General features: G+C 35.1%; 1 protein-coding gene across 1 annotated transcript; it reads left to right on the plus strand.

The window, feature by feature from the left end:
• Positions 1 to 20,138: 20,138 nt before the first annotated feature.
• On the plus strand, positions 20,139 to 142,323 carry ANXA10 (annexin A10). The gene is made up of 12 exons (XM_059174787.1): positions 20,139 to 20,347; positions 58,809 to 58,890; positions 67,380 to 67,474; positions 102,345 to 102,458; positions 110,017 to 110,107; positions 111,131 to 111,210; positions 132,597 to 132,650; positions 132,748 to 132,841; positions 133,534 to 133,629; positions 135,913 to 135,971; positions 139,724 to 139,846; positions 141,832 to 142,323. The coding sequence occupies exons 1-12, from the start codon at positions 20,330 to 20,332 to the stop codon at positions 141,898 to 141,900; spliced, it is 975 nt and encodes a 324-aa protein (XP_059030770.1). The 5' UTR covers positions 20,139 to 20,329; the 3' UTR covers positions 141,901 to 142,323.
• The last annotated feature ends 61,700 nt before the right edge of the window (positions 142,324 to 204,023 follow it).

The following is a 204,023-nucleotide window of genomic DNA, read 5'->3' on the forward strand; positions in this document are numbered from 1 at the left end:
CCAAGCAGCGATTGCACAGAGATTTTCCCACTGGCCCAGGCTGGGGACCCTGGTCTTTCTGGGTCTAAGAGCGCCAGGCTTGCACGCACCTCTCTCAGGGGAGGGTGTGGGGCATGCATGCGTCTCAGGTTCTGATAGTATGGCGTGGGTCTAAGAGCACCAGGATGGGCCTTCGCACACCTTTCTCAGGGGAGTGTGAGGGGCGGGAGTGACTCAGGCTCTGTTAGCATGGCTAGGCGTTCTGCCATCTGGCGAGGCTCCCAGCCCCTCACAGGAGCCAGACCCCACTCATTCTCAGACATGCTGGCAGCTCAGGGACCAAGACCTGGTTTTTCCGCCACATTCTCTCTGGCTTAGTGCCAGGGGAGGCTGTCCTGGGTCTGGGGACTTAAGCCCCATCCCTAGCCACCCTGATTCCCACAATTTCCCCCCGTGGGAATTGCTTAGATCCTTTGCTCTTTTTGAGTGCTTTCAACCAGTCTCCATGTTAATGCTGGTCCCTAGATGCAGGGCACTCTCATATTGGGGTATTTCTTTCCAATCAGTCGCCTCTGGTGGCTCCCTTGCCCTTTTGCTTATCTTCCAATATAGATCCGTCTTTCCCACTGCTTTACCTGCCCACTGGCATCTTCTGCCCCTGTAGATATCCAGACATGTATAATTCTGATCTCAGCCTGATTTCATGGGTGATCGGAGTTCTTTGGTAGGTAATCAGCTCACTTTAGGGTACAGGTTGAAACGGCGCCTCCTCCTACTTTCCCGTCATCTGTCTCCTCAAGAACCTGTATGTTTATCTCTGGGGAGAGCTAGAAGTCTGGAACTGACCCATGATCCAAATAAGGGAAAAAGTCTTATAACTAATAACTTACTATGTATTATTTAAAGCTTAAAAATTCCTCCCTGGTGACACCAAACTGGTGAAGTTATTTATGGCATATACTGGTATTTTCACTTAGACACCTTTGATTAAGTAAGTGATTAGGAGCGTTAAAAATCCCACTGGAAACTTTTAGGGATGTCTCTCAACACTAAGGTTGATCATACATATCATGATGGTTCAGTCTGGACATGCAGTGTGTTCTGTGCAAAGGAGAAAGACTTTGAGAAGTTGAACCTGGAAATCTCTCTTGGATCTTGGCACTTCCACACACTCTATATACTGCTCTACTGCCTTTTAAAACCTTCTAGGTGTATGTTCTATGGAAGCTTTGTAGTCCTTTAAATTATGTGACTCGTTGCAATCTGTGCAGATGGAAAAATAAAGAAAAGAGGAAAGGTAAGCAACCATTATTACCAGATGACTTCTGAAGATGACTTGTGAAGTTGCACAAATGTTGTAATAATTTTTATGAGGAATGCCTACCAATGGATGTTGGAGAGATGGATCCCTGGCTAAAGCAAAGAGCTAAATAAACTTAGGGAAGAAATTTAAAAAGAGGGCAAGTCAACCAAGCATATTGTACTTTGGTTGCTTTTGTCTTTTTTAGAGAAAAGTATAGCAACAGAAACAGCTGGTGGCTTCAGGGCCATAGACTTGCTGCATGCGATTCAGCCAGTAATGCCCAATAACAGTTTGGAAAGTGACTATTTTTGCCAAAATATAATCCCTATATAAGTAAAATTACTAACAGCTTACAAATGTGGGAAAAAATCAAGAGACTACAGAAACGCGAACATATTCAGTTCAATCATTAAGCTACTTTATAGATTATTCCAAACTCATTTCTGAACTTCTACTTAAATCAGCCACTGTGCTTGGGAAATCAGAGCTATTTCCCTTGTATCAGATACTGTTAAATGGACAAGCATGTTAGTTTTTACTCAGGACTCTCACTTACTGAAGCTTTTGTAGAAATATAGATGGAAGGGCAAACACCTAATTTGTTAAGCTTTATGAAGGTGAAAGTAAATAACACACCTAAAAAGAATTGTCCTTAAATATTAAAGCATATTTCTCCTAAGGCCACTGAGATGTAGTGAGTATAAGTAACTTTGATAAACTATAATAATTCTAAAACTTCTCCTAACTCTGCACTTTTGTTCAAGATATGGTTGATGCTTAGATACTCCCCTGATACGACTAAATTGTTGTAGAGATAAGATGAAATTAGAGGAACTATGGGGAAGTCCTTGCCTGGTTACGACAAATGGAAACTCATGATGGAAAAATAGTTATAATTATTCAAAAGAAAGAAAATAAGAATAAAAGGAGTTTAAAAAAAAAACTCAAAAAAGATTACACTGAATGTTAAGTATTCAGAATACTGATTTTAAAATAGCACTAAAAAGGAGGCAATAGATGCTATAACTCTAAAATTTTAATGAATCACCGTATAAAGGTTAGGTGTTCTGACTGCCTCAGCCACTCTTCGAACTATGAAAACACTGTGACAGATTTGCTCAATTTTCCCTAGCCTTAATAATTCTTGAAAACTCTGATTACTATAAAACAAGGTATTTATAGTCCTTGAGTCAATGACAATTAAAACTGAGTGGAAGAAAAGTGAAGACTGTGATGAGTCTGGGTGACAGGATGGCCGAAGTCACTTAGATCAACCCCCTAGCAAGGGAGGCAAAGCTGTTAAAATTAATATGAGTAAAATGTCCTGAGGGTGGTGAAGCAGCTTTAGATTGCTGGATACTGGTACCCAATATAACTTCATACTAAAACTTGGTAACGAAAAGTTAACAGGCAGTATAATACATCTGGGAAGATGTAATGAACAACTGTAGAGGATACAGGTAAAATTATGGCTTAAGATATAGGAATTTACTAACAAATTTTTGTATGGTTGTCTTACCCGGCCAGAATATATCACAGGAACAGAGGTAATGTTCAAATGGGAAACTCTTAACTTACCCAAATTATTGGGGGAAAAAGTTGTCTTGAACATCTGTGTTTCATCTCTTCTAATGGTACATGGTAGATTGAAACATTTAAAATTATCTAAGCCCAGTAAAGTGGCTAATTTAAAACAATGAAGATAGACTAGGGTTGGACATCTGAGGTGCATAAAGAAATTCTAATTTTAATTAAAGTTCTTTTAGATGCAGGTATATCAATATTCACAAATTCCTTACATAATGACCTGTGAGAAAAGCTGATAAATCCTGGAGAGATTCACTGTATATTATAGAAACCTTAATAAATTATAACCCCATGCAACAAGCAGTACACAATATGACATTACATATTTAAACTGTGCAATTAAATAAGGGAATCTCTAATTTTGTGATCAACTTAACTAACACTTTCTTTTCTATTTCTACTCATAAAGAAATTCAAGGCCAATTTGCATTCATGTGACATGGATGAAAAAATATGCTTTTACTGTGTTTTCAGAAAGACATTTAAATTCTTCTGCTATCCCTATACCTAATGAGATAAAGACTTTTTTTGTTTGTTTGTTTTGTTTTGTTTTTTGCTATACACTAAAACCCAAAAAACTTACTCATCATACTGGAAATGTAAACCCCTGACCAACATCTATTTTTCCATTTCCCCTACCTTACACCAGCCCTAGTAATCACCATTCTACTCTCTGTTTCTGTGGCTCCAGCACGAAAGTCATATGAGAGCATACAAGACAGTGTATTTGTTTTCCTCTGACTTATATTACTTAGCATAATACCAATAAAGGCCATCCATATTGCCACAAATGGCAGAATTTCCTTTTTTCTCATGGCTGAAAAATATCCCATTATATAAATAAAACACATCTATACCCATTCATACACTGGTAGACACTTAGATTGTTTCCATACTTTAGCTATTGTGAATAATCCTACAATGATCATGGGAGTGCAGACAACTCTTCAATATCTTGTTTTCATTTCCTTTGGATATATACCCAGAAGCAGAATTACTAGATAATATAATAGGTAGTTCCATTTTTACTTTTTTGAGGAAACTCCATATTATTTTCTATACTGACTTCACCAATTCACATTCCTACCAACAGTGAAGAAGAATTCCCTTTCTCTACACCCTTGCCAAAACTTGCTATCTCCTGTCTTTTTTATAATATCCATTCCAATAGGTTAGGTGATATCTCATGATTTTGGTTTGCATTTCCCTGATGAGAAGTAATATCAAATACATTTTCATGTACCTTTTGGCCATTTGTATAATTATTCTTCTTTGGAAAAATGTCTACTCAGTTCCAACCCCATTTTTAACTGGATTTTTTTATTTGCTATTGAGTTGTATATGTTCTTTATCTATTGTGATTATTAGAGATAAACTTGGACTTGATTCAGTCGGAAAGTACAGTTACTTATTATACTAGTGATATATTATTTATATATCAATCTGAACCCTAAGCTAAAACTTAATTATAAAAGTTTGTTAGTCATGGGGTGCCTGGGTGGCTCAGTGGGTTAAAGCCTCTGCCTTTAGCTCAGGTCATGATCCTGGAGTCCTGGAATCGAGCCCCACATCGGGCTCTCTGCTCAGCGGGGAGCCTGCTTCCTCCTCTCTCTCTGTCTGCCTCTCTGCCTGCTTGTGATCTCTGTCTGTCAAAAAAAAAAAAAAAAATTTGTTAGTCATATGACCCCAGAGGATGGCTGATTAATCCAACAGGGTTCAACAAATATTTTTCTGAAAACACAGTAAAAGCATATTTCTGAATTTCTGAACAGAGTTCAACAAAAATGGTAAAATACGTAAACATCTCTTGGATGGGGTGACCAGGCATTCCTCAGACAACCAAAAATAAGTTGCTATTCCTACGAATTCAAAAATCAAAGTAAAATACACTAAAATTGATTAAGTTGTTCAGTTTCCATAGAAATCGCATATTCTGTCTGAGAAATTTATTAGCTTCTATTCATAAAATTAAGAAAGAAAAAGGAAGAAAGAAGAAAGAAAAAAAAAAGAAAGAGTGAGCCAAATTAGAGTGGGGCTTTGAGAAATAGTAGGGTGTTCTTTTTTTCTTTTTTGGAGGGGTCTAAAAATCATAACATAATCAATCCCTTTATAACCTGATTTCCCCACACTCATCATGAAACAAAACTCTCTCCCCCCATGTTCACCCAAATGATTTGGGAAATGTTCCTTACAGGTCCATTATTGCCACCCAGAAGTAATTTTATTGTATTTTGGACTACAAAGTAACCTGGTGCAATTTCATCACGTGAAAACAACTCAGCTTTTATTGTTATTGGGGCTTTAATTATAACTGTTTCTATTATGGAAGATACAAACTTATTTTAAGATTTCAAAAAGCCATTTTTGTGGATTATGTCATATCATGGAGGAAAATGGAAAGAAATTTTTCCTTTTTGAGTGAAAATAGCATACTCAAGAACACACAAGAGTAAGGACCACTAGGGGCACTCATCACATATACAAATAGGAAGCTCTTGTCCCTTTGGGTCCTACATCTTCCTGTGGAGTTACATTAGGATGTAACAGAACAGCTCCCTCCCTATGACACATTATCAAAGTGTGACCAAAAAAAAAAAAAAAAAAAAAAAAAAACTGCATGGTTTGTAGATGGACATCAAGGCAAAAGACAAGACCAAACTGCACTGTGCCTAGAAAGCAGCTACCCTGATAGTGTTAATGGCATTACAGTAATTAAATAGGTAAAAGATAAATCTGTTCAATGGGCAGAATTGAGTGTTCCTTGAGACATTAGAGGAACTAGGTAACAGCAAAGTTTCCTTTTGCTCATTCCTGGGCAATAACCAATGATGTTGCAATATGGTCCAGAAAATGAGCCCAAGATAACTGGAAAAAGCAAGTGTTTACAACAAAGCTATAACAATAGGTGCTTTAAAATATTCTTTTATCACTGGAACAATAGCATCATTAGTATAGTCAGATATATAATCTCCCAAAGTGAATAATCATACCTACTTGGATGTATGAATTCTAGTGTTTATTTTTAAATTACCTCATAGTCAAGCATCATAACAGAACCTGTTATTTAACCAAAAACATATTTATTTCAATGGAAAAGATTAGCATACGTATATGTTGGAAACAATATTTTCATACTATGCTATGAGCTTTATTTTCTATTTCAAGAGAAGTTAAATCAAGTTTAAGTAAGGTTCTACTTTGGCCATATTTGCTGTATAAGAATCCATGTTTTTTCCTATTACAAGGTTAAACATGCCCAAGATGAATAGGATGCATCTTGTGTTTTATTTCAAAACAGAAAAAGCATTTATAAACCAAAAGCTAAATATGATCCAGAAATATTTGACACTGCTTTTTAATATACTTTGCTTTTAATAATAATTTCAGATAAGACCAATTTAGCAGCACAAATATTTCTTCTTCATTAATGATAATGATTCTCTGAATTCTAATCTCTGTGAAATATATAGAATTATTATTCCAGGAATATGAACTTTGTCTCAAATTAATATACATGACTAATGTGCTAGAATCTAATTTTCAAAGTGATGAAAATAATTTTATAGTTATGTTACTTTTTTTCCTCGACTTTTAATTAAATTTCTTCTATAAGGATTTGGAGATCTGATTTGAAAAATAATTAAAAATGGGTTACTTTTATTCATGAATTCTGTTGCTAAAAAATGGAAAGGGTCACCAATTAGAGTGAAATTTAAATGGACTTTAGAATATCAGAATAAGTCCAAAGTGTAGAGATAAAGATAATTTTTAAAATCACATTTTGTTCACTTATCCATGACATAGATATATGTTATACTTTATGTGAATTCACTTAAAGAACTGCTTTAAATTTCAACATCAGATACCTTCATCAACTTATAAAAATTGACATGGCATTTTGAATAGGAAACCTGTGATACACTAAGTAAAAAATCTATTATTATAAATGAGAAGCAATATAATTCAAGAAAGATAAATTTTTGCTATTCTGTATCAGAAAGAACTCTGAAGTAAACAAAAAGTGAGATTATAGAGATTGCTAGCTAGGATGACCAATAATCATATTCTTAAAGTTCTAGGACAAGAAATTTGTTTTTAAACCGTACATGGATATGGGTGACATATAATTTTGGTATTTAAGCTAACACATCATTTGTATGTACATTAGAAATTAAGAGAACTGTCATAGAGGATGGCCACCAGGGAAAGTCCAATGGCCTCACCAACATGATTACTGATCTTGCCCTCAGCAACTTTTTTTTTTTTTTAAGATTTTTACTTATTTGAGAAGGAGAGAATGAGAGAAAGAGAGAGAGCATGAGAGAGGGAAGGTCAAAGAAAGAAGCAGAATCCCCGCCAAGCCGGGAGCCCAATTTGAGGCTCAATCCCAAGACTCCAGGATCATCACCCATGCCAAAGACAGTCACTTAACCAACTGAGCCACCCAGGTGTCCTTGCCCTCAGCTCTTAATTTTGAGAAAATTGAATTCATTCATTCAAAAAATATTTTTGTGGTATTTTATATTTTATATACTTTCTTATGTACTTTGAGTATGCTAGTAAAACCAAGGAATTGTCCTCCCCCTAGGTCTTAATTAATGGTAGGGACATATATTTTTTTAAGAAAGGAAAAAATGTCATTTTCATTACAGATGAAATGAAGAAAGTAAACAAAGGTAGAAACAGTGCTGTAAGTGGAAGGATCTATTAAAAATAGGGCAAGTAAGATATTTCTAAGGAGGCAATATTTAAGCAAAGGTCTAGACAAGAGAAAGAGCCACCCTTGCCAAAACATGGAGATAGGGATCTACATAAATGAAAAGCAAGTTAAATGCTTAAATGCCAATTGCTAAGGTTTTGCGTATGAGGCAAGCTTGGTGTCTGCAAGACACCAAGAAGATGGAATTCAGTCTGTAGTAGAATGAGCCATTGGAGAAGAGGTTGGAGAAGAGGGCAGAAAAATAGGGTTAGATCATGGATGATCTTGTAGGACTTGGGGAGGTGTTTGATGAGTTTTCAGAAGCCACTGAAGGATTTTGAAAAAATGAATAATATACCCCATTTTCTCTGTTTCCTGTGTAGAGAGAGGATGGACTCTATATAGTAGGGCAAGTTGTCATAGAATCTCTGTGAGGAGGATTTTGCAGCAGTCTCAGCTTGGATTAAGACAGTTGTGGTGGAAGGGATGAAAATGAATGACCATATTCAGGATATGTAATAAAGATAGCATCAATAGAACTTGCTGATGCTTCCGGGTTCACAAAGGTAGTAAAAGATGAGACCTAGATTTTTGGTTTAAGCAACTCAGTGGATGGTAATGACATTGACATGGAAGAGCAAATTTGTGGTGTAAGGCAAAAATGTATAGTTTTTTTTTAATACAGTTTCAGACATTTAAATGAAGGTGTTGAAAGAGTATTTTGGAGCTCAGAGATAAGATATGAAATTCAGATCCATAAATACATAAATGGTTTTAAATTTCAGGGATTAAATTTGATAATAAAGGGCAAGTGTTTACATTTAAGAAAAAAAACAAAAAGATTAAAGACCAATCCCTGGGAATGTTCTAAATATGGAAATTGGTAAGAGGAATTTATAATAAAGGATGTTGAGAAGTTGCACAATGAAGTCAAAGTAAAACCAGAAGAAAGAGAGGTGTTCCAAAAGCCAAGTGAACAACACCCATATAAGATGAAAACAGAGATTTAACCACAGATTTACAAAGATTTCCATCATTCATGACAAAAGAAATTTTGGGGTAGTAGGGGAAAACCTGATTGAAATGATGTGAAACATGAATAGTTAAAGTAGAAAGAGGGAGGACAGCTAACTCTGTGAAGGACATTTTCCTATGTAAAGGAAAAGAAAAATGGAGTTGTAGCTGGTTGAGAATGTAGAGTCAAGGGAATTTCTTTTCTGTTTTGTTGGTTGCTTGCTTTTTAAAATGACACATTTTGGGACTAATGGAAATATTAAAATGGAAATGGAAATATTAAAAGAATAAAGTGATAATGATGAAAAAAATGGGATAATTTCAAGAGTAAAGACCTTGTACAAGTTAAGCAAGAATGCTTAAGTCAAGTGCTTGGATACAGATAGGAAAAGAGCCTAAGTTAGGATCAATTACCATTATTACAGGGGGTGAGAAAGAATATAATCATTTAGATATACATGATGGATGAAAACTTCATGATTTTTATTAATGCATATTTTCTCAATGAAACAATAAAAGAGGCACCTGCCACAAATTAGAAGTGTGGAAGAGTGTGGGAGGTTGAGGTTTGTGAAAATTCATATGTGAAATAGACCTTCAAGAGACTGGAAAAGATGAGCAGGACTTTCAGACCCGCTTATCACACACTTGATATTTTCTGTCATATATTTAAGTTGTACTCAACCAATTTAGTGTTTTTAGTATTTATATGTTCTCCTTATTGATTGTGATGTGACCATATATAGTTCTTTCTTTCTATAAATATTTTGACCACATACTTATTAGATTTAGATCAACCAACATAACACAAACATGTGAATTTTATAGTAAACTGACTTAGCAAGAATTATTAGTGTAATTTGTAAGCCCTGCACTTTTTAATGGTCCAATAGTTACTCACTTCATTAGTGTTAATGTCTGCAAAGTACACAAATCTGCATTCTAAAAAGAACATCCACTTAACTATGTTTATAGAAAAAAATACCCTATACTCCAGTCTGAGACATAGGACTTTGGAAAACCAGCATCATTTAAAATTAGAGTAATTACTTTTTCTCAGATGTTTATTGCTGCTCTAACTCTGTTGAAGTCAAAATTATAAACCTAATTATCTTCAGACACAATATGAAATTATTAATATATCTTCTTTTCATTTGTCATTTTTAAGGGACTTAGAGATAATTAAACAATAAGAAAAATTTAAACATCAGAATAAATATATAGGTCTCTGTTACCAGGTAACAAAGTTTGACCAAAATTTTTCCTGTTTGTAGAGTTGCTTTTTCCCAGTTATGTTTATTTTTAACTATAACAAGATGTATATGAGAAAAGAATAAGAGCAAAATCAAGAGTTATTTAAAGGTCTTGCTTTTTGGTGTATTTACTAGAAATTGAAATGAAGGATTATTATGACTGAGTAGCAAATCCTTCTGAAACAAATATATTTGTCAACTAATAAACTGATAAATATTTTGATAATAAATTACAATGTTCAAATCACTCATCTTTATAGAATTGAGTTACATTCTTTTTTTAGAAAAGATTTGCTTATTTTAGAGAGAAAGAGTGTGAACAGAGGGAGAGAAGCAGAGGGAGGAGAGAGAATATCTCAGGAAGACTCCCCACTAAGCACAGAGCTCAAAGTGGGGTTAGAACCTATGTCTCTGAGATCATGACCTGAACAACAACAACAAAAAAAATCAAGAGTTGGATGCCTAACCAAATGAGCCATCCAGGTGCCAGGAGTTACATTACTCTTTTTATTTTTTTTTGCTTTCGATGTGATATTCAATGATTCAGTAGTTGCATATATAATGTCCAGTGCTCATCACATCACATGCCCTCCTTAATACCCATCACCAAGTTACCCCATCCCCCAAACAACCTTCCCTTCCACAACCTTCAGTTTATTTCCAAGAGTCAAGAGTCTGTCATGGTTTGTCTCCCTCTCTGATTTCTTCCCATTCAGTTTTTACTCCCTGCCTCTATGGTCCTCTGCAATACTTCCTAGGTTCCACATATGAGTGAAACCATATGATAATTGTCTTTCTCTAATTGGCTTATTTCACTTAGCATAATCCCTCCAGGTCCATCCATGTTGATATAAATGGTAGATATCCCAAGTTACATCTTGTTGTTTTTTTGTTTGTTTAAACATTTTATTTATTCATTTGACAGAGAGAGAGAGAGAGAGAGAAAGAGCACAAGCAGGGGGAGCGGCAGAGGGAGCTGTAGAATCAGGCTCTCTGCTGAGCAGGGAGCCCAATGCAAGCCTCCATCCCAGGACCCTGGGATCATTACCTGAGCCAAAAGTAGATGCTTAACCAACTGAGCCACCCAGGCACCCCCAAGTTACATTCTTATAATAAAATAACCATTCCCACCAAAATACATATTCAAATACACTCTTGGAGTTTATAGTTACTAAAAAAGTAAAACTAGAATGTGTATTATACTCTCTCTCATTCTGGCTGCAGCAACATTCATCCTTGGATACATGGACTCATGTATCCAATTACTTTCATGAGAAAGTAATTTATCTATTTCATTACATTACAATATATTTTAAAGACATTTATGTTTTTGGTAAAACATTACTCCAAGGAAATCTATCAAGAAGAAACAATTTTAACACTTAGAGGCTTATGTTCACAGGATATTTTTAAGATTTATTTATTTACTTTTAAGAGAGAGAAAGAGAGAGAGCACATAAGCAGGAGGAGGTGAAGAAGGAGTGGGAGAGAATCGCAAGCAGGCTCAGACTCTTTGTTGAGTGCAGAACCCAGTTCAGGGCTCAATCTTTCCACCTGAGATCATCACCTGAGCTGAAATCAAGAGTATGCCACTTAACCAACTAAGCCACCTAGGTGCCCCAAATGTTCAGAGAATTTTTTTAAATAAAATTTCAATGTATAAAGTAAGAATTTCTACTAACGGTGTCCAAGTGAAGTAGTTGTGTAGACTCAACCACTTTAGATAGATAATAATTATATTAATGATACAACTACATAAAATAAAAAATCGACTATGTAAATATTCTAGAAGGTGCTCCAAAACCAGCCAGAAGCCATAGGAAATTGTACTCTCAAAATTCAGCTCAAAAACAATAAGAAATTTATGTTTGAGACTTTGGAGCTTGAGTTTGTAGTTTTGGGATTACTAGTCCTCTTAAATCCCACAGCTACAATGAGGCAAACAGGTATGAAAAAAAAAAAAAAATAGTCTTACATGGTCAGAGTACCAGAAGTGAGTTTAGGATTGAAAGAGGAACTAATAATTTATCAAAAATATTGGACATTCCAAAAAAAAAAAAATAATAATAACCAAGTGTGACACGTCTAGCAGATTGTCAGTAGAAGCTAATTCTAAATAAGCCCACATGTGGATTTAGGAGAAGACCTCAAAGCCCCAACCATAAACATTTGGACATAAGAAGAAATGGAAATTTGAGTAGCTATTAACATTAAATCCATAATAGGAACAAACTTTACCAAGAACTCCAGACAAGTTCGGCTTCACTGTTGAAATCAATCAACTACTACAGAAAGAAATAATATTAATATTGCACAAATTCTTCTAAAACTAGATGAAAAAGAAATATCTCACTAATTTTATGAAGTCATGATTCCTCTGATAACAAAACTAGACAAATCTTTTATGAAAAAGAAAATACCAACATCATAACCTTTATGAATATTAGATATAATTTTTAAAGAAAATATTAGCAAACCAAATTCAACAATAAATTAAAAATATAAAACATAAAATCCAAAAACAGTTTTCTCCAGGAATACAGGGTAACATTCAAAATAAATTAATATAACTCAATATTTTGATAGAATAAAGGAAATAGTTCATTTAAGAATCTTAATAGTTTCAGAAAAATAAACTTTAAAAATCACTAATTGTTCATGATGAAAAAAAGAAACTCTTAGTAAACTATGAATAGATGATGCCCTCAAACTGAAAATATGTCTTTTAAGGACCTGTAGTTAATAGTGTAATAATTTTTTTTAAAGATTTTATTTATTTATTTGACAGAGAAAAATCACAAGTAGACAGAGAGGCAGGCAGAGAGAGAGAGAGGGAAGCAGGCTCCCTGCTGAGCAGAGAGCCCGATGTGGAACTCGATCCAAAGACCCTGAGATCATGACCTGAGCCGAAGGCAGCGGCTTAACCCACTGAGCCACCCAGGCGCCGCAATAGTGTAATAATTTAATGGTGAAAAATTGAATACTCCCCTCTAGGATTCATAAAAGGCTAGGATGCCTACTTTCCCATTTATTCAAAGTTACACTGAATTCCTAGCCAAGAAAATAAAGAAAAATAAATTTAAAAAAATATAGATTGGGAAGTAAGGGGTAAAACTATCTTTTTTCCTTAAACTGGCCTATTAATGTGGAACATCTTAAAGATTTACAAAAAACCTGCAAAAACTGACAAGTTTTTAGCAAAAACACAGAATACAATGTAAATCTGTACAAATCAATGGCATACCCATTTATTAGTACTAATTAACTATAAAATAAAATAACAAATACAATATGATTTTCAGTGGTTAAGAAAATGTGAGGTATTTCAGATAAAATTAAAATTAATTCACTGAAAACAACAAAATATTCATGTAAAAAATAGACTTCAGTAAATTGAGAAATACATTACGTTCATGAGTCATGAGATTAAATGTTGTATAAAGATCATTTTTCCTCAAAATGAACCTATGAATTCAGTACAATCTCAATTAAAAGAAACTAGCAAACTGTTTTAAAACCCAAAAAATAATGGAAATAATTCTCAGGAGCTAGAGAAATAAAAAAAGGAGGAGGCAGAGAAAGGAGAAGGAGCCCAAGGAAGAGAATGTTAAGTTTGGAAAATTCACATTACTTGGTTTTCACACTTACTATAAAGCTACTGTTATTAATTAAGACAGTGTAATCCTGGTAAAAGGAAAGATATTCAGGTCAAGGAAGCATCATGTAGAGTCCAATAGACCCATACATACACGATATAATAATTTTTGACTCAAGTATCAGTACAAATTAATGGATAAAAGAAAACCTTTTAAACAAATAGGGCTGTAAGACTGAGTTTTCCTATGGGAAAAAATAAAGCATAACTCTTACTTTATGCCATACAAAATATGAGTATTGGCAATATATCTTGTAAAAGGTGTAACTATAAATTTCTAAAAGAAACATTGTGACACTGGAGTAGACAAAAATCTTTTAAAACACAAAGAGCAGAAACCTAAAAATTATTAAGTGGACTTTGTCCGACTATTAATTAAAAATAAATGAAGAAAATTTTCCCATACATAGGACTCCATTTCAAAAACAAAAAGACAAGGCACACACTGAAAGCATAAATTTCTGAATCAAAAAAAAGATAAAGAATCTGTGTAGAATGTACAAATATCTCATACAACTCAGTACTAAAACCATCAACTCAGTTGCAAAATGGATAAGCAATTTGAACGATTTACATAAGAAGACATAAAAATAGCCATTTAGTATATGAAATGATACTCTGTATTCTCAGTAATAAGGGAATTGCAAATTAGAAGCATAATGTGATATAACTACAGTTAAAAAACTAAAACTAAAATTTTAAAAGGTGATAATGTCAAATATTGGCTTAAAACCGTCCTTATTTATGCAACAACCAGGTGATCAACAGGTAAATGAGTAAATAATTAGTATATCCGTATAATGGAATACTACTTAGCAATAGAAGGAATGAACTCTTGATATACACATGACTCAATCTCAAAAGTATTCTACTGAAAACGTCCCAACAGAAGAGAATACATATCATACAATTCCATTTATATGAAATTCTAGATAAAGCAAACTAATTTACAGTTGCAAAAAACAGATCAGTGATTGCCTAGGGCAAGAGATGGATGGAAGAAGAAACTACAGAGGAATATGGGAACATCTTTGTGGGTGATGGAAGTACTTTGAATCTTGATTGTGGTTTCTGTTTCACCGATACATATACCTTCAAAAATTAGCAAATAATACACCTTAAATGGATGCAGTTAATTGTAGAAAATTTAAAGTTGTTTATAAAAACAACAAAGATTAGTGGAAAAGAACTAGCGCCTTAGAGATTTAAATGAAAACCTTTACAGGTAAGCTTAGAAAAAATATATATACCCATAATTTAATACTATGAACTCTCCAAAAAATATACAAACATAAATTACCTCATGATAAACATCTAAAAGGGAAGTAGAATAGAAATAGGAGCTCAGAGAGGCAGAGGAAGGACACAGAATATTCAACTGTTATATAAGAACTTATTATATGTTTTTTAAATGATAGTGGAAAGGGAGTTGCTATGATATTTGGATATCAGTGAATGCTTTTAGAAGAACAGAAAGATAAAATACAACTAATCTTGAATAAAAATATTTATATGACATCTTTAAAAAGGATAAAGTGGTACATAGTTCTTCAAAATTCACTAGAGAAGGGACACCTGGGTGACTTAGTTAAGTGTCTGCCTTCAGCTCAGGTCATGACCTCAGTGTCCTGGGATCCATCCCTGCCTCCAGCTCACCTTGCGCACCCCCCTTCTTAGGCTCCCTGCTCAGTGGCAGTCTGTTCCCTCCTCTCCCTCTTTCCCTCCCTCTGCTCATGTGCTTTCTCCCTCTGTCTCTCTCTCTCTCTCTCTCAAATAAATAAATAAGAATTTTAAAATATTCATTAGTGGGACATCTGTGTGGCTCAGTCATTTAAGCATCTGCCTTCAGCTCAGGTCATGATCCCAGGGTCCTGAGATTGAGTCCTGCATTGGACTCCTTGCTGAGTGGAGCACCTGCTTCTCCTTCTGCCAGCAACTCCCCTGCTTTTTGCTCTCTCTCTGTCTTGACAAATAAATAAATAAAATCTTAAATTTTCTTTTTTAATCTTCATTAGGGAATACTGAGACAAAATCACTCTCTAACTAGAAGGAAATTTGTTCTATTTATAGACACTTTCTTACAATTGTCGTTTTTAAGTATCTTGTGGTGCCCAAGGAGGTAGTGTTATTATACAAGTATATAAAATTTATATTAAACAAGTTTTGTTAATAACTCATTTTTTGAATAATGTATAAAATTAAAATTCCAAATTATTAATAAATATAAACACCACAAGACAAGAATCTTTGTCTTGTTCAATGAAATACCCCAAGCACCTAGTACATTTCCAGGCACATATTAGTTGCCTAATAAATATTTGCAAATAAATAAAATAAATGATATAAAATTTGACTCCTAGGAGGATTAAATGATTGTTTGGTATAACCTACTATACAGGAATTTAAATTTTATCTAGAAGGTTGCCTGATGAATAGTTTTCAAAAATAAAAAATCAGAAGATTACTGTTGAATGGCTTCCAGTCAGAATAGCTTGAATTGGGATTGCTTTAGTTAGCTACTGCAAGTCTGAGGTTGCAGATTTCCTATGACCTCAATCTACTGGCTTCTCATTTAAGCTTCTACAATTCTGGCAGAGAATGGTGCCAGAGAGCAGAAGCAACAGAAAAGACCAACAGATATCTAAAAGCTTATGCTCAGATATACCATACCACCACTTGGTCATATTCCATTGGTTGAAGCAAGTCGCATGACTAAATCCAAAATCAAAGGCACATAAAAGTATATACATATAACAGAAATGAAGAAAGTGAATGATCATGAATGATAGCATAACCTACAATGTACCTCATATTCAGGTCAATGTACCTCTAACTTAAGCAACTATTAGTGTGTATTACCAATATTTGCCACACTCTTCTATGCTTTGAGAACTAATCCACCTGCCTTTGGATACATTCACATCTTTTTTTTTTTTTTTAAGTTTATTTATTTATTTATTTAACAGACAGAGATCACAAGTAGGCAGAGAGGCAGGCAGAGAGAGGGGGGAAAGCAGGCTCCCTGCTTAAGCAGCAGAGAGCCCGATGCGGGGCTCGATCTCAGGACTTTGAGATTGTGACCTTAGCTGAAGGCAGAGGCTTAACCCACTGAGCCACCCAGGTGCCCCACATCTTTTTTAATTATTAACTTACACAGCTAGTGGGAATGCAATGTATGGTCATTCTGGAAAACAGCATGGAGTTTCCTCAAGATGTTAAAAATAGAACTACCCTACAACCCAGCAATTGCCCTACTAGGTATTTACCCTGTAGATATCAGATGTAATGAAAAAAAGGGGCACCTACACCCCATTGTTCATAGCAGCAATGTCCACAATAGCCAAACCGTGGATGGAGCCAAGATGTTCTTCAACAGATGAATGGATAAAGAAGATGAATGGTCCATATATACAATGGAATATTACTCAGCCATCAGGATGAATACCTACCATTTACATCAACATGGATGGAACTGGAGGGTAGTATGCTAAGTGAAGTCAAGAAGAGAAAGACAATTATCATATGATATCACTCAGATGTGGAATATAAGCAATAACACAGAGGACCATAGGGGAAGGGAGGGAAATCTGAAGGGGGAGAAATATGAGAGCGAGACAAACCATGAGAGACTATGGAACCTGGGAAACAAACCGAGGGTTTCAGAGGGGAGGGGGTTGGGGGATGGGGTAACAAGGTGATGAGTACTAAGGAGGGCACATGTGATGAACACTGGATATTATAAGTAACTAATGAATCATTGAGACTACATCAAATCTAATGATGTGCTATGCAGTGGCTAACTGAACATAATAAAAAATTGAAAAAAAAATAAATAAATTATTAACTTTGACAGGTACAAACACATCTTTTTGGCCTAGAAGTCTTTCTGTCTTTTCAGACTATTTTAGCATATCTCCTCTCCTATCCAGTATGTGCTGATTTATGACAAGGTGACAATATTAATTCCAAGACACTGAAAGCTGGTAATATATTTCCTTCATACCTATAAGGCTGAATTTTTACTCAAATACATGCAGAAGAAAAAATTTTATATAGGCCATATAGAATTATTCAAAGTCCAATTTAGAATTAATACAATTAAAGTACATACTTCAGACCTCCCAGCTTCATACTCTAACCTTGAGTGTTTGTTTCTTGGTTTCTCTACTGGAGGACTCTTTCTGTACTTCTAAGCCACATTTCAAAAGCTATTTCTTGCTTTACTCACAGCCTATAGTAATTTGCTTCTTATGAAATTATCCATAATATATTCTGTAACTTGCTTATGGTACTTACCATTTCTCATTTTGTAGTCTATGAATTTTACCTATCTACCAAAATATAAATACCTTTGAATCAAGAAATGTGCCTTTAATTTTATACTATGTATTTGTTGTCTTGTTTCTTAACAGAATACCTGCATAGCATAGAGATTGAGGTTATAGGTTCTGACGTTGGACTACCTAGACTGAAATTTCCACTGAAGCACTGCTTAGGGTATAATTTTAGGCATGTTTTCTGACTACAGCATTGAGTACCTCAATGTTCTCCTCATGAAAATATGGGTAATATTACCTAGTCCATAGATTTTTGTAAGAATTAAATTCACTTACATGGGTAAATTTGCTTGAAACAGTGCCTAATATAGAATAAAAGCTCAATGGTTATTGTCTTTTCTTACTTTCCATATATTACATATTCAAATCATATAAATGAGTTAAACTCAAACTTCAAAATATTATTATGAAAATCTTCAAATATAAACAAAAATAGAATTATTTAATGGACTACCATCTCCTCAACAACTTTCAAAGTTTTGTCCTACTGAATTAATATGTCTCATAACTTTTTTGCCTGAAGTGTTATAAAGCAAATCCCAGACATCATAGTATTAATTGAGTCCATTTTTAAAAAGCTAACTCATAAAGTAATGATGAGTAAAAATAAAGTAACCATGTCTGGAAGGAAATTAGGAAATATTACCAAATCTCTTTTTTCTCAATTATGTGGTAAAATTAGAAAAATATGTTTGCCTCAAATATTTTGAAAATTTCACTTCACATTAACATACTTAGTCTATAATTAGATCCAAAAATCAATCAACTTTTGAAAATAATCATAAGAAAGAAAATGGGAGAACCTGGGTGGATCAGTCAGTTAAGTGGCCGATTCTGGATTTCTGCTCAGGTCATAATCCCAGGGGTTCCTGGGATTGAGTCCCATGTCAGGCTCCATTCTCAGCACAGAGTCTGCTTGAGAATTATCTCCCTGTGACCCTCCCCCTGCCTCTCTCTCTCTCTCTCTCTCTCAAATAAATAAAAACTTTTTTAGAAAGAAAATGATGCTTTTAGTTGGAAAACAAATTTTCCTTTGTTTTTAATTTTGAATCTTATACATATAAGTATAAAGTTATTTAGTAATTACTATATGCTCTTTAAATATATGCAGAGAAATAAAAGACAAATTCAGACACAAATACAGACACAGGCACAGATATACATACATACATGTATATTCGCATATATGTAGAATAATTTATTAGATTATAACTTCTTCAAAAGCAGGCAAAATTCTTCTTTACATGTTATATGGTACCAAGTATATTATTAAGTTAATCAGAATCTTATGAATTAAATGTTGCAGACATCAGATATTTTTCTGCTCAGTGTACATATTATATTAAGATATCCTGTTTAATGATTTTTTTAGAAATTTATTTATTTGACAGATCACAAGTAGGTGGAGAGGCAGGCAGAGAGAGGGGGAAGCAGGCTCCCCACTGAGCAGAGAGCCCAATGCAGGGCTTGATCCCAGGACTCTGGGATCATGACCTGAGCCTAAGGCAGAGGCTTTAACCCACTGAGCCACCCAGGCACCCCCTGTTTAATGATTTTTATCCATATTTTAACATCAGATTGATTTGGGCAAAGTAGTTATGGATGCTGATCCATTGGTACCTACTGTAATTTTATGTTCTTTCAACCAGAAGTTGTTTATCTGTAATTTATTTTCAAAATCTTTTAAAATTTTATAGACCAAATGAACACTGCATTGTTCACTCAATGGCAGTAAAATGATATAACACACATTTATTTTGTGATAACTGGAACAGTGCATGAAACTTATGGGGACAGATATATCCAAACAATTTATTAGAATTTGAAGTTATTTTTTAAATTGTTTCCTTAAAATGTAATGAAATTAAACATTAAAATAAAAATATATATGAAGTGTGAAAATGATAGTGAATATACACGGTTTCTCCAATGATAGTGAATATATATATGGTTTATTGCTGGGTATTCAATTCTGACCTAGACACATTATTTTTTTTATTTATAATCAGATAGTAGTTAAAAATACTACTGAATAGTATAGACACACCAAGAACTTAGCAAGCAATTTGAAACATGAAGCTAGGGGTCAGAGTACCTGAAAGAGTATCTAAAAATGATAAAGCAGAAAATAAATCATTAATTTTGTGTTTAATCAACTTACCTTTCCATAAGGCCTTTTCTGAAGATTACACTTCTTTCATTGATTGGCTAATGTATGTTTCTTAAATCAACACAGGATCAGGGGTTCTATTTATTTTATGCAACAATTCTACCTGCACACCTATGACTCATAGCTCAGTGTAAATACTGTATCTTGAGACATGCTGTATCCAGAGTTGACCCTACTTTTTCTTTCCTGAGAAACTGAGGTGAACAGTAGACATAAAAATCTGACTGAACAGGGAACTTCAATTCTTTCTCGCTACATAGGAAAAAAGCCTATGCAATTGGTCACTTACTAAAACTCGTTGTTCTACTCTGAAGTTAACCACCATCATCAAAATGTTCTGTGGAGACTATGTAAGTAAAATGGCTATTTCTATAAAGCTTTTCCAGTCTCTTGAGATTTGAACCTTATTTATAAAATTTCATGTGTGGTGCTTGAATTTTCATCAGGAAATATTAATGTTTTAATTTATTTTCATTAAATTTTTAATTAATAGATGTTCAATACAACTATTAAACAGTTATATTGTTAAATATAAACCTATGCTAATTTTGAAACCTATGCTAATTTTATTATTCCATAAAGGCAATTTAGACTGCCTTTACTTTCATGAGTAATCTGACTTAATTTTCACTAAAGTTATAAGATTTTTCCCCATATATCTTTCTATCAAAACTAAAAATAGGGGCACCGGGGTGGCTTAGTCAGCTGGGCATCTGCCTTCAGCTCAGATTGTGACCCCAGAGTCCTGGGATTGAACCCCATGTTGGGCTCCCTGCTCAGCCAGAGCCTGCTTCTCCGTGTCCCTCTGCCTGCCGCTATGCCTCTTTGTGGGTCTCTCTCTGTCAGATAAATAAAATCTTAAAAAAAAAAAAAAAAGAGAGAGACTAAAAATAAATATGATTGTTAATTTTTATTTTAAATCTATGATCTTTCAGAAAAGAGTTTATTTTTGAATGATTATCTGTTGAATTTAAACAATGTATAACTCAGTTTAGTATTTTGTTTTCTTATTTGAATCATTTCAATGCAATCACTCTTAGTCCTCTAAGATTTGAAGAGCTAACATAGACACTGAGCTATCTAAATATACATTTTAAAAAAGATATCCATTACATATGGTCTTGGAAATTATATGTATTGTGCTCTGTGTTGATGACAATTTTTTGAATCTATATAATAAAAAATGCTTTCAGGAAGCTTTTTATTTTTACTGCAATTTTTTAAGTAAAAAGGTCACAACATAATTATTTGGTTAAACTTTGGCACACAAATAATATCTAATTTTTAAAAGTATTAATTTCCAAGAAAATTTTATTTATTTTGTTTTTCAAATCAAATATCGAATAAGGATCAAAAAAGGGGCCAATTTCAAAATTAGCAAGACAGGAAACAACATGTGTTGGAGAGAATGTGGAGAAAGGGGAACCCTCTTACACTGTTGGTGGGAATGGAAATTGGTGTAGCCACTTTGGAAAACAGTGTGGAGATTCCTCAAGAAATTAAAAATAGAGCTTCCCTATGACCCTGCCATTGCACTACTGGGTATTTACACCAAAGATATAGATGTAGTGAAAAGAAGGGCCATCTGTACCACAATGTTTATAGCAGCAATGGCCACAGTCGCCAAACTGTGGAAAGAACCAAGATGCCCTTCAGCGGACAAATGGATAAGGAAGAAGTGGTCCATATACACGATGGAGTATTATGCCTCCATCAGAAAGGACGAATACCCAACTTTTGTAGCAACATGGACAGGACTGGAAGAGATTATGCTGAGTGAAATAAGTCAAGCAGAAAGAGTCAATTATCCTATGGTTTCACTGATTTGCGGAGCATAACAAATAACATGGAGGACAAGGGGAGATGGAGAGGAGAAGGGAGTTGAGGGAAATTGGAAGGGGAGGTGAACCATGAGAGACTATGGACTCTGAAAAACAACCTGAGGGTTTTGAAGGGACGAGGGATGGGAAGTTGGAGGATCCAGGTGGTAGGTATTAAGGATGGCACGTATTGCATGGAGCACTGGGTGTGGTGCAAAAGCAATGAATACTGTTACGCTGAAAAGAAAAAAAAAGGGAGGGCCAATTTCCATCATTGTTGCCTTAAGAAGCTTAATTTTGTCTTGAGATTCTAGGATTCATAAGCAGTTGAAATTTATCGTTACTATTCTGTTAATCATGCAGCAGTTACATTTCACTACAGAGAAATGAATCATGAAGTAACTCAGACCAGCATGGTAAAATGATTTAATTCATAAAAAGCTACTGTTTTCTCCCTTTTTGTTCATTCAAGTATAATCATTTGGAAATATTATTCAAGTGTAATCATTTGGAAATACACTATATACTGTGTATGCCAATTTATCAAAGGAACATTTAGAAAATATTCAAGTTATATTTCAGGGAATATTAAAAGTTATGATGATGATAAGATATTAAAAAGATGAAATGATTGGCTATCATTTTGGAGCTGATAAAGAATATCAGAGACTAAAGAGGTGGATTTGAGCATGCTTAAATATGCATTTTAAGTATTTTTTTTATATTTAAGAGATAAATGTTAGGTTTTATGTATTATCTCAGCACATTTTGATGATAAAATAGTTTTACATCATCAAAGTCATATTTTAAGGTAATTATTTATTATTTTGAAATATATGGTTTAAGTGATTAGAATTTGGTATTAAAGGGGCACCTGGGTGGCTCAGTGAGTTAAAGCCTCTGCCTTCGGCTAGGGTCATGATCCCAGGGTCCTGGGATCAAGCCCTGCATTGGGCTCTCTGCTCAGCGGGGAGCCTGCTTCCCATCTCTCTCTCTCTGCCCACCTTTCTGCCTACTTATGATATCTATCTGTCAAATAAATAAATAAAATCTTAAAAAAAAAAGAATTTGGTATTAAAGAGACCGACAGTCAAGGTTAAATTAATCTGTTTAATCTCCATTTTGAGTCTGGTGTTCTCAAGCAAAAGATAAGCTCTTCCATAGGTAATAGAACAGAAATTTCCATATTATGGTGTGGATGATTATTGACTGGATTGCTGCTCAAAAATACACTTGTAGGTCCTCCACTGAGCAGTTTCTATTAAATATATGACATCTGAACTTAAATGCTTGATAAAAATAGGTGAGCATTTTTGCGAGCCATTGAGGTAATTCATTAGTAGCAATTAAAAATATAGAAAAAATTTTTAAAGATTTTATTTATTTATTTGACAGAGAGAAAGATCACAAGTAGGCAGAGAGGCAGAGAGATGGGGGAAGCAGGCTCCCTGCTGAGCAGATAGCTCGATGCGGGGCTCAATCCCAGGATACTGGGATCATGACGTGAGCCAAAGGCAGAGGCTTAACCCACTGAGTCACCCAGGTGCCCCCAAAATATAGAAAATTTAAGTATAAGTCAAGCAAGAGGCAAGAGTCATAGAAAAGTAGCTGCATTTCTGCAAGAAATAATCATATGTAATCCTTTAAAATTATTTTCTATAATTATGGAGGTAGATAACAATTATTGAAGTAGTTTCAGTGGGTTAGTTAGATTAAGAAGGTAAATTTACCTTCAATGCAATAAGTGTATTTTACTTATGTGCTTGACCATAAGACTGTCTATTGAAAGCAAGATTTAATTAAATCATTATGACAAAACAAATACGTTTTATTAATTCATCAGATATAAATCATCTTTGAGGAAGATGTTATTATAATATCCCTCCTACATTGAGGGAAATTGCACTGTAGAATATTAGATAAATATAAATATGTATTTTATATAATAATCTACAAATTATTAAATTTGTGAATATATTAATTATATTTATAATTATTTATTTGTGCTTATATAACTCTTAAATATTAATAGTAAATAGATTTACTTAATTATTAAATATATAAATTATATTATATATACATTTGCCAAAGCCAGGATCCAAACCCAGTTATAACTGTGTCCTTATAATTTGAACATTTATCCACTATAATATACCGCCTCATTCAAATATATTGGCCTGAATCTTCTAATGAAAATTGTTGGCTGTCTTTGTCCTGTTTTGTCATTAACTGATCCCATTTTTATATAGTAGCATTTTATTTACTACAGATTGATTTATTTGGTTATACTCTTCCTTTTTGATTCAAGGTAAACTTTAATCCTCTTCTTTTTCCAAACCTTTTGATAATTTTCCTATTTCTACTATATTTATTGATTGATAGAAAAATATTAATTGTTGGAGGTTTACAAGCAATATAACATACTGATATCATAGTCCATATCTGAATTAACAGTATGTATTATACCTACAGTAGAGAAACAATTATTAAAATTATTTGAATATCTACTATACATCAGGAGTTTTGCACACTTTGTCTAATTTAACCGTCACACCAAATCTCTTCACAAAAGTATCATTTAACATGCTAAAGTTTTAACATTCCTTTTGGAAACACCAAATATTCTATTCAATGGTTCTATAATATATTATTTTTAGACTTCACACCTTCAAGGAAAGTATTTCTGTTGTCCACATGAATATACTGAGGATTAGAGAAGGTCAATACTTTCTTCCAAGTGAAAAACCAGGAAGTGGTCATGCAGGAGGATTCTGTCTAACTCCAAAACCATTTCTAATACACAAAAAAAGTAAAAATACCTAAGTGCAATTATCCTACATAATTACTGACTTCATGTTACAAAGCAAAAAGTGGGTCCTTTGGGAATTCAATTAAGAGGCAGAAAATTAGCAGCAGTAACTTTACAAAGATGCTTTTACTCATAAATGCACCCCTAGAACGACTCCCCAAAGAGCGCCAAAGCCAAACAGCAGCAATTTAGGTAATATCTACTGTGTACAACATGATTGTCTGCATTTTAGCCCAACTAATATGGAGTAAATGCATTGGTACTTAGCAGTGAATTATATGTAATGAAGGAAGAGTGCTCAGTAAATCAGAAACAAATTCAGGGCATTCTATCCAAGGGTGATTGCAAGCTGAGAAGACCTCCCATGGGAGCAGAAGCTGTTGATTATGCAAGATTATTTTTAAAGCAGGCTTTTCCTATTGAAGGATATTCCTGAGAGAAGTATTTCCATCCAAGAAATCTGACTTTGATTATTTATCTGTAGTATGACTTACTGAACAAATATTAATAAAAGGTTATTCATACTTTAGATTGCTTTCTACTATCACAAGACTACATTGTCTGAACTTTACACACTTTGATTCAACAAAAGTTATGAATCATGCTGGTTATGCTTCAACTTTTACAGAAGCCTCTGTTGACTTGGACTGGAAAAATTAAATGTAGTATTTTTTTCCTTAAAGAGATATATGAGCATGCTGTTAATTTTTTAAGCCCTCTTCTAATAGCTATAATGGCTTTTAAAGGTAAAGGCTGAGCAAATAGAACTGTAGAATAGAAATGAAACACAAGGTCAGAACCAGCTTTACTCCACAGGATCCATACGGCAGAAAAATTTACTTCATCTTTCTGCATCTCAGTTTTCCTATCTGTGAAATGGATGTAATAATGCACCTATGTTATAAGAACCTCTTAAGAATTAAGTGGCAAATAAAGCACTAAGAAGACTTGACACATAAACACTACTCCAAAAATGTATGCTAGATTAGTGTTTATTTAGTAGCAGTTCCCATGTTTTAACACTACTCTAACTCAAAAGCCCTGGCCTTCAGCAACCCAATGCACTATTTCTAGAGATGAAGTTAAGTTTGTTGCCAAGTTTGTTTTCATATACACACACACATATATGTGTTCAATCATTCACATATGTATATACACACAAACACACATACATACACACATATAAGTATGTAACTATTCATAAAATTTATTAATGTTTGAATAACATCAGAAGTTTCAGGAACAGAAATAGAGTGTCTTGAACTCAGCATAATCTTTATTTGTAAATAGCTTCCCCCATGCTAAAATTTTCATAATCCCACTTCCTCCCTCACCAGTCACTACCACAATCTCCTTTTTATGGCAAAGTTCCTCAGAAGTGCATTACATTCATTATATTCCATTCCTCTCTTCCAATTCTCTGAATCTACTTTAACTCGGTTTTCACCCAAATCCTCCTCACCTAAAATGTCCTATGAACATCAGCAGTGACCTCCATGTGCCTGAATCCCTTGCCCTGGTCTCATTCTTCATCTTATATGTGAGTGTTTCCTGACACAGTCTCCTTTGCCAAGAATGTTCCAGGTTTCAATTCTTGAAACTTTCCTGTTTCCTATTCTTAGCCACTCCTTTTGTCATTTTATCCAGTATAATGGTTTAACTGCACTGTATACACACACAGTGTTCCTTGAAATTGTATCTCAACCCAGCATCCGTGCTTCAATCTCAGAGTCATATAACCAGGTGTCTACTCAGTGAGTGGAAACTGTATTATCTTAACAGCTCAGGCCAAAATAAATAAATACATTAAAATTTTGTTTAAAAATGAAGTTATCTCTGACTCCTCTCTCTCATACCTTAAAAACAGTTCATTTATTAAAATCTTTTGGCTCTACATTCACAGTATATTCATTATCTGACCACCTCTCACCAGTTCCACTACAACTACCTGGTCCAAGCTACTATTATCTCACTTACCAACTTTATGAAAGAGCTTCCTAACTGGTCTCCCTACTTCTACCTTTGCACTCAATTCTAGGTACTAAGAATACAACAGTGAATATGATTGTTAAAACCTCTGCATTATTGAAATCTGTATTGCACTGCTGTATAGTAACTATCATTATTTCAGAATTAAACAGTCATGAACTAGGAAGTAAAAACATTAAAGAAGAGATTGTAAGAAAGATTTTGGTCCAGGTTTACAAATTCTTAGAGCATTCACCATAATAGCAAGAACAATAATAATACTTAAATTTGTAAAATCATTTCCATTTTCCAAAGTGCTTATAGTATACAGAACATAGGGCCTGTGGAAGATATACCACCTTTTCCTCTCTAGATCTGTTGACTTCACTTAAATTCTAGAGTGTCCAGATGATTTAAAGTTATTCAGAAAGTTATTTTGACATTATTTTTCTACTATTAACACTAATACCATACATTCACTTAAATAAACATTAGGTTAAACCCAAACCCTCTTCAATTTATTAGAAGCTGTAAAAGCCACAACAGAAAAAAATGACTGACTATATTTTTATTTTTTCTAATTCATCAACCTATTTAACAAACAGCACAGGAAAACAGTCATCAGATTATCACAAATCATTTTTTAAAACTATTCTTTTGCTAAATCACAAGATTAAAGTCTTAAGAAATTATGTTTGAGCAATAAGACTCATAGTTATTTTAATGAGTCAGCTATTTCCGGGACTAGGTGAAATGGAGAAAGCAAATAGAAAGACACTATTTAGAAGGCATTACTTACTGATTTTTCCTTTTGTATTAGCACCTCCCAGACCAACACCCCAGACCTCTATCTACCATAGATTTCTTCTATCAGCAGAAACTCCCTGTAATCAGGAAAAGCCTAGCTTGGGTCATCAAAAAAGAATGGACTGCAGGATTTTTTAGAAAGTATTTCAGAGTTCATGCTATCAATCTCCCTAACTCAGTCTCTTTTAAATCATTTCCAAAGATTCTTAAAATTCTGCTTATAGAAGTGCCTGTGTGGCTCAGTTGGTTAAACATTTGCCTTCGGCTTGGGTCATGATCTTGGGGTCCTAGGATCCAGTCCTGCATTGGGTTTCCTGCTCACTGGGGAGCCTGCTTCCCCCTCTCCCTCTGCTGCTCCATCTGCTTATGCCTTCTCTCTCTGTCAAATAAATAATTAAAATCTTGGGGAAAAAAACTCTGCTTATAATTTGTGGACATGCTTTTCTCTTTCGGGCACTTAAAAAAATTGTCTCTTAAGACCCATTTTCTTCACCAACATCCCATCTTATCACAATACATAATTATGAATGTATTCCTTCTAAATTACCCTTCTATTTAGGTCCTTAAGACATTCTGGTAATTATGCTAGAAGGAACCAGAAAAAAAAATGTTAAGAGTATGATAAGTATTAAGTGTAAAACATAAAAATAATTACAGGTTATTTGTACATAAGATGTGTTTCATGTACTATTATGGAATAATGGGAATCAATCTCACTCAGAGACTGCTTGGGATGGACTTTTCCTCTTTATTTTGAGGCAATTTATAATAAAGTGACAGGATGTCTTTTTTTAATTTAATTTTATTTTTTTCAGTGTTCCAAAATTCATTGTTTATGCACCACACCCAGTGCTCCATGAAATACATGCCCTCCTTAATACACACGACCAGACTCACCCAACCCCGTAACCCCCACCCCTCCAAAACCCCCAGTTTGTTTCTCAGAGTCCACAGTCTCTCATGATTTGTCTCCCCCCTCTGATTTCTCCCCAACTCACTTCTCCTCCCCATCTCCCAACGTCCTCCATGTCATTCCTTATGCTCCACAAGTAAGTGAAACCGTATGATACGTAACTCTCTCTGCTTGACTTATTTCACTCAGCATAATCTCCAGTCCCGTCCTTGTTGATACAAATGTTGGGTATTCATCCTTTCTGATGGAGGCATAATACTCCATTGTATATATGGACCATCTCTTCTTAATCCATTCATCCGTTGAAGGGCATCTTGATTCTTTCCACAGTTTGGTGACTGTGGCCATTGCTGCTATGAACCTTGGGGTACATCTGGTCCTTCTTTTCACTATATTTGTATCTTTGGGGTAAATACCCAATAGTGCAATTGCAGAGTCATAGGTTAGCTCTATTTTTAAATTCTCAAGGAATCTCCATGCTATTTACCAAAGTGGCTGCACTAACTTGCATTCCCACCAACAGTGTAAGAGTGTTCCCCTTTCTCTACATCCTCTCCAACACCTGTTGTTTACTGTCTTGCTGATTTTGGCCATTCTAACTGGTGTAAGGTGGTATCTCAATGTGGTTCTAATTTGAATCTCCGTGATGGCTAATGATCATGATGAACATTTTTTCATGTGTCTGTTAACCATTTGTATGTCTTCATTGGAGAAGTGTCTGTTCATATCTTCTGCCCATTTTTTGACATGATTATGTGTTTTGTGTGTGTTGAGTTTGAGGAGTTCTTTTTATAGATCTTGGATATCAGCCCTTTGTCTGTAGTGTTATTTGTGAATATCTTCTCCCATTCCATGGGTTGCCTCTTTGTTTTTTTGACTGCTTCCTTTGCTATACAGAAACTTTTTATTTTGATGAAGTCCCAAAAGTTCATTTTTGCTTTTGTTTCCCTTGCCTTTGGAGACATGTCTTGAAAGAAGGTGCTATGGCCAATGTCGAAGAGGTTATGTTCTCCTATGTTCTCCTCTAGAAGTTTGATAGATTCCTGCCTCACATTGAGGTCTTTTATCCATTTCGAGTTTATCTTTCTGTATGGTGTAAGAGAATGGTCGAGTTTCATTCTTTTACACATAGCTGTCCAATTTTCCCAGCACCATTTATTGAAGAGACTCTTTTTGTCCACTGGATATTTTTTCCTGCTTTGTCAAAGATTATTTTATCATATATTTGTGGGCCCATATCTGGACTTTCTACTCTGTTCCATTGGTCTATGTGTCTGTTTTTTGTGCCAGTACCATGCTGTCTTGGTGATCACAGCTTTGTAGTAAAGCTTGAAATCAGGCAATGTGATGTCGTCAGCTTCGTTTTTCTTTTTCAACATTTCCTTTGGAATTCAGGGTCTCTTCTGGTTCCATAGAAATTTTAGGATTGTTTGTTCCAGCTCTTTGAAAAATGCTGGTGGAATTTTGATTGGGGTGGCACTGAAAGTATAGATGGCTCTAGGTAGTATAGACACTTTAACAATGTTTATTCTTTTGATCCATGAGCATGGAATGTTCCTCCATCTTTTTGTGTCTTCAATTTCTTTCATGAGTGTTCTGTAGTTCCTCAAGTACAGATCCTTTACTTCTTTGGTTAAGTTTATTCCCAGGTATCTTATGCTTCTTGGTGCTATAGTAAATGGAGTCGATTCTCTAATTTTCCTTTCTGTATTTTCACTGCTAGTGTATTAGAAAGCAACTGATTTCTGTGCATTGCTTTTGTATCCTGTCACATTACTGAATTGCTGTATGAGTTCTAGTAGTTTGGGGGTGGAGTCTTTTGGGTTTTCCATATAAAGAATCATGTCATCTGTGAGGAGAGAGAGTTTGACATCTTCTTTGCCAATTTGAATACCTTTTATTTCTTTTTGTTGTCTGATTGCCATTGCCAGGACTTATAGTACTATGTTGAACAAAAGTAGTGAGAGTAGGCATCCTTGTCATGTTCCTGATCTCAGTGGAAAGACTGTCAGTTTTTCCCCATTAAGAATGATATTCACTGTGGGGTTCTCATAGATAGATTTTATGAGTTTGAGGAATGCTCCCTCTACTCCTATACTTTGAAGAGTTTTAATCAGGAATGGATGCTGTATCTTGTCAAATGTTTTCTCTGCATTAATTGAGAGGACCATGTGGTTCTTCTCTCTTCTTTTATTTATTTGTTCTATCACATTGATTGATTTGTGAAAATTCAATCACCCTTGCATCCCAGGGATAAATCCCACCTAGTAATGGGTGGATAATCTTTTTAATGTACTGTTGGATCCTATTAGCTAGGATCTTGGTGAGAATCTTGGCATCCATATTCATCAAGGATATTGGTTTGAAATCCTCCCTTTTTTGGGGGGAGGGTCTTTGCCTGGATTGGGGATCAGGGTAATGCTGGCTTCATGAAAAGAATATGGAAGTTTTCCTTCTGTTTCTATTTTTTGAAACAGCTTCAGGAAAATATGTATTACTTTTTTCTTTGAATGTTTGGTAAAATTCTACACGACTCCATCAGGTTCTGGGCTCTTGTTTTCTTGAGAGGTTTTTGATCACTGCTTCAATCTTGTTACTAGATATTGGTCTACTCAGATTGTCAATTTCTTCCTATTTCAGTCTTGGAAGTTTATAGGTTTCTAGGAATGCATCCATTTTGTCTAGGTTGCTTAACTTATTGGCATATAACTATTGATAATTTCTGAATACTGTTTCTATTTCCTTGGTGTTAGTCATGATCTCTCTCTCTTTTCATTCATAATTTTATTAATTTGGGTTCTCTCTCTTTTCTTTTGGATTAGTTTGGCCAGTGGTTCATCGATCTTATTGATTCTTTCAAAATACCAGCTTCTAGTTTTATTGATGTGTTTTACTGTATCTCTAGTTTATATCTCATTGATCTCTGCTCTAATCTTGATTATTTCCCTTCTTGTGTGGGGGGTTGGCTTAATTTGTTATTGACTCTCCAGTTCTTTAAGGTGTAAGAGAACTAGTGTTCTGGATTTTTCAATTTTTTTGAGTGAGGCTTGGATGGCTATGTATTTTGCCCTTAGGACCACCTTTGCCATATCCCATAGGTTTTGGACAAAAGTATCTTCATTCTCATTGGTTTTTATGAATTGTTTAAGTTCTACCTTGATTTCCTGATTGATCTAGAAATTCTTAATCAGGGTGGTCTTTAGATTCCAAGTGTTTGAATTCCTTCCAAATTTTTCCTGCAACAGGATGTCTTAATGTATTTTATCATCCTATTTCTTTTTTAAAAAAAGATTTTATTTATTTATTTGACACAGAAAGAGATCACAAGTAGGCAGAGAGGCAGGCGGCAGTGGGGGAGGAGAGGAGGCTTCTTGCACAGACAGGCCAATGCAGGGCTCAATCCCAGGACCGTGAGATCATGACCTGAGCTGAAGGCAGAGGCTTAACCCACAGCGCCACCCACGCGCCCTTATCATCCTATTAATTGATTGCAACATTTGTGTTATATTATTTTTAAATAAGCCAGAAGTGGAAGCATTGTAGAAATATTGTTTCAAGTTAAAATAAAAGACACTCTAACCCAATTAGACACATTGTTCTAAGAAATGTGTATTAGTAATGGTTTAAAAAATATATAAACCATTATATTTTCTAGTTGGATGATTCTTGTGTTGATGTCATCACTACAATAGTAATCTTCTTGAATTATTATTCAATTCTTCAGAGATGTTGAATATATATATACATTCTTCTAGGCTGTCATTTAGCTGTGAGTTTTAAAATGTCAGTATTTTAAAGAATAAATAAGAAAACAGACAAATGTGCTGTAAGATCGAGAATTGGTACCTGGAGGTACACACACCCTCTGTGTACTTCGCATCACCTGTTTTACTGACTGCTGTATGTTTAATCCCTGTAGTCGTATAATAAAAAGTAAATATTCATAGTGAATACAGTATCCCTTCAAAGCAAAAAAAGGTCATATTTATATATGCTCAAGATAGGCAAATTATTGGCTTTGAACTGAGGATTTTTTTGTGTGCAACCAAGTTCACAACTGAACCTATCACAACATAATGTCCACCAGAAACTCTTCAAGATCTCACACCCCTCCAGTTATTATTTTGATTCATCCCAGATATTGTGAATAGTAGGTTGGTGGTAATTTTATAATTTAGGGGATGAAACATAATATTTGAGAGGGAGACTGCTTCATCTGCTTCTTGGCTGTTGTTGGCAGACAAGTTATATATAACCATGTGATTATGAGAAGAGGTATTTTTTTAATATTTACTTCCCTTTGCTAAATAAGTTAAATAACATTTTCTAAAATCATTCCCATCTCTGAAGCAATAAAAATTAGTCCAAATCAGTATTATACATAAGAAAAAGACCATTTCACTAAATGGTAATGTAGGAACTAATTGTTACAGTAGGTATAATGTAGGATAATGTGTTAAATGTTCTACTGTACTTTTTCCTGTCCCAGCTTTGGAATTAACCACTTCTCCAAGGAGCCCTGACTCTCTTAGTTGAATAATAATGTTTAAAAACTGAGATATAAATGCTGGGTGTGCTCATTTCTACAGTGGAATCATTGTTTATAAGCTCTTTGAGATGACAGAGAAATGAAGTGTATAAAAATACCCATATTTCTGCACACATCTATATTTATTTCTGTACATATGTATATGTTTAGGTCTACCTACCTACCCACCTATCTATTCATCTATCTACTATTTACTTTCTTTTTTTCTGTCTCTCTCTCTCTGGCTATTATCTATCTCCATATTGATAACTTCAATCTAACCCTGCACCAAAATTTTATCCTCTTCTATTATTTATAACTTCTCACACAGTAAAAATCCTGACTATCATTACCTAAAACATGCTTATTTGCTCAACACTATCATACACACAGTTTAAAATGTGCTAAGCCACAGCCCTATGAGAAACAATTTTGCCGAAAACAGGACATTGTTTGGGTTCTTTTCATCTTTAGCTCTACAATATCCAGTTAAAAGCTATTTACCAAAGTTAGGACATGTCCCTTCTCCTAAGCCACTTTACTATGATTATAAGATTCATTTGTAATGTAGTTGTTTGCTACAATCTTTATTCTTTGTTGGATTCCCTGTACATTATAGTTGATCTTGTTAAATTTACATTTATGTGTAACAGAAGATGTTCTTTGTGGTATACAGTTGTATGAGTATTGAGCCATGTATCCAGTACTACCTTTCCTTATAGAAGACCTTAATCATCCAAAAATCCTTCCTCAGTTCCCATTTATAGTCACCTACATCCCCAAACCCTCAAATTTGGGCAAATAGTCCTCTATTTTCCATTCCTCTAGTTCTACATTTTCTAAATAGTCATATAAAAAGAATCAAAGACTATGGAATCTTACAAATATGGCTTCTCATTTTATTGCTGAATAGCAGTCTGTTGTATGAATGTACCACAATTTGTTTATTCGTTCAGTTTGAAGGACATCTGGGTTGTTTCCAATCTTTACCAATTTCAAAGTAGGCTTCTATGAAAACTTGGGTTTTTTGTGTGAAGATAAGTTTCTATTTCTTTTAGATAATTATCTAGGAGTGGGATTGCCAGGTTATATAGTAATAATGTGTTTAACTTTGTAAGAATCTGCCAAACTATTTCTCCAAAATGGCTGTACAATTTTTCATTTCAGTGACAACGTATTGTAGTAGGATCTCATTGCAGCTTTACTTTGTATTTCTTTATGTATAATGATATTAGTAGTTTTTCATATGCTTATTTACCAAAACTTCACTGAGAATATGTCTGCTTATAATGTTTACCTATTTTTTAATTCAGTTTTTCTTTTTATTTCTTATTGTCCTTTATATATTTTGAATAAAAGGTCTTCATGAGAAATGTGATTTACGAATATTTTCTCTAATTCTGTGACTTGTCTTCTCATTCTTTTAACAGTGCTTTTCACAGATTAGAAGTTTTCAATTTTGACAAAGCCCAATTTATTTCTACTTTACAAATTATACTTTTACTGTTATATCTAAAAATTCTTTTACTAACCCAAAGTCATGCAGAATTTCTCCTATATTTTCTTCCAGATATTTTATACAATTACATTTCTATTTAGGGCTATGATCAATTTTGGGTTAATTTTTGTGTAAGGTGTGAGCTATAGTTCAAGCATAACTTTTTTTTTCATGTGAACATCCAGCTTTTATAATGCCATTTCTTGGAAAAACTATTGTTTCTCCATGGAATTGCTCCACAACTTTGTCAAAAGCTATTTGTCTATATATATGCAGCTCTATTGCCAGACTCCCTTTTCTACTCCATTGACTGATTTTTCTAGAGCACTGATCAGTAGCACATTATTATATTGTGGCTTCACAACAATTCTTAAAATAAGTTAGCATTATTCTTCTATTTTTTTTTTCAAATCTGTTTCAGTTGTTCTAGGTTCTTTGCATTTCCATGGGTATTTTAGAATTGAAGTGTTCAAATCTACATAAAATGCTGCTGGGATTGTGATTGGGATTCTGTTAAATCCACAGATCAACTTGGGGAGAATTGACATCTTAACAATATTTTTTCAGCCATGAAAATGGTATGTATATAGATAGATAGATAGATTTAGATATATATAGTTTCCTTTAATTTTTATCAAGACTGTTTTGTTTCTTCTCTTCCATTATACATGCCTTTTTAAAAAATATTTTGATTTTATGGAGTGCCTGGGTGGCTCAGTCAATTAAGCATCTCACTTAATTTGGGTTCAAGTCACGATCTCAGGGTCCTGAGATTTAGGCCACAATGGTCTCCCCACTCAGTGCAGTGTCTGCTTCCCCTCTTTCTCTACCTCTACCCCTCCTCCCACTCATGCATTCTCTCTCTCTCTTTCTCAAATAAATAAATCTTCAAAAAAAAATTTTGATTCTGGTATAGTTAACATACAGTGTTATATTAGTTTCAGGTGTACAATATGGTGATTTAACAATTCCATATATTACTCAGTGTTCATCAAGATAAATGTACACTTAATCCCTTTACCTGTTTCACCAGTCTCTTCATCCACCATGTCACTGGTAACCCTCATTTTGTTCTCTATAGTTAAGAGTCTGTTTTTTCGTTTCTCTTTCTCTCTCTCTCTCTCTCTCTCTCTCTGTTTTTTTTTCCTGTGTTCATTTATTTTGTTTCTAAAATTCCAAATACAAATGAAACCACATTGTATTTGTCTTTCTCTGACTGGCTTATTTTGCTTAGCATTATATTCTCTAGATCCAACCATTTGTTGTAAATAATGAAATTTCATTCTTTTTTATGGCTAAATAATATTCATATACCACATCTTCTTTAACCATTCGTCTATTGATGGACACTTGGTCTCTTTCCATAATTTGGCTATTGTAAACAATGCTGCAATAAATATAGGGGGTGCATATGTCCCTTTGAATTAGTGTTTTGTATTCTTTGGGGTAAATAACCAATATTCTGATTTCTGGATCATAGGGTAATTCTAGTTTTAATTTTTTAAGGAACCTTCATACTCTCTTCCACAATGACTGCACCAGTTTGCATCACCACCAACATTGCATGAGGGTTCCTTTTTCTCCACATCCTGACCAGTACTTGTTATTTCTTGTGTTGCTGATTTTAGCAATTCTGACAGGTGTGAGGTGATATTTCATATGGTTTTGATTTGTATTTTCCTTATGATGAGTGATGCTAAGTATCTTTTCATATGTCTCTTGGTCATCTGGACATATTCTTTGGAGAAATGTCTGTTCATGTCTTCTGCCCACATTTTTAACTGGGTTATTTGTTCCTCTGGTGTTGACTTGTATATGGTCCTTATATATTTTAAATACTAACCTTTATTGGATACATCATTTGCAAATATCTCCTTCCATTCAGTACATTGTCTTTTAGTTTTGTTTGATCTTTCCTTTGCTATGCAGAAACTTTCATTTTGATGTAGTCCCAATACTTTATTTTTGCTTTTGTTTCCCTTATCTTAGGAGACATATCTAAAAAGATACTATTACAGCTGATGTCAGAGAAATTACTGCCTCTGCTCTCTTCTGGAATTTTTATGGTTTTAGGTCTCACGTTTAGGTGTTCAAACCATTCTGAGTTTACTTTTGTGTATGGTTTCAGGAAGTGGTCCAGTTTCATTCTTTTGCACTAGACTAGCTGTCTAGTTTTCCCAACACCATTCGTTAAAGAGACTTTTTCTTATTGCATAGTCTACCTTCCTTTGTGAAAGAGTAATTGATTATAAAATCATGGTTTATGCCTGGGCTTTCAATTCTGTTCTGTTGATCTATTCTGTCTATTTTTGTGCCAGTACCATACCACTTTGATTACTATAGCTTTGCAATATAACTTGAAATTTGGAATTGTGATACCTCCAACTTTATTTTTCTTTCTTAAGATCACTTTGGCTATTTGGGGTTTTTTTTGGTTCCATACAAATTTTAGGATTGTTTGTTCTATTTCTGTGAAATATCCTGTTGGTATTTTGATAGAGATTGCATTACACATATATATATTGCTTTGGGTAATATAGAGCTTTTAATATTTGTTCCTCTAATCAATGAACATGGAATATCTTCCCATTTGTTCATGTTGTCTTCAATTTCTTTCATCTGTGTTTTATAGCTTTCACAGGTAACATCATAATCGATGTTGAAAAACTGAGAACTTTTCCCCTGTGGTCAGGAATAAGACAAAGATGTCTACTCTCACCACTTCTATTCAACATAGTACTGGAAATCCTAGCCATAGCAATCAGAAAAGAAAAAGGAAAGAATGCATCCAGATTGGTAAAGAAGAAGTAAAATTTTTACTACTTGCAAATGACATGATAATATATGTATAGAAAATTATAAATACTCTACTAAAAAACTACTAGGACTAATAAATGAATTCAGCAAGGCTGCAGAATGCAAAAATCAAGGTACAGAAATCCAATGCATTTCTCCATGCTAACAATGAAGCAGCAGAAAGAGAAATTAAAATAATAATTTTAAATATATAATAATAATAAATAATAGCTAGGAATAAATTCAAAAAAATAGTTAAAAGACCTGTATAATATATATGGCTTTTTTTTAAATTTTCTTACTGCACTAGGATTTTCTGTAGGATGTTGAAGAAGTAATGAGAAAAGACATCTTTCCTTTGTTTCCAAAGCAATGGGGCAGTGATGGGGGCAAGTGGATAGAGTGCCCTCATATTTCACCATTATGAATAAGCTAGCTTGCAAAGTTTTTGTAGATGTCCTTAATCAAATTAAATAAGTTGTCTTCTAAAAAATAACAAAATAAATTAAAAAAAATTTTAAAAAATAAATTGCCAGGGTACTTGGGTGGCTCAGTGGGTTAAGCCTCTCCTTTTGGCTCAGGTCATGATTCCAGGGTCCTGAGATCGAGCCCCAAATCGGGCTCCCACCTCAGCAAGGAGCCTGCTTCCCTTCTCTCTCTGCCTGCCTCTCTGCCTACTTGTGATCTCTCTCTCTGTCAAATGAATAAATATAATCTTTTAAAAAAATTAAAATAAAATAAAATAAATTGCCTTCTTTTAAGTCTGCTGAAATTTTTTTAAACATGAATGAATGCTATCCCTGAGTTTTTTAGAATATTTTGATGATAATATGAGTTTTCTTCTTAATTAATACAATAAAATAAATTGATTAGTTTTTTAATGTAAAATCAGCTTTGCATACTTGAAATAAACCTCACTTAGTCATGCTACATTATTCTTTTTATATATTTTTGTGTTGGATTTTCTTATATGAGGTTGTGTGTTTTTGCATCTTTGTCCATAAAGATTACTGTCTTTTAAGTTTTCTTTTTTGTAATGTTGGTTTTGTTTTGGTATAAGTGTAATTAGGGCTCCATAAAATGAGTAAGAAAGTATTACCTTCTATCTTCTGTAAGAGATTTGGCAACTCTGGTTATTATTTCTTCTTTGAATGGTTGGTAGACATCTCCAGTGAAACTGTCCCTGAAGTTCTCTTTGTTGTTTAACTATGAATTCAGTGCCCTCAACAGATATTAGGCATATCATGTTATTTGTTTTTCTTGAGTGAGTTTTGATAGTTTTTTTCTTCTAAGGAATTAAAATTGTCTTATTTATGGACATAGAATTTTTCATAGCATTCTTTTTGGTAATGATTTCCTCAGTGATTTTCATATTTATGTTCTGTATCTTCTAATTTTCTTTGTTGGTCTAGCTAGAGTTTCATCAATTTTATTGTTGTTCAAAGAATAAGCTTATGATTTCATGTATTTTCTTTGTTTTTCTTGTTTTATTTATTTTTATTCTTGTCTTTGTTACCTCCAACTTCCTGATTGCTTTGAGTATAATTTTCTATTATTTTTCTAATTTTTTATGGTAAAAGATTAAATTTTTTATTTGAAAACTTTCTGTTTTAACATATGCATTTATGCTATAAATTCTTCTTTAAACACTGTAGACACCAAACTCACATGAAGAATGTAGATGGTTGACTTTGTTTCTCTCATCTGTTTTTGATCACAAAAAGTCCACATAGTTTTGAAAGCTGCTAGAATCTGTGATCAACTTCTTAATGTTGCATGGTATTAACAATTTTAGATCAATAATACTTTAAAGCATTTATTATGAATTTACAAATTTCTAAGATACATAAGAAATGGGAAAATATTATAAATATATGTGGTTATCTAAAAGACTGCAAGTTCTTATTTTATAACTCAAGTTATTATTTCTAATTTTGTATCAAAATGATTTTTGAAAATGATATTGTCCCATGGAACTCTCATAAGAACAATTAAAACCTAAGTAGAATTATAAATTGAAGCTAATGATAATGAGGAAGAGGAAGAGGAGAATAGGATTAATAAAAACTACTACTTACTGGAATACATATCCTATTAATCTCTATAACAACTCAACTGTACAATGTGTCCATGACTCTAAGTCCACAAAATGTGAATCAGGAGAGTTTAGGTAACTTGTTACATTGTCCAACAAAGGATAATGATTATTTCAAACCAAGCCAATCTTATTCTAGTGAGATACATGTGTTCATCAACAAGGGAAATGGAGAGAAGACCTTAACTTTTACTGGCTACTCTTTATTATTATTATTTTTTTTTTTTTTACAATATCCAGAAAAGGTAATTATCAGATGTTTCGTAGCTATATGCTACATCATATTTGCTGTATTTTTCGTTTACTTCTAGAGGTTTCTCTTCTTACCCACCTCCTCTACTCAGGAATATGATAAGCCATAGAACATTAACCTGCATTAGATATAGAAGTGGAGGTATTTATATTAGTGGCAGAAAGCACTAACAACTTCATGAAGTTCCTAGTATAGTTAACACTCCACTTTAGATTGGGGACCTCATAACTTTTCATAACTTTTTCTGGGGAGTCATCAAAAGACCAAAATATACCATGAAATCATTGCCATATCAGTATTCTTTTCACTGACAATGGTATAAGCAGACCGATCAAAAAGAGAATGTATGGAGGCACCTGGGTGGCTCAGTGGGTTAAAGCCTCTGCCTTCAGCTCAGGTCATGATCCCAGGGTCCTGGGATCGAGCCCTGCATCGGGCTCTCTGCTCTGCAGGGAGCCTGCTTCCTCCTCTATCTCTGCCTGCCTCTCTGCCTACTTGTGATCTCTGTCTGTCAAATAAATAAATTAAATATTTTTAAAAAAAAGAAAGTATGGATTTACTTGATAACAAATCAAAGACTGAATAATTCAATATAAAAAAAACAGGAAGAACAAAACTTGGTGATTTGTAGTCAAATGGCTATTAATTGGTTTCACTTCTCACTGTTAAATATTTCTTTAGGAATGAAATATAGACTGAGAAAGCCAATTAAGGGAGGTAATGGGGTGAAGCAGAACAAAGAATTTCAGTGAAAGTTACAAAGCAATTTAGCTTTAGAGTTTTTTAAAATGAGCATCTCTGACACATTGCTAATTTAACCTTCTGATTATACAAATTAAATCACTATTATATTATTTATCTTTCATTTAACAGGCATTTTTGGAAAACAAAAAGAATTTTTCATGTAGTTAAGTTTGGGCTATTAATTAGAAAGAAAAATGTATGTATGTTTGTTTGTTTAATCTTACACTGTCCATTTAAATTCCAAGGCTAGTTTCCCAGAGGTCCTGTCTTAGCTCCGGTTGCTGTAAGAAAATGTATTAAATTTGGTGCTTAACCAAGAGATATTTATTTCTCACAGTTCTAAAGACTAGGAAGTTCAAGATGAAGGTGACAGTAGATTCAGTTTCTGGTGAGAGCCCTTTTTCCTGTTTGCAGAAAGCTTTCTTCTCCCTGGGTCTTCACATGGCAGAGAGAGACTCTGTTCTCATCTCTTCTTAGAAGGATATTAATCCTGTCATGAGGGACCCACACTTATTACCTTATCTAAATCTGATTACCTTTCAAAGCCTTTACCTCTAAATCCATTACCTTGGGAATTAGGGCTTCCTCCTATGAATTTGAGAGACACAACTATTCAGTTCATTAGAGATATCATGACTTGATTATTTTACCTAATTAAATATTAATAAGTCACTTCTGCTCACAAAAATTTATAGAAATTTTAAAAATTTCTGTTTGTGGAGGTAAAAATTTTGAATATTTTTAAAGCTTCTCTCCCTCACCTGCTCCTGCCAGCTTCAGGCCAAACTCTTACATTATAAAGAGCAAGATTGACTTTTTTTATCCTTACTTGGGTGAGTCCTTCACACCTGAAAGCAGTCTGATAGGTTTTCAATACCTTCAGGTTTAGGGAAGGTTAAGTATGTGGGAAAATGTTCAGGAATGTCTTTGGTCTTATTTAACAGGTATTTTAGTCACATAACACTGATGCTTTCTGGCCAAAGAAGATGTTTCTTTGGAACCACAGTCAGTTTTGGGGATACCTCTCATTGCCGGGACTCTTATCAGTCTGTTCCTTTCCTATTAGTCTTTCTGAAAGAAGATTTGGGCCAGATCCTTCAAAGTGACTTATGACTAACTCTTCCTATTTTGTGGTTCTCAATTGGCCTATGATAAACACTCAAGACATCTTATGTCCCAAGAAGTTCTGGGAGTGTGACAAACTCTGGAGGTACATAAATTCTTGGGAGTTCAGGCATTCATTGTGAAGTCATGCCTCTTCACTTAAAGCAGCTAGTTATCCATTCAGTCACACCTTGAGCCTTTCCCAGCATGAGTCTACTATGTTCCTCAACAGGCATCGGGTTCTCTATGTGGTCTCCTTGAGGTGATATTATCATCCTTCAGCTTTTACCTCCCTTACCATGATACAGTAGAAAGGTCTCACAGAACACTAAGATTTCTACCAAAATAAATTCCATCTATAAGCATCTATAAGAAGACCCTCTTGAATCCTCTAGGTTTGGTGAACGGCTAAGAGTTAGAAAACTGGTATCTAGAGATTTCTTTGCAAGACCCACCCAGATGGTTTATACTTCACTTTGGAATGTGGATGCACTTGTCAGTTACTGTTCTGCCAGCAGGTTAGAGCTTCGATGAAAACTGATTCTAAAGGGAGCAAAGTTAAATCCTGTTATAGTATTATATAAACATATTGATTTTTTGCCCCTTTTGGCTGTTATCTGTATTTCAAATAGAATATTTCTATCAACCTTCACTTTCCAAAAAGCAGATTAATATAGATCTTATGTGGAGCAACCCATAACTAATTCTTATTCAACACACCATATTTATTTGGCAGAGATTTTCCCTTAAAATATGGTACCATATGAACATTGATGGATTTTAGCATATGTTCTCAATTTTTGTAAATTATCTAAATACTAGTACTGCTTTAACTCTTACATTTAACTGTTACATTTTTAAATGAAGAAAAGGAATGTAGAAACATTGCAAATGCAATTTAGAACATAAAATGGAATTGGACTTGAGTACATAATACAAAAATTTTAGGTGCTTAGAAGTATAAAAATAAGCAATTGAGTATTACTTTTAAAAGTAAAATAACAAGACTGGGTTCCCTCTTTATGTGGACAACTATCATTTCCTGAATTGATCCTGGTATCATTTGTGTGATTTGGCAAATGGTTAACAGATTACTTCAAAATTTAAAAAAAAAAAAAAATTTTTTTTGAGGGACACCTTACCATATAATTGTGATCATCAATATTTTCTGAATAATCTTTCACTTCCTAAACATTTGATGACTTCTGAGATTTATACTTCACAGTGAAATCAGAATATTAATGAAATTTTACAAGGAAAGGGATAACACAATTTAGGAGCAATGTCCTTATAAAACCAGATGCTCTTAGGAAATTCAAAATTGCATTCAAATACTTTTAAATTATTTTAGCTATTAATAAAATTAAGATATCTCTTATCCTAGATTATTTACTATAATTCCATCAATGCATTTTATTAAAGAAGTAGAAAGCAATGAACCAATTGACACTAAACCAATCAATACATAATGTGCTTTTTTTTGTTTCCTTCATCCCCAGAACAAATTATGACTAGATGTACAACTAATGTCTATAAAGAAAACTTCTTTCTCCCTTTATTATAATACCCCCTTTTAAAAATTTTTTTTTTATATTTGTACATCTTTGCTCACCAAACATAATAAAATACCATGTATTTTATTTATTTAAAACATTTATTTAAATGTCTATTTAAATAATTTATTTATTTATATCATTTATTTAAAACAGTTCAAAACAGGGGTGCCTGAGTGGCTCAATGAGTTAGGCCTCTGCCTTCAGCTCAGGTCATGATCTCAGGGTCCTGGGATCGAGTCCCACACTGGGCTCTCTGTTCTGTGGGGAGCCTGCTTCCTCCCCTCTCTCTCGGCCTGCCTCTCTGCCTACTTGTGGTCTCTCTCTCTGTCAAATAGATTTTTTTTAAATCTTTAAAAAAATATTAAAACAGTTCAAAGAAAATATTACTCTAAACGAACTGACCATTACTTTAATTCTCCAATATATATTAGTCACATGTGTATCAAGATTAATTCCAAAGTTCTAAAACTTGTTTGGGTTAAATTTCCTTTAATTCAGAAATTTAAAACTTCCTTATTATGTAGGTAACCACCTTATTTATGGATTACCCAGGCAAGATTTTATTTAGCTGCAAACCAGCTTTTCTTTAAAATCATATTCTCTTACTCTAGTTAATACTAACTCAGAAAAACAAAAAAACATAAAGCCAGCTAAAACCAAGAATTATTATAAAAGTAAAATTGGGTGGAAATAGAATACTGTATTTTCCATAGTTGTCTTCCACTGTCCTAAAAGGAACTAAATGGTAGGCAAAAGAGGTCATTTTTTTTTCTCATTATCATTTCAAAATACACAGTTCAGTAGAAAATCTTATCTTTGATTTCTGTATTAAGAGCTAAAGAAATTTTCATTACTAGGAGGCTGATTCTATTTATGAAATAGATTACTGTGTTTTGAGAGTACAGGTTACTAACCTCTCTAAAAATATCAAATTAGAGGAAAGTTGCTCAAATTTTAGAATCACTATTCATCTCAGAGCTGCAACATCACTTTATAGAAATTATTTTAATAAATCCATGAAATTCAATTCTTCATATATTAAATATCAGCATAATCTCTGTCTTAAGTAGGAAATCCAAGACAGCATGTGTTTATGAGTATGAGCAATCACTTAGAACCTACACTGAATGTGCTTCTCATTTAACCTTCCAAAAATGTTATTATATGCTTTATGCCCTCTAGATTACATTACATGCATTAGAAAATTTCAACCACTTTATGAGACATAAGCAAAAATGAAAGCAGCATTAATGTTTTGAAATATGAGAATAATAATCAACAAAGAATAAAAAAACAAATAGAAAGAATTGGTTTTAAAGTCAGAACTCTAGGGGCGCCTGGGTGGCTCAGTGGGTTAAGCCGCTGCCTTCGGCTCAGGTCATGATCTCAGGGTCCTGGGATCGAGGCCCGCATCGGGCTCTCTGCTCAGCAGGGAGCCTGCTTCCCTCGCTCTCTCTGCCTGCCTCTCCATCTACTTGTGATTTCTCTCTGTCAAGTAAATAAATAAAATCTTTAAAAAAATAAATAAATAAATAAAATAAAGTCAGAACTCTATTATTCAGAGTTGCCAGTTATGAAGCCAATGGGTTTGTATAAATACTGAGTCACTTTTATATGTAATATAGAAATAAGACACTTACCTTGCCAGATACAGCCTTGTAGATAACTGCAAATTAAATAAAGAAAGTAAAAGTACTGTTTAAACTATGAAGTAGCTATACAAATAGTAAGAAGAAAAATGTCTCCTTCACCTCTAGAATGCTATGGTTTGCAAAATACATTTACACATTATTTTATTTTAGTGCATGGATATGTTCATTAGACATAAATGTTCTTTTATTTCTTTTTAAATAATATATTATTAATGATATTAAAAGAGTGCTATAAGAACTTATTAATTAGACCATTCATAAGAAAGGTCAAGTAGTATTTTTAGATCTGTCCCATGATATTTTTATCTTCAAAGATAAGAAAATAGCGGAATAGACTTTAATAACTATGGAGCGGTACAAAATGAGAAGAAAAGACAGATTACCACATGATATGTAATATATGACTCCATTTAGAAAAATTTAGCTATATGTAAACATATGAAAGAGTACTAGGAAGAAGTTTCTACTTATTACAACCATTAAGATATTTAACAATAATTTATAGGCAAGAAGATCACAAATTATTTTTTAACGTTTTTTTGTCAGAGATTTCCTTATTTGCCAAATCAATTATGTTGAGTACATGTTAATTTTTTAATGATAAAATTTTTTCATTTGTATTTCTTCTATTTATGGAGTCTAGTCTAGCAATTAAGGACACAGCCTTTAAAATCAGACAGAATCTGGGTCTGAATCTGAGAACCATTATTTACTAATCATGTAACCTAGAAACAGAAATTAACCTCTCAAAATCCCAGTTTATATATCTGTGGCAATAGTATCAACCTCACTTCTTCACATATTTGTTTGTTTAATTTCTAGGAGTTAAAATAGGTAATATAAATTATTTTACCACAATCTTGGTATACATTGAAAATTCTATGAAATTTTTGAATTGTTGTATTAATAGTATTAAACTACTTCTTTTGTTCACTTCCTGTATTAACACTGATTCAGATTTCACCAGCTTGGAATCATTCTTGAGTATTATAAGGACATTTAGGACATTTATGACCTAACCAGGTAATCCAGGATAATCTCTCCATCTCAATTCCTTAACTCAAAGTCCCTTTTGCCAAATAAGGTAACATTCACAAACCTCAGGATTAGGAATTAGCTATCCTGAGCCTTAAAGAGTAAGTAGTCATTCAATGCTCTCAATTTCACTCTAATTAGGTTAATATTAGTAGTCTATTACATATTATTAGGATAAAGTTAATACTACCTATTACGAAGATAAGTTATTTTCAATCGTATCTTCCTAGGAAATTGTTTTATAAAAAAGGAAAGTCATGTTAATGAAAAAACTCTCAGGTCTTAGATATGAGGCTGTGTGGGTGAATTCAATTCTCTTTCTTAAACTACTTGACATCTATTCATTAAGTTGTTAAGACTTTTCAATGACTAATTTAGTAATTAATTCATATTTATAAATACTTCTGCATCAATTTGAAAAAGTAATGTAACTAAGACTATCTTAATATCATTATCTGTATTAGTCATCTGATCATTAGGTTTTATTTTAATTATATAATATATACAAGTTTTCTTTGCAAGCATAACCTAGAAGTAAATTGAAGTCATACCGTCTTTAAAGATTTAAACTAAGTTCACAAAAAATATTATCTCTGTGACTCTGTCTCCCTAAAGATACTTGTCTGAGTCTAAAGGAACACAGGGAATAAAGATTAACAAGTCTCTCACTTCAAGCTATGTTTCTATTTCTTTTTAGTCTAGCCCATGCATGCTATCCCCTCTCTACGGTTGATAACCCTACCATGGACACAATCCTAAATTCATTCACTCTCTCAAAATACCATCAACTAAAAGCCATCACAACCAACATTTATTGGGGATTTATGATAACAGGTGGGTTATTTTGGGGTTTCCACAAATACTTTGAACTTAAATATTACACATTCTGTTCTTAAATGCATTTTGGTGATCCAGCCAATGGAAATCTATTTTTGGCTATTTTTTCATATTCTTTCAATCCCTCCTTCTAACACACACACGTACACACACACCTTTCTTTTTCTCTTAGAACCGACTTAAGGGCAAGAACTTATGCTTTTAGAGTTTTATTTTTACCTGCAAGATTCTTTGCAAACAGAAATTTTTTCTTACAAAGATGAATAAAAAAAAAAGGCCTCAATAGTACATGTTATTTTATTTTACATCAATTACAGCTATAATGGAAAGGGCACTAGCCATGAAGTTAAATTTGGATTTGAGTGTTGGCTTCATGACACACTGCCTGTATGGCTTTAGACAACTTACTCAGTCTCATAGTCTCATCATCTGTGAAATAAGATTAGTATTATCAGTCTCACAAGACTGCTGAGGTGATTACCAAGAAAGTGAAAGTGAAAATACGTAGAGCATAGCCTGCTTATATGAATAATGAATTTTAAAAATCACTGGATAAACTAAAGATGTCACTATGGTACATGTATTTTTATATTTTGTAAACATTCCAAGAGCCTGTATCTAAAGCACTAGCCCCATGCTTTACAAAACAGGGAAAAAAAAAAAAAAGTACCTGCCATCCAGAAGTTTAAAATTTAAAGGAAAAGACAAATGCAAAAACTGCAAGGCCATGTATAATAGAGATGTAAAGTAAATGATAAATAATACTTGATACAATCTGAGAAGACCACATAATCGGCAGAGTTTGAGATGACTGTGGCGTTCGGGTAAGATATAATCCATGTAGATGGAGCAAGTGGAGAGTTCTGTTTTTTAAATCCAAATCTGAGAAGTATGTGGTCAATGAATATTAAACAGTCTAGTGACAAGTATGAATGAAACCCAAAGACTGAGATTAGAGGTTGACTAGTTTGGAGATTTTGCACAAAATCATTTATTCCAGCTTGCTTTCTCTGCAACTATCCCTCTAAGGACAAACTATTTTCAGTTTCCCTCCAAGCCAATTATATTGCACATGGTGTAAGGTCAGTGATCATTTACTTTTATAAAAGTGTGATGTTTACCACTGCCTTCTCTATCACCAGAATAATAGAGCAAAAGAAGAATTACTATACCCCCAAATTAAAGAAATAAAATAAAAGAAATAACTTTCTCTGACTAAACTACTAGATCTGATATGTCTCAGAGTAACTATAAATTAAAAAAAGGAACTATTTTTACATTTTATATCTTTACTATATAGAGAAAATTTTATTGATTTGCAAATCTAAAATATTCTAATAACTAAGAAAAGATTCTTTATAATAAAATGGAACTTCTAGAAATTTGTGTCATTCCTCCTAGAGGATGACTACCAGAGCTCAGTAAGGCAAATATTTTTCTAGAAGTTGGGATAGGTTTAAGCTAATTCCATTCACATTTTTTAATCCATTCATTTTGTGACCCCACTAGCTAAATGAAGTTTTGTTTATTGAAGCATAGGATAATGAAACACTATGCAACTTATTATCAAAATTTTATTTTCTATTTAACTTTAATAATTGCCTCCAGGTTCACTAATTTCACAGTGTATTTTTCACTAAAGGAAAAAAAGGGGGAAATTATCCAGCTACATTACTTTTTATATTAGTCCTGCTTTCAGCTAATTAGAAATACCAAATCCATCATTAACTGATGAATATTCAAATAGCTCTAAACGCAATATGGAAATAAATGCCCCCATAAGGATACTTGAACTAGAATAATAGTGTGTACTCCAAAATAACTTCTTTTAAAAATGTACCACACTATTAAATAATAAATATATGTTGTAGTCTTCCAGTTTTTAGCAGGAATAAATCATATCATTCCAGGTTTCTTATAATCTTTGTCTTCCCAACTAAGTACCAAGCTTCTGGTGAACACATGTAGCTGTGCCTTTGTATTAAGGGTTGGGGAGTGTTGTAAAGCTATAAAAGAAAAGGCAAAAATGCACATTTAGACTTATTGGCAGGGGACGTTAAACAATAGAGCTTTCAAAAAGATCATATAATCATATAAAAACCCAAGTTCCTCTCTTTCAGCTGAAATAGTTACGAAGAGTACCATCTAATGATTATTCTCACAGTGGTCCCAGCCTGTGTTTCTATTTTGGGGAGGAAGCTATTGTAACACTGCAGGTTCTTTTTACTCACTTTGATTTATGCTGTGCTTTCAGGTCCTGAAAAATCCTTTAGACCAAACAGAAGGCATAGTGATTGTAATGTGATTGCTCTCTCAGAGCAGGAGGGATTGCATGATGGCACCAGTATTCTGTCTTTTCTAATAAGTCAAACTAATGAATGGGGAGTTTTTGCCTAAATTATTCAGAATCCTTCCGGTGTTTCACTCAGAGAAAGATATTAAGACTTATAGATCATATTCTGTACTATGGAGAATTTATCCCTCAAAACCATTTCATGATGTGGAAGGAGGTTTTCAGAGATTTACTTAAAAGAAAGAAAGAAATATATATTAAGTGAGAAAAAAACAATTCTGAAGATATTGTTGAAATGCATAATGATACCTTTATGATATATTCTTTGTTTGGAGGAAAAGATAATATAAGAAATAAAAATGATTATCCATGTTTTTTTAATTCCCTAAATTTTATACTATTAATTCTAAACTCTCTGGATAATATAAAATATTTGTGCAAACAATAAAAGATAATTAAAACTCCACTAGTTGAATACATTTAATCCTTATAATGCTTGTTTTTATATTTAATTATCAGTGGCTTTATTTTTATCTAATATTTTCCTTAGAAACATTATATATAATATAAATGTATGGTAAGGTGTATATTTTTTCCATGATGTGTAAGAATATCTTATACATCTTTTGTTCTCTTAGTTTCAAGCATTTAATATTATTTATAATTATGAGGAGAAAATTGGGCTAGAAATCATATGAAATAGCAAAAAATGAATAATATCAGTCTGTAAAACTATCTAAGGAAATGAGGTAGAACCTCATGAAAAAACATGAGACTTCCAAACAGCACATTTCCACTTCTCAAAATCTAATCAAATGTGAGATTTTTGACTCAAAACTTCTTCAAGAAAAACTTCCTTTTACCCTTTCGTATCTTCACAATTTATCTCTTTCCTCCAAACTCTGTGGTATTTTATTAGATTTTTATGATATGCTATCATCTGCCTTGAATCAGTTGTGTATATGCATTATATTTACAGTAGTAAAACTAATTATAATATATAGCACAATCTATTACATATATTGTTGCTTATTTTAACTTTCTTTAAAGAAAAACTGGATAAATTGATAGGAGATATGATAAGTTATTATATGTAAAGCTAAAATAAGTAAGTATTTAAGTACCTTTAATTATGTAGTAAAGATCTGCATAAAAATAAATTATTCTACCTATGAACACAAAATAATTTATCTAATTCCTCAATATAAGACATAGAATATTTAAATTCTATAATACTACAATAAGTATGAGCTGCAATATTGTATATCAATATACACACTTCTTCAAGCTAATTGTCTTGTTCTATTTACGATAATGTCAAGCTTAACTCCAAAAGTTGATTTAAAACACACTAAATACTTAGAGTTAAAAGTTGAAAATATTTGCTGTGCTACTCAACTGAATTCCAAGTTTAAGCCTTTTAGGATATTAAAGATCACATTCTTATATTCTAGAGCATATACTAAAAATATTTTTATTTCCCATATAATCTCAATTTTTCCCCTGGAGTATGTCTTTTTAATTCACATTCATTCTCTTTTAGTTGCTCAACTTTTTATCCTCCATTTTCACCCTGTACTAATAAGACTCATTCTCTAAAGTCCATGTGAATTGTAAGTCTCTTTGGATCAGTGACCTTGTTTGGATCTTTGGATCTTAACCTTGTTTCCAAGCCTCTTAATCTCATTAGAGATGTAAGGGTAATAAGAGGAGGGAGAGGGTGCTTCTGACTGAGATTAAGGTGATTCGGAAAGAATTGCTTTTCTATTAGATTGCCTAGTAAATAATTTTTTTTCAAGATTTATTTATTTTAGAGAGAGAGTAGGAATGGGAGGGGTAGGAGAGGGAAGAAGAGAATCTCAAGCAGACGCCCCCTGAGCAGAGTCCCATGTGGGGCTCAATCTTATGACCCTGAGATCATAACCTGAGTCAAAATCAAGAGTCCGATGCTTAACCACCTGAGTCACTCAGGACCCCTGCCTTGTAAGCAATTTAACTGGGAATTTGCACATAAACTTGAAGTCCAAATTTTAAGTCAATTTGGTGATATCAAAATTCTTACAGTCTATTGAAAACTTAGAAGAAGCTAACATCAGCAATGATGTCAAATCATATATAGCATCCCTAATAAAATACACCATACTATCTATGTTTTGGGGGACTTAAAAGTCTTGAAGGAGCAGAGAGACAACATATGCCAGCATCTGTGTGGAGGGTGTACACATGATACTGCCTTAAATACCCTGATTATGTGAGGTAAATTCTAAAGCCTTCCTAAGGCTTCAAATTCTTAGCATCCTATACTGTCAAGATATGAACCTGTACAGCAACATATTATTTTTTTTCACCCAGACTGAACCCAAAGCCTCATCCTTTTCCCTAGTCTAAAAAGAAAAAATCCATATACAATACCTTTTAACAACTATTAATGAAAAATTGTGAATATCAGGGAGAAATCACAGAAAGTAATTCTTCCTCACTACCCATGCTTGCTGCTTATCACATCTCTTCCCAAATTGTTTCCTAGAAATCCAAATATTCTTCCTTTATTCATAAGAACAGCTCAATCTCCAAATTTGCGTAACCACTCACATTAAGGTTCATTCTCAACAAAACAAAGGAAGCCGAATTAATTCAACTCATTATTCTTAGAAACCTGGTAAAAATAGAAATGAGCATTTTCTGCCGATATACTACTGATGCTCTAACAGGATATACTACTGCTCTGGCACAGGATAAATTGTAGGCACCAGGGAAGGAGTAGACAATTCTACTAGAAACATCAGGAAGGGCTCCCTATGGATGACACTGGAACTAAAGCTCTAAAGTTAAGTCTTGAAATAGATGTTTACCAGCATCATAAGATGGAATCAAGAGATGAGTGTATGTATTGTGGGATGAAGGGGGATATTCCACAAACACTGAACAGAACAATGATGTAGATGTCCCTTTTAGCTGCAGTGCGTAGCTGTGTGTGTATGGCATAGGAGTTGAGAGGTTCAGGAGAAAGAAAATAAAACATAAACCCATACAGACAGTGGAGGACCAGGTCATAAAGAACCTTGTTTATTCTATTAAAATACTTGAATCAAATCCCACAAGTCATCTATGTTCAGACATAGGAATGAGTTGCAGTAAGCACTGAAAATAAATATTGCCATTAATACTAATAAGCTAAAGTATGAGTGTATTTTTCTATTCTTTACAATTCATGTTTTGAGAGTCTCATTCAGCATTACAGTATACTTTCTGTTGAGTAGACAAAAGTAAAATGTCATTAAGGCTAGCATACTGGTATGTGTTCATAACCCCAGATGTTCCCAGGGATGTTTCTTTCATGTGAAAATCATCCATTCTGTGCACCACAGTAAAAAACAAATATTGAGAAGTAATATTTTGTATATAAAGAATTTGGGGCATGGAAAGACAAATGATGTGTTTGATCTCTTAGAAGGATCATTGTAGCCATGAAGGAAAATTGGACCTACGTAGCAGCATATTGAAATAAGTTTAAAAGAAAAGTGGTAAAAGCTAAGGTAGTAGTAACAGAAGTTTTATAAAGGTGAAACACATGAAAGCTATTGTGAGGAAAAGGCTGATGGAACTGGACTGAAGGGCAAATTAGTTGTGGAAAGGTAAGAGAGAGGAACAGTATGTTTTTTGGGTTTTTTTGGGTTTGGGGGGGGGGTTGTTTGTTTTTTATTTCTTTTCAGCGTAACAGTATTCATTGCTTTTGCACCACACCCAGTGCTCCATGCAATCCATGCCCTCTCTAATACACAACACCTGGTTCCCCAACCTCCCACCCCCCGCCCCTTCAAAACCCTCAGATTGTTTTTCAGAGTCCATAGTCTCTCATGGTTCACCTCCCCTTCCAATTTCCTTCAACTCCCTTCTCCTCTCCATCTCCCCTTGTCCTCCATGCTATTTGTTATGCTCCACAAATAAGTGAAACCATATGATAATTGCCTCTCTCTGCTTAACTTATTTCACTCAGCATAATGTCTTCCAGTCCTGTCTGTATTGCTACAAAAGTTGGGTATTCATCCTTTCTGATGGAGGCATAATACTCCATAGTGTATATGGACCACATCTTCCTTATCCATTCGTCCACTGAAGGGCATCTTGGTTCTTTCCACAGTTTGGCGACCATGGCCATTGCTGCGATAAACATTGGGGTACAGATGGCCCTTCATTTCAATGACATTGGGTAGCTTATCAGTGTTGACTTTGGAGGGATATGGTTTTATGGATCCTAGCCCCTGGATTAGTTGTGAATAAATGAAGTATGAGGTACTCATTGATATACCTATTGATATGAAATGATGCAAATAATTTTTTCAGTTTCATGAGAAAAATATGTGTGAATTTTTTGTCCTTTTGTATTCTGTTTCAGATAATAATTTAAAATTTTTTCTGTCAGTTAAAGAAATCTATTCATTATTTATTCAGGGTAGATTCTAGAACCAACTTTAAATCTATAAATTACTCATGCTCTTCTGCTTAGTGACTTTATGAGGCAGCTTATTCTGTCTTTTAAAAAGGGAGTATTTTGTATTCCTCTGTCAAAACCTAAATTCACAAATGACTAGAAGCAAAGATTATATTTTGATTGCCTTGTGGTAAGAATTTAAATTGAAATGACTGACATTAGAATTTATTTTGCCTTAGACAAGTGATACTATTTCTAAATCTGTCAATTTTCAGAGCAAGAAAAAGAAAATTATTTTACCATATGCACATTATTTTTCATGTCACACCAGAAAGTGTCAAATTTTTCAAAATTTCCAATTTGCTTTAAAATGTGAAAAATTAAGAACACATATATAAAAAGTAACACTGCTTTAAAAGGTTTATATGCTCAAAAACACCTGAAACTAAAGTCTCTGCCTCTTTCAAAAAATTTAACTGCTATTACTATGTTAAGTTAAAATAAATCTTAAAAATTAGTAAGTTAAATTACATTCAGTTAACTAAGCAATCTATATTTATTAAGAACATGCTATTTGTCTCAGTTCAGGGATGCACTGAATTTCAACTGGGTTTCCAAATTAGCTACCTATGCCACCCATATCACTTCTTTTTATTTCATCCTTCATGCTGCTTTAGGATATAACTACTGGAACTCAAATCAGATTAGTTTACTCTCACAAGAGAGTCTTGAGACACTGTGCTTCCATATTCCAGATCACTTACTTGCTCATATGTAAGGCTGGGAAAAAATTTTGCCCTATCAAACGAGAAACACCTCCCTCCCCTGCATCCTCTTCTCCAGCTTAATTTTTGTTTGTCCATCTCATTTATTTGTCTCTGTTCAGTTTTCCTAACATAAAGCAACAAATATAAGTATAACAAATTTTTAAAAATCTGCTTAATTCATGTATATACTGTATTTGTAAAAAACAAGTTTTATCATGTTTATTGTGTATAAAACCAGGTCGTTCGGCCAAAAATCTCATTTTTTAAAGAAATCATTTAACTTAAGTGACATCACCAGTAGATGTAAACATTTTGAAAAGAAGTCTCACATTGATGGCTGCATAGTATTCCATTGTGTATATATACCACATCTTCTTGATCCATTCATCTGTTGATGGACATCTAGGTTCTTTCCATAGTTTGGCTATTGTGGACATTGCTGCTATAAACATTCGGGTGCACGTGCCCCTTTGGATCACTACGTTTGTATCTTTAAAGTCAAAAAAAAAAAAAAAAAAAGAAGTCTCACATTGAAAGTCACAGTACAGATTTGATATACCATAGTCAAGGGACATAAAATCAAATTAGAGGGACACTATGTTATAAAACATGTACCATGTATTACATAGTGAAATTATCAGTTTTAAGAATAGATAGCAAATGGGAAAATATAAGGTACTGATTATAAATCAAAATGCAGTAAGTTCTAAGGGGTTAGTAAAAGAAGAGGTCAGAATAGATTCATTTCATCAGAGAGACTGGTGTTGGATATTAAGGAATGCATAGACTATGGTTGAGCACAAATTTTGAGAAAAATATCCAAAGGAAATATCAAATTACCTTAAAAATAGATGAATATATACCTATGGTATATCATAGTTATTAGAAAAAGTTTTATGGCCCAAAATAATTAATCAATTTTTTTTCAAATAACTTTAATTCAGGAGACAACACTAAAAACTAATAATTAACCATTTCAATAAATTTAACTGGTCAGTTTAGTCAAAATAATCATTAAAAGAATGGTGATTGCCAGGGCTTTGGAGGAGTGTATGTGATTGATGGGTGCAGTGGGATTAGGAAATGTTGGTAACAGAGTACCAACTTCCAGTTATAAGGAAAGTAAGTTTGGGGATCTAATGTATAGCATGGTGATTATAGTTAACAATACTATATTATATACTTGAAAGTTTCTAAGAGTAGCTCTTAAATGTTTTCATAAAGAAAAAAAAGGCAACTGTGAGGTGGTAGATGTGTTAATCAACCTTACTGTGGTAATCATTTCATAATATATCCATATATTATATCATGTTATTCAACTTAAACTTATACAATGTTATATATCAATGACCTCTTGATAAAGCTGGAAAAATATTATCATCAATAGACAAAATCAATATTCCAATGACAAAATAAGTAAAAAGAACATTAATATGAACCATATATAGAATAGTGTTGCTCACCTGAGCTTAAATGAAACATAATAATTTGCATAAAAATAAATATAATGGTTTACTACTATATTTAAATAGTAAATACATTCAAATGGGTTATTATTATATTAAAAACAAATATAATAGTTTGCAATATAAATGGGCATAAATGACAAATGCTTCCTAGAAAAACTGTTTTGTGAATTACTAAGCATTTATAATTTTCTTTACTTGTCTTAAATTTTTTTCTGAAACATCTTTAGTGTATTATTTTAATGCCAGTTGACAAGGAAATAAGGATTTGAAATGGCAAAAAAAGTTGAGAACTGTAATGAAAACAGAATATAGTAATTTTTACATTATATTGTAAAAATATGTTGTACTAGTAATCTGTATAAAAATTAACGACAAAAACTCCAAAGGAAAAAAACGTGAACTTTTTCCTTTCACTTACAGATTGTGTCTAATAAATCACTGTAAATATTTGCAATCTCCTTTATCTATAAATTTTAGAGCTTTTTTTCCTTCTTCCCTATAAAAGTATATGCTTTTATTTTATAGCACTTACTCCAATGAAAATTCTGGAAAATCCTAGTCTAGCCAGTAATGAAATGCTTTATGGTAAACATCTAAAACTGCCCAGATAACTTACACATATTTAACAATATATCTTATTATTTAAAAAATATTCTCTCTTTTATAGATTTTTTTTAATATTTTATTTATTTATCTGAGAGAGAGAGAGAGAGTACAGACGGAGAGTCAGAGGGAGAAGCAGGCTCCCTGCTGAGCAGGGAGCCCAATGTGGGACTCAGTCAGGACCCAGAGATCATGACCTAAGCCAAAGGCAAATGTTTAACTGACTGAACCACCCAGGCACCCCTTTTCTATAGTTTAAAACAGATTTTTGGCTGATAGTAGTCAGCAAAATTAAGGTCACCAGGCAAAAAATGGTATTATCCATATAAGATCTGTCAAAACAAATCTTCCAAGTCCTAAAATAGGGGAAATAAAGTATCTCTTTTTCCATGACTAAAAAAGAAAAAAAAAAATTATTTTTCCAGTGGGGAAAATTTTTGAGAAAGAGCTATGTAGACAAAAAGGCAGTGACAAATAGCAGAAAACAATTTTCACATTCAATATATAGCTGTTCTTTCAAGTTTACAGCATTCATTTTTCTAGGATAACAAGATTCAAGGGAAAATGCTTCAGGTAAGGAGACCTCAACTTAAGAATTTACATTAGACCTTACTATTTAAAATTAATTTAATAAATAAAAGAAGAACCAAAGTCTATCTTCTTAACAGAGTCCCAGTGAAACAGGTTAGTGGATAAAGGAGATAACACTCATATTGGTTCCTAATATATAGCACACAGAATTGAGGATTGGCTCAAGAGAACTTAGCCTCTAGATCATCTCCAATAAATTTGAATATCAGAAGCAAACTGCATGCACCTTAGCAATGTAAGATGCAGACCATATTCTTAATTAATATATGTAATCTTAATTACATATATCTGTCCATATAGACATTTAAAAAGGCATTAAAAATATTATTAACATGGTTGTACTTAAGAATAGATACCACCTCACACCAGTCAGAATGGTTAAAATTAACCAGTCAGGCAACAACAGGTGTTGGCAAGGATGTGGAGAAAGGGGAACCCTCCTACACTGTTGGTGGGAATGCTAGTTGGTGTGGCCACTCTGGGAAGACAGTATGGAGGTTCCTCAAAAAGTTGAAAATAGAATCACCCTATGACACAGTAATAGCACTACTAGGTATTTACACTAAAGATACAAATGCAGTGATTTGAAGGGGCATGTGCACCCCAATGTTTATAGCAACAATGTCCACAAAAGCCAAACCAATGAAAGAACCTAGATGTCCATCAACAGATGAATGGTTAAAGAAGATACATTATATATGTACAATGGAATACTATGTAGCCATCAAAAGAAAGGAAATCTTGCCATTTGCAACAACATGGATGGAACTAGAGAATAATATGCTGAGTGAAATAAGTCAAAGGAAGACAATTATCATATGATCTCTTTGATATGAGGAATTTGAGAGGCAGGGTAGAGGTTTGTGGCAGGGGAGGGAAAAATGAACCAAGATGAAACCAGAGAGGGATACAAACCATAAGAGACTCTTAATCTCACAAAACAAACTGAGAGTTGTTGGGGGTTGACGGATTTAGGGATAGGGTAGTTGGGTTATGGACATTGGGGATAGTATGTGTTATGGTGAGTGCAGTGAACTGTGTAAGAGTGATAATTCCCAGACCTGTATCCCTGGGGCAAGTAATACATTATATGTTAATAAAAAAGAAAATATAGCCATATCACAATTATTATGTAGTTTCCAGTCTACTTCAAATAAACAACTTCATCATCATTAATATTAATCAAATGAAATCCAAACTGAGTTTTTTTTTTTAGTTTTAACTCAAGTGAACAATATTCTTAGTCACTCAAAATCTTTTCATAAATATTTTGGTATAGTATATAAGTATATGTATATTTCTTGGGCTAAATATTATGGTGCAATCTTAATTAATTCTCTACTGTTAGAATGGGCACTAGAAAACTTTACCTTCTGTTAAGATATCATTCTTATAGAAGAGCTTCATTAATGCCAGATTTCTCGAGGGCTAGTAGACCCATTTGCTATGCGAAGGCATTTTTTCCCAATGTTCCTAGACACACTGACAACAAACAGAGGCCGGCCCCATTCTTAATAAATTTTGACTGATGGTTCTCCTGTGCTGAGTGTGATGTTATTGTGCCTAGTCCTGACTGGCTCTGTCTGAAATAATAGACCATGTGGATTCAAAGCCTAACATAAATGTGCTGCCATTTTTATTATTAGCAAGAAAGAAAATTTAAATGGAATGTCTGTCAGGTTTTTATGTTTTTCTTTGCAGCTGCAAATTCCAACTAAAAAATCTCTGCCCTATCTATATCACCCAGATTTTCATGAATCTCATAATCTAAATTCAAACATTTCAATTTTCTCTAGTATGATTTTAGGGCCCCTGATGTGGAAAAAAAGCTGTGGTGGCAAGTGCTACTTCTGATCCATAAAAATGTCATGAATTCCCCCAATAGAGCTCTCCCATTCAGTTTTGTTAACTAGCCCCCAATTCCTAAGAAAATGTTCACTGCTTATTACAAAGATTTATATTTATTTGATTCTCACATTTTCTAGATGGCTCTAGTATTTCAAATTTCTAGATGGAATAGAACCAATATAATAGAGGTCATTGGATTTTAAAAATTCTATCAATTTGCTCCATATTATTAACATACAATTAACACATTTGTTTGATAGGCTTGTATGTGTGTTTTAGAGTAATTTAAACATATAGATTGTTTTTGTTTTCAGTTATCTGCAAAAAAAAAAAAATGTTCAAATATTTCTTATAAAATACTGTTATCTCTTTCTCATTGACTCTTCCCATTAGGTTCAAGGAACCATCTTCCCAGCTCCAAATTTCAATCCCATAATGGATGCCCAAATGCTAGGGGGAGCACTCCAAGGATTTGGTAAGCCTGATCATTTCCATCATCTTTTATTGTAATTTTTTTCACTCTACCTTGTTTTAAGATTGTAATACAGATGTAAAAAGTTGATGTGTAACAGAAGGCAAAAGCAGATTAAAACAAAAAGCTGGGCAAAGAACTAGAAGAAGAAGAAGAAAAATAATAGAAAAGGACAATCATGGTGACCTATTTGCTCTCTCAATTGCAAGTATGATCTTGACGTGTTTTTCCCTTAAATCCTTAGATGTCTCATCACTAACTACATTAAATGAAATCCCAAACAAAAATCATCCTAGGAAAAAAACATCTTTCTTTGCCCTTGTTTACTAGCCATTTATTTGTTTGTTTGTTTGTTTGTTTGGAGGGGGTACTTCCATTTCCAGCCAAATCAAACTTTCTGCTCTTCCCAAATTGGATCTGTGTTTCCTCATCTCTATAAAATTAGTCCAATAATCCCCAGTCTGGAATGCCATTTTCTTCTCCTGTACTTTGCTTCCAAATTATTTTCAAGATTCCGTTCAAATAATTCTTCCTTTTTGAATTGTACTTTGGGCACTCCAAACTCAACCAGCCGTGCCAACGCCCAAGGCCCCCTCCCCTACACTCCTGTGTCACTGATCTCATTTTCATTGTGCTTGTCCTTTTGTGTCACCCCAGACTTCAGAGTGCTCCCAGAGCATGGAGTCTGGCATGCAGGTGCTTAATAAATGGATGTTCAATGAATAAAACTAGAGTTCAGAAAAGGAATGTAGAGATAAGGGAGGAAAACTGTTGAGTTCTTAAAAAAAAAAATTAATCTAAGAAATGAAATGGAGCTGGTAAGCATCCATATATTTCCCTTAACTAAAACTTGTTTGAAGACTTCTGGTGAGCATGAAGATAAACACTGAAATTTTGCATAAAACATGCAAACCCTTTTATAAGAAAGCGAGCTCTTAACTTTGAAGACAAGATCGCCTTTATGAGAACTGTACTGGGTGTGCCTGTGTATGTGTGTATGTGAGCACGAACACATGTATGCACGCTCATTTTCATGTTTTATTCACTAACAGAATCTCACAGGAAAACAGTAAAGGACTTTAAACATGCTCTATAAAGCTGACTTTAGGATTTTGTGATGCTTTCATGCCTTTTAAAATCTAGTCACCATTAGAAAAATAGAGGCAAGTTAACAAAAAGTTATGGATTAACTTTGTCTTCAGGAGAGTAATTTTTGCTTTAAAACTATACATCAATCTATTCACTGAAAAAAATTTTCTTTGCTCCAGTTTCAATTCTCCCGTCATAGCAACGTTAGGGTCCGAATGTGGATTCATTTTGACCGTTGTAAGTTTTTGCTTGTCAGTGTTTTAGACTGAAGAATTTCAGGGGGTTTAGGGCTTGATTGCATACTGTCCACTCCAGCATTGCAAAGCCAGAACACATCTCAAAATGCTGTGAAGTCTATCCATCCTGATGCCCCTGGTGAAATGTAACTTAAAAAACTTAAAAAACTTAATGTTTTCCTTGGCTACTATGAGGGTTTTTTTTTTTTTTTATAGTTTTAGTGAGATATAATGGCTATCTAACATTGTATAAGTTTAAAATGTACAATGCAATAATAGGACAGGGGTGTGTGTGTGTGTGTGTTTGTGTGTGTGTGCGTGTGTGTATACAGTGAAGTTATTATCACAATAAAGCTAGTAACATCTCTTTACCTGACAAAATGCTAATTGTTGTTGTTATTGTGGTAAGAATATTTAAGATTTACTCTTTTAGCAACTTTCAAGAATACAACACAGTATTGTTAACTATAGTCACCCTGCTGTGTATTATTAGATCCCCAGAACTTATGCCTCTTACAATTGAAAGCTTGTACCCTTTGACCACCGTGTCCCCATTTCCCCACCCCTCAGCCCCTGGTTGTTTCTATGAGTTCAGCTCTTTTAAATTCTACATATAAGTAATATCATATGATATTTGCCTTTCTCTGACTCATTTCACTTAACATAATACCCTTAGGATTTATCCATGTTTTCTCAAATAGCAGGGTTTTCTTCTTTTATATGACTGAATAATATTCCACACATATGTATAGGTGTGTGAGAGAGACAGAGTCACATTTTCTTTGTCCATTCATCTGTTGATGGAACTTCAGTGGTTTTCACTACAGTGAATATGGAGGTACAGATACCTCTCTGAGATAATTAATTCATTTCTTTTAGATAAACACCCAGAAGTAGAATTGCTATATCATTCTGTTTTTAATTTTTTGAAACACTTCCAAACTGTTTCCCATTGTGGCTATACCAAATTACATTCCTACCAATGGGAATTCCCCTTTCTTCATATTTCTTCTTTTTTTTTTAATAGTCATTCTAACAGGTATAAAGTGATATTTCATTATAGTTTTTATTTGCTTTCCCCTGACAATTAGTGATGTTGAGCACATTTTCATGTACTTATGGGCAATTTGTATGTCTTCTTTAGAAAAATGTCTATTCAGGTTCTTCACCCATTTTTAATTAGATTATTTTTTTTCTGCTATTGAGTTTAGATATTAATCCCTTATCAAGTATATGATTTGCAAGCATTTTCTCCCTCTCTGTAGCTTGCTTTTTCTGTTGTTTCTTTGTTTTTTGTTTTTTTTTTTTCAGATCTTATTTATTTAACAGACAGAGCACAAGTAGGCAGAGACAGGCAAAGATAGGAAGAAGCAGGCTCCCTGTTGAGCAGAGAGCCTGTGTGGGGCTCAGTCCCAGGACCCTGAAATCGTGACCTGAGCCGAAGGCAGAGGCTTAACCAGCTGAGCCACCCAGGCGCCCCTCTTTCTGTTGTTTCTTTTGCTCTTCAGAAGCTTTCTAGTTTGATGCTGTAGTTCCACTTGTTGATTTTTTTGACTTAGCTGCTGTATTTTTCTTACAGAAATCAGAAAGCAAAAAAATACTCTAAAGCAAATGAAAATGAGTAGTTTTAACAATAGTTGCCTTAAGTTGTGTAAAAATTCACCAGTCACTCTAAAAGGGAATAACCTTCAGTTATAGTCCTTAATACTTCAGTCCAATATCTAATTCCTTACCATTAAAAACTACTTTCTCAATCTGTGCAGCCTTAGAATAACTCTGTTTATTTTGTCTCAATTAACATATGTAATTTCCAAGTCATCCATGTGAGATGCTGGACAACTGGAACTACTTTTAACCTACATTCTTAATTCTTGACAAAGCTACATACAAGTCAAAATTAATATTTTTTGGAACATTCAGTGCTATTTAGAATGGACATTTTTGCTTTGTTCCTGATCTTTGTCCCCTTTAAGTTCCCTATAGGTTTTGCTAAGAGTCTTCATCTTGAACACGTGTTAGATTTTGTAAAACGCTTTTTCTCCATCTCTTGATACAGTCAACTGTTTCTCTTTTTTATTCCATTGATGTGATGAATTATGTTAACTGATTTTTCAAATGTTGAGATAAGACTTGCACACCTGAAATAAACACCACTTGGTCATAATGCACGATTCTTTCTATACAGTGTTGAATTCAATTTGCAATTTTTTTGAAAAATTTTTATATCTGTGTTCATGACAGATATTGGTCTATAGCTTTCCTTTCTTCTAATGCTTTCTCTGATTTTGGTATTAGAATAATAATAACTTCATAGAATGATTTAGGAAGTATTCCCTCTGCTTCTATCTTCTGGAAGAGACCATAAAGAAACAAACAAAGAATCATATAATTTTATTCTTTAAAAGTTTGGTAGAGTTCACCAGTGAACCCAACAGGGCCAGGTGTTTTCTGTTTTGACAAGTTTTGACAAGTTTAACTTGTGTTTAACTTCTTTAATAGATATGTCTATTCATATGTTTATTTCTCTTTGTGTAAGTTTGGGTAGATTGTGTTTTTGAAGAAATTAATCCGTTTCATCTATAGTATCGAATTTACGAGTACAGAGTTGTTCTTAGTATTCCTTTCTTATCCTTTCATACCCATAGTATCTGCAGTAACATACCCTCTTTCATTTCTGATATTAGTAATTGTATCTTCTCTCTCTCTCTCTTTGAGTTAACTGGGCTAAGGACATCAATTTTATTGATTTTTTCAAAGAATAAGTTTTCAGATAAATTGATTTTTCTCTATTAATTTATTGCTTTCAGTTGAATTAATTTCTACTCTGATTTTCATTGTTTCCTTCCTTCTGCTTACTTCAGACTTACTTTGTTCTTTTATTCTAATTTCCTAAGGTGGAAGTTTATATTAGTTAATTTAGGTCTCTATTTCCCACATATTTATTCAAGTCCATAAATTTTCCTCTAAGTATTCCACTGCCTCATTTCATAAATTTTAATAGCTTATATTTTCATTTTCATTTAATTTTTTTTTAATACTCTTGAGCCTTCTTTGACCCATGTATTATTTACAAGTGTGTTTTTCAATCCCCAAGAATTTTAGGGTTCTTCAGCTATCTTTTTGTTATTGATTTCTGGTTTAATGACACTCTAGTCTAACAACATAATTTGCATGGCTTCTATTATTTTAAACTGGTTAAGTGCTGCCTCCTGACGGTGCACGGGAGAAGAATGAGGCACAAACAAGTCAGCTGAAAGAGAATGGGAGCAGGGGATGACAATCTTTTCTACTCCCATTCTCTTGCAGCTGACTTGTTTGTGCCTCATTCTTCTCCCATGCGCCATCAGGAGGCGGCAGTTAAAGTGTATTTTATAAGAAGTCTATCTTAGCATTACATGTAAGCTTGAGAACAATAGATAATATGTTGGTTTGGGATGAAATATTCTATAGATATCAATGATAGTAAGTTGACTGATGATGGATGATGTTGTTGATCAACCATATTCTTATAAGTTTTCTGCCTTCTGGATCTGTCCATTTATGATAAAGAGGTATTAAACTCCAGATAAAATATTAGATTCATCCATTTCTCCTAGCAGTTCTATCAGTTTTTGCCTCATGTAGTTTGATGCTTTTTTATTGGGCTCACACATATGAAGATTTATAATATCATCTTGGAGAACTGATCCATTTACCATTATGTGATGCTTCTTTTTATCCCTCGTAATTTTCCTTCTGAAGTCTTTTGTGTTAAAATTAATAAAGCAGCTCTGTTTTTTTTTTCCAATATATTAGCATAGTATATCTTCCTCTATCCCATTATCATCTATCTCAGTGCTATTCAGATATAATTTGAAATTTTAGAAATAATTATTTTCTTGTTTAGTAAACTCCTTTTACCTATTTGACTATATAGTCAATGTTTATTATTCACAGATTCCACACTTGCCAATTTGCCTACTTGTTAAAATTCATTCATAACACCAAAATCAACATTTGCATTGCTTTCATGGTCATTAACAGATGTTTGGAGAGATGTGTAAACTTTGAGTTACCAGAGTGCATATTCCAGCTGAGATTAGACAAGATGATATTCTGTCTTCTTGTTTCAGTTCTCATACTATAAATGTGTCCTTTTTGTGATCAATTTAATGCTACATATTTTTTTGTAGGTCTATATTTTTTGCTGATGATTATGTTCTTTAAAATGCCTCCCAAATGTTGTGCTGAAGTACTGTCAACAGTTCCCAAGCACAAGAAGAAATATTATTGAGAAGATATGTACATCAGCTAAGCTTCATTCAGAAATAAGTTCTAGTGCTATTGGCTATGTTAATATAGTACATAGTACATCCAGAAAAAAAGATTAAATTCACTGATTTATGGATGAAGCTGTCCAGAAAAATGCTAAAGTAACATCTGTTCTATGTTATAAAGCTATGGAAAAGCAGCTAAATTTGTGAGTTCATGAGATAATAATTGATAATATAAAAAGTAGTGATCAGCTCTCTTTTGAAAGTAGTGATAGATGGCTCGCATGTTTCAAAAGGTAATACAGCATAAAAACTGTTACACTTTTAGCTGAACGAGTTCTGTAGATCAGTAAGATATAGAATACCTCCTTAAGATTATTCTTTAAAAACATCTCCTAAATTTTATACAGGAAAAAAGCATGTGAGAAAAAGAATTCAATGCTGAGGAGACAGGCTTCTTTTTATAAGGACATTGACAAACAAACATACATGTTATAAATGGCATTTCTATTGACAAAAATATTGTGACCAGAGGTTACAGAAATCTAACTGTATATTCCCCCGCAGAGCAATAGTTTAATCTCTATTAATTCAACGTTCATAACAACTTTGTAGAAAACTACCACAAATAACAAGAATCAACTGTGTATCATAGAAACCTATAATATTGCTACGGTTTGTTATACCAGACTTTTCTGTTAAACCAAGTAACAAAAATTATCTAGAAATTCTTGTCAGAATACAACAGGATAGGAAAGAAAAATTTAAAATGATTGTAAAGAAGAAATCAAAATTCCTATTATGTGCAGAGTATATCATTTGTATCTAGAAATCTAAGCTAATCAAATAAAATGTTATTAAAAATTGTGAGTACAATAATTTTTCTGAATACAAGGTAATTCTATGTTTATAAATTGTTTTACAAATTCAATATCATTTATTTAATTTAGCAATTATGTGTTAAGAAACAAAATAAAAACAAAGTAAATGTCAACATAAATGAAAATATGAGTATTTTTTAACAAAATTAAGTCTCTTGCCATTTACAAAAAATCCACAAACCTTTACTAACTCTTTCAGAAAAGGAAAACACTGAAATAATTTAGCAGATAGTGACAAAAAGACAACTTTTTAAAATTGATTCCTAAATTTAGTTATTTTAATTAAAAATCCTTAGCAAAGATGGTGACAAAAAGACAACTTTTTAAAATTGATTCCTAAAACTGACAATGGATATAACTGAAAAATCTTCTGTTTATTATTAAAAATGTCTTCCCTTTGGAATTCCCACCATGCAGTTAACAGACTCCATAGAACTATTTAGTGTCCTTTGTGTCCAGGCCATTAACCAGCTAGGTCCAGGGCCATACGTTGCTCTATGCCTCTCACAAACTATAAATCTCAGTGTTTGGAGCCAACTCTATGCCTCCTTCCTTCCATTTTATACCTTCAGATCATTCCTCTCACCTATGTAAAACATCCTGCTCTCCCTTTTGTTTCACAGGGCATAGTTATATATGTAAATCCTGGTGACTAGCCTTCATTCACTGGATATTTCAGTACCTGACTCAGCTTTCCTAAGAACCTAAGGGCAACCAGGATAGCTTTAATTTCCAAAAAGATGATCTGCTTAATATCCTAGCAATATTCAATTCCTTTGAATATCCTAGGAATATTCAATTCCTTTTTCTCCTCTTCATTAAATATCTACTTTTGTCCAAGAAAAATTGTACTATACAGAATTAGATAGGCAAGGAAGACTTTATTCAAGACAATTGCAATAGAAATCAAGACTTTACAATAGAGGAAAGAACTCAGTTCCTCTGAAACAAATGGCAAGAGAGTATTTAAGGACAGAGGGAGGTGGGGGACTAGTTGAAAAGTACTGGAGAATACTGGGAGTTGGGGGTGTATGTCAATGTGATTAGGACATCTGTGTTTGCTAATTAGTTCTTGAGAAAGTTGGGTTCCTATCCTCCCACGGAGACTACGAGGTAGGGATTCTATCTTTCCTGATGATTATATTTCAAAGAGATGGCTCCCAATCTTTGGGGAAAGACATTTCTGGATTGTAAAACTGGCAAGTGATTGGCAGATTTATATCCCAAAAGAGTAAAGAAAAATTTACAGTTACAAGTTTTCCAAAGTAAATGCTCTCAGAAAAGGGGGATCAGAGGCATTCAGTCAGAAAGAAATTTGTCTAAATTTTAGTCAAGTTGAGGGAAATGTTAAGGCCTTCTTGGTCACTCTACTATGACTATGATTAGAGCTAAATTTGTTTAAACTTGTTGCATATTTCAGTGTTCTACCGGTACAGTATGTTGGCATATAAGGAAATAAAGGCCTCCTACTTCCCAGAATCAGCCCTGGTTATAGGAAAAAGAGTCCACATTCCACGCCAACAATAAGAGGTTCACACAGTATCTCAGAAGGTTACACAGCCCTTGTACTTTTATACTTTCCTTCTCCGTGACTCTTCCTTCTTCTGGAGGTTTTGAACTGTACCTGTTGTTTTTGTCTTAATGTATGTTCATTATAATTTACATGTCCTTAATTGTAAAATAAGAAAGATGTTGTGCCCATTTAAATACTAATCAGCTTGAAGGTCAAGGAAGCCTTTTTTGGTGGGTTGGAGAGGTGGTTGAAGAAAGACCATATTTTTTGTTCTTCCGTAGTTTTTAGTTGGATCTTTTTAAAGGAAAATCTGTAGGCATAGCACCAAAATGAGAGATAGGAGGAAACTAGCCTTCATCAAGTGTTGCTCTGTGATTTCCAATTTTAGTTAAAATTGCTCACTGCTTTAAAGTACCATCAGGGATAATGCTTGCAACATAGTTTTTGATCCTTAGATAATGGCTTCTTACAAACTACACAGTAGCAACTTTACTAATCTTCAAATATTATTCCTTTCCAGGCTGTGACAAAGACATGCTGATCGACATTCTAACTCAACGCTGTAATGCACAAAGGCTGATGATTGCGGACGCATACCAGAACATGTATGGCCGGGTAAGGTCTCTTCATCGTGACCTGTTCTAGGGCAAACTCCTGGGAAATCACAACCCTTTCAGAAAACAGATACTGTTATTCTTTTCAGTCTCACAGATTACAAAGATCTCAGACTCTAATGTATGTCAGAAACAGATCCTATGCCTCTGACATGTTCTAAGGAATATAAGAAAGACGTATCTATGTGTGAGGCATGTTCACACTTACAGTTACTCCATCAGTCCTTTCTCAAAAATCATTCAGCTTCATAAAATGAAAGTTCTGATAGTCTTACACTGCTAGTTGGTCCAATTAGGCTAAAAATGTTGTACTGGAAACACCCCTGTGTCAAGCTTTAGGGAAGGCATAGAAAGAGCTAATGATCACTAGGTCAAAAAAATAAGATCTTTCCTGCACTTCTCCACAGGTCTTCACCTAACTCTCAACCAAAGTGAATTCTGTACTAGCTTTTCTTCTCACAGCATGCTGTTATAGAGACCATTAAAAAAGAATGGCAGTTAAAAATAGTTTAAGGCAATAAAACTATCCATAGTGCTTTAAAGTAATCACATTCTAATTTCAAAGCAAGTACCATTAAAGATTCCTTTCTTTTGTTATGCATTTAAACCACAGATTCAGAACAAAAACTCTTCAGGCCAAAAGGGCCTGAAATAGCAATTACAACTGCAATTGTCAACTGAGCATTATTGATGAAACACTATCATAAAACTTTCTCTGTAGAGTTAGCTCTTATAAATTCACTCCATCTCTAAACCTCAGTCTTTGAACAGCTATAATACATGAAATAAAGGGTAGTCCCCTGTTGTAGAATAAATTAATAATTGAAGATACTACTACTAGTTATATTAGTTGAATTTAGCCATAGGAGGAAACCATTTTTTTTTTTTTTCAGGTAAACTGCTACCGTAGCTTATGTTCCCATGATAACAGTGCTAGTTTTCTTTTTGAAAGAGAACATAAAAACTATAAAAGTTCTAGCATCAGTAATCTAATATTGTCTAATATGCATATTATTACAAGAGTGGTCATTTTTCAGTATTTTTTAACTCAAAGGTTTACATACATCTTTGCATTTTATACATCAGGTTAATTTAGGTTGAAGACATTACTTTACTTTAGTCTAGAAAATTACACTAAAGCAGATTAAAGCATTAAGAAATGAAGTACTTAAACTCAAGGAATAAAAAATCCATTGAACAATTTATACCCTCAAAGGTCTCAACATTTGTTAAACTCTACCTCTGCTGAATAATCCATATTGTGTGGAAAAGTTTGACTAATAACACAATCACACCAATGGAAGAAAGTGAGTCATGCTGGCCCCTTTCCTCTAAAATACCTTTGTCATACAGTCTTCAAGCCTTGAAAGTTATCTCTCCTCTCACATTTCTCTCTTTTTCCCTCATTTATACCATCTTGATTCATTTGGTACCCAGACTAACGTGAAACTTGTAACTGGTACCTCCTACCTTCGTGCTTTTCCGTTCTCATCTATCCCCATGCTGAAGCCAGAATGATTTCAAATCTAGATTTCTGCTTTCCTCATTCGGTCCCTGAAAGTTTATCGTATTTTCACCTCACAAATACCCACAAGTCCATGGAATAAACCAATACCTTCCCAGTGCATACAAAGCTTACCTTGTTTCTGTTCTCCATTTTATTCCCTTTCCCCCTTCTTCCCATAGTTCTGAATTACCTGTACTTCTACGAATTAATTGTACCTGCTCCCTTACCTTTAATCAGGGTGTTCCATCTACTACCATGTCCTGACTCTCCCCTCCGCAAGTTGCATACCTGCTCATCTTCCCAGACACTGTACAATTCCTCACACCACTAACCCTAAACAGAATGGAATGGACTCTGGCTGCTACCACATTCTTTACATAACTTCCCCCTCAATACCTAATGACACATTAGTGAGCTTATTTATATGGGCTTCCCTTACCAGAATTTAAATCCTCAAAAGGTGGACTGCATTTCATCCAGAAAGTTCAGCACAAGTATCTATCTAACATGCCAAGATTGTTTAATTATGTTTGTTGAATGACACTGTGAAGGTATAGCTTTGGCTGCTCTTATAAACATTTTCTGCTGTCATACTCACCCTCTGCCCTGGGCTAGGTACTTTCTGCTGGGGTCCCAGAATCCCCTGTGCATACTGCTACCATGGCCTTGACACACTAGGTTGTATTGGTTTATTTTTTTCTCTTGATGACTAGACTGTAATCCCCTAGAAGATCAGGGACCAGATTATTTGCTACTATCCCTGCAGAGCTCAGTCCAGGGTCTAACATAGAAGATGAATTTCATTACAGAATAAGGGAATCTAAGAAATTATATCTGGTCTATTTACATTTTTGTTTTAAAAAGTGGAGGGTACATCCACTATATATACTAAAGTATTATCTACTTTATACTTTTGTTATCTTCTGCTATCTTTCCCTTTCTGTGGTGAGAGTTTATAGATTTCCTATAAGTTAGTCTTTGATATTTTTTATTTTTTATTAATATGGATAATTAAGATTTGAGAGAATTTATTTATGTGTTTATCTTTTTGGTTGCTGAGCAAAGTGCAAGTCTAGGCATGCTTCTTAAATACTTATTTCTCGGTATGTTACATTAATGGAAAGCTGCTAAATTTCATCAACTTTTCCTCACCCGAAGTACACTAATCCCTACATTCAAATGAAAAACCTTTTGGAATGCCTCTGACTGACATATTTATCAACATAATTAACGAGGTCATTCCTGATCTTCCTCACCAAAGTAAAGTACTTCACTGTAGCCTTGCAGTGAAACCAAGGGAGCAATGAAACACCTCTGGGGCTAGGTGGGGAAACTACATATCTGATAAATTTAGCAATTAGACAATGATTCCTGAATGGGGTTCAAATTCAACCTTGCAGTAATTTATTCTCTCAGTGTTCATCCAAAACAGGGATAATCAGCTCTGAAATATCCTGGCATCTGGAATTCATTAAAATTGTAGTGTTGGTTATATAATTTAGTGCAGCGGCTAAGTGGCCCTGAGTCACACGAAGTTAGAACTTGAACCAAGGTTATCTGACTCTAAATTATGTCTTTCAAGGTTTCTCAATATCTTAACTGAATAAACACCAGATATAACAAAAGCAGATACCTATCTATACTGTTAACTCTCTCATATTCTTCAAGGCTTTGCTCAATGTCAGCTACTCAGGAGGACCTCGTCTGATTGCCCTGTTTAAAACTGTCACCCACCCCAAAGCCCATGCCAGCATCCCAGATCCTTTCCCCCTGTTCTTTACTTTTTCCTATAACATTCACTGCCTTCTAACATACTACATAATTTATTTATATATAATTATTATTTATTTTTTGCCACCTCTCCCTAACATAAGCCCCACGAGGAGAATAATCTTTGTTTTGTTCACTAGCATGCCCAAAGCACTCATGACAGTGGCAGGCCCATGGTTGGTGTATCCCCTCAAAATTTAAATGTTGATGCCCTAATCTCCCAAAGTAACTGTGTTTAAAGATAAGGCATTAAAGGAGTGATTAAGGTTAAATGAGGTCAGAAAGGTGGGGCCCTAATTCTATAGGACTGGTGTTCTTAAATGAAAAGAGATATCAGCAGTGTATGAACAAAGGAAAGACCATGTGACCATACAACAAGAAGACAGCCATCTGTAAGCCAAAAAAGGATGCCTCACTGGATACCAGCCTCTCCAGTACCTTGATCTGGGACTCCCAGACCTCAGACTGTAAGAAAACAAATTTCTTTGTTTAAACCACCCAGTATGGTCAGCTGTTAGGGCAACCTGAGCAGACTAATGCAGCTGATACTCAATACAGAGATGTGGGGAGAAGTTCAGATGGCAGAAGAGTAGGGGTACGTACCCTCAGCTTGCCTCATCCCTCAAACGCAGCTAGTTAAATATCAAATCATTTTGAATACCTAAGAAATTGATCCGAGGACTGAGAGAGCAAAACTACACAACTAGAGATAGAAAATCAGCCACATCATGGAAGGCAGAACAGAGGAGAGTTGATTTGAGAATCATAGGTGTTGTGAAGGGGAGAGAGCCCTGATCACAGAGACATGAGAGAGAGAGAGCGTGCACACACAGGGGTTGCACAAGAAAAATTCTTCCCCGAAACCATTGACTGGAAAAAGGAGACTGACTATCTACCACAAGTTTTTATAAACAGTGGAACACAAAGTCTGAAGTCTTGGTGGTCCACCCCATCTCTAGAGTCATGCCCTAGATGGGCTTGGCTATGCCCTGGTGGGAAAGGAATGTGGAGACCTGGGAGTGGGCAGCATGGTCAAAGGATACCCTAGGTCACACAGGGAGAAACAGTTTCCCTGCTTGGAGTGCATTTGAGAGTAGTGACACAGCCTCTCCAGGGACAAAAACACTGATGGTGCCAACATGTTGCCCAGTTCCCTAGCATAGGAACAAAAACACCAACTGGGACAACAAACCCTGGTGCCAGCTTTTTGGCTAGACTTTACCATAAACTTAGAATGGTTGAGGGCTGCCTGGGTGGCTCAGTTGGTTAAGCACCTGTCTTTGGCTTAGGTCGTGATCCCAGGGTCTTGGGATTGAGCCCCACCTCAGGCTCCCTGATTATTGAGTATTCTGTTTCTCTCTCTCCCTCTGCCCCCGCCCCCACTCATGCACTCATGCTTTCTCTTTCTCAAGTAAGTAAATAAAATATTAAAACACACATACACACACACAAAAAAAACTTTGACAGTTGCATGGTTGCACAACTGAGTTCTGGGACAAACTGGCACCAGCTACAGTGGAACAAGATCTTCCCCCCAGGGGATCAGCATGGGTCCCTACCCAACAGATCTCTAAAATTTGGAGTTGTGAAACTCAACTGTTCGCTGGAGATAAAACACAGAAGTACTGTGCGACTTGGCAGGTAGGTAGACAGCTCCGATGCAGGCAGGGTGAAGGCACGGGTCTGACAGAAGCCAGAAACACAAGAGAGGTACTTGTTTGGTCTTCTGTGAGGGCATTCTGAAGAATAGCAGATGCAAACTCCCTGCTCAGTGGACAAGAGAGCGAGAGACTGGCACCATCATTTCCCAACATTTCCCCCTAACTGACAGACTTCAGTGAGCAAAACAGTGCCACCCAGTGGAGGCTGGAGTCATTTACATCAGCCCCATTCCCCACCCCAGCGTGCTTCAGGTGTATCTCCACAGGGTAAGGCCACCTGAGAATCTGCACAACATGACCCACCCCCAGAAGAGTAGCACAAACTTCTTGCAAGCACTAAGTCTCCTGATAATAGAGAGCTGCAAAAGTTCAACCCTAGGGAAAATAGAATCTTTTTTTGGTGGGGAGCAGGGGGGAATGGGATCTAGGTTTTTTTAACAAGCAGACCAAAACACACCTAGCTTTTATTTTCTTTTTCTTTCTTTCTTTTTACCTCTTAATACAGCTATTACTCATAGGAGCCAGTATAAAACAGACTTTCCTAATAAACACACACACACACACACACACACACACACACACAAAATAGTGACCCAAACAAAATGACAAGATGGAGGAATTCACCTCAAAAGAAAGAACAGGAAGTCATGGCCAGGGATTTAACCAATGCAGATACAAGTAAGATGTCTGAACCAGAATTTAAAGCAATAATTATAAGAATACTAGCTGGGCTTGAAAAAAGCAAAAAAGACCCTAGAGAATCCCTTATTAAAAAGATAAGAGAACTAAAAACTAGTCAGGCCAAAATAAATGTTATAACTGAGATGCAAAACTGAATGGATACAATGATGAGAATGGACAAAGCAGAGGAATGAATCAGTTATTATAAAATTATGAAAAATAATGAAGCTGAAAAAAAGAGGAAAGGAAGGTATTGGATCACAAATCTAGACTTAGGGAACTCAGTGACTCTTTAAAGCACAATAACATTCATATCATAGGAGTTCCAGAAAAAGAAGAGAAAGAAAAGGGAACATCAGGTTAGCTTATAGCTGATACAGCTTATAGTTCAGCATGTATCTGAAAATGTCCCTAATCTTGGGAAGGAAACAGACATTGAAATCCAAGCAGCATGGAGAACTCCCATTAAATTCAAAAAAAGCCAGTCATCATTAAGACATATTATAATCAAATTCACAAAATTCACAGATAAGGAAAGAATCCTGGAAGCAGCAAGGGGGAAAACCCATAACCTACAATGGAAGACAGATTACGTTTACAGTAGATCTGTTCACAGAAATTTGGCAGGCCAGAAGAGAGTGACATGATATATTCAATGTGCTGAATGGGAAAAATATGCAACCAAGAATACTTTATACAGCAAGGCTGTCATTCAGAATAGAGGGAGAGATAAAGAGTTTTCTACATAAACAAAAACTAAAGGAGTTCATGACCACTAAACCAGCCCTGCAAGAAATATTAAAGAAGGCTCTTTGAGTTGTGGGGGGAGGGGAGAGACCAAAAGCAACAAAGACTACAAAGGAAGAGAGAACAGCAGCAGAAACACCAAATATACAGTTAACACAATGGCACCACATTCATATCTTTCAATAATCACTCTGAATGTAAATAGACTAAATGTTCCAATAAAAAGACACAGAGTATCAGAATGGATTTAAAAAAAAAAAAAAAACCATCTATATGCTGCCTAGAAGAGACACTGTATCATAATTAAGGGGGGTTATCTACCAAGGAGATCTAACAATTATAAATACTTATGCCCCTAATTTGGAAGTACCCAAATATATAAATCAATTAATAACAAACAAAGAAGCTCATTAAAAAAAATATGATAATATTAGGGTACTTTAACACCCCATTTACAACAATGGACGGATCATCTAAGCAGAAAATCAACAAAGAAATATGGCTTTGGATGACACACTGAACCATATGAGATCTATTGAGAACATTCTATCCTAAAGCAACAGAATACACATTTTTTTTTTTGAGTGCACATGGAACATTCCCAAGAATAGATCACATACTGGGTCACAAATCAGTCCTCAACAATCCCTCAAGAAGACTGAGATCATACCATGCACATTTTCAGACCATAATGCTATGAAACTTGAAGTAAATCACAAGAAAAATTTTGGAAGGACCAAAAACACATGGAGGTTAAAGAATATTCTACTGAGGAATAAATGGGTTAACCAGGAAATGAAAAAAGAAATTTAAAAATACATTGACGCAAATGAAAATGAACGCACCACAGTCCAAAACCTCCGGAATACCGCAAAGGCAGTTGTAAGAGGGAAATGTATTGTGTAATACAGGCCTACTTCAAGAAGGAAGAAAAGTCTCAAATACACAACCTGACCTTATTCCTTTAGGAGCTAGTAAAGGAACAGCAAATAAAGCCTAAAGCCAGCAGAAGACAGGAAATAATAAAGATTAGAAAGAAATAAACATATAGAAACAAACAAAAATATTTGAACAGATCAATGACACTAAGAGCTGGTTCTTTGAAAGAATTAATGAAATTGATGAATCCCTAGCCAGATTTATCAAAAGGAAGAGAGAAAGGAGCCAAATAAATAAAATCATGAATGAAAGAGGGGAGGTCACAACCAACACCACAGAAATACAAACAATTCCAAGAGAATATTACGAAAAATTATATGCCAACAAACTAGGCAATCTGGAAAAAATGGACAATTTCCTAGAAACATACAAACTACCAAAACTTAAATAGGAAGACATGGAAAACCTGAACAGACCTATAGTCAGCAAAGAAATTGAATCAGTAATAAAAATCTACCAACAAACAAAAGTCCAAGGCCAGATGTTTTCCCAGGGAGATTCCAACACTTAAAAAAGAGTTAATACCTATTCCTCTCAAATGTTCAAAAAAACTGAAATGGAAGGAAAACTTCCAAACTCAATCCATGAAATCAGCATTACCTTGATTCCAAAACCTGATAAAGAGCCCATTAAAAAAAGGAATTAAAGACCAATATTCCAGATGAACATGGATGCAAAAATTCTCAATAAGACACTAGCAAATAAAATCCAACAGTACACTAAAAGGATTATTCACCACGACCAAGTGGGATTGATTCCTGGGCTATAAGGGTAGTTCAGTATTCACAAGTCAATCAATGTGATATACAACATTAATAAAAGAAAAGTTAAGAACCATATGATCCTTCAATAGATTAAAGAAAAAGCATTTGACAAAATACAGCATCCTTTCTTGATAAAAATCCTCAATAAAGTCAGTATAGATGGAATATATTTCAACATCATAAATGCCATATCAAAAAAACCCAGAGCTGAGGGAGGAGTCAAGATGGCGGAGAAGTAGCAAGCTGAGACTGCTTCAGCTAGCCGGAGATCAGCTAGATAGCTTATCTAAAGATTGCAAACACCTGCAAATCCATCGGCAGATCGAAGAGAAGAAGAACAGCAATTCTGGGAACAGAAAAACAACCACTTTCTGAAAGGTAGGACCGGCGGAGAAGTGAATCCAAAGCGACGGGAAGATAGACCCCGGGGGGAGGGGCCGGCTCCCGGCAAGCGGCGGAGCAACCGCGCACAAAATCAGGACTTTTAAAAGTCTGTTCCGCTGAGGGACATCGCTCCAGAGGCTAAACCGGGGCGAAGCCCACGCGGGGTCAGCCTGGCCTCAGGTCCCGCAGGGTCACAGAAGGATTGGGGGTGTCTGAGTGTCGCAGAGCTTGCGGGTATTGGAACGGGAAAGCCGGCTACAGAGACAGAACCGACAGTAAGCTCGCAGCTTGGGGTGACCTTGAACCGGTCGCAGGCTGGGTGAGCTCGGAGCGCGGCCGGAGGTCAGGCAGACGGAAGTAACTGGGCGCTGTTCTCTGAGGGCGCACTGAGGAGTGCGGCCCTGGGCTCTCGGCTCCTCCGGGCCGGAGACCAGGAGGCCGCCATTTGTATTCCCGTCCTCTGGAACTCTACGGAAAGCGCTCAGGGAACAAAAGCTCCTGAAAGCAAACCCGAGCGGATTACTCACCCCGGCCCCGGGTAAGGGCGGTGTAATTCCGCCTGGGGCAAAGACACTTGAGAATCACTACAACAGGCCCCTCCCCCAGAAGATCAACAAGAAATCCAGCCGAGACCAAGTTCACCTACCAAGGAGTGCGGTTTCAATACCAAGGAGAGCAGCAAAATTCCAGAGGAGGAGAAAGCCAAGCACGGAACTCATGGCTTTTTACCTGTGATTTTTTTTAGTCTTGCAGTTAATTTAATTTTTTCTTTTTCATTTTTTTTTTTTCTCGCCTTCGGGTAAAATTTTTTTTTTAACTGTTACCTTTTTCTTTTTTAACGATTTTTTACTAGTTTATCTAATATATATATATATTTTTTTTTTTTACATTTTTCTTAGGTGTTTTCTTTTTTTAAAAATATTCTTTTCTTTTTTTTTTTTTTTCTTTTTTCTTTCTTCCTTTTTGAACCTCTTTTTATCCCCTTTCTCCCCACTCACGATTTTGGATCTCTTCTAATTTGGTTAAAGCATATTTTCCTGGGGTTGTTGCCACCCTTTTAGTATTTTACTTGCCCCTTCATTTACTCTTATCTGGACAAAATGACAAGACATAAAAATTCAACACAAAAAAAAGAACAAGAGGCAGTACCGAAGGCTAGGGACCTGATCAATACAGACATCGGTAATATATCAGATCTAGAGTTCAGAATGACAATTCTCAAGGTTCTAGACGGGCTCGAAAAAGGCATGGAAGATATTAGAGAAACTCTCTCGAGAGATATAAAAGCCCTTTCTGGAGAAATAAAAGAACTAAAATCTAACCAAGGTGAAATCAAAAAAGCTATTAATGAGGTGCAATCAAAAATGGAGGCTCTAACTGCTAGGATAAATGAGGCAGAAGAAAGAATTAGTGATATAGAAGACCAAATGACAGAGAATAAAGAAGCTGAGCAAAAGAGGGACAAACAGCTACTGGACCACGAGGGGAGAATTCGAGAGATAAGTGACACCATAAGACGAAACAACATTAGAATAATTGGGATTCCAGAAGAAGAAGAAAGTGAGAGGGGAGCAGAAGGTATACTGGAGAGAATTATTGGGGAGAATTTCCCCAATATGGCAAAGGGAACGAGCATCAAAATTCAGGAGGTTCAGAGAATGCCCCTCAAAATCAATAAGAATAGGCCCACACCCCGTCACCTAATAGTAAAATTTACAAGTCTCAATGACAAAGAGAAAATCCTGAAAGCAGCCCGGGAAAAGAAGTCTGTAACATACAATGGTAAAAATATTAGATTGGCAGCTGACTTATCCACAGAGACCTGGCAGGCCAGAAAGAGCTGGCATGATATTTTCAGAGCACTAAACGAGAAAAACATGCAGCCAAGAATACTATATCCAGCTAGGCTATCATTGAAAATAGAAGGAGAGATTAAAAGCTTCCAGGACAAACAACAACTGAAAGAATTTGCAAATACCAAACCAGCTCTACAGGAAATATTGAAAGGGGTCCTCTAAGCAAAGAGAGAGCCTACAAGTGGTAGATCAGAAAGGAACAGAGACCATATACAGTAACAGTCACCTTACAGGCAATACAATGGCACTAAATTCATATCTCTCAATAGTTACCCTGAATGTGAATGGGCTAAATGCCCCTGTCAAAAGACACAGGGTATCAGAATGGATAAAAAAACAAAACCCATCTATATGTTGCCTCCAAGAAACACATTTTAAGCCCGAAGACACCTCCAGATTTAAAGTGAGGGGGTGGAAAAGAATTTACCATGCTAATGGACATCAGAAGAAAGCAGGAGTGGCAATCCTTATATCAGATCAATTAGATTTTAAGCCAAAGACTATAATAAGAGATGAGGAAGGACACTATATCATACTCAAAGGGTCTGTCCAACAAGAAGATTTAACAATTTTAAATATCTATGCCCCCAATGTGGGAGCAGCCAACTATATAAACCAATTAATAACAAAATCAAAGAAACACATCAACAATAATACAATAATAGTAGGGGACTTTAACACTCCCCTGACTGAAATGGACAGGTCATCCAAGCAAAAGATCAGCAAGGAAATAAAGGCCTTAAATGACACACTGGACCAGATGGACATCACAGATATATTCAGAATATTTCATCCCAAAGCAACAGAATACACATTCTTCTCTAGTGCACATGGAACATTCTCCAGAATAGATCACATCCTTGGTCCTAAATCAGGACTCAACCGGTATCAAAAGATTGGGATCATTCCCTGCATATTTTCAGACCACAATGCTCTAAAGCTAGAACTCAACCACAAAAGGAAGTTTGGAAAGAACCCAAATACATGGAGACTAAACAGTATCCTTCTAAAGAATGAATGGGTCAACCGGGAAATTAAAGAAGAATTGAAAAAAATCATGGAAACAAATGATAATGAAAATACAACGGTTCAAAATCTGTGGGACACAACAAAGGCAGTCCTGAGAGGAAAATATATAGCGGTACAAGCCTTTCTCAAGAAACAAGAAAGGTCTCTGTGTTCATCAAGGATATCGGTCTATAGCTCTCTTTTTTGGTGGGATCCTTGTCTGGTTTTGGTACACAACCTAACCCTACACCTAAAGGAGCTGGAGAAAGAACAAGAAAGAAACCCTAAGCCCAGCAGGAGAAGAGAAATCATAAAGATCAGAGCAGAAATCAATGAAATAGAAACCAAAAAAACAATAGAACAAATCAACGAAAGTAGGAGCTGGTTCTTTGAAAGAATTAATAAAATTGATAAACCCCTGGCCCGACTTATCAAAAAGAAAAGAGAAAGGACCCAAATAAATAAAATCATGAATGAAAGAGGAGAGATCACAACTAACACCAAAGAAATACAAACTATTATAAGAACATACTATGAGCAACTCTACGGCAATAAATTTGACAATCTGGAAGAAATGGATGCATTCCTAGAAACATATAAACTACCACAACTGAACCAGGAAGAAATAGAAAGCCTGAACAGACCCATAACCAGTAAGGAGATTGAAACAGTCATTAAAAATCTCCAAGCAAACAAAAGCCCAGGGCCAGACGGCTTCCCGGAGGAATTCTACCAAACATTTAAAGAAGAACTAATTCCTATTCTCCTGAAACTGTTCCAAAAAATAGAAATGGAAGGAAAACTTCCAAACTCATTTTATGAAGCCAGCATCACCTTGATCCCAAAACCAGACAAGGATCCCACCAAAAAAGAGAGCTATAGACCGATATCCTTGATGAACACAGATGCGAAAATACTCAACAAAATACTAGCCAATAGGATTCAACAGTACATTAAAAAGATTATTCACCACGACCAAGTGGGATTTATTCCAGGGCTGCAAGGTTGGTTCAACATCCGCAAATCAGTCAATGTGATACAACACATCAATAAAAGAAAGAACAAGAACCATATGATACTCTCAATAGATGCTGAAAAAGCATTTGACAAAGTACAACATCCCTTCCTGATCAAAACTCTTCAAAGTGTAGGGATAGAGGGCACATACCTCAATATCATCAAAGCCATCTATGAAAAACCCACCGCAAATATCATTCTCAATGGAGAAAAACTGAAAGCTTTTCCGCTAAGGTCAGGAACACGGCAGGGATGTCCATTATCACCACTGCTATTCAACATCGTACTAGAGGTCCTAGCCTCAGCAATCAGACAACAAAAGGAAATTAAAGGCATCCAAATCGGCAAAGAAGAAGTCAAATTATCACTCTTCTCAGATGATATGTTACTATATGTGGAAAACCCAAAAGACTCCACTCCAAAACTGCTAGAACTTATACAGGAATTCAGTAAAGTGTCAGGATATAAAATCAATGCACAGAAATCAGTTGCATTCCTCTACACCAACAGTAAGACAGAAGAAAGAGATATTAAGGAGTCAATCCCATTTACAATTGCATCCAAAACCATAAGATACCTAGGAATAAACCTAACCAAAGAGACACAGAATCTATACTCAGAAAACTATAAAGTACTCATGAAAGAAATTGAGGAAGACACAAAGAAATGGAAAAATGTTCCATGCTCCTGGATTGGAAGAATAAATATTGTGAAAATGTCTATGCTACCTAAAGCAATCTACACATTTAATGCAATTCCTATCAAAGTACCATCCATCTTTTTCAAAGAAATGGAACAAATAATTCTAAAATTTATATGGAACCAGAAAAGACCTCGAATAGCCAAAGGGATATTGAAAAAGAAAGCCAACGTTGGTGGCATCACAATTCCAGACTTCAAGCTCTATTACAAAGCTGTCATCATCAAGACAGCATGGTACTGGCACAAAAACAGACACATAGATCAATGGAACAGAATAGAGAGCCCAGAAATAGACCCTCAAATCTATGGTCAACTAATCTTCGACAAAGCAGGAAAGAATGTCCAATGGAAAAAAGACAGCCTTTTCAATAAATGGTGCTGGGAAAATTGGACAGCCACATGCAGAAAAATGAAATTGGACCATTTCCTTACACCACACACAAAAATAGACTCAAAATGGATGAAGGACCTCAATGTGCGAAAGGAGTCCATCAAAATCCTTGAGGAGAACACAGGCAGCAACCTCTTCGACCTCTGCCGCAGCAACATCTTCCTAGGAACAACGCAAAAGGCAAGGGAAGCAAGGGAAAAAATGAACTACTGGGATTTCATCAAGATCAAAAGCTTTTGAACAGCAAAGGAAACAGTTAACAAAATCAAAAGACAACTGACAGAATGGGAGAAGATATTTGCAAACGACATATCAGATAAAGGACTAGTGTCCAGAATCTATAAAAAACTTAGCAAACTCAACACCCAAAGAACAAATAATCCAATCAAGAAATGGGCAGAAGACATGAACAGACATTTCTGCAAAGAAGACATCCAGATGGCGAACAGACACATGAAAAAGTGCTCCATATCACTCGGCATCAGGGAAATACAAATCAAAACCACAATGAGATATCACCTCACACCAGTCAGAATGGCTAAAATCAACAAGTCAGGAAATGACAGATGCTGGCGAGGATGCGGAGAAAGGGGAACCCTCCTACACTGTTGGTGGGAATGCAAGCTGGTGCAGCCACTCTGGAAAACAGCATGGAGGTTCCTCAAAATGTTGAAAATAGAACTGCCCTATGACCCAGCAATTGCACTATTGGGTATTTACCCTAAAGATACAAATGTAGTGATCCAAAGGGACACATGCACCCGAATGTTTATAGCAGCAATGTCCACAATAGCCAAACTATGGAAAGAACCTAGATGTCCATCAACAGATGAATGGATCAAGAAGATGTGGTATATATACACAATGGAATACTATGCAGCCATCAAAAGAAATGAAATCTTGCCATTTGCAACAACATGGATGGAACTAGAGCGTATCATGCTTAGCGAAATAAGTCAAGCAGAGAAAGACAACTATCATATGATCTCCCTGATATGAGGAAGTGGTGATGCAACATGGAGGCTTAAGTGGGTAGAAGAAGAATAAATGAAACAAGATGGGATTGGGAGGGAGACAAACCATAAGTGACTCTTAATCTCACAAAACAAACTGAGGGTTGCCGGGGGGAGGGGGTTTGGGAGAAGGGGGTGGGATTATGGACATTGGGGAGGGTATGTGATTTGGTGAGTGCTGTGAAGTGTGTAAACCTGGTGATTCACAGACCTGTACCCCTGGGGATAAAAATATATGTTTATAAAAAATAAAAAATTAAAAAAAAAAAAAAAAACCCAGAGCTGATATCATCTTCAATGAGGAAAAACTGAGAACTTTTCCTCTATGGTCAGGAACAAAAGAGGGATCTCCACTCTCACTATTACTATTTAATGTAATACTGGAAGTCCTAGCCTTAGCAATTAGACAACACAAAGAAATAAAAGGCATCCAAATCATGAGGAAAAAGTCAAACTTTTACTATTTATAGATGACATGACACTCTCTATAGAAAACCCAGAAGACTCCACAAAAAAATTGCTAGAACTAATACATAAATATGACAAATTCACAGGATATAAAATCAATGTACAGATACCTGTTACATTTCTATACAACAATAATGAAGCAGCAGAAAAAGAAATCAAGGAATCAATCCCATTTACAATTGCACCAAAAACAATATAACTACAAATAAACCTAGCTAAAGAGATAAAAGATCTATATCCTGAAAACTATAAAAATACTTAAGAAAAAAATTGAGGAAGATACAAAGGAATGGGAAAACAATCCATGTTCATGGATGAAAGAATAAACATCATAAAATGTCTGTATTACCCAAAGCAACCTCTACATTTAATGCAAGCCCTATCAAAATGCCAACAGCATTTTTCACAGAGCTAGAACAAAAAAATCCTAAAATTTGTATGGAACCACAAAAGACACTAAATAGTCAAAACAATCCTGAAAAAGAAAACCAAAGCTGGAGGCATCATTCCCAGACCTCAAGTTACAGACTATAAAGCTGTAGTGATCAAGAGAGGTATGGTACTGGCACAAAAACAGACACATGGGTCAATGGAACAGAGTAGAAAATCCAGAAATGGACCCACAACTCTATGGCCAACTAATCTTCGACAAAGCAGGAAAGAATATACAATGGAAAAAATACAATCTCCTTAACAAATGGTGCTGGGAAAACTGGACAGCAAAATGCAGAAAAATGAAACTGGACCACTTTCTTACACCATACACAAAAATTAATTCAAAATGGATGAGAGATGTAAATGTGAGACAGGATACCATCAAAATACTAGGAGAACACAGGCAGCAAACTCTCTGACATTGGCCATAGTAGCTTCTTACTAGACACATCACTAGAGGCAAGGAAAACAAACACAAAGATGAACTATTGAGACTTAGTGAAGATAAAAAGCCTCTGCACAGTGAAGGAAACAATCAACAAAACTAAAGACAGTCTATAGAATGGGAGAAGATATTTGAAAATAATATCTAATAAAAGGTTAGTATCCAAAATCTATAAAGAACTTATCAAACTCAACACCCCAAATACAAATAATCCAATTAAGAAATGGACAGAAGGGGGCGCCTGGGTGGCTCAGTGGGTTAAGCCGCTGCTTTTGGCTCAGGTCATGATCTCAGGGTCCTGGGATCGAGTCCTGCATCGGTCTCTCTGCTCAGCCGGGAGCCTGCTTCCCTCTCTCTCTGCCTGCCTCTCTGTCTACTTGTGATCTCTCTGTCAAATAAATAAATAAAATCTTTAAAAAAAAAATGGACAGAAGACATGAATAAACACTTTTCCAAAGAATACATCCAGATGGCTAACAGACACATGAAAAGATGCTCAATATCACTCATCATCTGGGAAATATAAATCAAAACCAAGATGAGATCCCACCTCACACGTCAGAATGGCTAAAATTGACAACAAAGGAAACAACAAACGTTGGTAAGGATGCAGAGAAAGAGGAGTCCTCTTGTACTTTTGGTGGAAATGCAAACTATTTCTGTCACTCTGGAAAAAAGTTTGGAGGTTTCTCAAAGAGTTAAAAAAATAGAGCTACCCTATCACCCAGCAATTGCACTACTAGGTATTTACCCAAAGGATACAAAAATGCATATTCAAAGGAGTACATGTGTCCTGATGTTCATAGCAGCATTATTGACAATAGCCAAACTGTGGAAAGAGCTCAAGGGTTCATTGGATAAACAGATATTGGATTCATGGATAAAGTAGAAGTGGTATACACAAAGGACTATTACTCGGCCATCAAAAAGACTGAAATCTTGCCATTTGCAATAATATGGATGGAGCTAGAATGTGTTATGCTAAGCAAAATAAGCCAGTGAGAGAAAGAAAAATGCCATATGATTTTACTCATATGAGATAAACAAAAAGGAAGGGGAAAAAAGAGAGAAAGAGGGAAGGAAACCATAAGAGACTCTTAGCCATAGTGAACAAATTGAGGGCTGATGGCGGATGGGTATCAAGGAGAGTACTTGTTGTGATGAGCACTGGGAGTTATATGTAAGTAATGAATTACTAAATTCTACTCCTGAAACCAAGATTACACTGTATGTTAACTAATTAGAATTTAAATAAAATTTGGGGGAAAAAAAAACAGACATATGAATGTGTGAAGAGTTCAAGTTCACTCTTCAGACCCATCTTGTTCTCATAATACTTTTTTCCCCCTCTTATGTCTCAGTTTCATGGTTAAAAATATTGACCTTGAGCTATCAACATACCTAGGAAGTAGCTGGCTCAAAAATTACCTTAGCTACTTACAAGTAGCATCATGATGTCACTAGCACCAGTAATAGGTGTGACATCTTTTCATCCATCCTCACTTTTACTTTAGAAGTGAGGGGCGGATATAGTTTTAGTCTCAAAAGTTTAAATTCATTATACAATTTATCACAGATCAATTAAGCATGAAATAAGTAGTTTAAAATGGTACAATTAACCTTATCTTTCAAATAAATAATGGATTAGATATACTCCTTTTGGTGAATCTTTACTACCAGGAAAATAATTTATAATTTTAAAGAAAATTTTCTATAGAATCAATCAAAATTTTAGAAGTTTAGAAAAACCTCTGTATATGTTTGTTACAGCCTGAGCAATTATTTATCTTTAAAATAATATACAATGTCTGCCAGAGAGGGATGGAGGAACAGGGAACCGGAGGGAGGAAAAACAGGAGGGAAGGAGGAAGAGAGGGAAGTAAGAATGGAAAAAGAAAATTCGATACTCCTAAAGCCAGGCCTAATTAGTCTTCAAAACACTCTCTAAAACCGTTCCGTAAATTTATACTCCCACCTGCAATAAATATATAATGGTTCCCATTTCCCTTAAATCTTCATAAAACTTCTGAAGTTGTGACCAGTTTCATAGATATAAATGGGATCTCATTATGGTTTTAACTTGCATTTTTCCCAGATAAAATATAATGATGATCATCTTTTCATGTTTTTTTTTAACCTCTAGGTTTCTTCCTTTCTTTTTTTTTGTTTTGAAAATTGTCTTTTATTGGTAATTAAGGAGGAGTAGACAATGAAACAAATCTTTTTTTTTTTTTTTTTAAGATTTTTATTTATTTGACAGACAGATCACAAGTAGGCAGAGAGGCAGGCAGAGAGAGAGAGGAGGAGGAGGAGGAGGAAGGCTCCCTGCTGAGCAGAGAGCCTGATGTGAGGCTTGATCCCAGCACCCTGGGATCATGACCTGAGCCGAAGGCAGAGACTTTAACCACTGAGCCACCCAGGTGACCCAATGAAACAAATCTTTTAAAGGAAATGATTTTTGTCCAAAGTATGAAGTATAAGTTGAATCTCAGAAAAATGGCAATGCTAGAATTCTTTCAAGGTTTCTCCCTTTTATAAATTGACTCTACATTGTCTTATTTTCCTTTCAGTAGCTTGCCATTTATTGATTTGTATTTATTTACATAATTTGGATATCAGTTATTTCTTGTGTATATAGACTATAAATATTTTCTCCAAATATATGGATTAATTTCAAATTAGGTTGTTGTACAATCTTCTGTCAAAAACTGTGAAAGGTAATGAGCCTTTGACATACAAGATAGCAAGCTAACCAGCCAAGATAATCACAGATATTGTTAGAAGACAGAAGACTACTGAATCAAAGACAAAATACAGTTTATCATTCACAGTCATAGTGGCTGCCAAAATGTCAGAATTTTTGCACCAGTTCCCTGAGCCTCAATCCCAAAATTCAAGGCAAAAATGACCAAATAACACCTGCACATGCAGTGGGTTCTACTGCAGAAGAGAAACCATGAGATTAGAAACTTCAGCCAGAATGGATGGCTGCCCATCACTCATCTCTGTTTCATGATGCTAATTACTATATAAACATCCTTGGAAAGCTAGTCTAGAACAAAGGCTGTCAGTGCCTCACTCTGTGTAACATTCAGAAGCATGAGATCTACAAAAAATTGTCTTCCAACAACATCACCTCTCGTTTCATTTCACCACATTCCATTTTCACTATTGGCTTTTTTTACCTATGAGCACACCAGTCCCCAGGCCACTCTTATCATTCTGACTAACAAAGGCTGAGACTAAATCCATCAATTTGTCTCATACTGTATTTAATTATCAAAGAATTCCAAGCAGCAGGGGAGGTCAATTGACAGTATTGATTCCAACCATGCCCCCACAGGGACCTGGACCCAATGAATTCAACTAATCCCACAAATCATCAAGCCTATCTTAAGAAGCTGAGTGGCTTATTCTGAAGTTTTAGTAATGACCTTTCTACTTGGTTTGAAGTTTTCATCTAGATACAGCAAGATGTATTAGTGATGGCAGAGACTTCAAATTGGCCCACAAGGAGGGAGTCTAGAACAAGTATATCATCCATAACAACCTTGGCTAGTGAGTTGAAGTTGTCTTAAATACCTTCTAGAGCCAAAGTGGCGTGATTAGGTATTCCTACCCCAGGTGCCAAGGTTGTTGTTCTTGTTCCACCATTAGAATACTGTCACTTTTCTAGTAGTTGTAACTTCATCATTTTTCTTGTTTTTTTTTTCCAACTCACACCCAAAACTTTCTTTTGGAAGGCTCAGATGCAAAAGGGACAAACGTATTTTTATAAAACTTCAAAAAAGCCATTAGGTCCACAAGCAGTGTACTCAACTAAATAGTCATTACCCTTATGATCTAGGACCATGAAAGTCCAGAGGTACTCTGGTGGCTTAACCAGAATTGTTTGAAATCCTGAGCCCACTTTTCCTTAGACTTCCACCCACAGAGCAGAACAACAAGTACACCCTGAGGCTGACAATGTTAGGAGAAGGAAAAGAATCATCATGACCAGGAATGGTCAGAATAGAATCCCAAATTTTCAAAATAGGTCTACATAGTTAGAGGAAAACTCCTATTTCTCTCTACACCACGCAACACTTCACTTCTGACATCAAATGTACGGATTATTTTCCTCAAACTAAATCATTCTCATACTAACTACCCAGAGTTACCACAGATCCTACAGGTTAAAGGCTGTCTCCCAAAATTTTCTCTCACTTCAGACATCCTAGATTGTCACCTGTACTTCTGAATGACTGGCTGTAAACTGGAGGCTCCCACATATTCCTCCTTGAGTTCAATAATTTGCTAGTATGGCTCACAGGACTCAGGAAAATACTGTACTTATGATTCTCAGTTTATTATAAAGGATATAACTCAGGAACAGAAAAATGACTGAGATGTGCATAACAAGGCATGTGGGACAGGATGATGGATTTTCATATGTTCTATGGGCATGTCACTCTCCCAGAACATTGATGTGTCCACCAACCTGAAAGCACTTCAAACCTCTGTAGTTAGAGTTCTTACAGCGTCTTCATTATATAACCACAATTGATTGAATTACTGGTCATTGGTGAATAAGCCAGTCTCCAGCCCTTCTCTCTTCCCTAAAGATCAGTAGGGCTGAGGATTCCAATCCAATCCTCTAGCAATCAGCCCCTTTACTCAAGATCACCTTATTAGCATAAACTCAGATGTGACTGAAAAGGGGTTATTATGAACAGCAAAAGATTATCCTCTCACTCCTATCAAAAAAAGGACAGTTTTAGTAGTTCTGTGCCAGACATGGGGGTTGGAGCTCAAATATATATATATATATATATATATATATATATATCTTTTTTTTTATTATTATATCACAATAATGGTCTCCCACACTTCATTATGATTATCCAGGAGAGAAAACTGCATTCAGTGACCAACTGCCCTACTAAGCTGTGTATATCAGAAGGAGGTAAGGAGGGACGCCTGGGTGGCTCAGTTGGTTAAGCAGCTGCCTTCGGCTCAGGTCATGATCCCAGCGTCCTGGGATTGAGTCCCACATCGGGCTCCTTGCTCCGCAGGGAGCCTGCTTCTCCCTCTGACTCTGCCTTCCACTCTGTCTGCCTGTGCTCGCTCTCACTCTCTTACAAATAAATAAATAAAATCTTTAAAAAAAAAAAAAAAAAAGAAGGAGGTAAGGAAGACAGAGCCAGAAATTTTATTGAGTCAATCAATTATCACCAATATCAGAAGCCTATGGATGGTAGAGACTGGTAGAGACTATGGAAGTTCAATCAAATAGCTTAACTGTCATTCTATTGTTGAGTGACTTTTGTAATATGCACTGAACCATGGTGAGACTGAAAATAGTCTGGAAAGTCAAACACATGACACAGATTAGATTCAAGGACCAAGCAGTGCTATAACTTGAAAAAGTGTTAACAATTTCCAGGACTTCTAGAAACCTCAAGAGGGGATCAAGTCTGATGCATTCCATTTGCCAAGGCTATGCAGGAGCCATGCCCTCTGAATGATGATTTCTCTCACAATGAGTAAGGCAAGTCAGGTTTTGACTCAACTCACAAACCTGGGCAAGAAATGCTAACCTTTGCCTCAGACACATAAAATACTTCACTACATGTTCAGTTTATGATGGTATATATGTTGTGATGTCCAGTGTGATGACGGATCCATTATACTGTAGCAACAGTATAATCTGGGCAAATGCAGGCTTGATTAGTAGCTGAATTCTAGTTGGTCTCACCAGGGACTAAACCCTTAGTATGGACATCTGTGAGAGTGTGACACCAAAGTTCCTATCAGCAGCCACAGTTTGTTTCGAAAGACTACTGTCCTAAAGAAACTCCTTTTTCATATGGAAACTGTACTTTTCCAAGTGTTAAACCCTAAATAGGTCTAAGAGCCCAATAGTGAATAAAAAGATTAGAAAATTTATCAAGGGGAACACTGGCCAGAACTATGAAAACAACCTTGATTTCTGCCCATTGAACAAAAATGGTCCATTTTTGGTTCCACAGCTATTACTGATTTGAACAACCACAGCCCTGTGGACATCATTTGGTTTTAGCATATCTGAACCATCAATAACCCAAGTCAAGGCTTTCAGGGCAACTGACTGAAGTCTCTGTTGATTCATCAGCTTGTTTCAAGAAGCAGAGTGGGGTTAAAGTTTCCAAAAAGGAAAAGCTGCCATTTTTTCATGTAGAATCATGATACTCCTGGGGGCAGGCCAGTTGTTTTCTTCAGGGTGCCATTTCCATTTGATGAGACGTATTGATATCTTCCCACCTTGCTAATCATTGAGTCCCAGTTGGCCCACCAAATGAGACTATCAGCCATTCAGTTTCTAAGTCCAGCAGCAGCCAATACTGCTTTTCAAAAGTCGTGTACCCTGAAGTTGTATGAGGAAAGCAGCAAGTTTAAGATGCCAAGAGGCACCTGTGGTATGCTGTCTTTTTTTGCCAGAGGGTCCAATCAACAAACCATGTCACAGAGATGTGTAGCAGATAGTAGTTATTGAGGTTATGAGACCTTCCCCATTTGTGCTATAGGCAGAAGCACTTCCCTATACATGGCTCTTTTCTTATCAAGAGGATCTCCTTTGGTACTTACAAGCATTCCCAGAAGAGAAAAATAAACATAAATTCCAACTATATTCAATAACAGAAGTTATTATAAAAGTACAGTGGAAGCAGTCCAAAGGGCTTGATCGCAGGTTCCTTTAGCTTCCTTGTTTCCACAGAAAACCTTGCCCACACCTACCTTGCCCACACCTACCAAATTCAACCAACAGGTCTGCACAGAATGGTGATTTGGCAGCTGTATCCAACAAATTCATAAAAAATTGAATCCTTCCATCCCCTGAAGTCTCCCAGCATCCTCAGACATCATGACTGTGTTAGTCCGCAATGGGACAAGAACACCTTGGTCCCACTTCTAATTATTTCTCTTCTGAAAGCAATAGAGCCTGGGGTAGAAGGGAGGGGGGAAAAGGGCACATGAGGAAATAAAGAGGATCTGCATCAGTAAGCAAGATATTTACTTTCTGTGTGTCATATGTACCCACCTCAATCAAATGCACTTCAGTGTTTTGGGCCCACACAAAGTTCTACATTGAGTGGTAAGTTCATCACTGCTGTCACCATGTTTCAACTTTGTACACTCTTGACTCAGTACCCAGAGCCACATTTCATTCTCGCCCAGGCACAGGTATGGTCCTTTTGACTTAACTGGAGTTGGTTAACATTTAAAGAATGTTTTAATGAGTCCATCTTAGAAATGGATTCTCTAGCAATACTGCTGTGTCTTTGGTGTTAACATAAGAGCTAGAGGGACTTTTCCAGGCAATATACTATTATTGTTTAATATTTTTATTCTACCTTTTTTTATACTCCCCCAAATTAAACATTATTATGTCTTTGATAAGTTATTAATTGTTTTATTCATAATTTTCTATTTCCTTGTTCAGTTTTCTTCTAATATCCAATGCCATGTTTCTGATCTCAATGTCATTTTTCCTAAGGCATTTCTTAGCACTTTTTTTCCCAGAAACAACAAATGATTATTAAATTACTTCAGTCTTCTGCTTAAGAATACCTTTATCTTTTTTCTTCTTTGCTGGATATTAGTTTAGATGGCTATAACATTCTTGGCTGAATTCTAGTTACTATTTCTTAGGTCTTTGCAGATATAATTTTAATTTTTTTCCTGGCCTTCCTTGGTAAATTTTGAGAAATCCCTTCTTTCCTTAATAGTTCTCCTTTGTAGATTACCTTTTATTCTCTGTTTGCTTTTAAGATTTTTTTTTTTTTAATCTTTGGTATTCTGTAGTTTCATTATTAGTCAACAGGTTCATGTACTTTATAAAACTGAGAATTCACATATTATATGATACTTGAAATACTATCTTCCTGATATTGTCCACATTCTCTCCTGCTATAAATCCTATTCAACAAAAGTTTATTCTTGCCATTCAGTCTTTGCGGTCTCTTACCTTATATCCATATCTATTTCTTATCTGTTTCTGTGGGATTTTTTACAGTTTTTTCAGGTAGTTTTACGAATTCCAACTCAGTTATTTATTAGCTACTCTTTGAAGTACACCTTGTATTTTTCAATTCTAGAAGTTTTTCATTTCTAGAATTTTATTTGCTTTCTTTTTAAGTGTCATTTTTTTCATAGTGTTCTTTCTATTTTTATCAATTGTCTCAAATTGAGGTTTTAATTCAGCTGTTTGTAAAGTCCACTGCCTATCCTTCAGAAAATTGATTCTACGCACATACTATATTTTTATTGTGAGAACTTTTAAAGTGATTGTTCATTTTTTTCAGTGTGAATTTTTTCTTCCTGGAAAGTAAGAGAATCTCTCTAGAATTGTTTGGCATTTTCTTCTTCCTGGTGTCCCAGGAGAATCGTCAGCCTTGGATCAACTTTCATGATGATTTCTCTTCATGGAGGTCTCAGTTCACATGGGTACAGTAGAATGAATTTAAAAGTCATGCCCAAGGGAGACACAGCTCTATTACTTTGAATTCACAGGGAAAATATCCTTCTACTTAAAACTCAGAAAATAAAGGGTGAGCTTTCTGCTTGTTTTCCAATGCTGATTTTTTTTTTTCTAGTTCATACTTTTACTGACAGTGTAATTCTTTGAGGATCCCAACCTCATAGAGGTTTCAGACTCCATTCCTTGTACTACACTAGCCCCATAAATTCTCTCTTGTCCTCATATAATGTCCCACACGGAACATTGAAACTCAATACAAATCTCAAAACCAACCCCGACTCTCCCCAGCCACCTGCAAGGTCATCTGCAAGGTCAGCTCCTTTGCTTATCCTCTGATTTTCATTTATCCCCTGGTTTTTACACCCAGGGGTTTCTCTTTATACTGAGATCAAGCATCCTTTTAAAAGAATGTTATTGTTATTGTGGTGTTAGAGGCGGGGAGCAGGACTTTGGCTTTAAAATACTATGTTTCTCTGGAAGACCAAAGTATTATCATCATTTCATGACAAAAATTAGCTCAAATTTCCACTGAAAATTGAATCATTAAGTAAACTGCGAAAACATCTATAAAATGGAGCTATTCAAAAGAATATTCACTTACCACTGTGATGACAATGCAGCTTACATAAGTGTTTTTATGATAGAATATAAAATCATGTGAGTATTTATACAATGAATATTAGGGTAGGCAGAATTAAGAGAAATTCTAAGGCACACTTTATATGGGCCTACATTACTGAGTGTTTAAAGAGCAAGTATTATTTTTTATGATAATAGAAAAAGGCATATAAGTTTAAAAGCATATAAAAATGTTCCCCTGAGCATATTCAGAAAAGCAAAATATCAGTCATATGTCTACTTCCTGCCCCTGATTACATATAATTATATAAAGGTAAGAGGAATAAGGAAGAAGAAACTACCATTTTACTTTTAGTTTAAATGGAGTGGTCAGAAGAGCTGCACCATGGGTAATCTACAGTTTCATCAGCAGCATAGAACAGCTCAATTTGAAAAGAAAGTACTCATTAGCTTAATGCAGGGCCAAGCTGTGATTCCCACAGAGTCCCTTTAGGGCAAATCTTTGGCAAACAAGAAAGCAGAGGCAGTCAGGCTGGGGAAAGTAACACTCCAAAGGTTCCATCCACAAAGTTATTTATATAACTCCAAGTGAAAATTTAAGGTTTTAATTAGAGCACCCATTTGAAGGCTCCTCTTTGAACATGCAGAGTTTAGCTATTTAAACATATTACTCAATATTTATCTTCCCCACAGAAAGTACTATCTCCTTCCAGATGTGCTGATAATATCACATTATTTCCGCTAGATAACTCTTAGCACATTTTGCATTGCAAGGTAATTGTAATTCCTGTGCTTTCTGGCCCCTCCACTAAATAAAACTGCTTGAGGATAGGGACCTTCCTTTTTTCATCTTTGAATAGCCTTATGACTCCAAACAATAATTGTTGAATTATAAGTAGTCTTCATTCATTTATTTATTGTATACCAATTTTGTAAGTGCTTACTATGCAGCAAGTAAAGTCCTATGGGCTGGTGAAATAGCCATGAATAAAACAGACCTGCTATAATGGAGCTTACATCCTACCTTTGCAAGACAGATTTAAAAAAAAAAAAAAATTAGTAAAATGTGTCATGTTAGAAAGTAAGTAGAGCTATGGAAAAAAAAAAAAATAAATAAAGCCTGGTGAAAATAGAGCTAGTACTAGGGAACCAGGTATAATTTCAAAGGGTGTGACAAAAGCAAGCTTTATTAAGGCAGGGAGGGGTGATCCATGTGAATATCTAGAGAAAGAACACTCAAGGAAGAGTGAAAGGCAAAAACAAAGGCCGCGAGGTGGAAATAGGTCTGCTTTTCCAGGATCTGTAAGAAGCCGTCTGTAGGTGGAGTAGAGGAATCAGGGGCATGGAGAAGGTGAGTAGGAGATGAGGGCAGAGAAGTGCCCAAGAACATACTATGTACCATGTGAGTCACTGTACAGACACTGGTATTTGCACGGGATAAATAGCTGGCACGTTTGCTTAATCTGAGATCAACTACATGAAAGCAGTTGTATTTTATCTTGGAGTATAGAGCGGGAAAGGACACTTTGAGCAGAGGAGTGACTGATCTGATTTGTATTCTTACAGGATCACACTGTCAGGGTGTGTTGAAGGGAGGCTGTAAGGTGCAAAGACAGAAAGGAAACTCTTTGGAGGCTATTACATTAACACAGGGGAGTGATGATAGTGGCCTGGATGAGGGTTGTAGCAGTGAAAGTGGTAAGAAATCCTCAGTTTTCTGGATATATTTCAAGTTAGAACAGAATTTACTGACAATTGGATAATATAAAAGTTGTGAGAAATACAATATAATAGACAAAATTCTGATGTGAAAGGAGAGAGATAGAAAGAGAGGAGAGAAAGGGAGACAGTCCAGTATCCACCATTTTTATACGCCACAAATTAGTAGTTTTTGAAGAAAATAAAAACACATTTTTGAGTACCTAATATGTGCCAGAAAGTATTTTAAGAATTTCACCGGAGTTAAATATTTTTACACTTAGATCAAACCATGAAGTAGATGCTCTTATGTTCACTTTAGAGCTAGGAAAGCAGACACAAAGAGGTTAAGTAACCTGCTTGCAATCTCACAGCTGCTCTTTTACACAGCCTGGATTCAAACCTAAATACTTTACCTCCAGAATCTGTACACTCTAATAGCATTAGCTGATATCTGATACTGCTTCTTTCACAGAAATGACCATAATTTTACTGACATCTTTTATAAAATCGGTTTACCACAGCCAGTTGTGTGTTGTGTGTGTGTGCGCGCGTGCGCGCACACACACTTGAGTTACAAAACAAAGATATTATACCAGCGCCATCTAGTGGTACCACTCATCTCAGTCTGCAGAGGAATACATAGATCCGGGTTCAGTATTCCAATACATAGGATGGCATAATACGCAGAGTAATTGAAGATGTCGTTATAAACACTGGAGAGGAATGGTCATTACAGATATGTAACTAACGATAAGTAAACGACTTGCAATGCCCAGGTGATTGTCAGCTTGAACACTGACTTTATCCTTTACATAAAATCAGTAAAATAGGGTTTTTCTCTAAATGAATGAATGCTCACTGATTTATTCTTGCACTTGTTTATATATTCATTTATACATTGTATATACTACATACTTTGTACATTCTATACTCAGCACTGTGCTACAGATTGATGATCAATTTAGTAAAATCTATGTGAAAATCTCTGTCCTGATAGACTTTGGGGGGGGGGGAAATGCATATAATATAGTCATGAAAATCTAGTACAATAAATGCAAAGACAGAGCAATGATGGCAAAGAAATAATCAGCTTCACTTAGAGTTAAAGGAAAGCTCATAAGAAATTATAATTCTAATGTTTCTACTTTTCTATCCACTGCCAGCTACCATTATCTTCTCACAATAAAAGTATATTACGTTGGTCTATCTGCATTTAAAACTTTGATCCCCTGCCACTAGATTTAAAAGTTCATAAATACACATTCACCACCTATATGTTATGTTCATCACCTTGCTGATAAATCACTAGTGGCTTTTTATGGCCATAACAGGAAAAAGAGACCAGAAGGCCAGAATCCTGGCTCCATCACTGAACTTGTTTAGTTACATGGAATTTGCTACTTAGGCTCTATGAGCCACAATTTTCTCACCTATATCATGGGATGTTTATAATTTCATGTTGTAAAGAACTATCACAGTTATTCTAATACACAGAATCCTGTATAACAGATACTAAACATTAAATCTTAGTGGTTAATATTATCATCACTCTCTTCCGCTTAAATGTTTTTCTCCATTTCAGTAATATTCAGTTGGAATGAAAGAATAAGCACCCTACCTCCAAACAGGATATTATATTACTCATCTGAATAACTTTACAAACTCTTCCTCTCACCTAAGATTCTCATATGGGCCTCCAGCCCCAGCCCAATTAAATAACCATTGCTTTATGGCACCAATGTTATGATGGGTGTATAATTCTAGTGTGGAAAAAATTGCTAAAAACTACTAAATTATATGATAATCTGAAACTGGGTATTAACTAGTACAGCACATAAATACAGTAAAGTAACTTTGTTTTCACAAATATGACAGTTCCAAACCATCCATATCCTTGCCAATACCTGATATTATCAGTCTTTGTAATTTTAGCCATGCTAAAGAAAATGTGGTGTTATCTCATTGTGGCTTTAATTCCTATTACTCTAACGACAAATGTTAAGCATCATTTAGTGGGCTTATTTCCCACTGGCTTATTTTCTCAGATTAACTGTCAGTTCAAATCCCTTGTCCATATTTTTATCAGGTTGTTTTCTTATTATTGAGTTTTAAGAAATTTTTATACCTTCTGGGCACAAGTCTTTTGTCAGACATGTGAAATGACACCTGCAGTTTCCTTAGAAGAACTGAAGTTTTTATTTTGATAAAGTCAAATTTATCATTTTTTTCATTTACGTATTGTTACTTTCATGTACTATCCAAGAATTCTTTGCCACATCAAGACTCAAAGATTTGTTCCTATGCTTTCTTCTACTAGGTTTACAGTTTTAGCTTTTCTTTTGGGTGCATACCTCTCACACAACATTAAATACAAATAGTAAGAGCAAGTCTTTGCCTTGTTCCCAATCTTAGGGCAGGAGTATTCACTATCACTACTAGGTATCATCTCATCTGTAAAGTTTTTATAAATGCCCTCCATCAGCGTGCATCAGTGTGAAGGAGATTCCTTCTGTTCCTTCTTTCCTAAGAGTTTTTACTATGTTTATTATTAATCTTGTTCAAATGCTTTTGCTATATCTATCGATATCATGCAGCTTTTCTCCTTTACTGCTAAAATGAGGAATTGTACTGACTGATTTTCTATTGTAAATTGACTTTGCATTCCTGGTCATTACAAGTCATTCCTTGACATATTTTTTATATTGATGGCTTTGATTTATGAATATTGGACACACTTTTTTAAATCTTTGTTCATAAGGAATATCAATATGAAATTTTCTTTGCATGTGCAGTTTTTTAAAAATTTTGTTGTTAGGGCAATATTGGCCACATAAAATAGATTGAGAAGTCATCTTTCATCTACAGTTTCCTATAAGATTTTGTATAGAGCTGATTTTATTTCTACCTTAAATGTTTGATGGATTTTATCAGTGATTCCACTGGGGTCTAGAGATAGGCAATGTGGGGTTAATTATGAATTCAACTTCTTTAATTAATATAAGGAAATTCAAATTGAGTGTAAAATTCTGCTTGAGCTTTCTTTGATAATTTATATCTTTCAAGAAATTGGCCCATTTTAACTAAATTTTTAAAATTTAGTGACATTAATGTATTCGTGGCATTTTTTTTTTGTTTTAATGTCTGTAGTATTTTTACACACCACTCTTACATTCCCAATATTGATATTTTGTATTTTCTTTCTTTTTTTCTTAATCAATCTAATTAGAATTTTATTAACATTACTGATCTTTTTAGGGAACCAGACTTTTCCTTTATTGACAGTTTCTAGCATTTATCAATTTTCTATTTTATTGGTTTCTGATCCTCTTTTCTTCCTTCTTATTCTGAATTTAATTTACTTTCTAGTTTTTTGATATGGAAACTTAGGTCATTTATTTCATATGTTTTTCTTATAAATATTTATTTATTTTAAAACGTTTATTTATTTATTTGACAGAGATCACAAGTAGGCAGAGAGGCAGGCAGAGAGAAAGGGGGAGAAGCAGGCTTCCCACCGAGCAGAGAGCCCGATGTGGGACTCGATCCCAGGACCCTGAGATCATGACCTGAGCCGAAGGCAGAGGCTTAACCCACTGAGCCACCCAGGTGTCCCTCTTATAAATATTTAAAGCTAAAAATTTATCTTCAAAAACTATCTTCACTGCATCCCACAATTGTAACATGTATTTTCACCTTCAGTAAATTGAAAGTATTTCCTAATTTCCTTGTGATTTATTATTTTATCATTAGACCATGCAGAAATACATTTTTAACTTTCAAATATTTGAGATTGTCCAGATATATTTTTATCATTAGTTTTGAAGTTAATTGTGTTGTAGTGAAAGAACAAATTCACAAAGAGGTACATTACAAGCCATATTGAAGGAAACCTCTCAATCATGTGTTATTCCAAATATGTAAGGACCTGGCTACTGGGAAGGAGCTACAGCTGGACATGGGAAAGAGTGAAGGGGCAGAGAGGATTGAGAAAGCAAAGAAAACCCAGTCGGGACAGCATAAGTGGGCAGTCCTCTATTTCCATGTCTAGGACAGAAAGCAGAATCCTAAGGACAAAGCTGAAGTTTGAGTTCCAGAGCCAAGTACCACACATACTTGACTTGACCCTCAAAACACCTATGCAAAATACAACTGACTTAGAGATGGAGAAGAGTAAAGGAAATTAAAATTATTTCGTAATTTTTAAATAAAAGATAGTTATTAGATTTATTGCAAACTTTGGCAGATTCCCTACATGAATATGTGATTCCTTTTAAAAAACTATATTTTGTAAAATTTTATCTGGGAGAGACCATCAAGAAAAGAAGTAAGTATTGTATCCTAGATGTTTAAAACAACTAAATAATGGGAAATTATTTGTGGAAATTATTCCAAGGGCACATTTGTTTTTATTTTTACATAAAAGATATGACATTTAAAATTTTTAATTTAATTAGAAATTAAAGTTAAAATAGCTAATATTAAGATTCTTCTCTCTTGATAATACATATTGAGAAAAAAAATCATTATTTTGGGGGTGCTAATGCAGCTCAGTCAGTTAGCCATCTGCCTTCACCTTAGGTCATGATCAGGGTCTTGTGATGGAACCCCACACTGGGGTCCCCGCTCTATGGGGAGCCTGCTTCTCCCCCTCCTTTTCCTCCTCTCCCTGCTCACGTGTTCTCTCTCCCCCTCTCTCAAGTAAATAAATAAAATCTTTTTTTAAAAATCATCATTTTAAGAGCATAATAACTTGGTAAATTAAAGGAACATAGGCTTAGAGTTCCTTTGTCACCAAAAGCTGCCCTGCTTCCTGAGCTCCCACAGGAGCAAAGATCCAATCATCACATAATTCTGTGCTATAAATCTTACTTAATACTCATCTTCTCTTCAAGTGGATCTTTCAGTCCCTTCAGTTGACTTATTCACACCGCATATGAAAACACACATATGCAGACACAAGGATTACCCTCAGCTGCCCACTTCTCTTTTACTGACTCACTTAACTTTACGAATGTGGATCAGTCAGGGTTCTCCAGAAAAACACAACTAACATAATATGCATACATTAGCACATCTGCTTGCTAGGTGGCAGGAGCCAGACTCCTTATGGACAAGCCTGGGAAGGGGGTTTCTGGCACCTGCCGCACGCAGCTGTTTCTCGTCCCAGGAATCCTGGGCAGGCGCTGGGCACCTGTGAAGGAGCGCCGAGATCCCGTGAGATGAGGCTCCCTCAGGGAGAATGGTTCACCTGCGCCAGCCCAGAGGCCGGTTCAGCTGGGCTCTGAGCCTCCTTTGAGGCTCAGCACATCGCAGCCCATCCTGGCCCAGCCCTGCCGTCTACACCCACACCTACTCCTCCTACGTATCAAATAAAAGGGGGAAAAAATCTGTCTCTCTCCCTTAACCCCTCTCTCCCCCTCGCTTTCTCCCTATTCAAATCACGAAGGACCTTATAGCAAGGATATAATAAGGAGCTCAAAATTTCTTGTAAGAGCAATGGCAAGCAGTTCAAGGAGGGCAACATGACCTATCTCTAAGTAGAGAGAGAGATTTTAAGGAATTAGCTCACGTGGTCCCGATGACTGGCAAGCTCAAACTCTACAGATAGGCCTGCAAGCTGGAGACTGGGGGAGGAACTACAGTTCAATTCCAAAGGTGGTCTGTTGGCAGAATTCTCTCTTCTTCAGGGGAGGTTAGCTTTTTTCTATTAAAGCTGTTAACAGGCTAGATGACAGCCACCCATATTTTGAAGGATAATGCTTTACTCAAGGTCTACTGATTGAAATGTTAATCTTGTCTACAAAATAACTGTCACAGAAACATCTAGAATCAAGTGTGATCTAATTAATATCTGGGTACTGTGACCCAGACAGGTTGACATATAACATTAACCATACAAATGGCTTCTCCATCTCCTATCACGGTGCTACTCATCTTTTCTGGTCTAAAAGTGACCTGGTTCCCTAATCCTATAAATTCATTCTGATCTTTTATCTTAATTCTTCTGTTTTGTACTACTGCTTTTGGATCTTATGCTGTGAAAAATTATATTGAAAGTCCTAGAAAGTGTTTCAGCTCACTTTTTATTTGTTATCTCTGAGTTTGTGAAATGTGAATGTCCTTAAAAACAGACTCTTGGGGCACCTGGGGGGCTCAGTGGGTTAAAGCTTCTGCCTTTGGCTCAGGTCATGATCCCAGGGTCCTGGGATCGAGTGCCACATCGGGCTCTCTGCTAGGCAGGGAGCCTGCTTCCCTTCCTCTCTCTCTCTGCCTCTCTCTCTGCCTACTTGTGATCTCTCTCTCTCTGTCAAATAAATAAATTAAAACCTTAAAAAAACAAAAAAAAAAAAAACAAAACCCAGAGATTCTGTTGCTTTTCTCCAGCACCTTCCACTATGTGTTGGAAACAGTATTAAATCAAACAGTATTGAAAAACTGCGATCTTTCACTCAAAAAAAATTTTTGGACTCCTGCATGAGAATATGTTTCACAAGCTAATATATTTATATGTGTATATATAACATAAAAACATATATATGTGTTTTTAAAAACACATATATATGTTTTATTCATTGATATCAACCCGAGTACCTAGAAGAGTGCCTGGCTCATATTACCTTAACAACCATCTGGTAAAGAAATTAGAAATATTATTTCTTATATCTTATTAGATATAAGAGACTGTAGAAAGTACCCAATCCAATGCTTAGACAAATGGTACAAAAATTAGAATTAAATACAATGTAAATTCTGTGGAAGAGAGTATCTTATGCTTCTTGTATATACTCCAAGCACACACAACTCTAGACATTATTAATTGCTCATTTAATGAGTACACTGACCTTAGCAAACATTCAACAGATTCTCTGTATTACCAGTTATCACCTTATTAGATAAGTGCTTTTATTTGCTAAAAAGAAAATCCACAATATAGGAATGGTATTGTCAGATTATACTAAATAAAATAAAAATTATGACTATTTCATTTTTGTCCTAATAAAACTTGTGCCTCATTGGCATCTTTCACTTGAATTCTATCATTGAATCACCTCAGAACTAAAATATTGTATTTTTAAAGTAAAATTTAATATACTATATGTTTTAGCAAAAAATGCTCAGTTTTAAACATCTTTTAGATGCTTTTGTAACCTTACAAAAAATACATCTAACATATATATATTTAAGATTTTATTTATTTATTTGAGATAGAGAGAGCACGAGCAGGGAGAGGGGCAGAAGGAGAAGAGTGGAGGGAGAGAGAGAAGTAGATCTCCCACTGAGCAAGGAGCCTGACTTGGAGCTCCATCCCAGGCTCCATCCCAGGATACCTGGATTATGATTTGAGCCAAAGGCAGATGCTTAACTACTGAACCACCCAGGCACCCCTAACATGTATGTTTTTAAAATATCCATCTACACTGGTAAAATAAAAGTCAAAATTAAAATGATCATCTGTAATATGTATTCCAAGAACAAACATTTAGCATGCTTCTTCTTTTCCTTAACTGTTTAATTTTTAATATTTATAAAATATACATATTAATGTGGCTATTTGATGAAAGTTCTTAGATTACTCAACTCATTTATACAAGCTTTTGGCAATAGGATAACCAGAAACTCCTGCTAAAAGACCCTGCTGCAATGATAAAATAAAATGCATATTTTATTTAAGGTTTGATATTTCATTAATTCCACACAAGAAAACTAAGAATTCCCAACAACAATGTTTTTAGGTTACAATTTTTACTTATTTTCATAATGGATCAACAGAGAAGTTGTAGAAGTGTAGGGATTAGGAAAAGAAGATCATTTTATATTTTTTTAATAAAATATTTTATTTATTTATTTATTTTAAATATTTTATTTTTTTTAATTTATTTATTTGAGAGAGAGACAGTGAGAGAGAGCATGAGCGAGGAGAAGGTCAGAGAGAGAAGCAGACTCCCCATGGAGCTGGGAGCCCAATGCGGGACTCGATCCGGCAACTCCAGGATCATGACCTGAGCCGAAAGCAGTCGCCCAAACAACTGAGCCACCCAGGCACCCAAGATCATTTTATTTTTACATGACTAGAATGTCCATGTAGATGACCTCTCATGCAGAGATGTGATTACATTTATCATTTTCAAGTCCATCATTCCTATAATCCATGTATGTGCATATATGTGCATCAAAACCTGGCTTTTTACTACATGAAATGACATAGAAAAGAACATCCTAGTAAAAAACTTTCTGTAACTATCCCATTTCTCCTGTAAAATTGGTAACTAATGTAATAAAAGTATTTACTTTTCCATTCATAGGACCTAATTGGTGACCTGAAGGAGAAGCTTTCAGATCACTTCAAAGACGTCATGGTTGGCCTCATGTACCCACCACCATCCTATGATGCTCATGAACTCTGGCATGCCATGAAGGTAGTGGTCTAACACAAAAATATACCTGTAATAAGTACAAGGCAGTATTTCAGTAGAAAGGGAACTGTCCTGTGATGTTACTGTGTGATCAGGGGTAGGGGAGGGAATATCTGAGCAAAAATTAAACAATGAAAATGCTGCACTCAGGAGAAGTGACCATGTTAGGAAGAGGGACCTCTGCACCCTAGTACCTGGGATCAGCCTGTTCTGTCGCTGTACAAACTCAAATCCACTGACCCAGCTCAATGCCAAACTACCAAAAGAAAAACCTGAATAAGTTTCCAGGGCTATTCATATTCATCTCTCCCTGGTATATACTCATATAGTAAGCAAAAATGTTCTAAATCATGTGAACCTCTTTAAATTATTTGTAAAAACTCTACTCACTGAGTAAAAATAGGATACTGAGTCAGAGACAAAATATAGATGATATCTTTGCTTATTATTGTGACCTTAAGTTACTCCTTTACAAAAACTATTGCTCAAATGTATAAAAATTTTACTTCTAAAGAATTTAATTCTTCCTTACAGAAAAGTCATTTCCATGAAATAAATTGACTACAGATTTGTTAGAGACTTTGTTGGCAAGGGATGGGGTACAAAAGACTTTTTACATCTTTGCAAATGCCGATATTAAGCACCTGCAGAACTAGTGCAATCATTCCAACACAATGCCTGCCAATGACCAGATTACTCAATCTGTGAACAATGTGTGACAGAAAAGAGGAAAGGGGAACAAATTAAGGGAACCTGGATTTTAGCCATCATGTTTGCAGATGAGAATAGTCATTGTATATAATTCATATACATTTCAACCAATTGCTTCTTTCTAAGTTGTATATGGCAGTTCCTACCTCTTGCAAAATGATGTGACTACAAACTATAAGAAGGAAGTCTTAGGTTACGGTTTAGATAAACTATTGTATTTTATCAGTATTACATGGAATGGTAAGGATTTATGAAACTTTCTGGAAGATGTGTTGTCTTTTTAATTACTAAAGCAAAATAATGGATGCATAATAGATATAAGAGACTGTAGAAAGTACCCAATCCAATGCTTAGACAAATGGTACAAAAATCCACATTTAGAGGAGGAGCAAGATAGTGGAGGAGAAGGAGGCCTAAATATCATCAGGTCCCAGGAATTCAGCTAGATAGATATCAAATGATTCTGGACACCTACAAACTCAACAGAAGAGAGAAGAAGAGAAGCAATTCTAGGAACAGAAAATTGACCACTTTCTGGAAGGTAGGAAATGTGAAGTGAATCTGAAGCAACATTTGGGAAGATAGGCTGTGGGAGGAGGGGCCAGATCCCGGCAAGGGAGAGCACAGTAGAAGTCCACTCCACTGAGAGACGTTGCTCCAGAGGCTAAGAGGGAGGTGGAGACCTCATGGAGACAGTGTGTTCTCAGGATCTGCAGGGTCACAAAAAGATCAGGAGTGTCGGAGTATGGCAGAGCTCCCATGTATGGGAATGGGGAAGCCGGCTACAGAGAGAGAGCTGAACTGTGGGTTCTCAGCTCGTTGTTACCCTAAACCATGATCCAAGGCACAGTCAGGCCACTGCTTTTTGGGCAGGGACACAATAAGCAGCAGATCTAGGGAGACTCACATCCCTCCTCTGAGAGGAGTGGTGTGGGAGTGCATTGCAGGAATCTGCTGGGTTTGGAGACTCCAAAGTGGGCCGTGTACCAGAGACAGAAACAGTCACAAGCTGGGTGGACTCAGAGTGTAGCTGGAGATGAGGGAGACGGGAGGGATTGACTGTTTTTCTCTGAGGGTGTACTGAGGAGTGGTGCCCTGTGCTCTTGACTCCTATGGGACCAGAGATTGGGAAGCCGCCATCTTCATTCCCATACAGAAAATGTTGAGGGAACAAAAGCTACCAAGAGCAAAACAGAGCAGATTTCTTAGCCTGACCCCTAGAAAGGTCGGTGCAATTCCGCCTCAAGCAAAGACATTTGAGAATCACTGCAACTGGCCCCTCCCCCAGAAGATCAACAAAAGCATCCATCCAAGACCAAGTTCACTAATCAATGATAACTGTAGAACTCCAGAACTAGGGGAAAGTAACAAATAGAATTCATGACTTTTTTCCCATGATCCTTTAGTCTTTCAAAGTTAATTGTTTTTAATTTTATTGTTTTCTTATTCTATTTTTTAAATTTTTTCCTCTTTCCTATTTTAATGTTTTTAAACTATTTTATCTTATCAATACTTTTTTATAAAAATATTTTAAAATTCTCATTCTTATAGTCATATTTTATCCCTTCATTGTATTTTATTTTTTTATATTTTATTGCATTTTATTTTTTGTATACATATAGGTTTTTTTTTCCTTTACAGTTTTGGGATAAAATTTCTTCTAATAGATGAAAATATAGTGCATGACTTTGTTCTAGTCTCCAGTCTGATCACATTCTTTTTTTTTTTAATTTTCTTTTTTCAATAAACTTCTTATCAATTCCTTTTTTAGAATCTTTTTTAATTTTCATCTTTACAGTTGTGTTCCTTCCCATCATGTTTACCCTTATTTTTGTATATATATAAGTTTGTCTTTCTTTAAAATTTTGGGAAGTAGTTTCTTCTAACAGACCAAAATACAACCAAAATCAAGTGTGTGGCTCTGTTTTATTCACCAATCTAATATATATTTTTTTCTCCCCTCTCTCTCCCCCCAGCTTTTGGTCTCTTCCAAGTTGGTTAGTGTATATTTTTCTGGGGTCAATGCTACCCTTTTAGTGTTTTGTTCTTTCATTCATCTATTCTTATCTAAATAAAATGACAAGGTGGAGAAACTCACCACAAAAAAAAATAAATAAATAAAAGGCAATACTGATGGTTAGGGACCTAATCAATACAGACATTAGTAGCATGTCAGAACTAGAGTTCAGAATGACAATTATCAAGGTACTAGCTGGACTTGAAAAAAGCATAGAAGATACTAGAGAATCCCTTTCTGGAGAAGTAAAAGAACTAAAACCTAACTGAGTCAAAATCAAAAAGGCTATTACAGAGGTATAATCAAAAAGGGAGGCTCTAACTGCTAGAATAAATGAGCCATAAGAGAGAATTAATGATATAGAAGACCAAATGATGGAGAATAAAGAAGCTGAGAAAAAGAGAGATAAATAACTACTGGATCATTAGGGGAGAATTCAAAAGAGAAGTGTCAATTACATAAACCAATTCATAATAAAAACAAAGGAACACATCAACAATAATACAATAATAACTTTATTATTTATTATATATATTATTATTTATTATTAACACTCCCCTCACCAAAATGGACAGATCTTCTAAACAAAAGATCAACAAGGAAATAAAGGCTTTAAATGACACAGTGGACCAGATAGACATTAGAGATATATTTAGAACATTCCATCCCCAAAAATAACAGAATACACATTCTTTTCTATTGCACATGGAACATTCTTCAGAATAGATCACATCCTGGGTCACAAATCAGGTCTCAACCAGTACCAAAAGATTGGGATCATTCCCTGCATATTTTCAGACCACAATGCTCTGAAGCTAGAACTCAATCACAAGAAGAAAGTTGGAAAGAACTCAAATACATGGAAGCTAAAGAGCATCCTACTAAATAATGATTGGGTCAACCAGGACATTAAAGAAGAACTGAAAAATACATGGAAACAAATGAACATGAAAACACAAGTGTTCAAAAATCTTTGGGACACAGCAAATGTGGTCCTGAGAGGAATGTACATTGGAATACAGTCCTTTCTCAAGAAACAAGAAAGGTCTCAAGTACACAACCTAACCCTACACCTAAAGGAGCTGGAGAAAGAACAGCAAAGAAAGCCTTAGCCAGCAGGAGAAGAGAAATAATAAAGATCAGAGCAGAAATCAATGAAAGAGAAACCAAAAGAACAGTAAAACAAATCAACAAAACTAGGAGCTGGTCCTTTGAAAGATTGACAAACCTTTGGCCAGGCTTATAAAAAAGAAAAAAGAAAGAACCCAAATTAATAAAGTCATGAGTTAAAGAGAAGAAATCACAAGCAACAACAAAGAAAAACAAACAATTATAAGAACATATAATGAGCAACTATACACCAGCAAATTTGACAATCTGGAAGAAATGGATTCATTCCTAGAGAGGTATAAACTACCAAAACTGAACCAGAAAGAAATAGAAAACCTGAACAGACCCATAACCGGTAAGGAAATTGAACCAGTCATCAAAAATCTCCCAACAAACATGAGCCCAGGGCCAGATGGCTTCCCAGGGGAATTCTACCAAACATTTAAAGAAGAATTAATTCCTATTCTCCTGAAACTGTTCCAAAAAATAGAAATGGAAGGTAAACTTCCAAACTGATTTTATGAGGCCAGCATTACCTTGATCCTAAAACCAGACAAAGAACCCCATCAAAAAGGAGAATTACCTGTACCTTTGGGGATAAAAATATATGTTTATAAAAAATAAAAAATTTAATAAAAGGAGAATTACAGACCAATATCCCTGTTGAACATGGATGCAAAAATTATCACCAAAATACTAGCCAATAACATCCAACAGTACATTAAAAGGATTATTCACCACGACCTAGTGGGATTTATTCCTGGGCTGCAAGGTTGGTTCAACATCTGCAAATTAATCAATGTGATGCAATACATTAATAAAAGAAAAACAAGAACAATATGATACTCTCAATAGATGCAGAAAAAGCATTTGACAAAGTATAGCATCCTTTCTTGATCAAAACTCTTCAAAGTGTAGGGATAGAGGGCACATACCTCAATATCATCAAAGCCATCTATGAAAAACCCACAACGAATATCATTCTCAGTGGAAAAACTGAGAGCTTTTCCCTAAGGTCAGGAACATGGCAGGGCTATCCACTATTACCACTGCTATTCAACATAGTACTAGAAGTCCTAGCCTCAGCAATCAGACAACAAAATAAATAAAAGGCATCCAAATCATATCATCTCTTTGCAGATGATATGATACTTTATGTGGAAAACCCAAAAGACTCCATGCAAAAACTACTAGAACTCATACAGAAATTCAGTGAAGTGTCAGGATATAAAATCCGTGCACAAAAATCAGTTTTATTTCAATACACCAACAGCAAGACAGAAGAAAGAGAAATTAAGGAGTCAATCCCGTTTACAATTGCTCCCAAAACCATAAGATACCTAGGCATAAACTTAACCAAAGAGGCAAAGAATCTGTACTCATAAAACTAAAGTACTCATGAAAAAAATTGAGGAAGACACAAAGAAATGGAAAAATGCTCCTGGATTGGAAGAACAAATATTGTGAAAATATTTATGCTACCTAAAACAATCTACACATTTAATGCAATCTTTATCAAAATACCATCATTTTTATTCAAAGAAATGGAACAAGTAATCCTAAAATTTATATGGAACCAGAAAAGACCCCGAATAGCCGGAGGAATATTGAAAAAGAAAACAAAAGTTGGCAGCGTCACAATTCCACCTCAACCTCTATTACAAAGCTGCAATCATCAAAACAGTATATGGTACAAAAACAGACACATAGATTAATGGAACAGAATAGAGAACCCAGAAATGGACCCTCAGTTCTATGGTCAACTAATCTTCGATGATGCAGGAAAGAATGTCCAATGTAAAAAAGACAGTCTCTTCAACAAATGGTGTAGGGAACATTGGACAGCCACACGCCGAAGAATGAAACTGGACCATTTCCTTACACCACACAAAAAGAGACTCAAAATGGATGAAAGAACTCCTTATGAAACAGGAATCCATCAAATTTCTTGAGGAGAACACAGGTAGCAACCTCTTCGACCTCAGCCTCAGCAACTTCTTCCTAGAAACATCACCAAAGACAAGGAAAGCAAGGGCAAAAATGAACTATTGGGATTTCATCAAGACAAAAAGCTTTTGCACAGTAGAGGAAACAGTCAACAGAACCAAAAGACAACTGACAGAATGGGAGAAGATATTTGCAAATGACACGTCAGATAAAGGGCTAGTATCCAAAATCTATAAAGACCTTATCAAACTCAACACCCACAGAACAAATAATCCAATCACGAAATGTGCAGAAGACATGAACAGACATTTCTGCAAAAAAGACATCCAGATGACCAACAAACACATGAAAAAGTGCTCAACATCACTCAACATCAGGGAAATGCAAATCAAAAGCATAGTGAGATACCACTTCACACCAGTCAGAACAGCTAAAATTAACAAGTCAGGAAAGGGCAAATGTTGGTGAGAATGTGGAGAAAGGAGAACTCTCCTACACTGTTGGTGAGAATGCAAGCTGGGGCAGCCACTCTGGAAAACAGTATGGAGGCTCCTCAAAAAGATGAATATAGAGCTTCTCTACACCCGGCAATCACACTACCGGGTATTTACTCTAAAAATGCAAATATAGTGATCCAAAGGGGCACATGCACCGCAATGTTTATAGCAGCAATGTCCACAATAGCCAAACTATTGAAAGAGCCTAGATGTCCATTAACAGAAGAATGCATAAAGAAGATGTGAGATACACACACACACACACACACACACACACACACAGGAATACTATGCAGCCATCAAAAAATGGATTCTTTCCATTTGCAATGACATGGAGGGTATTATGCTAAGCGAAATGAGTCAATAAGAGAGAGACAATTAACATATGATCTCTCTGATACAAGGAATTTAAGTAGCAGGGTGGGTGTTCATGGGGGGTAGGGAGAGAAAAAATGGAACAAGATGGGGTTGGGAGGGAGACAAACCATAAGAGACTCTTAATCTCGTGAAACAAACTGAGGGTTGCTGGGGGATGGGGGGACAGGGTGTCTGGGTTATGGACAGTGGGGAGGGTATGTGCTATAGTGAGTGCTATGAAATCTGTAAGACTGATAATTCACAGACCTGTACCCCTGGGGCAAATAATACATTATATGTTAATATAAAAAAATTCACATTTAGGGAGAGGCAGGGAGCGGGCCCTGAAATGTCTTCAGAAAACTTGGAGACCCTGATTCTAATTCCAGCTTTCCAAAGACTGATATTCTAGCAGGAAAAAAAAAAAAAAAGATGAGCATCATGAGTCTTATTCAAATATCTTTTACCATTTTATTTAGAAATGTCCATATTGTTTTATTTTAAATGAAGGAACAGAGTTTTAGAAAAATAGTATCAGGGCACCTGGGTGGCTCAGTGGGTTAAGCCTCTGCCTTCGGCTAAGGTCATGATCTCAGGGTCCTGGGTAGAGTTCCACCTCTGCTGAGCAGGGATCCTGCTTCCCCCTCTCTCTCTGCCTACTTATGATCTCTGTCTGTCAAGTAAATAAATAAAATCTTAAAAAAAAGAAAGAAAGAAAGGAAATAATATCTTCCGAGGTTTAAGTGACTAATAAATAGCAGAGCCAGAACTAAACTGGGCCTATCTTTATCCCAAACACATTTTCTTTCTCTTCTGTTGCCTCTCAGAATACCAGAAATGTTGTAAATCCTTATTATATGTAAGATGCACTATTATTCCCAGTACAACTGTCTTTATATTTCTCCATTTCTCTGTATTACAGGGAGCAGGCACTGAAGAAAATTGTCTCATTGATATTTTAGCTTCAAGAACAAATGGAGAAATTTTCCAAATGCGAGAAGCCTACTGTTTGCGTAAGGAACTATATTTTACACACATATAAACTTTTTTTTTTTCAAATAACACACAAAATATTTCAGTTTATGTGTTTTTAAATTTTTTTCTAAGCCACTTTTATGTTTGAAATATCACTCACTCAAGACCAATTAACTCAGTAAGTTAAATTGATGATTAGGTTATCAGAACTGAAATGATTCTCTAGACAATCAAGTTAAGCAAAGTTTCCAGGAAAGTAATTGCAAGTTTCTATGAGGTGAGTGTTTATATTAATGCAGGCAAGTTTGTAGCACCGAGCTTCAGGACCATTTTATTTCTGACCCAGGAGAGACCAGGTATATAGAAAAAACAGAGCAATGGACAATAACTGCTCAGCAAATTCTATATATATGGGTTACTACTTCACTTTAAATCTCATAGTCACTGTGATGTATCTTAAAATCTGATTTTTACATATTTTAAAAGTAGAAAAGTTAACTATCTTCATTTTCAAAAAAGTTTAAAGCCTTATGTGGCTTTGAGTGTGTATTACCTCTCACTGAATTTCAAGAAACTATTCTAGACAGTTAGCCCTGTTGCATTTGAACAAGAACAGTGGGAATTTCCCAAAGGGAATGAAGTAAGAACCTTCATATAAAATATTAAAAGGAGACAAAGCACTTGGGAAAAGTGCTGGGATGAGTAGCAGTCTATGGAAATAGAATGCAGAATTTCAAATTTTGAGAATTAGAAAACTTTAAATGACTCCCCGTGTTGTTTTTCAATTTTGGAATAAAGATAATAGCTTTTTAAGAAAGACTTTTCCTATGTTACTGTTAGGTGTCCACATGACTTTGGTGGAATCTTTAGGAGATTGACTTCATCTGAGTAGAAGGCAATAAGTGACAAAGGAATGTCAATAGCTTGTATTTCCTGTGCTTCCCACTCACAACTGGGGAAATAATATTAACTTATCCAAAGTATGTTGATATGTGGTTCTTTAGTAAATCTCACCTTTAACATGGAAGTTTTTTTTATTTCATTTTGGTTTGTTTTCCTAGAATACAGCAGCAACCTTCAAGAAGACATTTACTCAGAAACCTCAGGACACTTCAGAGATACACTCATGAATCTGGTCCAGGTACGAAATTCAAAAATTCACGTCTTTTTGCATTACTAAGAAAACATATGTTTCATTTTCAAAAACTAGGACAGAAAACTTCAGTTTAACAGTAAATTCTATATAATAATATTTACCAAATACCAGCTAAACACAGAGCGCTGTAATAGAAACTTGCCTTGGATACAGAAACAAATGAATATGAATAATACACCAGTTCTATTCTAAAAAAATCTACTATATATAAGATGATGATGATTACAGAAATATACATAAATAATTATATATTATAAGGATGTTAAAAGATTAAATTATTTTAAAAGATTAAAATTAGAATTCTATTTTTTAAAACTACTAAAAAGGTAGGGTGCATACTAGCTCCTGAGATCTTAGTACGGCCTAGTACTGTGGGAAGAGAGAACTACAAAATGCTGTAACATAAACATTCTTAGAAGCATTTTAGAAAAAAAAAAACAGAGATTCGGGGTTCTGGGTGACTAAGTTGGTTAAGCGTCTGCCTTCAGCTCACATCATGATCCCAGGGATTGATCCCCACATGGAGCTTCCTGCTCAGCAGGAAGCCTGCTTTTCCCTCTGCCTGCCCCTCCCCCTGCTTGTGCTCTATCTCTCTTTCAAATAAATATAGAAAATCTTAAAAAAAAAAAAAACAGACAATCAAAACTATTAGGTTCTAGCTTTCTGTCTAAAGAACTAATAAGTAGAAATCCAGAATTTGAACTGACCTATAGACTCCCAAGTGCCAGCATATGATCCTCAGCACTGCCTCTAAAATTTCTGCTGTGCATACCTTACCACAAAAGAGCACTACTTTAAATTAAAATTAAAATTGTGACTTGTTTTATTTTTCTGCACTGAAAACATGGGATGTGATTATTTCTATTCAGTTAGCATTTCTTGAAAACATCCTACATATTAGCATTCTAATAATATGTTTAGATATAGTTAACCTTTGTTTTATGCATATTCTTAAATATGACTGTCATCCAATTTAGCAAAGCCATGAAGCAACCTCTTGTGGACTTTGAGAATCTATAGCTGGGAAAAATGTCTGAAGAACCAGTATTTTGGTTTGGTTTTATGTTGTGTGTGTGTGTGTGTGTGTGTGTGTGTGTGTGTGTGTGTGTAATGAAAGAAGCATTTCTAAATCCCCCAAACCTGGGGCACCTGGGCGGCTCAGTTGGTTAAGCATTGCCTTCAGCTCAGGTCATGGTCCCAGGATCCTGGGATGGAGTTCAGTATCAGGCTCCTTGCTCAGCAGGGAACATGCTTCTCCCTCTGCCTGCTGCTTCCCCTGCTTATGGGTTCTTTCTTTCTTTCTGACAAATAAGTAAACAAAACCTAAATAAATAAATAAATAAATCCCCAAACTTTTTTCTTTATGTCAAGAACATAAATCAAGTAGTTGGTAGTTACCACAAAATTTCACTAAGAACCATGAGTAGATAGAATTTTATTTAGAAAAGACTTCATTGACTTTATAGAAAAAAAGAATAAATGATAGCCCTTTTAGGGAACAATGGTGGAAGAGTGATACCTAGAAAGAGAAAGATCAAGAAGAAGGCTAGGCTGAGAAAGCTGCCTGAGGACCTGGGGAATCCAGGACTCCACACGTTTAGGTGGAGAATCCAAATCACCAGGTGGAAAACATGGGGTATAACATTGAATGTTCTTTTCTCTGAGCCATTCCAGTATCAATTGTTTCTATGAGTTGCTGGATTTTTTTTAACCTAAACATTTCTATGGCCATTATTGACAAACTCTGAGATGTTCTACCTCATCCTTTTTCCTCTTCCACTTTATCTGAAGTGGTATGGTGGACTATATCCTCCCTGAAGGTTGATTCTCTTTTACAGCTCTGTTTTGGAAAATTTAGAGATCTAGCAGTCGGTTTGCAGATTGAGTAGCCCACTTTCATTCAGTCTGGATTCATGATGTCCTTGAAAATATCAATCTCTAAGAAACTCAAAGAATTCTAATGTAACCGCTTCCAGGGAATAATGTATACCACTTAGCCATACTCAAACTTCTCTTCTAGACATATTTCTTTGCATCCTTTCACTCTCCCTGACCATACCTCTTGTTTTTCAGTTCCTTGAAAGTCCTCTCAGATAATAAAGATAATCCGATACTTACTGCAGGGTGAGTCTTAAAAGGTGCTTGCCTTTCAAATCTTCTTTAAGTCCCAGCTCACATTGCTTGGGATCGGTGATTTCTGAACTGTTAGAGACACCAAATATCTGGTGTCTCTCTATAGAGACACCAAATATCTGGTGTCTTTCTCTCTATTTTCTTTTACTTCTGCTTGCAAACCAGCCAATTATTTACTGAGCTCATCTCTTTCTGGTAATACATAGCCAAAAGCATAAAGTAATGTCATTTCTCAAACTCCCATGGAGACCAGAACAGGTACTACTGATCAGATTGTAGCTATCCTCCAAGAAGTGATTCAGAGAATCAGTCTCTTTCCATCTAGTGGCTAATCCCTCTTTCCACCTTCCTTCTAATTTCATCGTGCCTGTCCTCAATCTACAGAAGCAGAAAGACACTGGAGGATTGTTCATGGGAATGTTTATGAGCCTCACTGTGATGTCTATCCCTTTTGCTCACATTTCATTGGCTAGACCTCCATCAGATAACTCCCCTTAATACCAAGCATGGCAGTAAGATGATAGTCCAGTTCTTTGTCCTCAAAGAAGATGAAACAAGATTGGGGATCAGCTATCAATGTAAAAACAAGACTTGAAAAGTTGCAACCAAAACAGACCAGTGAACAACAGAAGATGGAAAAATGAAGACACATACAGCAATAAGCAGGAAATCTATGAGGATGATTATTTTGGTCATAAAATAGAGAATGTCCCAAAGGATAGCAATATATAAACAAACAAATGAAATGACCCGCATTATTTATTTAAAGAACTTTAAAAAAACAACCACTTTCTGAAAGGTAGGACTGGCGGAGAAGTGAATCCAAAGTGATGGGAAGATAGACCCCAGGGGGAGGGGCCGGCTCCCAGCAAGCGGCGGAGCAACAGAGCACAAAATCAAGACTTTTAAAAGTCTGTTCCGCTGAGGGACATCACTCCAGAGGCCAAACCGGGGTGAAGCCCACGTGGGATCAATGTGGCCTCAGGTCCCGCAGGGTCACAGAAGGATGGGGGTGTCTGAGTGTCCCAGAACTTGTGGATATTGGAAGAGGGAAGCCAGCTACAGAGACAGAGCCGACAGTAAGCTCACAGCTCGGGGTTACCTTGAACCGGTCGCAGGCTTGGTGAGCTCGGAGCGTGGCAGGAGGTCAGGCAGACGGGAGTTACTGGTACAGTTCTCTGAGGGCACACTGAGGACTGGGGCCCCGGGCTATAGGCTCCTCAGGGACGGAGACCAGGAGGCCGCCATTTGTATTCCCTTCCTCCGGAACTCTACAGAAAGCGCTCAGGGAACAAAAGCTCCTGCCTGGCCCCTGGTAAGGGCGGTGCAATTCTGCCTGGGGCAAAGACACTTGAGAATCACTACACCAGGCCCCTCCCCCAGAAGATCAAGAAGAAATCCAGCCAAGATAAAGTTCACCTACCAAGGATTGCAGTTTCAATACCAAGGAGAGCAGCAGAATTCCAGAGGAGGAGAAAGCAAAGCACGGAACTCATGGCTTTCTTTCTGTGATTTTTTAGTCTTGCAGTTAATTTAATATTTTTCTTCTTCATTTTTATCTCTTCTTCTGCTAAAATTTTTTTTAACTTTTACCCTTTTCTTTTTTAATGTTTTTAAACTAGTTTATCTAATATATATATTTTTTCTTTTTTATACTTTATTCGTTTTCTTTTTTAAATTCTTTTCTTTTTTTTTCTTTCTTTCTTTTTGAACCTCTTTTTATCCCCTTTCTCCCCCCTAATGATTTGGGATCTCTTCTGATTTGGTTAAAGCATATTTTCCTGGGGTTGTTGCCACCCTTTTAGTATTTTACATGCTCCTTCATATACTCTTATCTGGACAAAATGACAAGGCAGAAAAATTCACCACAGAATAAAGAACAAGAGGCAGTACCGAAGGCTAGGTACCTAATCAATACAGACATTGGTAATATGTCAGATCTAGAGTTCAGAATGACAATTCTCAAGGTTCTAGCCAGGCTCGAAAAAGGCATGGAAGATATTAGAGAAACCCTCCCGAGAGATATAAAAGCCCTTTCTGGAGAAATAAAAAAACTAAAATCTAACCAAGTTGAAATCAAAAAAGCTACTAATGAGGTGCAATCAAAAATGGAGGCTCTCACTGCTAGGATAAATGAGGCAGAAGAAAGAATTAGCGATATAGAAGATCAAATGACAGAGAATAAAGAAGCTGAGCAAAAGAGGGACACACAGCTACTGGATAACGAGGGGAGAATTCGAGAGATAAGTGACACCATAAGATGAAACAACATTAGAATAATTGGGATTCCAGAAGAAGAAGAAAGAGAGAGGAGAGAAGAAGGTACACTGGAGAGAATTATTGGGGAGAATTTCCCCAATATGGCAAAGGGAACAAGCATCAAAATTCAGGAGGTTCAGAGAATGCCCCTGAATCAATAAGAATAGGCCCACACCCTGTCACCTAATAGTAAAATTTACAAGTCTTAGTGACAAAGAGAAAATCCTGAAAGCAGCCCGGGAAAAGAAGTCTGTAACATACAATGGTAAAAATATTAGATTGGCAGCAGACTTATCTAAAGAGACCTGACAGGCCAGAAAGAGCTGGCATGATATTTTCAGAGCACTAAATGAGAAAAACATGCAGCCAAGAATACTATATCCAGCTAGGCTATCATTGAAAATAGAAGGAGAGATTAAAAGCTTCCAGGACAAACAAAAACTGAAAGAATTTGCAAACACAAACCAGCTCTACAGGAAATATTGAAAGGGGTCCTCTAAGCAAAGAGAGAGCCTACAAGTGGTAGATCAGAAAGGAACAGAGACAATATACAGTAACAGTCACCTTACAGGCAATGCAATGGCACTAAATTCATATCTCTCAATAGTTACCTTGAATGTTAATGGGTTAAATGCCCCTGTCAAAAGAAACAGGGTATCAGAATGGATAAAAAAACAAAACCCATCTATATGTTGCCTCCAAGAAACTCATTTTAAGCCCGAAGACACCTCCAGATTTAAAGTGAGGGGGTGGAAAAGAATTTACCGTGCTAATGGACATCAGAAGAAAGCAGGAATGGCAATCCTTATATCAGATCAATTAGATTTTAAGCCAAAGACTATAATAAGAGATGAGGAAGGACACTATCTCATACTCAAAGTGTCTCTCCAAAAAGAAGATCTAACAATTTTAAATATCTATGCCCCCAACGTGGGAGCAGCCAACTATATAAACCAATTAATAACAAAATCAAAGAAATACATCAACAATAATACAATAATAGTAGGGGAGTTTAACATTCCCCTCATTGAAATGGACAGATCAACAAGGAAAAGATCAACAAGGAAATAAAGGCCTTAAACAACACACTGGACCAGATGGACATCACAGATATATTCAGAACATTTCATACCAAAGCAACAGAATACACATTCTTCTCTAGTACACGTGGAACATTCTCCAGAATAGATCACATCCTTGGTCCTAAATCAGGACTCAACTGGTATCAAAAGATTGGGATCATTCCCTGCATATTTTCAGAGCACAATGCTCTGAAGCTAGAACAACCACAAGAGAAAGTTTGGAAAGAACCCAAATACATGGAGACTAAACAGCATCCTTCTAAAGAATGAATGGGTCAACCAAAAAATTAAAGAAGAATTGAAAAAAATCATGGAAACAAATGATAATGAAAATACAATGGTTCAAAATCTGTGGAACACAACAAAGGCAGTCCTGAGAGGAAAATATATAGTGGTGCAAGCCTTTCTCAAGAAACAAGGAAGGTCTCAGGTACACAACCTAACCCTACACCTAAAGGAGCTGGAGAAAAAAACAAGAAAGAAACCCTAAGCCCAACAGGAGAAGAGAAATCATAAAGATCAGAGCAGAAATCAATGAAATAGAAACCAAAAAAACAATAGAACAAATCAACGAAAGTAGGAGCTGGTTCTTTGAAAGAATTAATAAAATTGATAAACCCCTGGCCAGACTTATCAAAAAGAAAAGAGAAAGGACCCAAATAAATAAAATCATGAATGAAAGAGGAGAGGTCACAACTAACACCAAAGAAATACAAACTATTATAAGAACATACTATGAGCAACTCTACGCCAATAAATTTGACAATCTGGAAGAAATGGATGCATTCGTAGAAACATATAAACTACCACAACTGAACCAGGAAGAAATAGAAAGCCTGAACAGACCCATAACCAGTAAGGAGATTGAAACAGTCATTAAAAATCTCCAAACAAACAAAAGCCCAGGGACAGATGGCTTCCCGGGGGAATTCTACCAAACATTTAAAGAAGAACTAATTCCTATTCTCCTGAAACTGTTCCAAAAAATAGAAATGGAAGGAAAATTTCCAAACTCATTTAATGAGGCCAGCATCACCTTGATCCCCAAACCACACAAGGATCCCATCAAAAAAGGGAGCTATAGACCAATATCCTTGATGAACACAGATGCGAAAATTCTCACCAAAATACTAGCCATACTAGCCAATAGGATTCAACAGTACATTAAAAGGATTATTCACCACGACCAAGGGATTTATTCCAGGGCTGCAAGGTTGGTTCAACATCTGCAAATCAGTCAATGTGATACAACACATCAATAAAAGAAAGAACAAGAATGATATGATACTCTCAATAGTTGCTGAAAAAGCATTTGACAAAGTACAGCATCCCTTCCTGATCAAAACTCTTCAAAGTGTAGGGATAGAAGGCACATACCTCAATATCATCAAAGCCATCTATGAAAAACCCACCGCAAATATCATTCTCAATGGAGAAAAACTGAAAGCTTTTCCGCTAAGGTCAGGACCACGGCAGGGATGTCCATTATCACCAATGCTATTCAACAGAGTACTAGAAGTCCTAGTCTCATCAATCAGACAACAAAAGGAAATTAAAGGCATCCAAATCGGCAAAGAAGAAGTCAAATTATCACTCTTCACAGATGATATGATACTATATGTGGAAAACCCAAAAGACTCCACTCCAAAACTACTAGAACTTGTACAGGAATTCAGTAAAGTGTCAGGATATAAAATCAATGCACAGAAATCAGTTGTATTTCTCTACACCAACAGCAAGACAGAAGAAAGAGAAATTAAGGAGTCAATACCATTTACAATTGCACCCCAAACCATAAGATACCTAGGAATAAACCTAACCAAAGAGGCACAGAATCTATACTCAGAAAACTATATAGTACTCATGAAGGAAATTGAGGAAGACGCAAAGAAAGGGAAAAATGTTCCATGCTCCTGGATTGGAAGAATAAATATTGTGAAAATGTCTGTGCTACCTAAAGCAATCTACACATTTAATGCAATTCTTATCAAAGTACCATCCATCTTTTTCAAAGAAATGGAACAAATAATTCTAAAATTTATATGGAACCAGAAAAGACCTCAAATAGCCAAAGGGATATTGTAAAAGAAAGCCAAAGTTGGTGGCATCACAATTCCGGACTTCAAGCTCTATTACAAAGCTGTCATCATCAAGACAGCATGGTACTGGCACAAAAACAGACACATAGATCAATGGAACAGAATAGAGAGCCCAGAAATAGACCCTCAACTCTACGGTCAACTAATCTTCGACAAAGCAGGAAAGCATGTCCAATGGAAAAAAGACAGCCTCTTCAATAAATTGTGTTGGGAAAATTGGACAGCCACATGCAGAAAAATGAAATTGGACCATTTCCTTACACCACACACAAAAATAGACTCAAAATGGATGAACGACCTCAATGTGCGAAAGGAATCCATCAAAATCCTTGAGGAGAACACAGACAGCAACCTCTTCGACCTCTGCCGCAGCAACATCTTCCTAGGAACATTGCCAAAGCAAGGGAAGCAAGGGCAAAAATGTACTATTGGGATTTCATCAAGATCAAAAGCTTTTGAACAGCAAAGGAAACAGTTAACAAAATCAAAAGACAACTGACAGAATGGGAGAAGATATTTGCAAATGACATATCAGTTAAAGGACTAGTGTCCAAAATCTATAAAGAACTTAGCAAACTCAAAACCCAAAGAACAAATAATCCAATCAAGAAATGGGCAAAGGACATGAACAGACATTTCTGCAAAGAAGACATCCAGATGGCCAACAGACACATGATAAAGTGCTCCATATCACTCGGCATCAGGGAAATGCAAATCAAAACCATAATGAGATATCACCTCACACCAGTCAGAATGGCTAAAATCAACAAGTCAGGAAATGGCAGATGCTGGCGAGGATGCAGAGAAAGGGGAACCCTCCTACACTGTTGGTGGGAATGCAAGCTGGTGTACCACTCTGGAAAACAGCATGGAGGTTCCTCAAAATGTTGAAAATAGAACTGCCCTATGACCCAGCAATTGCACTACTGGGTATTTACCCTAAAGATACAACTTAGTGATCTGAAGGGACACGTGCACCTGAATGTTTATAGCAGCAATGTCCACAATAGCCAAACTATGGAAAGAACCTAGATGTCCATCAACAGATGAATGGATCAAGAAGAGTGGTATATATACACAATGGAATACTATGCAGCCATCAAAAGAAATGAAATCTTGCCATTTGCGACAATATGGATGGAACTAGAGCGTATCATGCTTAGCGAAATAAGTCAAGCGGAGAAAGACAACTATCATATGATCTCCCTGATATGAGGAAGTGGTGATGCAACATGGGGGGTTAAGGGGGTAGGAAAAGAATAAATGAAACAAGATGGGATTGGAAGGGAGACAAACCATAAGTGACTCTTAATCTCACAAAACAAACTGAGGGTTGCTGTGGGGAGGGGGGTTGGGAGAAGGGGGGTGGAGTTATGGACATTGGGGAGGGTATGTGCTTTGGTGAGTGCTGTGAAGTGTGTAAACCTGGCAATTCACAGACCCGTACCCCTGGGGATAGAAATATATGTTTATAAAAAATTAAAAATTTAAAAATAAAAAAAGATTAAAGGAAACTAAAAAAAAAAGAACTTTATAAAATAAATGTCTTTACATTTTTATTCATGCTTTGTGTTTTTTGACATCCATATCATGACACCACTTTAAATGATCTTTAAAAGATCACTGTGTGGAAGTATCTTGGCCCTACTCCTAATCCTACCTGTAGAATGATAGTGTTTATTATATTATATACTATATATACATTATATATATATTTATATATAACCTACAATTTTAATCTGAGTATATTAGATATATTTTAAATTTCTATATAACTAATCCTATCATGAATAATTAATTCAATGAGATTTTAAAAACTCCATTTTAATCTTTTATTCTTTCTGTTTCGTTCTTGGCCTAGATAAACCATGAATATGTAAAAAAAAAAAAATTAGTCCAACATTTACTTGTATTTGCTTGATTAATTGCTGAGTTGTTCCAACAAGCAAAATTCAAAAGTGCTAGTATGGAAGCTAGTATGGAAGTAATCGTTTCTCATGAGACCTCTCACTGAACCTACTCTTCAAAGCCTCCTTCTGCTCCATAGGAATTGCCCTCCTCCAAGCCTGTCTTATGTATTTCTATTCTATGTTAGCATATAATGTGGAATGTGTTTACACATCCACCTCTCCCAGTAGCTTTAGTATCCCAATCATGAGAACTATGTCCTATTCAACTTTATAGTCTTAGAACAAGGGTTTGTATATGATACATGGAAATCAAGTCAGATTTTTTTGAAAGTAAATGCTGCAAAGAGCAAATTATTTTAAAAGTCTGAGTGAATATATAATGGATAAAAGACCTCACCATGAGGCAGGAATCCATCAGAATTCTAGAGAATAACATAGGCAGTAATCTCTTTGACATGAGTCACAGCAACTTCTTTCAAGATATGTCTCCAAAGGCAAAGGAAACAAAAGTGAAAATGAACTTTTGGGATTTCGTCAAGATTAAAAGCTCATGCACAGCAAAAGAAACAGTCAATAAAACAAAGAGGCAACCCATGGAATAGAAGAAGATATATGCAAATGACAGTACAGACCAAGGGCTGATATCCAAGATCCATAAAGAACTTCTCAAACTCAACACATACAAAACAGATAATCATGTCAAAAAATGGGCAGAAGACATGAACAGACACATCTCCAGAAAAGACATACAAATGGCTAACAGACACATGAAAAAAAGTTCATCATCACTAGCCATCAGGGAGATTCAAATCAAAACCACATTGAGATGCCGCCTTATACCAGTTAGAATGGCAAAAATTAACAAGACAGGAAACAACAAATGTTGGAGTGGTTGTGGAGAAAGGGGAACCCTCTTACAGTATTGTTGGGAATGCAAGTTGGTACAACTACTTTGGAAAACAGTGTGGAGATTCTTCAAAATTTTGAAAATAGAGCTCCCTATGACCCTGCGATTGCACTACTGGGTATTTACCTCCAAAGATACAGATGTAGTGAAAAGAAGGGCCATATGTACCCCAATGTTCATAGCAGCAATGGCCACAGTCACCAAACTGTGGAAAGAATCAAGATGTCCTTCAACAGACGAATGGATAAAGAAGATATGGTCCATATATACAATGGAGTATTATGCCTCCATCAGAAAGGATGAATACCCAACTTTTGTATCAACATGGATGGGACTGGAAGAGATTATGCTGAGTGAAATAAGTCAAGCAGAGAAAGTCAATTATTTGTGGAGCGTAAGAAATAACACAGAGGACATGAGGAGATGGAGAGGAGAAGTGAGTTGGGGGAAATTGGAGGGGGAGACAAATCATGAGAAACTGTGGAGTCTGAGAAACAAACTGAGGGTTTTGGAGGGGAGGGGAAGGGAGGGGGAGGTTGAGTGAGCTTGGTGGTGGGTATTATGGATGGCACATAGTGCATGGAGCACTGGGTGTGGTGCATAAGCAATGAATTCTGGGACATTGCAAAGAAATTTTTAAAAAATAAAAAATTTTTTAAAAGTCTGAGTGAATAAAGTTCAATGCTTGCTAAAGTAAGAGGCTTCATATACAATGGGTTTGTACCAAGGTTCTGGAGAGTGAGCATCATTCACACATCTGGAGAGGAGGAGGGAAGGTGGTTCAGGGTTAATGGAGAGGTCCTGCATGAGCATACTAGCTGGCTTGAAGGACTCCTGCTGAATAGGAAAAATTTGTCTGATTAAATTGCTGGTTGAGATGCCAGGCTGACAAGGTTCTTGTAAGCAGTAGAGAGCCACAAGGACATATTTTTGGCAGCATGTGAGATGATTGGGAAGATTTTATCTATTATCATCTCTGTGTAAGCAGGAAAAAAAAATTAAGTTGCATATGTCATGATAATTTACTACAACAATAGAAAGAAAATTATAGTGAGAGCCTCACGTATGACTTAATTTAAGAGAATCTGACTTAAAAATAAAAACTAACTTCCCCTTTTTATCATCTTTAAGTCTTAATTCCATTCTTTTTGAGTTCATATTGATCTAATCAAACAGATATAACCTGAATATATGCTGAAGTGAGACAAGAAACAATGAGAAGTCTCAGCAGGAGACAAAGAAAACATGTATTTAGGCAAGAAAAAGCTATTAAAAATTCCTCTCTTTTATGACTCAGATTGTCTTATTGGCCATCTTTCAGCAGGAAGCAAAGTTAGAATTCTTGATATTCCGCTAAGATTAAAGAATAAAAAGAAAGAAGGAAGCATTCAGTTTAGGGAAAAAATAAAGAATACTGGGTGTGGTGCATAAACAACAAATGCTGGAACGCTGAAAAGAAATAAAATAAAATAAAATAATGGAATTTAAAAAAAAAGAATATTCCCCAGCTTTTCAGGAAAATAGACCCACAGCCATATGCTGATTTTTCCCCAAAATTACAAATTCAAGTAATTTTTAAAGATTTTACTTATTTATTTGATGGGGTGTACACAAATAGGGGGATTGAGAGGGAGAACCAGGATTCTCTGTCAAGCAGAGAGCTCTATGTGGGGCACAATCTAAGGATCCCGAGATCATGACCTGAGCCAAAGGTAGAAACTTTAGGATTGAGCAACCCGGGCACCCCTACAAATTCAAATATTTACAGAGATTTCTATTGTTTTAATTCTATAACAAAACAAAGTTTCTTAAACTTTTCTGAAGTTACGGTATTGTATTACTACACACAAGAGAGATAAAAATTAAGAATTGTTTCTACTTGTCTAGAACTAGTGTGTATACAAAAGTAGTTAGAAAGCATCACTATTATTAAAGAATTTTTCCTTTAAGAAGTCAATAGCAGTGAATTATTGCTTCACTTTCCTTCTTTTCTTGTTATTTTTCTGTCTTCCTCATTCAGGGTGGATTAACATGTCTATCAAACACAGGTGGTATGGTTTCCCTTAATATGTGTCCGTTGTGATTAAAAATTTCATTGTTGTATTTCACACCTATTTTGTATGATTGAATTCAAGAATTAATAAATATATTAGATTGGCACACTAACTCTCCATTCATTGCCAGACAACATGGATTTTAATTATTTTTTATTCTTATATGTGATATGGGTGTGTGTGCCCAAGTTGTTCTCAGTTTTGAATTAGGAATAAAAATTCCTCAGGAAAACATTGCTGAGAAAGCCATGTATTAACTGTACCAGATCAAGGAGATATTGGTAATTTGGACTAATTGGATTTCTTCAAATTGTTCACTTGAAAAAGATGATATAGTACTAAGCAAATCCACTTTCAGTTAAATTTAAAATTTTTAGGAGCTCCTGGAGGGCTTAGTTGGTTAAGTGTCTGCCTTCAGCTTAGGTCATAGTCCCAGGGTCCTTGTGATGAGCCCCCAATATGTTGAAAGCACCAAAGTGCTGAATGATTGTGTCATTACATTAATATTATACTATGTATTAACTAACTGGAATTTAAACAAAAATTTCTTGAAATTCTCTCAATTTAAAAAGGTCATAATTTTTAAAATTTTCAACAAGTAATGCTACAAAATATAAAATAAAAGAACAATTTCCCAGTCAAAAATTCATATTGGCATAGGCATTGCCCTAATAAAGGAAAGCCAACATCCCATTGTAAATCCCTAAGTTGAATCCTAATATCAAACAAGTTTTTATTTTCTTAACATCCAAATAGAAAATTATTTCAATTTATTGATGAAAAATATATTGTCTGGTAGGAAATAAATTGTATTTTATTAGGATAACTTTGTATTCCATTAAAGCTATATCATAGTCCAGTTTCTCTCAAATCCTGCTTCCTTCCTCTCCCCATAAGTGTTTCTCCCAAGAACACTCCATAATAAATAAGACACATGCTGATCTCCATATCAGAGTCAGCTTTCCAAGGAACCCAAAGGCTATATCCCCACCATGTAGAGACAAGGAGACCCAGGTTTAGAGGGATTATGTTTACATATCTACTGAATGAGAGGGACAATATGAAAACAGGCCTAAGTACTATCACCCCATTGTTTAAATCTAATTTCTATCTTCAGCCCCATTTGACTCCACTCCAGTTCTACTTCTATTTGATAAAATGTCAATGACCAATACCCAAATAACCTCTTAAAATTTCTATACCTCTTAAATAGTTGAGCTATAAATCACTTAGAGATACTGACATCTCAGAATCAGAATTTCAGTGGATTTTTTTAAAGCAAAGATTCTTATATTCCAGAAAAAAAAAAGTTCTGAAAATTAAGCATGACAGAAAATAAGTCATGAGGGAAATAATCAGTGAACAATGTCTTCTCAATGTAATGAGGCAATCAATCTTATTCATAATTGTGGTTCCTTTTCCATGAAATTAAATAATAATGCTTATTATTGATAAAGTATATATGTGTTTATGCATATTTATATATAGTAATATTATCTATATAGACATACATATTTTAAAACAATGCACTAATTTATGTTAACATGGTTTTACCTAATTTGATTATGACTTTATAGTATAAAGTATTATTAATTAATTTCAGTTTTTAGAGTTGGAACATTAAATTGTGTTTGTGTGTTTAACTTTGAAATAGGTTTTCATTAAAAAAAAAAAAAAAAAAAAAAGAAATAGGTTTTCAATGTAGTAAAGTTTTTCCTTCCAAGAGAGAACATCAAAAAATGAGGATGAACAGAAACCTAGATTTTATAAGAAGCCAAGGAAAAATAATTAAGTTTACTTAAGGATTAAATACTTATAAGGTTTCATAGTACATTTCTCTTAAAATGTAAAACAGATTTTACAAGTATAAAACAATATGCATTTCATAGAAATTACTTATATTACTATAGAAAATGGAAGTAAAAAGAGGTATCTTAGTATAATTTCCTCTATTAATAGTCTTTTTGAAGATCAGAAGTCTCATGTTAATCCATACTTCTTATGTATAAATAATTATACATATAATTAAATGTACAATTTCTCTTAGTTTTTTTAATATTTTAAAGATTTCCCATTGACTCCCAACTTCTACATTAATGGTTCTTCTGTTTGGAGCCTCTGATTTACCATTTGGATTAGTAAATCTAGAAGGTTGTGAAAAGATAAAAAGTGAGTTAGGGAACTGAAAAGTGTATCATTGCCCCTCACCACTATCTGTGGTGTAAATCACTTCAGAGAGAAACTGGCTAGACATTTTACAAAAAGGAAATGGAATTCCTTCCTAAAGGTTGTGCAATTTAGATTGATAATTCCAGCCAGATAACTGAGGGTTACTTCAGTGTGAACAAATCTCTTCTACCCTGTAGTTGGAATCGTTATTCTCTCTCTCAATCTCTCTGTCTGTCTTTGTCTTTCTCTTCCTCAATCTCCCTTTTTCTCATATATAGATGATTTTCCTCTTAGCCATGGTTGTATGTCCTTATATTTATTATTTACCTTCTTGAGATTCAGATGAGATTTACTTTGTAAATTAAGGAATGTGAACCATTCTTCCCTCAATTCTCTTCCAACACAAATATTCTAAAATTCGATTATTGTAATTACATCCACTACTTCCATCTACATTTATTTGACTCTCAGAATCCAAGTAAAGACTGTCTGTGGCTTTCAATTTCTTAACATCATGAAAATCAGGCACATCTCTTTTGTGAATTAATAGAGACCGAGAGAATTGGAGCATAGAAACCTTAAGATATTCATGAAATGGAAAGTGTTGAGAATTATTGTCATATTTTTCTGGGAGAGAAGATTTTTTACTTAATCTTAAAGTATTTTCCAAAAGGGATATTTCTAATAAGGAAACAACTCAGCTGGAACCTCTTTTTCTTGAAAACTAATGCCAATCATTAAATGGGCTTACAACATTCCATGCTTGCTTTTATTAACTAGATTTATGGGAGATGTAATTATCTGTCAAATAGTAAAAAATTAATCACTTGGAGATTAATTAATGTGCAAATCACACAGGAGATGATAAATGTTCTCAAGGAAGGGGTGGAAATGACCCAACTGAATGTTTACTCATCATAGCTGTTAGGATTTTCCTTACGATGGTTTCTCAAACTTGTACAGCGAGACTTCTGGGGATGTTATTGCCATCAGATTTCAGTAATCATCTGTAGTCAACTTACACATTTCAAATATTTTCAGCTAGATTCTCATTCCCTTAACATCTTTTTTTCACAGTTTTATTTTGCCCCAACTCAAATTCTGTACTCATATATACCATTTCTCTGTTACACACACCATGTTGTTATCTTGGGCTTTTTACATGACAGCTTGACTCTGACAGTGGAAAAAGCTAAAACACAAACTTACCTATTCACATTTTTAAATCTACCAGTCTGCTTAAAGTGCTTTTGTAATTAACTGCACAAAAAAGTAAACAGACAAGCACCACTTCAAGTTCGATGTCAAAACTTACATTTCAAAAATATTTCAGAAACAGAGAACTGCAGAAATTTCTTAAATATTTCTCACAAACTTTGTAAGGGTAGGTGTTTACTTAGCCATGTAGTTTGGTCAGAAATCACTAAGAAAATTTCAATGATCCATAAAATTTTCCTACATCTACTAACTGACCTTTTATTATTATTATTATTTTAATTCCAGTGTGGTTAACATACAGTGTTATATTAGTTTCAGCTCCGCAATATAGTGATTCAACAATTTCATGTATTGACTCAGTACTCATCAAGATAAATGTACTCTTAATCCCCTTCAACTGTTTCATACATCCTCCACCAGTAACCATCCATTTGTTCTCTATATTTAAAAGTCTGTTTTTTGGTTTGTCCCTTTTTTTCCCTTTGTTCATTTGTTTTATTTCTTAAATCCCATGTGTGAGTGAAATTGTGTGGTATTTGTCTTTCTCTGACTGGCTTATTTTGCTTAGCATTATACTCTCTAGCTAGATTCATATCTTTGCAAACAGTAAGATCTCATTCTTTTTATGAATGAGTTATATCCCATTGTGTATATATAGCACATCTTCTTTATTCATTCATCTACTGATGGTCACGTCGACTGCTTCTATAGTTTGGCTGTTGTAAATAATGCTGCAATAAGCATAGGAGTGCTTACAACCCTCCAAATTAATGTTTTCATATTCTTTAGCTAAACACCCAGAGTAGTGCAACTAATGGGTCATAGGGTAGCTTTATTTTTAATTTTTTGAGGAACCACTATATTATTTCACAGTGGCTACACCAGTTAGGATTCTTGATGCATTCTCTGCATCAAGGTTTCTTTTTCTCCACATCCTTGCCAACACTTGCTTCTTGAGGGTTTTATTTTAGCCATTCTGACAAGTGTGAGATGATACCTAATTGTGGTTTTTATTTTCCCTGAAGATGAGTGATATTGAGTAGTATCTTCTCATGCCTCTGATGGTCATATGGATGTCTTCTTTGGAGAAGAGTCTGTTCAGGTCTTCTGCCCATTTTCAAATTGGATTTACTTGGGGGTTTTTTGGTGTTAAATTGTATAAGTTCTTTACATGTCTTGGATGCTAACCTTTCATTGGATATGTCATTTGGAAATATCTTCTCCCATTCAGTAGGTTGTCTTTTGGCTTAGTTGGTTGTTTCCTTCAGTGTGCAGAAGCATTTAACTTTGATGTAGTCCCAGTACTTTATTTTTTCTTTCACTTCCCTTGCCTCAGGAGACATATCTAGAAGGATGTTGTTATGACCAATATCAGAAAAATTACTATCTTTGTTCTCTTCTGGAGTGTTTAAGTTTTCAGGTCTCACATTTATGTCCTTAATTCATTTTGAGTGTATTTTTGTTTATGGTGCAAGAAAGCAGTCCAGTTTCATTATTTTCAAATGCAGCTGTCCAGTTTTCCCAATACCATTTGTTGAAGGGATTGACTTTTTCCCATTGGATATTCTTTCCTGCTTCGTTGAAGTTTAATTGACCATATAATTGTGAGCTTATCTCTGGACTTTCTATTCTGGTCCATTGATCTATAAAAATCTGTTGTATTTCTATACACTAATATTGAACCAGGAGAAAGAAATAAAAACAATGACATTCACAATTGCACAAAAAATAATAAGATACCTAGGAATAAACTTCACCACAGAAGCGAATGATCTGTAGTCTGAAAAAATGTAAAACACTGATGAAAGAGATTGAAGACATAAAGAAATGGGAAGACAGTCCATGCTTATGGAGTGCAAATACCGTTAAAATGTCTACACTACCCAAAGCAATCTACAGATTTAATGGAATGCTTATCAAAATACCAACCACATTTTTCATAGAACTAGAACAAACAATCTTAAAATTTGTGTGGAACCAGAAAAGACCCCAAACAGTGAAAGCACTCTCAAGGAAGAAAAACAAGAGTGGAAGTATCAAAATTCCAGACTTCAAGTTATATTACAAAGCTGTATTAATATAACTGATCTTTGAATTCTGTTATCTAAAAATTATTTCTTTAGCTTTCCTGCATTCATTTAGTATTGATTTAATTAGTATTTGTCAAGTGCCTACAATGTGCCAAGCATGATTCCAGGCAACAGAGAATTGTCAGTGAACAAGAGACAAAGACCTCATCAGTGTTTGAGAAGCTTACATTCTAATGGGGGAATAGGAAAATTTCAAGAGAAATCTAACAAACAGGTACATTATATAGAATGTTAGAAGGCAGTGAGAAATATGGCGGAGGAGAATAATGGAAATGGACATCTTGGGGCTGGGCATAGTAGGTAGGTTGCAGTATTACATAGAATGGTCAGATAAATCTCATTGAGAAGAGGTTATATGAGCAAACATTTGGAAAAAATGTGTTGACAAATGAGTGGTGATGATAGGACATTCCAGGCAAAGGGGAAAGTTACGGGAAAGTTCTAGGACAAGGGAATGGCTGCCAGTTGTGAAGAATAGCAAGAAGAGCAGCTGGTGCCATCTGAGCAAGCCAAGGAAATGTTCTATAATAGTGGCAATGTCAGAAAGGTAACAGGTGATGAAATTTGGTCAAATCTGTAGCCTCGTAAGGATTTTTACTTCTGTTCTGAATGAAATGGGAAGAGGAGAATCATTACTGGATTTTGAGAAAAACGATGATATGACCTTGTGCTTTAAAGTGTTCACACTAGATGCAATGTTGAGGAAAAAGTAGGGAGAAAAGTAGGATAGAAACAAGCCTGTAAGGATGCTACCAGCAAAGAATTTTGTCAATATTAATTTGGACCCATAGGAGAGCTCTGGCAGTGATGAAAAGTGCCCAGATTCTGCATGTATTTTGAAGGTAGTGTCTATATTATTTCCTGAGAAATTAGGTGTAGCATATGTAAAAAAGAAGGAATAAAATGTTACTCAATTCTTAAGTCTGAGCAGTAGGAATGATGGGGTTGTCATAAACCGAGATGTGAGGTTTATAAGAGGTTTTTGAGTTTGAGGGAAACCAGGAAATAGATTTTGAACATGTTTTGTCTAATATGTATATTAGAAATCCAAGTGAAGATGTTCGGTTGGCAACTGGAATATATGCACCTGAGATTCAAATGGTAGATCTAAGCTAGTAATGTAAAATTGGATATCATTACAACATAGATGGAATATAAAGCCACAAGAACAGTTAGGATTAACAAGGGAAGGACTGTAGATGCCAACAAGAGCAGTGCCAAAAACTGAGTACTAAAACTTTCCAGTATTAAGAGATTAAAAAGTAAAGGGGACCAATACACAAGATTGAGAAGGAAGGAGAATGAGAGTGCAGATTCTAGAAGCCTGGAGCTGAAGACATAGCAAGGAAGAGAGTGAGCAATTGCATCAAATCCTACTGATGGTCAAATAAGATGAAGACTGTGAATTACCATGATAAGTTTATGTTATTAAAGAAATGGCATATATCCATAGAAGATATAGCATATTTATTGCTTTTAGTCATTTGTTGCTTGAGCAAATTAAAATCATAGGGACTGACCAAAGGATATTATCTGAAAATATTGAATTCTTTAGGCTAAGGGGAGAGTATAGTAACCAAATCTCAGGCCAGAAATGGTACTGAAATTAAAAAGTTTGTATCAACTTTTCCTTAGCTGGACACTTCTAAGTGATACACAACTTCCAAGTTATGATTAAACATATTAACTTTTCTAGGGCTACATTTACTTACAAAAGTTTGTAGTTTATTTATTTCTCTATGAATAAGTTGATCTTTCTCATATGCTTCCAGCTTTGGGTTAGCAAGGGAAAAAGCCTAGTATTTAATTTAATATAGCAAATTTAATCCATATAATACTTTGCGAGTGTATGTTCAATATCATTTACACAGTTATTGATTAAACATACAACTCTCATATTTCTGACCCTCCCCTCTCCTTCTCACCAAGAGAACACTTGGTGGAGAGAAATCTGAATATTTAGGAGCTAGTTTATGAGAGTGATAATGCCTCAGGTCATTAAGATATTTTCTGCATCCTTGCTCATCTTGGTTTTGGAATGGTAGTTCTGGACAACTCTGGACATGTAGGTGATGAGATATAGAAGTCCACAGTATGAGCATTTTTCAAAATCAGCTGCCAAACCATACAGCTGGTTAATTTACTATCTTTTTTGTCTCAATTTTGTCAGAGCCAAGTAAACTTCTATGTTGCTTTAGCCTCATCTTTCCTCTCACTGGAACTAAAGAATCTCCCTAAGTTTTCAGTCTCACATAGTCTATCAATGTGATCTACTTTATAGCTCCTGGCTACTAGAACAATCTGTCCCTGCTATGGCCCTAAACAACTCCATCTGTCAAGCTTCCCAACCAGGTTCTAGCTAACATGCAAGTTCCTCTGTTAGGAGCAGATAAGAAATTTGGAGCCCATTGATGCTACTTAGGGATTGAGATCAATTCAAGAGAGTTGTATTTAGGACTTCCCTCTGTTTGATCTTGCTATATCACTGAGTTCCTAGCAATGTGGTTATTTCAAGAGTCCAAAAAGATGATAGGATCAGAAGCCACTGTATTCTCAATGTTCTCTCAGCATAGTTAGACAAGAAAGAAATAGGAAGAGAAGGAAAAAAAAAGAAAGAAAGAGAAAAAGGGAGAGAGGGAGGGAGGAGAAAAAAATAAAGAAGAAGAAGAGAAGAGAAGAGAAGAGAAGAGAAGAGGAGGGGAGAGGAGGGAGGGGAGGGGAGGAGGGAGGGGAGGGGAGGGGAGGGAAGGGGAGGGAAGGGAAAAGAAAAAGCCTTCCCTCCAGATCTCAAGCCAAGAGCAATAGTAAACGAATGGTCTAATCGCATGTCTCTTTGAACTCTTCCCCCCAGACCGTATAGTCATAATCCTTGGAGATCAGAAGCTCCTGCACTGGCTAGCCCTCCTTCCCTCCTGTTTGTAATGGAATCTCTAATCAACTTGGCCATATTTATTCTTTATATGATAAATGGGTGGGAGTGGTGGTCATGATACAAATTTGTAAAATATTCTTACTCCACAAAATCTGGATTTCATTATTATTTTGTTGCATGTATCCTATTTGACAAGGTAGAGACTGAATATTAACTCATTCTTTCTCTCTGCATTTTCACTCCAACTACGTTAAATCCAATAGTACTACCCACTGCCAGGCCTTGGATGATGCCCAGTTTGATGGGAAGAAGACACTGCACAGAGAGTCATAAGAGTAAAAACACTTCAATGCCTTTGAAAGATTACCACTGGTGCAAAGAAAAGATTAAACCCACATTTTTAAAAAGGACCTATGTTTCATATAATATTCAACAAATGTAGACTAATTTCAAATAATGATAGAATTTTTTAAGAAATTACCAATGTTTTTGGCGATTCAAAGATTTTTGTCCCAATAATCCTATATGGGTTGTTAATTAAGAAAATTGACAAGGGAAAACCTGTGCTTATTTTACAGGGAACCAGAGAGGAAGGATATACAGACCCTGCTATGGCTGCTCAGGATGCAATGGTAACTAGAACCAGATCTCAAAGTGACTATGAAAAAACCTTTGTTAAAATGGTCTGTGGTGGTTATGGGGCTACTTCCTAGCAATATGATGTTTCAGGTCCTGTGGGAAGCCTGTCAGCAGAAGACAGGAGAACACAAAACCATGCTGCAAATGATCCTGTGCAACAAAAGCTATCAACAACTGTGGCTTGGTAATTATTAATCAGGTTTCTTTTTAGCTACTTAACTGATAGTTTAATAGAAAGCAAATAGTTAACTAGAAGGGGAAAAAAGGGAAATGTTACATATAGAGGAAAGTCAGTGATCACAAAGGTACTTATTTTGAATTATATTTATACAGAATGTCTTATCTAATGACATTACTAAGGAATGATTTTTTCTTATAATTTTATTTTTTCCAAAAATTGAATTATATAAACTTTAAATATTGAATCTTTCAAAATCATCTCTATTTCTGATGGAGAACTTACCCAAATAAATTAGCTATTTTCTATTAGGCATATTAGATGTTTTCTTGAAGAGAATATAGTAATCATGGTTTAACTAGTTCATTACAAGTCAAGGAGATTATCATTAATGTCATGATTTATGTGAAGCCATCATATTTGTCTTAGAGGTACACTCATATTAGCTTGTATATTCTTTGGCTTCTATATTTTTCTGTTTCTTTTAGTTAAAAAAATTGTTTTATTTTTTTTCTACATATATAAAACACTATAAAAATTGTGAAAGATAGTCTACTCCAACTCAACCTGTACCCTTATACTTTACTTTCATTATGTGTAACAAGCTAACCAATATTTATATTTTAAACTTACAATATTTATATTTTAAAATCATAATATGTACAAAATATCCTTTTAATTATATCAATTTGTTGAAGTTTTCCAGGAATTTCAAAATATTTCTGGGCAAGACATAGTAGATGCCATTAATGAATGCTATGATGGATACTTCCAAGAGTTGCTAGTTGCAATTGGTAAGTAATGATTTATTTGGTGTACAGCAGACCTTGGATTCCACAATAAGTGCTGATTAGCTCTGATTGAATTAAACATGCATGACTTTGCTCTTCATTGAGTTACTTTCCCTGAATTTAATTATTTAGTGAAGATGTTAACTCTATAGAGGAAAAGCACATTAGCTACTCATACAATGCACTAAACTGGCAACTTGATAACTTGAATGAACAAATACCCTTCCCTAATAGCTGGTTCAACTTTCATACTGGGAAACATTGAAATCTCACTCTCTCAGGTAACTGGGATCTCACACCTTTGAATTCATTTATATGTACTGATTTCCATTCCCTTGTTAAAAAGCAGATAAATGCTAGAAATTTGGCTTCCTTTTCTCCAAGTGGAAGAGTCTTTTTGTCATCATCTTTAATATATTGCCTTTAGGAGTAAGTTCTACCATAAACAAAAATTTACCAAGTTGTTACTCAATAGAGATTTCTCCAGGCTATTGTGAAAGGGACATACTTCCATCTCTTTTCTAAGAAAAGATATCTTCCCATAGAGAGGAAAACAGTGGCAGTTTTCCATAACAACTACTATGAAACCACTATGCTGTACCTTGTTCTGTGCTGTGACTTGACAGCATACATTGTAGGAACTACAAACAAAACGTCTTTGTGAAATGTCCCCATAAAGAACACACATCAAGTAAACACTTACATTTGTTGAATAAATGTATATTATGATTTTTCATTCCTAGAATGGCACAAATATACATGGGCATTTGAGATGGCAAGAAACATAATTTTTATATCTTAGCTTCTAAAGGAGTTTCAAGCTAGGGTTCCATTAAAAAGGTTTGGTGGGGTCTATGAAATCCTTAAAATACTATATAATATATGAGTATGAAAATAGTTTCATAACATATCACACTGCAACTCATTTAACAAGGCCAAGGAGGCTAATTGACTACTTCAAAGTCCATCAACTAATGAGCAACAAAGTTATGACTAGAACCCATGTCATTTGAATTCCAAGATTGTTCTCTTTCCACTATATACCAAACCACAAACAAAGCAGTAGGTAAGAGCAAATAGTGGACATGAGAAACAGCAAAAAATAATTTAACTGATTCATTCATTTATTCATTTATTGAGTCATCCACTATTGTGACCATTGATTTAGGCTGTGCAAATGGAACAGTAAAGCAACAACAAAAGCTCTTTCTCCTGAAAGTGTCCACATTCTAGCAGAGACTCAAGAGTGTTCCATGAAGTTCACAGTTACAAATAAATGTAAAAGATGAAGGCATGGTCTTAAAACCTAAAATTATCATTTGAACTGTAGAAAAAACAACTGTTGTGATGACTTTATTTTGCCCAAAAGTTATAGCCTCACATATGTTACTCATTTTTTTATTAATTTATTTACTTATTCAAATAAACATTATTGAATTGTCAGTAATCATCAAATGACCTCCATCAAGGACAACTGTTCACTAGGCTCTAAGTGGTTCTAATGTCATAATGGTTTTGATTAGATGACTCCTAACACTACTCCAGTCCCCTTATGACCCATCCAGAGTTTTGTTTGTTTGTTTGTTTTTAAGAGATCTCAGATTTGGGACGCCTGAGATGTTCAACTGGTTGAGCATGCGACTCTTGGTTTTGGCTCAGGTCATGATCTTAGGGTTGGAGATTCAGTCCCATGGAGATTCAGTCCCAGTGGGGAGTCTGCTTGAAATTCACTTTCTCTCTCCTACTCCCCACCCACTCTCAGTCTCTGTCTTTCCTCTCTCTCAAATAAATTAAAAAATCTTTAAAAAGAAGAGAGAAAAACCTCAGATCTATTCACAAGTCTGTGAGGGACTAAAAATAGTGTTTGGGAAAATGAATCAATTGTATATTGAGTTTTATAATGATAAAAATCTATAATAGTGGTGACAGCCTGGATCTCTTTGAAGCTTTATTTAATTTTCAGGTAAAAGGGACACATTTTTCTTCACTAGACACTGTGAAAGAACTAAGAGATCTCCAAGAAAAAGACATAGACTAAATGAAAACCTGAATGAGTTATTATAATATTGTTGCTTTACATGTTTCTATAGGTTATGGTTTTACCACTATTTTAAATATTGAAATTTTACTACAATGTACAATGAGGTTTCCCACATAGGACTCAAAAAGTTTCACTCTCCTAGGATTTTAACAGTAAAAAAGAAGTGTTTTCATTGTTTCCCAAATTCTGAAAAAAATATATGTTGTCACTTTCAAATTTTCTTTTTTTTTTCTGATTTTTCCTAGTTCTCTGTATTCGAGATAAACCAGCCTATTTTGCTTATAGACTATATAGTGCAATCCATGTAAGTATGACCCACATATTTTTAAAATTTTCCCAGATAATCATGTTTACTTTCTCAAAGCACTAGGTTTACTTTTATTATTTAAACATTTTTGAACTTGTATACAAATATATTTGTTTCAAACAAAATATGCTCAAGTGGGGAAAAAATGTATTATACACCAAAATGAGAACACCAAATAAATAATGCTCTGCTTTCCTTGTCAAATTGAGTTACTTGAAACGTAACACTCCATGGGATCTATCTCCCCCAGGTGGTTTAGCACTTCTTAGCATATGAAGAAGCTAGTAAATCCAAAAGCTTTTTGTATTTTGCCAAAGACCCCTACTTCACACATAACTCAAGCACAAAACATATAGTATCAAGCAGGAAATGTCAAAACATTATAAACCCTTAGTAAGAAATTGCTACATTTCTGAAATTTAAAAAAAAAAAAAAACATGAAATAATGCCAGTGGTTATTTTTAAACTTGAAGTGTTATTTTAGAAAGTACTTTAAGAAGAGATGGCTAGACAATAATAATCTATTTTGTAATTAAATGAAAGTGTTGTTCATATTTAGTGTGACAGTCAATCACACTTCCTTTGATGCATTTATCTTCAAAGAAACAAACATTTAAATGCATGAGACAATGCATATTTTATCCATAATGTGCATAACACATTTTTAGAGAAAGAAAAGTTCTGATACAAACCATTATACATATATCATATCTCAAAAAAACTCTGTGAAAATTAATTTTTTAAAAGTCAGTAGTTTTAAAAGTCTGTTTTATCCTCAAAGTTGTTTTTACAGACCAACTTATTAAAAGTAGCTAGCAAGCTGGGATAATATGATAATAGTTAAGAATATTTCTATTATATATCTTTTGTAAAGAGTATTTTTTATTTACCTACAAGAACCAACCTACGTATCCTCAGAACACATGTATCCTATGTTCACAGCTCTCTGTTTCTATTTTATTCTATTTCCAAGCAGAAAAAAAATTGACTTGATTTTTTAAAAAAATTTAAATAATGTATTGGGCAATGCTATAGAATTATTTAAACAGTGTCCTTCTCCAAAAAAAAAAAAAAAAAATGAAGTTTCACTTGTGAATGACCATGAGGAAATAAGCATAATTAGTTTGATTCCAAATCTGTCCAAGTTGAGGGCTACTTATTCTAATAATAAATAAAAATTCTTTCTGTGTGTGTTTCAATGCAAAAATGAAAATGCATGTACTTACAACTGGTTTAGAGGTAAAGAGAAGGATTGTATATTCAAATAATTTAATTTTTGACATATGATGACCTTAAATGTAAAATATTGGTCAAAGCTGTTTACACTACCCCTAAGCAAAGAAAACTGCAGGTATTTTTCTCCGGTGCATTCTAAGTGAATGATACACAATTTAAATATGGAAACTTGGGTAAATAATTTATTTACCTCAAATTATGAAAAGATTGCTTAGAGGTCTATACCCAAAACATTCAGACATCAAAAATTTTATTATGCCTATACACATACACACACACACACACACACACACGTGTATCTCTACACACATATATACATTATGCTTCTTGGCCACTGGATGTCCCCATTATTCCATTTGAAAAGACAAATTGAACTTGGTTTATAAAGCAATATTCTTTCTGGAGCTAGTATACAGGAATCGATTTTTTATTTTTCAGTATTTGAGTTTAAATCCAAAAATATTTCAAATACCTGGAATTTTTATTTTTACAATTTTTAGTAATAGACTGTAAAATAAAAATGTAATTGCTGTGTCACTCAAACATATCAATGTTCCTCTAACATAATTCGAAACCCCCTCCCTCCCTGGTCTAGAATTTTTACCTAGAAAGAGCAAATGATCAGATTTGTATTTTATAATGCAGTGTGAGGGAGACAGTGTGAAGGTGGACCAGGCTCAAAGGAAGGAACTATTGCAGAATCAGGAAGGAGAGAATGTGAAGGTTGGCCAGGTGGTGAAAGGAAGGAACTACTGCAGAATCAGGGTGAAATGATAAGGGCCAGAATCAAGGTAGTGACAATGAAAATAGATATTACGGGACATTTAAGAAGTAAAATAGGAAGGGGTCCGAATGCTAATGTGGAAGATCCTGAACTCACTTCCTCCCACCAACACACCAAATCTACACCTACATATGCAATTCCTCCTGAAGAAGAACTGAAAACTGAGCAGCTTCTGCACAACAAATAATGAAGGGTCCACACAGAGAAGGATAGGAGAGTTGGAGACAGAGTCACCTCTACACATAGACCTATAGTAAGGAGGGATATCACTGAGGTGCCTGTGCACAGATCACTATGAACCAGATCACTGGGCATAGCGATGAAACAGCAGTATAAAGGGCAAATATACTGTAAGTAAAGGAAATTCATTCATTAACCGTAAAACATCCACCACATGGGTGAGGAACTGTTGGAAGTCTCTCCAGGGTCAGAGGTGCGAACAAGTACCAATTTTCACATTTCTCCTCCACCTTGATAGCAGAGACAGAAATGGTCCAGATGCTCTACCCGGCCTGCTAGCGCAGCCCCAGCATGCCCTAGGCCCCTGACCCACACCACTCCAGCAGTTCCACTACAAGCAATATACAGATGGCCAACTGGCCAACGGGCTCATGAAAAGATGCTCAATATCTCTAATCATCAGGGAAATACACATCAAAACCACAATGAGATATCACCTTGCACCTGCCAGATTGGCTATTATCAAAAAGACAAAAAATAATATGAGTTGGCAAGAATGTGGAGAAAAGAGAATCCTCATACAGAGTTGGTGTGAATGTAAATTGGTGCAGCCAATATGGAAAACAGTATTGAGTTTCCTGAAAAACTTAAAAATAGAACTACCATCCCATTCAGCTATTCTACTTCTGAGTATTTATTCAAAGAAAATAAAAACACCAATTTGAAGAGATATAAGTGACCTTATGTTCATTGTGGTATTATGTACAATAGCCAAGAAATAACCTATGTTTCCATCAATAAAGAATGTTTCACACACACACACACACACACACACATGCACACAGACACAGGAATATTACTCAGCCATTAAAAAGAATGAAATCTTCCCATTTGCAACAACATGGATGGACCTAGAGGGTATTATGCTAAGTTAAATAAGTCAGAGAAAGACAAATACCATATTATTTCATTTATGTGTAGAATCTAAAAAACAAAACAGATGAATAAACAAAACAGAAACAGATTCACAGATACAAGAAACAAACTGCTGGTCACCAAGGGAGAGGGGTGGGGAAACAGGTGATATAGCTAATGGGAATTCAGAGGTACAAACTTCCAGTTATAAGATAAATAACTCCCTCTGATTTAACATACAGTTTAGGGAATGCAATAACTGTAAGGCAAAAAACTGTATGGTGAAAAATTAGATTGATGGAAACATTTTGTAATGTATAAAAATACAGAATCACTATGACATACCTCTGGAACTAATAGGCAAAAGTATGTCAATTCTACTTCAACAAAATAAATAAAGCAAAGGAAAGAAGTCAAACAGGTAGAATACTTCACTGTGTGTACACATATGAGAGAAGGCGAAGTCTCAGAGGATATGGGAGTCTGACTTGGGCACTCCCCCGATCATGATGCCAGTGTTTGAGGAGTACAGCATGAATAAACAGCCACAGAAAAGAGGTTGAGTCTATATTAGATAGATTAACTTTAAGGTACCGTTTTCCAATTTTTTTCTCTCCTTTTCTGTATCTTTTAGGACTTCGGTTTCCATAATAAAACTGTAATCAGGATTCTAATCGCCAGAAGTGAAATAGATCTGATGACCATCAGGAAACGATACAAAGAGAGATATGGAAAATCGCTGTTTCATGACATCAAAGTAAATCTCCTACACGTGATTTATGTTCATTATCATTTTTAAAACTGATATGAGAGCTTTAAGTAACCTTGTGTTAGAATCTAAAAAGTTAACTATTCTGACAAGATGATCTACTTTAGTCCATTGGACAGTATTTAGTGCATCAACAAGGGCTAACTGAGGAATGCCCTTCATCTCAGTAAGGGAATTTTTTATGTGTTTCAAACAAAAATTGTTGATGGAGTCATGTAAAGTATTCTTCCCTTAATTGTGTAATTGGGCTTTGTGAGTTAAATTTTGAGCATGATCAGTATCAGGAAAGGTACAATTTACAATAAGGCCACACTAATTGTGAAAAGGCTTCTTAGATCAGTTCAGTTCTCTTCTCATATTGTCATAGAAGGCAGGGCAGCCAGTGGAATCTCATAAACTGGTAACGTGCAGGAATTTAACTTTGATAGTTATGTAAAATTCTATGCACCCCTTTAGCTGTTGAAGGCCAAAGCAGCAATGATTCTGAAGTAAACAAACAAATTTGTCCATTCTAATATGTCTAAGCTTTAGTCTGGATTTTGATAAAACTTAGCAAAGAATTATTAGGATATACAGGGCTACACATGTAATTTTTGGCACCCAATCTAAAATTAAAATATTTCACCTCTCATTCAAATAATTATAAAGAATTTGGGGATGGCATCACCAGAGTATTAAACCAAGCACAAGGCCCTGATAATATATCTTACCTTATACTTTGCATGTAGATTAGTGCTGTTACCTGTTCACATTGCTTTACACTGAAATTTTCAATTGCATAAAATCGCTTTTTAGTTTATTAAAAGTGATCCAGAAGCAACTTGACAACCTAAGGACCAAAAGACCATAAAAATAACAGAAGACCCTGTAAGCCTTTGCATAACCAAAGTCACTCCAAAAAAGACATTGCAGGCGTTAAGAGACATTTTATTCCTTTATTTTGATAAAACTCCCCTTGCACCTACCTTCAAAACCCTAAACTTTAAGCGGCGATGAACATTTCTCACTGAGAAATGTCATAACTCATTTTCTAAATGAATAAGTGGATTCTAACATGTATACTTCAATTAACCAAGCCACCTCAAAGTCTACATGTAATTAATATAACTTTACTAAATGCATTTAAAACAGTGAATTATAATTGCATGACTTTTGTAAGCGAACATTAATATGAGAGTTGATTTTTAACATAGTTTTTATAATCCCATTTATTTCTTACTCTTATTGTTTTAAAAAACTTAGAAACTATAGAAGATCATAAAAAGGAGGTAAAAATTGCCCTTATTCTTCACCACAATCAGTAATGAAATGTTGTAGGTGCTATGTTTTTAAAAATATATGTAAAATTAATATGCTTTACTACAAAAAGGAATACTTTTACTGAATCATGGTATTCCACTGTATAAGTTAGAAAATACATAAATATCCCAAATTTTAAATATTGATTTTTACTTTTTCACTATTATGCATAATGTTGTCTATATTTTTTAGTGTAAATTTTTGTGCTCATCAATTTTGTGCTCATCAATAGATCATTATTTCCTTAGGATACACTTCTTGAAGTAGAATTACTGCATTGGTGAGTGTAAATGCTTTTAAGTCTTTGGAGGCGTATTGTCAATTTGCCCTCCAGACTCTAAGCTGATTTATAACAACAATATTAGTACACCTCTTTTAAAGTTGAGATTTAATTCTACTGTGAGTTATTCTTTTCATAAACACACATTAGGGTTCAATCAACTTTATATAAACCCTATTCTATTGACTATAACCATGCTATTATTTTCCAATAACTTCCAGTGGGAATAGTTCTCAGAACATATTGAATTTTTAGATGAAAAGAGTGAACAGTTTTGGAAATGGTAATGGCCCATGGATCTTTCTCGTTGTAATTCAGAGGAACCATGCTTCTTTTTTAGAAATACTATAACATTTTATTTCAAATACATTGTTTTTTTGTTTGGTTGTTTCAGAATTTTGCTTCAGGGCATTATGAAAAATCTCTGCTTGCCATCTGTGCTGGTGATGCTGAAGACTACTGAGTCAAAAGAAGGAGGCAGAGGACACAGCATTCCTATTTACAGACCTGTCTAAATAAAGAGTTTGTGAGAAGTTTGCCTTGTTAGAAACATTATAGCTAAATTATAGAATCAATTTTCTCTTCTATCTTTAAAATTATTCTAAGCCAAAGAAAAATCTATTGATAAAATATATGACAGTGGATATGTACTTATCACCCAAATCAGCAGTTTACTAAATGGAATAATAAAATAATGGAATAATAAAAATAATTTCATTGAAATATATTTTATCTAAATGCAAACTGTCAGTTGCCTACAAGAAAATCTGTTTATACCTGTCCTTAGCATGGTTGGGGAGAGGAAAACATGGTGTGGGGCCAACCCCCTTAGAGAAATTTTCAAGATTTTTGTACAAATGCAATAAAGTTAAAGTTAACAACTAAAGCTGTGTCCATTTAAAAGAAAATGAAGATATAAAACAGCAAAGTGCAGCCATACAGATCCTTGTCAGGCTTTGATATGTAAGAGACCTGGGTGTAAAAATGGGTGTATGGGTCTGTGTGTGAATGTAGATGTGTGTGTGACTGGTGGCTGTATTTGACAACCATTCTAATAAAGGCAGTTTATCCCTACCTAACTGTTTTTTTAAAAAAATACGAATGCTTAACCAACCCAGTATTTGCCTGTCAGTGTCAGAAAAGTCATTGCTCATTGCTTTTGTCTTCCCTGCTTAACATCAACATCAAAGCCATTTAGAAGCTATTATGTGCTTTGTACCATCAGTAAAGGCTGGCTCCTTATGTGTCTGAAAATTCAGTAAATTAGGAACAGCAAAGGAAAAACATTGAAGTAGGTTTGGGAGAGATTCTAGACTGATGCTACAAACTAGCTAAGACTAAAAGCAGAAACAGATACGGATGAATCCACAAGAGAGGGCTCCCAATATATGCAAGGGAAAACACAAAACCCAAGATCACAGGAAGCAGCAGTAAATGAAGTCAAGCAAGGAAAATGAGGACACATGCAATAAATCTAGATGACCTGGCAAAGTTGATGGTAGTGCTCTGTTCCACATGGAAAGTTCTTTTTCAATAGCTTATAATCCAGTCCCTGTAGATCTGTCTTCACCAGTCTCAGGAGAAGTGAAAGCTGTATTCAGAACCTGTTTTCTTACAGGCAAAATGATATTGGACATTTAGAACACAGTGACTGGGAACAACATGAAACATTTAAGAATAATTAGACTTCTGAAATCACTTTCGAGGTTTGAACTTACTGCTGTGGCATATGATGTCACATCATTTTAAATTGGCTTTGATTTTTATCTTTTAAAAAACTTTAATATTTTAGTCAAAAGTAGTAATTATTTGAGATATTTAGCATAGCTATTCTTCCAGATAATTTTTTTAGATAAGAGTTTTAATACAAGAAAAATGTTAGAATTCCTACTGAGAATTTAGATATTTAAATGAAATGTTTCCTCACTAGGACATTTTTTGTGTAAGTAGTTCAATAAATTCTAAAATTTATACTTTTGCTAGGTAATACCTTTTATTTCTTTGGTAAGGCATGGTGTCATCAAATCAAAAAAAAATCTGGACTTGTACAGAAAGGGGTTTTATTCAAAAAGATATTGCAGTAAGTGGGAGGAAGAGCTGCACTAGGGAAAGAGGGACTACTGCCACAAAGAGGGTGTTCTGACTGTGAGATTTACAGGGGTCTCAAGGGCCAGCCAGAAAAGGATTTTTACATTATAGGGATGAATAGACATGGCTAGAAAAAAATCAGTTGTGGGAGAAGGGATGAATTTGTGGTGTGATTGGACAATTCATCTGGGAATGTCGTTGGTTAACATTGCCAGTCATTGATCTGAGATTGGACAGTGGATCTCAGTTCATCTGGGAAAGCCTCCAGTTAGTTTTCAGCAGGAGCTAAAGGGTGGATTAAAGTCCAGGGACCTATGGGGAAGGAATAAACCTGAGTAAAGTTTAGTCAAGTTATATATTTTGTCCAGATTAGTCAGTAGGGGAAAACAGTTCAGCTAATCATTTATGAGGCAAAGAATAGGAATTTGATGGGTGTGTTGAGAACTATTATTGGTAAGCTGGGAAACATCAGCAAGTCTTGTCTGAGTCATATGAGAAAGAATTGTTCTAGGTTTTAAGCCATTTTCTGAAATACAAATGGGCGGGAACATTTCTGGATCATTTCTATTTTCCAGGATCACAGTGCTTAGGTAAAGATTAACAACATCAATGTTTTTTTTTTTTTTTCCCAAACTTTTGTCTTGAATGCTTCACTTTGGTTGTTTAAATGCTAATACAACATTATCATCTTCACCATCATATAATTCACTTAGTGAAGTCCTCTAAAAAAATCAAGTATTTAAATTATTATCATTGTTATTTGTGTTAAATGATATTTGGCTGTTTATATCATCTTCAAATGTTTACTACACCTGATGGACTGTATAACAAGTGAAATATGTTTGATTTAATTAAAAACTTCCCCCATACTTAACCTATAGAGAAAAAAAATTTTAAGGAATAAATTTGCTTTTGGTGTGTTACCAGTCTACAATAAAGGAAAGTAAATTACCACTGAATTGCTGGCCATTCCAGAGACCAAAAAAAATCAGATATGGAAAGACTGCAGATAGGTGCTTATGTCCACTGCATTCAGTATTTTACTATGCTCAGTTTAGCTCTAAATCAGTTAAACTTGTAGTGTTCTTATATAATAGCATATTGTTATTATCAAAGTTAAATATTTCACATATGTTAACAACAGTGCCAAATATGTGATGTCACTGAAAATGGCACAGTAGGTGCCCATCTCTCCCCAGAAGCATCAAAAATAATCATGCAAAAACTGTCAGTATTAAATTTGCCAGAACTCTGGAAAATAGTCATTAACTCTAAGTCAAGAAAAAAGTTACAGAAGGTAAGAAAAATTTGTGACATTTTTATTCATTCTTTCCCCATTCTCCTCCTAGCTAAGTGGCGTCTTGAGGACAGCAACCTGTCCCCAAGGTGGACCTCTGGCTCCTTGTTCTAAAATGAGCAGATTTGGCTTATTAACAAAGAATATGTTTGTCTGTTCTGTCTGGGAGCTTCCTAAAGGACCAAGGTGAGGCACTTGTCTTTGTTTTGTCCAACTCAGAATTCACTCAAGGAGGAAAAATCTTAAGACAAATGAACCACTTGCAGCTGTCTAGGGCAAAAGATTACAGTTGAAGCAGTACAATTAATTAACGAAAACCTGTGAAGAAAATTTGGAAAATCTATACATTCCTCATATATAGGGGATTTAGAAAGCCATGCACATGCCTAAGGCAGGACTCATGACTAAAAACACTTGAAAAAATACTAAGTGTTCAACTGGTCTCTAGAATTAGTCCAAGCGGAAAGTGAAGGGCAAGGCAGAGTTGTAAATGGTCTAAATGTTGAAAGGGGTAACCCAATGCAGAGCCAATCTACAAAACATGGAAGAATTTTTTTTTTTAATTCCTCCTCCCCCACCTCTTCTTCTCTCTTTCTTGTTCATTCCTGTGTTCAAAGAAATATTTGTCAAAACAGTGGCTGAATATAAGCTAAAGAGACAAGGGCTTCAGAGACCACATAGGATGAAAAATATAGACATTATAAAAATTGTTTATAAAAGTCACTAAATAAAACTACAGCTACAGTGAACAGCTAGAAACAAAAACAAATGTTAAGAAGAAAAAAATTCTAGAATTACCACATCATAATATTCAAAACATACAGTTCTCAAAAAATTTTATGAAGCATGAAAAAACACAAAAGTATACTCATTAACAAATTAAATTACTAAAAACTATCCCCAAGAAACAAACAACACAAAGGGATAAAACTCATAAAAGTCAAATATTAAAACAACAAAAGTAAGTTCTTCATTATCAGTAATTATTTTAAATATAAAATGGATTAAATGTAAATGGATCAAATGATAAAGATTGTAGAATGGATTAAAAAACAAAACACAATTCAACTATATGTTGACTGTAAGAGACTCACTTTTGATCCAAAGACAAAAGGTGTTAAAAGTGAAATGATGGGAAAAGACATTCCCCACAAATAACAAATAAGAGAGAGCTGAGTAGCTTATACTAATATCAGACAGAATCGACTTTAAGTCAAAAACTGTAACAAGAGGGGGTCCCTAGGTGACTCAGTCAGTTAAGCATCTGATTCTTGATTTTGACTCAGGTCATGATCTCAGAATTGTGAGATCAAGCCCCACGTTGGGCTCTGCACTCAGTGGGGAGTCTGCTTGGGACTCTTTCTGTCCCTCTCCCTCTGTCCTTTCCTCTCTCTCTCTCTCTCTCTCTCTGGAATAGATAAATAAATCTTAAAAAAAAAAACTGTTACAAGAGATTTTAAAAAGACTATATATTGATAAAAGTTTTAATTCATCTAGAAGATATAACAAGTAAAAATATGTAAACCCCAAACAAAGCAACCTTCAAATATATGAGGTAAACATTACAAAATGGAAGGAAGAAACTGGCAGTTCTAAAATAATAGATTCCAATACCCTGCTTCCAATAATAGATAGAACATTTAGACAGAAGATCAATAAGGAAATAACTAACTTAAACAATACCATAACCAAGTAGACCTAATGGACAATATACCCAATAACAGCAGAATATACATTCTTCTCATATACAAACATTATCCAGAAGAGACTGTATGTTAGGCTACAAAACAAGTTTCAATATATTTAAAAATACTTAAGTCATACAAAGTATCTTTTCAGGCCATAAAGGAGTGAAGCTAAAAATCGTCAACAGAAGGGTAATTGGAGAACTGACAAATATATGGAAATTAAACAGCACACAAACAATGGATCAGAGAACAAAAAATCACAGGAAAATTAGAAAAAAAATCATATAAATGACAGTAAAAACACAACATTCCAAAATTTATGGGACACAAGGAAAATAGTGCTCAGAGGAAATTTATACCAGTTAATGCCTTTTTCATTGAAAAGAATGAGAGATCTCAACAACCTAATTTTATACCCCAAAGAACTAGAAAAAGGACAGTAATCTAAAACTTAAGTAGCAGAAAGAAATAAATTAAAAATATTAGTTGGTGATAAATAAAACAGAGAATAGGAAAACAATAGAGAGCTCAATAAAACAAAAGTTGGATCTCAGAAAAAAAATAAACAAAACTGACATTTAACTAGATTGACAGAGAAAATAAAAATGATGTAAATAAAACAAAATAAATAAATTAGAAATGAACATGGGGACATTACTACTAATGCTACAGGAATACAAAATATGAAATACAACTAACGGTACACCAAAAAAATTATATAATCCAAGCAAAATGGACAAATTCCTAGAAATACATGAATTACCAAAGCCAACTCAAAAGAAATAGAAAATCTAGTAAAACTTATAATGGGCAAAGAAATTGAATCAGTTATCAAAAGCCTCCCAACAAGGAAAAGACCAGACCAGCTGGCTTCACTGGCAAATACTACTAAACATTTAAAGAATTAGTACCAATCTTTTTCAAACTCTTCCAAAAAACAGAAGAAGAAGAAATATGTCATAACTCATCTGTTAGCTCTGTATTGCCTGATGCTAAAATCATACTGAGACATTACAAGAAAAGAAAAGTACACACCAATATACCTTATTTTAGACTATTTTAAAAACATAAAATAGTTGAGGATGCAAAATCCTCAACAAAATACCAACGGAGAGTCCAACAGCATATTTAAAAGATTATACGCTATGACTCAGTGGGATTTATTCAAGAATGCATGAGTAATTCAACATAAGACAATCAATCAATCTGATATACTACATTACTAGAATGAAGGTGAAAAAGAAGCCATAGGATCACCTGAGTTAATGCAGGATAAGCATTTGAAAACAGCCTTTTCACAAAAAAAAAAAAAAAAACACTTATTATACTAGGAATACTAGAGAACTTCCTCAATATAAGAAAGAACATTTATGAAGAGCTCACAGCTAATATAATGTTAAAAGACTAAAAGACATTTCCTAAAATCAGCAAAAAAACAAAGATGTCTGGTTTCACCATTGCTATTCAACATTTTACCAACAGTACTAGCCAGAGCAATTAGAGAAAAAAAAAAAGAAGGCATCCAAATTAGAAAGGAGAAAGCTAAACATCTCACAGATGACATGATCCCATGTATAGAAAATCCTGAAGAGTCCACAAAATAAGTATCAGAGCTAGTAAATTTCCTAGTTGTAGAGTTCAATATCAACACTCAAAAATCAGTTATGTTTCTATGCACAAGCAAGGTACTTCCTGAAAAGGATACTAAAGAAAAATATCCAATTACAATAGCATCCAAAAAATAAAATACCTAAGGATAAATTCATCCAAGGCTAAAGACTTGTATGCTGAAAACTACAGCATTGCTAAAAAAAAATTACAGAGGAGCTAAAAATGGAAGTACACATTTTGTTTATGGATTGGGAGAGTTAATTTTGATAAAACAACAATGCTACCAAGTGATCCGTAGATTCACTACAATCCCTATCAGAATCCCCATAATCCCTTTTGAAGAAGTAGAAAAGACAATCCTTAAATTAAATAGAACAGTAAAGGATGTTGAATACCCGAAACAATATTGAATACGAAGAATAAATTTGGAAGAGAACTCCCCTGCTTTAAAAGCCATACACACACACACACACACACACACACACACACACACACATATACATGCATACACACATAGGTCTGTGTGCGTGTATATATATATATATACATCAGTGATACATATCAAACTTATTCAAATGGATTCAATAGCTAAACCTTAACATTCCTATAAAAAAACATAGGTAGAGGGGCACCTGGATAGCTCAGTGGGTTGAAGACTCTGCCTTCGGCTCCAGTCACCATCCCAGCATCCTGGAATCGAGCCCTACGTTGGGCTCTCTGCTCTGTGGGGAGCCTGCTTTCTCCTCTCTCTCTCTGCCTACCTCTCTGCCTACTTGTGATCTCTCTCTGCAAATAAATGAATAAAATCTTTAAAAAAAAATAAAACATAGGTAGAGGGGTGGCTGCATGGCTCAGCTGGTTAAGCATCCAACCCTTAATTTCAGTGTAGGTCATGATCTCAGGGCGGTGAGATTGAGCCCTGTTTTGGCCTTTGCACTCAGCAGGGTATCTGCTTGAGATTCTCTCTTTCTCTCCCCTGCCCCCCTTGCTCCCCCCCACTCTCCCTCGCTTTCATTCTTTCTTTCTTCCTCAAAATTAAAAACATTTGTGTACCAAAGAACATTATCAAGAAAAGAAAAAGATACCTTCTAGGAGAAAATATTTGCAAATCATGTATCTGGTGAGGATTTTTATATAAAATATACAAAGAATATCTACAAATCAAGAACAAAAAGAACAACATAATTGGAATTTGGTAAAGAATTTCAGTAGACATTTTTCCAAAGAGAATATATACATTGTGTCATAACATGAAAGGGTGTTCAACATCAATGCAAATAAAAACCACAATGAGATATATATCACTTCATATCCCCTGGAATAGCTATTTTTTTTAAGGGAAAATTATAGATGTGGTGAGATTTCTTAGAAAGTTAAGCACACAGTTACTATATGACCCAGCCATTCTATTCCTAGGCATATACCCAAGGAATTGAAAGCAGGCACTCAAATAAATATATGTACATGTTCATAGAAGTACTATTCACTATGGCCCAAAATTGAAACAACCCAAACAGTCATCAATTAGATAAGCAAATTGTATATAACATACAAAAGAATAGTATTCAGCTATAGAAAGAAGGGCAATACTGTTAATGCTATAACAGGTATGAACCTTGAAATATTATAGTGAAAGAAATCAGAGACAAAATGTTACCTATATTGTATGATTCCATTCATATTAAATATCCAGAGTTAGCCAAGCCATACAGAGAGAGAACAGATTGGTAGTTGCCAAAGTCGTGTCAATGAAGAAATGAGAGAATGGGAGCTACCACGTAATGGGCACAAACTTTCCCCTTGGGTTAATGAAAATGTTTAGTGACTACATAGAGTTGGTTGTTGCACAACTTTATGAATGTACCAAATGTTGTTAAATAATTCTTTTCGGAGTGGTTTATTTTATTTAATGCTATGTAAACTTTACCACAATAATAACAATAGTAAATCACGTTTTAAAAATAGTTTAAAATAATTTGGATTTTAATGGCTTCTTAGATTATTGCATCTTTTTTTTTTTTTTTTTAATTTTTTATTTTTTATAAACATATATTTTTTATATACATATATTTTTATCCCCAGGTCTGTGAATCACCAGGTTTACACACTTCACAGCACTCACCAAATCACATACCCTCCCCAATGTCCATAATCCCACCCCCTTCTCCCCAACCCCCTCCCCCCGGCAACCCTCAGTTTGTTTTGTGAGATTAAGAGTCAATTATGGTTTGTCTCCCTCCCAATCCCATCTTGTTTCATTTATTCTTCTACCCACTTAAGCCTCCATGTTGCATCACCACTTCCTCATATCAAGAACCTAGATGTCCATCAACAGATGAATGGATCAAGAAGATGTGGTATATATACACAATGGAATACTATGCAGCCATCAAAAGAAATGAAATCTTGCCATTTGCAACAACATGGATGGAACTAGAGCGTATCATGCTTAGCGAAATAAGTCAAGCAGAGAAAGACAACTATCATATGATCTCCCTGATATGAGATTATTGCATCTTAAAAAAATTTTTTTTCCATTTCAGTGCAAAGTACTACTATTCTGGAATGAACAAGATGCCTTTGTTTTTACTTGACACTTTGCTATTACAATGACATTAAAAATAATTTTCCTTAAATGAATAAACAGCATAAAATAAAGTTAGATGCCAAAATTCATATACATCATTTACTACATTTATATTGAATAAATCTTGATCAGTTATATTAGGCAAGCAAACGGAAGGACAGCCTTTCTATTTTCAGTCCCAGAGAGCAAATGAGAAACCAGTTCGCAGTCTTCACATTCTTTACCTAAAGAGTCTAATAAGAAATTAATTAGAAAATCAAATAAATGAATTGAAAACAGTTCTATTAAACACAAATAACAAAACAATTTATACTTCTTATGCCACTATTACTAGGAAAATTATTGACTTTTTTTTTTTTTAAAAAGTAAAATGTTTAAGGTGAAAATTTAAGAATTATGTTGCTGGATCATCATGGGAAAACCTTTTTTTCCTACACTAAACTCATTCTGGCATGTGCTAGTGACATTATTTGTAGTCAGCAGTTGGTCCTGTTGGATAATTCCATGTCTATGAGCTCAGAAATTAAATAGATGCCATTTGCAATGTAGGAAACACCCTTCGTTGGACACTAGAATGAGCTCTATCCATTTGTCCTTTAAATACGTTTCATTGCCAGCTAATTCTTCTCAAGATCCTATGAAGCTACAAAAATTGCAAATTTTCACCTAATAGAGTTAAAACTGACATCATTACTCACTTTCTTATGTTAACTCTCATATTCTATAAGAAGGGAAGAAATTCCTGCTAGCCACCAGGAGGCAAAAGCAATAGAGGAACATTTTTCCCTCTTGTCAAATTCACTCATGTCACTTCAGGCCTGAGTGGTGAGTTTGGGAGAAGGAGCTGCTATTGTCATTTGACTCATATCCTTCCCTCTGTCTTCCTCCCTCTTTTCCTCCCTCCACTTCCTTTTCTTGTCTGACTTCTTTGACACCTGGCTCTGTGTGTTTCATTGTTTCTCTTTGAATAACATATTGCCTGTCTTCTGTTGTCTCTCTTTTTTCTGCTCATTCTCTTTATCTTTCTCTGTTAATCTCTACGTCTTTCTCACTCCGTCTGTCTTTTTGCCCGTATTTTCATCTCTATTTCTATTTTTGTCCATCTCTCTCTGTCTTTCTGTGTTTGTGTCTCATTTTTTTTAAGATTTTATTTATTTGTCAAAGTGGGGAGGGCACAAGCAGGGGGAGGGGCAGGCAGAGGGAGAAGCAGGCTCTCCTCTGAGCAGGGAGCCTGTTGTGGGACCCCATCCCAGGACTCTGGGATCATGACCTGAGCAGAAGGCAGAAGCTTAACTGAATGAGACACCCAGGTATCCCACTGTGTCTCATTTCTTTATCTCTCCCTACTTCTCCTCTTCCTGATGGTCTGTCTCTATATCTGTTTTTGTTTCTCTCATCGTGTAGCTCTGCCTTTCCTGCACACATTTCCCTGTGTCTTCCTCTGTCAGTCTTTCCGTCTGCCCCTTTCTCTTAGTCTCTATTTCAGATCCACCTCCTACTAAGAAGATACGCGCTTGTATTTTCCCTATTATGTAGTAATGTAGATGATAGAATTTAGGGAGGAGGATATTGCTGTTTTATTTAGGAGACAGGAAATTGCAGTTTCACTCAAGACTATCCTTTATAAACCACATCTGACTGAGAATGAAAACCATGTTAATTCAGCTTCATCCATATCACTTCCACATTAATTGTTCTGTCAATCCCAACTTTAGAGGAGAAACACAAAGTTTTGAAGTTTGACCCTTAAGCCCCCAAATTAAATACATGATTTGGATTTATTAATAAGAAACTTTAAGTTTGTAACAGTTACAATCATATGATCCTGTTAAACAGCTGGAATTAACAGAAAAAAATAACTTAAAAAAAAAAGAACAGCTAATCATTGGATTGTGTTTGTTTTAATTAGATAGAAGGGTGATAGATAGATCACACAACAGATAGATAGGTCACACAACATTTTCACCATACCAAATGTCCACAAAATTATACACTTTAAAATGATTAATTGTATGTTATATGAATGTTACCTCAAGAGCTTGTGTTGGCTCCTTCCAGAGGCCAGTGAGGAGAATATACTTCCTTGCCTTTCCCAGCTTCTACAGGCTGCTGCAAAGTCCTTGGCTCATAGACCCTTCCACATTCATAGCCAGCAAGGGTCAGTTAAATTTCTCTGGCTCTCACATCTCTCTGCCTCTGACTCTCCTGCTACTCTCTTTCATTTATGAGGACCCTTGTGATTACATTGGATCCATCCAGAAAATCCAATCTGCAATATTAGTTCCCCCTTTGCTACATAACATAATCACAGGTTCCCAAGATTAGGATCCAGACATATTTTTAGGGGACAGGGATTATTTTGCCTACCACAGAAATCATTCCAGAAGAAAAATAATTATACTCACCCCTCTAAGTCCCAAATGCAGGCAATTGCTCTGGAACGGTTAAGTTCTTTTCCATGAAGTTGATTCATTATGAGTTAATTTCTTATTCCATGATTGAATAAACTGACAATTTTCTCTTGTCCTTCATAAGCTTCTACATTCCAACATAATAATCTACCCAGAAATATGAATAAACCAAAGAAGCCCTTACTGCTCCATTTTTTTCTCCTGCTTCTGGAAGTGAGGGAAGGGAAATTCTGCCCCCTTTACATTTTCCTTTGTGTTCTCTCTCCTTCTCCCCTTTTTTACGTTGGGGCGCTAAGTATATCCTCTACTTCTAACTCCTTTACTCTACCTGACATACATTACAGGATTATCCCTATATTTTTGTTATTTTCGTTGTCTTTTATTCTATCCTTTACTCAAAGACATGGGAAATACTTTCTTTGCTAGCCTCCATAATACTCAGGGAAATATAAGACACTAATGACCCTTAATAAATACACCAAAATTCCTTTTCATTTATTTTCAACATTATCCAGGTTTGAAAGTTTAACTAGTTAAGAATGTCAATATCTACTAAAAGGCAAACAGCATCAACTGGAGAGGAGATACTCTAGAATAAACTGAGACCATGCAACAGTCTGTTAGCCTATAATGACACTAGAAAATACAGACCTATTTTACACATTTAGTGTCAAGTCAAATCCATGGTGATTTAACTAATTCCAAATAATATAAGATCTTTCTGGTATAAAATTTCTAGAGAATAGAAGATTGTTTGTTTCCTATGTATTTTATTTGCAAAAGATTTATCATCATTTTCTAAAGTTTAGTTTTATCTCAATATATTTACATCTATTTTTTTATTGACTTCATGTTCTGTTCATGCACAGTCTTACCAGTTTTTGACAGAGGTAGTTGGTATGCTTTTTTCATTCAGACAACTTAGAAATTGTTAGGAAGAAGGAATAAAAATTCTTTTGAACTCTGTCGTTGTGTTCCTCACCCACTATAGCAAAGTCCTTAACATTATCATCTAGAATTACCTGGGAACAATGAAATGGATGAATATAAACATTCAAAACAAAAGCAGAGGATTACCAGAATCTGTGAAACACAGAGTCAAAATATTTTTTTTAAGTCTGGATGGAAATATATTTCTAAGTATGAATTTTATTATTTATAGGAAAGTATAATATAAAAATTAAAGAGATACAGAGTCATAGAGATTTTGGTATATAGTACTCCCTTCCAGTCTTGTATATACAAATTTATGATGTAGTATTCTAATATTTATGCTTAACACTATATCGGGAGCATTTGCCATGTCACAGAATATTATTTGCAAAGATGAATTTTAGTGGCTATAAAATAGAGCCACATACAGGTGTTAAAATTTATCTAACCTTTCCTTTATTGTTGGATATATAGGTAGCACCAGTTTTTAATTATAGATAAGTATGATATGTTATAGACTGATCTGTGTTCCTCAAAATATCATGTTGAAATCCTAAGCCCCAGTATCTCAGCATGTAACCGCATTAGGATAAAGGGTCACTGTAGTTGTAATTCATCAAGATGAGGTCATATTAGAGTAGGATGGACCCCTAATCTGATATGACTGGTGTCCTTATAAAAAGAAACTTGGACACAGAGCCATGTACACAGGGAGAAACCATGAACATAAAGGCAGAGATTGGGATGATGTGACTACAAGCCAAGGAATGTCAATAACTGACAGCAAACTACCAGCACTAGGAGAGAGGCAGGGATTATTCTCCCTCAGTCTTCGGGGAGAATGAATCCTGCCTGGACATTTGGCCTCCAGAACTGAGAGCTTACAAATTTTTGTTGTTTAAGCCACCAGTCTGTGGTGCTTCACTACAGCAGCTTAGGAAACTAGTAAAATATTTTTTTAAATTTCTTTTCAGTGTTCCAGAATACATTGTTTATGACCACACCCAGTGCTCCATGCAATAGGTGCCCTCCATGATACCCACCACCAGGCTCCCCCAACCTCCCATCCCTCTCCCCTCCAAAACCCTCAGTTAGTTCCTCAGAGTCCACAGTCTCTCATGGTTCATCTCCCCCTCCAATTTCCTCCAACTCCCTTCTCCTCTCCATCTCCCCATGTCCTCTGTGTAAATTTTTACATCATTTTTGTATCTTTGATTATATAATTATATATTTCAATATATATATACTTCTATATATATATAATTATATACTTCAAAATTCTTTGAAGTAGAATTACTATGTTTAAAATATTTTTAAAGGATATTTCTATTTATAGTCCTATCAATATAACTGGTAATTGCAATCTTTGCCAATTAACAAATGAACTATAGTATATTATGAATTTGCATATTTTTACTGTTAGACTATTTCACATTTTATTTTCTCTGTAACTTTAGAATGTGGGAAAACTATACCATTTATTATACCTATTTTGCATTTGAAGACTTAATAAACTGTCATTAATGTAATCATTTTTCTGTTGATTCTTTTGGATTTTTTAGTGGCCAGTAGCTTCATCTGAAAATAATACTAGTTATGAAAATAAGAGCTAACAGTACCAATTACCTATATTAATTATTTTAATCTTCACAACAATTCTTCAAAGCACATAGTACTATGATTCCCAATTTATAGATAAGAAATAACCCCAGATACTACATGTTAAGTGACAGAGCTGGAGTTCACAAATCTCGCCATTTTTTTCTAATCTTTTTCTTTCTTTCAGCTTCTCCTTTTTTTTTTTAATTTAAATTCAAGTTAGTTAAATGCACTGTAATATTAGTTTCAGGGGTAGAATTTAGTGATTCATGGTATAACACCCAGTGCTCATTACATAATGTGCCCTTCTTAATGTCTATCACCCAGTTACCTCATCTCCTCAACCCCCCTCCCTCCAGCAACCCTTAGTTTGTTTCCAGTTAAGTATCTTTTATGGTTTGCCTCTCTCTCTGTTTTTAGGTTATGTTATTTTTCCTTCTCATCCCCTATGCTCATCAGTTTTGTTTCATGAATTCCACATATGAGTGAAATCATATGGTATTTGTCTCTCTGACTGACTTATTTCACTTAGCATAATACACTCTAGTTCTAGTTATCTGCATCATTGCAAATGGCAAGATTTCATTCTTTTTGATGGTTGAGTAGTATTCCATTATATAAAAATCATTAAAATAATATTATATCATTAATATCATTAAAATAATATTATATCAATATTATATCCTTAGTAACTACTAGATCATATCATAAAAACTTTGATCTATATGAGTCTATATTTTTCCATGAAAGTACCATAAAAAGTAGTCATGGTTGAATTATACTTATTTCATAAATATTAATATGTATTGTGTTACAGCATTAAAGGAATAAAGAACTAAAAACACTTTGCTATAATACTATCAGTATAAGCACACTGTCTAATGAATGGAAATTTGAGAAAGGAAAACTTGTTTACCATCTATGTTTCAGAATACACAACCTGTGGAAAAAAAGCTATCACTAGAAAGATTACTAAAACAAAATTCACAGGTTCATGGTAGTATAAATGGGATACAAGTCTAGAATATCCAATGGGAATACATTCTTGGTACATATACTCCTAGAAATCAATTTTAACATGTTACTCTCAGTCTCTTGATCTCAGAAATATTAAACAAATCAGAAATATCAAACAAATAAACTAATCAGGGAGATGTTAGTATAGTAGAGGTACATACAGGTACTAACATCTTGATTTAGTGAAAAATAAGTTTAAGTCTTACCTCTGTGACCAAGAATTGCAAAGAACATATAAAATAAAATTTTAACATGCACTTGAATGTTGGAGAACTGATAATGTCTATACGACAAATATCGAAATATCAAGTTAGATATTAAGCAAATTCTGTAGAGGGTCTTCCAAATGTAATATCCAAAATGACAATTAAAACATTTCTATCATAGAACATGTTATTATATATACTTATGTACACTATACAACGTGTGGGTTATTTTTACACTTTATTTTTTTCCATTTTATTTTATCTTATTTCTTTTCAGTATTCCAACATTCATTGTTTATGAACCACACCCAGTGCTCCATGCAATACGTGCCCTCCTTAATACCCACCACCAGGCTCACCCCACCCCCTACACCCCCCCAAAACCCTCAGTTTGTTTCTCAGAGTCCACAGTCTCTCATGGTTTGTCACCCTCTCCAATTTTCCCAAACTCACTTCTCCACTCCATCTCCCAATGTCCTCTGTGTTATTCCTTATGCTCCACAAGTAAGTGAAACCACATGATAATTGACTCTCTCTTCTTGACTTATTTCACTCAGTATAATCTTTTCCAGTCCCATCCATGTTGATATAGAAGTTGGGTATTCATCCTTTCTGATGGAGGCACAATACTCCATTGTATATATGGACCATACCTTCTTTATCCATTCGTCCATCGAAGGGAATCTAGGTTCTTTGTAGTTTGGTGACTGTGGCCATTGCTGCTATGAATATTTTAAATGAAGCATTGCATTTTATTTTTTAATATTACTTATTATATTATTATAACTTATTATAATTAGATATTTCATAATGTTTTATATTAAATACATGTGTGTATAAACAGAAAATGGTAAGAAAAATTCAGGGGGAGAAAGGAATAATTACAATTGCATGACACGTGAGAAGTAAACATGAAAATTTAGAACCAAGAATTATGAACATTTCAGTATTTTGTAAATTTTTTGAGCCATTATTCGTTTGCAATTTGATTTTTAAAATGTTTTAAACTGTATATATTTACAGAAAAAAGTTTCTTATTTAATATATGCAGAGCTCAGGGATAATTATAACAGAAAAATCATGGGCTTAATTTTCCATATGTTTGAAAGCATGAAAGTTAAAAGCATTAAAATTAAATTACATATAAGTTAATTTAAAAGCATTAAAATTTAATTAAATTAAACTTTTAAAAATTAAGAGTTAAAAGCTAAATAAGGGTACAGTAAAATAGAAACAAATGTTACAGTGAGTTTATTTACAGCACATTGTCATTTTACTCCCTTCATGTTATGTAACTTATAAAGTTGAGCTGAAATAATTATATTCATTAAAATAATTTAAATAATATGAAACAGTTTATCTTTGCTTTGGCATCCTCTTTGTCATTTGCTTTAGCAACTAACAGTATAAATCGGAGAACCAAAGATATGCTTAGAGGAAACTGACCCCTCCATTTGGGCACATTAGACTTTAAGAGCCTATCATAGGTACTAGAATATCATAGAGGAACACATTTCCTATAAGATCTTCTCCACGTCTTCCTGCATGACTGGACATCTAAAGAGATGATCACATAAATTTTAAGTAATTTCATGTCTTTTTTTTTTAATTTTTATTTTTTATAAACATATATTTTTATCCCCAGGGGTACAGGTCTGTGAATCACCAGGTTTACACACTTCACAGCACTCACCAAAGCACACGTCTTATCTCTTTAACTGGTTGATGTCTAACTTACCTATATCACATGGAATACTAAACTTTCAAAAAAATCTTGAAAGAGTTCTTTGTTGGTTGGTATGCTAATTTTAGCAAAGTTTAAAGTATTTTGTTTTACAAATATATTATTAAAATTTGGTTGCTCTTTTAGTAATATCTGTTCAAAGATCATGATTTATTTTTTAAGATTTTATTTATTTATTTGACAGAGAGAAATCACAAGTAGACAGAGAGGCAGGCAGAGAGAGAGAGAAGGAAGCAGGTTCCCTGCTGAGCAGAGAGCCCAATGCGGAACTCAATCCAGGGACCCTGAGATCATGACCTGAGCCGAAGGCAGCAGCTTAACTCACTGAGCCACCCAGGCCTCCCAAAGATCATGATTTTTAAGCAAGACAATTTTCATCTTATTTACCAGTGTATTTCTAGAAACCAGTCTGAACTGAACATTGTAGACAGTCCATTTATTTATTTATTTATTTTAAAGATTTTATTTATTTATTTGACAGAGAGACAAAGGGAGAGAAGGAATACAAGCAGAGGGAGTGGAGAGGGAGGAGTAGGTTTCCCGCTGAGCAGGGAGCCAGAAGCATGGCTTAATCCCAGGACCCTGAGATCATGACTTGAGTTGAAGGCAGATGCTTAGCTGACTGAGCTGCCCAGGCACCCATAGACAGTCCTTTTATACTCACTGGTGCCTGTAACCAATCAGGTACTCCAAAGATGTGGCTATCTCTCCTTCATACTACTTTTGTTCAAGTTCAATAATATTTACCAAAGCAAGAATATTTTCAAGAAAACTAATCTGTTTAGCCACTCAATGATTGCTTAAAACATCTTTTTTTTTATTATGTTCAGTTAGCCACCGTATAGTACATTAGTATTTGATGTAGTGTTCAATGTTTCATTAGTTACATATAATTATATATATATATATATATATATATATGATAAGACATGAAAATGTTGTAGCTACCATTTTATATTGTGCTTTCTATTTGTGCTTTAAATCTTTTTGTCTGCTTTCTTGATTACTTTTTGATTGATTTAGATGTTTATTACGCTATTTATTTTTCCTTCTGCAGTTTGGATATTATACATTCAAATTCTGTTCTCTTGGTGGGTACTGATAAAATTACATAATCTGTATTTATCTTATTAAAGTCAAAAACTAGGATGCCTGGGTGGTTCAGTCGGTTAAGTACCCCAGTCTTGGTTTTGGCTCAGGTCGTGATCTCATGGGTCGTGATACTGAGCCTTGAGTCAGGCTCTGTGCTCAGCAAGGAATCTGCTTGAGTTTCTCTCTCCCTCTCCCTCTGTTCCTCCCCGCCCACTCCTGCTCTCTCTCTGTCTCTGAAATAAATAAATAAATAAGTCTTTAAAAGAAAAAAGTCCAAAATTGATCAATAATTTATCCTCCCTTTGAACATTACTTCAAACAACTCCCATTTCTGAAACATATACTACTGTAACATATTTTATCTATTTATTTTAAGATGTTATTTAAAATTTTTTATTTAGATAATAATAGTTTTAATTTGCCTCCATTTACTATTTTCTAGAATCTTTCTCTTCTGTATGTTTGACCAACTTTCATTTTCCTGAAATCATCTTTATTTTGCCTGAATTGTTTAGAGTTTTATTTTGGTGAACAGGTGAGATGACGAACTCTCTCAGTTTTTATTAGTTCAAACTTTTCCACTTGCCCTCATTCTTTTTTTTTTTTTTAAAGATTTTATTTATTTATTTGACAGAGAGAGATCACAAGTAGGCAGAGAGGCAGGCAGAGAGAGAGAGAGGAGGAAGCAGACTCCCTGCTGAGCAGAGAGCCCGATGCGGGACTCGATCCCAGGACCCTGAGATCATGACCTGAGCCGAAGGCAGTGGCTTAACCCACTGAGCCACCCAGGCACCCCACTTGCCCTCATTCTTGAAGGACAGCTTGCTTTGTATAAAAATCTAAGTGGACAATTACTTTCTTCCAGTTTTTATGGATAAATTTTTACTTATATCTGGATTTAATTTTTCTTTTCAGGAAGTCAGATGTCACTCTGTTTCAGTAATCTCTTTATTTTCCTCAGGGAACTTTCAATGTTTTGTCCCTAAGGCTATATCCTTATACATTATAGTTTATGTTAAAACATAAACTAAAACTGGCAGAACTACAAAAGGAAATAGAAAAGTTTATGGTAAGAATGAGAGATTTTAAAACTTTCTATTCTCAATGATTCTACACTCAGTAACTGATAGAAAACCCCCCAAAAAAGTATAACTAAAACAGATTTAAGTTAAGAACCCTGATAGGACACTACAGTCAGTACGTGTAGAACACAACTTTTAATTCATGTATGGAACACATTTCTAAATAAACTCTACTTTTAGAACCTTTTTAGATTTACAAAGATAGCACAAAGTTCCTCAATACTCTATATCCAGTTTCCCCTATTACTAACATTTTAAATTTGTACTTATATTTATTACAATTAATGAAAACTATTGGATTATTAACTAAAGTTCATACATTTTTTTCCTGATTATCATAGTCTTTACCTAATGTCCTTTCCCTGGATCCATCCAGATATCACTTTACATTTAGTACATATGGGTCACTAGGCTCTTCTCAATTATAACAGTTTCTCAGACTAGACTTAAAAAAATATATATCAGGTCTCTTTGGAAAAATGATCGATTCTAAGACTGGGACAAGAAATATACAAGGTGAACTTGCAACATTTTATTTTGCTAGAAAGTAAGAAATTGTTCAACAGCAATGACAACAATAACACACAATAATGGAAACATGCTGAAGGAATGCAGGATGCAGGTAAAAGGGCTCCCAATGGTCAAAACTGGAGTAATTTGAGCAATAAAAATAGTAAAATAGCACTGAACTATAATCCAAAGCATAAAATAAATACCTATATGTCCATACTGATATAAATAAATGTTGTATACATAAATAAATGGAGGAGAAAAGAAATATCACTTGTACAAAGGAATTCCAAACAATTTATTTGGATACTCCAACTATAAAGCGGTAAATCTACCTACTCCTTAAGTGGGGGCTATACAGATTGACTTCCTTTCAAAGAAGAGAGTATGGAAAGCAGGAATAAAAGGTAACTTTATAGTGGAAAAATACAACAAATATTATCTTTGCCAGGTGCCCAAAATTAACATCAATAGTGCTAAGTCACATCAGTCGTCTTATCCTTGATTTGATATGGTAAGAGTGGGACATTACCCCTGTGGTCCTCCCATAAGAAATATATAACCTTAGCCTAATGCTGAGAAAAATACCAGAGAAATTCCAATAGAGGCATGTTCTACAAAACACCTCGCCAGTAATCCTTAAAACCACCAAGATCGTCAAGAACAAGGCAAATCTGAGAAAGTGTCACAGCCAAAAGGCACCAAGGGGATCCAACAACTAAATGTAATGTGGTATCCTGGATGGAATCTTGGAACTTTCAGAAAAAAGACATTAGGGGGAATAACTTAGGAAATATTAATAAAGAATGAACTTCAGTTAATCATAAATAATCTGTATTATTCAGTAATTCTAGTGAATGTATCCATACTAATGTAAGATATTTATAATATGGGAAATTGGGTATGTGTTATATAGGATACTCTTTGTGCTATAAATACAACTCTACTTTTTTTTTTTTAAAGATTTTATTTATTTATCAGAGGGGGGGGGGGAGAGAGCGAGCACAGGCAGACAGAATGGCAGGCAGAGGCAGAGGGAGAAGCAGGCTCCCTGCTGAGCAAGGAGCCCGATGTGGGACTCGATCCCAGGATGCTGGGATCATGACCTGAGCCGAAGGCAGCTGCTTAACCAACTCAGCCACCCAGGCGTCCCACAACTCTACTTTTTAACCATAATACTCAAAATCTGTCAAGGTGAAGTAAACAGTCATTCTGGAAAGATATTTGGCAATATACTCTCAGAGATTTAAACTTACTTTTGCCCTCTGAAGTGTTACTTCACTTTGCAGAATCAATTGATTTTTAAGTCCAAAATCAATAATGCTGATATATGTTTATAGTTTCAAATTTAGCAGAATGTTTAAGTAAATTTTATATGTGTATATTTTAATGCAATCCTAAAATGTTTACTATGTAATGCCAATTAATAATATTGTTAGTTATTTACTATTGGGCCCCTAGACAGTATACCAAATTGTACACACATTACATATTAAGTGTAATGTAAGTGTAAGTGTAATGTCTACAAATGTGTTTAAAAGAATGGAATAAAATATGCTAAAACCTTAGCAAAGCATCCCTCTAAGTGGAAGGATTGTGTAGAAGGTAGATAGGGTGACTTTCCTATAAGCCACCAGAGTACATTTCTTTCCCCTACTTAGTCCAAAGGAATGAAAGCAGTGCTTTTAGGACAATGATCAACAAACTTTAGCAACCTTGATGTGTCTCAGTCTGGAAAGCATCTCTACGATTTGTTTTGTTTATATTCCATTGATCTCTGATGATATCTAATGTTTCACTGTAACATACAATGCAATTTGTAGCATTGTCTTGTTCCTCTTAGTCTACTAAAATATTCCTTAAAGTCTGAAATACCCAGAAAGTACACAATATCAAATTAAAGCATTTATTCTTCAACTTAACAATTGTGTCATAAGGTAGGGATGGGGTAATTGGGTGATGGTATTAAAGAGGGCACTTGAAGTAATGAATGAGAACTGGGTACACTATGCAACTGATAAAATCTACCTCTGACACTAATAATACAGGATATGGTAATTCAATTGAATTTAAATACAAAATTTTTAAGAATAATATTTAGAAATCAGTGCAGAATTAAACACACTTCTAAAAAGAGTAACTGTGTTTTGGACTAGAACCCAAAGCCTATTTAACCTATAAAATATATGATACATGGTATTTAAGTAGAACAGTTCTATAGTATCCCACATCCCACATTCAAGCTTGAAATCTGACACCAGTGAATAAACACAGATACAAAAAGGGAGTGATGTGAAGATAGAGAAAAAAGATAGCCACCTATAAGCCAAGAAAAGAGAATTGGAATAGATTCTTCTTTTATGACTCTCAGAAGGCACCAACCCTGCTGAGAGATTCATCTCAGATTTCTACCCTGCAGAACTAAGAGAAAATAAATTTCTGTTGTAGAAGCCCTTGGTCTGTGGTACTTTGTCTTAACAGTGTTAACAAACCAAATATATCTCCATTTCTTTTCTCTTACCTGATTATCCACAACTGCACAGTAAGTGCAGAGAAATTTCACAATGCTTCTTAAGGTTTTTCTTTATTTCAGCCACCTATGAAATTATTCTTTGAATTCAAACCACTGAAACTGATTTTAAAAACTGAATATGAAATTATGTTCAGAAAAAATAGTAGACATATTGATTATAACATGTCCCTTTATTTTTTAACTTTAAGCTTCTGCTACATACTCCAGGTCAAAAGAATGCCAGATAATTAAAGCCCAAAACATAACCGCCCCTAGTAGAAGATATTCATCAGGCATTACCTACGTTGTCTGTTTATCAGTTTACCATTTAATTAATTTGCATTAATTTGTATTAATATATACTTAACAAGGAATTTAAAAACCTCTGCACATCTCTCACTTCTCCTACCTACCAAATTTTTATTTATTTTCTATATCCAATGGAATTACATTTTTGTCTACGGCCATACCACCCTGAACGCGCCCGATCTCGTCTGATCTCGGAAGCTAAGCAGGGTCGGGCCTGGTTAGTACTTGGATGGGAATTACATTTTTAACAATAAATTTGATGAAAAATTTTAATTTTCCTAACAATTACATACAAATTCAAATGCTTTATAGCTGGATAAGTATAGAAAAATTTTATCTGCCAGAATTTCTTCTTTCCATCTTGCACTGTAATTGATTTTCTATAGGTGCCAAAATTAGTCTTGAGATGTGTTGGGGTATTCCTCAATCAGAATTCATTATTTGGGTGGAATGATATACAGAAGAATGGAGAAGAGCCTACTGAGATATTAGAACAAGACTGTATCAGCCATTCTGTAAAAGATCAACTGGCCTCTGGGTCACTGAAACCTGGGTGCACAGATGTGTGCCATCTCACTCTTTCCAGACCCAAGTCCATTCTATACGAATATCCCCTTCTCAGAAATACACCCAAAACAGTCAGAAGAGAATAATTTATTTATAGTCATTTCTTTCAACAGTAGGTAAGGACAACTACCAAGAAAGAAGGTGGGGTTGGGGAGGTGGAGAGGGAGAAGCAGGCTCCCCATTGAGCAGGCTCCATCCCAGGACCCTGAGATCATGACCTGAGCTGAAAGCAGACACTTCACCGACTGAGCCTTCCAAACCCTGCTGTCCATGCTCTCTTAAATCATGTGATCCTGGCACAGACATTAGATGGTTTCCTTTAGCAAAATTCTCAAAAGTGTCAAATCCTGTCTTTTAATAACTGCTGGAGCTCGAGAGTTTTAAACAATAAGACAAATAAAAAATCAATTATTGATCATTGTTTATATCGAGACAATATATGAGATGATTTACATACATCATTTCACTTAATACTTAGAACAACAGTAGCAGTTAAGAGGGTGGGCTCCTCAGTTAGAGAAGTAATGCCAGCTTTTGCAAATCAAAATATAGAAGACCCAGTTTGGGATATATATTATTGCATGACAAAAACTTACATTTAAAAAATTCACTGTTTATCTGAACTTCAAATTAACTTGCCTGTGCTTGATTTAGGAAGTTCAAAAGTTACATCTCCAAGCCCTATTTTCTTTGTACATATAATGAGGATACTAATAATAGGTGTCACCTCATGTGGCTATTATACAATTTAAGCAAATTAATCCACATGAAATGATATCATAATGACAGTAGTTATTATTAATTATAAGGATTAATATAGAGTATGGGCTGAACTGACATTTTTTTAAGAAGATGGTCTTTCCATGTTTTACTCTTTTAATATTTACCTTCTTGTGACCATAATTAAGAGATAAATATATTTCATCTTCCCTCCAATTAAAAATGAACATTTCTAATTTCTAATTTCTAATAATTCATTTTTAATTGGAACATCCATTTAAATGTTTTAATTTCATTTAAAAATGAACATTATCTAGCCCTAATCTACAACCCAGTTGTGCCCCACTTTGCCAATTATTTAATTTGTGTATATCCTTGGAGTAAGAGTATTATATTAAAATCCTTGCTCTTCCACTAACATTTGGGCATAATTTGTTCTCCTAGAAACTTTATTTCTTATATATAATATCAGGATAATGGAAGCTACTGTAAGGAATTATGAGAAATAAATAAGAATGTATACATTTATAATATATTACTAAAATATCAAATATTATTTTATATTATAAATGATAATTTATATAAATAATGAATTGTATATAATAAAATTCTTTATAATTTATATATAAATTATTATGTTTTTATAAATGCATAAAAATTAAATACATATAAATATATACATATGGTTGTGGTTACTGTGTTACACTGTGGTTAGTTAAGCATATGCCTGAGTCCCGTGAGAGACTGATTATTAACCACCTTCAGAGCAGAGCAAGTGCTCTTCTCTTCAGAAGCCCCATGGTCACTTAACAAGGTACTCAGTTCATGATTGATCTTGAAGAACTGTTTCCTGAGTTGAATTTCAAGCTGAATCCATCCACCAACACTTATCACATACACAAATAGCCATGCTGTTATTATTGGATTAAACAAGAGAAAATCTTATTCTTTAGACATCAAAAAATTTCCCAGTCATACAGGACTGATGAATGAGAATGATGTGGCCAGTACCAATTCTTTTGACCTTTTATTTCAAAAACATTTCTAAAATTAACATACTGATATACCTGGTTTTGAACAGTGTTCTATGCATAATTTGAAGCAGGGATCCGATCCTACCACTTCTGCAGTAAATTTTGTAGATTCAACAGAGCATGTCTGGAGAAAATCTTCTAGTCTTTTTATTCCAGAACTATGATTTTCTTTAATTTACTTTTCAATATATAGGAACAAATTATTCCATCTTTCTTCTTCTCTTTTCTCTAGTTTAGCTATCTCTTGATTTTCTTCAATAACTCCTTCTGCATTTGCCTTCTAAAACACAGAGAAAGAGAACAAAAATTACCAGAAAAATAAATGTTTGGGGGATAATACATTTGATATTTTTGAGACAAATCTTTAATATCTCAGGCCATTAGTTTACCATTTAGGATATTCAAGTAGTACATCAAATTGGATCTTGGGGTTCCCAAATAAAGTGCAAACATCTACACATTATATAAGCATGATAATTTGCCATTCCCTTCTCTGTCTCCTCAGCTATTATTTCCTTAGTTCATTATGCTGAAAATCAGTGGTCTGGCATTTCAAGTCTTTGGGGTTGAGTTTAAGAAAATAGTCTATTTCAAAGTAATATTCAATTGACATAGATATCATTTGTAAGACTAGAAAAATTGTGGTATAATCACAAAAACTGCCCAGCCTTGTTGCATGCTGTACTTCATAAAAGAAATAAAACTTTTGCCCAGTGATTCCCAGAAGAAATCTAATGAGAGTGAATGTGGTACAATAGAAGCAGACATATGATCTAATATTTTAATATCTAGACTACCATAAGCAATAGAGAATGCTGTCAGAGCTAATCTCTGTGACAAACTCCTTTCCAGAACTCAGGGTATATCCTTCTTTATTCTCCTTCACCATCTACCTCCTCAGTATGGAAACAATGGACGCAAGGACTCCTGAGTTACCAAGGAAGTAATGTTAGCTCCTGGGAAGGAGCACAGACTTAACCAGGCATAAAAAGATATCCTTGAAGAGTGTGGTAGCAACTAGAAACATGATCTTCCTTAAGCACAAAATAGAGAATGGAGAGGAAGAAAATATTTTCATCCTATACAACAGGGAATATTAAGTTTTAAATATGTATGGCTGCAAGCAATGAATAAGCAAAAAGAAAATACTGCAGCAATAGCAGATAAAGGACATGCAAGAGAAATTATTAAGGAGGAGACACAAACGAACTCTAAATTTTGAAAAGATACCCATGTCACTGGTGTTTGAAGAATCAAGATTAAAAACCCTTGTTGGAGAGGAACTCAGGAAGAAAAAGCAGGAACTCTCATACACTTGTGATGGTAATTAGACCTGACTGGTCAAAAAGGCAGGTTCTAGAGTCAAGCCTGGGTCAGCCACTCACTAAGTAACTTAGCATAGTGTTCTTCACATAAGAGTTAGATAAACTGATAACATATTACTATTATTACATGTATTAGTATTAAAATAAGGACAGAAATTGTTAATAGTCTTTTAAATAAGAATGTATCAGCATACATGAAAAAAAATCTTAAAATTTTTATAGTCCTTGATCCAGCAATTACTTCTTTAAGTAATTAGAAAAGGTAGAAAGATTCATAGCACAAGCTATCATAGTAAAATAATGAAAACATAATATTATTATTGGATTAAACAAGAGAACATCTTATTTTTTAGATATCAAAAAGTTTCCCTAATATAAATAAATAAATAAATATTTATTTTTTATAAATATAAATTATATAAATAAATACATCATAGAATATAATGCAAATACTAAAAGGAAATTTTTATTTCTAGTTCATTGAAACAGAAGGTTCTTCAAAATACATTGTGTAATAAGGAAAATAATAAAACCACATGTACATTTTAAAATTTTGTATATATTTATGAATATGTGTACAGATTGAAATATTGGAAGGACAATCACCAGAAAGTTGATAGACATAACTTTAGGGGGGTAAAATTTTATTGATTTCTCATTTTTTGATATGTTTCCAGATAATATAAATTTACTAGATGTGTTTGGCCTGTATAATCTTTTTTTTTAAAGCTATCTAAAATTGGGGAAACAATGTGCTATTATGGAAGTATATTTAGTAACAGAAAAATGTCCATTATATGTTGATAGGTGGGGGAATATGTTAAAAATATGTAAGGGGTTTTTCTTGTAAAAAAATAAACCATATGAATAAAAATGACTGAACACTTATATGTCAAAACGTTAATAATGATTATCTGTGAGATGGGAGCATGGACTGTTCCTTTTTGTTCTTATCTATTTTTCCATATCTCAAAAGAAAATAAGCACATAATAGCATGGCCATATTATAAATTATACAGCTACAAAATTGTGTTTCAAAAGATTTTTAATAATATGAAAGGGAAAATGACTACAAAGAAATGCACCAAAATGTTAACAGCACTTAACTCTGTAGGAAGATCCTATTAGGATGTTTCTCTTCACCATATGTTTCTTCATTTTAAAATTATTCTAAAAGGAGAATAAATTATTTTATCTTTTGTAATTCATGGTTAGTATTTAGAGTATACTTGATTTGCAGCTATTACTTTTTTTTAGAAAAATGATTTTTTTCTTCTCTAATAACCCAAGATTATCAATGTTACAGTCCTGGATATTGTGTTTTGTTTTGTTTTTTAAGATTTTATTTGTTTACTTGACAGAGATCAGAAGTAGTCAGAGAGGCAGGCGGGGGTGGGGGTGGGAAGCAGGCTCCCTGCTGAGCAGAGAGCCCTATGTGGGGCTTGACCCCAGAACTCCGAGTCATGACCTGAGCCGAAGGCAGAGGCCTAACCCACTGAGCCACCCAGGTGCCCCAGTCCTGGATATTGTTAAGGAGGATCCACATGGAAAGACTAGAGCCTGAGGACCCCCCCCCACCACATGACTAAGTCCTGCTAGTCAAGAACATACCTGGTATTTTCTTTCCTTCTGCACAAAATTTTCTGGAGGTGGCAGAGATATTTCTCTTAAAATCCTTACTGATCTGTTACCTCATACCAAAGAGTTTCCAAAGATGTGATAAAATGATGTAATTTCTGTATTTCTTGTCTTTCTTTGGCATCTTTGGATTTAGCTGTAGGAAATAAAGCAATTATTAAAATATGCTGACAATGCTGTTTATGAGTCTCATTAATGAGAAAGACTTTAACAGATACCCTTACAACTCACATTAATCTAGTTATAAACATCTTAGAGACAAAGATATAGAAACTCAAATTATTTGAGCCATATTTAAGTATCTTGGAGGGATCCAAATCAGCATCTGGTATTTGCATTTTCACTTTATTACAATCTACTAAGCAGTATGGGTATACCCAATAGAAAAGCTGATGTGTGTTTATGCCCTTCTTTTCTTCCAGGCTATCAGAAGCATGAGAGAAAACACCAGCTCTTTGGCATTGTTGAGGGCAATAGCACAAGCTCAAGAACAAAGCATGTGAACACTCTAAGAGTACTACATATGGAAATAAGAGTCTCTGAAAACTATCCCAGAATTAAGTCAGAAATAACTGGTTAAAACAATTAAATCAGATTCCAGGTGATATCATAGAATAGACTTTAGAAACCAGGTATTATCAATTTTCAGACTTTCCTTAGTCCTCAGCAGTACTGCACACAACTAAAATATATATCCCTTTCCATACGATGCCAAAGCAAATCTTTTAAAATGTAAACTTGATCATGTCTCTCATGTGGTTTGAACATTTCAGTGGCTTCCTGTTGCCCTGATGTTATTCAAAATCTTTGTTAAGGCCTACAGAAGTCTGCATGATCCAGACTCCTCTCACATCACTCTCTGTACTCTGAGCTCATTGGCCACTTCCTGTCATGGCGTCCCTCTACTGACTGCATCACCCCATGCCCCTACTACCCACGCCCAGATAATTACCCTCATCTTTCAGATTTGGCTTAAAAATTTCCCAACCCTTCTAGCTTACCCTCTTCAAACTTTTTGCACCTAACTGTAGTTATCTTTAATTTTAAAGAAGTATCTCTGCTTCTTCTATGGTCTGCTTACTATCTGCTCTGCTAAACTGTGAGCACTGCAAGATCAGAACCTGACACAAAGCTGTGCACATTGTAGGTCTCAGTTCATAGGACAGATGTTGACTGAGTGTGTCAGAGATCTGCAATACCAATCTGGCTGCCTCTTCCCAAGCTGTAAGAAATCCTAATTGTGTGCAACTGATTTTTAATTTTTCCTACACTGATTTTCCTGTACCAGTTTGAAATCCAAGAAGAGAACAAGATTACCAAACTATACTGGCCCATAATATCTTATTGCCAAAATAATTATTAGGTTATTTGAACATTTAAACTTTATTTCATTTAATAAACACAATTATTAAACAATATTTTAGAGCAAATAACTAATGTAGTTAGTAATTTGGGAATATAACATGATTAATGAAGGCGAAGACATTGGATCTCACAAGATAATGCAACAGGAATTTTTAACCAAGAAAAAAGAACTAAAGAAACTTCAATAATAACATGTAAATTTATGGTAGCAACCTAAGACAAATAAAAAGCTAAAAATCCTGTCTAGACAAAACAGCTTTTGAGCCCAATAGATCAATCAAAATCTCATTTTTCATACTATGGAAACTAGCTTCTTTCCAGTTCTACTATGAAACACTGGGAATTTGCATGGTGTCAGAGAGAAAAAAGGAGAGCATAGACTTCATTCATCTGAGGAGTCATTTCTTTTCTTATATGTATGATATAATTCTGTCGGAGGCAGGCCCCTGGCCAGGGCGGCCTCCGCCATTAAAAGATGGCGCCTGGCTAGTTGCCAGGTTAGGATTGCCTCGTGAGACTAAGCGGAACGCCCAAAGAGGAAGTAAACAGCATTGGTTGCTAGCGAAGTTGTTCGTTTAGGTGCACAGCCTGATTCGCTCCCTCCTGTACCCTGCTCGCTGATTGGTCATGTAAGCGTATATAAGTGTGTAGACTTGTGGACATAAAGAGAGAGAAAGAGAGAGAGAGAAGAGAGAGAAGATGCATCCGAACCAGGGTTCTTGTCGTCCTTGCGGGGCGAGGGCGATAAATGGTGCCGAAACCCGGGAACTAAATAAAGGAATCTTGCAAGGTAATCCGCAGGAAAGCGGGGAGTAAAGGTCTGCAGGTAAGCGGGAACATTAGCCACATTCAAAAGTGGGAATTCCGCGGTAAAGCGGGGAGTAAAAATAGAAAAACCTTGCAAGGGAAAAGTCCGCAGGTATGCAGGGTAAAACCATGACAAAGGTGGTGGGAAACTTGTACAAGACCGCAACAAGAAGCGGGGCGGCCATAGAGCCGGGATTAACTTGTACAAATCCGCAATAAAAAGCGGGGCAGCCATAGAGCCGGGATTTAACGAGTCCGCAATAAGAAGCGGGGCAGCCTTAGAGCCGGGATTTAGCGGCAAGTATATGCAGAAAAGCCATTAGGTTGGGATTCTAATTATGGGATCCGGACTGTCAAAGTCGAGGTTAGAGAGTTCCCTAAAGGACCTTCTGAAAGCCAATGGAACTCCACTAAAAGCAAAAACTGCTCGGTCCTTTTTGAATACAGTGGAAAAGGCGGCTTGCTAAACATACCTCAATGGGACCACTTAGGGGAGGATTTGAAGAAACAGGATGCTTTAACTCTTGGCCTCAAATTTAACATAACAAAAGCACAGGCACGGGACATAGTAGTCTCCTGCAGAAATTGCGTGATCTTACTACCTGCACCATCCTTGGGGGTTAATCCTAAGGGTTTGTTACCTAATCATATATGGCATATGGATGTCACACATGTTTCAGAATTTGGAAAGTTAAGATATGTTCATGTCTCTGTAGATACTGCTCTGGAATAATTTTTACCTCAGTGCATATGGGGGGAAAATCCAGAGATGTTATCGCCCATTGCCTACAGGCTTTCATGGCATGGGGAAAGCCACGCCAATTAAAGACAGATAATGGTCCAGCCTACACCTCACAACCCTTTAAAGCCTTCCTACAGCAACTTGACATTCACTTGATACATGGAATACCCTATAACCCACAAGGACAGGGTGTTGTGGAGCACGCGCATCTTACAATTAAAAATGCGCTTTATAAACAAAAAGGGGGAATAGGGGACACCTTCAGGTCCCCTAAAGATAAGCTCAACACCATTCTCTTTATTTTGAATTTTTTAACATTGGACAAAACGGGTAAATCAGCTGCAGACAGACATGCAAGTGATGCTGCTGCTTCCCCTAAGCCTTTAGTACTTTGGAAGGACATCCTCACAGGAAAGTGGAATTGACCAGATCCAGTGTTAGTATGGAGTAGGGGGTCTGTATGTGTTTTTCCACAGGAAAAGGAGGCTCCAATTTGGATCCCAGAGCGGCTGGTGCATGCAGCCTTGCCTCCAAACACCAGTCATAATGCTGAAGATGATGATGATAACTCTGGGGATGCTACACCTCCTGTGGCAGACTGAAGCCAGAGAGCTGTGGGCAGTGGTTAAAGCATGGCTATATCCTTTACCAGTGACTAACTCTTCTCTCATATTCCCTCCTCTCCCTTTGATGCATGGCAGGTCTGTAACTTGCTAGGAGCATGTACTGATATCTCAGCAGTGTCCATGTTAAATGGTGGCAAATTCCTCAACTGTTCTTATAAACAAAATGACTCTAGTACCTTTGAGACAACAGTTAATGTGTCTTGTCCCAATAATATTACTTATCAGCCCACTCCCATATGCGTCTGGCCACCATTCCTTTTCCTCGTAACAAATGCTAGCGAGCTGAATGATACGTTGAATTGCACTAAGAATTGCTATCTTTCCCAGTGCTGGAATGTCACGGCCTTCAAGCTGGCTGAGATTATGCATATCCCTACCCCTGTTCCTATCCCAGTTTCCATTCCAGAGGACAAGTTACCGGTGGTGCTATCCAGAAAGAAGAGAGATTTTGGTATCACAGCCACCATTGTGACAGCATTGGCTATATCTACAGCAGCTGCCACGGCAGCAGCAGTCTCGCTTGCTGCAACTATACCCACTGCGGAAGCTGTGAACACCCTTGCAGAAGGAACGGAGGCTGCCCTTCAAACATAGACTCAGATCAATGCACATCTGCAAGCAGGAATCCTGAGAGTCAACCAGAGAGTAGATTTGGTTCAAGAACAAGTGGACATATGGGGGGCCCTATTGGGACTGGGATGTATAGTACCCTTCCCGGCAATTTGTGTAACTCCCATAGCCTATACTAATATGAGTGACTTACAGAATGTCTCCTGACAGCTCTCCCAATACTTGCGGGGAAATTAGTCTGCAGAATTCCAAAACTATACTCAGCACCTGCTACTAGGCATAACAAGGATAAATAACACCAGAGTTGAGCTTGCAAGCCTCCCAGAGATAATCAAAACATTGCAAGATGTGTTAACCTTTACGAAACAATGGGCTAGCATAATTGGTCTGATGACAATCCTTGTAGTGGGCTTGATTCTGCTAGTATTTGGAGGCGACAGCAACATAGGCAACAGCAAGCCATGGTGCAGGCTTTGTTAGCCATCGAGGCTGGAACATCCCCCCAAATATGGCTAACTATGCTGGATCGGTAGTCAACGACGGGTAAGATTGGTGGGGGAAATATACCAACCTAAGACAGGATGCAGATCATTGATATCTGCCGTCTGATGATGGGTAAGGATATTCCCCGCCACTGACAACCTAAGACAGGCACGATCCCTGCCATAAAAGAATAAAGGGGGAGATGTCGGAGGTAGGCCCCTGGCCAGGGCGGCCTCCGCCATTAAAAGATGGCGCCTGGCTAGTTGCCAGGTTAGGATTGCCTCGTGAGACTAAGCGGAACGCCCAAAGAGGAAGTAAACAGCATTGGTTGCTAGCGAAGTTGTTCGTTTAGGTGCACAGCCTGATTCGCTCCCTCCTGTACCCTGCTCGCTGATTGGTCATGTAAGCGTATATAAGTGTGTAGACTTGTGGAAATAAAGAGAGAGAAGATGCATCCGAACCAGGGTTCTTGTCGTCCTTGCGGGGCGAGGGCGATATAATTCCTTAATAAATAAGAATGTTGAAAATGTTCACTAGATATTAGTTATATTTACATTACTGTTGCACCAAGTCCTTTCAAAATCATCACTGAGTGGTCTGAAAGAATGTCATTGTGTGAGTTAATCACATTCTTTCAACTTAAAAAGAAATAAAATAGCTGGATCTTCACTGGGGAAAAAAGGCATACAGGATAATATGCATATATATATATTTTTTAGTTTCTACTTTAAAAAGTTCTAGCCATGAACTTATGTAATGATTTTACATTTTATAACTATGAATAAGCAAAATAGATTTTAATAAACAATATATTTCCTGAAGAAATAGTCAATAATGGGACAGGAATATCTATAAAATTGTCTCTATGGTGATAAAGAGGACATACTAAGAATTTATTTGTATGTAGGATTGAATTAGTACCAAATAATGTTGAAGGATATATAACCTCACTGATATAGATTGATATTTATGAAACTGATATCTCTTCTGGATTGCTTTAGCTTGTTTATTTGTGTGTATTTATAAATTATTTCAAACACAGAGAAAAGGTTAGAGAATAGAAGATTCCTATGAACATACTATTCATTGATACCAAGCTATTCATTGAATGTCTGCTATCCAGGTACTCTTCCAGATTCTGAGACTATGTGAATAACGCAGAGTTAAAAAATTCAGAAAACTATCTCTATGAGTTATATACTAAAAGAAGTTTACAGAAAACAAAGAAATATAAAGATAAAATATACACTATGCCTGATGATAAAAAGGGCATGAAGGAAAAAATAAGACAAAGAGGCAGGATAATGAGTTATGGGAGGCAAAGATGGTCTCATACTAAGCAAGATGGTCAGGAAGAGTCTGCTGAGAAGGTATTTGAGCAATAGGTTAAAGGTTGTTTGAGTCAGAACATTCTGAACAAATAGAACAGCAAGAAGAAAAGTTGAGTGGTGGGAGAGCAACTATTGTTTTGAAGAAATAAAATGGCTAAGACCTGGAAAAAACTTAGGTGCCCATCAATAAGATGAATGAATAAAGAAAATGTGGGGCATATATACAGTAGAATATTAGTCATAAACAGCGAAGGAAAGTCTACCATTTATGACAACATGGCTAGACCTTGAGGGTATTATGCTAAGTTAAATAAGCCAGAAAAAGAAAGGACACCCCCCAAAAAACAAAAACAAACAAACAAAGAGCAAGCTCATAGAAACAGGGTAGTTTGGTGGCTGCCAGGAGCTAAGGGATGGAGAAAGTGGAAAGATGTTGGTCAAAGAATACAAACATCCAGTTTTAAGATGAGTACATTCTAGAGATCTAATATACACTATGCTAACTACAGTTAGCAATATATACTTGAAAGTTGCTAAAATAGTAATTCTTTTTTTTAAGATTTTATTTATTTATTTGTGAGAGAGAGAATGGGAGAGAGAGAGAACACATGAGGGGGGAGGGTCAGAAGGAGAAGCAAACTCCTGGGATCCCAATGCTGGCCTCAATCCCAGGACTGCCAGCATCATGACCTAAGCTGAAAGGAGCCCTTCAACCAACTGAGCCACCCAGGCACCCCAAAGAGTAGGTCTTACATGTTCTTACCACAAAAGGCAATTATGTGAGGTGATGGATGTGTTCATTAGCCTTATTATTGTGATCATTTTGCAATATATACATGTATCACAACATCATGTTTTATATCTAAAATGTATACAATGTTATATGTCAATTATATCTTAAGATGCTGGCGGGGGGGGGGGTTGTGGGTAGAAACAGAAAGGAGGCTAACATGGGCAGAGCAGGAGAACTTGGGAGAGATTAGTACGAAATGAGGTCAAAGAGGAAAGAGAGAAGGACACCTGGCTGGCTCAGGCAGTTAAGGGTCTGCCTTCGGCTCAGGTCATGAGGAGTCCTACATCAGGTTCCTTGTTCAGAAGGGAGTCTGCTTCTCCCTCTGCCACTCCCCATGCTCGCACTCTCTCTCTGACAAAAAATAAAATCTTCAAAAAAAAAAAGTGAGGTAGTAGTTTTTGGAAGATAGAAAGCAGTAAATCCCAATAGTTCTTTAATCTGAGTGAGTTGAAACTCCTTGGAAGGCTTTGAGCAAAAAAGAGAAATGATCTGATTTCCCCCCACAATATCACTCTGGCTGCTATGTTGAAAACATAGTGAAGGAGGCAAAGGCAGAAGTAAGGGACCAGTAAGGGGCTACTGCAATAATCAAGAGGTGATGGTAGGTTGACCAGGATATGCACGGTATGCAGAAGCAAGAAAAGGAAATATTCTCCATGTATTTTGGAGGAGGATAAATGAAGTTGACTAAAAGGATGTGATATGAAAAATAGAAAAAGAAGTCAAGGATGATTCCAAGAATTTTGACCTGAGAAACTGGAAGAAAAGAGAACATAGAGGTAGAGGGAAGACCAGGTTCCCGTGAGATCAGGAGCTGACAATTCCACAGAGTTTGGAATGTATATGAAACATCCAATTAGAATCAGAAGTTTAGAGACTTGAATCAAGGTACAATTTGGGGAATTTATGGCAAAAATGCTGGAGATATTAAGTCAAGACTTGATATTATAGAAAAAAAAAAAGATTTAAAACCATGACACTAGATGATCAAAGGAATGACCACTTACTTAGTCAAATGTTAATGGTTTTCTAGGTTTGCTTCATTTGTTAAAAAAAAAAAGGTAGACAAAAATAAAAAAAATTAAAAAAAAAAAAAAAGTAGAGCACTGCAGATACATTTTAAGCCTCCTAGTTAACTCAGAGAAACCTTTTCTTCTCTCTTGGGAAAGTAACTGCTACCTTGTATTCATCATGCCCAGGCATATTTATATACTATTGCTAAACAGACTGCACATAAATGACCTCATAATAGTTATATCATTTTCTAACTTTCTGTGTTACATTAACAATATGCTTTTGAGATTCATACATGTTGATGTGCGTGTGTTTGTGTGCAGTTACTTCTTTTTACTGAAAAGTGTTACATTATTTTAATTTCCCAAAATTTACTTCTCATTATCCTACAGCTGGATATTTAGCATACTACAACAAACAATGCTACTACAATGATCATTAATGCAATTTTTCCTTATGCAAACATACAAGAGTTTCTTTACTGAAACTGCAGTTTGTTGAGAAAGCATACCTTGAATTTCACTAGGTTTTTACCAATTTCTATTTCCAGGTCAATGTTTAAACAATGTTTCCATTGCTTCCCTAGATTTTTTCCATTGCCACATATCTCTGGCATGGTTCAGCCTTGTAAATTTTACCAAAATGAAGGGTGTGGAATAATGGCCAATTGTAGTTTTAATCCTAATTAAATCTTCATTTCCTTGACTAACAGCAAAGTTAAACATCTTTTCACAGTTTTATTGGCAATTACCACACCTGCTCATCTATAATTAACTGCTTCTATTCTTTGCTCTTTTTATTCTGTCTCATTCATCATTTTCTTATGAATTTGGGGAATTCTTTATACTAAATTTTTTATACTAATTCTCTGCTGGTTAGATACATTTTAAACATTTCCACAATTTTTCTCTTATAGTACTTAATTTTAATATTGTCTAATGTATCACGTTTCTTAATGACATAAATTTTATATAACAACTGAATGCTCTAAGTCATAAAACCCTGAGGTTTATGACCCTGCGGTCATAAAAATATTTTCCTATATTTTTTTCCGTGAGTGCAACAGTTGTCTTTCACATTTAGCTTTCTACCAATTTAAAACTTATTTTGGTGCATTGTGTCATCTAGAAATAGACTTTCATTTCTTTAAAAAATGTAATATTCGCAGAATAATTTGTTATTTTCATAATGATCTGTTTTGTCACATCTGCCACATATGTAATTGGTAGGATCACCTTTGCTTCCAAATTCACCAAAGTTCTTGTGAGACCACTATAATTCACACTCTCCCCTCCACACACATTTCAGTATTCCTTGTCTCATCACCATTAACTGCCTAAAAGACCCATCCCTAAAATGATGGTTAATATTTGGACTACTTAAACCATCTTTAGAACTAGCTTCATCAAGCCAGACTCCTCTGGTTATCTCATTCTTCTATCCAATGTCTATACTTACAAGGTCACTATCTATTATTACTGGATTCTAATGTTCCTATGAATCTACTTCTATAACCTCACTAAACCCTTTCACAGTATCTTCTAGACCTTAGGGACTGTCATCAATAATATCCTATATCTGTAAACCCTGAATATTCCTTTTACCCAACTGCTCTTTCCTGAGGATTTTTCTCTTTCCTTTGCTTCTTCTTCAAGTCTGGCTAATTTTTCTTCATTTTCTTCATCCCTTACAATTGGCCCCAGAAACAATTTAATACACTTACACTCCTGTTTCAGGACCTCTATTGCCCTTTCTACTCCATTGAAATACATGCTTCTGATATAAAACTAATAGACTTGGAAAATAAAAATGTAAGACATATTTGAATTTCAGATAAAAAGTGGATACATTTCAACATTAATATCCCTCATGTAGCCTTACTTTAGTGTCAATTCCAAAAATGCTTCCCTGCTGAATTATCCTCCTTGCTATTCCCTATCTTTCATTGAAGATATAAAAATGTCTTTCCCTTAATTATTGTCTTCTCTCACTGTTTCTGATGATTTCAAAATCCACACTGTTGATTCATTCCACATTTGCCCTTTAAAATTCTGTACCTTGGCTACCACCACACACTTACCCTTTAATTATACCCTTAACTTATCATGCCCATTATAGAGAATAAAGGTGAAAGAGATAACTCTACATGCAAAGGATGAAGGAAAGTTGTTTGAAGAAATTTTTTAATGTTTTTAAAATCATAATAGTCAATTATGTATAAAGTAAAATCACAAAAATTCTCATTAAAATTTATCATCCAATATGAGTTTTAATTATGCATGTACAATATATACAACAATAAATCCAGCTCATTATACATAATACAGAAAATAAATACCACAAACAACACAACATTTTTCTATAAATACTTCCTTAGAAAAGGTAGTTTTGACAAAATATCTCCAGCATAATATTCTATAATCTCAGTTTTCAGGGGAATGAGTCCCAATATATGATTTTCTTGATTTGATTCTGGTAGTATTTAGGAATACACTTAATATTTGAACACAAAACTCTAAAGAATTTACCATTGTGTGGACGCCTGGGTGGCTCAGTCGGTTAAGTGTCTGCCTCCAGCTCAGGTCATGATCTCAGGGTCCTGGGATAAAGCCCCACCTCAGGCTCTCCACTCAGCCACAAGTCTGCTTCTCCCTCTACCTCTGTGATCCCTCCCCCTCTGTTACTGCTTTTGCTTTCTATAAAATAAATAAAATATTTTTTTAAACATATCATGAATGTTGTCTTAAAAAAAAAAAAAAGAATTTACCATCATGATGCAAGTGTTTCTAAAAGAACAAAGCTAAACATTTTGTTTTTATTGCAAAATAAACAATACTTCAATAGAATTGTTGCAAATCAGAATGTTTTAATAAAATTTGTATCACACTTATTAAATCACAAGGTAAAAATATACTGAGTGAACTAATGTAGAAATTTCCTTTCAGGGCACCTGGTTGGTTCAGTGAGTTAAACCTCACCTTCAGCTCAGGTCATGATCTCGGGGTCCTGGGATCGAGTCCCACATGGGGCTCTCACTCAGCGGGGAACCTGCATCCCTCTCTCTCTCTCTGCCTGCCTCTCTGCCTACTTGTGATCTCTCTCTGTCAAATAAACAAATAAAATCTTAAAAAAAAAAAAAAAGAAATTTCTTTTCAACTGCAGTTGAACACATTTGAGAAATATCAAAAGGTCAATATGCAACCTAGAAAAGACAAGTATTTATTCTGAACCACAGTAAGAAATATACCTATTTTTCCGTAGAACAAAGAAAGCAAGCTGTAAAGTTTATAAATTTTTTCTGAATTTAATCATCAGTACTAAAAAATGAAATAGTAACAAAGTTAATTCTATATCTCTGAATAGTTGAAGCTTAAAGAACCTTTATATATTTCCTTTAAATCCCAAATTAAGTTTTCCTGCATAAATAGGCTGGTTTAATCTGTCAACCACAATCCCCTGAGACCTACTTAAATATAAGCTGGTTTCTGCAAATATGCTTTAGTAAAACTATTACATTTTATAGAAAACACTAAAGATATTACTATAAGGTATCTTCTCTGCCTGGCTACGAAGACAGACAGACATGAATTCCAATCTTCTCTCTACCATGAATTTGCTCTGCGATTTAAGACAACTTCCCACGATCTTATCTGTAAATAGAGAATGACACTAATATGAGTAGGGCTGTTTTGAAAACCCAATTCAACAATCATGTGAAGGACAAAGAACAATACCTGACAGAATGGGTGCTTATTAAATGTTAGCTTCCTGGGGCACCTGGGTGGCTCAGTGGGTTAAGCCTCTGCCTTTGGCTCAGGTCATGATCTCTGGGTCCTGGGATTGAGCCCCTCATCGGGCTCTCTGCTCAGCAGGGAGTCTGCTCCCCCCCACACCTGCCTCTCTGCCTACTTGTGATCTATGTCAAATAAATAAATAAAAATCTTTTAAAAAAATGTTAGCTTCCTTTCTCATGTTCTCACTTAAACAAATAAAACAGGAAGGCAAAGAAGGTACTATAGGTATGGCAGCTAATCAGCAGGACCCGTGCTGCAAAACAACAAAACTTCAAAGGGCAAGATCTATTTTCTACACAAGGATTATACTGCTAATCTTTTTCTGTCCTGAATGAGATCAACTTGAAAACATTGTCAGCACTTCTTGGTGACATGGGTCTTCCTGTGTAAGAAATGGTCTGGATGTTGTCCTCAAGGGCATGGGTCTTCCAAAGTTATCATCCCCTGATAGTGTTAAGATTGTGTTCCCGAGCTTCAGATATTCCTGCATCAAACTGTCACTCAATCCTAAATTTAGCCCTGTGTGGAAGAAGAAAATATATTCAAAGTCTGAGTGATAGTACCATGTCTTATGTTTTATGAGTATATAAATTATTTCATAAGTTTATGTCCATATCTCATTTTGGATGCTTAAAATAAAATAGAATGGGTCCTTGCATATTTTTCATGTTGGAACTAGTGTTATAAGACAGTAAAGTATCTTTGAACTTAGTTACTGGTGTTGCTCTATTTTTCTCTCACTCAGAAAACAAAATCAGATGGGACAATGAGAAGGCAACCCATGGGTCCAATACGGTAGGTGATGGAGTCAGAAATCAATATAATGCTGAAGGTCATGCTGGATGAAGCAGGGCAGGGCTCTTGAACTGTCTATCTCTTCCTTCAGATAATCGTCCTTCAGATAATACTCCAACCTGACACTCCTCTTCAATTTCGAGAAACAACACCTTTTCTAAGATGATCAACAGCAAATTTTATTTTATATGCAAAATATCTGATTTAGGAAAGGCAACACAATGAATGGTAACATCTGTTTGGTATTCTAGGACTAGCCCTTATAGTAGCCCTTATAGCCCTTTTTTCCAGTTTAACCTCCTGTGTCTTCTTTTTTCTCAAATAGCTGGCATGACCTCATAGTTTGTTACTAGACCTTCAATAGAACCATTTATCCCTTGTGAAAATATAGATTTTCCACAGAAAATATCTGTGAAGAAAGCTTCCTACCCAACTGAAGTTAAGTGATTCATAGTCTACTATAATTATTTGTCAAATAAAATCCCGACCCACTCACCAAAAAAATAAAATAAAAGGCTTCATTATACAGTCATCTAAAACATACCTCCATAGTATTAAATTCAATTATAATAAGCAATAATTTTTCCACAAAATGTTATCAGTTAAGTCAGGCAGGCTAGTGAAATTCACATTCCAATTATGTCTAGCCTCTCCTTATTTTAAGATGAAAAATTTACATTTCTTTAACTGAGAAAAATAATACAAAAATGTAACCTGCTAAATGGGAGAAGGTATTTGGAAATGATATATTAGATAGAGGTTAGTACCCCAAATATATGAAGAACTTAATCAACGCAACACTAAAGAAACAAATCTGCTTTAAAAATGGAAAATGAGAAGTGAACCTGAATAGACATTTATCCAAAGAAGATACACAAATATACAGAAGATATACAAGCCAACAGACACATGAAAAGATGCTCAACATCACTAATCACCAAGGATATGCATATCAAAACCAAAATGAGATATCACTTCATACCAGTTAGCATGACTAGTATTGAAAAGACAAGAAAAAGCAAGTGTTGGACAAGATAAAGAGAAAATGGAACAGTCAGTGCATTGCTGGTGGGAATGTAAAGTGGTGCAGCCACTTGGAAAACAGAATGCAGGTTCCTCAAAAAATTAAAAATAGAAAAACCATACGATTCAGTAATTCCATTGCTGAGTATTTACCCCAAGAAAATCAAAACACTAACTCAAAAAGGTATGTAGACCCTTATGTTTACTTCAGCATTATTTGCAGCAGCCAAGATATAGAAGCAACCCAAGCACTCACCAATTGATGAATGGATAAAGAAGACATGCTATATATCTACAATAAAGTATTACTCAGCCATAGAAAAGAATGAAATCTTGCCATTTGCAATGACGTGGATGGAGTTAGAGTATTGTACTAAGCAAAATAAGTCAGCTGGAGAAAGACAAATACCATGTGATTTTACTCATATGTGGAATTTAAGAATCAAAACAAATGAATATTGGGAGGTGGAGAGAGAGAAAAATCAAGAAGCAGATTCTTAATATTGAACAATAAACATGGTTACCAGAGAGGAGCTGGGTGGGGGATGGGTTAAACAGCTGATGGGGATTAAGGAGGGCACTTGTTGTAATGAACACCAGGTGTTGTATGTGGGTGATGAATCACTAAATTCTAGCCCTGTAACTGAAATCACACTGCGTATTAACAGGAATTTAAATATATTGGAAAGGAAAAAAAAGAAGTCAGACAGACAAAGACAAATGCCATATGATTTCACGTACTTGTGAAATCGAAAAAACAAAACAGAAGCAGTCATAAATATAGAGAACAAACTAGTGATTGTTACGCCCGAGTTTTCACAGCTGAGAGACCACCAAGGAGCCAACACCAATGTAATCACACGAGGGTTTATTTGACAAGCTTAAGCTTGGGCCCAAGTATACCCGACACAGAGGAGTAGGGAGTTGGACCCCGAACCAAATTATAGTCAGAGTTTTTAAAGGCAGAGTAGAGGTGGACTCGGTGGTGGGTGAAAACAAAGGGGATTAGGGATGATGTAAGTCTCTAAGGAATTTTGGAAGCAAGGTCTCTAGGACCTTGAGGGGCTAGCTATTGTTGAGAGAAAGGTTATTTATTACTAGTAGTAAAAATCTTCTCGTGAAACCCTTTAGATATATATCAGTGGGCCATATGCTTGGGAATGATTCCCAACACTATCTTGGAGGTTTAGAGATGAAGTTTTCTAAAGGAATTGTTAAAGTAGACTTACAGGATCCTGGTTGGACCTGCCGGACGAGGGGGTCGGTCAGGCTAGGATTGTCCGGAGCAAAACTTCAAGGTGAGGGCAGTTAAGTCCCTAGAGGAGAGCCACTCTGCCTGTTTCAAGGGCTTGTCAGTAGGTAAGGAATTTTAATGATTTTCTTCTGCCTCTGTGTCCCACATCAGTGATGGCAGGAATGGGATAGGGGAATAGGCAAAATAGGTAAAGGGAAATAAGAGGTACAAACCTCCCGTTATAAAGTGACTAAGTCATGGGGATGAAAAGTACAGCATAGGGAATATTGTCAATAGTATTGTAATAACATGTGATGACAGATGGTAACTACACTTTTCCTGATAAGCGCTGAGTGATATACAGAATTGTTGCTTCGTTATGGCATACACCTGAAACTAACACTGTTGTGGAAAAAATAAAAGTGAGACCTTCAAGAGGTGAAGTGACACTCGGAGAAATAGGAGAATGCACGTTTATTTTATGACGGCGGACCCAGATGAGCTCATGCTCGAAGGTCTGAGTCCTGGGCAACACAATTATAGGGCTTGTACAAGGGACTTAGGGCAGTCAGGTTCCAAGGGCTTTGAGGGCTGTTGGTAGGTGGGAGCAGAGGCTGCTTTAGGCGGGAAGGGTACAGCAGGGAGCCTGTGGCATGAAGCCTATTTACAGAAGCAGAAACAGCTGGTTATCTCTTGTTCCCAGTAGGGCTTCTGGTTATCTCTAGCTTATTGTTAGTAATTTTCCATCTTCTGGGGCCTTCTGGCCTGGGTCTGCTCTGGGTAGTTTTCCCCTTCAACATAACATTGTATGTCAACTATATATAAAGAAAAAAATAGCAAAATTTTAAAAATAAATGAATTATTTTTAAAATGTATTTGCCCTTAATTCATTAGCTAAGACTTAAATAAATACAAGTACATATCAGATGGGATTTCTTAAGTATACAGTGGAACGTCCTCTGCATGCAGAGTGATACTGTGCTGACAGAAACAATGGAGTTTTACAACTATGTAACTGTGCTTTAATGTATTGTATTATGTGGGTTTCTCAACATTCACAAAGGCATTGCTTTAGTTTCATGTAACTTAGTATCCTTTTGTACTGTGCTAAGGCAATGGGAATAATTCTCTTACAGGCTTCAGTCATTATAAAATGTATTATGCTACCTTTGAGGAAGGGACAGGCAGGGGTGCTAGGTAGAGAGAGGTAGCTGTGAGATCAGGCTCACAAAAATTCCAAAAATGTGGAGGTGTAAGGAAACCAGGGAAAAGGAAATAAACCAGACCATCCATCCGGGTCTAGGTGTCAGAGGTGGGGGCTTGTTATAACAGCTATTTGTGACCAACAAAGAATTACTGGACCCTAAAAAGGAAGTAAGCCATTGACGGTGTTATCGCTAGTCTTTACTCCAAGGTGCTATCAATAGAGATGTTAAAAGGATTTAAGTTCCCCGGTTAGCTTTCTATAAAAGACCAACCCTAAAAGCCCTCCCTGGCAATCCTGTTGGGACTCCTCTCACTCCTGAAAGCTTTTTCTGTATCTTCCCTTAATAAAACTCTATTGCTTAACTCACTCTCCTTTGTCCATGAGATCCAAGATTTATTCTTTGACCCCATGAGAAAACAATTTCTCTCTCCCACTTCATGTTTTCTTTGGTTGAAGTCAGCTCCAAAAAGTATCCTTTTTTTCCAGCTAAGGTGTCAATCCAAAATGAGATTCCAATGAACTACACAAAAGTAAAATCAAACTGGGAAGCGCTATGTTAAATATGGAAACTAAGTTTCTTTAGTTTCACAATAGCTGACAAATGACTTTTACATTCCTTTTTCTGTTTTAATTAATAAAGTATAAACACAAAATTTATGTAAACTATTACTTTAATGTAAATATATATCGATAGTATTGTTTCTTCAAAGAAATTATACGATTATCTGGAATTCTTAGGAATATATATCATTTTATATGTGTTTAAAATACTTTCTCTTGTTGAGTACATTTATATATGATGGAACCATTTTTCCTAGAAACATGCATATAGCAATTTTTAAGATGCATAATAAAAAAAAGTAGTATCTGAAAACCAAAGTATTATGCCTTTAAACTTTTTTTAACCTCTTTTTTAAACTATTTTTCCTAGAAACATGCATGTAGCAATTTTTAAGATGCATAATAAAAAAAAAAAGTAGTATCTGGAAAACCAAAGTATTATGCCTTTAAACTTTTGCCTTATTGAATTTAAAATGTTTGTAAATTTCCATGTGGTTGACCTGCCATTTCTAGAAATGGTATAAGTGTTCTGTACCAAATAGAAGTAGAAACTTTATTCTTAGCTCTTTGAAACAGAGGTTAAGTATTGAAGGATAATCACACTAAGGCAGTACATTCTGCAAAGATCTACTACTTCATTTAGTGTTGGTGATTCCTAAGTCCTAGAAAAACATAAATTTAAGGAAATATCAACCTACAGATAATGTAAAAATTCAGATATGCAAAGTTTTCCCATATGACAGATTTATCTTTTACAGAGTCATTTTTAGAAAAAATTTAACAGTGTATAATTTATTTTTCTAAGCTGCATAACTAGTCATTTTGCCTGAGTGAAGATTTTTCAGAATAAGTAGAGCCTCAGCATTCACTGTATCTAATACTTGCATTTTTTTAAAAAGGTAGAGGATGGTCACACACTGAAGGTATGTCTGATATGTGTTTATTTACAATCTCAAAGCAGCAATACAAGGAAGCTGATAAAGTTTCATATTGTTATACCTGTTCCTATGTGGAAGACCAGGGCTGAGTAGGAGATATGCTCTGTATACCAGCAGAAACAAACAAAAACTTGGGTTTGTATCCCAACCCTGCCTATCACTCTAATTCACCTACAAAGCAGGATAACAAGAACATCTAATGTGCCAAATGGCTGTGAAGATTAATGATAATGTGAATAATGTACCTGGTATGAGCACATAATAAAGACACAATAAAACTTAACAGCTATTAATAGTAATATCACCATTATTATTGGTCTTAACAGAAAACATGGGTTCTAAGCAACAGAGGAGACGGCTAGATATCTTGATCACCACCATACTTACTGCCACCAGCAACACCGTTCCTAAGAGCTTTTATAAAAGCTAAATCTCCTGTGTGGTATTGCCAACTAGGCTTTGAAATCAGCCTATGAAATTTCAGCAGCAGTGATGATCAGCTGAGTCAAGAATAAAAGAGTTATTATTCTTTGGTCAGGGAAGAAAGAGGTGACAAGCTCACCACAAGAGGAAAAAAAATCTTAACTTGTTTTGAAAAGAATCCTACATGCTTTCATAAAAATATGATCAATACACTTATATTAATGTTCATTGAGCAAACACATAACACACACACATTTTCTGTATGATGCTGCGGTTACACCTTTAGGTTAGACCTTTAGCAGTGTCACAGGTTTAAAAGGAAAATTAAATATTAATTTTTGAAGGAATCTCACCTGTATGTTATGATTTGGGGAGCATGTAGTTAGGCTTTCACAGTCTTACGCATCATGTAACTTTTTTTTAGAGTTTTAGTATCACAGAGCAAAGGACACTTCTGCTATCAGCTCCTAGCCACGGATTCTGAAGCAAACAAGGTTTGATGTACCTACAGTAAAATTTTTTATAAAAAGTCTAGTGAGTACTAGAGTCAATATTCAAAGCCTAGGTGACATTTAACCCTAGAAAAAGGAGTTTCTTTTTTCCCATTAATAATATTTATATTAAAATTTAATCTTTCAAAAAATTAAAGAAGAATGTCATCGAAATGCCTAAGAAGTGAAAAGAACTGTTGGAATATGTCTAGTTAAAAATAAGAATGTACTGTATCTCATTAGGTTCAAAGTATATTGAGGAATTTATGATATATTATCACATATATAGTACATATATATCATATATATAGTATATTTAGAAATTGTGATTAATAGACTACTCTTCAAACTCTTGAGACCTGCTTTGAAATTTATAGTCCTGTAATCAGAATTGTGTGTGAACCTTGTTAAATTTTTGATTGCCAGTCCCTATCCTGAAAGAATTATTGATTCAATAGGACTGGTGAAAAGTCTAAGAATCTGTGCTAGAATGGAATTTAACAGATCCATATTTAGCTTAAATAAAATCAACTACATACTCTCATAAAATTTCTAAACACTTCTTTTTTGTTTTGGTTTTGGTTTTGGTTTTCACAATATAGATTCCAATAAAAGCAAACTATTCAAACCAGCAAGCCAACTAAAGAATAACAAGAAAAAAAAAAATCTTGTCTAATATTAGAGGGGAAAATGATGGGAGGCATCAGTGTTTTTGAGAGAGACAGAGAAAGATAGAGGGCAGACAGGAAGAAGAGGGGGAGGGAGGAGGAAGGAGGGAGAAAAATTTATCTATAGGGGATGCTTCATCTGATCTTTCTGAATCACAATGCTAACATCTGTAGCTTCAGCTTTTTAAAGTTTCTCTTCATTTATTTCAAACTCACGTCAGTTGCCTAGAAGCTGGCTCCCCCAGTATGTCTTCTAAGATTCGATGTTTTCTTCTTCAGACACATCAAATGATAACAAACTCTCTGTGGTCTCACTGACATTACAGCTATCACTTCCAGTATCAATGCCACTGTCACTGTCACTAGATCTTGATTTCTCATCTGACATACTAGGTGTAGAAGCCATGATCTAGGAAAACAAGGCTACTTTGTGTAACTTTATTTGAAATAACATATCCCAATGTAGTTTACTCCTTCCAAAGTAAAATGCGTTTGATTCCTTCTCTCTCTAAATCTCTTCAATCCCTAGTTTCCTAATGAGGACAGCTTTACACAATCTTCTCCCCACACACTTTTGCAGTAAGGTTACTCAAAAGGGAAGATAAAATATCACAGTCGTACAAAACATATTCCTGAAAAAAATAAATCTGAAAGTCACATTTCCAAAGACAAAAAAGAATATATATGTTTAAAGGAGGAATTGATCCAAGAAAAGTAAGAAAACAGTAAAAATTTCTATGTACGCCTTAACTTTGGAAGACTTCATAGGTAACTTTCCCACATTTCAAATTTTATTTCAATTTTAAGCTTTTATTTCCCAGTTGAGCACATAGTAAATCAGATTACATTGAATTAGCACCCAGTTAAAGCTAAAAATCTGCTTGTTTCTGTGTGCCCAATGACATCCATCATTTCCTTATATGAGTTTACAAACTATATGTTCTCTCAATGTATCAATATGCATACTCTTTATTTGTTCTTTTTCCAATAGTAAAATATTTAAGTGGTTCACCAAGAAATATCCCAACAACTGAGGACAGTGCCTTGTTGGTTGGCAGAGGGCCTAACTTCATATTACACCAAAATGTTTATTCTTCAGCTTGTGGAGGAAAAGGTCACTGTGGTTCCTCAGAAATCAAACTCATAAAGGGCCACTGTAAACCTAAGGGAAGTAGATACAACCATAAGTACTATAGGTACTTAGATTCATAGCACAGTTACACACAGATCTCTCTAAATAAACTCTAATCAACAATAGCATTATTAGTGTCACCAAGATATTTTAACAGTATCTCTTTAGGAGAAATCACATTATATCAAATTATATGAAAAGAAACTATACAAATGTCACAAAATTGAATGTTTTATTTTTGCAAAAAGAGCATCTGAGAGTCATTTGACTATAGCATCTCTCAAGGGCCCAGATAATAAAATTGTTAGAAGGGCTAAAATGTATACTTTTTACATATTATATATTGATTAATAAATTGCTTACCTTAATTGTGTCAGAAAACTCTTACATAACACTTCAGATCTTTCTTAGCCTCATCCATCTCCAGGGCCCTTGGCCCTTGTTTTGTTCCAGCCACCACTGCGGCAAACATTTCTGCATGAGCATTAGTCAGATTCAGGAAGGCAAAATTCAACAGCATTTTGCCTCTTGGCTACATCATATGTCTCTTGCTCCTTGTTCGGGGATTGTCCTGCTGCCATTGAGGCATGAACACTACACCCACACGAACACTTTATATCCAACAGTATGATGCCCTACATGGCAGATATTTGACAAATGATTGTAGCAATCAGAGCCTAGGTCCTCCCATCCTTCCCTGCATGGATTGTCCTGGAATGCATTACTGTAAGTGGTCTCTTACAAGATTGCACCAAGGGAATGAATTATTAGTTGTATGATATTAAGCCGTAGACAACTCACCAATGTACTCTTATATGGCTCTTCTTCTTTCTCTTCTTCATTCCTCTTCTTTTCTTTTACCTTTGACTTCCTCAGTTTTCATGCTTTAATAACTTATTAGCACATACTTTTTACTTTTTTTGTCTTGGGCTCTGCTTTGTTATAACTCAAAAAAGAGTTGATAATCAGAGTGGTGCTTGAAAGAATATTCTCAGGATAGGATTTTGCAGTTGGATTATTCCTTAGTGTGATGTCAACAGTGATTCCACTGCTGGTGCAAAGAGAGGCACTAATAACCCTGGCACATAGGAGAATGACAATTACTAAGGCTTTCCTCTATGCTTCCTTCTAATGAAGTGGTGGTAGTTAAGGCATTGAGAATACTTATTAGACTTGGCACTTGAAAATAGGGGAGCAATGATAATTTTAAGAGTGGGGTGAATCATATTCTCCTAAGCACTGAAAACACTTTCATACAGAAAATGATAGATTGAGCATTGAAATTAAGTAAAATTAAAGCATGCTATGGAAATCAGAATGTCTCAGCGACAGTTTTTTTAATTTTTTATTTTTTATATACATATATTTTTTTAATTTTTATTTTTTATAAACTTATATTTTTATCCCCAGGGGTACAGGTCTGTGAATCACCAGGTTTACACACTTCACAGCACTCACCAAAGCACATACCCTCCCCAATGTCCATAATCCCACCCCCTTCTCCCAAGCCCCCTTCCCCCAGCAACCCTCAGTTTGTTTTGTGGGATTAAGAGTCACTTATGGTTTGTCTCCCTCCCAATCCCATCTTGTTCCATTGATTCTTTTCCTACCCACTTAAACCCCCATGTTGCATCACCACTTCCTCATATCAGGGAGATCATATGAAAGTTGTCTTTCTCTGCTTGACTTATTTCGCTAAGCATGATACACTGTAATTCCATCCATGTTGTCGCAAATGGCAAGATTTCATTTCTTTGATGGCTGCATAGTATTCCATTGTGTATGTACCCCTGGGGATAAAAATACATGTTTATAAAAAATAATAAAAAAAAAAAAACAGCATCACTGAAAGGAGAATACACAATCTTGACAGGTCTTCATGTCAAAAACCCTAACAGGAGAAAACCCTGCTGTAGGATATTTGGGTGGATAAGCTAAAGAATCTTAAATTTCCAACTCCCCTAAATCCTTTAGCCATGGAGAGCAGTGCTTTACCCCTTGCTAGAGGAAAAGAGCCTCTGCTTGTTTAGACACCATGCAAAAACTTCACCTGAAGTACATACGTCACAAAATGTTTATTTTCCTCAAGATCGATCCCTACCCCTTCATTGACTCAAGGCAGTTAATCAGAGTCCATAAATAAGACAGCCCATGTGCTCAGGGAGGAATAGTTTTATGCCAAAAGAACTGAAGAGTTAGCTAAAATGAATTTTCAGGGATGGAGGGAATATGTATGGAAATGGATTTTGAAGTTATTAAAGTCTCTTGAGGAGTCAAATAAAAAGCTGAAGAGTAGAATTTATTGACATGAGAAAAGATGAGGATGACCTACCAAAAAACTTAACCAAGTGGTCTCCCCATTTAATCATACCTATTTTCCCAACTGAGTATCTTTACTGAGAGAGATATTATAGTCTCTGGCACTTGCATGGTGCTATTACACTCATAAATGCATTTGTTTTCAATCTCTATCAATAAAGAAGATTAAAAGCAGTTCACAGTTTCCTAAGAATACCATTTTGTCTCAGAGTTCTGTTAAATTTCCTGCCATCTATCATAATATAGTCTGTACTCTAATCAACATGAACAATTCCAAAGATTATCACACTGATTTTCTACACTGTTAAGATGTCAGTCTTTAGGCTCAATTTCCTGCCACTGCCCTCATATATAACTATTTGTGCTCCAGCCACTTCTTCTTTCTTCTGTATCTAAAACTGAAGTATAGTGTCTCCTCTTATATATAAATTATTTTATTGGTGCTCCAATCCTTTTCATTCTCTCCTGGACCCTCTAAATGTTACTTCCCTTTAGCCCGTTTTCTCCTCCCTCATCTCTCTCTTCTGGCTTTTCTCCTTCAGTGTATAAACATAGCCATGTCTTTTGTATTCTAAAATAATCATACTGCTATCTCTGTTATACTCTTCATTCAATTTCAGGCCTTTTTTTTTTTTTTAAACTTTCTTCTATTTGGATCCATTATCACATTTCTCGAAATATCTAAACAACCCTTCTTTTTTCTACACTTAATCATGCATCATCAAACTTCCAAGAAGAGTATTCTTAAATCTTTATGATTCATCACCTATCACTACTAACATCAGCAAAATTCAGAATCAAAAAGTAAGTCTAGAAACAGAAGGATTCACAATTAAATTTTAGTGAAAATTTAAAGAAGAGTTAATACCTATTCTACTCAAACTATTTCAAAATATAGAAGAGGAAGGAAAGTTTCAAAATGCATTCTTTGAGGACAGCATTATCCTGATACCAAAACCAAACAAAGATACCATAAAAAAAGAAAATTATAGGCCAATATCCCTGATAAGCATAGATGCAAAAATTCTCAAAAAAATTAGAAAACTGCATTCAACAATACATTCAACAATACTAGAAGAATTCATTATAGTCAACTGGGGCTTATACATGGGAGGCAAGGGTGGTATAATATTCACAAATCAATCAATGTGATATACCACATCAATAAAACAAAGAATAAAAATCACATGGTAATCTTAATAGGTGAAGGAAAAGCATTTGAGAAAGTGCAACACCCATTCATGATTAATAGCCTCAACCAAGTAGTTTTAGAGAGAACAAACCTCAACATCATAAAGGCCATATATGAAAAACCTACAGCTAACACCATCCTTAATAGGGAAAACTTGAGAACTTTTCCTCTAGATCAGGAACAAGACAAGGATGTCCACCATCACCACATTTATTCAACATAGTAGTGGAAGTCCTAGTCACAGGAACCAGACAAGAAAAAGAAACATGAGGCATGCATATTGGGAAAGAAGAAATTAAACGGTCACTATTGGCAGATGAAATGATACTGTACATAGAAAAACCCTAAAGGTTACATCAAAAAACTAGAAGCAACAAATCAGTAAAGTTGCAAAATATAAAACAAACACCTGGAAGTCAGTAGTGTTTTTATACACTAATAATTAAATAGTAGCAAGAGAAATTGAGAAAATAACTCCACTTACAATTATACCAAAAAGAATATAATACCTAGGAATAAACATAAACAAAGAGGTCAAAGATCTATACTCTGAAAACTGTAATAGACTGAGGAAGGAAATTGAGGGTGACACAAATCAATGGAAAGATTTTCCAACCTCATGAATTGGAAGAATTATTATTGTTAAAATGTCCATACTACCCAAAGCAATCCACAGATTTAATGCATTCCCTATCAAAATACCAATAACATTTTCCACAGAACTATAATAAATAATACTAAAATGTGTATGGAGTCACCAAAAAACCAAACAAACAAACAAAAAACCTCAAATAACCCAAAAAAAGTCTCGAGACAGAAAAACAAAGCTGGAAATATCACAACTCCAGATTTAAGATTTACTACAAAGCTGTAGTAATCAAAACAGTAGAGTAGTAGCAAAAATAGAGCAGAGATCAATAGAACAGAAAAGAAAACCCACAAATAAACCCATACTTATATGGTCAATTAATCTATGACATAGCAGGCAGAAATATACAATGGGGAAAATATAGTCTCAAAATGGTGTTGGAAAAGCTGGACAGCTATGTACAAAAAAATGAGACTGGACAACTTTCTTATATCATACACAAAAAATAAATTCAAAATGGATTAAAGACCTAAATATGAGACCTGAAACCACAAAAATTCTAGAAGGGAGCATAAGTTGTAATTTCTCTGGCATTGCTCTGTTGTAGCAACATTTTTCTAGGTATGTCTCCTAAGACAAGGGGGAAAAAAAACAAAAATTTATTATTGGGACTATATCAAAATAAAAAACTTTTGCACATCAAAGAAAACCATCGACATAACAAAAAGGCAACCTACTAAATGAGAGAAGATATTTTCAATTGATATCTCTAATAAGGGATTAATATCTAAAATACATAAAAGAATTTATACAAACCAATACCAAAAAAATAATCTGATTAAAACAGGCAGAGGACCTGAATAGACTTTTTCCCAAAGAAGATATACAAATGGCCAACAGACACATGAAAAGACATTTGACATCATTAATCATCAAGGAAATGCAAATCACAATCACAATGACATACCACCTTATACCTGTCGAAATGGCTAAAATTTTAAAAAGTAAAAAGAAATAACAAGTGTTGGTGAGGACGTGAAGAAAAAGGAGCTCCTGTACACTATTGATGGGAGTGTAAATTGGTACAGCCACTGTAGAGGTTCCTTAAAAATTTTTTAAATATCTATATACCATGTGATCCAATAATCCTGCTGGTGGGTATTTACCCAAAGAATGCAAAAACACTAATTTCAAAAGATATATACACCCCTGTGTTTATTGCAGCATTCTTTACAGTAACTAATAGAAGCAACCAAAGTATCCATCAATAGATTAGTGAATAAGGAGGATAATAGTCCATTATGTACATAATACATATGTATTATGTATTCTTATATCATATTTATATTATAAATATATTATATTTATATTATAAATATAATACATATAATATATTATATTATTATAATATAATATAATACATAATACATATGTATTATGTATTATGTACATAATAGAATATTATTAACTATAAAAAGGATGAGGTTGTGCCATTTACAATAACACTGATGGACCCAGAGGGTATTTTGCTAAGCAAGGTAAGTCATACTGAACAAAAATACCATATTATTTTGCTCATATGTGGAATCTAAAAAAACAAATGAATAAACATAAAGCAGAATGAGACTTAGAAACTCAGAGAAGAAATTGATGGTTGTCAGAGGATATGGGGGTGGAGGGATAACCAAAATGGGTGAAGGGCAGTAGGAGATACAGGCTTCCAGTTATGGAATGAATAAATCATGGGAATAAAAAGCACATTGTAAGGAATATAGTCAATGACATCATAATAGTGTTGTGTGGTGACAAATGGTACTTACGTTTGTGGTGAACATAGTATAATATATAAACTTGCCTAATACTATGTTGTACACCTGAAACTATTATAATAGTATGTCAACTATGCTTAAAAAAGAAAAAAAAAGGAAAGCAAATAAGTGTAAGTATAAAATGAAATGATGTAAAAATGTTGACCACTCTGCAGCACCTGGGTGACTCAGTAGAGAGTAAGTATCTGATGCTTGATTTCAGCTCAGATCATGATCTCAGGGTCCTGGGACAGAGCCCCACCTCAGGCTCAACACTCAGGAGGCCATCTTCTTGGGGAGTCTCTCTCTCTCTCTCTCTCTCTCTCTCTCTATATATATATATATATATATATATATACACCTTGGACCTCCCCCTGCTTTCACTCTCTCTCTTCTCTCTAAAATAAATAAACATGTCTTTAAAAAAAATAAATGTTGACCATTCTGCCACAAATTCTTACATTTTCAGCACTTCCTGGTTCTGGATTTTTTCAGCAAATAAAATTTCCCACAAATATAACTTAATTTTGATAAATATGTAATTAATTAATCCAGTCAACCATCTTTTCTGGGGAATTTACTATAGTATTAGACACTATTTTAGACAGTATCCCCAAGACAATTAGCCTCAAGAAGCACACAGTCTAGAGAAAGAGAGAGATAAGTTAGCAGGTTAAAGGTGATATGCTGAAGGTGGTATTATAGCTAGTAAATAAATTCAGCAGGATAAAACACAAAGAAAGGAGTTCCTAGGAGAACTGAAAATGCTTCTCAAAGGAGATAATATTTGAACTTGATTTTGATGGATTATCAGGAGTTTGTCAGATAAACAAAAGGTAAGAGCATTCCAGAAAAACAGAACAGCATGTTCAGGGACCAACAGCAGGTCTGAGAAAGCGAAGTTCTAATGGAGCTCTTCCACAAATTTGCTCAGATTGTACCTCTTAAAGAAAGTATCTTCCTGGGGAGCATGGGTGGCTCAGTCAACTAGGCATCTGCCTTCCACTCAGGCCATGATCCCAGGGTCCTAGAACTGAATCCTGTGTTGGACTCCCTGCTCAGCTGGGAGTCTGCTTCTCTTTCTGCCTTTCCCCCTGCTTGTGCTCATGCTCTCTCTTTCTAATAAATAAGTAAAATCATTTTTTTTCTAAAAAGAGAGAATATTTTCCTAGTCTACAGATGGAATATGTATAAATCTTATTTGATTAAGCCCACTGGTCAATTGTATCACAAAATAATTGGAAGCGTATCCAAGGCAATCATGCTTGTCTTAATGATGGACACAATACCATTTTTCCTCAAACATTTCCCCTGAAAGACGCAACAAAGGACCCAGAGAATTATCTAAATAGCAACCTTGGAAAGACGCAATTTCATTGATGTCTCATTCTTTTTTTTTCTTCAGTTCTAGTAGTTTTTTTGGTGGCATTTTGTGTCTTCTATATATATTATCATGTCATTCTTTGCTTTTTTTGGTAAAAATTATGTATTCTACCACATGTAATATAAAAATACGTGTTTTTTTTAAATCCTAAACATTCTTCTATAGCCTTCTGAATAATTCTATGTTGTTGGAATTATTAACTCTAATTTTACAGATAAGAAATCAGAGGGTCAGAGAGGGTTCAAAAAGTTATGTAGCTAATAGAATAAAAAACTTGAGTTTATCTGATTCAAGGCCTCTTTTTCAATAGACAAACAATACTATTGGGGTCATTAAAAGGTAAGTGGGTACTCCTATGAGTGTCATAATTAAGTTTAGAAATAACCTCTGAGATAATAACTTTCCTTTTGATTTTCAGTTTTACTGAAATATTGCAGAAACTTAACCTTAACAGTTCAGAAAAACCCAACTTAGTCGATTCGTATATCACCTCCATCCTAAGTAAAATATAACTCCCAACTATTAAACTTAAAGATATATTCAAGACTTAACTGTGTTAATAGTATTTTATTTTATTTTATTTTATTTTATTTATTTTGTCAGAGAGAGAGAGAGAGAGAGCAAGAGTGAGCACAGGCAGACAGAATGGCAGGCAGAGTCAGAGAGAGAAACAGGCTCCCTGCGGAGCAAGGAGCCCGATGTGGGACTCAATCCCAGGATGCCGGGATCATGACCTGAGCTGAAGGCAGCTGCTTAACCAACTGAGCCACCCAGGCGTTCCTGTTAATAGTATTTTAAAATATAAGTTTACAAACCACCATTTAAGATAGATTTCTCACTTATTAGCACTACTGTTTCTCTACAATCCTACTAAGTTCCTTACTTCCCAGCACTTGACTTAACAAAATAGAAATATTAACAAAATATTAACAAAATAGATATATACAAATTAACAAAATATTAACAATATATATATGTGTGTGTGTGTGTGTGTGTGTGTGTGCCATTTGTATGCTTCTTTTATCAGTTACATTAAGCCTAAAGCTTACTGTAAATTTGTATATCACATTCTTTTTAAATAATGGAGCTGGTACTGAAAAGTCCTATCATATTTTAAAAATATAAATTTAATATAAAAGGACCATTTTAACATTAATCTCAATGGATCTTAGAGTTAAATTTTTTTCACTTGTATGTCTTCTTTGGAGAAATGTCTGCAAATGGCTAACAGACACATGAAAAAATGTTCATCATCATTAGCCGGCAGGGAAATTCCAGTCAAAAAAATAAAAAATAAAAAAAATAAAAAAAAAAAAACACATTGAGACACCATCTTATACCAGTTAGAATGGCCAAAATTGAGAAGACAAGAAACAACAAGTGTTGAAGAGGATGTGGAGAAAGGGGAACCCTCTTAAGCTGTTGGTGGAATGCAAGTTGGTGCAGCCACTTTGGAAAACAGTGTGAGATTCCTCAAAAAATTAAAAATAGAACTACCTTATGACCCTGCAATTGCACTACTAGGTATTTACCCCAAAGATACAGATGGAGTGAAAAGAAGGGCCATCTGTACCCTAATGTTCATAGCTGCAATGGCAACAATCGCCAAACTGTGGAAAGAGCTAAGATGCCCTTCAATGGCCAAAAGGATAAAGAAGATATGGTCTGTATATACAATGGAGTATTATGCCTCCATCAGAAAGGATGAATACCTAACTTTTGTATCAACATGGACAGGACTGGAGATTATGCTGAGTGAAGTAAGTCAAGCAGGGAAAGTCAATTATCATATGGTTTCACTTACCTGGGGAACATAATGGAGGACATTAGGAGAAGGAAAGGAAAAGTGAATTGGGGGAAATCAGAGGGGGAGATGAACCATGAGAGACTGTGGACTCGGAGAAACAAACTGAGGGTTTTAGAAGTGAGGGGAATGGGTGAGGCTGGTGGTGGGTATTAAGGAGGGCACATATTGTATGGAACACAGGGTGTGGTGCATAAACAATGAATCTTGGAACACTGAAAAAATGAAATTAAATTTAAAAAATAAAGTATTTATTTTCAAATCAAATACTTTGTCTTGGGACACAAACCACCACCACTATTCTGTCCTATGTAGAACATTCAAGTTTAACTCAGCTCTTTGTAGTCAGTTCTTTTTTCTTAAACGGTCCCTACACATATCCACTTTTTTTTTTTTTTTCCTCACCACTTCATCTATACACAAGGCATCAAACCCTCTTCTACCTGTGGTCTGTAATTTCTTTCTTATGGTCCAACCACCAGCAGCAAGCACAAGATGGTAGAGTGAGTTCCCAAGGGTTTCCTGAGAAGACCTAGAAAGGTAGACAGAGCTACTGTACTCCTCCAACTGCACCAATGGCAGCACCTTCAGCACCATCTAAGTCCCCCAGCATTCAGTTTCATTTCCTTCAGATGTTGAGAAAAGAGGGAGGCATAATAGTTTATTACAGATTTTCAGGGTTATATTCCACTTCTTCAGGCCACATCCTCTAGGAAAATATATATAAAGAACACTAAAGGCAAAGGTTGAAAGTGTACACATACCTTCCTCACTTCCTCACTGCCCTGGCATAGCCCCAGCTACCAACTATTCCAAGAAATTAGTCAACTCACACTTATATTCTCCTTCTTCTCTTATTTGCTTCTTAAATTCTACAGAAATCAAAGCAATGATAAAGGAAGTCATGGGATAATTAACTGGGGTCTTGAGAGTGACTAAAAATTTTTTATCACCACAAAAGCCAGAATCAGTGTGGACTAGAACCTAACATTTGATATATGCTCAAAACTGATCTGCTGAATGGAGTTTAATATCCAATGAAAGATAAAACCACACAGTGGAGAATATTTTTTCTGCAACAGTGCTATGTAGAGAGCTAGCACAATGAATTCCCTCAATGTTTCTTTTTTTTTAATTTAAATAAAGTTGACATAGAATATATTAGTTCCAGGTGTACAACAATAGTGATTTGAAATTCATATACATATCAAAATGCTCACATGATTAAAGCTTAGTTATCATCTGTCATCATACAAATACTGCAATATTTTAAGACTATAACTATGTTCCTATGATTTACTTTTCAGTCCTGTGACTTACTTATTTAATAGCTGGAGATTTGTACCACTTAATCCTCTTCTCTTATTTTACCCATTCCCTTACCTCTTTCCTTTTGGCAACCATCAGAACAGAAGCCTCCAAATCCAGTTACCCTTTCTGGTGCCTTCTTTTTTCACAAATGGTTTGCATATTATCTTTCATGTGTGTTCTCTCTCTCTCTCTCTCTCTTTAAGTTTTATTTATTTTAGCGTGGGCAGGGGAAAGGGAAGAGAGAGAGACAGAGAATCTCCAGAAGACTCCTTGCTGAATGTGCGACCTGATGCAGGGCTCAATCCCAGGACCTGAGATCACCTGAGCCAAAAATCAAGAGCAGGAGGCTCAACTGACCAAGCCACTCAGGCTCCCCTAATATGCTCTTTTTAACTAGGTTTTTAGCATTTGCTTCATAGCAGCTTTAGACACTATCTCAATGAAGAGTTTTGCTTGTGCATTCTACAGAAAAGATTTTGACTCTTGATATAACTTTGAATGTATCTAATTACAGAGATTAGATTTAGAGTTAACTGGTAAAGACTCAGAGTTGAATATTGGAAGAGGTACTTTTATGTTTTCACCATTCTAATAGATCTAAAAAGGAGAAAAAAATTATCTGGTATGGAAGCTGCACAGAGATGATATTTGAGGAGAGTTGTAAAGTACGGTTAAGAGTTAGATAAAGAGGGAGAAATTCAGGGCCAAAGAATTGGTCTTAAAAAGAGAAAAATACAAATTATATTTATATTACATTAAATATAGTGATATATTATCATATGTTACATGGTCATTAAAGATATAACATGTTGACAAAAAGTACACAATATAACTTGAAGGACAAGTTAATGCCAGATTAAAGAGGTCTTAAACAGCATTCCAAAGAGTTTGGATTTTACCTTTGATAAAGTCAGCTTATGATTTTATGATTAAATGTCATGAGGTTTTGAGCATAAGATATGCCTCTAAGACTCCAAATATTAAATATTCACTGATGACTATGGTATGCCTAACTTTTACCCTCAGCTTGAATATCTCTCCTGAACCTCAGATCCTTATCAGAAATGTTAATGAGGAAATTCAGTCTCAATATGCTCCAAATTAAATCATTATGTTTAGTTCCTAAAATGTCTGCCCTATATATCTGGCTTAGTTTAATGGCATTCTAATCCATTCTTTTTTTTTTTTTTTAATCATGTCCAGTTATCCAGCATATAGTACATCATTAGCTTTTGATGGAGTGTTCAAGGATTCATTAGTTGAGTATAACACCCAGTGCTCATCATATCGTGTGCCCTCCTTAATGCCTTCACCCTATTACCCCCTCCCCAACCCTCCCCTTTTGCAACTTTTAGTTTGTTTCCCAGAGTCCAGAGTCTCTTTTGGTTTGTCTCCCTCTCTGATTTCTTCCCATTTGCTTTTCCCTCCCTTCCCCTGTGGTCCTCCACACCAATCCATATGTTCCATTCTTTCATCCAAATGAGAAGCCTATCTCCTCTCTTATAAGACCCATACTGAAGTCATCATCAGACCTTGTCAATTGTATCTCCTAAATATCTTTCATATCCATCCCTTCTTTCTATGCCTAGCATCACTGCCTTTGATAAGGTAAGGATCTTGTTTTATAACTTCTCACTTGACTATTTTAAAGGGATCCTAACTGGTCTATGTCTCCAGTATTACTGTTTATTTCAGCCACTACACAACTGCTAGAGTTTCATTCCAAAAAAGAAATCTGGACTTTTTACCCACTTGCTTTACTGCCTCCAATGTATCTACACTAAGTGTTTAATAAAGTCAAACTTCCTATGTAATGCCTTGCTCAATAATTCCAAGTACCTATAACTGTGCTCACAAAAAGTATGGTATTATAGGTATTTCTCTCCCAAAGATGCTTTAAGAATTAAATGATATATTACCTGTAAAACATTTAGCACAGTACCTAGAATATTGTCAGTTCTCAATAAAAATTAATTGTTATTATCATTATTGTCAGCTGGGAGTATACTATGGCAGCTAAGAGAGCACCTTTTCAGGTCAGACTACTTCCGTTAAAATTCCCCCAAAAGAAGTGAGCTTTACATTTAATAGCTGCATGATCTTGGAAAAGTTATCTGATTGCTCTGCATCTAATTTCTGCATCTATCCAATGCAAATAACAATTAGATCTATCTCAAGGCTTATTTTAAGGATTAAAGGAAATAATTTCTGTAAATTACTAAGCACATACCAACGATAAAATTATGACTACGTTTTATTGCACCCTTCCTTTAATGTAAATATCTACTTACCTCAGTCTTCCTACTTGATCAGTGGCTCCTGCCGTGCATGACATACAGTAAGCATGTAACCAAGATGTACTGAATTCAAGTATGAATATATAAAAGAACATATAGGAAGAAAGAAAGAAAAGTTGTATTCAGGAAGCTCAACTGGGCAGTGATATATACGTTTGTTCATTAGACAAGAACTTGAAATGTAAATTAATAAATGTATTCTAATAATTTAATAGCATAGACCTGTGCAGACATGATAAATAGAAATTTGAGAGACCCTATGAAGGCTAAATCAATAATACATTAGTATTAATTGCATCAAGAGTTGGAGAATTCACTCACAGATAACTTTTTTATAACAAAGTCATATAAAAGTTTTACAGAAAATATCATGCTTTCATTTCCTTCTATTATTATATCATACATGAATTATCTTGAAACCAGTGGGACAGCTCAGGCCTTTCAGTACTATGCTCTAGAAACACTAGTGGCAGTTTACTTATAAAACTCCTATTTTCCAGTGAAGGAAGAATTGTTACATAGTGCAGAGCCAATGTACCTTATGCACACGCACAGACATATACACATCATATACTCTCTCTCTCTCTCCTTGCAATGTACCAAGGAAATACTCCCACATATCTTCTTTTTTTCTTCAGCCATATATTCTTTATTTTATTTCATAACAAACCCTAAAAGTAGTGTGGCAATTTATTTCATGGGAAAATATTGGAAGCTGTGGAGGCTAAGGAGAAAAGAAGCCAGTGTTGATGACTCGTGCAACTTGTGGTTCAGAAGCTGTAAGAAAAACCATAAAAATCTGAAATATTTATTATAGGAACCTAGCATTAAAAAAAGTACTAACTAAATATACCATTTGTTAAACTGAGTTTTATTTTAGTTTATTGTTAACTAACCTCATATCCAACCAGCATAAAATCTGCTAAGGTCAGGGTACGATCATACATTCTTTCAGAGGGGACTAAATACCTGTGTAGAATTGTGTCAACCAGCAAATCATTGCAAATTAAGAGTCTGCCTTCTTTGGCTTCTAGGACATTGTTCAGCAGCAGTAGCTACACTAAAGGCTTGTTATCAAATCCAGGATCACAAGGATGTGTGGTACAAGCATTTTTGACCTATTTATTAAGTAGGAAGTTAGTTTTGGTTTCATATTGTCACATCCACATAATAAGAGCTAATTTGTCTTTACACTAATAAGATATCACTTCCCCTAATAAGTTCTGGAGCTAGTAAGGACTTTGACTCTCTGCAATATCATGAAGATGATAGAATGGGCCTTCATTCTAAGGGAAGATGTAAAACAGGATCAAAAGGGATATTGAGAAAAGCAAAAATTGGCTTTCAGAAAATTCTCAGGCCATGGAAGCATTGCCCGCCTACCATAAGATTTCCTGAACCACATACAAATTACTGCTGAAATCATAACATTAAGTTATAAAGAGGTGAAGCTTTCCCTTGATTCATTTGTTGATTCATGTAAAAAATAGAGACTCAAACTTTTTCCAACATGTCCTTTCAACATCTTCCTTTCTTTCAATAAAAATGTAAGACAGAGCAATCCCATTCCTCCTAGGTCTTCCTTTTTGGAGATAAAATTACTTAGACATAACACAAAAACAATAGGAACCTTTAGACTTGATAACATGATAATGAGTTCTCTGAGTTTTCTGATGGTCTCTTGTATATCCAAAGCAGTATGAAGAGGGACTAATCACCACTACACTTCACCCTCTCCAGATGTTGTTGGAACCATCTAGCCATTCCCTGACCTAGCATCAATGAGATTAAATAAGGCTGTGTGAGGTGGAAATAATCAGAAACCTGCCCTTACCCCCTCCTCTGGTGTGTGTGTATTGGGGTGGGAGGGTGCTGAACCTCTACCTTCAACTAATATTAGTAAGAAAGAATGAGT

The sequence above is a fragment of the Mustela lutreola genome, chromosome 1 (genome assembly GCF_030435805.1).
Source record: "Mustela lutreola isolate mMusLut2 chromosome 1, mMusLut2.pri, whole genome shotgun sequence".
Classification (NCBI taxonomy): domain Eukaryota; kingdom Metazoa; phylum Chordata; class Mammalia; order Carnivora; family Mustelidae; genus Mustela; species Mustela lutreola.

Coding starts and splice junctions, on each gene's coding strand:
- ANXA10 (XM_059174787.1), top strand. Junction 111,211..132,596: donor CACTCATGAATCTGGTCCAG/GTACGAAATTCA, acceptor CTTATTTTACAG/GGAACCAGAGAGGAAGGATA. Junction 133,630..135,912: donor AGAGTTGCTAGTTGCAATTG/GTAAGTAATGAT, acceptor GATTTTTCCTAG/TTCTCTGTATTCGAGATAAA.